We start from the raw sequence: 243,793 nt of genomic DNA, 5'->3' as shown, positions 1-243,793 counted from the left end.
CCTACAACAGGGAGCAGAGCTGGTGTGGCCATGAAGTAGGGGGGCAGGAGGCTGTGTATGGGGGTCACAAGCAGCCCCCCCAGAAGAGCACAGGGAGGGGGCTGCTCTCCTGGCTCTTGCAGGGCCTTGGAGTGGAGGCGACGCTGAGGGGCGGCTCAAGGCGCTCCTGCCTCCCCTGCACCTCTGAAGGGAACCCAGTGGCGAGGCAGCCTGTTTCTCGCCGGAGCCCGTTTCCTCGCCTCCGCGTCTGGTGTCTTGGAGACCGCAAGGGAGGAGGGGGAGGAGGAGGCGCACCGCCCTGGCGAGATGCTGAGCGCCGACCGCTTCTGCCAGTCCGGGCTCGAGTATCTGGGTGAGGCTCCGGCATGCGGAGCAGGTGCTCTCTGTGCTGCTGCAGCAGGGCCGGGCTGCCCGGAGGAGGGAGGGAGGGAGGCGGGCGGGCCATTCATTCCCCCATCCCGGCTCTCCCTACCCCCTCAGGCTCCTGGGGCATCCTTGGAGGCCTGTGGCACGGGCTGGGTAGGAGGCGCCTCCCTCCGCAGGCAGGCAGGAGGCTGTGCCAGCTGGGAGCCCAATCCTGTCAGGCATTGGCATCCTATCAGGCATGCCTACTCAGAAGTAAGCCCCAGTGGAGTCAATAGGGGTTGCCCCCAGGTAAGTGTGGGTAGGATTGCAGCCTCTGAGCCCAATCCTGTGCATGTCTTCTCAGAAGTAAGCCCCATTAGCGTAAATAGGGCTTACGCCCAGGTAAATGTGGATAGGATTGCAGCCTTACAGCACAATCCTAGGCATGCCTACTCAGAAGTCCCATTAGAGTCAATGGGGCTTACTCCCAGGTAAGTGTGGCTAGGGCTGCAGCCTCTGAGCCTAATCCTATGCACCTCTACTCAAAAGTATGTCCCATTATAGTCAATAAAGCTTACTCCCTAGTACATTTGGATAGGATTGCAGCCTGAAACCCTCTCAGTACATTGCTGTTGGGTTCTCCAGGCTAGTTTTCCATTCCTTACCCTGAGATGGGAATATGATGCTTTCTTTGAGTCCCGGGCAGAAAATGATGCTTGAGGTCACCTCCCCCCAACCCTTGTTCTTGATTTATCTTACTTTTAATGTATTTGCTTTCATTTTGGGGTTGGAGCGAAATATATATATGCACAGTAGCTACCATAACAAGTAGGGTTACCTGGAACAAAGTGTCTATGCCTTGAACCATTGTATAGAATAGGGAATTTTGGGAGGTGCAGTTTTTTAAACACTTATGTGTTGAGCTGCAGCTGCCAAAATTCCCTCTTCTGTACAATGGTTAAAGGTATAGGCACTCTGTTCCACTTTGTACCTGGTCACCCTATCCAATAGGAAAATACGTTGTCTAGTTGTTAAGAAAATTGACATTTTGCTACAGCAGAAATATCTATATATGAGATATTAAAGATAGCAAAAGACAAAAGAAAATATTTCTTTACTCAGCGTGTGGTTGGTCTGTGGAACTCCTTGCCACAGGATGTGGTGATGGCATCTGGCTTGGATGCCTTTAAAAGGGGATTGGACAAGTTTCTGGAAGAAAAATCCATTACAGGTTACAAGCCATGATGTGTATGTGCAACCTCCTGATATTAGAAATGGGCTATGTCAGAATGCCAGATGCAAGGGAGGGCACCAGGATGAGGTCTCTTGTTATCTGGTGTGCTCCCTGGGGCATTTGGTGGGCTGCTGTGAGATACAGGAAGCTGAACTAGATGGGCCTGTGGCCTGATCCAGTGGGGCTGTTCTTATGTTGCTTCAGTGCAGTTTTTGTCATTCCATCTTTCTCAGGAGCCCATCTATTATGGGATAACCAAATTTTCCCAACCAGATGCAATGGAAGACAGAGGGAATTTTGGCAGGTGCAGCTTTTTAAACCCCTCCATGTTGCACTGCACTTGCCAAAAATTCCCTCTTTTATACAATGGTTAAAGGTACAGGCACTCTGTCGCACTTTGGCATGGGGGTCATGGAGATAAGATTCTCTCTTGTCCATGGTTTCCAGCATCTGGGAGGTGGGGGTGGGCGGGCACAGGTACAGGCATGTATCTTGTGCAGATGGAGGGGGGTTCCCTGAGATGGGAATATGATTCTTTGAGTCCTGGACAGAAAATGTTGCTTAAGGACATCTCTCTCCCCCCCCCCACCTCCTGTATTATTTTTATCTTCTTTTTAATATATTTATTTAGCTTTCATTTTGGGGGTGGAAAAAAAGTATGCATGGTAGCTAACCCAATAAGTAGGGTAACCAGATACAATGGAAGACAAAGTGCCTATACCTTTGACCATTGTGTAGAAGAGGGAATTTTGGCAGGTGCAACTTTTTAAACCCTTCAATGTTGAGTTGCACCTGCCAAAAATTCCCTCTTCTATACAATGGTTAATAGGCACTCTATCTTCCATTGCATCTGGTAACTCTAACCATAAGAGGTTTTGGGCTTTTCAAACTCCCAGGAAAAAGCTACTTTAAATAGGGAAGGAAAAGCAGAAGAACTGTTGATTAAGCATGCAATGCCCCACCCTTTTACTCCCATCTAGCTAAATTTAGCCAAATCACCTTCCCCTCACTATCTTCTAGAAACAACACCTAAGGAAGGGTAGGAGCTGTCAGGAAGGTCAAGGAACCAAGCTCCCTTGGACTCTTCTTCAATTTCAGCCCTGAAAAATATCTTTGCATTCATAATACCCATGCAGAATGGAATCTTTGTCTGGGCATGTTGGATATGCTTCAGCATCAGAATAAATTTTTGTCAGAGAAAATGGAAAAATGGGGAAAGGGGCCTTATTGTGTGCAATCCTATGCATGTATTTAGTGAGTGTTTAGAATTCCAGCCCTTTTGCAGAGTAGACTAGCTAGGGTCTGCATCACTTTTGGGGGGCAAGCCCCCATGGGGGTTCCTTTTACATGCATGTGTATGTATGTAAGAAGTTCCTTTTTGGTTAATGGGGCTTACTCCCAGACAAGTGTGGATAGGATTGTGGGCTGTAGCAAGTGCTATGTTGAGGGTGGGGCATCTGTGATTTTTTAAATGGCCAAAGCTGGTAAGGAAATTGGACCACTGTGGCTCTTGCTACACCCCCATTACCCAGAAATTCACAGGATGCTTATTGGATAATGGAGGAAGGACTACAGATTGGTGTGGCATTGCCAGAGACACCTCATGGGGCACAGCCCTTGTCTTGTACCTGACCAGGCTCCACTAGTGACTCTGGGACTATTTACTGAGTATGGTATTTTAACATTGATGTTTAACTTTGAGTCACCTTCAGGACATTTTTTTTGCTTTCTGTGAGACTAGATCTTATGCACTAGTATTTGCAAGATTACAGAAGAATGTAGCTGGAAGGAAACTAAATGAAATAATCAAAATACTGTAAACTCTTGTGATGCTAGCATTCTCCATATTTGAAAAAGACCCAAGTGCTGTAATGCTTTTAAGACTAAATAAAAATGGTTTTCATTTGGTTCCTAATGTTTAGTAGTATTTATAACATTTAGAAGTATTTCATGTCATTATCTCAGTAATCATTATAAGAACCATATAGGGTAGTGGTTCTCAAACTTTTAAAGAGATTCACTCCTTAAGTAAGTCTTTGCAGGGGAGGGGCGAGGGCAGCAACATGAGCCCCAGGATTCTGTCCTAAAGGGTAGCAAGAGGGATGCTTTCCGCTTACTGTGGGCTTTAGCAAGCAGCAGGAGGTGCAGGGAGCCCTCCTCAGCACTCCCTGAGGCTTGGAATGTTGTGAAACAGCATGTCCAGACCACCTTCTGGTTGTGACACGAAACCACTTCTGATTTTGTGTGCCATTTTGCAACATTCAAGCCTGGGAAGCCCTGCAAAGGGCTGCACAGGGCTCCCCACACCTCCTGCTGCTTGCCAAGCCCACATTAAATGAATGCACCCTGTTTGCCTCCCCCAGCAAGCAAGGGATTGTGTTGCTGCCTCCCCCTGCCCCTTAAAGGGATGTGGGAAGTTTTACAGGAATTGGTGGGTCATGACCCACCAGTCCGAGAACCACTGTTGTAGGGTGTGTCAGTATTTTTTATCATTGTCTGTTGCAAATGGGGGGGGGGTGAAGTTGAGAGATAATGGCTTCTCTAAGGCTATGTACCTACCTACCTACAGTCCAATCCTATTTGTGCCTACTCAGAAATAAGTGTCATTGATTTAATGGAACCTATTCCCAGGTAAGCATGTGTAGGATTGTAGCCTTGGTGAGTTTGTAGTTGCACTGAGATTTGACTTGTTGGCTCACACATGCACAGCAATATCCTGTTTATATTTACTTGGAAGTGTGTCTGTTCTGCTGACTAGCAGCTATCCAAGGGTACCTCATGTGTCCCATGACCTGGTGGTTGATGTGACCAACATCGCAGTCTAGTGTGGTATAATAAGAATACTGTATATTTTTTTTATTGCCATGTTTGTGTTATATCCTTGTGTATGAGTCATGAAAGAAAACAAAGAGACTGAATATAGATGCCAGAAGCCACTGCAAACATCCAAGCAGAGAAAAAGGGAGAGTTAATGGGAATGAGGGGGTGGGAAAGAGAGAGGTTTGGCAGGGTTAATGTGGCCTTTGGGTCTCCTGTGGAGGAACAGGGACTTAAACTTGCTGGACTTAAGTTGAACTTGGTTACTTAAAAAATGGCTGTAGTACTAAATACATTAATATGTTTTGCTCTTCAGAATAGCATAATTACTTCTCTCTATATGTAGGCACTCCCAACAGTTAAATCCACAGTATGGTGTGCTAAAGAGAAAACAGACTGCACTTTTTAGAAGCAAAACCTGCATAAAGAATGTACAGCAGAGTTACTTTAGTGTTTGGTTTTGTTTGTAATTTAGCTCTTTAAAAAGCCCCTTCTATATTTCCTTCCCTGTTAAGGAAACACTATACATCTGCTAGGAAACCCCTGCACTTTGCAGACAGTTCTGGGGAGTGTTCTAGAATACTTGCTTCTCATGAAAGGTTTGCCATACCTGTTGAAATTCACTGTGCCTTTATTGCTTGGAAGTTTGTGTATTACCCTAGGGGTCTCCAAACCCTGGCCTGGGGGCCAGATGCGTCCCGCAGCCAGCCTCTTTCCAGCCCGCAGCCAACCTCTTGTGTCCTGAAAGTCTCTGGCCCACTCAGTTGAACATGACCTGAACTGTGCTCTGATTGTGTCTGGAGAGTGTTCTGAGGGCCAGAAAGGTTGAATGAATGGTCCCATTCATTCATTTATTCACTTATCTAAGTTTCATCTCTAATTTATTTATTTAAATTTTATATTTAATTTTTTTTTCCGGCCTTCCACACCATGCCAGATATGTGATGCGGCCCTCTGGCCAAAAGGTTTGGAGACCCCTGCCCTAGAATATACCCTAAAGCAGTGCTACTGAAAGTGGTGATCCTTGAACCAGTTCCTGTCCTTCATCCTTGAACCAGTTCCAGTCCGCAGGAAATTTCCAGGAAAGAAACTATAGTTATATGGCACACATATGGTACTATTCCCTGGTACATAAGAAAAAAAATTGCCTGCTTACCACATATGATAGTTTGAGAAGCACTGCCCTAGAGCACCCCCAGCACTGCACTGTGACATAAGGAGTCCTCACTATCCATGTCTTAGTTCAGGGATCCCTGGCTTGGGGGCCATTTGTGGCCCTTGGGGACCCCCAATTTGGGCCACAGGGAGCCTTCTCTCTTCAAATGAGCCTCTGGCCTGTCAGAGATTGTTGGAGCCCATGCTGGCCTGCGACTGCCTGTCACAGCCATCAGATGTGAGCTGCAGGCAGAGTCAAAGCAAGGCCTTTTATAGTCTCCATGTGTTTTCTCCTTTTTCCTGGGCATTATTCCCCACCAATTGCCTATGAACAACTTATGTCTCCCTGTGTTTCTGGCTTGGTCTGTATGTTTTCACTGTGCAGGAGGTGTGTGGCAAACAGTTCATAGTTCTCATAATAATATAATTGTAATATAGTTCTCATGAGTATTATAAACTGTAAAATTCATTCATATAAGTGCCATCTCTAATATATTCATTTATGTAAATATATTCAAATTTGAAATTTAAATTAATTCTTTTTTTCTGACACAGTGTCAGAGAGATGAGGTGGCCCTCCTGCCAAAATGTTTGCCCGCCCCTCTTAGTTAATCGATTTCCTGCAGTTATGAGTCAAATTTATTGAAGAATAATAAATAAAAATTCCCTGCATTTATAAGAATCCTCAGATAGATCCCAGAGTTCCATGGATTTTCAAAATTACTGCGCTGCCTAGTATCACTACCACATCATGCAGATGTATTTTTCACTGCAGGCTTGCTGTGCATCCAATTCCCATATCGACACTCTCTGGTTTGATTGCTCCCTCCCCTTCCTCCTCCACCAACATCCATCCAACCAAGCCCAACTTTAACATAACCTACATCATGCATAGCCTGCCAAAATATTTCTTTAAACTTTAGAATATGAATAATTTGTATGGTATTGTTAAAATATAAATGGTTTAATATTTCAAAACAAGCTTTTGGGAGCTTGTTTCAAATCTTCCGGTCCCAATCAGAGTCTTTCATTTCTCATGGAAAAAATCCCTGCTATTTGCAGATTGCTAGCTACATCAGATTTTTGATCCCCATTACCTGTGGATAACAAGGACCCCCTGTGGCACAGTGCAGAGAAAGATTGATAGTAATGTACAGACTCTCTTCTAGAGAAGACTATCTACCATTTCTGATCTTTCTCATTGAGAAACTCTTGATAAGCTTCTGAAGAACCCCGTGGGTCCCTTGAACACAGTTTGGAAGCTAGTGGTTTAAACAAACGAGAATGTCAGATCCTATAAGGAACTAGCAGAGCTCTGTATACAGAGCTGCTAGATGATGTTATCTCTGGGAAAGTTCCTTCATGGCTGCTGCTATCTTCTTGGACCAAATGTAAAACTGGTGAATGTGTTATTTCAGTGCTTTACAGCCTTGGCCTTTTTTTTTTTTTTTGTTGTTGTGTCCTCTCAACAACTCTGTGAGATTTGTCACTATTGTTCCCACATTTTATATGTGGGAAACAGAGATTTTGATTTGGTCAAGACCACCCAGAATCTTTGTGGCTGGACAGGAAATTGAAGTCACATCTAAGTCTACCACAGTATTCACTGGCCCACATAAGCTCTTGTACAATGTTATGGCTAGGAAATGTTACAATAAAGATTTCCCATACTTTGTCATCGCTCATAGCAGGTTTCAGAACCATCATATGACAATTCTGTCCTTTTTAATTTTTACAAAAGCTTGCTATGTTATGGCATTACATTGATGTTTGGCCTCCCCAGGAATGTAAGTTTTGACTCTTTATCCTTAAATCTTAAATATTTTCCTTTTAGTCTTTGGATCAATGATTTTCAACCTTTTTCATCTCACTGCACACTAATAAGGCACTAAAATAGTCGAGGCACACCATCAGTTTTTTGACAGTTGACAAGGCACACTTGCACTGACAGCAGGGGCTCACCCCCCCCCCCCCAGTGAGCCTACTAACAAATGATCCTCCCCCAAACTGCCACGGTACACCAGTGTGCCACAGCACAGTGTTTGAAAATGGCAGCTTTAAATACATATTCAACTCTACTACATTATTTCCAAATGGTGGGATGGATTTAAACTATGTATCTAGTCAGACTCTCCCTGTCCCCCCACCCCACCCCAACTTGTACCTACAGTGCTTTTGGTTTTAGAAATGAATTGACAAGTCTCTTAGTTTTAATCCACTTGATGGTTCTGTTCTGTGTGGAACTTGGAAAGATCTGTCCTTCTAAAGTGGGCTTCGGTTACATAGAGAAAAAAATGTTGAATTGTCCAGTCTATATGCTAACAGAACTCAAGGATCATATTATTTTTTTTTTAAAAGAGGTACCTTTTCTCTGAAACAAATCTTAGATGGTTTTCATAAAAGCAAATGTTGACTAAACATTTGTTTGACTAGCTTAAATCCAGTAAAAGTAAGCAAAGTATGGGAAAGTATTTTTGAATCTATTTCTCTTTAAGCATTGACCTGCATTGTTTAAACAAAATGCTTTGGAGAGAATAGAAGCTTTTCTTCAGGTCCTTTATTGTGTTTCTCAGGGTCTTGTTAATAGCATTATCTCACTGTGAGACTACAGGTAACTGTGATTAGAGAAACCAAATCATGTTAACCTCATTCAAAAGTCTGTTTCTTGCCCCAGGCTGTGGTATCAGGTGTTCTTTGAAGAGAATCTTAGCCCAACCTCTTCTCTTTTGGGATGGGCAAACTGTCTTTAAGCTCCTACACAAAATAGAAGCCAGGCAGGTTAAATGGGTACTATTGAAGACTAGTCTTCTCTCCCCTCCCCATCTCAGTGAATGTCCCCTATGTCAGTTTATGTTGCAGTCTTTTCAGTATTCACTTTAATTATAGTGTGACATATTTCTGAGACTAGGAACAAAACCCATGTCAACAAGCACCTAGGTCATAAGGCACCTGGGACATTATCAGTGCTGAGATTTCTTCTTTATCATTTCTGACTTTATGTTCAACATATTTTAAGCAATACTGTGTATGTCATTTAGCAGATTGGCCGATATTGGTACCACTGTTTTACTGATAATCTGTGTGGATTTATTGGGAATAGCACAGGCTGTAACCACCCTACAGAAAGTGCCATCCTGTATGAGAGTGCATTGAAATTGAGTGCAAAATCCATAATCACAGTTACCTCAGGAGAAGAGTTGATCAAAATACAATGACTCAGAAAGTTGAGTGTTCAAGTCAGAAGAAGCAGGAAGTACAAATCAGTACAGAGTAGTTGAAAAACCCTGTGCAATATTTGGGGGAAAGGCACACAACCTGGGACCGAATCCTATCCTGTTTTCCAGTGCTAGTGCAGTTGTGCCAGTGGGGTGTGCGCTGCAGCCTGTGGTGGAGGAGAAGTCACTGGGGTCTTCTTAAGGTACAAGAACATGTGTTCCCTTGCCACAGTGTTGCATTGTGGCTGCACCCGAGCTGGAAAGTTGGATAGGATTGGGCCCTTAGACTACAATCCTATGCATACTTTCCTGAGAGTAAGCACAAAAAGCTCCATGTGACTTCTAATTTAGCATGCATCGGATTGCACTGTTGATGTGTGTTCAAACTGCTTTATTTACGGTTCATGTTTTCAGTTAAGCCTTGCAGCAGGCCTGTAAGGTTGACTTGTATTACCATATTACAAGTGTGAGACTGAGGAATAGTGGCTTGTCTAAAGCTATCTTGTGACTTGGCAACTAAAGTGACATTTGAACTGTGAACTTCCAAACTCCATGCTTGCATTCTGCATTCATACTGCAGTATCACATCATTTTGGAATGGATTTCTCAGTCTAGATTTTTTTATTCTTTGACTATATACTGCCCTTCCAGATAAACAATTTTTGTACTCTAGCTCTAATGGAAGGCTTGCTCTATTTGAAGCAATTTTGAAACTTTTAATTATTTTTCTCTCTTGAGTTAGTTCTTGAGGAAGTTGTTCTTGAGGAAGAGACTTTTCCTCCTTTTTTTTTTTAACTAGAAATCTCTTTGCTTCATCTTGTGTCAGCTGTGGACATGTGAGAACATGAGCCCCCTGCCAGGGAAATTCTGCATTTTGTAAAGCCTGAGACGAGTTGATGCCAGAGACTCAGAGATTTCTTGCAAAAGAGAAGTCTTTAGGACTGGGGGCTGTTCTACCATTGCCAGTGAGAAAATCCTTGACCCTTGGTGTGTGTGAGAACTAGCTCTTGCAATGCTGCTAATGTGTTTGATGTGTTTGCATCTTGCTTCCTTTCTGTCTGTTTTCATAAAGTGAACTATTTAGTTGGCAAGGGATGTAGAAACAGTAGATTTTTCTGTGAAAGAAAACTAGTAATGAATATCACAATTACATCTTAATAATAATAATAATAAATAATAACAATACAGGTATTTATATACCGCCTTTCTTGGTCATTAGATTTCTCCTCAGACTTTAATTCAAGGCGGTTTACATAGGCAGGCAATACTAAATCCCAATAGGGATTTTTACAATTGAAGAAGGTTCTGTCTTTTAAGAACCACAACATTTCAGATGGGTCTTTAATGATCTGGTATCACATTCTGGCCTCCGTTTTCCTCCCACACAGGCTGACAGCGGCCAAAGAGCAGGTGGAATAACTCAGCATAACTTGGCTAGGCTTGTCAGCTGCTTCGGTGCCGGTGGCCTCGAACTGATGACCTTCAGATGTTATCTTCATGCAAACGGAGGCTCTACCCTCTAGACCAGACCTCTTAGTCTTAAGACCTCAAAAATGCTTGAGATTTTAAAGTTGAGGGGAAAACCCTTACTCAGGTTTGGGTAGAACTCTTTGAATAGAAAAGACAAAAGTTAAACTTCCTAGGTTAAATAGAGACCATTGTGTGTTTTGCCACAGCTGGTAATATACTGACTGGGAGGTACGTTTGCTACGTAGGTGCTGCTGTCAGATAAGAGAACAACCTGTCTATATTTGACACTAAACAAAAAGGGACAAAGGAGGACTATGAATCCAGGCTATGTGGCAGTCTCAGGATAGTCTATCTGTAAAGGCTGTGCATCTTGATTGCTATGCTAGCTAAGCATGGAAGTGTTTGTTTTCAGTTGAGCTCAAGGCTGAGAAATGCTTTTGTTCTTAATTTAGATTCTCTTTGACCCATGTTGTCCTTAGTGGTAAAATACTGCCAGATTGTATAGCCTCACAACACATGTCCCAGATCAGCAGCATATACTATGCACTGTAACACTATCTGTGCAATGACGTGCCAGAGCAGCTCTTTTTTGCCAAATAGTGTATGAGCCCAGATTCTCTAAATAGTGGTACAGGGGTTAGCAAGTTTTCACAGTCAGAAAATCCTACATGGCTGAGGAATGGTGTTGGCATACAATAGCTGAGGTTTTGTTTGTCTTGGTTACTTATATAAGAAAATCCTGCTGGATCAGATCAATGGCAAATCCATTCCAATACTCTTATTATCCACAGTGGCCTACCAGATGCCTCTGGGAAGTCCACAAACAGAAGAGGAAGGCATACTTCTTTCCCACAATTGCAGCTGATATTCAGCGGCATATTCTGGAGAACCTGGAAGTAGCAGATAGCCATCCAGAAAGCTTCATGGCTGGGCAGGGATCTGGATCTGGAGCAATCCAACTCCAGAACTACTACACCATCCTGGTTATTGCACTGCACTAGTGGTTCTCACACGTATAGCACTGGGACCCACTTTGTAGAATGAGAATCTGTCAGGGCCCACCAGAAGTGATGTCATGACCGGAAGTGATGTCATAAAGCAGGAGCATTTTTAACAATCCTAGACTGCAATCCTACTCACACTTAGCCAGGAGTAAGTTCCATTGACTGTCATTGATAAAATAATATACATAGTAGCTTTTTAAAAGTGTAGGTCTGCAACATTTCCCCAAATGCAGTCACGTACCCTGGTAGCATCATGGTAGCATCAAGTCTAATATATTAAAAATAAAATATTGAAATCGGCTTGCGGCCCACCTAGTGGGTCCCGACCCACAATTTGAAAAACACTTCACTGCACTACTACACCATCTACGTTCCAGTTCTCTGGCATAGGTCGTAAAAGGAAGTTGCATATTTTGTAAGAAGATTAGAAGATGATGCTTTAGGAAGGAGATAGAAAGTCAGAATCTGCTATAGGAGACACTGTTTGCTCTAGTTTCTGAATGATTCTGCCCTCTGTATGTGGTCATACACTGTACGTGGTCATACAGAGGGTGTTCCTTGCTTGGAAGGAGCAAAGGCTGTAGCTTATGGTTTAGTAGTGCTGCTGAAGCCAGTGTGTAAGTGTATGTAAGGCTGCATTCCTAAAGCAACTTATCAGAGAAACTAGTTCCTCTGAAGTCAATAGTACGAATTTCCCAGCCAACAGACTGAGCTGCAAATGCTCTGTCTTTTTTTAGAGTTGCGTCCCAGGTGCAATTATCCTGCCTTTGGGTGGTTTTTGTAAAAAAAAAAGAAAAAAAGAAATATCTAATTCTGAGTTTTGTTGTTAAAACCTCTAACACTAGCCAAATCCCAATGGCTGAAACAGGAAATGATGAATCTGATAAAGTTGAACTGTGGCAAATATTTGTATTTTTAGTACTTCAGTTCGTGAGGCATCTAACCAACAAAGATTGGTCTTATTATTCAGTGCAGCTTGTTCCTGACTTTCAGCACCTTCGACTTTGCCAGGACAGGGCCAGTTGCCAAGAAGGAACGGCCCTCATATGTGTATCTCTCTCCCTCTCTTGGCCGAGGGCTTGAATCCTTCTGTGGGCTGTAGTTATTGTGGCAGGACATGTTTGTAGAGTGTCAGACTGAACCATAGCAGTAGCCTGACTGCAAGCATCTGCAGATAAGGGCTGAAACTTTGAAAATGACCTAGTTCAGAAGAAGAAGATAACACAGAGAAACTGAAGCATTGGAATAATATGCTTCTGACAGTATGTAATGCTGAGTAAATATGCTGCCCAGACTTCTCAGCTATTCTTAAACTCTCCTGAAAAAGTAGGTTAAGGTCTTGGCACTCAAACTTCTGAATAGTCAAGGATGACAAACTTCCCCAGGTATATGCACTGCTGGTGGCATGCAGACATAAACAAAATGACTTGGACTTTTGGACTTGACACAGTTGTGTTAGAAATGCACAAAAATTAGAATATTCTTAAAAGTTTCGACAGCATGGATTGGAGCAAATGGAAACACTCTGCTAAACTGTGTGCTCAGTTCCCCACATTTTTCTAGTTCATTGTCTTCTGCATTTGCACTTGCACAGAAGAAGTCATACAGAGATACTTGATAGACAGAAAGCAGTGGTTCAGCAAAAAATGTATAGAGTTTTGGAAAGATATTTCATCCACTGGTACTAGCAAAATAAGGAAGTTATGGCAAAACATATGAAACACCCTCCCATCTTGCTTGTTGTACTCCTGAAATATGTCATTTTGTCAAATGTATGTCTTTTCCGCTCTCATGCTGAGCAGGCTGTGTGCATATTAAATTACCTCAAAACTGCAAATCTGGCTACTGGTGCTTGTCATATGTTAGTTAATGGAATAGTTACCATATTCTGAGCCGTAGGAAGTTTAAAGCATAAGGAGCTGGATAAGCCCACTTTCCACACCAGAGAATACTCTTAAATGGTCACAGTAAGTAGGGGAAGAAATGTTCGTTGTAAATGGAGCATAAGGGATAATCCAATCTTGTATGTCTTGCATAGAAAAAATGTGTGAAAGCATTAATGCAGCATGGTCCTAAGTATGTTTCCTTAGGTTAGGATTATAGCCTTAGTAGTTGGCAACCTTCAGTCTCGAAAGACTATGGTATAGCGCTCTGAAAGGTGGTTCTGGAACAGCGTCTAGTGTGGCTGAAAAGGCCAATCCGGGAGTGACAATCCCTTCCACACCGGGAGCAAGTGCAGTCTGTCCCTGGTCTGTCTCCCTGGCTATGGGCCTTCCTTCTTTGCCTCTTAGTCTCAGACTGTTGGCCAAGTGTCTCTTCAAACTGGGAAAGGCCATGCTGCACAGCCTGCCTCCAAGCGGGCCGCTCAGAGGCCAGGGTTTCCCACTTGTTGAGGTCCACTCCTAAGGCCTTCAGATCCCTCTTGCAGTTGTCCTTGTATCACAGCTGTGGTCTACCTGTAGGGCGCTTTCCTTGCACGAGTTCTCCATAGAGGAGATCCTTTGGGATCCGGCCATCATCCATTCTCACGACATGACCGAGCCAACGCAGGCGTCTCTGTTTCAGTAGTGCATACATGCTAGGGATTCCAGCACGTTCCAGGACTGTGTTGTTTGGAACTTTGTCCTGCCAGGTGATGCCGAGAATACGTCGGAGGCAGCGCATGTGGAAAGCGTTCAGTTTCCTCTCCTGTTGTGAGCGAGTCCATGACTCGCTGCAGTACAGAAGTGTACTCAGGACGCAAGCTCTGTAGACCTGGATCTTGGTATGTTCCGTCAGCTTCTTGTTGGACCAGACTCTCTTTGTGAGTCTGGAAAACGTGGTAGCTGCTTTACCGATGCGTTTGTTTAGCTCGGTATCGAGAGAAAGAGTGTCGGAGATCGTTGAGCCAAGGTACACAAAGTCATGGACAACCTCCAGTTCATGTGCAGAGATTGTAATGCAGGGAGGTGAGTCCACATCCTGAACCATGACCTGTGTTTATAGCCTTAATAATATAATATAATATTATATATAATATAATATAATATTATTATAATTATATAATTATTATAATTATTATTATATTATTTATTATATATATTATATTATAATATTATATTATATATATTATTATTATATTATTATATAATATTATATATAATATAATATATAATAATATATAATATTATATATAATATAATATAATATATATAATATATTATAATATTATTATAGCCTTAATAATTTAACTTTCTAACCACAAAGCCTTATAATTTATAAATATGTTTTGGTCCACAAATGTGGACTTTTATTTTTCCAGAGTGAGAATTACTATCCTCTGGAAGTGCTCATGCCTTAAAACCATCTCTCTCTCTCTCTCTGTGCATGTGCGTGTGTGTGTACGTACACATGCAAGGCACTTAGCTGTATGTAGCTTGGTGTTCCCTGTGTGAATAAGACCATTGTACCTTCAAAGGCAAAGCTCAGCACTGTGCAGTAGCATAGTGTGTCCCTAGTGGTAGGGTTGTTGAGAGCCAAGTTCAGAAGAGAATACTGTTCAGGAGGTTGACTGTCAAGCACTTTTTTGATTGTCTGCAAGAATACAACACCATCAGGAATCACTTTTAACATTTGTCAACACCAAAAACTGTGTACCAGGATATAATGGCCAGGGTAATATGACATCTCAGGCATAATACCAGTTTCCGCATGAAAAAAGGTAGACTAAAACTGTGGATTTTCATCTGCAGAAGAATTAATAGAAATTGACTTATGCTTAATTTCCCCCAATGAACGGACCTATAAAATGTAGCAAATTCTTATAATAGCTTTGTTATAGATTCAAAAACAGCCAATATTGAATCTGCAGTAGTTTTGTTTGGTGCTATGTTTTGAACCTTTTGACACCTAATATATAAAAAAATCTGGAATTGCCGCTCCTCCCTATCTCTTGAAGCAGTTCCACACAGCTTCCTGCTTGCTCAATATACTCTTGAGACCCCATAGTGAAGTTTTTGAGGATGGGTAGAGATGTAAAATTTCCAGAAATTTTGAAGCTTGGGGAAAAAACCTGGGTTTTTTTCTGGAAAAAATGGAAATTTTTGGGAAAATTGAAAAAAATGCTACATTAGCACTTTTTTTTTTTTCTTTTCCAGATTGAAAGTCATTCTGTTACTTTAGGAACATAAAATTTGGCTATGGACAATTTGACTTGGCATAAAATTATCAGAACTAGCATATTAAAAATATAGTGTATCCCAGTAGTTTTCAAACTCTCCAGGAGAGTTTGAGTCACTGTAAGTTCTCGCAGGGGCGGGGGGGAGGCAGCGGGGGTGGGTGGAAGGCAGCGGCGCGATCCCCAGGATCGCACTGCTCAGGGGGCTGCAGGGGCTTGGGAGCACTTACCCAAGCCTCCTACAGCCTCCCCAGGGTGTGGGGAGCCCGGTGCGAACCTTTGTTAGAGCTCCCTGCAGCAGTGAATGTAGAAGCGGAGCGATCGCACCCCGCCTCCGCTATAGCAGAGGAATCGGATAAATGTAAACTCTTACCTTTTAAAATTAAGTTTATACTTTCAGGTCCTTTTTCTTGCTCTGTATTTTCTACCAATGCTTTGAGGCCTATTGAAGAGGACAGAACAGAACCAAACATACCCACCCACATGCAAAAACAAAACTGGAACATTTTTCTTTTCTTGTGACAATAGAAGCACCTCCTAAAGGAAGAAATGCATCTTGTTCTTGCATTGGAAAATTCAGTTTGTAACCTAGGACTTGCTAGTTCTCAGTGCACAGAAATTTGAATAATCTGATACCATACATATTTTTTAGAAATGAGTTGGAAAATATTTGAACACCTTCTCTTAAAATATTTTATTCATCATGATAAAATAAAACATTCCATTCATCATGTTAAAATAAAACATTCCATAATCATTTTTTCTTTTTTTTTCTTTTTTCAATTTTTCCAATTTTTCGCAAAAAAAAAAGGCTTCAGGAAAAAAACTGGGAAAAAACTGTTTTCCAAATTTTTCTGTTTTTTTTCTGGGCCTTCACATCTCTAGGGGATACATTTAATCTTCAGTTCCTGCTGTCTTCAGCACAGTTTTCCTGTTGTGCTGATCCAAACAGCAGATCATAAAGTGCGTATACTTGCAGTCCCAATAGCAGGAACCTAATATCTGTAGGGACAAGATGGGTGGAATGACAACTAGCTATTTTCTCCTCTCAGCTTCTAGAAAAGTTATGCGATCCATCTCTGGCTTGATAGTTGTTTTTTTTAATGCAAAGGATATAGGAAATTGGCAGGAAAGTGACTAAGGGCACAGTCCTAACCCACTTTCCATCACCAACATAAGGGCAGTGCAGCTCCGAGGTAAGGGAACAAGCATTCCCTTATTTTGAGGAGGCCTCTGTGAGTGCCACCCGACTGCAGGATGCAGCACTCGTCCCATTGGCACTGCTATGCCAGTGCTGGAAAGTTGGTTAGGATTTGGGCCTATGATATTCAATTCAAATTTGCTCTTGCTATCTTATGGTTGAAGCTAGAACACATCTGTTTTGGGAGTGTTATGGGACACTATAGAGTGTACTTACCCCTTCGTGTTGCAGGTTACAGGCAAGGATGAAAAATGACACCAGGAGGTTTCAAGGAAAACAAGCTTTATTTCTTTCAGCCGGCTGCTGGTCACAGAGGAATTATTTCTAAAGTCTGTGACCCCGAATTTCTTGGGGCTCTGAGTTGATATACAAACTTTCATTGCAAAGCATTGGCTAGACTTCTGATTGGCAGAATGTAAATTGCAGAGCCTTGGATACATTCTTGATTAGCAAACAGCATATCACATGATGCTTTGTCCCTGCCTACACAGCCCCTTACTCAATTTCTGCCCAGCATGCGTTTACTAAATATGGCATTTTAAAACATGTGAAAACTTTCTTACTGTAAAAATCCCCTCTTCTCGTCTCTGCATTAGCTCATAGCTCGCCTGCAAAAGCCCCTTTTCTCTTCTAACCACCTGTCTATTGTGGTTAGCTAGCAGTTTCCTGTTTTTGGGGTACTACCTGCAACATGACTTGCTTTTTAACACAGACACAAAAGGGCATTCAAGGGGCATCTTTTAAAATATCTTTTTTTGACCAAGCAGCTCAGTATAGGGCCTACTTTGGCTAAAGCACTCTGCTTGTGCTCTAAATTCTGGGGGCTTTCCTCACATTAGTACAGGAGTGTTAAACATAACGTGGCCTGTTAAACATGGCTTCTGGAGGCTCTGTCTGGTCCACATGAGAATTAGGCTCTCCTAGCACTGCCCTTTGAACAACACTGCTCTGGGAGGGAGAGACAGAAGGGCCTCAGAAGGCAAGGACCTCTATGGGAGAAGGGGCAGGCCAAGATGGATGAGAGAAGGAGATGCTGAATAGGTGCTTGGAGAGCCCACTTATCACATTGGCCACATTCAGCCATACTACTTTTGCCAAGCCATCACTTTTCATAGCACCTGAGGTGTGAAGTGATGCCTTGGCAGAAGTGGCACAGCTGAAAAGATGCCCCACTTGATAATTGGGCTCTCCCATATGATCAAGCATATTTTCTGTCATTTGCAACTAATGAAAATCCCAGCTTTGTCATTAGGACCAAATTAATCATGATAATACTTTCTATATCAATGTGTGGCACTGTCTACCAGGTTATTAATTAACCTCGGAGGAACAGGTTCCTGAAATTGCTTTGGATTATAATCTGTACTTTAAGAATCACGTTCTAACATTATTCCAGTGTATATCTACTCTGTTCCAAACAACTATATAATTTTCTTAGGCTGCAGTCTTGTACGCACTTACCTGGCCGTAAACCACACTGAATTTACTGTGATTAGGCACATGTAGGACTGTGCTGTCAGTAGCTTAACTAAGTAATAGTCACAATTGCAGGACAAAATACATGCTAGAATTCAGCCATATCAAATCATTGATTCACTTACACGAGAGAGAGAGAGCGCGCGCGCAAAGAACAAATATAAAAGCAAGAAGAAGGTAAGGAACAGGGAATGAGAGAGAAAATGAGTGGCTGAATGTTAAAGGCAAGTGTGGGAAACCTAATTTGGAACCTGAACTAAAATTTGTAGGGATGCAGATGGAAGACGGCAGGAAGAGATTTCTATAAAATGTAACTGGGCTTTGCAATGTTCGTTATTTCTGGAAATTTCTGGAAATTGTCTATTGGGAATAGATTTAATGAGCCATGCCTTCTCTCTTTGTTGTGCATATGTTACTGCTTTTGGTGGGTCTCTTGTCTGAAATGGTTGTAATCAACTGACAGAGGAAAAACCAGATTATTATGTCAAAAACTGAAAGGAAAAAAACTGCCAAACTTATTATACAAGTAAACTTAACTGGTAGGCAGCCTGCTCGCTTTCAGCCCAGAGTGAATCATATTCACTTGAGCTTACTTGGAGGTGAGTCATATTGATTTCAGTAGGAATTATTTCCAAGTACTGAGTTATAGATTTGAATGTAATATTAAATAAATATGCACATAGTTGCGATCCCAGTCCTCAGGTACAGAGGCTGTTGCTCAGATCTCACTCCTTCTACCTTTTATGTTGGCTGAGAGGGATTTCCTAATTTTGCCAACTTGTCCAGCTCCTGAGGGTGCAATCCTAACCCAGGGTTGTCAAACTCATTTCATACGGAGGGCCGCATAGCATTCATGATGCCTGCTGAGGGCCTGAAGTGATGTCATTAGGCAAGAAGTGATGTCATTACCAAAAATAAACACTTTTTTCTCACTTAGGAACTCATTAGCTGCAAATAAAGAAAGAGAAAATATATGAATCTTGATCATATTTCAAGATATGGGAGAGCCCAATTTTCATGTGGGCTGCCCTTTCAGCAGTAACACCTCAGCAGCTGAAAGCCTGAGGGCGTATGAAAACCTTCTGCGGGTTGCATCCGGTCCCTGGGCCTTATGTTTGACACCCCTGTCCTAACCTCTTATGTCAGTGCTTTCTAGCACTGGCATAAGGGAAATGCAACTTTGAGGTAAGGGAACAAACTTTCCCTTACTTTGAGGAGGAATCCGTGAGTGACACCCAACTGTAGGATGCAGCACACATTCCATTGGCATCGCTCTGCCAGTGCTGGAAAGCACTGACATAAGGGGTAGGATTGCACCCTCAAAGTGTTAATGTTTTTGCCTAGTTACAGTTAAATGACTTTGCAGCAGATAGAAAACATCACTGGGGAGAAGCAGATTTCCTTTGTTTCAGGCATTTGAGTTTGGGGGTGCAGATGACAGCAAGAGAAAGAGGGGCTTGGGCAAGGAAATGCTTTCTCTGACTCTTTACCCGTGCTGTTAATGTATTGCATTGGTTAAAAATCCTAGTTGAAATAATTGCATTTCCTTTTTTCCTCCTCCATAATTTTACCTCATTTGGTCACCTCCCTATGAGGATAGACTGTCACTCTATCTGCATGGAGGTGGATAAGTCCATTGGGCACTTGGGCAATTACATACAAAAATCATACAACAGGCATATAGTTTTACAACTAATATCTCCAAACAGTCATGTATGAAGGTATATATTAAAAGAGAGATAGGAAATAAGAGTTAAAACACACCAGTTTGCTTACACAGTTACTCCAAGTTGCTTAGAACCAGCAACTTAGCCTGCTTCAAATTGCTCACATGTAGAAATTTAGCAACTGGAAGGGTCACAGATTCAAATTCACCTGCCAGCAAAAGTTGTAAAGAGGTGATCTCAGAGAGACCTTTTTGTTTCCAGATAATGGGGAGATACTGGTCTCTAAGCACCTGATTAAAAGCACAATGCAGAACAATGTGTGGAAGAGAGTCTACCTCTCTGAGGCCACAATTGCAAAATCGTTCTTCCTTTGGGGCATTTCTAAACCTACCAAGTAGGTCATTAGAAGGCAACACATTGCATCTGGCTAATGTAAAAGCCCTCCTTTCAAAGGGGCACTCTAAGAAGGACAGGTATTTTGGTTGTAGACCAAAGGTATTGTTAAGATGGAAATTTAGGGGTGAACATTTTTTTTGTGCTGCAGCCAAAATCTCTTGCCTTTCTATGTCTATTAGTCTTGTTATCAAGAGTCTGATAGAAGTCTCAAGTGTAGCAGCTCCTTGTAGATCTTCCTTGAGACCCATTTGTCTAATTTTCTTATTGAATAGAGCTAAGCAAGGAGACAACAGCGAGTCAGTCAATAACCCCTTTAACAATGGATTTTGATCAGCCCTGAAGCACACTTGGGCAATTACCTAAGGAGGCAATGGAGGTTAAGTTGCTGTAGAGTACCTTGTATGCATATATTCTGATGGCAATGAGGAAGGCTAAATTTCAGAGAATCTGATTAGAGTTAACATTAGTGAAATATTACTTGTTTTCACCTCCCTGACCCATTTACTATTTGTTACATTTTTCTAAGTTCAATAAACTATGTTTCATATAAATAAGTTCTAAGTGTTAAAATAAGTTGTACTTTATTTTTAAGTAGAGGTTTTTTGTTAAAAACATTTAAAGATGTAAAACACCACATTTTATGTTTAAAATATCCAAATGAAAACACAAAACACTTCATTTTGATGTTTAAGATATTTTCCAGAAATTAAAATATAAGTAGACCTGTGTTGTGTGGATTTTGCACCCACAGATGTCATCTTCTGCTGATTCTGAACCCGTGAATTTGGGCTGACCTTGGACCCTCCAAACCCGACTGGAGCTGTGTTTCCTCGGGCTTCCCATGCACCTCCCCTGCAGGGCTTCCCCAGGCCTCAGAATGCCATATAAGGCCATAAAAGTCACTTCCAGTTTCCCAGAGTAACTTTAGTCACTATTTTTTTTAACCAAAATGGGCATTCCTGTGGCCGGGGAAGCTGTGCATGGCCTCCTTGGCATTCATATCACTCTCCAGTTTGGAGGGTTGAGGGTGCCCAAATCCACGGCTTTTGATATCTGGGGGGATTTTGGAAATGGAACCTCCGCAGATAATGAGGGCCTCCTGTAGATTACTTTTCCAGTTAGAAATAATGCTGTGTCTGCATCTGCTGACACTATGGGCCCAATCCTATCAGCGACAGCACTGGTGGCACTCTGCTACCACAGGCTCTGACTGTCACAAAAGTGCCATAAGGCACATTGCCACTGGCAGTAGCAGTGTGCTGCTGGTGCTGACGCAGTGCCAGGCAGCTCTGCGCCTCAGCACCAAGAGGTCAACACTGAGGTGCAAGCAGTGGTAAGTCTCACGTTTGGCCAATGCTACGGGTTTGAGGGCAAGGGATGGTGGGCGGAAGGTGGTGAGCGGGTGGAACTGGGCAGAGGAAGGGGAGTATCAGGCCTCGGAGGGGGGTAGAAGTGGCGGCAGGCTCTGCCGCCCAATCATATCCTCCCTCCTGAACCAGGAGACCCAACATGGGTCTCCTCAGTTCTGCACCTCCTGAAAGGCAGGTGCAGATCCAAGTAGACCCATTGGGGCCACTATAGGTTGATATGGCATAAGAGAATGTTTGTACCAATGTATTGGCCCATTGGATTCAGCTGCAGCCATTTCTGTACTGTTGGAGCCCTGGACCCTAGGGAAGCTTAGGTTTGGGCTGCCCATCACCTTTCTAATACAATTTTAAAGTATTTAAAATTAATAAAAACAATAACTTGAAATGAGAATTTGGAATATAAACAAGTAACGCTGCTTTCTGTCCATCATTTTTTTCCAAATCACAAAATTTGTGAAAAACTAAAACTATTTTTAAATGTTCCTATTTATAAGGTATTAACATAACTTCTTAATTCCACTACTCCTTACTCTCATCTGCCCCCTTTTCCATATAGAACTTTGTATTTGGGTATCTGCATTGTCTAACTGAAAGTTAACCTTGCACCAACCATTACCTTAAACATAATATATATCTTAGAAGTTCCATGAAAGAAAGAAGAGAGAAGTGACAGGAAAGTGGGATGAGAAAAGGAGTGGATAGTGAGTGGTAATGACATTTCAAGATAGTCGTTTGAAACACTACGAACAGATTATATTGCTTTCAACTATCCTTAATTAGATGAATTTGTTTGTGAGGATCTGCAGACATGGGAATTGGCTCAGAAGTATTTTCTGATGTTGAAAGCTACCATTGTTGCTGAATTATGAGACTGCAGATAAGGACTTTAGGAGTGAGTATTGTGAGTTATAATCTTGTAAATGGATATTACATAGCATAATCTTGTAGTTACAGATGACATGGTGCACTAATAACTTCATGTTTCGCATGATTGCGTGCATAATGATTAACTGAATGTTCAGAGCTCAAGGCTTTGGGCACAGGACCAGACCAAACAGAAGAGCACCTCCTTACCCACAACTTAAAAAAGAAAAGAAAGAAAAGACTGCCAATTGCTGTTGAGGTTTGTAGGTAAGAGCGGGACTCTTACCTACGGAGTCTTACCTACTCTTACCTAAGAGCGGGCACATGTTGTATTTGAATGTAATGAGCGCTGTTGCTGGCTCAAGTAACTACTGTGAGGTTGATCACTGAGCACGGGACTTGGGCATGCAGGGAAAAGGGAGAGAGAAAAGGGATGAAAAGAACCTGGTTGCTGTGAACTTGGGAGTGTGACTGACGGAGTTGCATGACTCGTTCCTCCCTGAGGCATCACAGGTGCTCCGAGTTATTTCTCTTTAATCACTCACATAAATTTAAAATTTATTCCTTTGCATTAAAATAATTAAATAAAGCTACACCCTGTATCTTTTATTGCCAGATAATATCTTTGAACCTCTGGCTCTGTCTTACTATCACCTGCAAGGTACTTTTCAGCGTGTGCTTTACCCATTCTGCCATTGTACTTTAAACAGTCTTCTAGAATGAGGAGAAAACCCCTGTTAGCAATCAAAGCTCATCTGAAATTTTAATGATGGTGCCCACTAGCAGATTACTTTCCATAAGCCTCCTAGGGCCTTCCTGCCTTTCCTTCCCACCTGTCAGCCATGCCAAGTTGAAAGAACCTTCCATTGTAAGTGCCCAATATGAATGGAGTAGATTTGCATGCATAAATACTGGTAACTTGCCAAATTCTGACATAGGTCTTCTGAGGCTAACTGGCTGCTGGAGAAGGACGTAGGGGAGAGAAGACATAATCTATTCTGTTCCGAACTGGCAAGGAAAATTCACATTTCTATTCTGTCTTACTGTTTTATTAGGGAATGCTGATTCTTGCACTGACACTGTTAAGATGTAGTGTAAGGATGGGGTTGGGATATAGCTTTGGAATATGGGCCTTCAATTAACCCATTTCTGCCCAGCCCACAGTTGTAGACATTTGATCCCTGTTGCGTATGTGTAACATTGGGCAGAAATGGCTTAATTTAAAACTGCTATGTTTTCGTATTATATGATGATTTTGGAATATTGCCTATGTATGCCACACTCATATTTAAATGAGCAAACATCAGCCCTGGATCTTCTGTGAACATAGCACACATGTGATAGAGCTAACTTAGGGCCCAACTTGATTCTGCGCCAGGCCGGGGTGTGCATCTTTGACAGAGGGCATACTCGTACCCTGTGCCAGCAGGAAACCAGACAGCCCAAGATAGATAAGTAAAGAACAGTTTTGCTTACTTGTCTATTGGCTGCCTGGTCTCTAACGAGTCTACTCAACCCTGTCCCAGCTTTTGGTTGGTGTCTGAGGAGACTCTGGCAACCCTCAGGGCTGGGGAGTGGGTGGATGATCCTTTGTGCGCTAGTACTGCAAAGATCCACCTCCTTCCTGCCCCAGCCTGCCCATGTTCTGTGTCTGAATTTCCCCTGCAGCCGACTTATCAGTAACAATGGATGGTGGAGTTTCTGCACATCAGTGGTGCCTGCACATGACCTCTGTGCTGGTGTGCCCAGCCTTCAGAATGGTGGAGCAGCTTTTGTGCTTCAACCTGGGACTTATGGTGGTGAATTGTAAGATCTATCACCATAAGGCTGGAATAGGATTGGGCCATACATAATACTCCTGCAAGCACATTATTGCAGGGGATTTGCTGTTTATCTATTTTGTTACCACTAAAATAGAGTTGCTTGCAAAGAATAATTCTCCCCCTTCCCTGCTATCTCTGGTTTGATACTGGGTGCTGTAGGCTTATACCATAGTCTTTGAAGACTGAAGGTTGCCAACTATACTATGCCCTTTAGTGAGGTGTCAGTGACTGTTCTACTTTCTGGGCATCCTTTGGATGATGCAGTAACACCCCTGCAAAGTGTGTTATGAGTTTACTGTATTGATTGACACCATTGTCAATCCCTTACTGTTTGAAAAATTCTTCCCTGTCCCTGCCATTTTCATATTTTCCTAATTGCAATGTGCTTTTCTGTTCCACTGCTTCAGTATGTGACTCCTATCATTTTCTTAAAAAAAAAAAATCAAACAGGCTACCTATAATTGTGCAGTAAAGTTATTCTTCAGTGGGAATATCATTACCCCCCTTTCTTACTCAGGAATGGGGATATTGTGCTGGTGGCTAGTTCAAAAATTGCAAAAAGGAGAAGGGCAGATTCATGCCAAAATCCTTCTGCTTGTGTGGTTTTCTCTTTGTGAAAGCAGTATAGTTGCAAATGCATTTCACTAAGTTGTCCTTGTCCAAAAACTCTGTCACAAATGAATGGCACTCTTTGTCAGGCTCTAACAAACTTTTTCCAGAGCTCTTGAAAATGTACAGTTTTACTTAGCAAACCATTTGGGGATCTAATGTGTCAACTTTATATAAATCTTGCTTTTTATGTAAGAAGATGGTATCAGCTACTTTTGAAGCTAGATGTGATTAGCTCAGGTTTTGAACATAAATGGGGAAATTACAAAAAGTCTTGGGTCAACCAAGTCCATTTCTCAAATGAATGGTCTTGATTGTGGGAAAATAATATCAAAAGCTTAACATTAGATTCAAAAGTTATTACAAGCTGCCATTTAGTTGATATTTCTTTTAAAGTACATATATAATTTTCAGGATTATTCTCACTGGAGAAGTTGAACTCCGCAGCAGATTTTTTTGGAATACTCCTTAATTATGGAATTTTGCAAAGCGGTTGTAGATAAGATCAAAGTTATGGAAAGGGATGCCATTCTCTGTAATCCCAAGATTGTATTCTTGGGTTATTTGAAGGACTCAATCTTGAATAAGAATTTGAAATTAATTCCATGTTTGTTGACTGGATACATATTGTGATAAGCTGGAAACTCCCAGGTCACCTCTAGCAGTGGACTGGTTTAAAAGGAATTGGACTACAGTATAGCCTTTCTGATAAATTAATATCATAGGAGAGCCAAAGCAGGAACATAAGTAGACAAATTGATTGATTAATGAAATCTATTAATTTTTGAAATATTAGGGTTGTACCCTAACTTTTTCTTCTGTGATTGGAAGACATATCAATTTATGCAAGTGAAGAGTGACACATCCACAACAAACAACCTGCGGCATATTTTTTCCCCTCTATCATCTTGTGTAAAATGGTCTTTTGAAACCCTTAGCATGTCCTTTACTGATCTTTGGAGAAAAGACTGCCAATATTTGTAGTCTATGGGATGCATGTGTAGTTTATTGGGACACATTTTATTAGTCTAATAACAAAATGAATTGATAGCATAACAGTGTTTGTTCTTTTTATCTTGAGAAATAAAGGGTGCACAGAAAGGATGAGTCCACCAATGTACACAGAAGCTAGAGAGAAGAGGCATGTGATATTAAATATCTTAACATAAATAAAGGTACTAAACTACCACTAACAGGACAGAAATCCCACCTCTGTGTACAGAAAGACTGCCAAGACATGCAGCAATAGAGTTGTATGACCCTGAACTTTTCAGTTTTCTTGTATATTCTTTTCCTTTCTATTTTCAGCTCAGAGACATGTCCTCACATATATGGAAGATGCAGTAAACCAGCTGCTGGAAAGTAGAGAAGATATTAATCAATATGGAATTGCCAGATTCTTCACCGACTAGTAAGTACCCCAGAACTCCACCAGTGAGCCAGGTCGTAAATAACTCTTAGAGCCGGAATGATTGCAAGGTGCAAAGCATGTGTTGCTTATTCTGTGGCTGTGAATGCCACGTTAGCTTGCATATGCATCATGCCTACACATATGTGAATCCTAAAACTCTACCCGCTTCCTTGCTTAGTTTTAGAAATGCAACTTGTTTCAGTAATCTATATAGCCAACTTCTGCTTGCCTTGCTTTGAGCACAGTTCAGTTACATCGGTAGTTAATACCTGGCAGAAGAAGGTAAGTCATCTGGGTTTCAGTGGAGCTGAGTTTATTAATGTTGAAGTTGGTCCTGTGAGGGTTATAAATGTGTGTGGGCTTCTTCACACATAGTATTTTTCTACACAGACATAACTCCGGTAGGGGAGGGGAAACCACCATGTGTACCAAAACTTTTAAAGTGTGACTCAAATGCTTATTTTGCTACAAGCCTATTGCTTAGGATGCCCAATGGCTTGTGATGATGTGCTTGTTTTGTATCTGTACTTGCACTCGTGAAACCTGAATCGGCTTATTTTCTGCAGCACAGAACTGGGTAAATGAGATTAGTTTGCCCTTTCAAACAAACACACTCACTGATCCTTGTAATCAAGTAGCTTGGTCAGGAAATTGATGAGTGTTCTTGCAACCAGATGGCTGATTCTCAAATATGCCTTTCATAGGTGCCTGCCCATCAACTAGCATTATGCCCAAGTACCTTCCTTTCATGTGCTAAGTTTTGCTAGACAAACCCTGCCGAGAAAGGGGCATGTTTGAACCCTCATGCTTGCAACCATTGTTATGACTTTTACCTGTGTAATGAAGTTTATTTCTTTTGGAAAGCAGATTTATTGGGTCAAACAAGTAGTGGGCAATCTTCAGTAATGAACTGATTGGCTAGAAGCTTTGTGGCACCAGTGGTGTCACTAGGATTCGTGTCACCCGGTGCGGGAGGCCTGTGTGTCACCCCATGTAGTGGGTGGAGCAACACCCCAGGTTTTTTGGCTGTACCTTTTGTTAGAACACAGATATTTCAATGTGGATTGTTTCATTGCATTCTGCATGAAATTACACATTGATTGATATCTAACATGATGGTATTATTTCTCCAAATTCTGATTTTAGTGATTTTGAAAACTTGTGGAGTCACACACAAACACACACCCCTGTGTCAGCTTACTAACACCTTATTGCAGCAGTTCTCAAACTTTTTGCACTGGGACCCACTTTTTAGAATGACAATCTGTCCAGGACCCATTGGAAGTGATGTCATGGCCAGAAGTGATGTCATCAAGCAAATTAAAATAAATAATTATAAATAATTAAATCAAAATAAAAGAAATAATTAAATAAGGGGGAGCCAGTCCTGTTCCACCAAGTGAATCTACTCTGAAGTAAGTCCTATTGTGGTCAATGAGGCTTACTCTCAGGAAAGTGTGGGTAGGATTGCAGCCTGTGAGCCCAAGCCTATGCATGTCTACTCTGAAGTAAGTCCCATAGTGGTCAATGAAGCTTACTCTGTAGTCTGCCTGCAATACCAACCCCCCAAAAAGAATCAGTGAGATTTCCAGCCCTCCCCAGTGCCCAGTTTAAAGTTCTTCTATTTCAAGCATATCAATACAAAGACCCACCTGGCTTCACAAGTGCAAAATAGAAAACTTTCCCTTTACCATTCAAGCCTCTTTTTTGTTCTTTTTAGGGAGGGAGGCTGCCTTTTGGAGCAGCTCCATCAGATCGGGACCCTTCTGGTGTCCTCACATTCGCTTTTGCCTGGCCTGACCACCAGCCAAGGCAGGTCTGCCTACTCGCAAGTAAACACGACTGTGAGGCTGTTTTGCTTTCCATAGGGCTCCATAAACTAGGAGGGAGGCAGCTGGGATGAGGAACCTCCTTCTCCAGTGTTTTTGGGGGCTGCACTCATTGGATGAGGACCATTCTGACGTCCTTGGAGTCTCTCAGCCTGCCTCGGCTAAGGCAAGTCCGCCTACTCGCGAGTAAACACAGCCACGTGACTTCGTTTCGGGCTCAGCCTCGCAGCTGGGAGGGGGGAGCTTCTCGGGTGTTTTGGGGGGGCTGCATTCATTGGATCGGGACCATTCTGGTGTCATTGGATTCCTCTCAGCCTGCCCTTTCCGACAGACTATGGCAAGTATGCCTACTCACGAGTAAACGCGCGATACAGCTCACTTTCACTTTCCATAGGGCTCCATGCATTTTTTCCTTCCAGTATTTTGGCCATACCTTTTGAATGAAAGGAGCTATTTCAATTCTGTTTTTTGCACTGCACTCCACTGGCTATTCTGCATCTAACGGTGTATGGCATGACGCGGTAGCTCCTAACCCCGCGAAGTTAGCGCGTCCTCCCCCAGGGCGCGTCACCCCCAGCGCGTCACCTGGTGTGGCCCGCATCCCCTGCAGCCCCCTAGCGACGCCAGTGTGTGGCACTCTGATGTCACAGTCTGATTTCCCCAGGTATTTCTCTTCTAGTAAGAAAGGGGGGATCCCGGTTCTTTGATTATTTAATTCATCCAAAGTCTCTGAAACCACAAGATGCTGCTTGAGATAGGTGAGAGGCTGCTTTTTGTTTTCTATAGAAATGTAATTGCATTGGCAGCTCTGCATTCTGGTGATTCAGTTGAAAACATAACCATACTGAAAATTCCTGGCCTTTTTTAAAAAAATTAGTTTGGGGCAATACAGTAAATCTTCAAAAGTTTGGCACCTTTGGGACCTCGGTGGTATCTGCTCTGCTTGGCTATTGGGAAGTGCTATCCCACTGTTGATGGTACCCAGATCTAGTGTTGTTACTTACTGTACATTATTGCTTGGGTCTAATGACAGGGCTGCTATTTACATTACTGCAAAGCTGTTGGTGTTGTCCTTAAGCAGCTTCTATAGTCTGTCTTGCAATGCCATCCTGAACAAGGTGTGGCTGGACCTGTACAGGGGTTGGCAAGGTCAGGAGCCCACTCATTCTGAAACCGGGAGCATCCCAGGACAGTTTTGATGCCAGACTACTGGGAATGCCCAACAATTGAATCCTGGACCATTGGAGTTTTACTGTAAATCATTTCTGCTTATTTTAACATATGCTTATGTGATTGTATTCTTCTGTCTTCAAATAAATATATCTTAATAAATTAATCCTAATTTTGCTGGAGAAGTCAGGGATTCTTTTCCCATTCTTGGAAGTCTCTCTAACCACTGGTTTACTATGCCGGAAAAAGCAAAATAGCCTAAGGTCACAATCCTAACCAGGTCTACTCAGAAGTAAGTCCTATTTTGTTCAATGGGGCTTACTCTCAGGAAAGTGGGGTTAGGATTACAGCCTTACTCTTACTCTAAGGGCACAATCCTAACCCCTTATGTCAGTGCTTTCTAGCACTGACATAAGGACAATGCAGCTCTGAGGGGAGGGAACAAACATTCCCTTACTTTGAGGAGGCCTCCATGAGTGACACCCAACTGCAGGATGTATCACATGCCCCATTGGCACTGCTGTGCCAGTGCTGGAAAGCACTGACATAAGGGGTTAGGATTGTACCCTAAATATGTCAGACCTGCTCTCAAGACTGAGCTGTGTCGAGTTGACCCTTCCAACATGTATGAAACCATTAAAATCAGTTGCATATTTGTGTCACTGCTTAAATAACCAGTCTTATACTTTTATCTCCTTCCACATTTCCTTCTAAAATCTTTTCATTTCTGACCACTTTGGAAGAAAATCCTAAAGCAACAGATTCGGGGACAGGGGAAATGGAAGATTGTGCTTTAGGATTTTGGGCTTTAATTGGCTTCCATCTCACAATGGTTAGATTTTCAGGTTTGCTTCCTTTGCCAGCCTAAATGGAGGAGAATTAAGAATGAGAAGTTCTTCTGTGTGAAGTTCTTTTTCAACTGTAAGACTCTTTGGCAAGAAGACTTGGTGTTCCCCATGGTGCTTTAGTATTCTAGTTCCCATGGTTGTTCTCGTGGATGGGCTTTATCTTCCTGTTTTTGAGCATCATCTGTGGGGTGTTAGAGCCTTGTCCCAGCTGTTGCTTTTTTTTATTTTGCATCTAGCGCTTTAAAAAAAAAAAGACATCCCCTCATTTTTACTTCTTCTGAGTGGTATTGCTCAGGACTTCTGTACAGAAAGTTTTTTAATGTCTTTTTTTTTTAATGTTTTCCTTGCTTTTCCACCTTCAGAGCTTTCAAGGCAGCTTACACAATAATATGATAAAACACAGAAATCACTTGAAATGTACCTAAAACATTTAATGGAAACAGTGGGGAGGGGCAATAGTTTGGTGTAGAGCATAGGCTTTGCATTCAGAAGGCCTTGGGTTTGATCCTTGGCAGCTTTAGCCTTCTAGATCAGGTAGTGGGGTGATGAGAGAGACTTCTGCTGGAGTGCCACTTTCACTCAAGGTAGACTGTATAGGGCTCAAAGGAGCTTTTGGTTTATTCAGGATAAGGCAGCATCATATATTCATATAGTGAAATGACAGGATTCTAAAACCAACTGCTACATTAAACACACAAAGTGCATTTTTTTATAGAAACGATAGGCCATGAGGCTATATGCCACCCCTGAGGCATACATATATGTGACAGAGAAGTTCTGCTTTCATTAAAAAGGGGAGGGCAGAACTAGACCTAATGAAATAAAATTTGAATGTGGAAAGATAGCATTTTGTCTGGCCTCTTCAATTCTTTGTGTAGACCAGATTGTCAAGAATATAGTGAATATAGAGAAGTAAGACCATGGCTACTCAAAACTACAAGCAGTATATTAACTGGGAATTGCTGGAAGTGGATGTTATCTTCAGGTCAGTGGGGATAAGGGAGGTCACAGCTTGTGAAAACGACAGAGTAGGGAAATACCATGCTGTGTGTGGCACAGGTGGTTGTTTGTATAGTGAACATTGCTGAGATTCTTGACATTCCTCATTAGTTCCAAGCAAAATCCCCCCTGTAAGCAAAAAGATGAAGGAAAGAGTAAGTGGGAGCAGGAGCTCAAACAATTAGTTATCCAGAAGTTTCTTATTCTATCTTCCACTTAAAAATACAAAGAACACCATAATGCAGCCTTAAGAGGGCTGCCTTTGAGTCAGAGAAGGGTGAGTTTTAAAAAAAGGGAGAGATGCCTTATCTCTCTCTATCCCAGTCAGCTTTTCAGATCAAAATTACCCTTCCCAAGCTACTGTTTCACAAGCAGGGGAAAGAGATGAAGAAGTTAACCTCTATCTTTTTCTCCACTTTTTAAAAAAGCAACTTGTGGTAGGTGATTTGTGAGCTGAAAAAAGAATCAGATGGGAGAGAGTTTAGGAGCCTCTTCCCACCCGCTTTTTTGCACCAATTCATAACTTACTCAGGACTACTTTGGATTTTTAAAAATGGTGAAAAAAATGAATCGTAGAACTTCATGCAATGTGTCATTTGAGCCTGTGTCAGTCTCTAGTCTGTAGTTTTATTTTATTAAAATATTTATATTTCTTCATGTACCTAAATTTCATGGCAAAATCAGCAATTTAAAAAGAAATCATAATAAAAAATCAACATCAGCCAACAAATCAACAAAATTCAGCAGCTGAACACAATCTGGTCATTGTTGAGGGCAAGGAGGGTCTCCTAGACTAAGATGATCATTTGGACAAGGAAGTGTTAGCAGTGTGAATAATATGTACTTTAAGATTTGTACATTGACATTTCTGAGCACAGTGATCTTAGGAAAGTGCTCTCTTTTCCTTTAAAGACATTTAAAAAGCTTACTCCAAGCCTTACTCCCAGCTTTCCTGTCCAGTTCTTGATCTGGTGAGCTTCCCCACCCACCCTTGGCTATGGTACTTTGGTCAAACAAACCTGCGATTGTTTCTGTGAATGGGAAGCTACCCTAGAACATGAGTAAACGATTGCTGGTGTGTGTTCAGCTTTTATAGATCAAGACTTTCTGAAACCGGGATCACATTTCTCTAGCACTCTTGAAGGGAGGATATGAAATTCCAGAAGGGTTTTCTGTTCATGCTGAATAGCCCCCAGAGCCTCTGAAAGCTTGTGCAGGAGAGGAAGACATTTTCAGGTGCAGCTACTATAATTTTCTTTTTGGCAGTTATAGCTGGGTGGTGTCATTAGCCATGAGGTGGGACTGGGGCTCAGCTGAGAGAGTCTTTGAAAGATTTGTGTTCTTCCAGATTTTTTTTTGGCCAGCGTTTGTTCTGTTGCCCTAAACTGTGGAGATTGCAAAAATCCCCTTTTCTTGCTCTTCCACACTAAGGTGACTTGCAACCCAAACCTAACTCATGCCCCTGCTGATGCAACCACATGAACGGAGCACGTACTGCATCCTGTGGGGGAGGGGTCCTGAAGTCCTCCTTGGAAAAAGGGAACTTTTGTTTCTGTACCATGGGGCAAGCTTCCACTTCCTGAATGAGTCTCCTTGGATGTGCATCATCCATTTTTCTGGAACAGAACCAAGGAGAGTAAGGGAGAGGGAAAAGAAAGGATGCACACTGGTACCACCAGGATCCACCATTCTGCTGCTCTTCCATTCTGCTGCTCTCCTGTCCCCCTCCCTGCCCAGACACTCCCCCATGCCTACCCCCCTCCATACCCCACTCTTCCCACCACCCTCCCCCTGAGCTGGCTTACCTGAGGGCCTGTGGACCTCCCAACACCACCGTTTGAAGCGCTGGTTCTGTATGTCCATTTAAGACAGCAAAACTGTTAGCCCACTGTCATAAAACCCAGTTAGAACTGAGCTGTCAGTGAGTGAAGAACTTCTGGGATGTGCCATTTGTAAGGCACCATATGATTTGAGTTGTGAACTATGGCAACTAGACCCAGGAGTCTTAGTCTGCCATCCTAGCCATGCTTTCCTGAGAGTAAGCCTCCTCTGGCAAAACAGGACTTACTTCTGAGTAGACTTGCATAGGATTGTGCCCTTACTCTCTGTAATGGCAGCTTGCTCAAAAAGAATGCTCCTGCCCTGCTCTCTACTGGTCTGAAGTGCCACCACTACTGATTATCAACGTGTGATCCTGTACCTACAAGCTCAGCAGCACACAGATGACAAAAAAGGCAGTGGGATTTCTCTTCCTCATTGCTAACATTCAGGAACCAGTTTGTTATGAGTGCAGTTTCTGCATCTTTTGGAGGAAAGCTCTCTTTATAACTTGTGTTTCTCCTCTTATTTCAAGCCCTAAAAGGAAGAAACAATGAAATCCCCTGCCCTAATACTTAGAAGGACTGGCAAAAATTCTTACTCATATCTGTCAGAGATTTGAGAGGCTCTTTTGGAACTTGTTAATTTCCTTTAGGTTATGGTTCTCTTGGGGTGGGATTTTGGGGAGGAGAGGTGTAATTTCATTTCAGATTAAATAATAATTGTGGTGGCAGTGGAATCTTCTGGCCTCTATTGAGCCACCAGACAGCAAGAAGGAGAAAAGCCCCAGGGCGTGGGAATCTGTTTTTTGTCATCATCAGGCCTACTCAGAGTTTTGGGATGCCTGTTTTGAGTTTGGGTGTGGTTTCAGGATTTGGTGAGTTTTTAGAGTACCTTGCTCCTTAAATGTTTTACATTTTGTAGTCCCAAACACATGCTTCTGGGTTTTTCTTTCTTTTGGGCTCTTGTGTTTGCCGTTCTTATTCATTTCCCTCACTGCTACTCCCAAGGGCCCCTGTGTTGCCTGTGCTCCATTGAAGAGGTGACAGCATTATCTTACAGACGCTAGCTGGCTGAACTGAGCTATGTGACAGGTGTGAAGCTACTGCTGTCATCAACCCAGCTGTGAAATGATCCTTTCAGCTAGAAGCTTCCACTGGGATTTTGTGTTGCTGATTTCTGACAGGTCTTCTGTGTTAAGCTAGGGTTCCCTGCTCCTGGGAGCAAAGAGAAGGAAAGATAGCTGACAAGAGGTCTGCCACTATATTCCAGTAGTCTATGGAAAGGCAGTCATTCTGTACTCATTGTGCGGCATCACTCTAAAGTTAAACAGCCGAGTCTCATGCATCCCAAACATAGTGATACTTGAACCAAATAAGTGTACATAGGACTGCAAGACCAGCCCTCTGATCTTCCAGTTTGCTTAAGATCAGGGGTTCATTCCCCAAAGATTGGAGGGACTAAATTAAAAAATTTATGTCCCACCATTATAGTCATACTAATTTTAAGACTACGTACAGTAAAATGTAGCAGATGCATATCGAAAACATATAACAATATGTAGTATTAGCATGTAGTAAATAAAAACAGCACTAGAAACAGATAAGATACCAAAACAGCAACAGAAAAACAATCCCAGTTTCTCGGGGAAGGGGATCCCACACACTCTTAGAAGAATGGTGGTAATCTCTCTCTGCTGTAGGAAGACCCAAAAAGCAGAATGTGATACCCATATACAATGAGTATCTTGTAACTTTCCAATGTACATTGTAGGCAATAGTTAGGCTGCAGTTGAGTACCTTGCCTTTTAAACAGCTAGGGGAGGGAAAGTCTGTCCCTTTCTCATGAAAAACTCTGGAAATGCTCAACTGATTGGCATCAGCAAGTTATTGTTCAAATGATGTTTAATTTAGACAGAGTGTTACCAGGTGTGCTTTTAATATATGTACTCTATAATATGCATGTATGGAAAAACCTTTTATCTGTGCGAGGACCAAGTGCAGTGGCCAATAGGACAACTCAGTAAATGGCATAAAGATGAAAGAAAGAACGGGTAAAGGTGATAACTTTTATTTAGAGGATAAAAAGACAGTAACTGAGAGGGAAAATCAGTAATAAAATTGCAGTGCAATATATTCTGCAGTCACTTGTACAACTCATGTATCATGTATTGTATTGGCAACCTTCAGTCTCGAAAGACTATGGTATCGCGCTCTGAAAGGTGGTTCTGGCACAGCGTCTAGTGTGGCTGAAAAGGCCAATCTGGGAGTGACAATCCCTTCCACACCGGGAGCAAGTGCAGTCTGTCCCTGGCCTGTCTCCCTGGCTATGGGCCTTCCTTCTTTGCCTCTTAGCCTCAGACTGTTGGCCAAGTGTCTCTTCAAACTGGGAAAAGCCATGCTGCACAGCCTGCCTCCAAGCGGGCCGCTCAGAGGCCAGGGTTTCCCACTTGTTGAGGTCCATCCCTAAGGCCTTCAGATCCCTCTTGCAGATGTCCTTGTATCGCAGCTGTGGTCTACCTGTAGGGCGCTTTCCTTGCACGAGTTCTCCATAGAGGAGATCCTTTGGGATCCGGCCATCATCCATTCTCACGACATGACCGAGCCAACGCAGGCGTCTCTGTTTCAGCAGTGAATACATGCTAGGGATTCCAGCACGTTCCAGGACTGTGTTGTTCCAGGACTTGTACAACTAACCCTAAACATAGACCAAGAGTCCTAGACTCTCACATGCAGATTGCATTTACACAAAGGAGGAAAAGATAGAAGCACTAAGCATTTCATTTGATTGCAAATGAGACATAGAGGGAGATCAGTGGTGAGGATTGTCAAGGACCAAGGTGATCTAGTCATACCTGTTAGGGTGGGAGTTCTACCTCTCTTTCAGTTCCTTGTCTCTATCTGCATAGCTTCCTTCTCCATATCTCTGTCCTCCCATAGAGCGCAATCCTATGCATGTCTACTCATAAGTAAGTCCCACTGAGTTAAATGGGACTTAGTCTCAAGTAAGTGTGTGTAAGCTTGCAGCCTTAGGGCCCAATCCTATTCAGTGTGTGCCGGCTTACCACCGGCGCACACTGTTACAAACGTGCCATAAGGCACATTTGTGGGCCCTAGCACCAGTGGAGCACCAGAGCTCTGCCACTCACCAGTCGCTTGGACTGCCAGGGAGTGTAAAGATAGGAGTGGGCATGGGGGGGGGGGAGGCAGGGAGGACATGTTCCGGGGTAGGAGGAGGCAGAGGGAGGGCGGGGAAGAGGCGTGCCAAGGGGAGGGAGCGGAGCGGGAGAGAGACAGGACTGGTGAAGCAAAGTTTCGCTGGATCCTGAGCCTCTGTGTCGGTCTGTCTGCCTGACACATAGGCTCTGAATTCTACTTGACCCTCGGGTCATTGTAGAATTGAGTAGCCCCATTGCAGGACTACTCACTTTACCCAGGGGAAGGGGATAAAAGTCCCCTTCTCCCAGGGAGGTGGTGGCAGCTGCCTGGGGTGCACTGGATGTAGTGACAGCCATAATTGGTGCTCCTGTAGCCCTGCACGCCAGGCAGCTCAGGTTTGGGCTGCCCATCACTCCAGAGCCCTTCATAAGAGTAAGGACCAGCCATGTCCCTGCTCAGTCCGGTGCTGTTGGTCTTGCCTCACTCCTGGGTGAAGATGGGCAGTGGCTGGTGACATCCATGGCCACTATTCCCCTGTTCCATTGTTGGGCCAGACTGTACACATCTCCTTCCAGCTAATTGGCAGGACTGTGCTCTCTCCTTGCCATGCCTCTCAGAAGTTCGCAGGTGGAAGCAAGGCAAGGTTTGCTTTCCTGAGGGAAGATTGAGTGTGATAACAGCACAGGCATGAGGAGTAATGTGATGACATGGGGGGTGTCATTGTGTCACCCATTCCTGGGTACCCGCCCACCCAGCATTGCTAGGTGGGGACACTTCTTTTGTATTGCTTACAACTTTGTTTACTCCAAGTCAGGAAGCTCACAGGATGTGGTTTTTGTTCACAAGTTCAAATTTGCTAGGCAAGCAAGGCGCAGCTGGTCATGGAATTTTCTCACAATAAGTGAAATAAAGGCAGGCTATTTTCAAGCTAGCCAGTTTAGTGTTATTGCGGTGGGGTGGAACTGCTTTGAAAAACTAAAGTTGTGGCCTTCCTGTGGGACCTGAGGCCTCTTGCCATCAGTCCAATGCCATGAAACTGGCTTGGGTTGTGCTCTCCTGGCATACACCCAGCACCATGTATTTGTGCAAACAAATGTGTCATCAAAAGTATAAATAAAAAACTTGTCAGGCAACAAGGTTTCCCATTAACTATAGAGACGTTAGCTCCCCATTGTTCCAAAAAAGACAGCTGTGTATCCCAAGCATTGTAAGACTTTCACTGACTACCCAGGCTGTGACATCACAGCAGCTGAACCAGTGGCAGCTGGTGGGAACACTTCCTTATTCTTGTAAGTACATTGGTTGCTGAAGGTCTACTGAGACATCAGAGAGCTTTTTTCAGGCTTCAAATGAATTGAATTAGGTGATCAACTTTTATTGGTTTTAGGATTTACTTGGCAAGAGAGGCCCACAGACAGAATAGGTGGTGCCCACAGACAGAATAGAGTAACGGTAGCAGAGGGTGGTCGGCAACAATCACAGCCTGCCACATTTGCAGGCCCTCAGAAATTTGTGTCTTTAGCATCACATTGGTTATGGTTTATTAAGCAATGTTTGTTCCTCTACTTCATTATTTTATTTGGAAAATATATTGGTGTTTTGACAGTTTGGTGGGGTATTATATCCTCTCTGTCACCTTTTCTGATTGTACGGTTGTGCTTTTCTATAATCTGTTGCTATTCCATTGACTCTGCCCTTCTTTCAAACTGATGAAGAGTATTGAAGATTTTTCTAAAGTACTGTAGAGTAAAGGCATGCATGTTGACATCTTTCCAACTGTCTGCTCTAGGGAGCCACTTATTTGTGCTCAGTGAGGCAAAGCTGGACTTATGTGCCGTTGGAATAAACAGAAAGATCTTGCACTAGGATGAATAGTTATAAATGTAGTATAAGAAATGGCAGGAATATTAACTCTGCTTATAAACTGTCCTGCTCTGTGGAAGGCACATGACCTCTATTGACATCACTCCTCTACTTTGTGAGCAGTGAAATTGCTGTTTGTTGAAAGTGCCAAATATGTTGGTGAACATACTATTGTTGGCATCCTTCAGTCTCGGAAGACTATGGTATTGCACTCTGAATGGTGGTTCTGGAACAGTGTCCTCTCCAGTGCATGAAGCCTGGGTAAGGTAGATATGGAGGATAGACTGTTACCCATACAGCAAATCCCCCCTCTCCACATCGCTGAAATGGTCCAATGGAAAGGCAGAGGCCAATACGGTTGGTTCCAGCGGCATTGCAGGAGTTGCCATAACGTGACTGTGTTCAGCCATGAACTGCCTCAGGGACTCTGGCTCCAGATTTTGCCTCGAGGTTGACTCCTGAAGCCTTTTCCATAACTGGATGTAGCCACAAGGCAGTAGAGGTTTGGGATCAGAGTTTTCCTTCTCTCAGATGAGCTGCCTTCCCAGGCTAACGAGTCCCATCTACCCGGTGGCTGTTTAGTCGCCTCTTACGACAAGTACAGCCCAACTGAGGGCCTATTCTTATCCCCAGCCCCCAGGGGATAAACATACTGTATGTCCGAAGAAAGAAACATTGGTAAACCTGACAAATGATACATTCACATCAGCAGCACTGTGTGTATGGTGGGGGGAACATATACCATAGGAAACTTGATATGCAACTATTTTTATTGTCTGCTTGAGGACGTCTTATGCATGATTTTAATGTTTTCTAGTTGGACGGAAGTATTGTGGAGTTCCTTACCTAATACGGAATCTGCTGTTGAGAGCAGAGCGGGAATCATTGCTAGTTGAATAATGACTGCGGATATTTAGCATATGGGAGAGGACCATGTTATTTACAACCCGAGTCTAGTCTGTTGTGTTCAAACTAGAGCTTGGTTGGCTGCCTTGTGGGGAGATTGCTTAGGTTTCTCTTGGAGCTTTCCTAGAATTCAGAGTTTGTTATTACGACAAGATAAAGTGGTTTTTTTGTAGGCCTGTCTTCCATTGCCCAGAACGTTCCTTGGAAGTTGCTGGAACAATTTTGTTTGAAAAGAATTTGGCAGTCTATTGTAATGTTGCCATGTTGCACTCAAGCATATGTTCTGACAGGCACTTTCAGTTGTGTAGCTTATCTGGTTCTGACCCCAGCATGTATAAGCTCTGATGTTTTCTCTCAAAATAAGAAAATAAATATTTGAATTTATTGGAGATATTCTGCAACCTCTGAATCTGACTTTCTGATGAACTGAGATCCAAAGTGCCTCCTGATGTTGCAAGCAAGAAGAGCCACAGTGTCCAGTGGACTTACTCCCTTAAAAGCGCATATGGGATTGCAGCCTTAAGCTTCTAACTTGTAAAAATGTTCTGTAATAATTTGTCTGAAAATGAAACAGGTGTTTCATTGGAATTTTACATCATTCCTTAAAAATGTTTCTGTATCTTGCTTCACAGAAACTGAAAAATCCCCAAGGAGATTTCTGCTAAAAGTGCTTGCAACATTCTGGAAATCCGAGACAGTGCTATCTCTTTTTGCCTTGACTGTAATATTGATACAGCATATTTCAACTATTCAAAGTGGTACCTATCTATTTGCTCGTTACTATAGTCCTGTAAGAAGACAGGACAGTATTCCAATTTTGGAGCTGAAGTGATATAACTAAGAGAAGAACGATGGCTTGCTAAAGGTCATTCATTCACTGTGTTGGGGGCAGAGGTGACATCTGAACACGGGGCAGTTCTCTAAGACTAGAGATTTTCTGATGGAATTGGAAAATTAATATTACCCTTTCCATGGATAGGTACTGTCCATTAGATGAAAATTTGCAAAAAATGTAAATTCTCCTAGAGCTTTGCCTCTGGGTGGGACACCGGCATAACTGAATGGATGCATACAGTCCTGTTATCAATATCTAGGCCAGTGGTTTTCAACCACTGTGCCGTGGCACACTAGTGTGCCACGAGGCAGCCTCAGGTGTGCTGCAGGGCCAGAGGAGGCAGGCAGCAGCCACGCGAGGGAGAAGCTGATGCTTTGACTCTCACGCGGCAGCGGTGAAAAAGGAGCAGCCCTGGTTGCTTTGCATCTCCTGCTGTGAGCAAGAGAAAGGCTGCAACCCCATCCTACTTTACCTGGGAGTAAGCCCCGTTAACTATTATGGGGCTTACTTCTGAGTAGACACGCCTAGGATTGGGTATCAAGTCCCTTGTCTGCCCTGCCTGCTGATTGGGCAACCAGAAAAGCCTGGAGGAGGTCTGGGTGGAGTGAAAAGGAGGGAGCCAGGGGCAGGCAAGCAGGTAGGAAGCCAGTGAGTCTGCTGAGGCCACCAGCCTAAGAATGGACTGGCTGAGGGTCCACGGAAGTCCTTGCCACAGTTGCCTGCAGCACCCCAAAGTGACCCTCCCTGCCTTGCCTTTGCCTTTCAGAGGAGGGGCATTGGCTGCAGGAGCAGGCAGTGGGGGGGGGGGAGAATGTGAGGCAAGTGATTCTGGACCTTTGGAAGATGCAGACAAGTGAGGTGCGGGACAGTAGGAGAGGTGCTAACTGCAATTATGAAATGGGGGAATTTCCCTGTGGGAGGGGGTGGGGTGGGGGAGAGGAGGAAAGGGAAGTGCCAATTGCCTGTTCCTGTATTTGAGAAAAAAGAGTGCAATTGAAAGCCCAATCCTAGGCATGTCTACTCAGAAGTAAGTCCCACAGGCACATTCCCCCCAGTGTCCCCCCTCCCCGTCTTTGGCTGCAATCCTAACCACACTTTCCTGAGAGTAAGCCCCACTGAACAAAATAGGACTTACTTCTGAGTAGACCTGGTTAGGATTGTGCCCTTTGTCATGTAATGATTTAATTGTATTAATTATATTAATTAAAAATTAATTTTAATATAGTAATTTAATGTAAGTAAAAAACTGGGAGTTTGCCTTGACAATTTTAGTGCCTTGACAGTGTGCCGTGAGCTGAAAAGGTTGAAAATGGCTGATCTAGGCATATGAAAAACTTTTTCTGTTCCTAAATGATGGATGATACAAGTAGGAAGATCAATAATGCGCCCTACAGGTAGACCACAGCTGCGATACAAGGACATCTGCAAGAGGGATCTGAAGGCCTTAGGGATGGACCTCAACAAGTGGGAAACCCTGGCCTCTGAGCGGCCCGCTTGGAGGCAGGCTGTGCAGCATGGCCTTTCCCAGTTTGAAGAGACACTTGGCCAACAGTCTGAGGCTAAGAGGCAAAGAAGGAAGGCCCATAGCCAGGGAGACAGACCAGGGACAGACTGCACTTGCTCCCGGTGTGGAAGGGATTGTCACTCCCGGATTGGCCTTTTCAGCCACACTAGACGCTGTGCCAGAACCACCTTTCAGAGCGCGATACCATAGTCTTTCGAGACTGAAGGTTGCCAATACATAAGACATTGGTTGTTGTAAAAATTAATAGAGTGTTCTGTAGAAGTGATTATAGCAAAAATGTAGTATATTAAAAAGTTTTCTATAAAGGGGGCCAAGCCTGTAGCAGCAGAATAGCTGTCTGAAGTCAGTTTAATATTATAATGCACATTTATCTCATACTTTATCACAAGCTCAGGCAGCCTAGGATAGCAAGTGCTTGTCAGAACAGGAGAATAGATTAAAAACAAGAAAAGTTAACCTGTGCGCATCAGTTAACCATGAATGTTAACTATGACCACAAAATTCCTCCAGTTTTGTGGTTACTTTTTTTATGAATTTGCTTTGCATATTTCTTTTGTGCACCCTTGTAATAAGTCTGAGATATGTTGCTGTTCTCACTTTAGAGATGACGGGACTTAACTGATCTTCATCACAACAGGAGCTTTTATTTGACCTTCCCCAAAACAATATGTTTTATGTGAAACGTTGGCAATTTATTTAATGGCATCGGGAAGTGTGAGCTATTAGAGGATGTTTGTACATGTGTGTGTGTGTAAGTGGGCCAAAAGAAAAATAGTATATTTGCTATATAATGTAAACGTCTTTCCCTCTCTGTCCCATATGATTCATATGCAGTTGGGGATACTTAATATGCAAGCAGTTCCTTTTATGAGTGTGTGCACGTGGGACCTCCACTGTTCAATTGGGCTCAGGCGTTGTTAATTTGTCTTGCTTCTATGAATTGTATCCCATGACTAGCAGACAAAGGAGACTGTGCACATGATGAAGTGAAATGTGCAGGTCATTCCTCTCGAGAATGCACCCCTTTCTTTTTATAGAGGCACGCATGGATTAGTTGATCTTTTTGCTCAGCACTATCTTTGTTAGATAATAGCTCTCCTTGCCACCACCACCCCGAAACAGATGCAGATATTCCGTGGTAGTTTCTGGGACAGGCACTATATATCAGTTTTGTTTTAAAAATAGTTGTAAGCTGCTCTGAAGCCTCTTTGAGAAAAAAGCAGGGTATCCATTCTCAAAAATACATACATGTTGGTACCAAATTCCCACTTTTGGCCAATTCTACAACTCTTCCAGCATCACAATGAAAAATCACTTAAACCTTGTTCCTCTTTCCTTTCATTCCCCCTCCCCTCTCATTTTTTTTAAGGGTAACTTTCTCCTTATAAGTGAATGTTGTGTTTTCCAAATCATCCCCAACCACTAGGAGAACCACAAGAAGTTTAGTGCTTGCATAAGTAATGGCAGTATTGCATGAAAACCAGGGATTCTCCTGCAGAGGTGCACCACTCTAGGGCAATGTTCAAATTGAATATTTGAAAGGAAGTACATTAGCAAGCCTTTTTTTCTGTATCATCTTCTTCAGTCCTTAGCTGGCGCTTGGAGAGCAGGTTGTCCTCCCAGCCAATATGCCTCTCTAGGTGCCTCTGAGTTCCTTGTGTCATTCATGACACACTTTCACTCTTGGCATTTGTTGGAGATATTTCTTGCCTTGATGATGGTCAAATGCTGGTTGCCAATGTATTTGAGCCATGTTTTCTTTGGTGCTGCCTCCAGTAGGGAGGTCGCTCTTGCCATAGTTTTTGTATCATGAGGAATATGATATAGAAAATCACAGCTTCTTAGTGAGCTGTGCTTCCAGGCTCCAGGATTTAAACAGTCTTGCACCTTTTGTTTAGAGGGTGAATTTAATGCAAAGTACAAATTGCCCCCTGCCCCAACACCATCAAGAACTGCCAAAGCATCTGTGCACTTCTTGAACATTCCATTTCTCCAGGTCTTCCTGCAAGTTTTTGTTTTTTTTAAGTGCACCCTAAAGTGTAAATGTGACACAGAGTAATGTGAAAGCATCTAATTCAGGCATCCTCAGTATCCACAGGGTGGGGAGTGTGTTCCTGCTGCCGCTAAGAATACCCAAAACCACAGATAGTAGCAGACCCTACTCAAATTCCCCCCATTGTGCTCATGATTCACCTCTCTTCATTTGCAAACATTTTGCAAAAGGCAGCCTTTTCTTCCTTATGCTTTGGAAAAGGAAGCAGACAGTGAGAACCTAGATTTGTGAAACCACAGATATGGGACCCGTAGATATGGGGGTTACTGTATATTTGTATGTGTGCTTTTAAAGCAGCTGAGGCGTACACATAAAGAAACTGAATTAGTAAAAAGGCCCATAAACATGACAGTCCCATTGTTGAGGAACACATAATGGCATACCTGGATTTACTGTTGTTTTGTGTGGATAGCCACATTGCCTATACAGCCAGGGCAAAGGTTCTAATCTTGTATTGATTCTAGATAAAACCTCAAGCAACCTCCCATGTTCTGGGTTATAGTGTCCTGTTTAGCCTTGTTTGATGTTTCACAGATACAATCTCCAAAGTCATATTTGGCAGGACATTTGGTCTCTATTGAGCTGCATTTTCCGTTCTTCAGGCTCTGAGCATTATTGAAACATCTATTTTACCTGCTTTCTAACTATGTAATGTGTTATTCAAAAAGAACTCTAACAGGTGGAGATCACAACGCGGCCTTGAGCGATATAGCATAAGTTATGTTTGTTAAAGAAATTATCTGAGGTTTTCGACTGAATATGGGAATTCCCTTTAAATACTGGCCATTCTGCCATTGTGAGATATACACATCAGGAAATTGAAGACTGATCCCAATGTCATATTTTTTTCTTGTGGAGAAATAAATGTGAAAAATATCACATGCAGAATCCATACAGGTTTTGCAGGCATTGTTTGTAAATGTAAGAATTCTTGTTTACTCTTGCTCATGGGTCTTTCCTCCGCTTGGATTTGCACTTCAGCACAATGTTTTTAATATATGTTTATGTGGAAGAATGTTATAATTGGCTCTGTCCCTGGGGAGATCTGTCTCACTGTGTTGTATTACAAAATGGTGGCGGTAACAGTTTTTTCACCTGTGTAACAATGCAAGAGTCCTTTCTTTCTCCGTCACTTGCTTGAAAGAAAACTGTCATTTAATAGTTTCCTGTTAATAATCTTTTCCCAGAGAAGGCACTACTGGCCTTTGAGGGCCTTTCAAATAAGGCAAATATACGGCACATATGTATTCTCATTCTGTCCAATAGGTTAATGTCACCTTCATTGCATTCCTTCAGCTGAGGGAAACAGAGGCATAAAGTTGTACATGCCTCAACTTGTGCATGTGTAATAGAACCTTTATTCAGTCCCATATTCAATGAAGCATAGAATGGAGGGTTAAGTGTCTTTGTGACTTGGGCCATAACAGCACTTAAAACGAAAACGAAAACCAGAGCAAGTTGATACTCTTGGGAAATGCAATGCAATTTAATTTTGTCTCTGCTTTCCCAGAACTATCAATGATCATTAGATGATCTAATAATCTTTCACTTTTCTCACCATTTTGCTACAATGAGTTTTCAGCTCTGGTACCCCTGTAGAATGCTGGGTGTCTATGCCAGTTACACAGTGTTGCAGTGATGTGGGCTACATGGAATGGCACATAACATTTGAGAACACTAATTCTGAACTGTTGATGTGTTCTTGTGAATGACTCTTTGCTTCTCCTTGAGCTACCTCCAAGCTCTTCTCCTTGGGTACTTAGCCTTTTATATGATAGCCTTGCTATCTCCAGCATACTGGATTTCCCAACTCATAACTCTAAAATGCTTTATTTCAGAGTAGAAAGGAGACGCTATATGTGGCCTATTATATCCATATCAGCTTGCTTATCCTTTTCAAACAGCCATTGTTTCTTAATAGGGCTCTGCCTGGCGGGGGGAGTTCTTAATTCCTGCCACATAAGAATGGCCAGCTTGAATTACAGCAGCCTGTACTGTGCTACTCTAATCAAAAGGCTTCTGTTGTTTTTAAAAGTCTCTCTTTTTCTTTGTTTCTTTCTTTCTTTTGTTCTTAAATATAGTGGTCCAATAATTCAACACAGGAAAATAGTGCAAGCTTTTATTTGAGAAATCAGGGCATTAAATAACTGGCCTAGTTCCCTGTTGTATCTGTTGGCCTAATACAGAGTAGGCAAGAAAAGAAGAACTAAAAGGAATTGTGAGTAATAGACCACACTCTTATCTGTATTGTTTAATGTTGAAAAATAGCCTACATATGCAGTAACTGTAAAGCTGTAGCTGTAACTCTGTATTAGAACAATATTTCACAACCTAGAAATGGGGGAGAGAGGCATGAGACACTGGTGGTGGGGCTCAAACAATTTTGTATGCCCAAGGGCCCAATCCTATCCAACTTTTCAGCACCAATGTAGTCACAATGCAGCCCTGAAGTAAGGGAACAAGTGTTCCCTTACCTTGAGGAGGCCTTCGTGGCTGCCCCCTCCAGATGCAGTGTGTGTCCCCTTGGCATGGCTGCATGGGCATTGGAAAGTTGGATAGGATTAGGCCTTTATTTGTAAGAGAAGTAGACCTTGGCAGAACAGAAGGCCTTCAGGTTTCCATACATGTGTGTGATTTTCTTTTTTAACACTAACCATGGTTCAACGAAATCATAATTTGAAAACCCAGTTCTAACGGTGATTGCAAAACTGGGGTTTAATGCAAACCATGGTTAAAGAAATACTGAATCTGGTATAAACTACCCATTGTTAGCTCTGAAACTGAAAAGGTGTGTGGGGAAAGAAATCTCACAAGTTCACAGGCTGCTCCTATTTGCATAACTGTGGCTAGGTAATTGGACAGTGGTGTATCTGAAGGCTTCACCTTCTTCCTAAAGACTAGTTCTGAAGTGTCACAAAACATTAATGACAGCTTCCCAATTGATTGTTACTATTAAAGAAGATAACTGTAAAAGAGCCAGAAGCTACTGCAATGTCTTTATTGCTGCTGTCAATGTCTTTGTATTTATTTAAAAACTGTAAATTGCATTAAAAGGCTATTTTTTCTTCCAGTTTTTGAGATCTGTAGTGAAAAACTGGAGGGAATGCTAGATACAGCAGACTGGGGATTTCTGTTTTGTTTCTTGCCTTGCTCTCCTATAATAGAAGTGGCTGAAAAAATATTCTAGTCCCCCAATATGCTTGGCAATCAAATGCACTTTTAGTAATTAAGAAAGCTAGTGTGCATATGTTTGCACTTATTGCTTACTTAGATCTCTTCACTGGAGTGCTATTGCAACTATCTTATTGCTACTTTTTCCTTTGTATAGTGCGTGGTTATTAATTTCAGACCTGCCTCCTTTACGTGACAAAGCAATCCCTGAAAAAATGCGGCTTTCAAGCATTCTGTAAACACAGTTTGTTCCCTGTGGCAGTTCCCTATTCATCACCTTTGTTCAGTTTAAAACGGTTATTATTATTATTATTATTATTATTATTATTATTATTATTATTATTATTATTATTATTAACAGTATTTATATACTGCTTTTCAACTAAAAGTTCACAAAGCGGTTTACAGGGAAAAATCAAATAACTAAATGGCTCCCTGTCCCAATAGGGCTCACAATCTAAAAAGATGCAAAAGAACACCAGCAGGTAGCCACTAGAAAAGACACTGCTGGGGTGAGGAGGGCCAGTTACTCTTCCCCTGCTAAAAAAAGAGGAGCACCCACTTGAAAAAGTGCCTCTTACTCAGTTAGCAGAGGAATAAACATATTAAAATAAACAATAAACGGTTAAACATAGTTTAAAGATTTTTTCATAGTTTCATATAAGTGTGAAGTAAAGAAAACATTCCTACTTCCGACTTCTTAGGGCCCAATCCTATCCAACTTTCCAGCACCAATGCAGCTGCAATGCAGCCGTGAAGTAAGTGAATAAATGTTTCCTTACCTTGAGGAGACCTCCATGACTGTCCCCCTGCCACAGAATGCAGTGCACACCCCTTTGGCACAATCGTGTCAGTGCTGGAAAATTGGATAGGATTGGGCTCTTAGTATATTCCTATAGAGATAGTTGTGTATATTCCCCACTCCCCTGTTGCGGCTACATGGACTAAACAGCTGATAAAATGCAGGAAAAAAGGTCTTGCTGCTCTTGGTACATTGCAACAAAACATCATGTGTTTTCCTCTATGGAGGGTATCTCCTTTTTGGAGAGTGTAATGCATAAAGTGAACCTCAGAACAATGAAAAACAATGTGAGTTAAGAAGCCCCAGATCACTTAAGAACATAAGAACAGCCCCACTTAATCAGGCCATAGGCCCATCTAGTCCAGCTTCCTGTATCTCACAGTGGCTCCACCAAATGCCCCAGGGAGCACACCAGATAACAAAAGACCTGCATCCTGGTGCCCTCCCTTGCATCTGGCATTCTGACATAGCCCATTGCTAAAATCAGGAGGTTGTACGTGCACATCATGGCTTGTAACCAGTAATGGATTTTTCCTCCAGAAAGTTGTCCAATCCCCCTTTAAAGGCAACCAGGCCAGATGCCATCAACACATCCTGTGGCAAGGAGTTCCACAGACCAACCACACGCTGAGTAAAGAAATATTTTCTTTTGTCTGTCCTAACTCTCCCAATACTCAATTTTCATGGATGTCCCCTGGTTCTGGTGTTGTGTGAGAGTGTAAAGAGCATCTCTCTATCCACTTTATCCTTCCCATGCATGATTTTGTATGTCTCAATCATGTCCCCCCTCAGGCATCTCCTTTCTAGACTGAAGAGGCCCAAACGCCGTAGCCTTTCCTCATAAGGAAGGTGCCCCAGCCCAGTAATCATCTTAGTTGCTCTCTTTTGCACCTTTTCCATTTCCACTATATCCTTTTGGAGATGTGGCGACCAGAACTAGACACAGTACTCCAGGTGTGGCCTTACCATAGATTTGAACAACGGCATTATAATATTAGCGGTTTTGTTCTCAGTACCTTTTCTAATGATCCCAAGCATAGACTTGGCCTTCTTCACTGCCACCGCACATTGAGTCGACGCTTTCATCGACCTGTCCACCACAACCCCAAGATCTCTCTCCTGATCTTTCACAGACAGCTCAGAACCTATTAGCCTATATGTGAAGTTTTGATTTTTTGCCCCAATGTGCATGACCTTACACTTACTGACATTGAAGCGCATCTGCCATTTTGCTGCCTATTTAGCCAGTCTGGAGAGATCCTTCTGGAGCGCCTCACAATCACTTCTGGTCTTCACCACCTGGAAAAGTTTGGTGTCGTCTGCAAACTTAGCCACTTCACTGCTCAACCCTGTTTCCAGGGCATTTATGAAGAGGTTGAAAAGCACCGGTCCCAGGACAGATCCTTGGGGCACACTGCTTTTCACCTCTCTCCATTGTGAAAATTAACACCTTCCCCAATGAACCTTTCACAGGAGATATATGTGTGTAAATGAATACAGAGCTTTGCATCAGTAGCCAAAGGGGGTGCCTGCTGTGGATTGGGGGCTAAGGTCTTGCCAGACCTTCTGTCCTACCTTGGAACACAAGGTTCTCTCTGCCTGTTCCCAGCAGGCATAGGGCAACCAGTGTAGTTCATTTCTATTCGGGTGTTACCATAGCATCCTAAGACTTTTACAACCTATTTAGAAGTCCAAGATTTCAAAAGAGTGCTTGAAAGTTTCTGAACCCTGGCAAGCTGCCGGAATGTAATTGCACAAAAGACAATGCTCTATTGAGAGCTGTCTCTGTTGCACGAAGCAGCACCTGAGTACTAGCATTCCTGCCGCATCCTTCTCGGGGAGCTTTGGCTTTGTTGCTGCCTTGTCCTCCATCTTCTCTCCTTCTTGCATGTTCACGTGCCCATCCCACAAGCGTAGAGCAAGTATGCTGCAAGGCACGTCTTTCCCAGTGCTGGCATCCTAAGAAGATTTCTCTCTGATTTGGCTTCTGTGGAGCATGTCAAGGCAAAGGATGTAAGTACAGCACAGGCATTTCTCTGCTGATGCCTGCAGTACTGTAAAAAGGCCTTTCACAATTGCTGAAGTTAGCCTGGATCCTGCCTCTTTCCTCCACCCCCCCCTCCAGCAGTCTCCCACTACTGTGATGTGAAAGGCAACTATTGCTATTGAAGGGATTGCCCATCCACCCAGCAAAAGCTTTGAAATGAAAGTGCTTGAAGTATATTAGAGTACTAATGAGGGCTTTAATTTTAATTGCTAGTGCAAGTAGACAAGTCAGGAATAGTGTCCATGGTAACTTTAGTTTAATGTGCTAATTTGCCTGTCTCCATAGTCTTGAGGAGGTCCAAGCAGCACGAAGCCTTTTTCTTCACAAGGAGGATCTGCAGCTTAAGGAGTGGTCATAACCTTTGCTTTGAAAAGGACTTGCCTCTGGATGACTGTGCAGCACCTATGGAAAAGGAAACACGTACAATTTTAAGGATGGGTGCCATATTTCTTAGAAACTAGAACTGATTTTTCTGACTAGTGGGTCCTAGCTCATCGGTTTAATAGGAAATGCATTTCCACTGTATAAATTTCAGGATTCATTTAATATTCCTATAGGGAAAGTGCTTTTGTTTGAAAAATAATACTCAGGTTACCTTTTAATCTAAGTAATATGAAGAAAGAATATTGTATTGAGGGGTGGGTTGAAGCAAGTTGACTTGTGGAATGCTGATAAAATGCTGTGAAGTGTATGAGGTCCTCCATTTGGGGTTTTCATATGGCCTGTTTGCCTACTTGCACTGGCTTTTATGAGCATCTAATGTAGCTTATGGCGCAATCCAAACCTGCGCTGGATCCAATGCAGATTTGTTGGCTGCAGCAGCTCAGCCAGAGCCAAGGAGAAGCTCTTCTCCTTACCCCTGGGTAAGGGCTGTTCGCCCCATGGGTCTCCTCAGTCCTGTGCCACCTCTGGAGGGGGCGCAAGTCCGAGGAGAGCGGAGCTGCTTGAAGCCGCTCCATTCTCCCTGGGACGGGGATTGGGATCCTGCATAACTGCTGGATCCGAGCCCCGCCCCCAGCTCCCTGTGCGCCCGCCCGCCCCTGGGGCCACCCATCGTCTGCCCTCCCCGCCCAGAAATGCCTCCCTCCTGCCTCCTCCATGCCCCCCATGCCTGCCTTCGCTGCTTGGGTCGGCACGGGTGCACTGACACAAGTGGCGGTGTGGAAGCCACCGCGGAGAATTCTGCTGGCCTCCGTGCGTCGACGCATCTAGATGCACCGATGTAACTTCCTCCCACGGAGGCACAAACATGCTTTACGGCACATTTGCAACCCTCCTGGGGCACCTATGCCAGCATAAGTGCCAGTTAGGATTGCGCCCTTAGTGGCTTGGATGCTCCTCTGTAGCCCTGTGCTGCTTCTTGTCTGGTGACAAGGGAAAATATTGACATAGTGGGCATAACGGAAACCTGGTGGAATGCGGAGAATCAGTGGGATACCGCAATCCCGGGCTATAAACTCTACAGGAGGGACAGGCAGGGGCGTGTTGGAGGGACAGGCAGGGGCGTGTTGGAGGTGGGGTGGCCCTTTATGTTAAGGAAGGGATAGAATCCAGCAAAGTAGAGATTGAAGGTGGGTCCGACTCCACCGTAGAATCTCTGTGGGTTAAATTACCAGGCTTGTGCAGCGATGTAATACTGGGGGTGTGCTATCGTCCTCCAGACCAGAAATCTGATGGGGACCTTGAAATGAGGAAACAGATCAGGGAGGTGACAAGGAAGGACAGGGTTGTAATCATGGGGGACTTCAATTATCCTCATATTGACTGGGTCAATTTGTGTTCTGGTCACGATAAGGAAACCAGATTTCTTGACGTGCTAAATGACTGTGGCTTAGATCAGCTAGTCACGGAGCCCACCAGAGGACAGGTGACTCTGGATTTAATTTTGTGCGGTACGCAGGACCTGGTTAGAGATGTAAACGTTACTGAGCCATTGGGGAACAGTGATCATGCTGCGATCCGTTTTGACGTGCACGTTGGGGGAAGAATACCAGGCAAATCTCTAACAAAAACCCTTGACTTCCGACGGGCGGACTTCCCTCAAATGAGGAGGCTGGTTAGAAGGAGGTTGAAAGGGAGGGTAAAAAGAGTCCAGTCTCTCCAGAGTGCATGGAGGCTGCTTAAAACAACAGTAATAGAGGCCCAGCAGAGGTGTATACCGCAAAGAAAGAAGGGTTCCACTAAATCCAGGAGAGTGCCCGCATGGCTAACCAGCCAAGTTAGAGAGGCTGTGAAGGGCAAGGAAGCTTCCTTCCGTAAATGGAAGTCTTGCCCTAATGAAGAGAATAAAAAGGAACATAAACTGTGGCAAAAGAAATGTAAGAAGGTGATAGGGGAGGCCAAGCGAGACTATGAGGAACGCATGGCCAGCAACGTTAAGGGGAATAATAAAAGCTTCTTCAAATATGTTAGAAGCAGGAAACCCGCCAGAGAAGCGGTTGGCCCTCTGGATGGTGAGGGAGGGAAAGGGGAGATAAAAGGAGACTTAGAGATGGCAGAGAAATTAAATGAGTTCTTTGCATCTGTCTTCACGGCAGAAGACCTCGGGCAGATACCGCTGCCCGAACGGCCCCTCCTAACCGAGGAGTTAAGTCAGATGGAGGTTAAAAGAGAAGATGTTTCAGACCTCATTGATAAATTAAAGATCAATAAGTCACCGGGCCCTGATGGCATCCACCCAAGGGTTATTAAGGAATTGAAGAATGAAGTTGCAGATCTCTTGACTAAGGTATGCAACTTGTCCCTCAAAACGGCCACGGTACCAGAAGATTGGAGGATAGCAAATGTCACGCCTATTTTTAAAAAGGGAAAGAGGGGGGACCCGGGAAACTATAGGCCGGTCAGCCTAACATCTATACCGGGTAAGATGGTGGAATGCCTCATCAAAGATAGGATCTCAAAACACATAGACGAACAGGCCTTGCTGAGGGAGAGTCAGCATGGCTTCTGTAAGGGTAAGTCTTGCCTCACAAACCTTATAGAATTCTTTGAAAAGGTCAACAGGCATGTGGATGCGGGAGAACCCGTGGACATTATATATCTGGACTTTCAGAAGGCGTTTGACACAGTCCCTCACCAAAGGCTACTGAAAAAACTCCACAGTCAGGGAATTAGAGGACAGGTCCTCTCCTGGATTGAGAACTGGTTGGAGGCCAGGAAGCAGAGAGTGGGTGTCAATGGGCAATTTTCACAATGGAGAGAGGTGAAAAGCGGTGTGCCCCAAGGATCTGTCCTGGGACCGGTGCTTTTCAACCTCTTCATAAATGACCTGGAGACAGGGTTGAGCAGTGAAGTGGCTAAGTTTGCAGATGACACCAAACTTTTCCGAGTGGTAAAGACCAGAAGTGATTGTGAGGAGCTCCAGAAGGATCTCTCCAGACTGGCAGAATGGGCAGCAAAATGGCAGATGCGCTTCAATGTCGGTAAGTGTAAAGTCATGCACATTGGGGCAAAAAATCAAAACTTTAGATATAGGCTGATGGGTTCTGAGCTGTCTGTGACAGATCAGGAGAGAGATCTTGGGGTGGTGGTGGACAGGTCGATGAAAGTGTCGACCCAATGTGCGGCGGCAGTGAAGAAGGCCAATTCTATGCTTGGGATCATTAGGAAGGGTATTGAGAACAAAACGGTTAGTATTATAATGCCGTTGTACAAATCTATGGTAAGGCCACACCTGGAGTATTGTGTCCAGTTCTGGTCGCCGCATCTCAAAAAAGACATAGTGGAAATGGAAAAGGTGCAAAAGAGAGCGACTAAGATGATTACGGGGCTGGGGCACCTTCCTTATGAGGAAAGGCTACGGCGTTTGGGCCTCTTCAGCCTAGAAAAGAGACGCTTGAGGGGGGACATGATTGAGACATACAAAATTATGCAGGGGATGGACAGAGTGGATAGGGAGATGCTCTTTACACTCTCACATAATACCAGAACCAGGGGACATCCACTAAAATTGAGTGTTGGGCGGGTTAGGACAGACAAAAGAAAATATTTCTTTACTCAGCGCGTGGTCGGTCTGTGGAACTCCTTGCCACAGGATGTGGTGCTGGCGTCTAGCCTAGACGCCTTTAAAAGGGAATTGGACGAGTTTCTGGAGGAAAAATCCATTATGGGATACAAGCCATGATGTGTATGCGCAACCTCCTGATTTTAGGAATGGGTTAAGTCAGAATGCCAGATGTAGGGGAGAGCACCAGGATGAGGTCTCTTGTTATCTGGTGTGCTCCCTGGGGCATTTGGTGGGCCGCTGTGAGATACAGGAAGCTGGACTAGATGGGCCTATGGCCTGATCCAGTGGGGCTGTTCTTATGTTCTTATGTTTCTTTTCTGCTTCCCAGTCTGGGGTCCTGTGGTACTAATGGTGGTACAGAATGCCACATGGGAGTTGCGTGGAAGGTCACATGATGCAGCCCATTCTTTGTAGGCTGTCGGGTAAGAAGAGTGAAAGCAAGAACCTTAAAGGGAATTAGTTTCTGCATAAATTTTTACTGCATTAGTATTGCTTATTGTTGCAGTCACATCCTTTGAAGGCAAACTAGAGATTTTCAGGCTTTGTATGTTTGTCATAGGATAGAAGAATTCACCTTTAACAAAAGCAAACACACTGTTTGAGCAGTGTGCAAGGCACACTAACATCTCCCTTAGGCCAAATCTTCTTAATCAGGACCTTGTTTATTATTAACTGCTATTGATGCTACGTACTAGGCTTCAAGCTTTTAGCCAATCTATGGAAAATCAAGACTTGGCATGTCTGCGTACATTAAAGTCTCTGCCCTTTTCTGCTCCTCCTTCCCTGCCCCTGCAGTGGTTCCCTTTCAACTAATTTCCTTGTGTCTAATTCCTATGCTTAGTGAAGTCTGCTAGTTTTTCTTAATTTTTCAGCTGCCTGTATTCCCAGTTGATACCATCTAATGCAGAAAACAGCAAGCAGTATTTTAAGCTTTTAGGCTGAGAAATCGTATTTGTCCAGCAAATGATGTTCAGCTACTTGTTACGGAGGCATTGCAGCTTTACTTGGCAAGTAACAGTGATGCTTAGTTGCTGTCAATAATAATACAGAAGCTCGCCTAATTTAATAAGAACATTCAACTTAAGAACGTTCAAGATACAAGCATGTCTGGCCATATGTTCATGGATGGCATTGGCACCCATTCTCAGCCTTTCCAAACATTCCCTATCTTATTCATTCAGGTCCAGAGCCAGCAAACCCTCTTAGCCCACTTTTCAAGGTGCTGTAGGTGTACTGTAAATAAATATTTTTTTGTATTTTACAACATGTTTGCTACCAATAATAGCACTGTTGAACTTGAGAACAAAACAGCTTACAGACACCTAGAACCTAATCTCACCTTATGTAGCAGAGCTTCTCTATTACTTAGCATTTATACAGCATATTACAATTGATCAAAATGCTTAATTTTATTTCAGCAGGCTTTGCAACAATCCTGTGAGATTGACTTGTGGAATTGTTCCCATATTGGAGTCTGGGGGGGGGGGGGTAACAGGTTTATCTATTTAATTAATTAATAAAGGTTGATGGTGGCTAGTCTAAAGCAGTCTGGCACATTTGTGAATGAATTGAGATTTGAACTAGAGTGAGCTAGTTAGGAATATGAACTTTGAAATCTGAGGTTCAAATCTCCCATCATCACTAATGTACATTAGATGGCTCTGTATAATCCTCTACCAGTCTGAGTACCTTCCCCTACGCTGCAGAATCTGTATTATGGGAAAAATCTGTAGTATGGGAATAATAATAATAATGTCCGAGTTTTTGGAAGGAGTACTGAGATAATGTGAAGCCCTTTGAGATAAATGTAAAGTGCTCTAATAGAACAAGACAGGAAGAGTATGAGAAAACACATACCAGTTACCTACAGGTTAGACCTCGGTATCTGTGGGAGTTCCATTCCCAGACCTTTGTGGATACCGAAACCCATGGTTAATTAAATCTGCAAGTTGTGGTCCCATAGGGCCTCCATACAAACCAGAACCTTGTTCCAGTTGTGTCCAGGACAGTTCTGAGGCCTGTAGAGTTTGGGCGTGTCCGTCAGTCACGTCCAGGAGGTTCTTAGTGGGTCCTCCAACCACTGGTTTGGAACCTGCAGTGGGTCAAATCCACAAGTTCTGAATCCATGAATAAAGTGGATCCACTTGTACACATTTCCTGTCTGTATTGGGAAAATAAGCACAGATAGCCATATATTTAACATTCAGCAGTTGAAGAGTTTGTGTGATCCATCTGGATCAGATCAGGTGAACTATATATTGAAGCAAGTAAGAATAAAGCATTGATAGCCCAATCCTGAGCTGCCTGGGGTGCACGGCTGCAGCTCAGTGATCACATGGTGCAAAAACTAGGTGCCGCACACAGGAATAGTAAGGCTTTGCCCCCACGGTGCCATGCCGTGCTGCACCTAGAATGCATATTGCAGTGGACCACAGGCCAAAGTTTGGAGGCCCTTGTCTTAGTCCAATTAGCATGCATATCCAATTAACTGCATAACGAATAGGAAACCATCAAAACAATCATGTTCTTTAAATCACAATACCACAAAACATAACCATTGACCCATTCTGGAAAGTAACATTATTGTCAGGATTTGAAACAAGTAACCACTGACAGATGTTAGAAACCCTGTTGCTCAATTTGAAAATGTTTTGTTGAAAATGTTTTACAGTACTTAGTTACCATGTTGAAATCCCTTAAGATCACAAAATGTGCTTGCATCATCTTGTCATGATTAATACTATACATTCTCATCAGTTTTACTAGATAAAGTAAATCTTTACTCTAGATTTAGATGTCCATGTCCTACAATAGCTATAGCTGAGTTTGTTTGATTAGCAGTCAGTGACTGTGTTTATTGATCAAATCTAGGACCCTGTCTGCTTCCATATAGGTGAGAACTGAACAGTCTACCACCTTCTTGGCTTTAGAAAAGCGTATATAGTAAAGGCTGAGATATATTACATTGCCATAGTAGAGAATTCATAGTATGTAAAGGCCCAGTCCTGTCCAACTTTCCAGTGCTGATGCAGCTGCAATACAGTACGGAGGTAAAGAACAAACATTCCTTTACCTTGAGGAGGCCTCCATGACTCCCAGCACCACCACAGGGTGCAGCATATGCACCGTTGACAAGGCTTTATCAGCTCTGGAAAGTTGGATAGAGAGCCAAGATGGTGTAGTAGTTTGGGAATCAGACCTGGAAGATCCAGGTTCAAATCCCTGCTCAGTCATCTCATCAAGTGACCCAAGGGAAAGTGCTGAGGGAGAGACAGAGGAGGCAAGATCAGAATGGATAGTTTCAGTTTTGGTATTGAAGAAGCAAGCCTTGGGCAGAGAGTGAGAGGGATGGGGTAGAGCAGGTAATTAAAGGTAAGAGAGAGGTGCTGAGGATTCCTAGTACTGATGTGGATTAGAGAGGTGCAATAGTGTTGTTTGGCCAGGTAGATGATCAATTAGAAGGAAGAGAGGATGAATCTGTAGTGGATCAGCCAGCTCATTTGTTCTCCTTACCTTTAGTTTTCAAAGCTCACCATGGTTAACTGTACATCTGCACTACATTGCATGTTTGCTAAGTTCAAACCTGGTTCTAACCATCATTGCAAATGGCATTTGAACTTTACTATGATTAGCAAAGGTCCTGATGCAGATTTGTTTTGTTTCTTTTCATTTCTTTTCAACCTTTCACTAAACTACCCCAAGATGGCTAACAAAATATAGAAACAATTTACAATAAAAGTCAAATTCAACAATTTAAAATAGCAGAGAGACCAAAACAGGCTAACAAACCCCAACAGCACTCCAGATGTGGGAACAACTCACAAACCAAGAGCTGTGGCAAGAGTTGGGTCTTGAGTATATAAAATCCAAAAAAGGAGGGGGGAGGATTCCAAACACTCTGTGGATTTCTGCTTATGGGGACTGTTGCAGAGAAGCTCTGTCCTGCATGCACACCAATCACTGAATGGTGACACACAGGGGAGAGCCTTCCCCAAAAGATATTGCATCATAAACTGCTAAATCATACAGGGCTTAGAAGTCAGTAATCACCATTGTGTATGTAATGCTAGTTCAGAAAATGAAGAGGGTGGGTGGGTTTCACATGCAAGAGGAGAGAAGGGAAGGAGTGCAAGTCCATGGAGCAATCACCATGTAGATCAGTTGGTGAACTTGGCCATGTAAAACTAGCATCTGATGGTTACCAGCCCAGGCACGTAATTTGTTGTGATCAACTGTACTAGTACACATTTGCTATTAAAAATTACATAGTTAAATCTACAGAAGGGGCAGAGATGCAGATTGGACCTTGTTTCCCCCCCCCCTTGTTTTTTGTTTTTTTGGTAGCATGTATTGTGACAGTTTCTTTAAGAGATTCTTTTCGGCACTATGAAGCCTAGATAATAGCAATAAAGTAGTAATGTTGAGATAATCAGATATTAAAGTAATTTTATAACTATCTGCTTTTAAATACAGAGCTATAGTAGTCTGTGACTTTCATTTTTCTGGAATTTGATTCAAAATTTGGTGAAATGAACTAAAGCTTTTTTTGTTTGTTTTGAATTGACTTTACTGAGCTTTGAATCAGGCCTTTGGGGCATTGTAGTTTGATTCTGGTTGTCTCTTTATCTTGTCATCTTCCACCATGTTACAACTCATGTCTTTCTCTGATTTGTACAATACTAACAGTATCTGATAATTATAAAAGTAATCATCCAGCATTATTTGCCTAAAATAACACATAATTGAAGCTAGGGGAAGGGGACAATCAAAATTCAATTTTATCCTGAAAAATCTTGCTCTTGCTTCGATGTGTTGCTGGATGAATGAACAACATGTTTAGCATATTCAGAATAGTCCCTGGAAAGCGTGTGTACTTGGTGGTAGTATGTCCAAAGAGAGACTTTCCAGGACCCTAGGCAAAAATTTAACTTTCTTTTTCAAGTCATCCATTCATTAATGTGAGTGAGGTTCCAGAAACTTCTTGGCTAACCATTTGTCTTGCAAAAAAGGATTATTGGAAGTTTTTTGGAGGGAACTCTACATATAATTAAGTTGTTGGCGTATTAGATTTTTTTAAAATGTATTATATGCTATGGAATACTAAAAAACTTGCAGCACAATCCTATGCATGTCTACTCTAAAGTAAGTCCCATTTTGTTCACTGGGGCTAACTTCCAGGAAAGTGTATAGGATTGTAGCCTTAGAAGGTTTTCCAATTACCCAATAGATTTCAGTTATTGTGGAGAAGCTTCCTATGGAGAAGCTCTTCCTTCAGCTAAAGCATAAATCTTTTCATTAACTCTCTCACAGGAGACTCACTAAGCTGCTGTCCTAAGGGAATGTTTTCATGATCTCTCTAGAGGATTTGAAACATTTGCCATGCTTAAAAGAAGTGCAGGAGCAGGCCCAGACGAATCCACTTTTATTTAAGGGACTTTTATTGTGTTTCTGCTTTTCATTTTATTTGTACTGTATTGTCGTTTCTGTTTAATTTGCATGTTGAACTTTTAATAGCATCTTAGAGGGGCACTTTCAAACATTCATGAAACTTGATATTGCTGACTTCTAAGATCCTTCTGAAAAGAAACAAAGAAGAAACTGCATCAGATACCAAAAGACTTATTAAATGACATTGCCCTGCAGTGTTCACGGCTCAGATATTGAAGCTTTGTAATAGAGCAATAGACTCTGGAAGTAAAGTTGTCAGGTTACCAGATGGCCCTTATTTCAAAGGATTCTTCCTGACTCTCAAAAACATCACAGCTCTATAGAGCATAACAGATGTGCCTCATTTTGGACATTACAACTCTATAGACAATAGCCTAACTTCAAAGTGTGCCTTATTTTGGAAATTTTGATTTGACATTAGTCACACATTCAAGGAACCAGGGGTCTGCTCTCAATCAAATCTTGTCCTAGAGTGACTTATGGACAAACACAAACAGCTGTGTGCTCACCAGCCTTCATAAGAACATAAGAACAGCCCCACTGGATCAGGCCATAGGCCCATCTAGTCCAGCTTCCTGTATCTCACAGTGGCCCACCAAATGCCCCAGGGAGCACACCAGATAACAAGAGACCTCATCCTGGTGCCCTCCCTTGCATCTGGCATTCTGACATAACCCATTTCTAAAATCAGGAGGTTTTACGCTGGGGTTGCCATCTTATGACATTTCAAGTTCATTTGAGTGCAGTTTTGTTATAGAAAGATGGGATATGTAGGACAAAATGAAAAATAAAATGAATGAGTTTCCGTTTTTAGCATTGTCTGTATTTGCAAATATTCCATATCTACAGTAGCCACCAAAGAAAATATTTAATTATGGTATATTTAATTTCTTGGAAAATGATTCTGAGAATATAGTTTGAAATAAATACCATAAATTTGGTAATTCTGCCAAAGCATTCTAAACTCCTTGGGCATGACTTTTATTATGCTGTGACTTGTAGAATGACATAGTTTATGCAAAGGACATGACTTAGAAGTTGCTGGGTAAGTGTAGTTTGTATAATGACCAATGATACCACCATCCCGAGCTGAATAATCTGGAAATGTCATCACTTTGTGTTTCTTTGCTTTCAGCAAAATACCACACTAGCAGGAATAATAAGGTGCAAAAATAATGTGGCATAATAATCAGTACCATTTTGGAACTGATGTGGTATTTCCTCAGAGCTCTTCACATCCCAGTAATCCTGACATCCAACCCAGTTTAATAAGTATGCAGTCCTATATGTGTTTTCCTGGGAATAAGCCCCATTGAACATGGTGGGCCTTATGTCTGACTAAACATGCATAGGTTTGTGCTGTAAGGTTATTCCCATATGGCAGTGGTTTTCAGTTTGGGGCATCGTAATGCAGGGCGGGGGCAGTGAGCAGCTAACAGGGCTATGGGAAGTGGGATGCACTCACCAGTCCCTGCAGCAGCTGTCCTGGGGTGTGGGGAGCCCTGCATGAGCATCTGCCGGGCTCCCCAGCTCAACAGAAGTGAAAGTGGAGCGATCGCGCCCCCATCCCCACCAAGACTTACTGTGGTTCAAACTCCCCCCGAGTTGGGAAGATGGCTGCCTTATGGGAAGATGGCTGAGGCTGAAAGAAAGTGGCTTGCTAAAAGCCACTCAGTGAATTTATATTCAAGGTGTGATTTGAAACAAGGACTTTTACAGTTTGCATCTCATTCTGTTATGGCCCAATCCTAACCCCCCTAATGGGACTTACTTCTGAGTAGACATGCATAAGATTGGGCTCACAGGCTGCAATTCTACCCACACTTTCCTGAGAGTAAGCCCCATTGACCACAATAGGACTTACTTCAGAGTAGATTCACTTGGTGGAACAGGACTGGCCCCCCCTTATTTAATTATTTCTTTTATTTTAATTTAATTATTTATAATTTATTTTAATTTGCTTGATGATGTCACTTCTGGCCATGACATCACTTCCAATGGGTCCTGGACAGATTGTCATTCTAAAAAGTGGGTCCCAGTGCTAAAAGTTTGAAAACTGCTGCAATAATGTGTTAGTAAGTTGACACAGGGGTGTGTGTCTGTTAGACTCTACAAGTTTTCAAAATCACTAAAATCAGAGTTTGGAGGAATAATACCATCATGTTATATATCAATCAATGTGTAATTTCATGCAGAATGCAATGAAACAAACCACACTGAAATATCTGTGTTCTATAAAAAGGTACAGCCAAAAAACCAGTGGGGGCAGGGCGATGGCACATCACCACGCCCACCACCTGGGGTGTTGCCCCACCCACTGCATGGGGTGATGCGCAGGCCTCCCGCACTGGGTGACACGAATCCTAGTGACATCACTGGTGTTCTGTGCTTTTATTTCGTTATCACAAAAAAACCGTTCTCTACCTTTGGGGTCTTTTCAGGAACCATGCTGGTTCTTATTGGTTTCAGCCTCCTCTTGCTGCAACAGACTCTGATGCTTTAACTCTCTCTCTCTCTCTCTCTCTCTCTCTCTCTCTCTGTAGCTTTAACAGTGTTCGTCAAGGAACTCACATTTTATTCAGAGAGTTCAGCTTTGTCCAAGCAACACCCCATAATAGGGCATCCTTTTTAAGGACCTTCTGGCGATGCTTCAGAACAGTGGGCAAAAATGGAGGTGAGTCCTTTTTATACATAAATAAATCCAGTAATCTGTATCTTGAGTTTTGATGTCTAGAACTTGAATGAACAAAGGTTAGGGGAGACTTTACTCAACTTCGACTATTTTGCCAGCTGGAACCATACCTGGGTTGCTCATACCTGGTCACAGTGACCCATGCCCTAGTGACATCTAGATTAGATTACTACAGCATGCTCTGCATGGGGCTGCCTTTGAAAACTGTCTGGAAACTGCAACTAGTGCAGAAAATGCAGCCGCCATGTGGTTGTTGGTTTGACTCAATCAGGCCGTTGTTTTGATGACCACACTGGCTGCCGGTTCATTTCCAGGCTCAATTCAAAGTTTTGACTTTTAAAACCTTGTATGGCTTGGATCCAGGGTATTTGAGGGACCCCCTCAAATTATATTTCCATATTACCGTCCTCTCAGGTCATCAGAGAGGGCTCTTCTGACTGAGCTGCCACCAGCAGAAATTAAGGGAATAGCGGTGAGAAATAGGGCTTTCTTGGTGATGGCTCTTTTGTGGAATTCCCTCCCCCTGAGATTGGCTCCCTCTCTCAAGATCTTTCAACAGGGCATCAAGACCTTTTTATTCAAGGTTTTTGAATGACATTCTAGGCTGGCGTTTTTAATGAGATGGAATTTTAATAACTTTGTTTTAATAGTTTGATTTATTAAAACTATTAAACTATTATTAGTTTTATGTGATCTTGGAGTTTCTTCTGTTTTAATGTTTTAATCATTTTTATGCTTAATATTTAATATTATTTTAATGTAATTAATAATGGTTTTAGGTTGTAAACCACCTTGAGTGCTCTTAAATGTGGGGGAAAGGTGAGATATAAATTCTTAAATTAACTTGCTACTACTTTTCACATTTTCTGAATGTCCTGCATCTGTGAAAATGTAGAACATGTTCTTCAGAAACATCAGATGTTTTCTGTTGATCATAGTCTCTCTCTTTGTGTTTGGGAATTTCTTTTCTTGGTTTGTATTTTCTCCAGAGGGTTCTACTGGGTACCCCTATAAAAACTCAGATAAAAGGAGGTTAGTGGTGGAGGTTAGTCATAATTAGTGGTGGCACCAGTGGTGGAATTCTCCAGGCATTGGATTTTCAGATTATAGGCTATTTTGTTCTAATGACAATTATTATTAGTATTATTAAGAATATATATGCCCCTATTCAACAAAAAGTTCACAAAGCAGTTTACAGAGAAAATCAAATAAATGGTCCCATGTCCCAAAAAGGTACCACCTGCCTTATGAATGATCTGAGAAACTGCTTATGAACGTATTAGAGCAGTGGTCTTCAACCTTGGGGTTGGGACTCCACTGGGTTGCAAATGCTAAGTTGTGGGGTCACAAGCCCTTGCCTGCCTGCCTGGAGACTGCGCACTGACCCAGCAGCAGCACTGTCTGCTACATCCAGGGCAGCCCCGGCCAGAAAAGCAATGGGAGGGGCTCTGTTCCTCAGCCCAGCCAAAGGAGAGACCTATGGTGAAGAGGGGCTGCAGGGAAGCTGTGCTGGTAGGTAGCAGCCATCCTGCTTCAGCTGGCAGTGGCAGCCGCTTCGGGCAGGGCCTCCATCCCATGTGATACACCTGTGCTTGGGGTGCCAGAGGCCTGTCATGCCCATCAGAGAGCGGGCAGGAGCACCTACACTTGCAGCATCTGGCCAGTGCTCACCCACCGACCCACCCACAGGTTTTCACTTTCCATACCACTTTCAATGCATTGTTTCATTGCATTGTTGTCCATCAGTCTCCCTAAAAGCCAGTTCTTGGTTACTCTCATACTCCAGTGTTATACCTGAATGACCAAGAGACCAGACCCAGAATGGTGCTATGGAATCCCATTCTTTCCGTATTCTTAGTTGCCACCTCTCTTATAAGCCAGTCCTTTCTACTGGCTTTTATAGTGTTGCCCTTGGAAACGACTTTGTGGTGAGGGCAAAAACTGTCCATTCCTGGTCTTGGATGGCTTGGCCTTCACCGATAGGAGGGCGCAGTATATCTCTGTGTGCAGAGTACCCTTTCAGGAATCCTTGTAGACTTCCCTCTGTATGTACATCCTGTATATCTTAATGATCCGCATTTTGCTAAAATGAAATGAAGTCCAAGCAGAAGGAGGGCAAAATATCTATGAACTCAAAAAGTGGTTTTATAATAGGCTGATTACTGTGTATCCTTGTGGACATTTAGACTTATCATTGGAGAATGCATATGTGTCCTACTTTGAAGTTCTTATTGCCTGACTTTCTCTCAGTGCAGTGGGCTTCTCTCATCCTCTGCCCTAAAGTTGCTCCATGTTTTTATTGTCAGATTATATTAAGAACTTTGCCAGACTAGGTAGTCATCTTTGTTCTGCCAGATTCCCAATCCAAGCCTCACTTAGGGAACTTATGCCCACTCTAAGCTAATTAGCTCCCCTTTCATCCCCCAACAATGACCCCAGTTCTCTACAGCAGTACTGCTAGACTCCACCACCAGGGTAGCTTGCCTGTTTAAACTGCAGGGACCCCTCCTCCCAGTTCCTAAGGCAGCAGTCCTTCCGGGTATAGCAGCACACCTCAGCTCTCCACAGCCTGTTTGAGTAGTCCCTCAGTCAGTCCAGTCCAGTCCAGTCCAGTCCAGTCAGACCTTCAATTGCACAAGGCAGAGTATCCAAGTCCAAAGTCAATAAGCCAAGTCACAGTCCAAGGTCAGATTCCAGGTAGGTAGGTCAGTCTCCTCTCCAACCTACACTCCTTCTACAACCCACAAAACCCTTCCTACCTCAGGTGCTCCTTATATCCCTGAGGGCCCTATTGCCTTCAAGTGGCTGCAGCTGTGCAGCACGCTCTGCTGGATGCCCAGGCCTTACCCTTAAAGGGGCCACTGCTGACACCACACCCTACCTCCGTGGCAGATCTACCGAGATTCCAATACAATCTTTGAAAATCACTTTACACTGGTCCTCTCTGGGGCATTGTTCTACCTGTTTGTTGAACATTAATGCACTCTTCTGTTGAGTGTAGTACTAGCTGTTAGAGGGCTAACTGCCCTGTGTGCACATTAAGCACTGCAGAATGCATACCCTCTGTTGACGAGACCTCAGGCAGGACTCCCATTAAGCTTCACTTAAATTAATACAGGGAGTACAGTAGCTGTGCATGATGGATAGCTCCTCATGTGCTTAACCTGAATACAGTAGTGAAAATGAGAGATGGTTGGAGTGTCTACAAGTTTTATGTTTGCCTCCTAACCCTTTTTCATTTCATTTGAAATGTGGTCTCAGTGAAAGGGGCAATTTTACATTGGATCTCTTTAAAGGAATTAATATATATTTAAATGAGCTAGGCACATCACCTTGGGAGAGGCATCAACCATAAAAAGGGCCTGGAGCAAAGTGTCAGGTCCCACAGAGAGCCTGAGTCAGGTATGGGGTGTTTTTTGAGTGGTATTTTGTGGTGGCATCAAGCTTTCTCCAGGAAGTGGGGTTTCCAGTCAGATCTTGGAATGTAGCAAAGGACTGAATCACCCGTTTAACCAGCTTACCAGATGCTTCATCTGTATATAGAAAGTACGATTTGCTGTTTGTTTGTCAGTTTTGAGATAAACATGCCGTGACTTGGAGAATGTGTGTTCATTGCTTTTGAGCCTCCCTGGTAAAACCCATCAGACTTATTTTGCTGAGCTTGTGAAAAGGTTGCATGAGGATGCACAAACAAAGGAATCACTCTTATTGATACCAAGTGATTTATAAAAGGACTTCACTAAATATTTGTGAGCTTTGACAAAGTGCTTACATAAAGTAATAGATGGAGAGTAATTAGAAAGCTGCTGCTGCCTTTACTCCTCCCTTTTAGTTCTCTTTTAAATATTGGGACAGGGGCACATCTGGCCAGCCCTGGTCTCAACAGCTGCTTTTACTCTGAATCCTGCAAATCTTCCCTCACTGCTACATTTGAATTGGGCTTGCAGTTCTTTTTTTCTCTTGCCATGTATCTCCAGCAGAAGGCAATACCTGAGCTACATATGTAGAATTGTAGAGGTGTTGAAAACTGTGTTATTTTACTCAGAAATAAGCCCACTGTGTTCAGTCCTAGGCTGTAATCTTATCTTACACTGGAAACAGTCACCCCTAAGAATGGAGCAAAATGATATAGCCACCATGTACAAAATGGTTTAAAACCCCAAACAAAGAGGTAGATTGCATATGTGGGCCTGGTATGAGGTTTACACTGTGTGTGTGCATGTATGTGTTTTAGGGCACAATCCTAACCAAGTCTACTCTGAAGTAAGTCCTATTTTGTTCAGTGGGGCTTACTCTCAGGAAAGTGTGGTTAGGATTGCAGCCTTAGTGTCATTACACTCTGCAATGTTGTAGAAACTCTGAGTACTCAATAGGGAAGTGAGCAACTCCACACATTCAGCTGATGTTTTTCTGGGCTTGCAGAATTGCACACACTGCTGAATCATCCCAAAATTTAAGAACTCTATGAAGCAAAAGGTGCTTGTGGGGAATTCACTTGCCTCATTTCATATCTCCTGAAAGTGATCTTGTGGATGAGTATCTGCTACTATCTTCAGTGTATCTACTAGCCTTGAAAGCTTCAAATAATGTACCAAAAATGTTATGGGAAATTCTGCCAGTAGTCTGCTGGCAGAAATGAAATCTGACAAACAGAGCAAACCTGATGCTATCACATCTTTTGAGCATCAGTGGTGCAAGTAGTGGTTTGCATGGCCATATCTAAAGCAGCCTTCTAACACTGGCAACAGCTGCCAGAAAATCTCTCCTTAATCTCTTATTACCAGGAAGTCGGTGCAGCTGGTTTTCTTGGCTCTTATCTCTCGAGTGGTCTTTTAGTCCCCATGATTGCTTATAGCTGGGCCATCAAAGGACCTTTCGTCTCCACAGTGTTATCCCTGCCACTCTTACCAGTTTCTGGTGCTCTGCCAAGAGCAGGAATTACTTGCTGGCTCAGTGTCCTCAATTATGGGCACTACACCAAGGTGTAGATCCACATTTCATAGACAGAGCACATGCTTTGCACTCACACGTTCAACACATGGCATCTACAGTGAAAGAATCTCATCAAGCAAAGCTGGAAGAGACCTCTGTCTGAGTCCCAAGAGATCCACTTCCATTGGAGTACTGGGGTAGACAGACAAATGGTTTGAATCTTCATAAGACAGCTTCATATCTTCAATGTATTCCATTCAGAGTGTCTTGGAGACACTCTCCTGTTCTGTCTGGATCAAGGCCACAGAGCTGGGTGGATTGGTTGGTTGGTCAGAACTGTCTGAAATTTCACCACCTGAAGGCTGTGGTGTTTTCCCCTTATTTGCACAATACTTTTATGGCCAGTGTTAAATGCTCAATTCCATAATCATTGATTCACTGTGAGTTGCCCAAAGATGTTCAGTCTCTCCCTTCCAGCTACTTCCCTATAAAATGCAATGAGCATTTTGTGACCCAGTATTGCTAAGAAAACAAGCAGCATGTATCTTATAAATAACATAGGCCAACACACATTTTGCTTCCTTAAAAGTTACACCAATTCCCGGGTATTTTTGGGGTGCCGATTCAAAAAATGTCATCTGTTTTGCCCTATCATGTTTAGTTTTGGAGACACGGCATAGCCTCTTTAGTGAATGGTTCAAGCAGCTTCCTCATGAGGAAGCTGCTTGAACCATTCACTAATGAGGCTATACTATATCTCCAAAACTAGACATGTTAGGGCAAAACGGATGCCATTTTTGGAATTGGCACCCCAAATTCATATCAAACCACCATAAAGTTTGGGAAAAACTTTTCTGACCCTCAATTTTGTAGGCCTATGTAATTAGCATAGTAAAAGAACTATATCAATGATAACACTTGTGGTCAATTGTTAATAACATTTTGAATATATAACCTCCTGCTGAAAGAGCATCTGCTGTACATATGAACCCCCCCCCCCAGGAAGTGTGACCAAATATCCTTGTCTCCTTTCTGCTTTGTCTTTCATTGACCTCTTAGAATCTAGGTGGCCTGCTCTTTTGAGTTTGTTGTCTGTTCTCCAGGACTGCTTAATTAAAATTGAACTTCCTCAGTATAAACAGTCTCTCAAGGATCTCCTGTGGAGTTCCGCAAGGTCAGCACGTGCCTCTCGCAACCCCTGTGGCTTGCGGGACTTGGGGACTCTGGTTTTAATTATATATTTTTTTCCTATGCTCTTCAGCAAACTTAATATATTTTGCTCAGAAAATTCTTTGGGGGCCTATTGTATAGAGGGAAGGCGGAGGGATAAACATCATGAAAATATTTAGAATGATTCACATACAAAAAATTCTTCCAAAGTCACAGCCTCTTCAGAATGAATGTCTTTTCCCTCTCACATAACACCAGAACCAGGGGACATCTGCTAAAATTGATTGTTGGAATTGGACAAATTTCTGGAGGAAAAGTCCATCACAGGCTACAAGTCATAATGTATGTGTGCAACTTCCTGATTTTAGAAGTGGGTTACCTCAGAATGCCAGATGCAAGGGATGGCACCAGGATGCAGGTCTCCTGTTGTCTTGTGCTCTCTGAGGCATCTGGTGGGCCACTGTGGGATACAGGAAAGCTGGACTAGATGGGCCTTTGGCCTGATCCAGCGGGGCTGTTCTTACCTGCCTATGTAGTTCTGCGCACTATAGTCTCTGGTTTCTGCTACTGAACTGCAGTTAAGAAGGAAGGAGCACTCTGTTCCCTTGAGGCGCTTAATGGTGGTAGAGGCACTGCCAATGTGCACTTGTGAAGAAAGCCTGTATTGGCTTTCAGAGGCAGGTACCAATTTGCCCTAGGGCAGATCCTTATTGACCTTTGCAAAGGCACAGCATGTTAGCAATTGAACTGTACAAACTGGTCACTCTTTTGCTGCTGTTTGGGTTGCAGCTGGTATATTGCCCTCCTGTTTATTGGATGCCAGTCAATAGAGGTGACTAGTAAGTGGAAGTGCATGCTGCCACATAGACTGCTGCAGTACCTTTTATAATATGGTAAAACTGTAATAAATACTTGCACCCTATTTGGTCCACCCTTCATAAACTGAAAGATTGAAACAAGTTAAATGATCTGACTTGTTCTTTGCAAGTCTAACAGCTCAATAATTCACTCTTATCAGCACACATTATTATTGTAATGTATTGTATTAAAAATACAATATTCACACATTCAACTTCAGGTCTCCCTAAAGTTTTCTAACATTCAGTATTTAACAATGTGTGCTCTACAACTCAGTTAAATCACAACAAAATGAGCCTGGAGTAAGAATATCCATATAACTACAGATTCCACAGCAAACAATCCTTCCATTGTTAACTCTTCTCACAACTGTGACTTCTATTGTTCTGGATGCTGCAGTCATTTTATGTTTCTGTAACTTGATGTCAGTTGGCTGTGCTTTGTTTCATGGTCTTGTGTGTGTATGCAATATCATTCATGTGTATGATAATAGATACTTTGCTAGAGTAATGGTAATGTGTGTAAAGTATTATGGAAAGGTTGCAGAAGATGAATTAGGCGCATTGTATGGAAGCCTATTATGGTGACTTTACTTTTTTAGCTGTCAGCAAAAGGAAACTGAGGCACATTGTGGGAACAGCACAAATGATTGCGTGCTGATTCTTCCCAGTGAATGGATAGGTTATTAATTTACATGTGAGCAGATACATTGTATCTCATTATGCAATTTGCAATACAGTAATCTAAACTGGAATGTGGATCATTGCACATAGCTTAATCCATATTCCATCAGAGTTTTAACAGTCTTCTTGGTTGTATACTGAACAGAATAGGGTGTTTAAGTTTTTTGTCTGTAGTTTGCTCCTTATTTAACCTTATTCCATATTTTCTCCTTTTGACCCGTATCCTGATGACATAAGAACTGTTCTGTTGGGTCAGACCAAAGATCTAGTTGATTTAGCACTTGGTTTTCAGGAACAGCCAACCAGATGCATCTGGGAATCTAGTAAGCAGGGTACAAAAGCAACAGCTACCCCCAGTTAGCTGTCTGCAGCCTCTGGTAGTCAGACGTATACTATGATCAGATATGAAGGTTCTATTTACCTATCAGGGCTAAATAAAATTATATTGTGAATGTGCCTCGTTTTCTGAACAGATTTCTCAGCTCCTTTTGTTCTCTACATTTCTTCACCCTACTTAATTTGCTCCCCCCCACCCCCCGTTTATACTAGGTGTATTTAAATTAATATTGTTGAGATTTTCTGGCAGAATTTAAAATTCTCCTTTGAGATATATACCGCTTCTGGACTGAAATATAAAGTGAATTATTTAAAAATGTCCCCTGAATTCAATCCCTCTAATCTCCTGCTATGCACATTTTTGCTAGTTTGATGCATTGCTGCTTATTATTACATTTTGGCTAGCTGCCAGTCCAAATGATGTTGTTAGCATTCAGATTCATTTCAGTTTTGCAGCTGAGGATTTTATAAGGCCCAGCTTTAAGCGACTATGTTGTGAGTATCTGACAGATCCAGATGGCAAGGGAAATCCTAGCAGTAAAAAATATTCTTGAGAAAATCAATCAGTCAATCAATCAATCAATGTACTTTTGCACTACCTTTTGATCCTAACAAGGGCAACCAATGTGATTTGCAATCATACAAAACAAAATCTTCCACATCTAAACAATAAATGCTAGGTAAAATAAGTATAGTAAAAATGATTACGGTGGAACAAAGAACCAGAGATGCAGCCCAATCCTAACCAAATTTCCAGTGCTAATGTTGCCACAGTACATCCCTAAGGTAAAGGAACATTCCCTTATATTGAGGAGGCCTTCATAACTGCCCCCCGCTACAGAATGCAGTATTCGCCCCATTGGTATAGCTGCATTGGCACTGGAAAATTGGATAGGATTGGGCTGACAGTGGTGTATATTTAAAAGCCTAAATGGTCCAGGTCCAGTAAATCCTTCTCTATGAGCCTTGGCCTTCTCTGTTCAGCAACAGAGACCCTATTGATTATCTCCCTGTTATCTGAAATTCTCAGGCTGTGGTGCCTATAATGTAGAATTATAGGATTGGATCCAAACAGTCTCTTACACAGGCTTTGAAAGGTTGCTGTGATCCCCCAAATAAGGCTTTGTGACTCCGCTGGGGTCATGACCCACAGGTTGAAGAATACTGTTCCCCTTCTACAGAATAATGTTCTCCTTCCTTGAGGCAGTGGCGTACTTGGGGGATCCACGGGTACAAATGACCCCAAGTGGCATGGCTGGGGGGATGCCACCGCCACCCCAGTCATGCTGCCCTGAGGGCCGACTGCATCTGCTGTCTCCTCCCGAAGGTATTCTGAAGGCCGGAAAGGCTGCATGTGACCTTCCAGGCCCTCTGAAGGCCTTAGAAGGACCTCCTGAGGACCTTAAAACACCACTTCTGGTTTTTGGTCAGAGACCTGTTAAAAGTGACATTTAACGCCCTCTGGAAGCCTTAGAAGGGGGGGCAGCACCTCCAGGCATGCCCGTGAGTGCCACAGTGGCCAGAATGTACCACTGCCTTGAGGGTCTCATTATCTATGAGATCTGAAGAGCTGTTGGCCCAGGAGTAGAATGCCTCTATCACATCCCTTAAGGTCTCCTTCTCATACTTCTCTGACTCTAAGAACATAAGAAGAGCCCCACTGGATCAGGCCAAAGGCCCATCTAGTCTAGCTTCCTGTATTTCACACTGGCCCACCAAATGCTTTGGGGAGCACACAAGACAACAAGACACAACCTGTGTCCTGGTGTCTCCCCTGCAGCTGGCATTCTGAGGTAGTCTACTTCTAAAATCAGGGTGTTGTACATACCTATCATGACTTGTAATCCGTGATGAACTTTTCCTCCAGAAATTTGTCCGATCCCCTCTTAAAGGCATCTAGGCGAAATGCCTTCACCACTTCCTGTGGCAAGGAGTTCCACAGACTAATTATACGCTGGGTAAGGAAATATTTTCTTTTGTCTTTCCTAACTCTCCCAACATTCAATTTTAGCAGATGTTCCCTGGTTCTGGTGTTACACGAGAGGGGAAAAACATCTCTCTATCCACTTTATCCATCCCTGCATAATTTTGTATGTCTCAGTTACGTCCCCCCTCAGGTTTCTCTTTTCTAGACTGAAGAGCCCCAAACCCTGTAGCCTTTCCCCATAAGGGAGGTGCCCCAGTCCAGTAATCATTTTGGTTGTTCTCTTCTGCTCCTTTTTGATTTCCATTATATCGTCTTTGAGATGTGGCAACCAGAACTGGATGCAATATGCAAGGTGTGGCCTTACCATCGATTTGTACAATGGCATTATAATATTAGTTGTCTTATTCTCAATACTTTTCCTAATGAGCCCTAGTATGGAATTAGCCTTCTTCACTGCTGCCGCACTTTGGGTCGATACTTCTATCAAAATTCCACCAGCACCCCAAGATTTGTCTCTTGATCTGTCACAGACAGCTCAGAACCCATTAGCCTATATGTAAAGTTTTGATTCTTTGCCCCAATGTGCATGACTTTACATTTACTTACATTGAAACACATCTGCCATTTTGCTACTCATTCTTCCAGTTTGGAGAGATCCTTTAGGAGCTCCTCTCAATTGCTTCTGTTCTTCACCATTTGGAAGAGTTTGGTGTTGTCCGCAAACATGGCCACCTTGCTGCTTAACCTTGTCTTCAGGTCATTTATGAACAGGTTGAAAAGCACCACCCAGGACAGATCCTTGAGGCACACTGCTTTTCACCTCTCTCCATTGTGAAAATTGCTTATTTGAACTCTCTCAGCTCCTCCAGGTTAGCCACCTTGGTTTCAAGGCCTGAGAGTCAGGAGCACATTGCACCATAGACTTACCCATGGCATATTCCCAGCAAGCAGATTGCCAAATGCATGACTGACTAGACCCACCACTAGTTGCTGTTTTTCTACTTTCATAACTAGTTATTGTGTGTTTGGTTTTCCCATGAAAGGGGTTTACACCTTGCTTACTTGGAAAGCTAAGTTGGGATTTGTATTTTATCTTAGAGAGTTTGAGTTCGAGAAGGGGGATTGTTAGTGTTCTAGCTCTTGTTGCTCAACTCTCACAGATGCTGAACTTGCCTGTTTGCTTCCCATGTATCTTGATGCTTTATTGCCAGAATGCTTTTTAACAACTTTTAAAGTTGGACAGAGAGCTAAATCTACAACTTTAGTTAGCTCTATGCTTTAGGTTTAGATTAAGGTTGAACTATAAGCTAAACCTTCACTTAAGTTTCTAAACTAACTTTTGTTTAGCTAAGTGTACTGTAGCCCTTGTCATTTATATCCATATACCAGCTTTCCCTTCTTCAAGTCTGGTATTAGTCTTGGTTTCTGGTTGTGTTTTACTGCAGCCAATCAAGCCTTATCTGTTACTGTAGAGTTGAAAAGCTGTATGTTTCTACAGAATTAACTCCCTAGGCTTCAGTTTCTGACAATCAGTGCCCTATACCTTTGTTTAAACCAATAGCGTAGCTGGGGGGGCAAAACAAGTATTGCAGGCGATACAACATGATGTGTAAGTGTCCCCTCCCACTTGCAGTTGGAGCCATTCTGGGCATTGAGTGCAACATGCAGGAGACACCCTTTGGTTCAGTAAGTGCCTGCGTGTTCCATTCACTGCCTGGAATGGCTCCAATAGCGAGTGGGAGGGGCTGCTTACACACTGTGTTGTGGTTCCTGCAGTACTTACCGTGTTACCACATCTCTAGCTACACTACTGGTTTAAATCTGAGCACGTTAGTTAAATAAATGCTAGTAGTTACTCTCTCCTCACCCAGATGCTTAACTTGCCTATTTGCCTCCTTTTTACCTTGATGCTTTGTTGCTGGGTTTCCCTCATTCACTGAAGGGGGGGGGGAGATCAATGCCAAAAGCATGCATGATTTATTTTCATTGCTTGTTTGTTAGAAAATGTGATATATGATTTACTAACTATGTACAATTAAAGCAGAGGAAGGGTAGAGGAGGGGGAGACTTTGTGGAGGTGTCAGTTGTCTCAGAATACAGAATTTCCAGCCCTTTGAAACTCCTGAACAGGCTTTCCTGTCTTTGGATAGCATCCAGAAATTCTATTGAAGGTTTTTGGTAAGCCCTTTTCCTCCCTGCTAGGCCAGGTATCCAGCTGTATACAGCTTTTGTGTACAGCTTTCAAATATGGAAATGCTTTGCCTTATAGCAGTGAAAGGGGTGCTCATTGCATCTTGTTCTCACTTCTGTCCATCTTTTCAAGGGCAGTTCTGTAAGAATGACTGACTTCTTGGGAAACGGGAGGAGAATGCCTTTGGGAAAGTTGTGATGCAGTCCCAAAGCTTATAGGATTGCAATGAATCCCAACAAGGGTCTATGCATTTATTTTCTTGGGGCTTCTTTCCCACCCTTTGGCCTTTATGAATAATCACTGACTAGGAAATCTTTTAAAGAATGCATTCCTATGCGCCTTTTGTAATGCAAGACCAGCTAGTTTTGAACACTTGCTACTTCTACACTACATTTACTATTGAATAAATTTCCTTGAAGAAGTTGTTAGTTGTTTAAGGTCACTTCTGCTATTATCTCTCTAACAACACTAAACAGAGTGAGGGTGTTCCATGGCCCTTTCAGAAAGATTGCTGTCTTTAATATGTTTTAGCTATGAATTTATGGCTGCGATGCGGTGATGCCTTGGTCCCAGCCCCTGAATTTTCTGTGCTGTTTTTTCCTCAGTCCAGAGGCCTTCACCTAGCCCCAGATCTTCCCATACTTGTTTGCAAACACTTTCAGCACCCATTTAGATGATTTTCTCCATGATTTGAGGATATTTTCCATTCTAATATATGGCAAAAAAAACCAGTAGGAATTAATTGCCATGCAAAACCATCACAAATCCCTAAAATGTTTAGGACTCGCATCCTTGATGGAGTCTTTCTTCTTGTGCGAGTCTAACTGTTCCAGGGGTTCATCAGGGGTTGGCCCTGTTATGGGTACTGCTGCTACCTTTTGACAGTTGGCCGACAGCGACCTGCAGCACGGCTTTTTTGGTTGTGGCATCTGGCTCCCTGGACTTTTTCCCCCTCAGGACTGACCCTTGCTGGCCTTCCGCAGGGATCTGAAGACCTTTTTATTTCACATTGCTTTTAACTAGGTGTCACTGCTTTATATTGACTTTTTAAAATATTGCTTTTAATTGATTGACTGTCTTTATTGTTTTATCTTTTTCATTATGTAAGCCACTTTGAGCTCCTGGAAGGGTGGGAAGGCAGGTTATAAAATAAATAAATAAATTTCCATTACACCTACCCAGATGGACCTAGATTGAAAGAAGAATTTCAGTTAATAATGTCTCAGTCTCTCTCACTCTCTTGGAAGGCTTGAAAATGTATTTGATGGATAGTGTCAAATGCCATCCAGTTTTTTCTCAGTTTAGGAACATGCAGCACATGTAATAAAATGTGGCACATGCAGTAATAAAGCATGGTTGCTAAGGAGAAAGTCTGCCTATGGTACAGTATCCATATGGGGGGAGTTTGCTCTTCCTTTCATTCACCTCCTAATCCTGGAAAAATATTTGCTTGCTATGCAAGTTGTTAAGTTGCTGCATTATATTATTGCTGTTTACATGCTGTGATTGTGGCATAGGGAGATTAAAGCAGATGTGTTACAACATGTTTTGTTTCTTATTTCTGATGGCCACTGATTATTCAGTCCTTGCAAGTAGAACAAAGTGCTCAGGTAATGTTGTTCCTCTGATAATATGTGTCATGAGCTCTCACTTCCAAAGAATGGAAGAAATCAAAAGTTGCATTCACCTACACCATGCTTTGGTGAGGCAAGGTGTGGTTACAAGCATAGAGAGTAGGAGTTGGGAGTGTCTGAATTCTAATCTTGATAGCCTTCACTGCCTTGGGCAAATAATAATTTAAAGGTGTTATTCTTGGGTTACTTTGAATAATCTGGAAAGTACATCTGAAGGGTCTTGGAACTGTTGTTTTGGGTCTGGTATTTTGTTTATAGCACATATTTCTTGGCCATCAAATTTGCCTTAATAAAACATAGGTTGCTTTTTAACTGCTTGAAGTTAAAGAGAGCACCCCAGCTCTCTTTTGAATCTTTATCAAATTATACTATGTCAGATAAGATGAAACAGAAGCTAAATATTTTGAAATAGAAATGCATTTTTAGAAAAAAGAATACCCACAATTTGAGATTTTTTAAAAGAAGAGATTGCTTGTTAGAACAACAAAATTCAGTTGAATATAAGTCCTTCTCTTAGTGTTGAGATTTTGTCTATATCTGTTGCTTTCTGCTTTTGATAATAGACAAGGTTAAGGAAGTGTTAGGTTCCATGTAAACCTTTGGTACTTTAAGCGGTGCTACTAGAAAAAGCTGCAGGCACAGTGCCCAGTTGTCATTGTGTGCTTTGAGGTGGAGCAAATGTTGTTGAGAGTAAGAGAAGCATTGTTCTTGCCCCTTTACTTCCTTTTAATCATGGCACACTATAGCTGGAAAGTTAGTTTTCAGAAGTATCCAGTGACCAAACTGGATAATAATTGTGGAGAAAAGGGTAGAAATAATCAAAGAGGAAATTACAGTGTAAAGAGGATTAACCAGGTGTTGCTCAAGATTCAGTGATGTAATTTGAGTTCTATAGCTTTTCCTAGTTTGGTCAGGTTATCTCAGAGCCTAGGAAAAAATATCATGGCAATTCACAAAAATTAATAGGTGCCAGAGTGAAAGAGACAAGCTGGTGACAGCCACAAGGGTGCAACTTGTTGACATGGATTGGCACCTTTCTTTTGCCTCTCCTTCTCAGGTAAATTGACAAGTGTGCTTTTAGAAAGACCCTGTTAAATGTCAGTAGCAACTGTATCTTATTAAAAACATGTAAACATAAACACATGCTGGTGGTTGCCTTAGGGCTGTGTTTCTCACTTTGCCTTTGTATCCAGGTTCACCTATCCAAGTTCAAACTATCTGCACACCTAATCAAGTATGAAGATGTACATGATTGTGTACCATTAGGCACATGCCTCTTTTAAAAAATGAAAAGTTATTGTGAATTTTCTGCTGAACAGACCAATTCAACTATTCTGGTAACCCCACCCCATCCCTAAACCCCATAAGATCTCCCCTCCCCACAAGGAAGTGCAGGAGAGAATGAGGGATTGAAGAAAAAGAAGAGGGAAGGAAAAAGGCAGGGGAGAAGAATATAAGGGGAAAGGTTGGGGAACCAGTTGAGGAAGGATATTATTAATATGTTACGTTAAGGCTAATTATGACATACCCTTGGCTATAAGCATTAAGAAAAGGAGACTAAATATCTCTATACCTCTCTGCCATGTTCTGTTGATTATAAACTATTGGTTCGTTAACTGTCAGCATTTCTTCTTTCCATGTTTCAACCTGTGACATCAAGGAGAATTTCCAATTCTTGAGGACAAATTGCTTGTCTCTTTTCAAAATTCATGTGGCATCCCACAGCTCATTTAGCATCTCATTTAGCGTCCCACAGCACCACAAACAGGCACACCTGGCTGGAAGTCAGTAGCTCATGGACCAATCAGAAGGAGCACTGGTTGCAGCAGCTCAGAGAGCAACCCCTTGCATCACTCCTGACACGTGCCACGCAGTGGCCCTGCCATAGCTGTTGTTATGCTACCATTTTCCCCCCTCAGTGTTCTGCTTTATATATAGAACAGACCATTATAATGCATAACGGCAGCAAAGAACAGGTAGCTTGTGACCTACGTGGAGTCCCTCCCCCCAAGTTCAAGGAGCCAGACAGAGAGGACGCAGACCTTGAGTTCTGGTAGCAGAGAGGCCCCTTCTTCCTCTCCTGCAGAGTCTCAGCCCGAATTCAGTTGAGATGAGAAACAAGCAGGGTGGGGACAAGAGATCTCTATCAGCTAACAGAATGACAAGTGTGATTGGGTCAGTATTTTTAATTGCACCACCTCAAAGATATCTGAAAGAAAAACACACAAGTGGTGTTCTCAGCCATTTTATCGCAGCAGGACTCTTGGGCCCTTGCAAGTTATCCCTCAGATAGCCAAGTAGCAAGTGTCGCTGAGGTATGGCTGCATCAGTTAGTTTGTTGTCTGTCATGGAGCTTGCAAAGCAAAGGGGGTCTGTTTGGAGCAAGTACCTCAGCATTCCCTCAGAGGAACAGCTAGGTTAACCCTGTCACTGCTGCAAGGCATTCTGTGTGCTTACCTTGTGGTCTGCATGACTGGCTTTCTCTTCCCTGGTGGAGAAAAACACAGAGACCATAGCAAGACATAGACAGCAGCATCAGCAACACATGGTCTCTGGATCAGAATGCATATTCAGTACTTGCAAGAAAGGGTGGCACTACCTGTGTGCAGATGTAGCAGTGTCCTGTTGGGGTGGGGTGAGAGCATGGTGGCTCAGGGCATTAAATTTTCTTCCTCTGGTGGCAGCTTCAGTGGATCCCTAAGGAAAGTTTGTTCTGCCTCATGTGGCAATACTGCAGTCCTGAAAAGCAAGCAGGCTCTAAATGCATGTTTTGTTAACAGTAGCAACAATTGGAGTATGTGGAATTCACCAAAAGATAACAGACACTCACTTCTATTAGCTGTTGCAAAATGAAGGGATAGCTATCAATCCAGCCACTTCAGTTTAGAGTTCTGATAGCTGCAATCCAGCTCATCCTCTAGTGCTTTCATGAGCAAACAAACATGATAGTGGGGCTGGAAGAGGAAGCAGGGGGCTGAAACAGTGGATCACTCCACTGCTGTTCCTCCTCCTTGCCCGCTTGGCCACTTCCTCAGAACAAGCTAGACAGGAGTGTGTTAGGAGTGGAAAGGGATTTCCACTTCCACTTCTGCTCTCAGCATGCTCTGCCTAGCCTGTTTTGAAGATGTGACAAGGTGGGCACTGGAAGAAGCATTGGAGGTAAGAGGCAAGGGTTCAGGGATGTCCAGCACCAAGGCTGCATTCCGGGATAGTATGGGCAAAACTGGCACAAGTTAACTGATTGCAACTGCATCTGGCCAACTTTCACCCTATGCCACGAGTGTCAAACTAATTTCATATAGTGGGCCAAATTGCATTTATGGTGCCTACTGAGGGCTGATAGTAATGTCAATAGGCAGGAAATGATATCATTAAGCAAATGATGACCAGAAATAAGAATTTTCCTCACTTAGGAACTCACTAGCTGCAAATAACAAAAGAGAAAATATGTACGTCTTGACCATACTTTCAAGATATGGGAGAGCTTGATTGTTACATGGGCAATGAAGAGATTATGTAGGTCATATCCAGGCCAGGGGCCTTTTTTTTTTTTTATATCCCCTGCCCTTGACCATATGGCAGGAGCTCCACAATCTTCCAATTTGACAAAAAGCCCACTTCATCCATAAGGTACTAAATGCAAGATGAAGAATGTCTGAAGCTGTCTTCTATTGAGTCTAGCTCAGTATTGTTAACACTGCCTGGCATTGACTCTTCAAGGTTTCAGGCAGGAATTTTTTCTGTCCTACCTGGAATTATCACAAATTGAACCTGGGACCTTCTATATGCAAAGCAGATGTTCTTTCATTGAACTGCAGCTCCTGTATTTTATGGTATCTTTACTACTGATAGTGGTTAGTGTAATTATTAACTGTAGTGGAAGTTCACTTGAATTTCTGGATGTAGTCAAGTGTAACTAAGAAAAAAAATCACATTGCTTAAGTGATTGTGCTGTGTCTTGTTCTCAGTGCCAGTATAGGAAAAATTTAGATAAGTCTTTCACCAAGACAGAATAGGCTCCTACAACCAGTTCTCTTACTAAAAGGTGCATAGAAGCACAGTGATCAATGACTGAACAGGACAGAGGTTTACTTCAGTGCTACAAAAGCCTTTATTAGAACTTGCTAAGCACAAAGATAAAGATAATACAAATGAACGTAATGCAGATATAAATAGGCAATGCAGTGAAGATAAGCATGTAACAGATGCAACAAAACAGCCAATCCCTTCCCCAAAATTACAGAGAGTGATTAGGATCGGTTAATCCAGTCTTTGAGATGAACTCCTTACCCATATCACTGCAGGTGATTGGTAACTGTCTGATGTTGATGCTATGATGGACAGACAACCAGTAAAGAGCAAACTCGTTGGAACTAACAGAACAATCCTGTGTGTGTCTATACAAAAGTAAACTGCATTAAATTCAGGGAAGTGTGTATAGATTGCATCTTAAGTTGTCCTCCTTGTGGACCCCTTGCCTACCACTGCTGGTAATCTGGAGCTACTGACAGTCTAAATCTAGAGTTTCTTACACTCTAAAATTCTGGGAAATTTCAACTCATCTGCCCACTTGCCCAGACACTGTGATCATCAAATGGTCTGTCACCATCTTTTCTGCATTTATACCAACCTTGCAGTTTTTACCGTCCTATTTTTACTCAGTCCTCTTCTAGTCTGGATCCTTGTGGTTTTGTGTCTTCCTTCCTGACATGTTGCCATCAACTTTTTTTTGTAAATAGTTAAAGCTTGACTAGGCATAGCAGACTGAACTCTGGTCGAAGTACCTTAGCCTGTCTTTCTTCTCATGTCTACCTATAACAATCAGAATTTCTGAAATTAAAACTTCATCCTTAACCAGGCAAGAAGTTGTTGGATGATAGCCAGATCGGTAGGAAGCAAAGAAGAAAGCGGATATTCTTAAAAGAAGGGAGAGGCCATATAATAAAGCAAAATCCTAGAAAGTACTATGGAGTTATTCTACTGATCTCCAGCATTGTTGTTCAGTGCAACAAGGAGCTAGGTACACAGCTACCTGTGCAGATAGTGCGACTGGTTCAACAAGAATCACTTTTGACCATCTGGTCTAAAGTGGCATACAAACCCTTGAATGGTGCTGGCAAGGAAAACCAAGCGACATTAATATCTCCCATTACAATGGCTTAACGCTTCTGTGAGAAACCTGGTAGTCAGCTATAGACCTCAGACTCTAGTGCCATCTTCTGAAAGCAGGGATCATGAATAGGAATCCAAGTGAATATATTTCCCTTGAGGAATATATCTTCTTTTTTTAATTATGTCTAATCCTTTCTGTACTCAGATTTCAGCTAAGGACTGTTTCTGTATTTGAGGGTAGAATACGAAAATGTTCCATATAATTTGCTGTTCTGTATCTGTGGAAACGGTGTAATTGAGGATCTGTGACTTGTTTGCCTCTGACTCAAAAGGATGCATTTTTTTTGAAAACTTTAAATTATGGACACTGGTCAGTTCTTCAAAAGCTAAATTTCCTTCTTGCCAGCAGGAATGTGGCAGTTACTCAGAAAGTACCCTTTCTCACTTTGAATAAAACAAAAGTCTGTGTAGACTTTGCCAAGTCTTGTGCTTTAGACTGTGCATCTGTGCTTTTTTGGCCCTATCCTATGGGCCATTTATGACAGCAAGATTAGTTTTCCACTGGCGTAAATGACACACCACTGCAGGGTCATTTGAGGCTGCTATCACAAGGTGGCTGCAGTGGTGGATCCTTGCTGCCACAGACCCTGGTCAACACTAGGCAAGTAGGCTGGTGTAGTGGGTGGTTTGCAGATGGGGAGGGGGAGTAATGGGGCAGAGAGGAGAAGGATCCAAGGGCAGTGACTTTGGCTAGATATGATCTCCCATTTTCCAACCTGACACGCCACCTGGTTCTCCATGCACCTGTGCCAGCAAAATGGCTGGGGTAGGTCTGAGGAGAGCCATAGATAATTATCAGGTAGTCTACCAAGAGATAAGTAGAAAATTGTTTTACTTACTACCTACAGGCTGTTTGATCGCCACCTCCCCCCCCCCCCATAGCATGCAGTGTGCACATCATGGGCTCACCTATATGCTGTAATGTGGTAGAGGATAGGATTGGGATGTTAATTTGTAAATTGTTTAAATAGCATAATAGGCTCTGTTCTCGCTAATGGCGAAAACAGATAATTGAGCATCTGTCAATTTCCATGCCAATGTAGTGTTACAATTGTCACAGAAATTAACTGTTTGTGAGTGTATGAGTATATATTTCCAGTGGACAGATGTGGATTTCATCTCACAGTTCATAAGTGAGGTCATGTGTTACTATAAGCAATGGTAAATTCGACAATTGTATGGGGAGACAAAGGAAGTGTGGTTGGGAGGCCTTGGAGGGGATAGCATCCTGGTGCACATGGCTGATGCCGAGATACTCCTCCTCCTGCCTCCGACATGGCTCCTGCCCTCTCCCCAGTCCACCCAGGAATGTCTTCCCCCACTTTCAAATTCCCCCCCCCCCCAATGTACAGGAACTGACAAAGCCTCTCCAGGCTGCTGTCACTTGCAGGGTGCTGTTCGCCATCTCTGGTGGTAGCCCGGAACTGCATGGCAGCACTCTCCATTGAAACAGCGTTTGTGACACATAAAGCTTGTTCTGTTGCCAGTATGCTAGTTCCTGACTTTGATACCCACTTCATCTTTCTGTTAGCTGTCACTACCAGTTATCACCAGGGAGAATCTGCAGCCTTGTGGATCTCTTCCAACTCTGTGATTCTAAGAATTGCATACACCAGTGGTTCCTAAAGTGTGGGTCAGGATATACCTGTTTGTTGCTGGGTCCTGAAACTGACAAGGAGAATTTAGTGAGCCCTTTGGAAAGTGAAACTGAGCCACATGTGTGTGTTTACTCCCAAGTAGGCAAATGTACCTCAGTCCACTTTGAAGGACAGGCTGAGAGGAATGCAGTGCCACTAGAATGGCCCCGATCTAATGAACACAAGCCCCAAAAAACTCTGGAGAAGGAAGTGTTCCCCCCCCCCAGCTGACAAGGAAAATGTACTGAGCTCTATGGGAAGTGAAACTGTGCTACATGTGTGTGTTTACTTGTGAGTAGGCAATCATGCCTCAGCTCTTCTGGAAGGCCAGACAGAGAGGAACAAAAGGCCACCAGAACGATCCTGATCCAAAGAACATGGAGCTCAATAAATGCTCCAGAAGGTGCCCCACCCCCGCGTACTAGAAGGGATAAAAACAGAACTGGTAAGGTGAAACTTTTTTAAAAAGTTTCATAAACCTGGCTGGGTCCAGACAGAATGTTGTTTTAAAAAGTGGGTCCCAATGCTAAAAGGTTTGGGAACCACAGGGATTGTCCTATTTTCTCCTACCAATAATCTTGTGAAGTAGCTTAAGCTAAGAATGTGTGATTGCAGCATAGCCAGTCAGTGAGCTTCCTGGCTGAGTGAAAATTTGGATTACCTATTCCAGAGGTGCCCAAACCCTGGCCCGGGGGCCACTTGCAGCCCTCGAGGCCTCTCAATGCGGCCCTCGGGGAGCCCCCACTCTCCAATGAGTCTCTGGTCCTCCAGAGATTTGTTGGAGTCAACAATGGCTCGACGCAACTGCTGTCAGCGTGAGGGCAACTGTTTGACCTCTCGCGTGAGCTGTGGGATGAGAGCTCCCTCCATTTCTTGTTGTTTCACACCTGTGATGCAGTAGCGGCAGAAAAGGAAAGACCAGCCTTGCTTTGTGCAAGACCTTTTATAGGCCTTGAGCTATTGAAAGACCTTCATTCATTCATATAAGTTCATATTTAATATATTCATTTATGTAAACTTATGGAAATTTATTCAAATTTTAAATGTAAATTAATTATTTTCCCCCCTGCCCCTGACACAGTGTCAGAGAGATGATGTGGCCCTCCTGCCAAAAACTTTGGACACCCCTGACCTATTCCTATAGCGCCATCAAAGTGCATGGTGCTTTACAGTTCTCTCTTGTCCAAATCCAACACTAGTCACATAATCGGGAAATGATCGTGGTTTATTTTTAAATTTTTCCCTCAAGTCTTCAGGAACTTCTAAAGCTAGAGACAGGATGTTAGATAACAGAGAAGTACTTCCTTTGAGATGACTTTGCAGACCAGTTTTTCCTCATTCTTCGTCTCAGTGTCTATTTTTCTTTCATCCCGCATTGGCTAATTATCTTTCTCCTGACGCAGTTTCACACAGGTTGCCATGTGGAAAGTTCCCTACTACAGCCATACAATCAGGCGAGAGGATCATATGCTGTAGCTTGAGATGTCTTTATTGGAACTAAAGATGTCACTGTAGATATGTCCATAACAATGACATTCTTGTTGTATAGCCTGACCTAGTTTGGTGTGGCCAGCTGGTTATTTCATACATCATTTCCAACAAGGCAGACTGCTCGCCTAAATGCTCAACTTCACAATGTGTTCCACTAAATGCTACAGCCTTTATTAACAGATGATCTTTGCAAATCCAGAAAGTTTAATCCATTTTGCTTTTTCTTGTATCCATGGCCTGGGTTTCCTTCTTTCTTTGTGCTTTTTTTTTTGGTAGAGTTCAGCCCCCTCTTACTTTGTTCTGCCTGCATTCCATATTCAAAGAAGATTTTATTAATCTACGTATTTCAGTTTTGTGCAAAAGCAAGCAACAAAACATCTCAGTGGATAGCTTACTAAATAGCAGTCCAATTATATGCACAGACACTTCTGCCCTTCCCTTATGCTCTGCCTTGATAATCGTCAATTAAGCCAATTAATTCAGACTTGCAAACTTTTTCTCACCTACTTGCCTGAGGTAAATAATTTTTGATGGGTGTGTAAACTATAATTGGTATACTCGTTCTCAAAGTTATGCAAAAGAGTGGGCGCATAAATCTGTTAGTAGTATTGTAAATTATTAACAGTAGTTTTGTAATTTAGGAGAGGGCTATGTGAAATCTTTCCTTCCTCTGGGCATCCCACAGTTCCTCAAGGCCCTTTGTTAAGTTTGCACCAAGTACACATGTGAGTGATGACAGGATCCAGTCTGGAGTTGTCTTGATAAGTGCCCTGATTGGATCTAATTCCACATGGGTATTTTCTGGAAAATGCTATTAGATTTCAAGTGCATTGACATATAAAAACTTTCTCTTCTCCTTCCCGTTTGTTATAACATAAACCTGTTCTGCTACTCTGGATGAGTATGTTGTGGTTGTGCATTCAGGAGTGTGCACATTTGTGGAAGAGGCTGAACATAATGTATAGCCTTGAGAATGTTTCCTGTACTTGAAGCTGTGAATCTGTGACTTTTAATTTGCACTTCCTATAAGGTTGTTTCCATATATTCTTTTGAGTGCTGGATCTACTAGGATTTTCTGACTTCTGACATATACAGTAATCTGAATGCATTCCTCACTCTTTTGCACTATAGCAGTAGTTCCCAGCATTTTTTCACTTGCATACCCTTTGGCAGTCCATTTCCATAAATTGTACCCCTCATATTACAAAATGTTTGCAATTAATATTAATAATAGAAGGCCTCATCTTCTATATATGAAAACCCATATTTCATGTATTCATCACAATATTTTCTCTTTTTATCTGTTGGTAGAATTGAAAACTGTGCTTTTTCACTGTTTTGCACCAGCTGTTTTGCACCAGACATGTCCCGAGAAATTCTTGGTGATTGATCATTTTCCATATTATGTTTCAGCTTTTTTACTGTACTGGTTTTCAATCATTGATTATTACATTAATTGATGACCAAAAACTAGCTATTGGTGGGGCTTTCGCAGCCAGCTAGCTACCTCCCTTCCTGCCTTGCTGGCTCTGCAAGGCATTCTGGGGTATTTGTATTGGTATTGGCAACCTTCAGTCTCGAAAGACTATGGTATCGCGCTCTGAAAGGTGGTTCTGGCACAGCGTCTAGTGTGGCTGAAAAGGCCAATCCGGGAGTGACAATCCCTTCCACACCGGGAGCAAGTGCAGTCTGTCCCTGGTCTGTCTCCCTGGCTATGGGCCTTCCTTCTTTGCCTCTTAGCCTCAGACTGTTGGCCAAGTGTCTCTTCAAACTGGGAAAGGCCATGCTGCACAGCCTGCCTCCAAGCGGGCCGCTCAGAGGCCAGGGTTTCCCACTTGTTGAGGTCCATCCCTAAGGCCTTCAGATCCCTCTTGCAGATGTCCTTGTATCGCAGCTGTGGTCTACCTGTAGGGCGCTTTCCTTGCACGAGTTCTCCATAGAGGAGATCCTTTGGGATCCGGCCATCATCCATTCTCACGACATGACCAAGCCAACGCAGGCGTCTCTGTTTCAGCAGTGAATACATGCTAGGGATTCCAGCACGTTCCAGGACTGTGTTGTTTGGAACTTTGTCCTGCCAGGTGATGCCGAGGATGCGTCGGAGGCAGCGCATGTGGAAAGCGCTCAGTTTCCTCTCCTGTTGTGAGCGAAGAGTCCATGACTCGCTGCAGTACAGAAGTGTACTCAGGACGCAAGCTCTGTAGACCTGGATCTACACTTCTGAGTACACCTGAGTGTACACTGAGTGTACACTGAGTGTACACCTGAGTACACCTGTGTACACCTGAGTACACTTCTGTATTCTGGGGTACTACCTGCCTTTTTCCGCCATTATTCAGTTCTTTTTCAAGTACCCGCAAAGGTCCTGTCAAGTACCTTTGGAGGTACACGTACAACAAATTCACCACCACTATAGTGATGAGGTAAAATGTGCATTTTATATCATGTGGCAGTGCATGTGGCATGTGGCACACTGCATGTGGCATGTGGCACACTGCATGTGGCAGTGTGATAGCACAATATTTATGGACTATAGCAACTTTACTGTATTAGTTTGGAAGAGAAATTTGGACATTTCAAATTGTAGGGGAAATCTCGCAGTGTCAAAGAGGTGTCCTAAACAAAGTGCTTCTATTTCCTGTTGTAAATAAGTATGTCGCAATGCTGTATATAATTGTAGATCTTGAAAATATGGTGCCAACTTCATTGCCAATCTCCTTTGCTGGTATCTGTGTTCTCACTTTCTAGCACATACATATTTGATTTACATCCCAGTTCTATCACTGGGCTGCACTGCTGGAACTTGTGTTCTGGCAGTGTAGCCCAGCTTAATGGCATTGCAAAATGTGGTGCTCAGTAGCATGAAACAGCAACTGTTGCCAGCTGTGTGGCAGTGGGCCTCCTGGATTCCCCAGTGCTGGGAAGTCAGCAGTGGGGGCAGGCCATGGGTTAGGAAGAGCCAGGGGTGTGTTGGGGAGGGTGGATCTGGCAGCAGTTGCGCATACCTGATCTTATGTCCTCTTTTGAAAACTTCCCTGCCCCTTTTCCCTCCTTAGACATATGCCTCCAACATGGGTGGCATAAGTCCAAATAGACCATAGGCAGCCTGAGTGCTTACAAGTAAAAACATGGTTTTTACTTACTTCCTGTTTGTCTTCAGGTTGCCCCCCGCCACTATAGCATACAGCATGCGCCTTTTTGGTGTGGCTGCATATTGTAGTGTGAGAGGAGATAGGATTGGACTCTTACTATTATACTAATGCAGTGGTTCTCAAGCTTTTCACACCAAGATCCACTTTTTAGAATGATAATCTGTCAGGACCCACCGGAAGTGATGTTATGACTGGAAGTGATGTCATCAGGCAGGAAGAGTTTTAACAATCCTAGGCTGCAATTGTACCCACACTTACCCAGGAGTAAGCCCCATTGATTTCTTAGAAGTATATATATAGTAGCCGGTTCAAAGAAGAGATATGTAACATTTCCCCAAATGCAGTCACATATCATGGTAGCATCAAGTCTAATATATTAAAAATAAAATATTGAAATGAATGGGGACCCTCCTGAAATTGGCTTGTTACCCACCTGGTGGGTCTCAACCCACAGTTTGAGAAACACTGTACAAATATATTGTTGTCTTGTAGTTGAACACCATGCTCACTCCACTTCCTTTGAAATTTTACTGTAGCAGGTTGAACTGCTGAAGAGAGATGCTGTCTTTTTCAAAAGTTTTTTCATTCCAACTTTCCTGCACGTTCTTAAGTTATATAATAATCAAATAGGATTAGTAGGACAACAGATCCGAAGGAAAGCAGAATGAACCATGTGACAGATTTAAATGGAACAACTGTGTCACTCTTGGGAACTTTTTTGCAATGAATATTTCATAGAATTTTCTGGTTCAGACCTGTGTGTGTGTGGTTCCTTTAGATCAGGGGTGCCCAAACTCCGGCGCTGGGGCCACTTGCAGCCCTCAAGTCCTCCCAATCCGGCCCTCAGGGAGCCCCCAGTCTCCAATGAGCCTTGCTGGAGCCCGCACTGGCCTGATGCAACTGCTCTCAGCTCTCAGCCAACTGTTTGACTTCTTGCGTGAACAGAGAGATGAGGGCTCCCTCCACAGCTTGCTGTTTCACATCTGTGATGCAGCAGTGGCAGCAAAGGAAAGGCTGGCCTTGCTTTGTGCAAGGCCTTTTATAGGCCCTGAGCTATTGCAAGACCATCATTCATTCATATAAGTTCCATTTCTAATATATTCGTTTATGTAAATTTATTCAAATTTGAAATGTAAATTAATTATTTTTTCCCCGGCCCCTGACACAGTGTCAGAGAGATGATGTGGCCCTCCTGCCGAAAAGTTTGGACACCCCTGCTTTAGACCATGGACATAGTAAGCAAGCAGTTGCTCCTTTAACTGTATGGCAAGTTGTTATAAAAAATTGAGATATGCATGTTTACAATCATATGCATGTTTACTCAGTGGTAACTCTCACTGTGTTCAATGAACCATACTCCCAGGAAAGTGTACATAGGCTTGCAGCCATATATGTAGTAATTTTATTATGACATGAGATTTTGTAGTCATGAACCTATTTCAACAAATGCCTGAGAAAAGTTAGGTGGGTACACATGAATACACAGTTGGGGAAAGCACAAGTTAACATTAGGTTGTTATTAATTGACCATCTTTATGTTAACAATCAACAAATTAACTAAATAGAGTTAATGCTCTCACTGTACTTTAACAAATTTAATCCTATGCATGCTTTCCTGAGAATAAGCCCCAGTAAACAGTGGGACTTTCTTCTGAGTAAGCATGCCCAAGATTGTGCTGTTGAGGATTGACTGAGAAGCTGCAGAATTAAAGAGATTGTTAACAGACATTTGGGCTGCTTTCCATGTTATAAACTTTTAAACTGTCTTTTGGTGGAATGTCAAAGGTGCTGAAGATTGTCTGGTTCAGGACAACTCGTCCTTTAGGTACACTCTTAAGATATTTCAAACATTATTTATGTATTTTTTAATTACATTTTCACCAAGAAATATCTCCACAAAATCACTATCTGCAAATGTGACATTCCAATTGATTACATTTAGACAGTATAAATTAAAAAGAAAAACTTTTTGATAATCCATTATTTTTTCTACAATAGAGCAATACAAGATAAACAAAACATGGCTAGTATTTTTAAGCTGTTATTTACCAGAGCAATCCCAACAGAGTTGTCAGTTTGACCCTCAGTATCTTGGGCTGATTTCTTACAGCCCAATCCTAACCAGCATCAATGCAATGGCCCAGCAGGGCCAAGCTGCATTCTGTGTGCAAATTGAGCAGGCTGGAGGTCTCCTTGAGGTAAGGGGACACTTGTCACCCTGTCCCAGGGAAAGCCTCAGCCACAGCAATGGGTCTACTTGGACTGTGCCTGCTAATTTGCTGGTGCAAGTCTGAATGGAGCTGTGCCGGCCCAGGAAGAGGACTAGATTATGACATGCACCAGTACTGCCATTCCCAGAACCTGAGCCATTGCCTTCCTGGGACCTGATCGACTCATCCCCTCCCTGCCACACCCCTGCCCTTCCCCAGCCCCTGCACTGCTTGGAGCAGCTGTCATCTGCTCCAGCAAGCGCTCCATCTGGATCTGCACCTTATGGCACATTTGCAGCAGCACTCATAGCAACAGTGCACAAGAAGAGACTAGAATTGTGCTGTTAATCTGTTCCCAAAAAAACTTACCTTTTCTGAGATCTGGACATACATTGGCTGAAATTAATGAATTTAAATGAAAAGCACTAATGATAACAGATTTTGTTTTCTGATTAAATTGTAATAACACATATTAAAGCTATACATGATGTAGGGGGTTACTATAAAATCTGTTGAATTAATCCCTTACAATTAATCTCTCTTAAACCGGAAGTGGAATTTCCAGTTTCACCATGCTTGCAACTTTCACTATTTAGAAGCCGCGGGAAGACCTACAAGTGCTCTGTGGGCTCCTCACACCCCCCCCCCCTTTAAACCCTGTTTAGTTTAAAAATAGTCCCCCTTCCCCTGCAGGGGATCACTTCACTGCCCTCACCCCTGCAAAGACTTACCCCCGGAGTAAATCTCCTGGGAAGTTTGAGAACCACTGTAGTATATATATGCCGCAATGGTTCTCAAACATTTACCACTGGGACCCACTTTTTAGAATGAGAATCTGTCAGCACCCACTAGAAGTGATATCATGACCAGAAGTGAAATTGTCAAGCAGGGAAAATTTTTAACAATCCTAGGCTGCAATCCTACCCACACTTACTCAGGAGTAAGTCCCATTTACTATCATTGTTAAAAGCGTATACATAGTACCCTGTTCAGAGTACAGATCTGTAAAATTTCCCAAATGCAGTCACATACCATGATGACATTAAGCCTATTATATTAAAAATAAAATATTGAAATGAATGGAGACCCACCTGAAATTGACTCACGACCCACTTAGTGGGTCCTGACCCACAGTTTGAGAAACAGTGGTCTATGGAATTTGATTATGGTATCTTTAGTAATCTTTGCTAGCTTTCTTGGTTGTTACCTTTGTCTACATATCTTGATTATAATAATAAAAAAGTTATCTCAAGTGTTGCCTGGTCTTCTAACTTTAATAATAATCTCTTTCTCCAAAAGGTTACATCGATCTTCTGTTTGTTCAGGACACCTCTTGCTATATTGCTGGCTTTTCTTTATGTTATTATCTACGTCCTCACTTTGATCAGCATTGTTTATGTGATCCTATCTTGTTTAATAACTTTTGTTCCAATATTTTGCTTTTTACAATTAATTCTCATAAATGTTGCTAATATAATAGACTTCTGATAATCAGGCATCTTTGGGACATAGATGTGCCTGATTTGGACATACTGGATTAACAAGAGGTGCTATAAGCTGTATATTTAACATTTACTCGCCAACTGAGTGGTGAAAGCTAAACAGCTACTTTTCAAACTGCGATTGTCCAGCTGGGATCTCTTTTTACCTCACCTTTAGAGAGCACCAGACAGAGCTGCGACAGTGGGAAGGAGCCTGCTAGGCAGTTGTGGGCCTGCCACAGTCCTTGGTTGCTGTGGTTGAGTGGCTCCTCTTGCCCTTCCCAGCAGGACCAGGGCAAGTGGAAGCATAGAGGAGGTGGAGGCTTGTACTGGGCTGAGGTAATTATTTTTACCTTTCAGTTTACAGGTAACGTGTACCCGATAAATTGCAACTAAGTACTTATCAAAAAGCAAAAACAACCCCAGTTTACCTGTTGAAAAGACTCAAAGTGGGAATTGAACATGTTGTGTGAAGGCAAGAGACCCTATCAGCAGGGATATAGTTCCAGGGGGCGGAGCAGTAGAGCACAGTGCCTTGACTTCTATCAGCAGCAGGAGTCACGTGCTACCTTTTAGACTTCCAGGGATGCTGTCAGGTTGCAGGGGCAGGCCAAGGGGAAGGGACCTCTTGCGCTTGCATTTAGGCAGCCCTCTTTGCTCTCCCCCCCATACACACTCCTTCTTTTCCTCTTCTGATAACATCCTCAGAGATGACCACCATGCAAGTAAGAGATACCTCTTTTATTTGTTTCCTGTAAAATCCTATCAACATTACATTTTCATACATTATTTGAATGGTGAACTGGGTTGGCTCAGGTAGTGTGTGGCTTGCTCCATGTTATGTAACACAGATTGGGATTCTTATTCTAAAATTGACATCTGTGATGTCTGTTTGCTATTCTCATAAAAGAAAAGAAAATAATAGTCTGTTTTTATTGTAGGAAAATGGCATGTTTGTACCTGTCATGGATATGTACATATTAGGCCTTGGTTAGCATGTGAAGCCTGAACCAAACTAAGTCAGTAACAGAGAAGTGGCTAGCAGTTCCTAGCTACAAGAATGTGAGTAAACAAACAAAAAGATTGTTGTCTTTCCTTTGCAGGCCAGAAAGGACAGACAACAAGGATTACATCCCATTGGAATGTTTAACACCTCAGTAGACTGAGGGGCGCTGGAATGGAATGCAGCTATGGATCTTCAGTTGGGAGGGGTAAGAACTAGGAGGGCTAGCAACCAACTTCGGGAAGGTTCTGTCCTCAAAAGTTTCTGAGTGGACAGTCTAAATAAGTATGAAGTTATCTCAGTACTATTAGCATAAGAAGTATAATAATGAGTGCCCCAAGGGGTGTGTCCGTTTCTTCTTGGGCAGAGTTTTTGGGTGCAACATCCTGCACACTGTGAGCTCCATTGTTCACCATGGGCATCTGGCCTCACAGGTAGCCTGGAGCTAAGAGATCTACAAGAGTAGCTGACCCAGGTGAGAGTTCAGGATTAATAGAGATAGCCAGCTAGCTTTATTATTTTATTGCTGATATGTTTCCTAGATGTTTATGCCTCTAGCACTTGCTGCTTTATGTAACCTTATGTACTTAATAAACTAAAATCTCTTTTACCAAGTTGTTTCATTGTCTGTTGGGGCAAAGATTCAGAATCCTGCCTAGCCGTTCAGCAAGCTAGCAAGTGCTCATTGAGGTCTAGTAACCTGAGGACTGAAGCCTTAATTGGAGAAAGAGCTCAGTGCCTGCAAGGGATAGAGTTAAGCCTAGAGGGTCTCAGTGTTCCTGGACTGAGGCACTGTCACATACAGGGTGGTGGCAGTACTACTGGACAGGGGGGCCTTGAGGGCTTTAGGGTTCGAGAACCAAGAACTCTGAGCACCGCAAACCCCCCCTAAGTTTGCGACAGTACCTTGTATTATTTTCATGACTTAATTAAAGACAACAGATACAGTTGGGAACAGGATTTTGACTGGATGTGGGACTGCTAATTTTCTAACAATTCTTTCTCCTTAATGTATGTGATTCGGTATATATTATAACATAATACTTTGTATGTGTGCCTAGTTCAACACATTTCTGCAAGGTTGCAGCCGGGCCTCTTACCCTATAAAACTGCAGGCATGCTTTTCACATCATTCAGCTCTCCCCTGAATTCCCTGTCTTTGGTTCTTGTCCCTTGCTGAAAACTTCTATTTCAGGGACAGAGACTGGGGAGAGAGACTGGCAAGAGAAGCAAGTTTTCTCTCTTTTCTTTGAAAAGCCAATGTTTCTCATTAGCATTTGAGAAGAATACTTGTAAATAGACATGAAATGATGTGGAGTGCCGCATAGTTTTAATATTAATAGTCTCTTCCAAGGACTCTTACTGACTGACTAAATGCTACACAGTTGTACTTGGCACTTGTATAACTGGACTTCTTGCTGCTGAGTAGAAAGTTAGTGCATTATTCCCAAGAGATGGTAATTATTACAGAGCTATTGAAATAAAATTACAAAGATGTCTTGACACCAAATCAGGGGTATAGGGATCAAGAACACACCACAGAATCTCACGTACCTTCGCCTCTTACTCTCTTGTGCATGAATTTTTTCCTGTGCTCCTCTGCCTGTTTCAGGAATTACATGTGAAGTTGCAAAGCCAGATAAAGTGAAACCAGGTACGCTTCTAAACTCATTTTGAGAACCTTGATTAAATCCAGATTTTCAAAACAAATTTAGAAGTGTTCTGGGTTTATTTTTAGCCAGTTTGTTTGAAGGTCACATATCATGCCAAAAACCAGAGATAAGGTTTGAAGGACATTTGCACACAAGAGGGGAATAATAATAATATTAAATAATAATAATAATAATACAGGTATTTATATACCGCCTTTCTTGGTCTTTATTCAAGACTTTATTCAAGGCGGTTTACATAGGCAGGCTAATTTAAATCCCCGGAGGATTTTTACAATTGAAAGAAGGCTCTATCTTTCAAGAGCCACAACAAATTAAGATGTTTCATTCTGATCTGGCCTCCATCCTGGCCTCCATCCTCCCACGCTCAGAGCAGATGGAAATAGCTTGGCTCAGCTTGTCAGCTGCTTCAAGGTCGCACGGTGCCGGTGGCCTCAAACTGGCGACCTTGTGGATGTTATCTTCAGGCAAATGGAGGCTCTACCCTCTAGACCAGACCTCCTGCCCAAAGACAGGTTGGATCCTGACCCCTATGCCTTCATTTCATGTTGAAGTCAGAAGTGTGGCGCAGCCCAAACTGAACAGGTTCTGCTGTCTTAAAATGGCCACTAGCGGCACACTGTGCATACCACCAGCAGCCATTTTAAAAGCGCCACTGCAGATAGTGGTGGCAGTGGACCCAGGTTGCCATCATAACATCCTGTGGCATAGGATTCCACAGTTTATGTGCTGGGTAAATAAATATTCCCTGGGAAGGAAGGCTGGCATTCCTACTGCTGGTTCTACCTTCTAGGAACGAGGACGGACCTTTGTCGTGCTCTGGCATGACATCACTATTTTTTCCTTTTACCTTTTATTTTTTAAATTTTTTCTTCTGCCTTCTTCCTTGGAGCAGGGGGGTTGAACTTAATTAATTCCACCAATTAATCATATACTGTATGAAGAAATACCTCCTTTTGTTTGTCCTAAGTTTCCCGCCAATCAATTTCTTTGAATGACCACAGTTCTAGTACTGTGAGTGAGGAAGAAAAACGTATCTCTGTCTATTCTCACCACACCATGAAGTTTTAGAAGTCTCGAGCATATCCCCCCTTAATGGCTTTTTAAAAAACTGAACTAAAAAGCCTAAGTGTAGCCTCTTCTTGTAAGGAAGGTGACCCAGCTGTCAACACAGGGTGAGATGCATGGGTGATAGCCAACTATGGAGGAGAGTGGACAAATATACTGCTCATAGCCAGGACTGTGCAGGTGCAGCAGAAATGGGAAGCTGTAGCAGCAGTATCATGGTGGCAGATTTTGGTCCAAATTCTAACCAATTTTCCAGCACTGGTATAGCGGTGGGGTGCCAGTGGGGTGTGTGCTGCATCCTGCAGTTGGGTGGCACTCACAGAGGCCTCCTCAAGGTAAGGGAATGTTAGTTCCTTTACCTTGGAGCTGCATTGCCCTTATGTCCATGATGGAAAGTGGGTTAGGATTGCACCTTTTGTCACCTTGATAACAGTGTTGCTCAAAGCAAGCGCTTCATTTTGCCTCATCATAAAGCTGGCCCTATGGTTGTCATAAAACCTGACTGTCTAGTTTACTTGGCAAAACCTGTAGCCCTGTTAGGAGAAACATCCTCATCCTATTGCCTGGTGGGGAAAAGAGAGAAAGAAACACACACCAGAAATTAATACTGCTGTGTCCTCTTCACCCTACTGACCAATGGGAAAGTTTTCACCTGCCCACCTGCCCAGACTAACAAGGTGCAGTTAGAGGAAAAAAAGCATGTCTTAGTGGATGAGGGAGGGTAAGCATATGGGGCTCTGGGCATGCATGCACTTTTGTGGGTGGTGGCCCAGGGCACAAACCCTGTTTATAGTTATAACAAAACAAAAAAATTGTAAGGCTCAAAGGCTGTCTGGACCAAGCTCTTCAGGAAATTAACCTTTGTATTAGAAGCATGTAAAGTATAATCAAAAGCAATTATAATATGATACAAACAAATAGTAGAAGGAACAAAGTGTTCTCATGGCAGATGTATGGCTCATATATCTTGCTGTCCACTCATTTATCCTAACTGCATTTATGAACATTTACGATAATTATGGTTAGGGAACATCATATACACAACCAAGGATCATGAAAGACAAACACAAAACAACTAATAATTCAACATTGTAACACAAATTCCTTTGCTGACACAAAGGAGAAAGAAAAGCTCAGGTTTTAAACTTGCATCTTAAAGCTTTACAAAATAAATTTATAAACATTTTAAAATTGGTTATTCGTTGGCAAGAACTATATTGTAATGTGCATGTACTAGGGCTGCTGCATGTCATTATTTGATTTGATTCAATGATACTGAAAGATTTGATCGACTAAGGCCCAAATCCTAACCAACTTTGCAGCACTGGCATAGCAGTGCCAATGGGGCATGTGCTGTATTCTTGCAGGTGGTTGGCACTCATGGAGTCCTCCTGAAAAAAAGAGAGTGTTTGTTCCCTTGCCTCAGAGCTGCATTGCCCTTATGTCGGTTCTGGAAAGTGGGTTAGGATTGTGCCCTAAAAGTATACCCCTGATTGATCGGATTTTTAAATGTCTTCTTTACAATAATTTATAAATGTTTTTTATTCAAAATAATGCAAGCACTTCTAAAAATCACAAGCAGCAAATACCATCATTAGAAGCATTTCCACTCCCACCTGGCCCCTTCTTACACATAAGAATATGCCACTTGTGGGGTGGAGTCTGCAATGACAGATGTGTTCACAAAGTCAAAGTCCATCTTTTGTTTCAGAACTATTGTTTTACTCTTTTGTGGATGTAATTGATATTAATCAGCTAAAACTCATATGATCAATAAACTAACAGGTCTTTAATCAATGGCATCCTATGATAAACCCATGTAAATGAATGTGGGAAGTTAATTATATCTAGATATTACAACACTTTAAAAATATTTTGTATGTTACTGATATAAGAAGTAAAACTATGTCCAGAAATAATACTCTTCAAAGTGGCTTTGTAAACATTGATTTAGTATTCAGTTATTATTGATGGTATTTTGTACATGGTGTAATTTGCTAAAGAATTTAGTCAAAGTTAGTTTGAATTTCAACCACCACCACCCCCGTGTTAGTCATAAGCAATTCTCTAAACTTGACTTTTAGAAACGTCAAAGAGAGAATTAATGTTACATGAGCATACACTCCCCCCTCCCCCAGTTAGAAGACCTAAAGGCAGGCAGTGCATTTTTGCAGGAGACACACCTTGCCAGCTTGTGCCCTAGAAACAACTGGGCGGGACTGGCTGCAGTGTTTTTTTGTTTTGCCAGAGGGAAAAGATGTTCTGTCCTATTTAATAAAAACATTGAAATGAAAGATTCAGAAGACATTTTGATGAATATTACTCAGAATGATTCATACCTAAGAATTAATAAAGGACTCCCAGACACATTTCAACAGTCCTGTCTAATTTTACCATTTTTCAGATGTTAAAAAATATTGCACTTCAGCAGTTGGACACTGTGTGGCCACTTAAAATAGGACCAAAGCCTCATTTAAGTTGGTGAATGTGACTTCTCTAATGAAGGCCTTGATGGGTTCAAGCCCTTATTGTTTAGGATGACATGCTAGTGAAATCAATGGTTGAAAATTCTAGTGGAATTTTCACAGTACTTCAGAATATGTCAGATACTGACACAGTGAAATGCTGAGTGATACTTCAGTGCTCTCTGGCATGATTTGTGTGCACACATGCACAAATCTGAAGATTTAACACCCCTGAGAAAGGCATTGACCCATTAAAAACGTGGGTTCACTTCTGGCTCCGATTCATCGGTATCTTTTCCTCTGCAGTTCACCTCCAGTTCAGACAACTGTTACAACTGACTTGGTAACTGGCTCATATTCTTTGAACTGATTTATATCCATTTCTTACAGAATGACATCAAACTGTTTTGCATATACAAAATGAATGGAATAATTATTTAAGTTGAGAAAAAGATTTACAAGTACCCTTGTATCCTAAGGAGTGCTTGCTCATCTTTCCTGTCCCCTTCTCTGTATGGCAAGTCTCTGAGTCTCCCCCCAAATCACTACCCTCTGGTATATTTTGGGGGGGCGGGCGGGGGAGAGTCTGGGAACATAGGAACAGGGTGAGAAAGATACCTTGCACGGTGCATTGAGTGAGGCACTCCTTATAATATAACCCTTATTTTAAAAACATTTTGGCATGCTTTAAAGTTGATTTTCTTACAAACCAAATACATACAATGAGGAAAAAAACAGGGAAATAAAACATTAATCAAATAAATTAATGCTAAGGGCCTGGTTATCAAGCCACTTACTTGGACCTGGTTTCCACTTTTAGTGTCTAGGGGGTCTGGTTCAGGTTCAAGATCAAACAAGAGATGTAAAGTTTGGGGTAAGTTCCAGTTCAGTGGAAAGATCTCTTTGAACTTGTTTTTGGCCCAGGGGCCAAAAACTTGGGGACAGGAAGTGGGTAGTCATAGAATCATAGAGTTGGAAAGTACCCACAAGGTCATCTAGTCCAACCCCCTGTCTGTAGCAGGAAAACCTTTTAGAGCATCCGCAGCAGTTGCTTGTTGAGCCTCTACTTGACGATCTTCAGTGAAGGATAAATCCACCACCTCCCTTGCCCATCTGTTCTGCTGCTGAGAATTTCTTCCTGACATCCAACCAGTTGCAGTTTGTACCCATGTGATCTAGTTCTACTCTAAGAGGCAGTTGAGAACAAATTTGTTCATTCTTCCTTATGACAACCCTTCAGCTATTTGAAGAACAATATCAGCCTCTCAACCTTCTCTTCTCTAGGCTAAACATACCAAATTCCCTCAGTGTTGTCTTGTAGGGCTTGTTCTACAGTCCTCTGATCATCCTCACAGCTCTTCTCTGAACCCACTCCAGTTTTCTGCATCTTTCCTAAAGTGTGGTACCCAAAATTGGACACAGTATTCCAGGTGAGGTCTGGCCAATGCAGTATAATGCAGAACCATTACATCTTGCGATTTGGAATGTAATTGTGTAACTGCATCATACTCTGCCTCATGTTCATCTTTTGATCCACTGCAGCACCAAGATCCCTCTCACATTTTGTGCTATCTTCCATTCTATAACTGTCCTTTTGGTTATTTTTGCCCGAGTGCAGAACTTTTCATTTGACCCTGTTGGATAGCATCTTATTCATTTTGGATCAGTAGTCCATCCTGTTAAGGTCTTTCTGAATGCTTCTACTGTCTTCTATAGTGTTTGCTACTCCTCCCAGCTTGGTGTCATCTGCAAATTTGATGAGGCCTCCTTGTAACCGTTCATCCAAGTAATTGATGAAGATAAAGAGAGCCAGGCCCAAGCCCTGGGGCACTTCACTTGAAACTGTCCTCCAGGGTGGTCTGAAACTATTAATGAGAACCCTTTGTGTATGGTTGTCCAACAAATTCCAAATCTACCTAATGATTGTATTATCTAGCCTATATTTTACCAACTCTCTGATTAAGAAGTAGTGGGGAACTTTGTCAAATATTTTACTGAAGTCAAGATAAATTACATCCTCAGCGTTCCCACCATCCAGTAAGCTAGTAACCTGTTCAAAAAGGAGATGAGATTTGTCTGGCATTTATTTTTGACAAATGCCATGTTGACTTGTACTAATCACTGTTATCCAAATGTGTGCAGACGGTATGCTTTATAATTTGCTGTAGTATCTTTCCTGGTATTGAAGTAATACCAAAGGTTCTGTAATTTCTTTTTCTTTCTTTCTTTTCCCCCTTTTTAAAGATTGGGACTATATTAGCCCACTTCCTGTCTAGTAGCACATCCTAAAGTAGTGTTACTTTAAAGTTGTTTTTTTTTAATATAGCGTACATTCTTTAATAAGTTGATATTTGTAATCCAACTTTAAGATTGTTAGGTCTATTTTAATGAAATGCCCATAGCTTATTCAACAGGAAAAATTCCCAGAATTATTCAGGAAAATTATTTATAGTTAATTAGCAAAACTCTATGTTAAATATAAAAATCTGTTTTGAAGACAAGAATGTAGAAGAAATTACTAGCCATTGCAGCCCATTAGATTTTCCTTATCAGTGATTTTATCACTCTCCATTCCCTAAATTTGTCAACATTTACTATGAAGCCAGCAGACATTAGGCTAAATTGTATTTTAACTGCCACCAGTCATAATTGAATTCAGGAGACAGAGACTGCATATGATCCCAGTGTAGAAAAGAGTTTGACTGCAGGAGCTGTAGAGTTTCACTGCACACTTCTGTTTTGATAGTTCTGCTCTGAAACATTTGCTAAATTTCGAAGTCTCATTCCACTATTTTTAGAATTCCTCAGACTAGAATTGACCTTTCTGAAACCAATAAATTAATAAATCCTTTTAGGAGTATTATTTCTGGAATACTTATATAAACTAGGCACTGTGTACAAAGGTTTGTGTGTACTCTGTAAATAACACAAATGGAATAGGTAATCCAAATTATGTGCCAAGAAAAACAAATCATTTGATTTGTTTAGTTTATGCAGCTTGCACAGATCTGCATAATGTATACTGCATTTTCCATAATTTTGCTTATTTTAGGTTAGTTTGACTAATAATGAGGAAGGACAAAGAGCTGTGCAATCACTGAAGACCTGTCCTCAACATTGGAAATCATACTCAGCTATTATTATTATTATTTTGATTAGCTTCTAGAATTTCAGCAGGTATTGCCTATTCATTTTTCAGCATACCTTTGCATAAGGACCAGGAACTTATCTTAAAACATTCAGGGTGCAATCCTAACCAACTTTCCAGCACTGGCATAGCTGTGCCAGTGGGGCATTTACTAAATCCTGCAGTTGGGGGGCAATCACTGAGGCCTCCTCAATGTTAGGCAATTTTTGTTCCCTTACCTTGGAGTTGCATTGACCTTACCTGGGTGCTGGGAAATTGGTTAGGATTGCGCCCTCAGATTCTCAGGATTCTCAGGACGTCTGTGCCCAGAATCGCATCCAGAGCTACTGTCCATCCACTTTGTACTGGGCATGAACTGAGGGGGCATGATGCTACCAGATAGTTATAATTAATCAGATCTTAAGCCAGTCCAGCTCTTGGGTGAGGAGACTGGCCAGTACCTCCATGTATACTGCTCTGAGCTTCCTGAAGCCTGAGCAGAATATACAGTAAATATAATAAACTTTCAACCTGATCCCATGCATGTTTGCCCATAAGGCTGTGTACGTAGGATTGCAGCTTTACAGAGCAATCCAACCCCCCCCCCCAAAGCTGGTGCAAGTCTCTTGTAGTACCTTGCGCTGGCTCCCACGTATCACGAACATGCTATAAAGCACTTTCATGACTATTTGTGAGCTGGACAGGCCAGCACAAGGATGTGCACCAGCTCCCAATGCCCAATCCAGCAGTGGACCCAATGAGTTTGTGCTGGCCTAGGGAGGCTGGCGCAGGGGGGGTTTGGGGAGGGTGGCAGGAGGTCAGGATGGGGTGTTTTGGGTGGGTGGGGGGAGGGCAGAGTTGGGCAGGTTGGTGGGTGGACTGGGCCTGGGAGGGGAGTGGGACTGGCCTTGGCAACTTAGACCAAGTCCTAACCTTCCCCCCCCCCACCAGCCAGTCTGGCATTACACTGGGCTGCTCAGATTGGTGCCACCGATTTCACTGGCGCAGATTCAAGGAGCCCCATGGGGTTGCTGATGTATGACACTGGATCAGGGGAAATATATCCCCTTACTCCGAGTTGTGCTCTAGCCGGCTCCTAACTTGTACTGAATACAGTGCAGCCCAGTTGGCCTGCCAGTTCCAGTGCAAATTAGGATTAGTGGCACAGTCTTTGGTGCTTCTGTTTTGTTCTGTAAAAAATTGAACTGAGCACAGAAAGGTGTTGAAGGATGGTATCTTGCTTATGTTCAAATGCAAGCACATCCTACAAAACACTGATAGCACAAAGGGGTGTTCTGTTGTGCCCAAGGACAACAAACTTGGGATATTCCACACTAAGAGGAGGACTCATGTTTTCACCACAAGTGTTTTTTAAGTTACAAACCTTTGTCTGACTTCCCTTTCCATGGCACACAACAGCGAGCAAAACACATACTCTCTCGCACTGCTGGAACACAAACTGTGTAATTCACTTGCAGGCCATTGCGAAGCCATCCAAGACAAATAAATCCCTGAGAATGGGAGGCAAGCAAAATTACTGCTGCCTCCCTCAGTGCAGTGACACTACACTGAGAACTGGCTCAGCTGATGCTTCTCACTCCTTGGGTTGGATAGCATTGCACCTTTCATAATTGGCTTGAGTGTATCCGGTTATATCAAAGTGCTTTCATGTGAAAACACAAAAAAAGCTCTGTTCAGACTACTTTGCACTCTCTGTTGTAACCGAGCAGCCATCATTAAAGCCATTTCTGTTTCATTTCCCTGTGAGTAATTCTGCAAGGGAGGGCTGGGGGAAGAAGCGACTTTGTATTTCAGTACATTTGGTTTAGCCAAGAGGTTTATTCACAGCTGCTTTGTACTTTGAGGCAAACTAGAAAACTCAGATTAATAGGTTGTTTATTCTTCACCATGTTCCTGGAATCAAAGGCACTGGGTTGCATTGTTAAAGAAGTTGTGTGTGGCAGGCCTGGAACTTTCCTCACTGAGCTCCACATGAAGAGAAAATATTGCTTTTCATCCTTTGCTCATTACACAGCCGGAACAGGAACACTTTGAGATGCAGTATCATGTAGCATTGCTTTAAAGTCTTCCCCTTCATACAGCTTTAGCAGATGCTAATTATGAATGCCAGTTTAGAAAAGGAAATCTTTGGAATTTGGGCTGTGTGACCAACTGTAGAACCTGATACTGCTAGCGATGTCTCAGTCTACTTTTGAACTCTGAATTTGTGCACAAGTTCTTGGTTTAGCAATAGGGAGCACATGTGTACATGTGCATACAATCCACACTCAGGAATGTTGGCTTCCACTTCTAGTTCCTCTTTCATTTCTTGAGCAGATGTAAGAAAATCTGCATATTTTCCCATAGATTCTGGCATAGGGATCCCCAAGCATAACTGATAACTGGAAGGGATCAGTGGCAATGGAAGTGTTCTCTAGTGCCTTTTAGATAGCCGATGATGCTATAAATCCTGCCTAAGGCAGGGGGTTGGACTAGATGACCTGTTAGGCACCTTCCAACTCTATGATTCTATGTATTGGTGTATTGGCAGTCCCTGCCATACTGGCTACTGTCTGAGATACAGCAAATAAGCTAGAGCAATGGTTCTCCAACTTTTAGCACTGGGACCCACTTTTTAGAATGAGAATCTGTCCGGATCCACCAGAAGTATGACTGGAAGTGAAATCATCAAGCAGGAAAATTTTTTAACAATCCTAGGCTGCAATTCTATCCACACTTACCCAGGGGTAAGTTCCATTTACTGTCAAAGGCATACCTAGTCACCTGTTAAAAGTACAGATCTGTATTATTTCCCCAAATGCAGTCACATACCACAGTAGCAAGTCTGATATATTAAGAATAAAATATTGAAATGAATGGGAACTCAGCTGAAATTGACTCGTGACCCACCTAGTGGGTCCCAACCCACAGTTTGAAAAACACTGAGTTAGAGGGATCACTTCATGGTAAGATGGCTCTTAAGTATTCATTGTTAAATAATCAGAGGGTCATATTCAAGTTTGGTCTTCCAGAAGTCCAGCTTTCTACTTGTGATTGCAGAAGAGGGAGGGGCAATTTTATTTTCACCAATTCCCCTCTTCTTTCTAAAAGCTCCCACATCCAAGGGTATCAGTTTGGATTTAGCCCAATTAATGATGTAACCTGGTAGAGCTCTAAATTTATTAATCACGAATATTAAAACTGGTATAGTTCATCTATGATCATCCACAAATAATAAGGCATCATCTGTGAATTAAAAAATGCTCATATTCATGCTCTTTCACTCTTAAGCTTTTAGTAAGTGAATTTTATGGTATCACCTCTGCTGGTGATTCTAATGAGAGATCAAATACGGGAGGGGGAAGCAGGCATCCTTGTCTAATCCCTCATTGTAGAGGGAAATAAGATTACTGGTAATCATTAATAAGATTAATTAAGATTAAATAAGATTACTGGTAATCATATAAATTGGGGAAGAATACGAAGTGGAAATGCATTGTTGAAAGGGTGAGAAGCCAAATTGATTTAAAACTAAATGTAAACATTTTCAGTTCATACAAAACTGCTTTTATGCACCCAGGGAGAGAGGTGCTGCTGGATCTAATTTAAAACAAGAGAGGGCCATCAAGTTTGATAATAATCATAAATCGGAACTTGCCTATTATATATAGACTGCAGAGACATATATCAGGGAGGGCAAAACCTTTTGGAGACGTGCTGATAAGTGGAGCACTTTTACATCTGTATTCAGAAAATTGGTCTATAACACAGGCCTACAAAATTGAGGGTCAGAAAAGTTTTCCCCAAACTTTATGGTGGTTTGATAGGAATTTGGGGTGCCGATTCCAAAAATGTCATCTGTTTTGCCCTATCATGTCTAGTTTTGGAGATATAGTATAGCCTTATTAGTGAATGGTTCAAGCAGCTTCCTCATGAGGAAGCCATGAGGAAGTAGGCTTCCTCATGAGGAAGCTGCTTGAACCATTCATTAAAGAGGCTATGCCGTGTCTCCAAAATGAGATGTGATAGGGCAAAACGGATGCCATTTTTGGAATCAGCGCCCCAAATATACCCAGGAATTGGTGTAATGTTTAAGGAAGCAAAATGTGTGTTGGCCTGTGAAATCAGCACATTTACTAGCATAATTACCAGGCTTTTGGAACACTGTAATCGGGCTCACCAAAGGAATGGAACAACATACCCAAGGTGAGCTCTTGCTTGTATTGAAAATGTTGACAATGCCACTTGGGGGCAAGCACATTGAGTAGACTCATACCGCTCATGTGAAAGCCATCTAGGCCAGGCAACTTGCCATTCGACTTTTTCTGATTGCTAACTACAGTTCTTCCATAGTAAACGGGGAGTCCTCTGTTCTTCAGTTACACAAGGTGGGTAAAGATTGCTCCAAAAAGAGCCCAGTTAGCCTTTGAAAGGATCTACAGACTTGTGATATACTGGAGTAGGAAAGGTGGACTTGATTGTTAATAACCTCAGGATTAGTGGCCAGATTGGTCAGTATCATCTTGAATTAGGGACATACAAGCTTTTGTTTTTTTGTTATATGTCTTTGTCTTCAGTGAATCTGAGAGCCCAGTCCTATCCAACTTGCCAATACAGCCCTGAGCCAAGGGCTGTTCAAGCCATGTTCCCTTACCTTGAGGAATCCTTTGTGACTGCGCCCCCTCCACAATGGGACAAGATGTAGTGTATGTCCCATTGGCACAGCTGCATCAGCTCTGGAAAATTGGATAGGATTGGGCCCTGGGAGACTTTAATCACCCCAATATAGCACTCTATTGCAAGGCTTATCTCCTTTCTTCCACTTTGCATTGGTCAAAGTGGATCTCCCATAAGGCATGTTTGTGCCTACTTGGGAGCAGGCCTGCTGGCATCGGATTCATTCCCTATACTGGCCAGCACAGGTAAGTGTGCTAGCCACATTTGGAAGGACAGTAAGCAGAAGCCAACAAAAGGAAGATTCATTTCATTTCATTTGAGACTCTTTCTTAGAATGAATCTCATCCTAGCTGTTTTTTCCCCCTATTCAATACAACATGGACTGGTACCTACTCCCTTTCCCCTGCATATTCTTTATTTGTTTATAATTGTTAGTAATTGTGACATAAACCTTTACTAATAACAAATACACACATGCACACACTCTACATGCTCCTATGACTATGCATTGTAGGGAAAGATTGGCAGTGGCAGACAAGATGTATTTCAGAGATGGTTGTCTGCAATTTTCAATTTTTGTTTACTTTTTAGGAACTAAGGATAAACTTCCAAGTAACCATGATTTCCTGGATCACAAATTTTAAAAAATACTGTGTTAAGTAATTGTCCTGTGGAAGCAAACACTTCAACCTGACATCAAATTACTCTTCCCTTCCTTGTGATAATGTGTCAAAACATTAATATCCACTCCTTTTGATGTGTGAAGGCCGGTCCTTTTTCCAATAACAGTGTTTCTCAAATTGTGGGTTGGTACCCATTATGTGGGTCGCAATCCAATTTCAGGTGGGTTCCCATTCATTTCAATGTGTCATTTATTTTTAATATATTAGACTTTATGCTACCATAGTATGTTGATTGCATTTGCAGAAATGGTACAGATCTGTGCTTTTATCAGGCTACTGTGTATATGCTTTTAACGATAGTCAATGGGGATAGTCAAAACACATAGACGAACAGGCCTTGCTGAGGGAGAATCAGCATGGCTTCTGTAAGGGTAAGTCTTGCCTCACAAACCTTATGGAATTCTTTGAAAAGGTCAACAGGCATGTGGATGTGGGAGAACCCGTGGACATTATATATCTGGACTTTCAGAAGGCGTTTGACATGGTCCCTCACCAAAGGCTACTGAAAAAACTCCACAGTCAGGGAATTAGAGGACAGGTCCTCTCGTGGATTGAGAACTGGTTGGAGGCCAGGAAGCAGAGAGTGGGTGTCAATGGGCAATTTTCACAATGGAGAGAGGTGAAAAGCGGTGTGCCCCAAGGATCTGTCCTGGGACTGGTGCTTTTCAACCTCTTCATAAATGACCTGGAGACAGGGTTGAGCAGTGAAGTGGCTAAGTTTGCAGACGACACCAAACTTTTCCGAGTGGTGAAGACCAGAAGTGATTATGAGAAGCTCCAGAAGGATCTCTCCAGACTGGCAGAATGGGCAGCAAAATGGCAGATGCGCTTCAGTGTAAGTAAGTGTAAAGTCATGCACATTGGGGCAAAAAATCAAAATTTTAGATATAGGCTGATGGGTTCTGAGCTGTCTGTGACAGATCAGGAGAGATCTGATCTGGTGGTGGTGGACAGGTCGATGAAAGTATCGACCCAATGTGCGGTGGCAGTGAAGAAGGCCAATTCTATGCTTGGGATCATTAGGAAGGGTATTGAGAACAAAACGGCTAGTATTATAATGCTGTTGTACAAATCTATGGTAAGGCCACACCTGGAGTATTGTGTCCAGTTCTGGTCACCGCATCTCAAAAAAGACATAGTGGAAATGGAAAAGGTGCAAAAGAGAGCGACTAAGATGATTACAGGGCTGGGGCACCTTCCTTATGAGGAAAGGCTACGGCGTTTGGGCCTCTTCAGCCTAGAAAAGAGACGCCTGAGGTGGGACATGATTGAGACATAGAAAATTATGCAGGGGATGAACAGAGTGGATAGGGAGATGCTCTTTACACTCTCACATAATACCAGAACCAGGGGACAGCCACTAAAGTTGAGTGTTGGGCGGGTTAGGACAGACAAAAGAAAATATTTCTTTACTCAGCGTATGGTCGGTCTGTGGAACTCCTTGCCACAGGATGTGGTGCTGGCGTCTAGCCTAGACACCTTTAAAAGGGGATTGGACAAGTTTCTGGAGGAAAAATCCATTATGGGGTACAAGCCATGATGTGTATGCGCAACCTCCTGATTTTAGAAATGGGTTATGTCAGAATGCCAGATGCAAGGGAGGGCACCGGGATGAGGTTTCTTGTTATCTGGTGTGCTCCCTGGGGCATTTGGTGGGCTGCTGTGAGATACAGGAAGCTGGACTAGATGGGCCTATGGCCTGATCCAGTGGGGCTGTTCTTATGTTCTTATGTTCTTATGATAGGTAAGTGCGGATAGGATTGCAGCCTATGGGATCTTTGGGGAATTTCATTTTGTCATATGGGGGTGTTAAAAAATTTTCTTACTTGATGATGTCACTTCCAGGTCAAGCACATCGCTTCTGGTGAGTCCCAACAGATTGTCATTCTAAAAAGTGGATCCCAGTTGCTGTTGAAAATATAGTTACCTAACTGAGTCTAACTCAGTTGCCATTGAAAATACAGAGCTGAAAATGCAGGGTACAGAATTGCGGGGAAGAGGTGGGTTCCCGGTGGGAGAGAGGCATGGTTCTGTGCCTTGAATTGGTGGAAAGATGGGAGACTGGAAAGGGGGGAGGGCTGTGTGGTTGGAGAAGGATCCAAGTCTACCTTCTGCTTTGACTTCCAAGCTGGAATGTTTGAGTTCCAATATATTCAAAATAACAGCACAAACACACTGTGTAATGGGACCTTTGACTGACTGTGGTTTAGGTTTGAAACCTAAATTGATAATGTCGCTTCCAATCATGACATCACTTCCCAGTTAATGACATCACTTCCAATGTGTCCTAACAGATTGCTGTTCTAAAAAGTGGAACTTGGTGCTAAAACGTTTGAGAACCACTTTGATATCCTATACCCCTTTTGGCACCAGATTATTTTTTCATCTCTGACACCCTGTTTTAGCTCTCAAAACTTAATTGCCAAGTTTGATGTAAAGCTCTTTGCTTACTACATCCAATCCAAGCCTATCCCCCGCTAGCCCATAGCATGCAAGCCGTGCCAATGGAGCTCCTAAACTTAGAAAAAAATTTACTGTATTTCATGGTGTGAGAATTTATCATCTAGTTGTATTTACAGCATGGTTTCCCATCTAGTTAGTCACTAAAGCATGCAGTTAGTCTGTCAATAAAATATCAAAGAGTTAAGGTATTCTAAAACGCAATACTGTTCAATAATAGTATGTGTTGATGTGCCATCTGAAGCATAATGCAGAAGGTGTTATTACACTGATTAAAAGGTTGTTCTATTTAGTTCTAATCTCATATAGAGTAACCTGATATTAGCATAGTAAATGTGTTTAAAGCTTCTCCTTTCATGCCTACGTCATGCCCTTCTCCTTTTACATCTAGTCATTTCTTAACTTGAGTGTAGTGACTCATAGCCCTGATTCAGGCACTTAAACTTTTCTTGAGAGGGGAGAATTATGCTGATCACTTGCATGTATGAGCCTGTGGAATGCCCATTTTGCACATTCCATTATGCGGTGACAGGCACCTGCTCTTCCACCATGCAGCTTGCAATGCCTGCTAGTCAGTACCTGAACTGGACCTTAGTTAACAGAGGTCAGATACCCAAAGCTAGCTCTATTTCTTATTCAAAATATAGGGAGTAATATGAATGTGGGCACAATCCTAATGCGCCCTTGGGCCGGCACAAGTTACTTTTGCCAACCCAGAAGGGTTGCAGACGTGCTGTAAGGCATGTTTGCACCTCCTTGAGAGTCAGTTAGGCCGGCACATGGAGGCTGAATTCAGCCTCTGCACCGACGGAGGGAGCGAGGCTTGTGTTGGCTGAGCTTGGCTGGTGCAAGGCTCTGGGGTGGGTGGGGAGGATGCAGGGAGGAGGTGGGAGGGAGGCATCCCAGGGCAGGGGGAGGGCGGATGGAGGGCAGTCCCGGGGCGGGCAGGCGGGGAGCGGGAGGAAGGACTAGGATCTGGCTATTATGCTGGATGCTTGCCTCCATACCCGAGCAGCGCAGAGTGACTTCAAGCTGCTGCGCTCTCCTTGGACTTATGCCATCTCAGGAAGTTGTGCAAGTCCAAAGAGACCCATTGGGGCTTTGGTGGCTTACCCAGGAGTAAGGGGAAGAGTTTCCCCTTACCTTTGGCTAAGCCACTTTGCAGCCCTATCATGTACTTGGCTTGCCCATTCCAGCGCAAGATAGGATTGCACTGTGTAGTTCCTATGCAGAACCTGGGCTTCTGCTCTGCACCACTTTGCCACTGCTTTTAAAAGGGATGTTTCTGCTTTTGTGCATGCAGCTTGAGTGTAAGTGGAGATCTTCATACCTCTTAGCCTCTGGACTAAAATCTGAGGGACAGAAAGTTCTCTAAGTGGTCCTTTTATGTGGTACAGTTTTTAAAAGTGTGTACACAGTGCACATGTATAAGTTGTGTGAGAGGGGCTAGATTTGTTTCACTCTACATGCATCATTGCGTTACAAAGAACCACAATTGATTCTGCCTGCTTGCCGCTGTACTTATGCATCATAAATAAGCACAGTGTATACATAATGCTTGTTAACCCTTAGTGAGAGACAGGAGACATAATGTTGAAATTCAGTTAACAGTTGGGTTAAAAATACTGTTAATAAAATACTTCACTTTGAGGGTTGTAATGGGGGACATATCATGTTAATGCTGAATGTATACTTATGAAGAGTACCAAAGGTCTTTGTGGAAAACAAAATGCTTCAGTGATAGAGCTAGGGATGGACTGTCAGTTGTTGGTTTCTCCAGCAATGAGAATACTTTATAGAAATATCTGTTATCCCAGGAGATTGGTGCTAACCTAACCAACTTTTGAGTATCACTTTCTCCTACCGTTGTTGGCATCCTTCAGTCTCGAAAGACTATGGTGTCACGCTCTGAATGGTGGTTCTGGAACAGAGTGTCCTCTCCAGTGCACGAAGCCTGGGTAAAGTAGGTATGGAGGATAGGCTGTTACCCATGCAGCAAATCCCCCCTCTCCACGTCGCTGAAATGGCCCAATGGAAAGGCAGAGGCCAATACGGTTGGTTCCAGTGGCGGTCGCAAGAGTTGCCAGAACGTGACTGTGTTCAGCCATGAACTGCCTCAGGGACTCCGGCTCCGGATTTTGCCTCGAGGTTGACTCCTGAAGCCTTTTCCATAGCTGGATGTAGCCACAAGGCAGTGGAGGTTTGGGATCAGAGTTTTCCTTCTCTCAGATGAGCTGCCTTCCCAGGCTAACGAGTCCCATCTACCCGGTGGCTGTTTAGTCGCCTCTTACGACAAGTACAGCCAAACGGAGGCCCTATTCTTATCCCTAGCCCCCAGGGGTAAGTTTCTCCTACACTGAGTCAGTATTCTGGTCATCTGCAAAAACATTCCTCAGAGAGAGAGAGAGAGAGAGAGAGAGAGAGAGAGAGAGAGGCACAACCCTCTGGAAGCACCTTTAGGCCCAATACAATCCAACTTTCCAAGGTGTGCGCTGCATCTTACGGTGGGGGGCAATCACGGAGGCCTCATGAAGATAAGGGAACATTTGTTCCCTTACCTCAGGGCTGCATCAGCGCTGGAAAAATTGCACAGGATTGAGCCCTAACAAATGCAGCGCTACTTGAGGCACAATGATACATATGTCATAAGGACATGAATTCTGAATCCTCTTGTTTTGTATAGAGCAAGCTCTTGGTCTATTTTGGTTCCACCTGTTAAATCAGTTCATGGAAGCATCTAGCAAAGGAAGGCCACTTCACAGTTCGTTTCATACACGCCGAAAGTATTTATTTTAAATTAGTACAAAACTTTAACAGAGAGAATTGTTGACAAAGTTGACACCAAGCTGAACCCCCTATTATATTTCTCCCTGAGATGTTTGTTGTGTTCACAGTGATGTCAGCTGAAGACCCAACTCAGAGTCTAGCAAGGACACTTTGCCAAGAAAAACAGTGCTTTTATCCTACAAACACTCAACTTCATATTTGTACCTTAGGGGTGCAATCCTACCCCCTTATGTCAGTGCTTTCCAGCACTGACGTAAGGGCAATGAGGCTCTGAGGTAAGGGAACAAAATAATAATAATAATAATAATAATATACAGTATTTATATACCGCCTTTCTTGGTCTTTATTCAAGACTTTATTCAAGGCGGTTTACACAGGCAGGCTTATTAAATCCACGCAGGGATTTTTACAAATTGAAAGAAGGTTCTCTCTTTCAAGAACCACCACATTCAAGATGTTACACTCCTATCTGGTTTAACATTCTGGCCTCCATCCTCCCACGCTCCGAGCAGATGGAACAGCTCAGCTGCAGCTTGCCAGCTGCTTCAAGGTCGCACGGTGCCGGTGGCCTCGAACTGCCGACCTTGTGGATGTTAATCTTCAGGCAAATGGAAGCTCTACCCTCTAGACCAGACCTCCTGCCCCCAGACCTCCTGCCCTTACATTCCCTTACTTTGAGGAGGACTCCATGAGTGATACCCAACTGCAGGATGCAGCACCTGTCCCATTGGCACCACTATGCCAGTGCTGGAAAGCACTGACATAAGGGGTTAGGATTGTGCCCATTGTCACAGATTTCATGAAGCAGCAATTATAGTGGTAAGAGAAAGAGAGAAACCATTGGAATAAAAGTTGCAAAACGACCCTGTTAATTTCCTTCAAATGCCCATGAAAGTGTCTATTTTGGTCCTTGTCAGCAATGTAACACCTTTCCAGGTAACCTTGTATTCTAATGAATAACCTTTGTAATGGAGCACAGTTGTGATCAGAAGACAGTGCTTGCTGTAACTTTTTGGAAAAATTGCAAATGTTGCCCTTACTGCCAGACGTATCACTTTAATTAGCACAAACAGTAACTGAAAAAAAATTGCATGAAACCACTCAGAAGTCCAGAGGGAAGTTCACTCACTTTCTTGTTGGTTTAAAACAAGGGCTGCACTTGTAGCATTTTAAAAAGAGAGATTGATCACAGGACTGAAGCCAAGCACATTCTCTAAAAAAAATAGGGGAGTTTCCCTGGATCTTCGGGTTTTTTCCCCCCTCAAGGGCACACAGTGCATTCAAACAACAGGGCACTTGAGCTAATTTTGCAGCATGTAGCCATTTCTAATTGTCTCTGTGCTTCATTGATATTGTAATTGGCTTCAAGTATGTTCTATGGAGCTTAAATCTAAACCAACTCTGTGCGCGCGCGCACCCCCCCCCAAGCGATGGGAATCAGTTTCTCCATTTGCCCAGTGCCACTTTTCTCCAGTTAGAATCGAATCCAGCTCTTTGTTAGTAGCCTGGTGGTACAGCAGATTATGCACAAAGAATGCTCGGCATGACAGGGTGGAGGAGAGATGCGGTTGTGTCAGCTCTGGTTTTTCTTAATTGCAGGGGGGGTTGTGTTTTCTTTTGTGTGTGTTGTTTTTTTATGGCTGTTGACTCAAGATTTATCCTTGATGTTATGAAGGGATAACTGGGAGGTTTAATTTCCTTGTCTTTGCAGGAAAATATTGTACTGTCTAGTATCCACTTATAAGACCTCATAATTACATGTTGGGCCAGAGGCAGAGTTCCAGACTAGTGGGGTCAAGTCTGAAGGAAGCTTTGTGACACAGTTATTGCATGTAATGATTGTTAAGCTCTTGCCTAGAGCAAGAAGTATTATTGAGCAGAAACACTGGCCTTCTTGCCAAGCCTTCATAGTCAGAGGTCTGATTCAGATGTAATGTTTTTCTCCATGTGAATTGCTGCAGAGGTCATCCATGGGGGGAAAAAATGTCCTGCCCTAACCTGGCCTGATCCTTCAGCAGAATTAACTGTAATTAAAAACTGCAAATAATAAAGTAAATTATTTCATTGTTTTCATGTTGCAATAACTTAGCATTTTGAGGGAAGCCATCTGGCTCACCCATTTGCCAGTCTTCCTTCCCAATCTCAGATTCTTGAAGCTGGGTGAATTTGGTGGGTGAAAGGGGCACAATTAGGACACCCAATTAAAACAATTTTCTTCCACGGACACCCTTCTCTCTTCCTCTTGTCCCTCCTGGGTGAATGTGACATGGAATGCTGAGGCAGGAAGGTGGTGGAAACATGAGCAAGTGCTCTCTCCTTATCCCTTGACAGTATCACCATTCACTGTTTTGAATGGGCTCAGTGTCAACATTTTATCTGTGATTCTTCCCTCTGTCTCCTTTATTTGCAATACCCATTCTGCTTTCTGTGTTGCTTCTTCCTCAACAGCACTAAAAAAATACAACTTTTCTTCTTTGACATCTCTGCTAAAACTCTGCTAAAAATTTCATAACATGCCTGTTACTGAAAATTTTGTTGTACGGGGGGGTATATCGGTTCTCAGGGTACTCTTTGTACCTATGGGATGTATAGGTATGGAGGGGTGTCAAAAATTTATGGGCCACAGGAGTCAAATGACTTAGCTATGCCTCTGTTTTATGCCCTTCCTCAAATCCTGACACTGGCATCCTGTCTGCTCCCTGAGCAGCACAACAGCCTTACCTTCAAAGCCCACCCTAACCTTGTTCCTCTTTACCTCTCTGCTGTCATACCTTGTTACAGGTCTCCCTGTGACTTTTACTTCTCCAGCTTCCACACCCACAGTGTTCTGAAGGTCTCCTACTCCCTCAGTGAAAGCTATTTTAGCACAATTGCTAAGATCCTGAGCAGGACTGGGACACAATCACCTGGTACCTGAACGGGTACACTAGATGCCTCCCCCTTTACCTGGTGGTAATCTAGTCCAGTGGCCTTCAATCTTTTTTGTTCCTGTGTTTTGCTGCAGCCCCACTGTGGGCATGACCCCAAGGTTGAAGAACACTGTTCTAGATGATGAGCTTCCATATAGGGATCTGTCCTTTCCTCTGTTGTAAAGCACCCTGTACCCAGATGATGATAAACAACTACAAAGGAGAAACTTTCCTCCTGTGTTGTTCGTTTGTCCCTGCTTCTTCGGTTGGGAAACTACGTGAATAGGGAGAAAAAAGAAGGCCACATGACTCTCTTGCTTGTCTTCATGTATTTCTGTGCTGTCCCTCCTTGTTCAGAAGGACCAGTTAGGACGGAGCTCCCTGCTATCCATACAGAGTTACCCAACAATAAAACTGCCAGCCATATCTTGAGACTCCCAAGAGATAGATTAGAATCCCTCTCAGCTTAGTAAATACCTCTGTGAGAGTGGCAGATAATTTCCTTCTTCACATATCTTGTCATTACCCATAATGGTTACTGCTTTGTCAGCCAGAGTTATTTATACTTGAATAGGTAGCATGAATTGCAAAGCAAATCTAAAAAAGAAAGAAATGGCTACTATGTTGACAGGATGATTGGATGCATTGAATAATTCTTCACATTTCAGCACATTTAAATTTAGAATAAAACGAAACTTGTTCAATTTTGGTTTTAAGGGCTAATACCTTACATTTTAGAATGATCCTTGTTTTCAATGCAATCTATTAACCCAAGACTAAAATCAAAGCTGTTCTGAATTTGTATAGCAGAAACTATGCTTTGGTCTGCTCATGACTCTTCCATCACCTGTACTTCTAAAGTAGCCAGACAGGTTTGTAGCTCTCCAGTTTGATTTCTCTAGTAATCTAGACATCAGCTATAGAGCTGGCTTATGTGTATCTTTCATGGAACACTGGGTAGATCTATTCTCAGAATGTCTAAGTGTAAGCTTCAAATTTCTGTAGTGGGAATAATTAATAGCCCAATCCTGAGCTCGGTGTTCCGGCTTTCCACCGGAGTGCACTATTGCAAACATGCCATAAGGCACGTCTGCGAGGCTTACCGCCGGGCCAGCACCCATCCTTTGCTGTTCGGCGGTCTCACAGGCTGCTGAGCCGCAGCACGGTAAGCGGGGGCAGGGAAGGGGGTAGGGAGGAGGTGTTCCGGGGAGGGGAGAGGCGTGGGGAGGGTGGAGAGAGGGCAGACGGGAGGTATGATGGGGAGACGGGGGGCGGAGAGAGGGTGGGCGGGAGGTGTGCCAGGGGGAGGTAGCAGGGAGGCAGGAGGTGGGTCTGGTGGAGCTCAGTTCCACCGGATCCTGTCCGTTTGTGTGGGGCTCAGTGCTCTACGTGAACACCGTTAAGTGAGTAGCCCCATTGCGGGGCTGCTTCCCTTACCCGGGGAAAGGGGACAAAAGTCCCCTTCTCCTGAGGGGCCGCCTGCGGCAGGCTGAGGCATGGAGGATGTGGCGGCAGCCGTTCTCTGCGCCACTGCAGCTGCACACCCCGGGCAGCCTAGGATTGGGCTGCCCATCAGTTACTGTTTCTGTGTCTGTGTGTTTGGAAAATGAAGAAATTAGTACATTTGTGATTCTTTAAGAACCATCTGACCCTGGTTTTTATTTATTTTAAAGCTAGCCTTGACATTCTAAAAGCAAAGTAGTGACAGAAATAGTCTGTACATTTTATTCAGATATTTCATTTAATAAACCCCTTCTAGTAGAAAAAGATCTATCTGCTGATTGTTCATAAAGTGTTCACGCACGGGGAGGGGGGAGAGGGAGAGAGCTGTGTATAACAACTAATCAAACTAATCTCTACCAGTGTTAAATTAAAATAATCTCACACCCCACCCCTCTGTTTGCTTTTCTGCACTCAAGGCAGAGTTTAATTTCCATGTTTTGTTACTTTAAGGATCATTCCATAAGTTGTGGCCAAAAGATGCTTCTTACTTGCATGTTCCTCCCTCCACTCCCACATGATCCAAGCCCTCCTATGCCTCCTGGAATTTGCAGTAGCAGGAGCTTGCTGTGATGTCCAAATTGGGAGGCTTTGGCTGCTGCTGAAGTTTGTCTCCAGATATAAGCCATCCTTAACTCCTTGAAGAAGGGTTTGGATAAATAAGTCATAAATACATTATTATAAAAAATAAATTTGGTCCGTTCTAGTCTTTCCCTTCCTATATTTTTACTGTTAGCATAGTGACATTGGCCACCTTTCCCTTTTTGCAGCTCCCTGCACTCTCTCTATAATTGTTGTATGTTGTTTTGGGTTTTGTAACAAAAATGAAAAAACAAACAAACTGTAAAACCCCGGCTGTTATTAATAATAAAAAAATTCAAACCAGAACTGGAAAACAGCTTTTTGATTCTGGTTTGGAGGCAAACCATGAATAGTGATTGTTTGCCCAATCAGACTACATAGCAACTTCTGGTTACCATGAACCCAGAAAGTGCAGGAGGGAATCTGAGCATGCAGAGGGAAGCTGGGAGGGACTACATGATCATGGAACTTGTTTCCAACAGCCAAGCCACGATCATACCATAACTACTGAATTGAGCCTCAAAATTATATGTATGAGCTCTGCCCTGTTAGGCACCAATCTGCCCTGTTAGACACTTTGAAAGGATAGTAGAAGATCCCACTATGCACTGCTGTGCTCCTTGAGCTGGAAATCTCCATTGTGTGATGGAATCTGCAGCTTTTTTTAAGTTTAAGAAGTACTACTGAATCAGGCCAGGAATCCTACAGTGTTCAGCTTTTAGCAATGGTCAAGAAACTACAAAAGATGCCCTGTAATGAAGGAATTTGAAAAATATGTGTATTACATCTATAATCCAAAGTGAGACAGTATCCCTCATTTGAGAGTAAAATCCCCAAACAATGCAAAAAAGATGAACTCCTAAAAACCTCCTGAACAACAGCCATTATCTACTGGGATTAGGTTCCTGGAAACCCAACAGATACTGAATTATAGATCCTTTGGGATCCATGGAATTAGGGCAGTGGTTCCCAAACTCTGAGGCGTGATTCCTCAGGGAGTTGCAGAAACCAACCAGGGGAGCTGTGGAATCTTCACTAAAAACCTGCCACCCTATACAATGTACAGGATTATACAATTATACAAGGGGGGGGGCATAGTCAATGGCCCAGTAAGTCAAAGGAGCTGCCATTCAAAAAAATTTAGGAACCACTGCGGGGAAGGGGTAGCTAACCTGGTCAGGAATTACAGCAGCAGATAGCTTCAGAATGGTGTGGATAGCTTCAAAATGGCCGCAAATAACTTCAGAATGACAAGGCTTCAGAATGGCTGCCACAGATGCTTCAAAATGGCTGTGAATATCTTGAGAATAGCCATGGATGGTGTGGATAGCTGAGAACAGGCACTGGATGGTGCAAGGCAAGTTACAATCTTGTTCCTGAAGATAAGACGTGATGAGTGTGGTGAAAACCGACAAGCGGATCGACAATTTCTGCAACAGAAAACAGAAAACTCCTGCCCTAAAACTGGGCACCTGGAACGTAAGGACAATGACACCTGGCTTCTCTGATGACCTGCAAGAAATAGACGATGCACGCAAAACAGCTGTCATTGACATGGAGCTGAGCAGACTGCAGATGGACATCGTCGCCCTTCAAGAGACAAGGCTGCCAGATTCCGGATCTGTCAAGGAGAGAAATTTCTCATTTTTCTGGCAGGGAAAACCACCAAATGAAACCAGGGAACATGGCGTTGGCTTTGCGGTCAGAAATACCCTGCTGTAATCCACCATCCCACCTACTGTGGGAAGTGAAAGAATTTTGTCCCTGCAGCTCCAGTCATCAGCAGGACCTGTCACACTCATCAGTGCTTATGCACTGACTCTGTCATCTCCAGCAGAAGCCAAAGACAAATTCTACGATGACCTGGCCACCACTATCAAGAAGATCCCTGTAAAAGAGCTATTGTTCATCCTCGGCGATTTCAATGCTAGAGTTGGTACTGATCACAGTTCGTGGCCCACTTGCTTAGGTCAGTTCGGCACTGGGAAGATGAATGAAAATGGCCAACGCCTGCTAGAGTTTTGCTGTCATCACTGTCTCTGTGTCAGCAACACGTTCTTCAACACGAAGCCCCAACATAGAGTCTCTTGGAGACACCCAAGATCAAAGCACTGGCACCAGCTCGACCTGATTCTCACCAGACGCTCCAGCCTTCCCAGCATCAAGATCACACGCAGTTATCACGGTGCTGCCTGCGACACTGACCACTCCCTGTTGTGCAGCAGAGTGAAACTGCAAGCAAAGCGACTATATCACACGAAAAAGGAAGGAGGACCTCGCATTGATACCAGCAAGATCCGGGATCAGAGGAAAGTGGAGGAATTTGCACAAGCACTTGAGGAATCTCTTCCAGGCCCGGCCGATTCAAACGCATCCAACAGATGGGAACATTTCAAGAATACCGTTTACAACAACGCCTTGTCCATATTTGGCAAGAAGACCAACAAGACGGCAGACTGGTTTGAAGCCCACTCTGAGGAGTTGACACCAGTCATTGAGGAAAAGAGGAGAGCTCAAGCAGCATACAAGGCCTGTCCCAGTGAGCGCAACCTGCAGGTCCTCCGAGCTGCTCGCAGCAAAGTCCAGCAGGCTGTCAGAAGATGTACTAACGAATACTGGCTCCAGCTCTGTTCCCAGATACAGATAGCAGCTGATACGGGCAACATCAAGGGGATGTATGATGGTATCAAGCAGGCCCTAGGTCCAACACAGAAGAAAATTGCCCCTCTGAAGTCTGCAGCAGGCGAGGTCATCCAGGATCGGACGCAGCAGATGGAATGCTGGGTGCAGCACTACTCTGAGCTATATTCCAGAGAAAATATAGTCACTGAAGAAGCGCTGAACAACAGTGAGTGCCTGCCTGTGTTGGAGGAGCTTGACAGTGAACCAACCCTAGAAGAACTTCACGTGGCCCTGGACTCCCTTGCCTTTGGCAAGGCACCAGGAAAAGACAGCATCCCTGCTGAAGTCCTAAAGTGCTACAAAGAGATCATCGTCACTGAGCTGCATGAAATCCTCTGTCTCTGCTGGAGAGAAGGTGGAGTACCTCAAGACATGAGGGATGCCAACATCATCACGCTGTACAAGAACAAAGGCGACAGGGGTGACTGCAACAACTACCACGGCATCTCTCTCCTTAGCGTAGTAGGAAAGCTGTTTGCCCGAGTTGCACTAAAGAGGCTTCAGGTACTTGCAGAAAGCGTCTATCCAGAATCGCAGTGCAGATTCTGAGCCAACAGGTCCACCACTGATATGGTATTCTCCCTTAGACAACTGCAGGAGAAATGCAGGGAACAACGACAGCCACTCTTTATAGCCTTCATAGATCTCACAAAGGCTTTCGACCTGGTCAGCAGGGACGGCCTCTTCAAGATTCTCCCCAAGATTGAATGTCCACCCAGGCTCCTCAGCATCATCAGATCTTTCCACAAGGACATGAAATGCACTGTTGTCTTCGATGGCTCCTCATCAGACCCCTTTGACATCCGAAGCGGAGTGAAGCAGGGCTGTGTTCTTGCACCAACCTTGTTTGGGATTTTCTTCGCTGTCCTGCTGAAGCATGCCTTTGGAACTACAACAGAAGGCATCTATCTCCGGACCAGATCAGACAGAAAGCTCTTCAACCTCTCCAGACTGAGAGCAAAGTCCAAAGTTCAGCTGAAATGTCTGCATGACTTCCTCTTTGCCGACGATGCAGCTGTCACTATCCACTCTGCCAAAGATCTCCAGCAGCTCATGGATCGTTTTAGCAGGGCCTGCCAAGATTTTGGACTGATGATCAGCCTGAAGAAAACACAGGTCATGGTTCAGGATGTGGACTCACCTCCCTGCATTACAATCTCTGCGCATGAACTGGAGGTTGTCCATGACTTTGTGTACCTTGGCTCAACGATCTCCGACACTCTTTCTCTCGATACCGAGCTAAACAAACACATCGGTAAAGCAGCTACTACGTTTTCCAGACTCACAAAGAAAGTCTGGTCCAACAAGAAGCTGATGGAACATACCAAGATCCAGGTCTACAGAGCTTGCATCCTGAGTACACTTCTGTACTGCAGCGAGTCATGGACTCTTTGCTCACAACAGGAGAGGAAACGCATTCCACATGCGCTGCCTCCGACGCATCCTCGGCATCACCTGGCAGAACAAAGTTCCAAACAACACAGTCCTGGAACGAGCTGGAATCCCTAGCATGTATGCACTGCTGAAACAGAGACGCCTGCGTTGGCTTGGTCATGTTGTGAGAATGGATGATGGTCGGATCCCAAAGGATCTCCTCTATGGAGAACTGGTGCAAGGAAAGCGCCCTACAGGTAGACCACAGCTGCGATACAAGGACATCTGCAAGAGGGATCTGAAGGCCTTAGCAGTGGACCTCAACAGGTGGGAAACCCTGGCCTCTGAGCGGCCCGCTTGGAGGCAGGCTGTGCAGCATGGCCTCTCCCAGTTTGAAGAGACACTTGGCCAACAGTCTGAGGCAAAGAGGTAAAGAAGGAAGGCCCATAGCCAGGGAGACAGACCAGGGACACACTACACTTGCTCCCAGAGTGGAAGGGATTGTCACTCCCGAATTGGCCTTTTCAGCCACACTAGACGCTGTGCCAGAACCACCATCCAGAGCGTGATACCATAGTCTTTCGAGACTGAAGGTTGCCAACTTTAATTAGGATAACATGTACTTCACATCAGGAAGATGAGGTCTGGATGCTTGGATTTTAAACACTGTAGATCCATCTCTGTCCAAAAGAATGACATGTTCATGCTGCTTTAAAACAATTTAGACAGCACAATTGGCAATATCTCAATCTGAGTTTATGCCTCTTGAAGTTCAGGAGTGATCTCAGAGACGGAGGACAAAGTGGAATTCTTGTATCTGGATATTGGTATGCTGCCTTTCCATTTCCTAAGAGGTCCTCAAAACAGGTAACATTTGTTACGGACAACACATATAGTTCAGTTTTAAAAGCATAGCATAGTAGATTCTATCTCACTGTTTCACTTCTTTGCTTATGTTTTGACTTGCCTGTTGTATGGGTCACCAGTGTGACCTTTTGAGTGTACTGTGTTTGTAACTGAACTTTTAAAAATGCTAATTTGTGGTACTCACAAATTCCAGTTTTTACTTGTTGTGATCAATATCTTCCCTCATCATTCCTTGGAGAATAGCAGGGAGCACTGTGGCCTCCGTGCCCCAGAGACAGGAAGGAGCAGTGTGGTCATGGACCCAAAATGCTTTTGTTTATTTTGGGCAGCTATTGGCAGACTTGACAGTCAGTGGCAACTGCCACTTCCCACATGACCGTTGGTGATTTCATCACAGTTAACTGGAAAACAGTAATCACAGCAAAGGACAGACGCTTCCTTAGGGCTGTGGCTCAGTCCCTGCTTGTGTGATGGGCAATTAACACAGAAAATGATATTACCCTATGATGACTAGAGGTCTTATGGGACCTGGGGAACATCCTGCATGCACAGATGTGAGGATACAAGAACAAAAGAGAACCCAATGTCTGTAGGACTGGTATCTGCAGTTACCGACATGCAGAGAAGATAACATACCAGGATGTCTCTTGAGATATCAAAACAGTGTTGGGCCTGCTTGTGAATTGGAGCCACCAGGGGTTGAAGTGAAGAAAAAAAAGAAACAAAGACAATGGTTTGGTATGGAGGAGTTCCCATATAGCTCCTTGGAAGAGGCTGAGACCTTGCTGAGACCAAGGGCACAATCCTAATCAGGTCTACTCAGAATTAAGTCGTATTTTGTTCAGTGGAGCTTACTCTCAGGAAAGTGTGGTTACGATTGCAGGCCAAGTGAAGTAGAGGAGAATATGGATAATGCAACTTGAACCTGAAGCCAGTAAGGCTGCCATGAGCTACATGGATTTCCAATAAGGAGTTCCGGCTACAAAGACTTGTGAAGATAGTCTGTAAAACTGATAAAATTTGTTCAGGTATTGATCTGATCAGCTCTGCAGAGTTGATCAGAGTTCTGCAACTGGCATTCTGAGGTCATAGTGAGTCTTTGTTTCCTTATAAATCAGTTGCTCCACCAGCTATAATTGATGAATCTGCTATGATGTCACAGCCTGCAATGTCACAGAGTCTTGGAAGTCTTACACCACACAACTAATTGTTTTTGGCCACTTGCTGCCATATAGCAAGCACATGGTAGAGTAAGAACATGACAGTACTTTTGTGTGCAAGCATTTTCTAACAGACTTGAAAGGTTGACTGTTGTCCACAGCTTTGGTGATCCCTCATTGCCCAAACCACTAGAACTGATCACCACTGTTCACAAAAATGTTAAGACATGAATCCACATCTCATCATTAATGGAAAGATGCATGCCAGAAGTCAATAACATCAATTCTTGTATCCCGCAGTCACCCAATGGATGTATCTAAGTATATGTGTAAAAATAAAGAGGCTACTATATCATATTCTACTCATATTCTCCAACATAGCCATCTTCTAAGGCAATGTTTCTCAAACTGGTGAGTTATGACCCACTGGTTTGTATAAAGGTTCCGCCATCCCTTAGGGAGAGGTAGTGATGCAATCCCCAGGATTGCGTCGCTAAGGGGGTGGAGTTGCTTTCACTTACTTTCACTAATGTAGGCCTCCTGGATGCTCCAGGAGGTGCGGGGAGCCCCATGCAGCTCTCTACAGGGCTCCCCAGTGCTCGGAACGTTGAAAAATAAGTGAGTGCAACGCACTTCCTTTTTGCATCACAACCAGGAAGTGCTTTGCGCTCACTTATTTCTCAATGTTCTGAGCATTGGGGAGCCCTGCAGAGAGCTGCATGGGCTCCCTACACCTTCTCGAGCTTCCAGCAGCTCTACATTAGTGAAAGTAAGTGAAAGCACCCCTCTTCCCCCCCCCCTTAGTGACCTAATCCTGGGATCGCATCACTGCCTTTGCCCCACAAAGACTTACTTAGGGGGTAAATCTCCCTAAAAATTTTGAGAACCACTGTTCTAAGGTATACAAAAAATGGTTGGCAACCTTCAGTCTCGAAAGACTATGGTATAAGCCTACAGCACCCAGTATTCCCAGGCGGTCTCCCATCCAAGTACTAACCAGGCCTGACCCTGCTTAGCTTCCAAGATCAGATGAGATTGGGCATGTGCAGGTATACAAAATGAACAGAATGCCAGAACTGTGAATATGCTATTGTGACTCTAGGTCAGAAGAAATCTGAGAAGACAATGGCAAATAATGGTTTCTAAGACTTGCTTTGAGAGAACAGGTAAAATGGATGATGAGCGCAAATGAATTGCTTCCTCCGTTTAGGAGGAATTTAGGAGCTAGATGGCATAATGGAGAATCATGTTTCTCCATGTTAGAATTTTGTAGAACTGAGCTGCTTACATCACTAAAGATGTCCGAAAACTCTGTTCCCCTGGCTTATTGAAAGAAAGGCAAGAGGCAGGACAAACCTTGAAGATATAAGGAAAACATCTGGCCATATTTCTGTTTTGCAACAACCAAGACTTTTTCAAAATATCCCATAATGATGATACCAAATTCCTTTGAGGAATCTTTATGTGGAATTCACCTGCAGCTGTACAGCTAGCTAACTTCAATTGCAGTCATAAATCACATCATGCACTTCACCTGTACTCATAAAATAATTGAACAATGAGTGACGACTTTATCTTAGAATGTTTGTATCATAAAAAATGTTCTACAACATTTTACGTGTAGCATGTTTTATTTGCAGCAAGTGCAATGGTAGTAGATCAGGATTTCCATAATGGCCCCTGTTATAGTATTGTGACATCTCAAAATTGTATGTGTTTCGTGTTCCTCTTTATTTCAACAGTCAGGCTTGAGGTTCCCAAATTGCATGTGTTAACCCTGCCCCGGTATTATCTGGTTGACTAGTTACATAGGAGGATATTGCTCCTGTACCTTAAAGAGTTGGATAAAATGAGAACTTTCAGTATGTCCGCTTTGTCTTGCAAGGGAGAGAAAAGCTAAACTTGCTGAAACTCCCTGTTCTCCACAACTGTTAAAGGTCTAGAATCCCTGTACTCCTTTGCATCTGGTCATCTTAGTATGATCTTGGAAGCACTGTTTTACAGTTGGACTAGGATGTTTCATAAGCTTGCTTTCAGTCAGCTTCAAGCGAAGGACCACACAAGACCCTGGACACAAACAGGGCTTGGAGAATTTATGTGGAGACACCAAAGCCATTTATAGTTTCTTTAGTCATACTGTGAGGACTGCAGAAACAGTCTGTTTTTTACAGGAACAGATTATACTTCAGAGTTCACAGCACTGTGTGTGTTCTGCATGTCCCTGGTGTAGCTAAGTGGCAAAGAGTGCAATTCTGTGCATGCATGACTACTAAGAAGTAAGCACCATTTTGTTCAATAGGATTTATTCACAGGAAAGTGTGTATAGGATTGCAGTTTGAAACTGAGATGCACATCAGGGTTTCCCCAGTTAAAATTTAACCTGTGCCATGACCTTAGGTAAGCCACTCCCTCTCAGCTTCAGCTCCCTAGCTGTAACATGAGAATAACAGTACACACCTACTTTACAGAGGTGTTGTAATGACAACCTCAAGATAATCCATGTGAAGCATTTTGCACTCTCAGAAAACTCTCTACAAATATTTATTATGATGTCCATCTGTTGGAATAAAGAATGTTCAGAATTTGATATCCCATGATTCTGTAAAAAGCAGCTTTCTGGCCCTCATGTCTGTAGATAGATAAAAGCTTGGAAACATGCAGACTGTGGCTAAGTTCAGACACTTCCAGCCTGGAAGAATTTTCACATGGTGGAATGGGCATGCTTCCCTCTCCTCCACTACCCACAGAACATCAGATGCAATGCCTGTGGTGTGCAAATGGATGCTCCATTCTCATAATTCCTCCCCCTCTAATAAAGAGTCAAAATCTCTGTACCCATTCCTCTCTTGCTGTTGAACTGTTGACTGTTGAACTGTTGACCATCTTGGGAAGCTGGAAGGGGACTGGGTGGGAAAGGGGTAGACCTTTCATGTCCCAAATGGTACCCTCTGCCTCTTTCATGACTTCCTGATTGTACCTACTACCCAATCCCAAACTTCTTTCATTATTCTCCTCTGTCTGGCGTCATCCCAGTCGCTGTCTAAACTTCCAAGTTCTTTGAAAATGTTCATCTATACAAGCCACATATTTACACAATTGCTTGTTTATAATTTTTGTCACAGAATTCAGTTTTTTGCTGGCTAACTACTCCATCATTGCCTTGATGCAGAACAAATAATCCTGAAGCTGGTGACCCCTTAAAAGAGAGACCAGGGCAGCAGCTTTCCAGCATTATTTACATGTTTTACCTCTTCCATATTGAAGGGAGCATCTAGCATTTCATTGTACTTGTAATTCCATAATAGAATACATGGCAAGCATTTTCCTGAGGCAACTTTACCTCTGAGTATTAAACACACACACACACACACACACCCTGGGAACATGCTTTCAATAGTGGTGCTAAAGGAAAATGCTTTGATATCATTTTACTGAGAATCCGTCCCTAGGAATTAGTGTTGAGCATAGGATAACACATAAACACACACAGCTGCTGGTTGGGAAAACCCTGCAATACCACATCTGCTTCTATAAACTTTATTGTGGCAGTAGCATTTTTTTCTTTTTGTTTCTTGAAATGGTGTTGAATTTTCAAGCTTCTTAGTCATGGCTGCTTTCCTAGAACCCAGGAAATGCATGGATATTAAAATTCGGTGCAGAAGGTTTGGAGCTAAACCAGAGTGCGGACAGTTCTGTTTCCTCCCTCCTCCATTGTTACTCCCAGGTTGGAGTGGGAGGGTTGAGGAAGGAAAAGACCCATCTTCTGAGATTGTAGCAGCATAGAGTTCAGCTCTCTACTCTGGTCCATCTCCTTCCTTAAGAGAAGACACAAGAAGTAGAAGGAAAGCAGAATCTTCAAAGGGGCTTTGACTGTCAGTCATTCACTCCAGGCTCTGTTCACAGACGAGTGCACTTCGAGCATGTTGGAGTCTAAGCAACACTTATAAAGTTATGAGAGTCAAGGTAAACTACACTATCTGCTTAGATTTTTTCAGAATAGCACCCCTTTGATTTTCCATTCACAAATATTGGTCTTGTGTAACCTAGCTTATCAGGCCTTCTTGTTCTACTGCAGACCTTTTTTTCTCTCTAAAATGCTATTTCTGGATACCAGGGAACCCTCTGGAGCATCACTGGATATAACATGGACAACTGAGAGGAACTGGTTACCTCCATGTGGACATACAGAAATATTTTGCATGTGTGCCCAGGCCTCTTTGGATCTGAGCCACACTTTAAATATTTGAAGTAAGAAATTAGATGAGACATAAAGACCTTACAATTGGAGGAGCAAAGCAGCTCCATCCCAGTCCTCCCATACAGGGCTCTTTGGATTATTTCCATGACTTCTGCCTTGCCCCAGTTCTACCACTGGCTTTTCTTCCATACTTTGCATTCCTCTGTATATAGAAATACAGCAAAATTACTGCTATTCAGCCAGTCCTCCCCTTCACTTCAATCCGCAGTCTTTTGGACAGGGAACATGCAATCATGAACAGCTTTCTGACATCAATATGTTTCCATTCTCCTTAGATCCCGTAAACCTCCCTGAGCTTTACCTCCTTAGTCTCCCTCTCCTTCTTTCTCTCTTTTTCCCCCTTCTGAACCACAGAGGCAGTTCTTTGCCAGTCTCTCACAAAGCTGCTCTCTAAGAGATGAATCATTTGGTTGGCTGTCTTGTGTATTTTGGATCTTGTCTTTCTGCCTTCCTTTTAATACACTGACCAGATTTGCACACTCAGTTCCAAATGAGGCCATCCAGCTCCCTTACGGGATGCCAAAGTAATAATGCCTGTGGGCTTCTCCTCCACACTTCTTCATACATGTCTCTAGATCTTGTTTGCCTTTCCTGATGCTGCCAGATGTTGCTTAGATGGTTTTTCAAGTATGTGGTAGTGAATGTTACCATGCCAGTGAATGTCTACAAACTGAAGCAACTTTCAGTCTCTTTGTGGCCAGACTAGATATTGCATGCAGATGCACAGATTACCCTGCTGTCCTTCCCAAAGTGGAAGAGCTGCTTCTGGAGAGGCAATTGGGATGAAAGAAGGTGGGGGTATCTCTTTTCCCACCAACCACCTTCTAATTCCAAATTTCCCCTTGTAAATAACTTATCCTTTCTGAGGATTTCAAAGGCATGTTTGCCTGTGCATGTGATATTGTCACTGATGATAGCTAGCCTTTTTATAGTGCTTTTGAGTGTTCAAAGTACTTCACATGCATTTTGTTGTAATATATTGTTCTGCTGTAATTCTGACAATAATCTTGTAAGGCTGAGGTATTCAATCTGTGCGTCCCGCCTCCTTAGTGAGGCATGGCTAGCCTCCAGGGTCGTCGCCAGGTATCTCCGGGAGAGAGCTGGCTGCAGCTGCGCTGCCTAGCTGCATGTACTGCCTCCTGACTTTCTGCTTTTCTGAGGCTGAGAATGAGGTGGGGGGCAGCATGAGCGTCTTGCCTGGGGGGAATAGGGGTGGCATCTGCATGTTGGGGTGTATGTGTGTGAGCAGCCCCCATCTACTTTAGGAGTGAGTTATAATCTTGCTGGGTGTGGCTGCAATCCTATCCACACTTTCCTGGGAGTAAGTCCCATGGACTCAAATGGACTTACTTCTGAGTAGACTTACATAGGCTTGGGGTCTGTGTCAGGTTAACCAAGGTTAACCAACCACCTTTCTCTTTTTCTTCCCCCTTCAAAAAAGAAAAAAAAGCCACTCTTGATGACTTTGTCTCCAAAAATTGATTAAAAAATAAAAACACCCATTCCTTTTCAACCACCCCCCATTTTCCTCCTGCCTCCTTTTGAGGGAGGGGTTACTTCCTATGTTAGCTGCTATTATAAGACAAAAGGCACAATCCTAGCTAGGTCTACTCAGAAGTAAGTCCTACTGTGTTCAATGGGACTTACTCCCAGGAAAGTGAGGTTAGGATTGCAGCCAAACAGTCTCTGGGTCTCAGTTTGCAATTAGCAGATACACACAAAACAAAGTCTTCCACTCCCCCAGCAAATTCAACACCCCCCCTTTCCAAAACCCTCCAGGTGTGCTGCTAACAAACTCAGGGCACAATCCTAACCAGGTCTACTTAGAAGTAAGTCCGTTTTGTTCAGTGGGGCTTACTCTCAGGTAAGTGTGGTTAGGATTGCAGCCTCAGAGTGCTGGCAGCTGTTGTTGTTTTTTTCTAGTATATAATTATAACACCTTTATCCCCATTTTGGGGGCAAATGAGGTGAGGTGTTGTAATGGGGAGCCGTGGCCAATGGCCACAAGGATCAGGGGAGCTGCAGGCTGGAAAAGTTCGAGAACCACTGCTGTAAGGTGAGGAGCACCATCCCTGTATTGCAGATGGATTGGTTAGGGCCAAGAGGGAATGGCTTGTCTCCAGCTATCTACTGTGCTCATGACAAAGGTGACCTCTGAACTAGGCAGTGGCGTAGCTAGCGGGGGATGGGGGGGTGGTCTACCCCGGGTACCACCCTTGGGGGGTGACACCACAAATGCCCCAACATTGCTAACATCGCAAAGGTTAGGAGTAACCCCATCATGCTATATACCGTTGGATGTTGAATTTTGAGTTGAATGCAATGCAAAAAACCAGATGGAAATATCTCATTTCCATCAAAAGTTATGGCCAAAAAACTGGAAACCAAAAAATGCATTAAACCCTGTGGAAAATGAAACAGCCATATAGTGTGTTTACTTGCGAGTAGGTGAACTTGCCATAGTTCGTCGGAAAGGGCAGGCGGAGAGGAATCCATTGACACCAGAATGGTTCCTATCTAATGAAAGCAGCCCCAAAAAAACACCCAAGAAGGAAATCCCTCCCTCCAAGCAGACAAATGTATTGAGCCCTATGGAAAGTGAAAGTAAGCCACATGGTCATGTTTACACGCGAGTAAGCAAATGTGCCTTGGCTTCTGGTCAAGTCAGGCAAAGGGGAATGCAAGGCTAGGTGCCTGGTCCCAATATGAAGAAAGTGGAGCTCAACAAATGCTCCAGAAGGCAGCCCCCCTCAAAGAATGAACCAGAGGCTTGAGCTGGTAAGGTGGGCACTGGGGAGGGCTGAAAATCTCACTGATTTATTTGTGTATGTGTGTGTGGGGGGGGGGGGTTATTGCAGGCAGGGTTTTATACTATTTGATGCAGAATTTAATCCATTGCTTGTGGGGAAATATTCACTGCATTTATTTTTCTGGCCATTATTATTATTCATTCCATGTCATGACTATTACTATCTCTGTCTCACCTACCTCACAGGGTTGTTGTGAGGACAAAATAAGGGGAGGAACCATGTTCACCACCCTGAGCTGCTTAGAGGAAGGGTGGTATAAAAAGTTAATTAATTAAGCAATATAATTAATAATTAATTATATTTTTATAATATATATAAAATTATATAATTTTATATAATTTATATAATTAATTATATTAATTAATAATTAATTAATTAATTAATTGTCATATGGGGTGACAAAAATTTATGGGCCCCGGATGTCAAATGACCTAGCTACGCCTCTGGAACTGGGGACATCCTGTTTGTAGTGGGCAGCCCAATCCTAACCTGCAGTGGAACAGGCAGGCTGGCTGACCTGTGCTATATCCAGCACAGGGTTGGAGGTGGATCCTGCGCAACTTGGAGTAAGGGGATTTATTTCCCCTTACTCAGTGTCACACAGCATCCAATGGGGCTTGGATCAGCACCAACAAAATCGCTGCTACAAATCCAAGCAGCCTGGTGTAACACTGGGCTGCTTGGGAGTGGGGTTAGGATCCGACCTAGTGCCAGAGGCCTATCTCAGCCCCCTCCCAGGCCTGGTTTGCCCACCAGCCCTCCCCAAACACCCTCACCCTGCACCCTCACCTTCCAAGCTGGCACTTCCTTACACCCTCTGCTGCTGAATCTGGCAGGAACAAGCCGGCAGTCAGCATGCATCCTTTCACCAGCATGGCCTGCTCCTGAGTCATTGCAGAAGTACCTTTGCAACACTTCCAGGTCAGAGTAAAGGACCTGACACTGGCCCAGCACAATTTTAGGATTGCACTCTCAGGCTACAATGCTATGCACAATTTCCTGGGAGCAAGCCACATTGAACTGAATGGGACTTTTGAGTTGACCTGTTTAGGATTGGGCTGTCAGTCTCTTAGAGCACAATCCTGCTTACTCAGAAGTAAGTCCCACTGTGTTAAATGAGACTTACCTCCAGGAAAGTGTGCATAGGATTGCAACCACTACAAATGGAACTTCACAAGAGAGAAAACCAGTTGGAGGAGCCAGTTTGAACTGGTGAAATGGCTGATGAAGAAAAGCACCCTCTCTATCTGGGGACTTCTCTAATCCCAGTTGACCCTCCAGAAGCTGCTTTTCCTGCTTAAAAAGGGCAATTGGTGTGATGTTGTATGCATTTTGCATGTAATACGATACCAGCCTCTCTCTCCTATGTCTTCTCTACCTTCAGCAAAAGTTCCCACTATACCAGACAGTCATTTTAGTCACTTTTAAGGCTCAAGACTGTTCGAATCATCTGTGGGGGGGCGGGGACCCTAAATCCAGCAAAATAATAAGCAAAGCAAAATAACATTTTCTTCACGAGAACTGGAAGAGAACAATGCAACATAGGCAGATGTGCTTACTTGGCTTGTTTTACTGCATAGCTGCATTTTTGCAGAATTTGGAATATTTTTGGCAGGGAACAGTGTGATGGCAGAAGGAGAGGTGTGAGTAAATAAGGAGCATTTGGAATGTAAGGATGGAGGAACAATATTGGCCGTGAGGGAAGAATACAGAACACAGATGTTCTACCCCAAGAATACTCGGCATTTTGCAAACGCCAGGTATAATCCTGTGTGTATAGGAACATTCAAAAATGCTGTACACATGTATGAAGATGGAACATCTTCCTTGTTTTCTGCCAGTACCTGGTGATTTGCATCTCTAGAAATGGCCATCTAAAAGAAACAATTGTATTTACATAGTGCTTTTTCTAAATGTTCAAAGCAAACGCACTATCCTAGTTAACAACAATCCTGTAAGGTAGTCTGGTACGAGGGCCAAACAATACATTATCATAAATCCAGTGGTGGCATGTTTCTCCACGCTGCCTGAAACCTTCCCCAAATGCTACCTCTCCACATGTGCCCCATCTCCTCTTCGCTTTACTTACTAAGAGCATGGTGCACAGACTTCCTCCTCCATGCTACTTTAGTTTTAAATAAACAGGAGCAGTGTGTGGTGGGATCCATGCTTACAAACAGGTGCAAACAGGTTTATTGCAAACAGGTGTGGAACTGAGAGGTTGTGTGCTGTGCTCCTGGCAAGTAAAGAAGGGGTGGGCTCCAGAAACACCAAGTAGGCAGGGAAAGGTGTTCTGCAGGCATGACACCTTCCCCCACCCTTCTTTCAGTAGCACTGGAGGGAGAAGGGGGGAAAAAGCAGCTGCAGGTCCAGATCTTTGTAAGCACCAGCAGTAGGGAGGAGCCATGGCAGCTTTTTTCCGTCCTGCGTGCTGAAGGAAGAAGAGGATTGCTGTGGTGGCGATCTTCTTTTGACTTGCTCTCAGCAAGTTGGAAGTGAATTGGAGCCCCCAGCAGAGTGGCAGGCTGGACAGGGTGGTGAATGGATGGAGTGGGGTTTATCCATTGTTCAAGGGTGCTGTTCAATGTAGTAGTGTTACTACATTGGTAACTACTAGTTACTACACTATAGTTACTAGTAGTAGTAGTTACTACACTACAGTAGGGTAGTGTTTCAGGTTGCTTCATGACAAGGCTGGCCCTGAATAAATGTGTCCTGAAGTAAAGATGGTTTAAATGTGGAAGGTTTTTGTCTTTTTAAAAATCAAAAAGCATTAACCCTTTCCCCTGTGAATTCCCCCTGGAATTAACCCTTTCCCTGTTCTGTTTTTCTGCCAAAAATCCACCCGACCCACTCCCTGCATGGTGCCTGTCTGCTGCCAACTGGTTTAAATGTTTCGGAGTGGGAAAGTGTGTGCCTGTAATTTGAGGGGGATGAACTAAGTATGATAAACATCAAGATTTGTTTCTGGTCAGTGGGATGCAAACCTGAAGTGTGACCACAGCATTGTCTGTTCCCTAAGAAGAACCGAATTTCCATATAGAACTTTCTGCCTATGGCACAGCTTGAATGATTAGCCTCAAAGTCACATTCTTCTGTCTTCCCTCTTTTTGTCTCAGACCTGCTGACCGCCAAGGAGTACCACTGCCTGCTACAGCTGCTTTGCCCAGACTTCCCACTAGAGCTCACTCAGAAGGCAGCAAGGTGAATCTTTGTGCACTTCCTCTGAGGGTAGGACTTTGGAACTGTTAGAGTCAGTTCATACGTCTATGCAAAGCTAAAGAAGATATCATAATTTAAATGACACAATTATACATATGATATGTTTGATTGTACTAACAGTATACCAGTTGGAGCTTTGGAAAAGCAGTTTATCAATTGTTTAAATAAATAAATAAATGCACAGCAGTATCAGTTATGAATGGTTCATTTACATTTGAGTGGCCTGGTTTTTCTGCACTTAGCACAGAATGGAGGATCCAATTCTTTCTTTCTTCTGTATTTAATGCAAGGATGCCAATCTGGGTTGTTACAAGTAACAATGCTGCTATCTGTTGCTGTTTAAGCTTGGGCATATTTGTTACCAAGTTTGAAAAGTAAAAGGAATGCTGAAGTGGCTCAGAGATGTGCAATGTCTATGATCACCAGTACGTTTACTTTAGGATTTTTTCACTACTTTTGATTTAATAGAAAAAATTGGATATGTTTCAGAACTGTATCTCATTGCCCCGTCAAATCCTAAAAATAATTTACCAGTTTAGTCATTTCCTGGTCTATTTATTGAAGCTGAGAGTTCTCCAGAGTTCCTCTCTGCCTGTGGAGCCTCCTGCAGCCACTGCTACATGTGCTGTGCCTCTTACCGTATGGCAGTGGCCCAGCAGCGCATGACAGCAGCCTGGATTTTGCACTGCTGTAAATGCACTGCTGGAACTAATGTTCCAGCAGTGCAAGGTCCCATCAAGATTGGGGCCTAAGGCCCCAATCCTATCCAATTTTTCAGTGCTGGTGCAGTTGTGCTAGTGGGGTTTGTGCTGCATCCTGTAGTGGAGGGGCAGTCTCTGGGGCCTTCTTAAGGTATGGTAACATGTATTCCCTTCCCATTGGACTGCATTGTGGCTACACCAGAGCTGGAACGTTGGATAGGATTGGGCCGTAAGTCCCTCTTCTCTGGGAAAATAATTTGAGCATATTGTAAGTAGCTCCAGACATCCTTCTTTGGTTCTATCAGATTTGTTTCTGTGTGAGTTCAGAATCCAGGTTATTTTAGTTGTTTTGTAGATAATTTTGGTCTGGAAATAGATTGAGAATAATACCCTTAAGGAGAGGAAGGTGGTATTACTCTCAATCCATTTCCAGACCAAAATTAACCATAAAACAACTAAAATAATCTGGATTCTGAACTCACACAGAAGCAAATCTGATAGAACCAAAGAAGGGTGTCTGGAGCTACTTACAATATGTTCAAATTATTTTCACAGTGAAGGGGGACTAAGGCCCCAATCTGGATGGTGCCTTGATTGTGCAAGTTCATTTACAGCAGTGCAAAACCCAGGCTGCTGTCATGTGCTGCTGGTCCATTGCCACATGGTAAGAAGCACAGTGCACATGGCAGTGGCTCCGGGAGGCTCCACAGGCACTGGTAAGTCTTTGGCGGGAGTGGAAAAGTTGGGGGGCGGTGTTCTGAGACAGAGAGGGAGAGGCAGAGTGCGGGGGAGCAGACCAATTCTGGTTCAGTCAAGGACCAGTGGCAGACTATTAGAACTGCCCTTTGAAACTTGGGTTCAAATGCGATGAACTCACTTGGTAAGCTTAGCCAAGTAATTCATGTTTCAGCCTCAGTATTGCTAAATATGAGAGGAAGTGTAGGCCAGTGGAAGAGCATCTGCTTTGCATGCAGAAGGTCCCAGGTTTAGTTCCCAGGTAGGGCAGAAAAAGGTTCCTGTTTGAAACAGGACAGATCGGGAGAGAGATCTTGGGGTGGTGGTCGACAGGTCGATGAAAGTGTCGACCCAATGTGCGGCGACAGTGAAGAAGGCCAATTCTATGCTTGGGATCATTAGGAAGGGTATTGAGAACAAAACGGCTAATATTATAATGCCGTTGTACAAATCTATGGTAAGGCCACACCTGGAGTATTGTGTCCAGTTCTGGTCACCGCATCTCAAAAAAGACATAGTGGAAATGGAAAAGGTGCAAAAGAGAGCGACTAAGATGATTACAGGGCTGGGGCACCTTCCTTATGATGAAAGGCTACGGCGTTTGGGCCTCTTCAGCCTAGAAAAGAGACGCCTGAGAGGGGACATGATTGAGACATAGAAAATTATGCAGGGGATGGACAGGGTGGATAGGGAGATGCTCTTTACACTCTCACATAACACCAGAACCAGGGGACATCCACTAAAATTGAGTGTTGGGAGGGTTAGGACAGACAAAAGAAAATATTTCTTTACTCAGCGTGTGGTTGGTCTGTGGAACTCCTTGCCACAGGATGTGGTGATGGCGTCTAGCCTGCACGCCTTTAAAAGGGAATTGGACAAGTTTCTGGAGGAAAAATCCATTATGGGGTACAAGCCATGATGTGTATGCGCAACCTCCTGATTTTAGAAATGGGTTATGTCAGAATGCCAGATGCAGGGGAGGGCACCAGGATGAGGTCTCTTGTTATCTGGTGTGCTCCCTGGGGCATTTGGTGGGCCGCTGTGAGATACAGGAAGCTGGACTAGATGGGCCTATGGCCTGATCCAGTGGGGCTGTTCTTATGTTCTAAACCTGGGAGAGCCACTACCACTCATGTTGATAATACTGAGCTAGATGGACCAATGGTCTGACTCTGTGTCAAGCAGCTTCTTCCCTTCCTAAATGAGTGTAACAGTGTCCTGCCTCAGAAGCTCCTGGCAAGAATGAATGAGAAAAATTGTAATGAATAACAATGTTGTTGGTCCACAGAGAGGGTTATAAATCTAGATATGTCAGATAAATCTGAGGCGCAAGGATGATTATTGTGTCAAGGAATTTATTCTGCGACGCCATTGTAAACCTGAGGCCCTATTGTGGGGGCAGTCTTTCACAGCTCCTCTGTTGTGTGCATGTGCCTTGGAGACAGACAAGCTGGGGGCTTTGGGACAGCAGGTGTGAGAGAAAAATGAGAACTGTGTCAGAGGCACCCAGGCTCAGGTGTGGATGATCTCACTGCCTTCTCTTCTTGGATTGAGGTTACTTGATACGGCTTTAAATCTGAAGCTGTCTTCCTTTCCTCCTTCCTTGTCTGCACCCTCTTATATCTGCATTTTCTCACCTTCTTAACCCTCACCACATCTGTTTTTTGTCTGAAGCCCCATCTTATCCTGCCCTTCAGCCCAGTAGCTTCACCTGCTAGAGCAAGACAATGAAAGTTGGACTGTTTCCCCATGCAATTGCCAGTTTCCTCAGGCAGGCTGTGCCTACCAGGGTGCTCTGCAGCTGTGTAATTGCTTTCAAGGTGGGTTATAACTTAGGGTTGCTGCTCAGCTCAGTGGCAGCATCTAGTGACAAATCTTTGGGACTAGGACATCACAGGCAGGCGTCAATCATAAATCACTAGGTTTCCTTTAAGCTGCCTGGCTGAGGTGATTTCCTAGCACAGGTGGGCTCTTTCCAGTTGCTATGTGTGTATGTTGCTATGTATGAATAGCAAACACCAGAAAGCAAAAGGTTTATGCAACATTAGGGGCACAATCCTATCTTGTGCTGGAACAGGCAAAGCAGGAAGCTTGCACTGTATCCAGTGCGACATAGGGCTCCACAGTGGCTCAGCCAAAGATAAGGGCAAACATAGGTACGGGTAAGCCACTGCAGCCCCTATGGGTCTCCTCAGACTTGTGCAACCTCCTGAGGTGGCAGAAGTCCGAGGAGAGCAGAGTGACTTGAAGCCACTCCGTGCTGCTCGGGAACAGGGGTTGGGATCCAGCATAACAGCTGGATCCCAGCCCCACCTCCCGCTTCCCACCCTCCTCCCCCCGAGACTGCCCTCCACCTGCCCTACCCATGCCCCAGAACGCCTCCCTCCCACTTGCTTCCCACCCACCCCAGAACCTTGCGTCAGCCGGGCTCGGCTGACACAAGGCTCATCCCACAAGCCGCCGGTGCACCTCCATGCACTGGCATGGCTTGCTGTAGAGGAGGCACAAGCATGCTTTACGACACATTTGCGACCCTCCCAGGCTGGTGCAAGAGACTTGTGCCAGCCTAACTTGTACTTAGGATTGTGCTGCAAGACAGAGAAGAGAGGTGTCAGCAATTAATGATGCCCAAACTACATCTGATAGTGGCAGACCTGTCTCTTTAAACATGGATTTGCCCTTTATGTTTAAAGGAGGGGTGCTGTTTTGAGGAGCACACACCTGGTGGGTGCCGAACCCCTTGCCTGCCACTCTCACACATACAGCTTGTTCCTCCAGGCTCTTGTTGCCTGGCTAAGCTCTGATACCTTTACAAGCCTGGCTGCAAGTAAAGCATTTGGGTGGTGGTTAATTGGGCCAATTTGGACCCCGTGCCTGGAGGGGCCCTGCACTGGGGCGGCGAGCAGAACACCTGCAGCTGGCACCTTGCTCTGTACCTGACGCTGTGGCATGGAATCATCCATGTCGAGGCATCATGAGGAGAGCATGGCAAGTGGAGCATTATCACTGGATAGCTCTCTCTTCCTCCCACCCCTTGGTCTGATTGGCATGAAATTCCCCCCCCCCCACCAGCAGTTGTCAGTGACTGCTTCCAGATGCCTTGCCACTGTGGCTCAACCTGGTGATAACGTGGGTCCCTCAGAGTGCCCCCCCCCGCAAAACTGTTTTGCATTGGGCCCCGCAGCTCCTAAGGTTTGCTTTGCAGGGGAGGGTTCAACAGTCTGCACCCATGTATCTCTTCGGCCCTGTAATTATACCCCACCCTACCAAACGGGTTGCTAGGGCATCAAGTCCATCCTTCAAGACGCAGTTCTCCCACTGTCACATGTAGGCTTCACTCCCTTGCAAAAACCCAGTGAAAATACTTTTCTCATCACACCTCCTGGAAAATTGGGCTAGTTGCCACAAAAGCCAGTGAGTTCTCTGCAAGGCCACAGGCAGTTTTGAAGCTTTCATCTTTGGCTATACTGCTGTGTGCAACTTAAATAGGCTTTGATTTGTGGGACAGGAAAGTGAAGAAAAATTTTACAGCTAGAAGCAAAATATTACAGCTTGTAGCAGGTTTCCATGTACAGCACATCCTGCGCCTGATTCTTGAAAGAGGTTGGTGACTCTTGTTATTACAAGAGTCGTATTTAACTCTGTCCCTACTAAGCTCTCTGTACAGCTCATTAGAAGGCTCCCGTCCACCAGAACAGGGAGTGTAGGCACAGGAGCCCAGGTGGTTAGCAGACTTAAGCTTGACTTGACCAGAAGGAGGCACTCTGTGTCTGGCACCTTAAAAAGGGAGCGATGTGCCCAACCCATTAGCTAATGATTGGGATCCTATAGTCTTGTTAAACTCTCATAACACAATTCATCCAAAGGATGTGAAGGGAAGATTCACTTAGAAATACAGGAAAGTGTCCAGCACTATGTTAGTTAGGTAGCTTTATCTTGTTAATACTTGTTGTTCCCTCCTCAGAGCCATTGGAAGGGGCTGAGCTGGTTCTAGCTATTTTTGCCATGGCTGTGACATCCTGCTGATGAAAGTACCGCCTTCCCCTTCCACATGTTTTTGGCAGTTTCAGCTTCAGCTGTCAAGTATCCTACAATGGATTATTCATGTGCACCTGTGGTGCTCTTTGAACAGATGAGGTAGACAGAGTAGTGAAGGTAGACAGGTATTGGATAGAGTGGAAAGAATGGAGGTAGAGAAGCAGATTTCAAACCATCGCATTTGAGCAGAGCTGCACAACAGCTTGTTTTCAGGGTAAGGCAAGGGACTTCCATCATCTTTCTGTTTCCTTTTGATGTTGTCATTAGTGTCCCAGAATCCACAAAGAATCATGCTCACATGAAAGCACAGGTCCTGTTGCTCCAAACTGCAATGCAATTTGGAAAGTAGAAGGGAAAGGATGAACTATACTCCTCTCAGCAACCCCAGAGAAAAGCCTGCCTTCTAGTGAGCTTGTTTGTATCTGTTCCAGTTACAGGGCTAAATCAGGACTGTGTTCCTTTGTTGCAGACCCTTCTGTACTCTTATTTTCTGAGAGAGGCAAAGCCTATTGCCCACAGTACTTTCGAGGTAGCTCTACCTATACAGTCAGTATGACACGTAGGGAAATAACCCAGCTGTCTTTCTTGTTGGCATCCGTCAGTCTCGGAAGACTGTGGTATCGTGCTCTGAATGGTGGTTCTGGAACAGAGTGTCCTCTCCAGTGCGCGAAGCCTGGGTAAAGTAGATATGGAGGACAGACCATTACCCATGCAGCAAATCCCCCCTCTCCACGTCACTGAAATGATCCAATAGAAAGGCAGAAACCAATATGGTTGGTTGCAGCGGCGTCGCAGGAATTGCAAGAATGTGACTGTGTTCAGCCATGAACTGCCTCAGGGACTCCGGCTGTGGATTTTGCCTCAAGGTTGACTCCTGAAGCCTTTTCCATAACTGGATGTAGCCACAAGGCAGTGGAGGTTTGGGATCAGAGTTTTCCTTCTCTCAGATGAGCTGCCTTCCCAGGCTGATGAGTCCCATCTACCCGGTGGCTGTTTAATCGCCTCTTACAACAAGTACAGCCAAACTGAGCGCCTATTCTTATCCCCAGCTCCCAGCTGTCTTTAAGCCTCCCCTTAAGCAACTGGTCTAGCTTCACCCATTTCTTAGGAGCTCTGTCCACCTGGAGCCTTGTCCCCCAAGCACCAGGGTGTGCATACTTTCATCTCGGTAAGATGAAAGTCTTGGAAAAATCAAGGCAAAATCATCTTCTTAACACCTTTGTTGTCTTCATTCAATTTATCATCTTATCATTAGGCATATTTATATACCATTTTTCAACAAAAAGTAATTCACGAAGCTGTTTACAAAGCAAAATAAATCTATAAATGACTCCCTATCCCCCAAAGGGCTCACAGTTCATAAAAGATGCAGAAGAGACATCAGCAACAGCCACTGGAAAAGGCTCCAGTTTGGGGGCAGAAGGACAGTTATCCTACCAAAGCTCCGAACAGTGGAGGCCCAAACTAAGTGTCACTTTAATTTTATCTTTGGCCCTGGCAAGCTTGTTTTCTGTAGGTAGCACGTAGTGTGTGACCTGGATCAGGCTACTTGGGTATTTGTCGTTAAAATTAGCATCAAGATTAGTGCCTTGCTAATTGGGTAAGAGGCACTTTTTCAAGTGGGTGCTCCTTTTTTTAGCAGGGGGAGAGTAACTGGCCCACCTCACCCCAGCACTGTCTGTTCTAGTGGCTGTCTGCTGGTATTCATTTGCATCTTTTTAGATTGTGAGCCCTTTTGGGACAGGGAGCCATTTAGTTATTTGATTTTTCTCTGTAAACCGCTTTGTGAACTTTTAGTTGAAAAGCGGTATATAAATACTGTTAATAAATACTGTTAATAAGATCTAGTGCTCCTCTGCGAAAGGACCACTTGGCACCCTCCCTTCTTGACCCTCCTCTCCCTTCAGGGAGCAGAAGTGTGCTGGCAGCCATTCTCAGACCTCTCCTTTAATGCCTCCTGTCTCACTGGAGGCTGTCTGAGGGGCAGATAAAGGGACAGAGCTTTCCATCAGTCCAGGATTTGAAGATGCCAGTGGCTGCGCTGTATTGCCTGGGAGATGAGGATACTCTGCCTGCCAGCTTCAAAGCCATTGCCTTGATGTGGTCACTGACAAAGCTCCATAACGTGCTTATTAGTGGGAATTAAGAGCTGAAGCTGCCACTGCTGCTGCTCTAGACAGCAGGAGGAGGTTTCTGGGACATTATAAATAAAACAGAAGCACTTTGACATCTTCAAAGGGTTTTGTTTTAAATAGTGGCTTTTCTCCTGGGGACCTTCTTATCCTTCGTCTTTCTTTTTTTGCAATAATTAATTCAAACTGCTCTGTGTGCTTGAATTTGCCTCGCTGAACTGAGTTGGTCCGAGTCGTGGGGAAAGATGCCTCTCCCACAGAAACATCCTGGAACTGTTCTGCCTCTTCTTCTTGCTGCACAGCTTCTGCTTTAAGTAGCAGGAGTAACCCAGGGCCAGCAGTGGCTCTTGTGACCACAAGGGACTCCTAGTCCAAACCCAACTGTAAGAAACTGTTTTGGAGGCTCAGAGTTCACAGTTCACTCACTTAGTGCCAAGTGTGCCGATAAATACTGGGAAGCATTTGCCTCTGTTTATTACTTCTGTAAGTGAAAATGAAGCCTGGTCTAGCCATGCAACAGAACGAAGTGGTAGAATGAACTGTATCACTCCAAACTGAAGGTGGGTCATCACTTTTGTCAGCATTTTCCATACATGGAAAATTCAGCTCAAATGGAAAACCTGGTAAATGTGGAAACTTTCTTTTTGCTGTGCTAGTTTTCTGTTTGCAGAGAGTTGTGTTTTTTTAAATGGAGTACTCAAAATTGGAATTCCTCACCTGCACTCTTAAGTATTTCAATTTAGCAATTCATTCTGTTGCATGGCCTATATGTATTTTATGAAATGTAGAATGAATGGAAATATTTTGGAGTACAGTCTCCTAGCAGAGTGTCTTCCTTTCCAAACTCAGGTTCACCCGTATAGTCAGGTAGATCTTTCTGTGGATAAAAAAAGAACTGAGGCCACCAGAATTAATGCTCATCTCCCATGTTCTTTATTCTGCCACTACAGCACTAACTTATATTTATTTTCAGGTAGTTATCAATGATCTGAGACAGAAAACTATAAGTAATCAGGTGCTAGTCAGAAAGACTTCTCTATCACCACAGAATTTCACTCAAGACCCAACTAGCTCGCTTTTCAGACAGTTTTATAATCTTGCACTGTAATGTGAGGCTGAAATGTCAAAGTGTGTGGGTTGCAGACCAGGAACATTTAGGTCCTCACCAGATATGACATTTTTCCATGGGAAATTATATCCATGAACTCTTCCATGAATTTCAACCCACATGGGATTTACATGTTTTAAAATCTATGTTGCTCAGGTTTGGCCATATACTGCGTATGAACAGCTCCCATCTAGTCAAGCAAGTATATGATGCCAAAAGTACTGGAAAGAGACCAAGAGGAAGACCAAAGAAAAGATGACTTTACAACATCCTAGAGGACTTGAAATTTGCAAATATGGTTTATAGCTGCCACATGACTTTATCAAGATTACAAAGGATGGCTTAATATAATCAAGGATACCACTATGTTGTTTCAACAGGAACTTGTTTTATAAGTTGGCCATGGACAATACTCAGAGAGAGAGAGAGAGAGAGAGAGATGGGATTTACAACCACACTTCTGCTCTAATCTGGGTGTTATGTTCATTGAAAAAGCTGCACTGTTCCTTCCTTATATGTTGACCTGACCAGACAATGTTCACAAATCCAAAGCACAGTCAGTGAGTTTATAATTTTCCCCTTGCCCATCTGCCACATGAAGCTGGGCATGAATCTTCCTCATCCAGCCAATCTTGAAAGAAAGAAGGAACCAAAGGATTTTTTCCTGAATGCTTGCTTAAGGACACCCCAGGTTTAGCGTTCCTTTAGCATGCTACTACTTCAATAAATATCAAGCTGTTTGGTGCAGCTGCATAAACTAGCATAATAAAGTCCTTTTCCTGCCAGCCAGTGTAAGCAGTTTGTCAGAATGGCACAGAGGAGGAATTTTTTTAGTTGTGATCCTGTCCTGGTTAGATCTGCTGAGAAATACTTTTCATGAGTGTCATACACTTACCACTTGTGCCAAACTAAAGCCAGCAGAAGGCATCCTGTCATCTGTTCCTTTATAGTTGGCAACCTTCAGTCTCGAAAGTCTATGGTATCGCGCTCTGAAAGGTGGTTCTGGAACAGCGTCTAGTATGGCTGAAAAGGCCGATTCGGGAGTGACAATCCCTTCCACACTGGGAGCAAGTGCAGTCTGTCCCTGGCCTGTCTCCCTGGCTATGGGCCTTCCTTCTTTGCCTCTTAGCCTCAGACTGTTGGCCAAGTGTCTCTTCAAACTGGGAAAGGCCATGTTGCACAGCCTGCCTCCAAGCGGGCCGCTCAGAGGCTAGGGTTTCCCACTTGTTGAGGTCCACTCCTAAGGCCTTCAGATTCCTCTTGCAGATGTCCTTGTATCGCAGCTGTGGTCTGTTCCTTTAGTATTTCAATATCAAGAATGGACTCCTTTACTAGGTATCAGGATATACCATCAACCAGTTGGGAATGCAGATTTGCTTTCCCCTGCCTGTCAGTATAAGCACCATCTTTTTGAAGCATTTTGTTTGAGCCAGCTGTTTCCTCATTTTTGAGCTGATGTTAGAGACTATATATATGAAATCTGCTGGTAAAGGGGGCAGCTTGGTTTCTCCCTTGTGCTGCATTTAGTTTTCTTCATCAGTGTTTGCATAGGCAGGAGAAAGGACTGACTCCTGTGATGCTCAAAAGGTCAGGTACAAGTGGGTAGAGAAGCACTCTACCTCTTGCAACCCCTTTGGTGTTGTCTTATAGGGAAGGATTCAAATATGTGTAGAGCAGTCTTCCCTGACAGCACCCAGTTCCTTCAAGCAACCCACCATTCCAGGTTTGCTTTTGACATACAGACCTCTCAGAATACACCTCTGCACCTTGAAATCCAATAGAATAAAGCAGTTCGGGGAGCTAAAAATGGGCAAGAACAGAGCAGGATGTGGATCCATCCTGCACTTCCTGGTTCACTTCTAATAAACTTTGCTCAAGTTATAAGTTACCTACCATGCAGGAAATAGTAATTGCTGAAGTATCTGTTTCTTCATCTTGATTCCAGGATTGTGCTAATGGATGATGCTGTTGACTGCATGATGTCTTTTTCAGACTTCCTGTTTGCTTTCCAGATCCAGTTTTACTACTCAGGTGAGTCCACCCCACCTTATCTTGTTTCCTACTATGCAGCTGCACACAGCATGTTTGGAAATCACTGAACAATGAGCCATCAGAATAACCTTAAAAGGTCACCTGTCCCTTGCATGTGTCTAGCCCACAGGTTCCCCATGCATGTATAGAGTTCTGCAAACATCCCTTTCCTTCTCAACCATATGCAGCAGCTTTCCCAAGCAACCTCTAAAACCACATACATGCAAACCACTCAGAGTGGAATCTACGTCTGCAAATGGCTGGCCAGGTCTATAAACAAACTTGTTTAAATTTAGGCTGTGGAAGTAAACAGCAGGGAAGGTTTGGAGCTTGGAGGAGAGTGCTTTCAACCAGTTTCTCTCCTAATCTTCCCTCTGGGCCCCATATTGTGTTTACTTTGGAGTTGTGCTGAAGCACACTGGGCTGTAGTCTGGAGCCTGCTTAACCCATCTCCCTTGGCTCCTTCCCCATTTCTAAACAGGCTGCTTCTAACTTGGGTGGCGTTTATCTCTGAATGGGGGTTTTCATGGTTAAAGAAGCTAGTCCAATTGGGTGACCCTTGACTTCCACTTACCCTCCTAGAATCCAAGTTGAAAAGGACCCAAAAGCATCCCATTTAACCCTCTACCCAAAGAGCAGGACTTACAGGCATATATACCTGGAGTCTGATGGGTTTGAGAGATTTTGAATAATTATGGATATCACTGGCCATGAATTCTAAGTTATCACACTGTTTTTACAGAGTTCCTGGAAAGTGTGGCTGTCATCTATCAAGATCTCTTGACGGGTAAGAATCCAAACACCGTCATTGTGCCAACATCATCTTCTGGGCAGCACCGTTCACGTCAGGCTCTAAGTGAGTGCAGCCCACTCGATGGCGTGGAGGCATCTGCCTTTTACCAATGTCTTGAGTCCCTATGTGACAAGTCCAAATACAGGTAAGGACTCTCCAGAATAAACTGATTCATCTGCACCTGTCTTCCTGCCTGGGAAGGAGCACTCTGGTCACAGGAATAACCCAAACTGAGATATTATTTCACTCACCTAAGAGTTGTGATAGGTTGACCTGCATCCTGGACCCCATGTTGATCTTCCTTGCTTCCTGAAACCAGCGCAAAAGAGTTCTACTTACACCTTTGTCAGAAACTGATTCCAGTGGCCTCCATTAATCCATCCTAATAAGACAGGGCACTTAGAAGATAACTAGTTCATCTCATTTCAGCCCGTTTTTACAGTGGTGAAAATTCTGCTGATGAAATAAGAAACAAAATTGATTTGAGAGATGATTAAAGGATAGCTAGAGATGAAATAAGAAGGAAGCAGTATTGGCTATAAAGAAAATAAAAGAATGAATTGTATAGTTTAAATCTTTTACTTATGATTGTTAGCTGCATTGATGAATTGATGAAAATGTTGTAGAAAAGCAAGATACAGGTGGTGTCTTCAAGGTGCAGCTAATCTACCCATTTGTGCTTGGCTATTCATCCATATCCCCATGTGGGTTTAAATAAAAGTTATTTCCATCTGGGGTTCTACCTGAAAGGTGTTAAAGCAGGAAACAGGTAGGCAATGGAGGGTCCTTTTACACACTTGCATTTAGGATAACACATTTCTCCCACAAGTTGTTCTTGTGACTGGAAAGCTCACGTGAGAAGATTTCATGCAAGCTAAGACAAAGAATATGACCACTGCAAAGAACTTGGAAATATGCTTACTACATTTTGATCCTGCCCTGAGCTCTGGGTGGCATACATAGTTCTATCTCTTCCACCTGTTTTATCCTCAGAAAAACCCTGGGATGTAGGTTAGGATGAGACAGTTGGCTGGTTCCACATCACCAATTTTCATGGCTGGATAGGGACCATTTGAATATGAGCCTTCCTGGTCCTGATCCAGTAGTCAGACACTGGCTTGGCACTGCCAATGATATTCTTTGTAAACTTCTTAACCCATTCCATTTGACATTTTAAATATGGGTTCGCTTGCAGGAGCATTTTCATGTATAAAATCATAAGGTGACCTTTAAAGTAATCCAGTGATGCGCTCAAGGCCATACAGGGAGTTTCTGCAGAGCTTGAGACAGAGCCCCGACCTCTGAGTCACCTGGTGCCGGCTGCCAATCCTTCCTTCAGTATGGAAAAGGGGAATGACAGCTCTTACAGAAATTGATTCAGCATTCTAATTTGAGCAGGTACCAGCTGGTCAAAGGAGTTATGAACTGTCTTTCTTTAAGATTGCTGGTGATGATTTAACAATCTTCATATGTGGCACAAGCAGAAGAGACATTGATTGAGACTATTTCCTCCTACATGTTTTAGGAAGTCATTCTCGGGTCTCAAAGCTGAATCTTATTTAGACAGATCCATCCATCAAGAAGCTAAAAAGGTGATATGCTGAAATTCTTGCTGGATTCTTGCTGATTCTTCTGTACCTTTTGTTTGCTAGCTGTCCCCCATCTGCTATTATTAAAGAAGTTCTGAGCAGTGTCCAGAGACTGACCTTCTATGGATTCCTGATGGCTCTTGCAAAGCATCATGGGATCAACAGAGCCCTTGGTAAACAGAATACCCATATTGTGTTTTCCATGATTCTATGTATAAGGGAATTTGGTAGCAGGTTTTAAGCAACCACTGAGAAAGACGCTTTTGCTATGAAAGCACAGTGTGGAAATGTACATTTGGAGCAAAGAATTCCCGGTGACTTAAGCAAGACAGCTGAACCAGCTGAGCAAGGATGCCCAAACCCCGGCCCTGGGGCCAATTGCGGCCATCGAGGATTCCCTATCCGGCCCTCAGGGAGCCCCCCCTCTCCAATGAGCCTCTGGCCATCTGGAGACTTGCTGGAGCCCACGCTGGCCTGATGCAACTGCTCTCAGCATGACAGCCAACTGTTCAACCTCTTGCATGAGCTGTGGGATAAGGGCTCCCTCCAGTGCTTGCTGTATCACATCTATGATGCAGCAGCAGCAGAGGAAAAGCTGGCCTTGCTTTGTGGAAGGCCTTTTATAGGCCTTGAGCTACTGCAAGACCTTCATTCATTCATATAAGTTCCATCTCAAATATATTAATTTATGTAAATTTATTCAAATTGGACATGCAAATTAATTCTTCCCCCCCCCCCGGCCCCCAACACAGAGTCAGAGAGATGATGTGGCCCTCCTGCCAAAAACTTTGGACACCCCTGTTCTATAGGAAAGGTGTCGAAAGTTGTCTTCATTCCATTCAGTTGCCCAAAAGCTCCTTTGCTCATTACATTTGTAAGCGTACCATACCCCTCAGATGTTTTAAGTGTGCACCTAAAACTGTAAAGTGTGAACAGGACAACTGCTTTTGAGACACATGTTTCCAAACAGGTCTCCTCATCAGACAGCTTTGATTGGCTGTAGCCGATCTATAGAGTAAATATTTGGTAGTTTGTCTCTGCAAAATGAGTGAAATGGACTTTAAATTTCCAACAGTTTTTTCTCACAGCTCTTCCAAGTTACATGGCTGACCCAACAATTTGTGCCTTGCTGATGAATGATGATAGGATCAGTTGAACTGACTAAATTGAGCCTATCAGATTTCACATTTAATCTGGCCACATCCTTCTTTTGTGATAGGGTTTTCAGCTATTGTTGGATTCTGTACCAGGCTCAACCAAAGCCTCCTGGTCTTGTTTTTCTCTCCTGCTGGGCAGGAGGGCTAGACTGTGGCTAATTTGCCTGGATATCAAATTCTTCCCTTGTATGCAGAGCTCAGGGCTGTTCTTGGGATGAACCTAGAAATCACAAACTGAGTTAAGAAGGAAGAAGGTCGATGTAACTTGTATAGTGTGAAGGAACTGATCTGGAAGCACTTCACTGCATTCAGTCCCAAAATATTCCTATTCCTTTCCATGGTCAAGCTCTAAGGAAAAAAGGTACAAGTTTGCACATATGCCAGCCGTGCAAGATATGGATTGACTGACTCCCCAGAAATCCTCACATACACACTCTCCAGTGCAGTTTTGACAAGTAAACACTTAAACATTAGCAAAAGCTAAATAGTCTACCTGACAGAGGGGAGGGACAAGATGATGGCTGAACCAGCATATGATTTGCTGATATATGTGGCTGTCACTTCAGTTGTAAAGCTGGGCTCACCTTATGTGTCCTTATGTGAGCTGGGCTCACCTTATGCGGTATGGAGCTCTCTTTTTCTATTCTGCCTTTATTAAAGGAGGCTCTAAATGCTGCATTTATAGCGATCCCTTTTAGATCTGTTCTCAGATGCTGGGCTTGTGGGAGTGCCAGCAGTGGGGGCTGAGCTATTCCTGCTGGTCCCTTCACACATTTGGTACACTGTTGAGGAAATGGATATATATATCCATTGAGATAAGATATCATCGTCACTGAGCTGCATGAAATGCTCTGTCTTTGCTGGAGAGAAGGTGGAGTACCTCAAGACATGAGGGATGCAAACATCATCACGCTGTACAAGAACAAAGGCGACAGGGGTGACTGCAACAACTACCGCGGCATCTCTCTCCTTAGCGTAGTAGGAAAGCTGTTTGCCCGAGTTGCACTAAAGAGGCTCCAGGTCCTTGCAGAGAGCGTTTATCCAGAATCGCAGTGCGGATTCTGAGCCAACAGGTCCACTACTGATATGGTATTCTCCCTTAGACAACTGCAGGAGAAATGCAGGGAACAACGACAGCCACTCTTTATAGCCTTCATAGATCTCACGAAGGCTTTCGATCTGGTCAGCAGGGACGGCCTCTTCAAGATTCTCCCCAAGATTGGATGTCCACCCAGGCTCCTCAGCATCATCAGATCTTTCCACAAGGACATGAAAGGCACTGTTGTCTTCGATGGCTCCACATCAGACCCCTTTGACATCCGAAGCGGAGTGAAGCAGGGCTGTGTTCTTGCGCCAACCTTGTTTGGGATTTTCTTCGCTGTCCTGCTGAAGCATGCCTTTGGAACTGCAACAGAAGGCATCTGTCTCCGGACCAGATCAGACGGAAAGCTCTTCAACCTCTCCAGACTGAGATCAAAGTCCAAAGTTCAGCTGAAATGTCTGCGTGACTTCCTCTTTGCCGACGATGCAACTGTCACTACCCACTCTGCCAAAGATCTCCAGCAGCTCATGGATCGTTTTAGCAAGGCCTGCCAAGATTTTGGACTGACAATCAGCCTGAAGAAAACACAGGTCATGGTTCAAGATGTGGACTCACCTCCCTGCATTACAATCTCTGCACATGAACTGGAGGTTGTCCATGACTTTGTGTACCTTGGCTCAACAATCTCCGACACTCTTTCTCTCGATACCGAGCTAAACAAACGCATCGGTAAAGCAGCTACCACATTTTCCAGACTCACAAAGAGAGTCTGGTCCAACAAGAAGCTGATGGAACATACCAAGATCCAGGTCTACAGAGCTTGCGTCCTGAGTACACTTCTGTACTGCAGCGAGTCATGGACTCTTCGCTCACAACAGGAGAGGAAACTGAACGCATTCCACATGCGCTGCCTCCGACGCATCCTCGGTATCACCTGGCAGGACAAAGTTCCAAACAACACAGTCCTGGAACGAGCTGGAATCCCTAGCATGTATGCACTACTGAAACAGAGACGCCTGCGTTGGCTTGGTCATGTTGTGAGAATGGATGATGGCCGGATCCCAAAGGATCTCCTCTATGGAGAACTCGTGCAAGGAAAGCGCCCTACAGGTAGACCACAGCTGCGATACAAGGACATCTGCAAGAGGGATCTGAAGGCCTTAGGAGTGGACCTCAACAGGTGGGAAACCCTGGCCTCTGAACGGCCCGCTTGGAGGCAGGCTGTGCAGCATGACCTTTCCCAGTTTGAAGAGACACTTTGCCAACAGTGTGAGACAAAGAGGCAAAGAAGGAAGGCCCATAGCCAGGGAGACAGACCAAAGACAGACTGCACTTGCTCCCAGTGTGGAAGGGATTGTCACTCCCGAATTGGCCTTTTCAGCCACACTAGACGCTGTTCCAGAACCACCATCCAGAGCGCGATACCATAGTCTTTCGAGACTGAAGGTTGCCAACAATATCCATTGAGTAAATTGATATATATATCCAAAAGCCCTGCTTTTCTTGACACCAAATTTGAGTTGTGATCGTTTTTTGTTTTTTTAAGTTTATGACAGAAGGGCACAGCCAGTTCTTTTGTCCTGGTGGAAGATTGCTGACTCTCAATCCAGACACCAGGAGGCATCAGACATGGGCCTCCTTTCTGATGTTGCAGTTTTTCTGAAATTTGGACTGCATATATACCAATGTGCATGTGAGAAAAGGGCTTCTAGCTATTTTTGGTAACACTCCAAATAACGCAGAACTGGAAATTGCCAGAAGTACTCCTTTCAGGTGCAGCTTTGTATAGTGGGGTTCCTGAGTCCCATGCCTCTTTGGGCTCTGCAAGTGAACAACCAAAGCTTTTGGGTCCCTGCACCTTCCTTTGCTAGAGAGCCTCCTGTCCCTGTGTGAGTTGGCTGCTGCTGGGCACAGGGCTGTAACATCACACAGACCAGCATTTCCCTCTCTTTCACCGTGCCCCAGCCCCTTCCGACCATTTGAGCTGCTAATGCTGTCCCAGTGCAGGGCTGTTTACCCAGCAGCAGCACAGGGATTATATATCAAAGGAGACACATACAAGCCTGCAATCCCCTCTGCAAACAGGCTTAGAGAGCAGCCATATTCACTGGGGAAGATGATGCCTGGATTGCACCCAGCCAGGCTTTTCTTCCTGGCTCTATGAAATCCACTGCCAGCAAGGTGCATTGAAAGCAGATGGGCTGAGAAAACCCTGCCCACTGCCGCAATTGTGCCATGTACAAAGTGTGTGGGTTTTCCCTTCTATTAAAGAAGGCCTGTCCCCTGGCCCCCTGCCAACCTCCTGCTGAGGCCTCTCGCAGGGAGGGGCAGCAGCCGCAAGTCTAACAGGTGCTATCATCTTGGCAAGGAAAGCAGGATTCTTCTCCTGCTGTCTTTTCATCTTCCCTGCACGCAGGATGATTTGAATAGGCTTTGGTCTGCAGGGGATCACAGGCTCCCCGAAGCCCTGCAGCGAGGGTAGTTCCAGGCAAGAGCTTCAGAGGAAGGAGCTTTCAGGCAGGGCCCCCACTCCCTCTAGTCTCACAGGGGCCTTGGAAAGGCGGCGGCGGTGGCAGCAGCAGCAGCCTTGCTTAGAAGAGAAATGGGGATTAGAGCACGGCTGATGAGTTTGTCAGGCAGATTGCAACGCCCAAGCTTAACTCCTGTGTCAATATTGATTCACCAATCCTCTAAGTGCTATTTACCAGTTCTCCCAAGAGAGTGGAGCACCCCAGAGACCTCTCCGTGCATACTGCAAATGCAGTCACTCGCTTTGACTGTGCTCATGCAAGAGTATTTCCTTGCGGCTGCAGGCTTCCACGGCATAGTACCAGGAGCATTGAAACCTCTGGTTTCTTGGGGTACAGGGGGAGGAAAGAAGACTGCTGTGTGCAAACAAAATACCTCCACTGTAAAGCAGGGCCTCCTAGCCCAGCACACTCCAGAACTTTGCTCAAGCACCTCTCTGCACCCTGTAAGAGAAACACAAGGTCTTCCTCGAGGAGGCAACAGTGGACAGAAAAGACTTTCCCTTATAGCATTTCCCTTATACCCGCTGAGCAGGATCTACCTTTCACATGCTGTCAGTCTGTCTCTGCTTGGGAGGACATACTCTTTGTTGCAGCAGCATCTTCCTAGGGCAGCTTCATATATAATCACAGTCATCTTTTAGAAGTGACCTCCACAGTGGTGTAGCTCCTCCTAAGCATGGAATCCAGTTAATACACCCACATCTCTCATGAGTAGCCCCTAAACACATTTTTCTGCTGTGGAAAACACTGTGACTCCTCCTCGCCAAATAAAGCCATGCTTTTTCTGGCCCATGCCAGCCTTGAAGTTCTTGTTTCACGTGAAACTGACTGAAATGAACTCTGTGGCAAAGGACTGGGGCTGTCAGCTAGAAGGGAAGCAGGTGCTAAGGCAACAAGGGTCTCTTGCCCTCCCACCATCCTGTCCCTGTGCTTGCCTATTTTCAGGTGAGTTCTCAGCATAGTTTTTAATTTTGGGATAAGGATGGCAATGACATGTCTTTAAAACATTAAACATGGTTTTGGTCATAAACAAAGCCACTGCTTTACGCATGAGTAACTACCCGCACAAAATATTATGTGAGTAAACTCTTTCCCCCCTCAACTTGTAACTGTTGAGTTAGCTTCCCCTCTGCCTGCTAATTGATCTTCTAGAGGTCACTGTCCATAATGCTGGGCATATATTCAGAGCTCTCTGGAGTGTATTAAAAAACACATTTGCACTTGAGGTGTGCTCAGAAGGACACCTTCCTTCCAAGGAGTCAGACAATATAGCATTTTCTAAGTAGCAGGGCTATTGGCTCACAAATGCAAGCAGGCAGGGTTTCTGCCCGTGTCATGGTAGGAAAGGTGATACCCTTAGCTGCACGTACAAGGCAATGTGTGAGGTGGGCATTGTGTGCAGAATAGAAACATGTAGGTTATCAGTTAGGTAGCATGATGAGCACCTGCACACTACTGTTGAGTGAAAGAGACTGTGAAGTTTCACATAGCTGCATATCAACAACAGAATGTGCCATACACAATTCAAAAGAACTGCATTGAACTGTTTGAACTTAGCAGAAAAGCAGCATTAATTTTACCTTTTCCTTGTATAGGTCACTAGCGTATTGCATAAAGTCTTTTGGTTATTCCTGCATAAGGATGAGGTTTGTTCTTGCTCAAGCAGCAGCCTGCTCTTCCATTTGTTCTTTTCCATTTCAGGAGCCCTCCCAGCTAAAGCAGACCTGCTGCTTGACCCACAAATGGATCAGGAACTAGAGAAATTGTAAGTGCATGAAAGATGCGGGGGGGAGGGGAAGAGAGAGAATCCAAACCAGCACTGTGAGGGGCAAGACAATACCCTGGAAACTGTCCTGTATGCAACTGTGCAATTGATGAGGCAGTAAATTGCTTCTTTGCATGCCAGAAAGATGGTGAAGAGACACTGTGAAGTAAGCAGAGGATTATCTATGACATGGGCAGTAAAAAAAATTGACAAAGGGCAGCTTTGCAGCGGCAGGGCTGCTCTACCTTGTTTCAAGTGGCTGAGAAAAACCCAAATGACAGCCCTACACTGCATGCACTAACATGCAAATTTTTCTGGCATAAATCTCCTTGAAACAGGAGCTATACAAGAGCACAGATCCCAGCACATGGGTCAGCTCTGTCTACTTACTAACCTAGTACCCTAAATCTGCTGCTCTGACTAGGCAGTTTGCCTTGGAAAGCAGAGGCAGGGGGCTAGGTGAGGAAGCTCTTGGCTTGTGTCAAAAGGTGTTATTATAGAATCAGAGTCTAAAGCCAGCTCCTATAAGAGGACTACCCAAGTGTTGTTCTTTTAATTACATGTTAACAAATCCCTTCTTGTCCTCATTCCCAGACTAATACAGTGAGAGGCTTTGCTTCTGCCAAGCTGTAATACCTGTATGCCCTTTGTTTCCCAGGATAGCCCAGGTTTCAGGGCTCTCTATTTCCAGTTCTGCCACCCCCACTGGGGATACTGCAAACATGCTTTCCCGCCAGTCGCCTAGGCTCAGTTCCCTCTGGAAGCCTCTCCACCACCGCCGGAAAATGGATACTGAAAGTGATGGCTCCACAGAAGAGACAGATTCTTCTGAGAACTGAAAGCTACGGGGAGAACACAGATGTTCCTGGGGAGGAGGGAGAATCACTGTGTGTGCCTTTCCCCCCCCCCACCACACACAACAGGTTGCCAGCTTACTTAGCATCACAGTGCATACACATTCACATATACCCTTCTTAGAGTCAGTTTAGCTAACCAGAACTGCAGTCTGCTTTCTCCCCACACTTATGGATGAGTTAGATATAACTCATAAGTAGGTTCCAATTGTAGGGTTATAGAGTCCTCTAGTGGCAAACAAGTCAAATTAGCAGGAACATTCACAACATGGGGCAGACAGTAGTGCCCTTTACCTTCAAAGAGCAGGGCATTAATCCTGGAACTATACTCCATAGAACATCCTCATGCAAGGACTTTTTCGGAAGGTGGAGTATTTTGACTTTTTCTGGCCACAAGAGGCTTGCTTTATGCTTTTCTGGGCTGTTGAAACATTAATTTGATGTCCTAGTATCTTCCAGGATAAGGTTAAAACATGAGGCATGACCTTAGTAAGAAACCCAGTTAAGAATTTGGTATAGGAGTTTTATGCTTTGTGCCAAGGGATGACACCAACTGCTCCATATTTTTTTTTTCTTTACTAGCCTCTTTAGGAAAAAAAATTATTTAATGCTTTATCCTCTTCTGTGAATTATAATATATAGCAAATGAAGCATGTAGTAAGAGACAAGGTGTGTTTGAGACTGTTAAAGCTGCATCAGGAAATAAAGCACTGCTCAGAGATTTGGTGGCATCACTCTCCTTGTTGGTGTCTGCTGGAAATCTGCTTTGGTTACTTAAGTTCCTTCTCCAGTTGAAGGGAAGCTAAAAGTACAGGCATAAGTGGTATCCAGATACAGAAACTCCATCTCAACTGTGAGACAATGGGGGGCTCTTACATATATTACCCACATACAAAATTGTGATTATGGAATAAGAGATCAGACTGTATTGCAGCTTACCCAAACTTGAAATTCTTATAAAGAAAAATACCATGGGCTGTATCCTTTTTACCCCCGCTCATCTGCCTCTGGAGTTAGAGCAGGGTTTCCCAAACGGCAAGCCATTGCTCACCAGGGAGCTACGGCAACCAGCCAAGGGAGTCACGGAATCCTCACGAAAAATCCACAGCCCTATACAATGTATAGAACTGTCCCCCTAATGGGGAGCTGCAGCAAATGGAACTGCAATAGGTCAAAGGAGCCACCCTACAAAAACCATTGGTTTTTGAGAATAGGAGTTGTGCCAGCCCTGCCATTAAGGTTTCAGGGCTACATTCAAGATGAAACATGCACACAGCCAAAGTGGAACACACACAGGTCTTTGATTTTATTCATGGGGGTCCACATTACTCCCCTTTAGACCCCCACACAGCAGAGGCCAAACCCTAGCCACACAAAGCTCATTAAATATTACCATTAAGTCAAAAGTACACAGCCCAAGAGTAGAACCCTCTTCCAGTCTCTGAGCAGAGGGAGAGCATTAGGCCAAATCACAGCTCTACAAGCCCCTTGCCCAGGAAAGGAGTAAGTGCTCCAAGACAAATCTGTAATAGTCAGAGTAAAACATCAGTGCATTTTCAGAACCCAGGGAGCAAAAGAAATGAGACACATCAGAGCCAAGGTACTGAGGGGAACAAGCAATCTAGCAAGTCCATGCAGCCACCTACATTCAGAGGAAGTGTGCGAGAAGAGAACAGGCTGATCACACGAATGAATATGGAAGAGGGAAAGATGTTGCTCCATTGCAGAGTCTGGGCCCACAAGCTACACTGGAAGTCTCACCTCCCTCCAACAAGGGGTTCTTACTCAAGGCATCACTACACAGAATACCACTGGTGGCTGCTTGCTCAAGAGGAGGAATTACCTCTGACAATCCTGCTACCTTAGGCAAGTAGGCTTGATAAAGGCTTGCAGAGTGACCCTCACTGGTGAGACAGCAACTCCCAAGCAATTTAACTGCAAAATGCTTTAGACAGCAAGCACCACTTCACATTAATGTAGCTCTCATTGTGGTGAGGAGATTCTGCTTTCAAGGAAAGAGCATTACCAACTCTAAGACAGGGAATAAGGCATGCAGATATTGTGGGGTGCTCTGTGGCATGGTACCTTCTTCTGTCCTGGGCATGACAGCAGGAAGGAGAGGAGCATTTCTGCTGGCTCCAGCTCCTCTTCTACCCAGAGAGAGTAGTTAACAAAACGTTCAAGTAGAAGGAACACAGAGAAAGCAATGAAGCTTGGAAGTAGCATTATTTGACACTTCTTCCTTTTTCACATAGAAGCACATGACATTCAGGCAAATACATCTGTGCAAACTAGGAGAAGGGAAGGCAGAAACAGTAGTGGCTGCAGAAAAAGGGGCAGAGTTAGCAGAGTGAGTGGTCACTGCCACCATTTGCTCCCAGTTTCCTGAAAGGAGATCAGAAAACGGAGAATACCCATTTAGAAGAGACAACCAGTTACATAAAATTGGAGGTCTAGCCACCTCCTCTTCATTCCCTGCTGAAGAATCTCTCCTCTAATGTACTCCTTTAAGACATGGAAAGGGGCAGAGGGCAAGCAACAAGTGTAAAATTCTCCTTCCAGCCATCATACCTGCAGCATTTAAAAAAAGACACTGCAAGGATCTTTGCCAAGCCTGAGGCTTTGAAGCCACAATCCTCAAGGATCTGCTCACACATTAAAGAGGCAATGTTTATGCAGAAGTGGGAACTTCCCTCTGTGCTAGAAGAGTCTAGACTCCCCACCACCGTGGCATTTACTATAATTTCCCTCTGGATGCAGCAGGACAAGGAATATGAAATACCATTTTTTGCCCCCACAGTATTTGTTCTGCCAACAGCAACTGGGGGGGGGGCAGGAGCAAAAGCATGAACAGCAGCACCACAACAGCCACCAATCTGCAGCCCTGTCATGTGACATGGCATTGGGAGGATGTTCTCTGGAAAGGCCCATGCTTTATCAGCTGGAGGCTGGGTTTTGAAGAAATACTTGTTCCTAATATAAAAACAATGTCCAGAGAGGTTCTGAGCAAGTATCAGGCATGTCCACTTCTCATTTTCTCAAGCAGCTCCATCCGCCATGCTCAGCTGAAAAAAACAATCCTGCAGAGTTTTCTCAGATGACTCAAGGTGCAAATGGTGTTTCTCTGATGGCTGTGAGCCACATCTCCCCCAAATCAATATGAACCATAGCGATCCTAAGGCATGAGAAAAATGAAGAGATGCAGAGTGACAATTTAGTAAGTTCTCCACCAACGAAGATGCAAGATTTCCAGACACTAGATATAGAAATCAGCACAAAACTGATGCCCAGGCCCAGGAATGAAGAAAGGAAGGCCATCCTTCCATGTTCTACATAAAGACCCAATGAAACTGGTGCTCTCATTAACAGAGAATTCCACGTTGCCCTCTCAGGCCACAGGATAGCATAACTGAAAACAAGACAAGAGCTGTCAGCAAGAACATTAACAAGACCAAGATAAAAACTGGCTCTTGTCCCCCCACATCATAGGAGAAAGACAGCAGACAGCTTCCTGCAGGAGCACTCACATGTGAGGTGTAGAAATGAACCTTGGATTTGCATAGAGCCTTGAACAAGTTCAATCAACTTGTTAGGAAACATACCCAGGATTTTAATCCATGTTGTGTTTTCAAGCAAAAAAAAATAAATCACAATATTTCAAATGCCAACTGTTTTATATATAAGGTTGGCACTGGCTACTAAAACAAAAGAGCTTTGCCAAACCTTGGAATTTAAACATGGTATACAGGATATGAAGTAGTCTCTTTATGGACTGGCCTGCTAGCTGTTTTACCAGCGCTGTACGCTTCTGAACGCCAACAAAACAAAATCCAAAAACAGGCATCACACATGGCTTCTAACATCTTGTCCTTGGATATTATAATCTGAACATTTCATGGGATACGTAACTACACAGTACACAAGTTATTTTCCTACATCTCACCTGGAGAGAGTTCATCACTCCATTGGCCAGAACAGCCATCTTGCCAGCAACAGATTTCACCCCCTGCTTGAACTGGGCAATATCAGCAGCAGGCAGTACATTTCCAATTGATACACCACCTGCAGAGAACAAAGAATGGTAGCATTAGCCACAGACTGTCATCTATAATACAAATCTACCATATTAAAAAAAAAAGACATGGCTTCTTTTATGAAAGGTAGCCTGCCTGAGATCTTGAACTGGAAATAATTCATGGCTGACAGGGCCCAAAGGCGGTGCTCAGGAATGCTTGCTTCGCACCTGGCCTTTCAGGTGTGGGGTGCTACAAGGGTCTATTCGCCATGCTATTTAACATTTAAATGAAGCCACTTGGAGAAGTGGAGCACCATCAATATGCTGATGACATTCAGCTCTCCTCTCCTTTCCACCCAATTCAAAAGGGGTGATCAAGGTCCTGAATTGCTGTCTGGAGACAGTTGGGAGCTGTATGAGGGCAAACAAGCTGAAATTAAATCTTGACAGTTTAAAGACAGAGGTTCACCTGGTCCAGAAGTCCAGGTTTCAGGTATTGGACTACTGCCTTGCTCTGAATACATAAGAACATAAGAACAGCCCCACTGGATCAGGCCATAGGCCCATCTAGTCCAGCTTCCTGTATCTCACAGCGGCCCACCAAATGCCCCAGGGAGCACACCAGATAACAAGAGACCTCATCCTGGTGCTCTCCCCTACATCTGGCATTCTGACTTAACCCATTCCTAAAATCAGGAGGTTGCACATACACATCATGGCTTGTACCCCATAATGGATTTTTCCTCCAGAAACTCGTCCAATCCCCTTTTAAAGGCGTCTAGGCTAGACGCCAGCACCACATCCTGTGGCAAGGAGTTCCACAGACCGACCACGCGCTGAGTAAAGAAATATTTTCTTTTGTCTGTCCTAACCCGCCCAACACTCAATTTTAGTGGATGTCCCCTGGTTCTGGTATTATGTGAGAGTGTAAAGAGCATCTCCCTATCCACTCTGTCCATCCCCTGCATAATTTTGTATGTCTCAATCATGTCCCCCCTCAAGCGTCTCTTTTCTAGGCTGAAGAGGCCCAAACGCCGTAGCCTTTCCTCATAAGGAAGGTGCCCCAGCCCCGTAATCATCTTAGTCGCTCTCTTTTGCACCTTTTCCATTTCCACTATGTCTTTTTTGAGATGCGGCGACCAGAACTGGACACAATACTCCAGGTGTGGCCTTACCATCGATTTGTACAACGGCATTATAATACTAACCGTTTTGTTCTCAATACCCTTCCTAATGATCCCAAGCATAGAATTGGCCTTCTTCACTGCCACCGCACATTGGGTCGACACTTTCATCGACCTGTCCACCACCACCCCAAGATCTCTCTCCTGATCTGTCACAGACAGCTCAGAACCCATCAGCCTATATCTAAAGTTTTGATTTTTTGCCCCAATGTGCATGACTTTACACTTACTGACATTGAAGCGCATCTGCCATTTTGCTGCCCATTCTGCCAGTCTGGAGAGATCCTTCTGGAGCTCCTCACAATCACTTCTGGTCTTTACCACTCGGAAAAGTTTGGTGTCGTCTGCAAACTTAGCCACTTCACTGCTCAACCCTGTCTCCAGGTCATTTATGAAGAGGTTGAAAAGCACCGGTCCCAGGACAGATCCTTGGGGCACACCACTTTTCACCTCTCTCCATTGTGAAAATTGCCCATTGACACCCACTCTCTGCTTCCTGGCCTCCAACCAGTTCTCAATCCACGAGAGGACCTGTCCTCTAATTCCCTGACTGGAGTTTTTTCAGTAGCCTTTGGTGAGGGACCGTGTCAAACGCCTTCTGAAAGTCCAGATATATAATGTCCACGGGTTCTCCCACATCCACATGCCTGTTGACCTTTTCAAAGAATTCTATAAGGTTCGTGAGGCAAGACTTACCCTTACAGAAGCCATGCTGACTCTCCCTCAGCAAGGCCTGTTCGTGTATGTGTTTTGAGATCCTATCTTTGATGAGGCATTCCACCATCTTACCCGGTATGGATGTTAGGCTGACCGGCCTATAGTTTCCCGGGTCCCCCCTCTTTCCCTTTTTAAAAATAGGCGTGACATTTGCTATCCTCCAATCTTCTGGCACTGTGGCCGTTTTGAGGGACAAGTTGCATACCTTAGTCAAGAGATCTGCAACTTCATTCTTCAATTCCTTAATAACCCTTGGGTGTATGCCATCAGGGCCCGGTGACTTATTGATCTTTAATTTATCAATGAGGTCTGAAACATCTTCTCTTTTAACCTCTATCTGACTTAACTCCTCGGTTAGGAGGGGCCGTTCGGGTAGCGGTATCTGCCCGAGGTCTTCTGCCGTGAAGACAGATGCAAAGAACTCATTTAATTTCTCTGCCATCTCTGAATGGGGTTGCACTCCCCCTGAAGGAGCAGGCACACAACTTAGGGGTTCTCCTGGATGCGCAGCTGCTCTTGGGCTCTCAGGTGGCGACTGTGGCAAGGGAAGCTTTTGCTTAGCTTCAGCTGATCCAACAACTGCAACCATACCTGAATTGGTCAGGCTTGGCCATGGTGACCCACACTCTAATTCATCTAGATTAGACTACTGCAATGCATTCTACATGGGGCTGCCTTTAAACACTACCCAGAAACTGCAATAAGTATAAACTGCAACTGTCCATGTGGTTGTGGGGACTCACTGGTTTGACAGCCACTGCTTTGGTGGCTACAATGGTTGCCAGTTTATTACAATCCAAGGTTCTAGTTTTGACTTTTAAAGCCCCTTATGGCTCGGGACCAGGAGGACCACCTCCTTCCATATACTCCAACCCATCTTTTGAGGTCATCAGGAAGGGCCCTCTTAACTGTATTGCCATTGAAGGAGGCAAGGAGGCTGACAGGTAGAAACAGGGCCTTCTTGAGGATGGTGGCACCCCCCCAACTGTGGAACTCCCTTCCCTTAGAATTAAGAATGGTTCTCTCCTCAGAGACCTTTTGATGGGGCCTTAAAACCTTTTTATTTAGGATGGCATTTGACAGGATAAGCCAGCATTTAACCAATGCAATTTTAATTGTTTTCATGTGATCCTTGGGACTTGTGCTGTATTTTATGGTTTTTAAAGTTTTAACATTTTAAGTTGCCTTGGTTTGCCCACACCATGAGAAAGGTGAGATATAAACCCTTTAAATAAATAAATCTACATAGTACTCTATTATCGAGTTGTTCCCAAATACTGGGCAGGAGCTGAGCCACCCACAGTCTATCCCTTTCCAACCCACTGTGATAGTGGTCATGCAAGCCTCTTGGTCACAACTGATGGTCACTTGTCTCTTAAGCCGTTTGATAGCATACCAGAGTTCACTGTCTCAGACTCTCCAAAAAGGTCAGCAGAACTGATGGCATTGCTGCCCGACAATTGCTGTAATCGGGATCTGGCCTCGTACTGGAAAACAGAGAAAGAAGATTATATAGGAAGCAGAGAGTGATAAGTGTCAAGTTAGTTACTGCTGATTACCAATTCCTGTTTCCCTTGTAGCATTTTACTAGGTTAGCAAGTTTTGTTTATATTACAGAATGTTTCATTTCCTATCTTATGCTGGTTGTTAATGCTGGACTTTAAAGAGCTCTGAGCTTTTATCTGAAGAGTGGCAGGCACATTTTGAAAACCAAAAAGGATTGCAGGGAAGTGAGCTTTTGGGCCAAGGAAAATAGTGGAGTACTTACTTCAGCATCTGCTTCCCGCCCAAAGAACATGTCAGACGAGATGGCTTTGGCCCCTGCAAACTTCTGTCGTGCTTCATTGGACTCCACTACCGATACCTTGTTCTCTGTCTCTCTTCTGTTGGTGGGTCTGAATGAGAGATAGAAAAAATTCAAGCCTTTGCATACACTGAAATAGTAAGGAAGGCAGTTGATGCTCTTCACCTGCAGCCCAGAGTATTTCAGCAACAGCCAAACCTCCCATCAGCTCAGCCCCAACGTGGTTTGATGTCATGACCTCCCTCAACAACGACCTAGACCACAGACTCTGATGCATTAAACAAGGTCTCAAGAGTCCACCATCTTCTGGTCATTAAGAGAATAATCAGGCACCTGCTTCAAGTTCTCATTGGCACAATCCAAGAGTCATTTTGAGACACACCCAAGCTCTTAACTTCCATTTCAATAATGAAAGTTAAACAGTATTTATTTATATCCCAACTTACCTCAAAGGGTATGCCAAAACAGTTAAATGTCAAACAGGGTACAATAAGTTAATCAATATTAAAAAATGTACAATTATGTTATGTACATAACATTGTTTTTATCTGTTTTTAAATTATGTTTCTAAATTTGTTTTAACCTTGTTTGTAAGCCGCCTTGAGTCCCTCCGGGGAGAAAGGTGGGGTAAAAATAAAGTTAATAATGATGAATTATAATAATAATACAATAAGTTAATCAATATAAAAACAGTGATTAAGAAACCAATTCTACTCCAGCACAATTCTAATGGATCTAATAATATGGATCTAATGATAAGATTCATATTATAAACTTAAGGTGTGCCCATGATATTTCTGTATTTTGGACAGAGCTCTAGGCAATGGAAAGTGGTAATAAACTTTGGTAGCTTTATCCTCTTCCTTCATGTCTTAAAAGGCTTGATCTTTTTTTCTCTCTTCCCCCCCACCGCTTTTATAATAGATTTATTTTTAGTTGGGGTTGCTGATTACATACAACACTGTGGTGCATATTTCCATAAAACTGAAAAAATAAAAACAGCATTATTGGCAACTAGTTGAAAAGCACTCCTTGAAAAGCTCTTTCTTCAAGAATCATCATTCCTGGCCTAGAAAAGATTTCACTCCAATCATCACTTTACCTGTCACCAATGGGGTGGATGGTGGAGATAGCAATGTCCGTCTCTTCTTCCCCTTTGTCAATCCCCCAAGAGGAGTTGTCCGTTTCCCACTGCGAGCCAAAAGCATCTCCTAGCGAAAAAGGATTATCTTTGTACCTTGGGAACAGATAGGAGAGGGGGATTAATCCAAGCCAGATAAAGAGGTGAAGCAAGGCTAAAGGCCATTTGAGGATCAGTCTTACTTGGGTGGTCCAGACGTGAAGCTTCCTGTGTCTTCAAACAGATCTAGCTGGGACCGAGAGGACTTCGCAGTCACTGGTGTCTCTTGTTCTATCACTTGCATCTCCGAAAGGACAGAGTGAGAGATAGAACTAGAAGAAAGAAGCACAGTGGTAAAGCTCCAAACACTCCAATTCTCTATACTAGATTACCTTGCCACTTAGCCACTGGGTTTATTCCACTTTTCTTGGGGAACATGCATATGGTTCCCATGCAATAGCCCATCCTGGCACTGATCAAGCCCAGAGCCACTTAGCTTTAAGGTGGCTGCACCAGATGCCTTCAGACCATGCTCTAGCGCTTTTGGAGAGGCCACAGTCAGAGCAGATATAGCAATTACAATAAAAATTTTACTCTAAATCATTTAGAATAAAAGTTCTGATAAAACTTTTATTAGTTGCCTTATGCTAGATACTATACAGGGCTGGTTTTTAGAAAAAAAACAATGAGTGTTATTAATGAGTGTTAATATTCTACAACTATGGAGTAATAGTAATTGTTACATATATAATTAATCTGTGGAACTCTTTGCCACAGGATATGGTGATGGCACCTGAATGCCTAGACACCTTTGAAAGGAGACTGGATGGATTTATTGAGGAAAATCCATCACAGGTAACAAAGCAATGATGACTAACTGAAACCTCCAGGTTTTGTAGGTAAAACCTATCTCTGAATGCCAGGTGCAAGGCAGTAGTGACAGGATGCAAGTCTCTTGTTGTCTGTGTGCTCCCAGAGGCATCTGGTGGGCCACACTGAAATACAGGAAGCAGGTCTAGCTGGGCCCTTGGCCTGAACCAGCAGGGCTCTTAAGTTCTTGCACATGCTAATATATCTGGACTACTGAATAAGGGCCCAATCCTATGGTCCGCATTGCAGACCACAGTCGCAAACATGCCGTAAGGCACATTTGTGGGGCTTACCGCCGGGCTCCTGCCAGAGGTGGCTCAGCGCCAGCCTGCACTGAGCCACCGCCCGCCGGGCGCCGACCTTCCGCAGCTCAGCTGTGCCTGCAACCGCCAGGCTGCGGAACGGGGAATGGGGGCATTCCCGGGTGCGTGGGGGAGGCATTCCAGGCAGGGGGAGGCGTGGTCGGGGCATTCCCGGGGGCGGGGGAGAGCCGGTCCACGGAGCCGAGCTCCGCAGGATCCAGGGCGCTCAGGCAGGGCTGCTCGCCCTACATGAGTGCCTTCACATCAGCGGCGACCAAACAGTCACCACTAAAGTGAGTAGTCACACTGCGGGACTGCTTCCCTTACGCGGTAGCACAGGAGGCTCTGGATCCAGCGGGAGCCCTTTGTGGAGCCGCCGGGTCCTGCAGCTCCGGGCAGCTCAGGATTGGGCTGTAAGTTACTAGGCCGAAGGCCATCAGTCCACGCTCCTAATAAAAGCTGGATAGATCTGTACAAAGCTGACAAAGTACAAATGGCACAAAGAGCTGAGCAGATTTCTAATGGGGACAAACACAAAGGTCTCCAAGCAATGCTCAGAATTCACAAGCCATTCACAACAGAGTGGTTCTTCAAGACATGGCTCACCAAAGATTGCTCAAGCCTACTGAGACAGCAACTGCACAAGTGCCATGCAAACTGGGACATATGTTGCACAAGGGACTTCTACCCACCCACTACCCACCCTTCTTATTCAAGCACAGCAAGTACCTTCTGGACACCAAGCCCATTCCCAGTCTCTCAGCCTGTTCACGCTTCTTCCCTTCCAGAGTCTCAAGTTTCTTCTCCTCCTTTTTCCGATCAATTTGCAGCTCCTGATAGGCCAATCTCATAGAGGCCACTCTGAAAGAAAAACAGCAGTATCACCCAAGAATGAACTTTAAACAGACCCTCCCCCAAATATATATCCCTGTCTCTCATTCTTCTAAATGAGAGAGTTGGCATTTACCACCTGGAATAGGACACACCATCCTGAACCAGAAACGGTCAGTTCCTGCCTCTTTACTGGTTCACTGGAGCCCAGTTCTAGACCGAGCAAGACAACCTTAGGCTCATTGCTATAGAAGTGCTCCTGCTACCACGTGTTATTACTTCATCATTCTTCAAGTATTATATTATATCAGTATAATATTTAATATTATTTCTACATGCTATTGCAAACTAAGAGAGAAAGCTCAGGCATGACACCTTTGGGAGTAAGCATCCTCGTATCCTACTTGAAGTTACCATAAGTATGCCCAACTCACATGGACTCTTCCTCTTGCTTCCTGTATTCTGCAGCCTGCTGCTCTCTCAGTTTTTCAGCTACCTGGGCCTGCCGCTCAACTTCTGTGAAGCTCTGGCTACTCACTTTTTGAGCTCCAAGACCTTTTTTGGCCCCCAACTGGAAGAAGCAGAGTAAGAATTCCAAGAAAAGTCAGGACCACCTTAAACACCGTGAGCCATGAAAAACTGCCAAAGAAGTCAGTAATTGCTACAGACTAGGTAGAGAATACAAAGATATTGAAGAACAAATCTGAACACTTGTTTATCTTGCTATTTCAGGACTAATTTAGTGGGTCTATTAATTCTGCAGAAAAGGTGTAGGAAAAAAGTTGTTCATCATTTTGCAAGCTTTGCTGCATGAATGTTCCATCATTCATTTGCTGTATGTTTACATTTCTGCCCAGCCCACAGGTGTACACATTTGATCCCTGTTGCATAAAATGCAGTGTTGGGCAGAAATGGCTTAAGCTGCTGGAAAAAGAGAATATATTAAGTCTTAAGAGCAATGACAGGAAACATACACCATCCCTCCCACCCTGAGCTTTCCAGTCTCATACTGTGCATATAGGGAGAGGCACTATCTGGAAGCGGGCATGCCAGCTGCCAACAGAACCCAGCGGAGAATGAGGTAGTGTTCACTAGCAGACCATGGGAGCCCTTTATTAGAACTTGATCTCCCTAGACACTAAGTGTTCAGGACCTGAACTCAAGGAAGAATTAGGGTGCAATCCTAACCAACTTTCCAGCACTGACCTAGCTGCAATGCAGCCTCAAGGTAAGGTAACAAACATGTCATTACCTTGAGGAGGCCCCCTCCTTGTCTGCCTCCGCACTGCAGGGTGCAGTGCATGCCACATCGGCAGGGCTATGTCAGTGCTGGATAGTTGGTTAGGACTGTGCCGTTAGGCTGATGTGGTGGCTAGAAGTGCTTCTTCCCAACATAATTTGATACGATGCTCATGTCTCTGTCTCAGCTCAGACTGGTAATTATTTATGCAACTCTAACTTCCATATTGTAAGATGCACCATGTTGAAATTTCCTTGAGAATTATTCATATGCTGTACTTACTGGAAAATATAATAGCCTGTCTTATGCCAGGCAAAAATAATCAGGAATATAGCAAACTGGTATTTCCACTGTGACTTTCAGATGCAATTTTCTTCCACAAGCACAAAATCTACCTAGGCTCTACATGTATCATAGACCACCCCCATTCCTATCCCACTGCACCCATCAGTACGTTTCACTAAGAGCCCTTTTAATATAACCACTTATCCTAAATAACTGAACAGCATGGAGTAAAAAGATCTCAGATCTACCCCATACATATAGAACCAGAAATTCATTAATGTCTAAGCATTTCCCCCCCCTCTAAAACGAAGGTGTTAGCCTTAGGCTATGTCAACAACAAAACTTAGTTGTATATTATTTATACCCCAAGGCTACAGGACTCATGTTTAAACATGACCCTCAGTTCCTGAAGTTCACGTGAGATTTTGCTATTTCTACAAGACACCTAGAAGAAGTTCAGAGTTGCAACAAGGATCTGAAGACTCCGGAACGTTCTGTTACCACTACTGGTGTCCAGCTGAGCATCCAAGATCTAGACATCATCATCGCTTTCAAATGGAAAATCCTAGACTGCCAAAACAAATATCAAGGGACAGAACCAAAGGAGCACCCAAGTGAAGAAGCCAGAGGGGACTGATCAGCAAACCTTAACCAGAACAGACTAAAGATGCATGCAGAGGTCCTCTCAGTCAACATACCCCTTTCTTGGTTGCACCAGGCTTCTTCTTTCCAATGAGGGAAGGTTTTATTTCTGCAACAACAAGAGAATGAATGAACAGAAATGAAAAAGAAGCTCTTATTAGTACCCAAACTAGTAGCAATAGTTCAATAATTTTACAGCACAAGGGCAGCTTGGTCAAGTGTGCAATATAGTTAATTATACCCAACAGCCTCGGGAACAGCATATAGAGAACCAAAGCCAATACGATAGGCCACACCATGCAATTTCAGATCCACCACTTCTTGAGCCCCTTCCTCTCCTAGCTGAGGAAGCTGTGTAAAAACCACACTAAGAAGTGGTGCTTCAAAGAATGCAGGTTGAAAAAAAAGGCTTCAATTGCCCAGCAAATTCTGTTTACTGTACTATCATCTGCTATCCAACTGGTGGAGAAAAAGCTAAAGCTGGTCTCTGGAAAGAACTTCAGCAACATTGTTGGGTTGAGCTAGAAAAGATGCATTTTGTAGTAGGTTGCCCAGCCATTCCATAAGAGCCCAAGCAGCTGACAGCTTAAGTGTCTCCCTGCAGCTAGTTCCATGTGAGTCCAGTTGACTGACTATGGAGATGACAGAGAGCAAGAGCATCTGCATCTTCCTGAATGAGCATTTTGGGGCATGAGACAAACACTGGTCTGAAGGCAAAACCACAGAAACCGAAGGAAAAGGCACCAGAAGCAGCCAGTGTAGGCCAATAGCCAGTTACCTCTGGCAGGAGAAGCGCCTTGTGGAGACAGACACATGGATGCGTCTGAGGGAAAAAGAGACATGCATATATTGGATACCAAAAAGTAATCAGGATACCAGAGCTCCAGGAATGGCCTGGGTCAGCAGAGATCAGAAGACTGACTATCAACACAAGGCCCAAATCAAGACCACAGATACTGGAATCTGCAGTCTTTACTTACTACATTTCCTTTTGAACAGCGATGGGCAAACCCTAGCCCAGGGGCCATTTGTAGCCCTCAGGGACTCCCAATGAGGCCTGCAGGGAGCTTCCAGTCTCCAGTGAGCCTCTGGTCATGACCGACCGCCAGACACAAGCTGCAGGCTGAGTTAGAGCAAGGCCTTGGGCATTATTTTAAACCCCCCATTGTCTCTGAACAACTTGTGTCTCCATGTGTTTCTGGCTTGGTCTGCATATTTTCACTGAGCAAGAGGTGTGGAGCAAACAGTTCATAGTTCTCATGCGATTCTACATGCCTGTATTATAGTTCTCATTTGTATTATAAATAAGCTCAGTAAGATTCATTCATTCATTAAAGTTTTCTCTCCAATGTATGCATTTATGTAAATGTGAAATGTAAATTCATTCTTTTTTTTCCTGGCCCCCGACACAATGTCAGAGGGATGATGTGGCCCTCCTGCCAAAATGTTTGCCCACCCCTGCTCTAGAAGAATAACCCAAGGTCAGTGGTAGTTTACACAAACTAGATACTATTCCATACTCCTGATGCATTACTTTTTTTTTTAACTCAATAAATGTAATCATATGTTCTGAACATTCAGCTTCTGAAATGGTTCTAAAAAGTGGCTCAATTTTCCCTATGGTACTGGAACAACAGACTTATGCTAGCGTCAGAAATGCTGACCTCACTCATTGATCTAACATCTGAAATAGAATCCAAACTACATGCTGGACATGAATGGCAGATATCAGAGGCATTATCTGAAAAGACAGGAAGTGATCTTATGCTTACCAAGAGACCCTTTAGGAGAAGTACTCAGCAAATCAATGGATGGGCCCTGGTCAGGCTCTATATGGGCAGAAAAAGGGCAGTTAAACTATCCAGCTAGAATGATGTTACTTAAAAGCTTTCCCTTATTTTTAAGAATCAATACAGAGACCCCAATTTCTTCTTATTATCACACATCAATTCTTTAGAAGCTTTGCTCATTCCTGGCAGCATCACCATCCAGCAGTCTCCACATAGGATGCTACCTTGCGGATAAGCCAACAAGGAGTCACTGAGAGCCAAGAATGTTTCAAACACTAGAACTGCTTTGACACACCGGATACTTTTCAATCCTCTAAAATTATTCACTTAAGCAAGATTAACTCTAACAAGAAAACATATTTGTATACTTTAATAGGAACAAGGCCATTAAAATTTTTGTGAGATGCTCCCACACAGTTTCTCCGAACAGCTTCATTAGTTACACTGATTGAACATATTACACTGCATGGTCATATCCAAGCTGAGAACAAGCAGAAACAGGGTCTAAGGGTACTTAGAGCAGTTAAGTAACTGGCTTCTAAAAGGATACTCACGTGGTACTTCGTTGTTTTCAGGTGGCTTTGCTGCTCTCTCTGGTTCCAGCAAAGATTCCCCTGTGCTTTGACCTGTCTCAGTCACATTCCAGATATTGCATGCCTTGAAGAAAGTGAATTAGACTTCAGGAAGACTCTGCAGTTTGGATTAGTCAGTACAAGTAGATCATAACCCAGATGATCAACAACATAGTTATTATAAACTGAGAGTCACTATAAACCATGCACTCAAGTGTGTAACAGCCAGTACGAATCACCGACGTACCAATCTGTTCAAAATCAATCTCAGTACAACTTCTTTTGAAGAAGAATGGAGCCAAATCCTAAGGCTCAGCTCACTCCTTCAAGTCTCTTTGGAACCAACTGCACTTTTGGAGAAGTCTGTCCTATCCCTGAGAACTAGCACTACAATCCTAAACATACTTATACAGAAGTTCCAATGAAATCAAAAGGACTCCCAGTTTAAAGGTCGAAGTAGAAGTTGGTCAGCTGTTTTTCTTGTTCTGTCCCAGACAGGCAATATTCCAGATGTGACACATATAACACAGGAATAAGTTTGTTGGATCGGACCAAGTGCCCAGCACTCCATTTCAACTTTGGATAGTTAGATGCCTCTAGGGTTGTGTTTCCCAATGAGCTATCTCCCGTTTGCGTGAAGTGATCTCTGATAGCAGACTGGAATTCACTGCAGTCATGTGGATGGTCATGGAGGAAGTTGCAAGCCTCCAGGACCCCCCCCCCCAGAGACTGCAGGATGTCCCCAGGCATGTGGGGATGACCCTGGGTCCCTGCAGCACCACAATCACTGCAGCGCTCTTGGGGACCCATTCCTAGGTCACTCCCCTTAAGGGGGAATAGCCCAGGTTTGATTCCCAATAGTGGGTCACGACCACAACTTTGGCAACCACTACTATAGAATTTGGGGGGAACAGTCCTTGAATTCCATTTATAGGGAAAGTATAGGAAATGTTTACACACACTATACATAAGGTTTCTAGCAACCGAGACCACAGGACCCCAATATTATTATTATTATTATTAAATCTCTTTATAGATCTCTTTTTTGGTCATGATAGATTATTATTTTTAAAAGTGAGTCCTGGTGCTAAAATGCTTGGGAAGCACTGCTCTAGGAAGCTTATAAGAGTCCTGCTTGTATTCACAAAGCAACGTGAAAGGATTGGAAAGGGCCTACAATTTAATGGCAGCACAGATTTTCACATGCATAAGCCCCCAGATTTCAGTTAAAGGCTCTTGAAGAGGGAGGCTGGAAAGACTTCAGACCTCTGACTGAAAAGCAGCTGACAGTTAAAGCAGATGAGCTACAGGGGACTGGTAGAAGGGATCTTCATATGTTTAAAATATAGGCTACAACATCAAGAGGGTAAACCTAATAAGAACGGCAGCTCCACCATTGACCTGGACTGTTCATATACAGTAGTTACCAAACTTTACCACTCTCTCCCATAACAGAGCTATGGTCTATGACTTGTAATTATAACATGTAATCATAATCATCAGTTACCCTCCACAAACAGCCTTTCAAGAGAAAGGGACAGTTCAAAGGGATTCATCCCACCTGTGTATGTTCCAGGAAGAAATCAGCATCACTCTTTTCTGGGGAGTGTCCTGGAGTTCCACTCAGCCCATCAATCAGAAGCTGAAGATGGAAAAAACAATCCGTTTTTGTCCATAGTTCCCATGCTCCCTCCCTCTTCCCAAGGGTACCCAGACTTATTTGCACTTACATCATTCCCATACTTGGCTATGGCAGCACTTGCCAGCTGCCTGATCTTCTCCCGGTACATCTGGGCTGCACGGCTATTATACTTGGCACTGGCATCTGTGGTGGTGCAACCATGCTGGCGGAAAAAGGCAGTCTGAAAAGGGAAATAGCATTGGTTTCCAAAATCAAGAGGAAACATGTGAAAACCTAAAACCTCAACTCCTGCAACCGACAGGCCCAATTTCAAGCACAGATCTTCAGCAACTTGATTCAGCTTTCTCATGAACCCAGGAATTCAAGAAACCTGTTCACAGTGTATTCTCTGAAACTAATGGTTTGCTAAATATTTTTGTTCCTTAACACATGCCCCGTCCCCCAACCATTTCAAAAAAACATGTTTTAAAAGTCTAGGCATGTGACCAAAGAATGTACTATAAAGGGCTCCTTACTGCGTTGGCGTTGCTGCCCACTTGCATACACCTCAGCTGGAACCAGCTCCAGTTGGAGTCAAGTTCTGTAGACCTGACAAGAAAGCAGAAACTTTCTCAAACAAATATGTTCATTAGGTCAGACTCAAAGAATTCAAAGCACTAAATGTAATACAGTCCAAGTCCTAGAAACACAAGCCCTTGCCAGCCTTCTCAAACATGAGAGAAAAGCAGACACACTCATCTAGGTAACTGTAGCCAGAGTACAAGGTAGAGGACACCCTTTGTTTCAGAAACCTAAGCATGGGGGAACACAGCTGGGGATTCCAAGAGAAATGCTCAGCATGTCTCCAACCAGTCTGCGCTTTTCTCGAGGAACATGAACAGTTTCTTTTACATACTCATTGCTTTTATGCTGTTGTACCCATTTTACACTTGTTAGATTTTGTTGATTTTTATTAGTTTTGTAAGACACCCTGGCAGGTTTTTACTAGAATACTGAATTAAAAATATAGACAAGATACTGTCCTAAATTGCCAAAACAAGATTCTAAAGACAGTGTGGAAAATGCATACAACACACACGACTAATTTGTAAAGCTATAATAACCTTCTCACCATATGCTGTCAAACAAAGTTTGAAAAAGAAGTTGTGAACCTACTCGAGAGCAATGTACTTTGGATGAAGACAGTGTTGGCTTTAGTGCTGTTGTCCAGCTACTCTACTCCTGAACAACTGTTTTGACATGTTCCCTCAATGTTTTCTTACAATTTGTGTCCATGGAAAAGTCCATAGTTGTGCATTTAGAGGTTGTGCTCCCTCGGGCATTTGGTGGGCCACTGTGAGATACAGGAAGCTGGACTATAGCCTGATCCAGCGGGGCTCTTATGTAGGTTTATCAGCAAAGGGAGAAACAGCCTTCAGTCTCACCAAATAGAGAGAGAGAGAGAGAGAGAGAAGGGAGAAAGGAGCCATGTACACCAGAGGTCATCTCAAAACACACAGTGCTCACTGTACAAAGAAGTGTTAAGCCCAAGTTTTGCATGTACACTTAATGCATGGATTCAGAAGCACAAACAATTCTAACATGCCCTCAGTCACCCATGAAATTTGCCCCCAGACATATCCATTTCGTTTCTTTCAATATGGTATCAACTACAAGATACCCGGGAATCAATATGTATCAAATGTCTCACATTTCTGGCCATGACACAAAACCTAGGAGATGCTACCACACTTCTGGCTTAGCTCAAGTCACAGGAGAATAAAAGGTGTCTCCTTGTGCGGATTTCCTACAGAATTATATCCTTCCTGCTGTTCCCCCAGAAGATGCACACTGGAAGCATTTCAGAAAAAGAACTTATCTAAGAGCTGAAGAGCTTACACTATAAGATCAAGAACTAGAGAGTTATCTAAGCTAGAATGCAATGTAGGTAATCCAACACCTTTTACCTGACCTACTTCCCTGAGAAGATACAAGCTTTCAAGCTCCACTAACATACTGAAAGGAGATTACCAAACAGATGTACTAAGAAAAGAGGAATAATAAGCAAATACGCTTCTTAAGGGCAAGTTCCCATATATTTATTACTAACAGTAACTGATGATGCAAGTGATGGACCTGCATGTATGAAACAGCCAGAAAGATCAAATAGCAAAGATGGAAATCCCCATAGAATGTAATACTTCTCAGCACAGGCAGCTCATATGTTCAATTGACAGGTTTCAAATGACAGCATGCACACACATAGAATCAGTCTTAACACAGGGCAACAACTGTTTTTCAAATGCAGTGAATGGGAGCTGGACTTGTTAATTTCTTCCACACGTGGCAGAAACAAGCCTTTACCCGTTCCTCTTGGAAACAACTGGAGCTCAGATAAATAACTGACAGGAGCCTCTGCCATCTACCTACAAAACTTAAGGGTTGTTTTGCTGCAAATCAGAAGAGTTGTCCATAGTTATGATTTCTTTTACCCTTTTCAATTTTGCTCCAAGTTCTGCATGGATGCAAACATGTGTCCGCTGCATGTAACAGCGTCAACAATGAATGTTGTTCCTTTTAAAAAAGTAAATGATAAAAACAAGAATGGACGTTCAGACATGCAATCCATCTGCATTATTTATTCAACCCATAAACTTACAAACACTGACATACTACACAAGACAATTCTAAGTACTCTGCTTTCAGACTGACTATACACAGGCAAAACATGATCAACTATATTTGTGGAAAACTAATATATAACAATGAAATTCATTTGCTGCTTTTCTGACTACGAAGCTTCATGTGCAACCATCTCCCCTTCTGTGACCAAGGGGGAAAAGTAGTTTTTAAGTTACAACATATATTTCATTAAGGTCCTCAGGGAAGAGACCTGCCCCTTCATTCTCAGCAAAGCACCATGTATAAAGAAAGACTACAGAACTATAAATATCACTATTCTGCCTATTTTCAAACACAGAAGCAGTGAACTAAGAAATATTACTACACTATTCTTGCACAGTTTCTCAGAAAGGTCAAATGCCTCTCACAGGGATAAAGTGTTTCAGGAAATAAACACAAGCAACTCCATCAGGTTTAGACAAGATCATGAAGCTAATCCATGACAATGTTCCATCCAGATAGACATAAGGAAACCTCTACCATTCCCAAGGCATACTCACCGGATGAAGCTGAGGTGCACGCCCAGAGACCGATGGACTCCAGAGCAGTCAATGCAGAGAAACACCCCGTAGGTGATGCTTGCCCAGCTGGGGTTCTTAGCACTGCAGTCAAAGCAGGACTATAAAGGCAAGAGAGAGGCTGAGAAGGAGGCAAATACAGATCCCACAATGAAAGGAGGGGAGTAACATGAAGCAGCCATGCTCATACTACGACAGGCCACTGGTCCAGCTAAGCCCAGCTCTGGCTATTCCAAGAGCAGCTCTCAAACCTTACTGACAGGAATCTTTCCCACTGATGTGCATACAAACATAAGAAGAGCCCCGCTGGATCAGGCCAAAGGCCCATCTAGTCCAGCTTCCTGTATCTCACAGTGGCCCACCAGATGCTTCAAGGAACACCCAAGACAACAAAAGACCAGCATCCTAGTGCCTCCCCTGCACCTGCCAAGGTAGCCTCCTTCTAAAACTAGGAGGCTGCACCAGTGGTGTAGCTGGAGGCCATACGGCTCTGTTTTGCTCCCCTGCCGGGAATGGCTCCGAAGGGAGGGGCCGCTTGCCTGCCGCGTTGAGGCTCCCTGCCAGGCTGGGTGCTCTGCCCCCCTCCATCTACGCCACTGGGCTGCACATACACATCACGGCTCAGAGCCTGGGATGGGCTTTTCCTCCAGAAACCCGTCCAGCCCCCTTTTAGGCCAGGCATCACCACCATGTCCTGCGGCAGGGAGTTCCACAGGCCAACGCACGCTGGACAAAGGAATACCCCCCCTTCATCTGTCCTGACTCTCCCACCCTCCATGTGAGCGGAAGCCCCCCAGTTCTGCTGCTGTGCGAGGGGAAAAGAGCCTCCCCGCAGCCAACCGCTGCGCAATGCCTTCCCCATATCACGTGGCTGTGAGGAGGGAGAAGACCCTCCCCTGCCCCTCTCCCTCCACGGCCGCCCCGCGCCCCGTGGCAGCGAGTTCCACAGACCGGTCGCCACAGCGGCCTCGGCCCCACTGGCAGGGGGCTCGCGGCGGGCACTGGCGGAGGCTTCCCCGGGGCCAGCCAGCAGCCGGCCGCCCCCTCAGGCGCCGCGTACCTTGTTGGCGGGCGCGCCTCGCAGCCGCCTGAAGAGCGTCTGGATCTCGGTCTTGCTGGGCCCCGCCGCCATGTTCTCTCCTTCCCGGCAGCGGTCGAGCGCGGGAGCCGGTCGGCGCGCAGCGTGACGTCACCGGGCGGCGCGGCCCCTCCCCTCGCAGGACTCCGCCGCCATGACACCGGAGGCAGAGTAGGCTGCGGGAGGCGAGGCTGGGGACGGCATGCCCAAGGCCTGCTCCGCCGTCAACTGCCCCAACCGGGACACGCGGGAGAACCGCGCCAAGGGGCTGTCCTTCCACAGGTCTGGCCGCGGCGTCCTGGGGGGACGGCGAGGTGCTGAGCCTATTAGGGTGGGGGCGGGGCCAGTGCGGAGTTGGGGCGGGGCTAGGGGGAGGGCTACGGGCGGGGCTAGGGGTGGAGTTGTGGGCGGGGCTTCAGGTGGGGCCTGCATGGAGTTGTGGGTGGAGGCTGGGGTCTCAGTGTGACGTTGTGGGCGGGGCTTGTAGCTTGTGTTGAATTGTGGGCAGGGCCTGGGTTGGGGCTCGGTGTGGAATTGTGGTCGGGACCTGGGGTGGTGCTCAGGGTGGAGTTGTGGGTCGGCTTGAGGTAGGGTTGGTTGTGGAGTTGGGGGCGGGGCCCGGTGTGGACTTGGGGGCAGGGCTTGGTGTGTTGTGGGTGGGGCATTGAACGTGGGTGGGGCTTGGTGGGGTGTGGGTGGGGCTTTGAACTTGTGGACAGTGTTTGGTGTGTTGCTGGTGGGGCATTGATCTTGTGGGCAGGGCTTGCCGTAGTGTGGGTGGGGTTTTGAACTTGTGGGTGGGGCTTGGTGTGGGTGGAGCCTGACCCTGTGTGGACTTGTGGGCGGGCTTCATGACAGTGCCACCACCCGCCTCCCCTCCCCTTCCGCTTGGTGTGTTGTGGGTGGGGCTTTAAACCTGTGGATGGGGCTTGGTGTAGGCAGGGCTTCGTGGCAGTGACCTCCCCACCCTTCTCTCTGCAGCTTCCCCAAAGCCCACGAACTGAGGAAGAGGTGGATACTGGCCGTGAACCGCGTGGAGCCCGGTTCCAGGAAGCTGTGGATCCCGGGCTCTGGGGCCTGCCTCTGCTCAGAGCACTTCGGTCAGGATGAGTTTGAGGTCTACGGAGGGCAGAAGAGGCTCAAGGCGGGTGTGATCCCTTCCGTCTTCTCCTTCAAGGTACATGCCTTTGAGGGGGCAGAGCTGTCGAACCAGCGGCGTGTGGTGGGTGGGGAGGCAGGTGAGGCAGAGCCTCCCCAGCGTCCTTCAAAAAGCGCTGCCAATGCTGTGTGAGGCACCCAAGCACCCACAACCCACGCGCAGAGCCAACCAGTGCATAGGAAAGCAGAGCCGGTTCTGATGGAGACAGGAAAGGATACAGTTGGTGCACCTGCTTAAGCACCTTCAGCTGCAACAGCCACTTGCACTTCCAGGAGCAGTGCTAAGTCTAGGAGAACCCTCAAATTGCCGACCTTATATCTCAAGAAGAGTGCAGCTCCATCTAGAACAAGCTGCCACTCTATAAACAGGATCACTGTTCTCCTGACTAATGGCTCCTCTGCCCTCATCCGAATTTAATTTCATCTTGTTGGCCCTCATCCAGCCCATTACTGAACTCAGGTAATGGTTCAACAGGCTTCTCAGCATCAGATGGTATGGTGCTACAGAGCTGGGTATCATCTGCATACTGTTGGCATCTGACCCCAAACCCCCAACACAGCATTTGATACCCACCTGCAATCAGAACTGCAGATGTGACACATGTGGTGCTGATTATGTGTTTCTGTCTCTAGGTTTTTCTCATATTTCCATATGTCACGATATTCATCCGAGCCATTTTGCCTTATTCCAGATAATAGGGCTTTCGACTGATTTGATCAAGGTAGAAAAGACTACATTATAAAGAACTGTACCCAAGACTTATTTAGGAGTGGCCATTTTGAGGGACAAGTGGCATATCTTAGTCAAGAGATCAGAAACTTCATTCTTCAATTCCTTAATAACTCTTGGGTGGATGCCATCAGGGCCCGGTGACTTATTGATCTTTAATTTATCAATGAGGTCTGAAACATCTTCTCTTTTAACCTCTATCTGACTTAACTCCTCGGTCAGGAGGGGCCATTCGGGCAGCGGTATCTGCCGGAGGTCTTCTGCTGTGAAGACAGATGCAAAGAACTCATTTAATTTCTCTGCCAGCTCTTTTATAAAAGTCTCCTTTTATCTCCCCTTTCCCTCCTTCACCATCCAGAGGGCCAATCGCTTCTCTGGCGGGTTTCCTGCTTCTAACATATTTGAAGAAGCTTTTATTATTCCCCTTAATGTTGCTGGCCATGTGTTCCTCATAGTCTTACTTGGCCTCCCATATCACCTTCTTACATTTCTTTTGCCACAGTTTATGTTCCTTTTTATTCTCCTCATTAGGGCAAGACTTCCATTTACGGAAGGAAGCTTCTTTGCCCTTTACAGCCTCTCTAACTTGGCTGGTTAGCCATGGGGCACCCTCCTGGATTTAGTGGAACCCTTGTTTCTTTGTGGTATACACCTCTGCTGGGCCTCTATTACTGTTGTTTTAAGCAGCCTCCATGCACTCTGGAGAGATTGGACTCTTTTTACCTTCCCTTTCAACCTTCTTCTAACCAGCCGCCTCATTTGAGGGAAGTCTGCCCGTCGGAAGTCAAGGGTTTTTGTGAGAGATTTGCCTGGTATTCTTCCCCCGACGTGCACGTCGAAACGGATCGCAGCATGATCACTGTTCCCCAACGGCTCCGTAACATTGACATCTCTAACCAGGTCCTGTGTACTGCACAATATTAAATCCAGAGTCACCTGTCCTCTGGTGGGCTCCATGACTAGCTGCTCTAAGGCACATTTAGCACGTCAAGGAATCCGGTATCCTTTTTGTGACCAGAACACAAATTGACCCAGTCAATATGAGGATAATTGAAGTCCCCCATGATTACAACCCTGTCCCTCCTTGTCACCTCCCTGATCTGTTTCCTCATTTCAAGGTCCCCTTCCAACTTCTGGTCTGGAGGACGATATTACGCCCCCAGTATTACATCGCCCCACAGGCCTGCTAATTTAACCCACAGAGATTCTACAGTGGAGTCGGACCTGCCTTCAGTCTCTACTTCGCTGGATTCTATCCCTTCCTTAACATAAATGGCCACCCCACCTCCAACGCAGGAGCCTGTCCCTCCTGTAGAGTTTATAGCCTGGGATTGCAGTATCCCACTGATTCTCCTAATTCCACCAGGTTTCTGTTATACCCACTATGTCAATGTTTTCCCTTGTTACCAGACATTCCAGTTCTCCCATCTTTGCTCGGAGTCTTCGGGCATTCGCATAAAAGCATTTGTACATGGAATGCCCGAGGACTGGCTGCTTATTCGCTCCTTTGTCCCCGCATCCTCTCACTGTACCAAACCGTCTATCACATCCCATCACGCTACCATTCACAATTTCTTCTCCTATTCTGCCTTTGTCTTGCTGTTCTCTAACCTCCCCATCCTTGTCCCATAGGGATGAGGAGTCCCAAACCAGATGCCCCTCGGCTCCTGTCAGCCTTCCCCCAGGGATCAGTTTAAAAGCTGCTTTGCCACCTTTTTAATGTTATGCACCAGCAGTCTGGTTCCATTCTGGTTCAAGAGAAGCCCGTCCCTCTTGTACAGGCCCTGCTTGTCCCAAAATGTTCCCCAGTGCCTAACGAATCTAAACCCCTCCTCCCTACACCACCGTCTCATCCACGCATTGAGACCCCTGATCTCTGCCTGCCTAGCTGACCCTGTGCGTGGAACAGGTAGCACTTCAGAGAACGCTACCTTTGAGGTCCTGGCTTTCAGCTTCCTTCCTAATAGCCTAAATCAACATTGTTAATAAGGCTGAAACAACTCACTAGGGAAGTTTTGGTGAGTTTTGGACAATTATACATTGAAAGCAAGAACCACTGGGAGGAGACAAAGTATTACTCATATACAAGTATGTGTATGAAGTCAATTATTGTTTACTTTTCACAGAGTATATACACTGCTTTATAGGGGATACTGCAGATTATTTGTTTATACACTAGATAGTGCTAATGTGCATTACTGTCCCCTGAAAGACTTGCTTGCAGTAACTGATCTGTTCTCATTTAAGCACCCGTTAAAGCCCTGGTTCCCAACCTGTGGTCCGTGGACCACAGGTGGTCCACAAGGTTCAGCCTTGAGAAGACGTTGAGAAGTGGTCTGCAAGGTCTCAGAAAAATAGCTTTTGATCACTTCCAGTGTCTTGTTGAGCAAGCATTCTCCCATGGACCACCAAAGAGGGTGGAGACTGTCTGCATCCAGAACCACCTAAGTGTCAGCTGTAACTATGGGCAGCCTGTTCTCACTGACAGTCTGTAGGTACAGCTTGGGAGACAGACCACCAGAGAGGGCAGAGTTTTGACCATCCACAGCCTCTTGTGGTCCATGACAATTCCATTTTTTGCCTCTGTAGTCCATGGGCTCCTAAAGGTTGGGAACCAATGCATTAAAGGAAGGTTTTGATCTTACATTGATTGCAAAACAAAAAGTGAGCATTATATTTACTTATATACTATTTTCATTATTACATAAATAGTTCTTTTCTGTAAAGTTTTGACCAACATTTCCAGCAATCCAAATTCAAAATTTCTGAGTAATGATCAGGCTGTGTGTATTTCAGGATGTCCTTACGTTTCTGTTTCTCTGAAGTAATCATTTTATATTATTATCACCCCAAAAATGGAACAACCAAGTTTTTAGTTTTCTTCAAGTTACTTATTAGGTAAATGAACTGCAAAAATATTTATAGGAATTTCAAAAAGGGAAGACTGCTGAAATAAGTTATGCTCTGTGGTCATGTGCAAACCCCACATGCCCTCTAAACAGACAATGCCACTTTGTGCAGAGGTTCACTGAGTTTATGCCAGTGGCTCACCATGCCCTGGTTACTGTAGTTTCAACCCCTTCTTTACTTGCAGGTTCAGGCACAATCCAGTTAAGGACTTTCAAGTCCCATTGATTTCAATGGAAAAGATTAATAGAACTGAGAGAGAGAGTAGAATTGTTAACTTTAACAGGCACATATCATTTCTGTGCAAATGTCTGCCAGTTCATTGGCATACGGCGGGAATTTAATATCTAGTATATGTCATTCTTGCATATCTCTACAGAACCAGGGCTTGCTATCTCTTCCAAGGGGGTTGATATATGACTGGCTCATGGTTGGAGAGTCTTGAACTGAGAGCGCATTCCTGTTTCGTTCTTTGTTCTAGCTTGAAAGTCTAAAGTTTTGAGGGATCTCATTATAGATTTACATACAGATTGCATGCCATCATATATAGTTTCTTCTTTTTATGTGCTTGTAGTTCATTCCAGTTGCTTCTTGTCCTCTGTTCTTTCCCCCTTGCGTACTGTTGAATTGTTTATTTTCCGGACATATTGCTGATTCAATTTTAAAATTCTCTATAGCGGAAATGTTTGATTCTGCCACAAGAGGGAAATTCTTACATGTTTGGCTGCAACATGAGACCTCTTCCCCCTCACATTCAGCAGTGCAGAGGCTTGCCAAAGTGTGACTCCCCAGGGCTTTCTGCTCATTAGATCCTGTTGTTCCCTTTCTTCTGGAATAGTTAATCTGCTTGCTTCAGTAAGCATAACATATGCACTTAGCGCTTAGCTGCCAAGGATTTATTTAGGACAGTGCCCTTTATCATCTTTGAATATATAAGCACTGTCCACAAGCAATCTGTTCGCTGCAGCTGTTGTTAAACTTCATATTAGCACAACAGCAAAAGTTGGAGAGGGCAGGTATCTGGGGTGGCTTGAGATCAGAAGCAAATGCCTTGGAAAGTGATTCCCTTTCTGGAAACATCTGACTGACCACATTTTGATGGAAAATGCTAGGCTAGATGGGTCCTTGGCCTCATTTCAGCAAAGAGAAGGGTGTGCATTCCCAAGGTTTCAGTATGACTGAACAGGTAGCAAATCCAGTATGACTCTAGTACTGCCTTGTGTTAATTGTAAACTCTCAACCAGAATACTCCTGCCATTCCAACCGTCTCTTAACGTGCCCAGACAGCAGAAAAAGGAAGGAGGGCCACTGGTGAATTTGGTGGGCCGCTGTGAATTTGGTGGGCCGCTGTGAGATACAGAAAGCTGGACTAGATGGGCCTATGGCCTGATCCAGTGGGGCTGTTCTTATGTTCTAAGGAGAAAGCAAACTCCACAGGGCTCCATGGAACAATGGGGGAAAAGGGTAAAAAATCAAAAAAAGAAGTGATCCTATCTAGATGCATCCTAAGCACTTGGGGGTAGCAAGGGAGACTTGTCTGTCACTTGTTTCACAAGAGAGGATGTCAGGAATGCTAGGGGTATGCCGGTTTGCCCCCACTAGCAGAGCAGAGTAGCAGCATGTAGGAGAGCATTTGAAGCGAGCAGTCCCAAAGAGAAACACACAGCTGCACGTTCTTTTCAGCAAACAGACTTGTGTTGAAGAAAGTTTCAGCAAAACAAAAAGCTTGATAAGCAGAAGAATAATAATAACTAACAACAGCAGAGTAGAAACGGCACAATATCACACACCAGCAGTGACTCCAGCAGCACCATCCACAAACAACCCACACCACATAGCTTCCAGTGTCTGTTTATATATTGGAGCCAGCCAATCACAGAGCAGGTGACCTCATAGTCTCCTGACTAGTATTTTACAGTATTTTATCAGCTAATTTACACAGGTGCACATTCACGGTGACTCAGCACTTTTCTTTGGTCTTGGTCACATGGTAGCAACACAGGCAATGTTTACATTTTCCCCCATGTAGGTTTTCAAGTAACCTCAGTGCTTTATCACTATCCAGGCTGAAAAAATTCCTTTTGTGCCTGTTGCAGCACAAACCTTGACAGAGGGCCCCAGAATGGTTGCAAGTGTGGGGCCTTTGTGAAACAAACAGCACCTCATCGAAAAGAACCCATCCGAAATCAAACATGGTGTGGGTGGAACTGATTGAACTTTCTAAGGGGTTTCTGTCAGGCTGATGGTTTTGTTCAAAGCAGAAAGTCTAGGTTGCCACATGAAGAAGGCAAAAGTCTCGAAGTGGCTCAACATCTTGTTTGGATTTGAAAGGTGACCACAACATCCTGTGAAGCAGCCCTGGTGTGGTGCTGGATGTGCTGCCTCCATCCCAAAATGGGTGCCTGGGGAGAATTTGCATTCCTCCCTCCTTTCTGCTGATAGAAGGAAATGCACTCGGATGGAAAGGCATTTGCGTATTGGTAGAAGAAAGGGAGAAAAAATGATATTGTACAGCTTACAGAAGTAGAATAAGTTTTATTGGGCTGTTCTCTCATTCTGGCTGGTGAGTCAACCCAGCATGTTGTCACGTTCCCAAAAAAGGTAGGATTATGTTGGAGGAACTGCAGGGCTACTTATCTTCCATAACACCTCTGCCTCCAAAGGCCTTTCGTCCCTGTCAACACCTCTAGCGTCTGGCAAAGCTTAGCTGTAGAGGTGAAGACCTCCTGATCCCATCCAGTGGTTTTCCATGAAAGCAGCAAAATTGTGAGAATTGCTAGCATAAGAGATGTTTGTCTTCCTTATACAGGATAGGACAGGCTTCCTGCTGGTGACTCTTCCCTGGCAGAGAGTGCACTACAGGGTAACTTGCCTCAACAGTGTCCAACAGCTGGACTCTTTATTCCTCCATCTGACTGGGCAATCTGGATCATTCTGAGAATTTATTGAGTTCTAGCCTACAGTTTGCTTCCTGATCTCTGGCTCCCTTCTGTTGTGTCTCTTTTCTCCTTTAACTTTCTGCTGAGATAGGTTCTGGCCAGTTTAAGCCTTGAAATATAAATTACCATTGCAGTTTTTCATCTCATTCAGGAAGCCAGGGTCTCTATTAAGTGGACAAAAATAAGGTGTCAGTGACTCTGTTTATCTCTGTATGGATAAAAATGTTTCCCAGTACAAAATAGGTGTAGGGGTTCATGGTGTAAAGGGGAACATGGGTAGGAAATGGGCATTGCTAGGAACGGGAATGTGCACTGCTGAGCAAAGGAGGCTGGGTACATGGGAATCAGCCTTAAGGTAGAGGTGTGGGGGGTTGCAAGCTCTGATTCAGCTGCTGAGATAAGGGATCATATTGCAAAACAGAGAACTTATGTATTCAAAGACCAGATACAAAGACAGCTCCCTTCTACTGAGTGAGACATTAGTTTGTCTTTTTCAGTATTTCCTACACTGGCTAGCAGTGACTCTCCTGGGTTTCAGAGTGGGTTATCCCTCCCCAACCCTGCGTGGAGATGCCAGAAATTGGACCTGTGACTTTCTGCATGCAAAGCATGTGTTGTACCACTGAAATCTATTATGTCATGTAAAGACCACTGGACCCCCCCCCCTTTTTTCATGCAGGAGAATGTTCACTCCTAATGTGATACCTTACCCTATTCTGAAATGGTATGGTAAGGACCAAAGAGGACTTTACCACTTGCCTTTCTTGAATATCTGAATTGCTTCTCACTTCTCTTAGTGAATAACAGGTCCAGCTTGGAGAATACACTAAAGCTATTCTAATAGTTAGTAGTTGGCAGTAGTTGGCAACCTTCAGTCTTGAAAGACTATGGTATCATGCTCTGAATGGTGGTTCTGGAACAGCGTCTAGTGTGGCTGAAAAGGCCGATTTGTGAGTGACAATCCCTTCCACACTGGGAGCAAGTGCAGTCTGTCCCTGGTCTGTCTCCCTGACTGTGGGCCTTCCTTCTTTGCCTCTTTGCCTCAGTCTCTTGGCCAAGTGTCTTTTCAAACTGGAAGAAGCCATGCTGCACAGCCTGCCTCCAAGCGGGCCGCTCAGAGGCCAAGGTTTCCCACCTGTTGAGGTCCATTCCTAAGGCCTTCAGATCCCTCTTGCAGATGTCCTTGTATCACAGCTGTGGTCTACCTGTAGGGCGCTTTCCTTGCACGAGTTCTCCATAGAGGAGATCCTTTGGCATCCGGCCATCATCCATTATTCTAATTATTATTATTATTCTAATACAGTCGTGTATAATCAATTAGGAGCTCCAGGAACACTCTGGCAGTACTGTTGGAGTTCATTATGTATATAATCTTTTTATAAATTACAACATTAGCTTATTCAATATGTTCAGCAAGGACTTTAGTTCTTTTAAATTGAATTGGGCTGCAATCCTGTACACACTTTCCTGGAAGTAAGTCCTATTGAACACAATGTGACTTAGGGCCCAATTCTAAAGATCCATGATGCCAGCACCAAGCTCCAGCACCAGGTGTCATAAACATGTTATAAAGCACATTTACAGCAGCCTTGGAAGAAGGAGCACTGGCACCACTGCCGGGCCAGTGCTAGTCAGCACTGGGCTAAGCGCCAGAAGGTCTTTGCCCAGGTGGTGGTGCAGGCTTTTGGGGTGGGTGGAGAGTTGTTCCGGGTTGAGGGGATAGGACCACCATAGGCCTTCTCCACAGCATCGTATCCTCCATGTCGAGCCGAAAAGCCTGAGATGGCGGTTGTCAAGTATGCGCTGGCAAAATAACTGGCACAGACTTGAGAAGCCATTGCGGAGCCTGTGCTCTTACAGAGGAGACCTCCAGCTGCTTCCTGGTGCCTGCAGGATACAGTAGTCACCATTTTGGTGCTGCTGTTCCTCTAGGCGCTGGGAAGCTTAGAATTGGGCTGTTACTTCTGCACTATTGGTGTCTAATTCAGCCATTCTCAACCTTTTTTAAAGCTCCGCTTAGGAGCTCTTCTCAAATTTCAGCCCCATCCCCCCCTTCAAACAAGGATACAGCATAAACAGATAAACATAAAATCATTTATTATTTTTGGTTTTTAGTCTGTGGCTCCCTTCAAATGTGCCAGGATACCCCAGGGGGCCATATGGATCCCATTGAGAATGGCTGGTCTAATTCATTCAATTTTGTCTTAATACAGAAGCCAACCAAAGGGCAACATCCATCAAAGTCCCTTAAAGCCATGGGCATCAGCTGGCCAGCAGCTAGTATCAGTGAGGCTACATCACCAGCTGACACTTCTCCAGCACAAACGAAAGCCGTAAGTACACCAATAAGGGTAGGGTGTGCTTAGCCTAGTGCCGGTAATCTGCAGCTACTGTTTCCATGGGCACGGAGAGGAAACCTACAACTGAGGACCTTAAGCTGAAAACCTAAGGTGGCCACTGTGATATACAGGAAGCTAGACTAGCTGGGCCTTTGGCCTGATCCAGCATGGCTCTTATGTTCTTATGTACCTGGAAATAAATCCCATTGAAAACAGTGCGACTTGCTTCTGCATAGATAGGCTCAGCTCACATTCACACTGAAGAGAAACTTTTAAAGGATGAATATATTCTCTAAAAATTCTGAATCTGATGGGGACAGATATCTGGGGTTTACCCTGCTCACGGTCGTGGTGAGTGGCTAAAGAGAAATCAAGGTAATGTAGAGTCAGTGTAGACTTCAAATAGAAGCAAAAGTAGCCCTTTGTGGAAGAACTCAAAGATCTGTGGAAGGATGTAAAACTTACAGTAAGAAAATCAACAGACGAACAACTGGATTTCCTTTGTTCTCCCTGCAGGTGGAACTCATCCAAGCGGAACACCAGTACAGCCTAAGTGAACCTTCGGAGGGCAGAACAAAGTCTTTTGTCCCTGCTAGGCCAGTTCTGGGGAGTGAACGGGAACAGGATGCAACCCAGCGCCGCCTCTCCTACTATCAGCAGGAGCTGTGGAGCGTGCTGGGGAGCCTACGGGAGCAGCATCTGCTCCAGGAGGACACAGAGCACATGCTGAGGTCCCAGTTTAGTGGTATGTCGGGGGGGGGGGGAGAAATGTGAGCACTGTCCAGTGGCCTTGCCTGCACTGCATGGCATTTTTCTTGCTGGACTGAATTATAACAAGTTCCAAAATCTGTCGTGGCTCCAAGGAGAGGCCATGGCATGAAGAGGACAAGACCCAGCTTTATTCTGGGCTAAGATGACCTCTCTGGTGTAATATCTTAGTGACTAGTTGTTTGCAGGCAAATACGAGTACTAGGTTCTCTATGATGTAGAGCTCTTTGCCCTGTCCCATACCTAACAGTTTTAAGTCCTTTCTTTGCTTTCCCAACTCATGCTAACTTCTGTACCTAGTTAACTCCCAAGATCTGCTCTCAGTTCCTCAGTTTGCATTAGGCTGAATTAGTTGTGAAACCAAATGGCACAAATGAGCCAGATGGTTGTTGCTGTTGCTGTGGTTTTCAGCCTTTTCCCCAACTCATTGCTGCTCTTTGCTTCTGTAACTCTCCTTATTTAGCAGACTTGCAGCTCAGCCTGCAGTGTGAGGGAGCCCAGAGTGAAAGCTGCCCAGCTGCCACCCGCAACTTTGCAGCCTCACTTCATTTGTTCTCTGCCAAGGCCTACGAATTAATGAGGAAGACATTCCAACTGCCAGAGCCGACAACCCTACGCAAGTACGTAGCTTTTACTTATGCCTTGTGCCCTTGGTGACTTAACTGAGATGCTAGTGGAAATCACCCTAATGCACAGATACATATTGAGCCTCACCAAAGTTGCTTTTTCCACTTGGCGCTTTCAGGTGAGACTGAAGAAGGAGAAAGAAAATGCTTGAAAATATGTCACTTTTATTTTGTTTGTTTATTATATCTCTATCCTGCCTTTCTCCATCTTGGAACTCAAGTTGGCATTCATGGGGTACCCATGTGATTACCCATTCAGGCACTGACCAGATTAGACTTAGACCTGCTTAGTGCCCATCTCTCCCACCCTGCCCTCTTCCACTCTCATGCAGTCCCTCCAGACTGTTCTCGCCCTCCAAGCACCCGTGCAAATGTTGCCCTCCTCTCATCTCCCCAGGAGGAGGACCAAGCCCTGCTGTTGTTAACTGTGCACCTTCCCACCCTGCACGTTTCAGGGGAGGGAGCAAAATACTTGAAAGCCTAGGGGTCCAGCCATGGGTTAATACAGCCCTGATAGGTGAAGCAGTGGCATCTTTTCGACTATTGCAACATACCCCTCCATAAACAAGACCTTCATCAAATGAACAAACTAGCCTCTTGTTAATAATTATTCCCTTTCTCTGAGGAGCTCAGAGTAGCTTGCATGATTCCCTCCTCCCGCATTTTATCCTCACAACCACTTTGTGAGGGTAGATTATACTAGGAGTTAGTGAATGCTCAGAATCATCCAGTGAGCTTCATGGCTGAGCAGGAATTTGAATGAAGGTGCCCCCAGTCTTTGTCCAGTATTCTAAACACTGCACCACACTGGCTTTTAAGAACATGTTTGGGGGGGTGGGAATGTTAACTCTGCAGGATCCTCTGCAATTGATCCTGGAGAGATTCAGTAGTCTCCTAGCTGCCTGGTCACTAGACATTGATTTAGTATCACAGTGTTGTATAGGAACAATCTGAAGGAGAAAATCTATACCCAGTAATTGAAAAAGAAAGAAAAAAGTTGCATTATTAAGCCTGAAAGTAAGCAAAGGAATTTTTTCTGTATTGTTGCTTGCAGGAGAATGGGGGGGGGGGGGCAGGAGAGAGAGAGCTGAGCCTTAGCTAAGATCTTTGTCAGCTGCAGAGTATAATGGGATCGATTTACTAGCAATCCTGTGAAGAGAAAAAAAGCAGGGGAATGGGCAATTCATGTGGGAAAAGGATCAGTTCAAGAGGAAATGGCTGTGTTAGCTGATAAAGCTCTAGAGCTCCTGCCTGGCAAGTACAGGAAAATGAGCCTGAATGACTGGCCTTCTCCAATCCAAGTACTCAGTGGTGCCCGAGAGGAGCTGGAAATGTAATAGGTTTGGGGCATTGTGCTTCTTTGCACTTATTTATTTATGTATTTATTTATTTAAGAGATTTATACTCCTCCTTTCCAGCCCACTTAAGGGCCCTCAAGGCAGCTTACAATAATATTTAAATACACTAAAAACAGTGCTAAAAACATTAAAACAATTAAAATTCCCCCCCCCCCCCCCAAAATGTTACATATGTCACATTGGTTCCCAAACTGAGCTGTGGTTCCCTGGGAAGCAGTGGAAACCAGCCAGGGGGACCCCGAATCCTCATGGAAAACTGAATGCCCTATACAATATATAGGATTGTAGCCTAAGGGGGAGCCATATCCAGTGACCCGGTAGGTGAAGGAAGACACCAGTCAAAAAAGTTTGGGAACCACTGCCCTAACCACCATTAACCAGAGAATTCAAAGGTGTTATTCTATAGAATCCATGTGTGGAGGAAACTGATCTGGTCTAGCTCATTAAAAAGGGATGGCAAAGTGTAAGAAGTGATGATGGCGGCTAAATTTCACAGATTGACACTGTAGAGCAGCAGTTTTCAAACTCTCCAGGAGTTTGGCAACCACTCTAAGTCCTTGTGTGGGGGGAGGCAGCGACACGATCCCCGGGATTGCGCCACTCAGAAAGTTACAGGGGCTTGGCTGTACTTACAGAGCCTCCTGCAGCCTCCCGGGGGCGTGGGGAGCCCTGTGCAACTGTCTGCAGGGCTCCCCGAAACTTCAAAAGTGAAAGTGGAGTGATCATGCTCCAATGCCGGTTTAGCGGAGGTGGGGCGCCATTGCTCCGCTTTCACTTCTAAAACTTCGGGGAGCCCTGCAGACGGTCATGCAAGGCTCCCCGCACCCCCAGGAGGCTGCCGGAGGCTCTGGTAATCTGGAGGCTCCTGGGGATCGCGCCCCTGCCTCCTCCCTGCCTCCTCCCTGCCTCCGCCCCTTAAGGGAGCAGAGGCCAGGGCCCTCAAGCTGGGGCATCGTGACGCTCCAGTTTGAAAAGCCCTGCTGTAGAGAACTAATCTAGAGTTCTCTTTAGATGTTGTTAACAGCGTACAAAGGAACACATGGCGAGCCTGAGCGCACTAGCAAGGCCTGCCCCTGCCCCCATTCTTCCCATTGATCTTTTCCTGTGCTGATAAATGCTGTCCACTGGGAGAGTGGGGATGGGGCTATGGGGGACAGCAGGGGCAGGGTTTGTCAGTGTGCTCATGCTGTCTTCCACAATGTGCTCCTTGTATACATTATTAATAACATCTGAAGAGGGCTGAGAAAGATGAATTTGATTTAAATCAAATTGATTAAAACCACGATTCAGATGACTAATCAGGAAAACTCGGTTTAATCACAGTTTTCTACAAAAAGTGCATTCTTGTTACTTGATAGAACCTTAATACGTACATATTCTTCAACTCAAGACACAGATGTAGGTTTTATTTTTAGAAGATGCAAATTACACATTTTAAAACTGATTTATTTTGAAAAAAGTTTTAGATTAATTTTGGAGTTACATCAGAATATGAATGATTTGGGTTTTTTTTTTTAATTTACCAAAGCTAATTGAAGGGAATATTTGTGAAAGCACTGAGAGGTGAACAATCTTCCATTCAGTAGGTTAATCACAGCTGTTTGAAGGATATTTTTACCATGTTGCATTAAGAGGACAACTATCACCAAAAATTTCAATGGTTTTACTACCATAGGCATGTCTATTCAGAAATCAGTCAAAGGGGTATATGCTTTGTTTAGGACTTCAGCGTTATTTAATTAATTCTACTGCTTGCCCCTCCCTCCTTGAATTTCTCTTCCAACTCCTCCTGATCTAAATCTTCTCCGGCCCCAGAAGTTCTTTGTTTATTGACTTTCTTGAAACTTTGTACTTTACAGAGAGAAGTAAGGTCTTGACTCTGCCTACACAGATTTGCAGAGGGACAATAGGGCTGATCGAGGGCCCAATCCTATCCAACATTCTAGTGCCAATGCAGCTACAATGCAGCCCCGAGGTAAGGGAACGAACATTTCCTTACATTGAGGAGGCCTCTGTCACTGCCCCACCCCCACAGGATGTAGCACATGTCCCATTGGTGTGGCTGCATCAGTGCTGGAAAGTTGGATAGGACTGGGCCCCAAGTCTCTTGTCTCTTCATCTCATGTACTGCTGTTAACATGTTATCTCTGGAGACACATATCCACAATGTGAGAACCAAATACCTAAACATCTTTGAAGGGATCCTCTGAACTGAGTCCAACTGAATAGATTGGTTATTCTTTCTAAATAATGTATAGAGGAACTGTTGGAGCCCCTTAAGAGTGGGCTCCTTTCCATGACCTGTTGGAACCTCTGTACAAAACATTTTTGAAAAGGTTACATGAATATGTTATATAGTCTATCGTTAGAACCTGTAATCCTTCTTCCCCGATGAGGTATCCTTGAGCTATAAAATTAAAATGATGTTTATATAGGATTTTTTAAAATGTGCACTAGCATTTTGAACAAAATGATTTAAATACATAAATTTTAAATCATTTATTTTTATCCATTTGGGGGCTAAGGAGGTTTTATTGTTGGACAGTGGCTATCAGTTACTCTGCTTCAGGTTCTAAATGCATCTTCCTCTTCTCTAGCATAGTCCCTTGTACGCAAGACCATTCCTGTTCAAACAACTGCATTGGACTAGCTGTTAATAATCTTGTTAATCAAGATTATAATGATCCTTAGAGTAGAGTTGACCAAGACATATTGTGCCAGAAGTTCTTGTAGGATAAAGGAAACCTTCACTGATAATTCACTATGTGGGCTGCCCTGCTTGCCTACAAGCAAAGAGGGAAGGGGATGGTTTGCCATCTGAATTAGCAGGGAAGACTTTTTTCTCGATTTCAAATACAACAAACAGAATCCACTCCGGTTCTGCCTCCTTATGTGGGACTGTTCTTAATCAGGGATGCTCTAAAACAGTTGATGAAAACATTTTCCTTAGATACTTCCAAAATAAATTTGGGAGCAATGTATTTACCTCAGGCTCTCGTTTGCCAGCAGGGAAAAAAATCATCTGAATTGAACATGAAGTTTATACTTTTCCTTCCCATGTTTCTTCCATCGTAGGTGGCTCACAAACTCGGATTACAAACCAGGGTTCAGCCAACAAGCCTTCAATGCTTTGGCAGAGAGATCTCAAGCAGGGGAGCGACTCTTCAAGTCATGTTCTCTCCTGATTGGCACAATGCCTTTGGAGCAGAGAATCCAGTATGACCTCTCCACCAAGAGTTTGCAGGGCCTGATAAACTTTGGTGCTGGAAATTATGATTGCAATGAGGTTCCAGCAGCAGCTGAAGCCCTCCTGTTTGTGGCTGTTGGATTCCAAGGTCAATGGATTGTGCCTCTTGGCTATTTCCTTCTTGCCACTCTTAGAGGAGATATACAGGCCCAGCTACTACGCCACTGTATCCTCAAACTGTATGATATTGGCGTGCAGGTAAACTCTGTGACATCTGATGCCACAGCTCCCAATATTGACACAGCCAGGCAGCTGGGACTGGTGGTAGAAGGTCTCTCTGTCAAGTCCACATTTTTCCACCCAGCTACCCCTTCACTGGAAATTGTGTACTGTTTTGATCCCAGCCATTTGTTGTCCCTGATCCACAACTTGCTACAAGCTGACGGCAGCCTCCAGGTGAGTGGCAAGGCTGTCTGCTGGGACTACCTCCTGCATCTGGGGGCTCTTCAGGAAACGGAAGTGCTCCAGGCTGCATGCCAGATTGGAAAGATTATCACACCTGAACAGAGGGTGTGGGGAAATGGCACCACTCAGTTGTTTAGTGAAGGTACAGCTCAGGCCTTGCATTTTGCAGCCAGGCTGGGTCTGCCCCAATTTCAAGGTTATGAGGCAACTGCCCACTTCATCGGGCTACTCAGTGCAATTTTTGATGTGTGCAACAGCTGGAATGCCTATGGGAAAGGCCCGAAAGCCCCACTGTCAGCTGCCAGCACAGAAACCCTTGAGAATCTCTGCAATGAGTACGAGAACCTGCTTCGCAAACTGCGTACTGCCAGGGGGGAACTAGTGGGACTGAGCAGGCATCGATGGGGATTCCTTGGTTTTCTGGTGAACCTGCGCAGTTTTCAGTGGGTAGTACAGACCTATTTACAGGCAGAAGACAAACCCATTGCTTATTTGCTCCCCTGCTGGTGGAGCCTGGACCCTTTGGAATGGTGCAGGGGAGCTATCCGGCAAGCATGTGGGCATAAAGGAGTTACCACAGCCCAGTCTGTCCAACGTGCATACAGACTGGTCTTAAACAGAGCTCTTTCTGGCCTGGGCCTTAATCCACCAAACCTTCTAGACGTATCCCTGTGCAGACGGGCCCGCCTTCAGTTGCAGGCCTCCTGGCCTTTGGGGAAAGGACAGATCTGGCAGTTACCTTGGTGCACCAGGAGTTTCCAAGGGGCAAACCACACAGTTACAACCTCAAAACTTCTGGCTGAGTTAGAGGAAGACAGTGTCACCTACATTTCCTGTGCTGTTGTGGAGAAGCTGCTGCCACTCCTACCGTGTGCCGAATGCCGCACGGCCCTGTTGCGTCCTTGTATGATGGTGCCTACAGGCAGTGCCTTGATGTGTTTGAAAAGCAGAGGAGGGAAGTATCTCCCAGCAAAGTCTGTACAGAGAGTCATCCGTAGAGCAAAGCAGATAGTCAGCCTTTCTTCCTGGTTTTTCAGAGACTCCACTGCACGTGAGTGCTTAGCACAGGAACTGGCCATCTTGGCTGATGTAAGTGAGGAACCCTATCTTTTCTCGTGCCTGGTTGATCACCTCTTCGAGAGCAACATTCTGGTTTCCAATCATTATGTCACTCTACTGCAGGAGCTTGTGCGAGCTTTCTTGGAACTATGCTTTGGGGCAGTGCAAGGACCACAATCCACGCAGTTGACTCAGAAACATGGTACTGTAGAGAAAGTTGAGCATAAGCAACACATGTTGTGTGCGCACATCTCCAGAAGGAGGCAGCCCCAGCAAGTGCTTGAACTCATGGAATGGTACAAGACGCTTTGAAGGAGATATAGTGGGGAACACTCAGGAGTTTATGGCTTAGTGGGGAAAGGCTACAAGCTCACAGGCTATAGTGAAACAGCCTTAAGCCACTATGCACTTGTTTGTGACCAGCATAACAGAGACAGGAAGCTGCACTGACATGTGTAAGGGTCTCTCTAGAGCCAGATTTTCAGGTGGATGCCTGGCAATTAAGGGAGCATCAGTGCAGCACTAATAGCTTGCAGATTCTGCAGTCCATTCAGAGATGTTGCTGATGCACTCCAGAGGCAGCTGTGGGGCAATGAGATGGGGAGTCTGTGTGTATCAGGTGAGTTTCTGTTGGTATCTCTGGGAAACAAGTCATGTGATGTAGCCTGAGGGCATGGTCACTGCATAACTCGCCACCAGAATACGGCCACTTTGTTTTTAGATAAAAGAACAGGCAGAGAGTTATGGTTACTTGATTCAGGGCCATGTTTCTGCCAAAGCACATGCCTGGGCCTTGTTTGGTCCTTGACTGAATTCTAGCCCATTTTGTAATGTAAGCTTTTGACTATTTTTTTTTCTGTGTCTCCAAAAGCAGTTTTAATATTGATTCTATTGTCACTTTTTATTGGGAGAGCTCCTAGGAAAGATCTGGATTAAAAAACGAAATGACACTTGGTAGTACTGTGCAAGGGGACAAATCCCTCAAATCAGAAATGGTATTTGGTCCTTGTAACTGAGACAGCCGCTCAAGAGCAGGCAGCCCAAATTAAGACAGTTCATTGAGCCCATTGTTGTCTATGAGTTGCACCTCAACCTTTATGGGAGCTTAGGAAATAGAATAAACACCATTTTCTAGACAGGGTAACCAGCCACACAGATACATGACCACATGAGTGTCATTGAACTGAAGCATTTCCTCGGACGGGTCTGTCTTTTTCAGAAGATCAGAAAGCCCCAGTTTTAAAGTGCTAGTTTTATATTAGGTTTTATAATTACCCATACTGTAAGAAGTGCTTTCTAAAACAGGGAACATCCCCTCCCAGCATGACATGGAAAGTCTTATTGGAAGATATGAATTATGAAAATGCAATTTCTTGACATGCTTTGAATGCAGCGTAACTATCTTTAATTCAAGAAAATTATCTCACAGTGTAGGCTCTCATGAGCATTAGGCAGTTAATTTCTTCCCACCAAGTAACTGTGGTAACAAGCAACATAATTGTTCCAGCACCTTATCTGGGCTGAGAACCAAAGTATATGTTACAGTAAACAATACTTTGGCCCCTATATGTTTTGTTGTTTATTTAAAAAGCAGCACAAGGAAGGGGATAATGATATGTAACCCTTTCCTCTTCTACCAAGTCATGACCAAAGCTACACAAAACCATTTGCCACTGGAGAGGAAGCTTCACTACCTGAACTAATAGCTAGAGTTTTTTGAAAACAGTGTTATTTATTTTACTCAGAAGTAAGCCCATTGTGTTCAGTAAGAATTAGGCTGTAATCCTATCTTCCCAGAACCATAAGGTGACATAATGTAAGTTATAGAATAGGTGCAGGATGCACATTGGTGGCCATGAAAGCTTTTCAGTTCATCCATAACCAGAATCCTTGATTCCATTTCTCTAAGTCTAGTGAGAGTAGAAACCTATTGCTTTGTTTTAAAGGCATCCCTAGTTCTGGAGTTCCTTTTGCCTAATGTTGAGGTTCCCACCCCCTTCACAAATCCTACTAGTCTCATTGCTAGGATTTTTCTACCAGCAGCCCCAGCCTCCCCCTGCTTTGCAGAAGCAAAGCTGAGGTAGCAGCCCAAATTAGAGCATAGTTCTGACCTTTGGCTATAGCAAAGTCCAGCACCAAGCAGCCAAGGCCTTGGGCCAGGTCACTAAATAGGACAGAAATGAGAGATTGCTTGTTACAACAGCTGTGCTCAGGATTTCAACAGACTTGCACCTGGTGCAAAACTTCAGCAGTGGTGCTAAACATGTCTGCTACACAAGCTAAAGCAAGTAGTCTGTGCCATTTCTGTTAAGATAAACAGCAAAGCACTTGGCTTTCTGCCTAACAGTGGGGTTAGTTCTATGCAATACTTTCAGATGCACATGCAGACCAAAAAAATGTAATGATGCCTCTACTAGCATGCCACTTCTTCCTCCAAGTTTGATGTGAGTAGTTTTGGAATCCACACTAGCACCATTTTTTTTTTTGCCTACAAGTGCTCTAGCAGAGAAGATCTGTATATGGTGCTTATGAGCAGCTGTTGTGATTTGTCAGTGCTTACAGTATCTCCTGCCCCTCCATTTCAGAATGCACATCCCCCTCCAGCCGCACTGGTTGCATGCAGCAAAGCATGACCTGAGCTGGATTAGGGCCAATGGCTGTTCAAAGAGTTCCCACCTCAGCTTTCAAAGCAACAGTAGAACAAGCTGTGCACCATGTGTAGCCAGAAAAGCCTTGTGTTGCTCAAATCTTCCCTGCTGCCAAGTGGTAGAAGGCTCATGAAGCAACAGTTTGTGTCCTAGCTCTGTGCCTACTGTCCTACTTTTCCATGCAAGTAAGCTTATGGGGGGGGGGTAAGGCATTCGCTCCCCCCCCCCAACCAAGTCAGTTTAGAGTGTTTTCAGTATCCTTAAGCATCCATGGATTTTACTGCTGCTGTAGCAACACAGAATAAGATGGTCTTGGTCAACTTAAAGGTGACTGCTCCAGGTACTGCATTCCAGTGTTGCATCTTCTTGTCCCACTTTTACCTCCCTTTTACCTGTTGGGAAAGTCACAATGTCAGCTGCCTTTAACAAGATATATATTATCCTTTCCTACAGCTCCAAAGTATTGATGGAAAAACAGCCCTCTACTGCATCTAAAATGATGGCACTTTATGGAAGAGCCCCTTCATTCTCAGGCGTATCTCTATGAAAATTAATGGCTCAAGTTGGAATGCAACTGAAACACATGTTTTCAGTGTTGCTAATGTAGCTCACTGTGAGAAGTCAGACAACTTCACGCTTTGTCTTAAGTCTACTGCAGAATGTTGCTTTTTGAACACTTTTTAAAAAATGGCTGGTCCCAGCAAAAAAAATTACATAACAGCATGTATTGTACATTGCGGTCAATATAGACTCTGGCTAGGGTCTTTTGTGTGCGTTAGTTCAACAGCCTCTGCTATACCCCCTTTTTCCTCCCTGACTGCACCACTCCTGTCAGCTGCTTTCAGTTACATAGGATTTGCCCAGTTTTTTTCTATGTGAAATCAGGATGCAGGTATGATTCCGCTATACCAAGAAAAAGCTCTCACCATAACTGCAGCATGGATCCTTGCTTGCAGGGCATCAACTTTCACTTTTCCCCAGCCCACATTTCTGTATTCCTACTCAGACATACAGTACTGTCATGTTCCTTTGTTATAGCACCAAGGTTAAAACAGTCCTAGCTCTTACACTCCAACATCTGCAATTTTTAAGGAAGTTTTAACTGGCATGATGTCCAAATTGACAAGCGATGGCTTGTGACCAGCCAGCCAACTTGAAACTGTCACAAACTATGGTTTAGTTTGCACTCCTCACACCAAGCCACAATCAAGCTTTCATAATAACCTTCATTTTTCTGAGCCATTGTGTGATAATGGTTAGGAGTATTGGAATGGTAACTGAATAAGGATCACCGAACCCTGAAGTTCTCTAGGTAGTGTTTTGGGGCCAGTCTCCATTCTTTAGCTCACTTCATAGGGTTGTGAGGACCTATAGGATGGGAAGGAGGAAGCTTTTATGTTCTTTGAAGGAAGGGTAGAATAAGAGTACAGGTTGAGTCTCATTATTCGCAAGGGTCCCTTCCAAAAACACAAGTGGATGGCAAAGAACTATGGCAAAGATTTGCACTATAGCAAATCAATTTAAAAAACAAAGTCTCTTTCCTCCTGTGATTTAAAAACAGCCTTGCTGACCTTTGTAATGCACACAGAGTCAATCAGTCTCTCTTCAGGAGCTTAGGCTTCACTAGGAGGCAGCAATCCCTCCCTTCACCAGGAGCCCCAGCAAGGGCAAAAGAATGGAGAAGGTGATGATTGCTGCCATTTAGCCTTCTTCCACTTGCTCAGGGGGAAGGGAGGAGTGAAGCCTGCAGAGAGAATGATTGATTGTCAGCCAGCTGCCCTCTCTGGCATTATTAAATGACTGTTTTCCTTTAATTTAAAAGACCCTTCTAATCAGCTTTGAGACAGAAAAATCTGTGGATACAGGTTATACCTGTAATCACTTGCATGACTGTCTCTCTGCAACAGTAAAAAGCAGTTTTTAAAACTGATTTTAAAGGGGTGCATTTTTCCCCTTCTCCAGGGATCAGCACATTCCTTCTCATTTGCAGTGGCCATTCCTGTTGAGTCAAATCAGTGTACAAGGCTGAACCTGTATACTAAACAATTCCTTTAGCATAGAAGCAAGATTATACTGAAAACTGTAAAAAAAAAAAATCCATCCTGGAGAGAGAGGCTTGGCCAATACATTCTTGCTGAGTATGGTGAAATATTTGACCTTGGTCTAGGAATAAATTACAGGAGAATTGTGGTTTCTAATGGTCCCTCAATGCTTCTAATGGTCCCTCAACGCTTGCTTTTAGGGTAATGGATAGAACAAAGAAAATCTATTTTTCCAGCTGGCAGACTGAAAATTTATTGTAATTTCTGCAAAGAAAAATAACCTGAATAGTTTTCTATTTAGGACCCCAGTTCCATTTTCAACAATCAAGAGATTCAGCAAATTTTATACATCTTTATTAGAAAAAGAAGCCACCATATTTCTAGAACTTTAAAATGAAGTATTGGTTATAAGAGTGTCCTCAAAAGGTCCAGACTGCTGCACATCGTTTCAATGCAAGTTTGGAGCCCATGATTTGATAATCTCCGGAGAAACTGCACACAAGATGCACACCTTAAGTGGGGGGGGGGGGGGGGATAAGCAATCACAAAATGACCTTCTCAACATAGTTAGCAGGATACAGTCCAACCTGACCGGTATGAAGCCGGCCTTTGCACCAACCCTGTTCATCCTCTTCACTGATCTTCATGAGCTCTTCACCTGGGGAAGAAAAAGAAATTGGAAAAAGTAAAGGACTTGTCAACACAGTCTTGGCAGTGGACCAGGCACTCACTATGATGAAGCAAGCCTGGCTTCTCACTCACTCTTCCACTGGTGCCAATACATACACAGGAAAGAACAGCAAAGGTGGTGATACTAAGCATGATTATAGACATCAAGGGGTCTTTTTTCAAGGGAGTCTAGAACTAGTGTTAGCCTCCATTCCCCATAAAGCCATTTTATAGTGGCTTATTGAAAAGTAGCTGTTTTACAAAGCAGCATAAAAAAGTTCCAGAGATAGCATTGCCCTCTCCACTCTCCTGCAACATTCTCAATTGACTTGCGTAGCAGAGTCAAATGTACTGTTTGCAGAGTCAAATGTACTGTTTGCTACAAGCCATGCAGAACTCTCTCTCTCTCTCTCTCTCTCTCTCTCTCTCTCTCTCACACACACACACACACACACACACACACATTAATGAAGTTACAGACCACTTTGAACAGGTATAACCATCCTGATCTGTGCAGAAAATGCATTTATACTCAAGGGAAATGTAAACTATTTTTAGATTCCCAGTAACAGAGAAAACTTGCCTCTCTGTTGATTGTCACTACTATGCAATTGCATTAATATGGATACATATTATAGTCACATTTACATGGGAAAGATGAACTGAGTTTCAAAAACAAAGGGGGCGGAGTGATCCAGTTCCCATAAACCCTTGGGCATAACTGAAATTTGCAGACCAGTCAGATAGATGAATTAATTATCCACTGGTAGGAGACCAGTCCATCCGCTTAGTAAGCATTATATGTATTAGCTCTGAAACAAACCAGGAATATAAGCTGATCAGTGCCTTTCCCCCTTCTATCTTTTTAGGATGGTAAGGGGTAGGGCGAATACACAGAAGAACATGATGGTGTCCAAGAGGTTCTTGAATTCTGGCACCCTTTTAGGCAGAAGTTAAAGTGCGCAAGTGGTTTAGTTCTATTTCTTGCACCATCACCTTTTAACCTTCAAGCTATAGTATAGAGATCCCAGTGTACTCCTGTCTGAATGTCAGCAGGGGCACACCAAGCCAAAACAAATGCTACAGCGTTTAATAGTGACAATTCAGCAGCTCAAACAGCTTCATGCAATTCCAGCACTGGGTTTGAAAGGTTTTAGTACCTGCAAGAAAAAAAGTCACATTTCTGCAAAGACAAAAGAAATTTTTAGAAAGATGAGTGAAGACTCACTACCAAGATCCAGATGGCTCCGATATATATGCACTTAGCAGTAACAATAGATTGAGTCTAATCAGTTCCTATCTTTGAATGAACTCAGATCCCCAATAACCACAAGGCAGTCATTTAAATTTACATGTGGGCAAGGCAATCTGTAGCTATTCACCACACAGTAAACCTGGCATCACCCCCAGTCACCCAGAAATTCAAGAGAGCAGGATCGTGCAATTGCCACCTTTCCATTTGGTTAGGCACACTGCAGCATATTTAAGGGTTTTCCCAGTGCTTACTAGCCACTCAGCTCCACCATTTGCCTCCTCCCAATGAAAACACCCTCTTCTCAACCTCATTTTATGACAGCAAGCTTGGAGTTTATTTCTTGAAATTCGGCTCCCAGTACTATGAGCATAGGCACATCACTCCCAGAACACTGAAACACAGGCCAGTCTATAGAATGAAAGCCATCTTGCATCAAAAATAAAAGGAGGCACAGTGGAAGGGTCCAGTGCTTGACCCAACCACTGGACCAACTATTGGAAACTTCAGAAACAGCAACTTAAAGGGACTGCCACCTTCCTTCACAAATTCTCCTTGTAGCAGATTTGTCTAAAACCTATCGCAAGTCGCATCCTTGCCTCTTCCTTTCAAAGAGCCTTACAGTGACATCTCAGTGCTCCATTAAGTTACCTGTCCCCAACCCCTTTGTACTGACTGCCAATTCCCTTTCCAAATGGCTCCATGAGCACAGTCCCCCCCCCCCCCCAGAAATGTCTGGTGAGAAGAGTCCACAGGCCATCCAGATCTTAGTGGAAACACTCCATCCATCAGCCCAGAGTGGCAGGCAAGTTAGAAGGTTAGTGCATTTGTACCTGCTTTAAAGCTCAGCTCATCAGCCTCTTGTCCTATGTAATCGTACAGTGCTCGCACCCGCACGCCTGGTACCTTTATGTCCTCCTCATGCCCATTGACGTCCAGGCACTTCTTGGGAGTGTCCTCATCTGACCATTCTGAGATTTCTTCTTTTCCTCCACTAAACAAGAAATTTTGGGGGGATGGGAGGAGGGAAGATTTTTAAAATGGGAAAGAAAACACTAAAAAGTTCACACAGACACACCCCCCCAACTCATGTAGTTTTCTAGAATTAGGAGAAAGAAGCAGGTCGAGGGGGAAGGTAAGTCAAAGATGTCCCACTGAAGTCACCGCCTTGCTTGAAAAGACCAGAATAATTGGCAAGCCTTCCGCCTACAATATCTTTTAGGTAACCTTTTTGATTATCTCAAGAATTAGTAATCACAGAGCCTCAAGTGGCTCCAAACTAGAGTGGAGCAGGAAGAAAAGAGGTGGTGCTATTTGTTTCAGGAAAGGAAGAAAGTGAGCATGCTTCAGTGCTTATCTCTTTGGCTAAAAGGAATTAAGAAGCTACAGCAAAAGGAAAAAGCAGAGAAACCAGTACCCTAAGAAGTCTTAATTGCATACTAACTTCATACAGGCTGAGGCCCTCAGGGTGTCATAGTAGTGGCTGTTTTGCTCCTCTTGGTATGAAAACCTGTGGATTGGCAAATAAGCCCTTTAAACCAGGGAAGGCAGACAACACAAAAGCAGTGCCAGGCTCCCCTGTTTCTACTGCCATTCCTGGCAGCCTCTATATTGTGATGTGTTAAGATGGCAGGAGGACAAGAGGTCATGAATTCCTATACCCTTTTCCATCCTGCCAATTTGTGCCAACAACTGCTTGATTAGTATAATTAGCAAGGCATCTCAGTCAGGGTTCTAGACATAAAATAACCAACTATGAAGTCCGGAATGTCTGCCTCTACCAGTGCAAGACTATATGGCCATCATCAGAGTCCTTCACCCAAACAATTTCTGTGTAGCCATGTTTCTGACTGAGAATCCAGACCTGCTGGCACTGCAGTTGGAGGAATTTCTTCTTTCCCCAATATTATTACCACCAATTGGGGGGGGGGGAATATCCTGCCAGTATCCTCACACCGAGGACCACACTCTGTTGTGATGGAACAAATTGAAGTAGAGCCATTATAAAGAACCAGAAGAGATGCCAGCCCTAGTTCTGGTTCTTCCAACTGGCCTCAACAAGAGACCCAAATGCCAGGTGGTCATTAGGTCCTATTTCTTTAGGATCTGAAATTTCATCTCAAAATCTGCAAGGTCTAGGCTTGGAGAATGAGAGTTCTCATTAAGGAGGGCATAAAGGAAATTTGGAGTGCAAAACGTTTTCTAGCACTCCACCCCATTTCTGAGGAGTTAGTCATCATGTCGGTAACACTGCCACTCTGCATTTCAGAGCTAGTTGCAACCAGCTGCAATCCTTACCTTTGCTTGGTCTGTGGAGGGGTCTGTTTGACACCATCTCCAGCAGGTATGATGCTGGTCAAAGTTACATCTTCTCCACTTTTTCCACTTTTCTCCTTCCTACTGATTGGCCGCTGTGTTTCTAGGGACCATTCCTGAAGGGAAAAGAGCATCAATCCCCAACTCTAAAAAACTTTTAGAAGATTAACTGAATGCTTTTCCCCAACTAAACACACGACAACCAAGGCGACAAAATTTTAACAAAGATACAGTATATCTTTAAATATCACTCAGAGTGAGACTTGGTCATGTCAGCATTCACATACATTAGAATCAGGTTGCTGCTAAATGCCTATTAAAATTGGGGAGAGCATTTAAAGAATCAGAGTTGGAATGGACCTACAAGATCAAGTCCAGCACCCCTGCCAATGTGGGCAAACCACAGCTACAACCATCAGATAAAGGGCTACCCACCTTCTGCTTAAAAGATCAACCATGGAAGGTGTACCACCTCCTGAGGCAGACTCTTCCACTGCCAAGTAGTTCATACTGACAGGAAGTTCTTCCTAACATTTAACCAAAATCTCCTTTGTAATTTAAACCTGTTTGTCCTGGTCCTGCACTCCGCAGCCACTAAGAATAAATCTGCTTCATCTTTCACAATCACAAGACAGCCCCTCAAGTATTTACAGATCCTTGTGTCACCTCTAACTCATCTCTTCTCCAAACATGCCCAACTCTTCCAATCTAACTTTGCAGAAGATGATTTTCCACATCCTCAACATCCTAGTCACCCTCCTCTGGACCTGCTCTAGTTTTTCAATATCCTACTTCAACTGCAGCACCCAGAACCAAACTTCTAAGCAAGTCCTGAGTCTGTCTAAGCAAAATACAGCTATACCATTACTTCTCATGATCTTGACACTATACTTCTATTGATGCAGCCTAGAATCACATTCACCTTATTGCTTAGTTTGTCATTTACTAAAAACACCCAAATCTTTTTCACACACACTACTGCCCCAATCTACACATATTTTTTCCTACCCAAATGCAGAACGTTACATTTATCCCTCCTGAAGTCCTTTTTTGAGGGGCATCTGCCCAGCTTTCCATCTTGTCAAGGTAGCCTGGGATCCTGTTCCTGTCCTCAAGGGTATTAGCTACTCCTTCCAGTTTGATAACATCTGCAAATTTGATGAGCATGCCCTTTTATTTCTCATCCAAGTAGTTTATAAAGTTGCTTAACAAGAATGGGCCCAAGACGTAGCCCTGAGGCACCCCACACGTCACTGCTCTCCATGTTGTCAAAGAGCCATTGACAAGCACTCAAAGTATGGTCCATTAGCCGGCCGTGGATCCAACTGACAGGAGCAGGAGCATGTAGCAACCTTCATACTTGAGCACAAGTGGAAGGGGAATACCAAATCCTTTTCCACCTATGTTTGCCCATTATCTGAAGCCTCCCCTCCCTATTTTTCTCTGTGGGGCTCCAAGACTAGGTTAGCCCCAAAAGAAACTAGAGAGAATTATGAGCAAGGAAAAAAAGCACCCTCAAACTTCAACATGTCCCCTTTCCGTGCAACCCTAATATGTACAATCCACCCAATCCAAGTAAGAATTTAGCACAATACAAATTAGATGATTTGTAGGAGTAAATTAGATGTGTCATCACCACATCTAATTTACTCCTCAAAAGATGTGGGAGTGTATGCCAGTGGTGGGGGAAGGAGAAGGACAAGTGGATTCACTGAACTAGGCAGCTTAGTGTCATGTGTGAGTTCTCAGACACACACGTACACACACAGAGTCCATGAGACACCCTCCAATTCCACCTGCTGTGGTCCCTGCCCTGCTATACAATCCATGCCTCTTGAGCTCCTTGCAGAAGGACAGGAGACTGTACAGTCAGCTGGAATTCCTGAATCCTTGCCCCATCTTTCTTTGTACAAGGGCTAAGAGCACCTCTCTCATCATATCCTCTCACTGGCAAAAAAACAGACTCCAATTGGCAGCCAGGCAAGATTATATACTATCATGCTCCACGTGATAAGTTTCCTTTTAAACACTTTTCCATGGAAAGGTGATAGTATGCATCAAGGGGATGGTAAAAGACTATGTTTAACATACACTAGAAGGGAATACAGTACCTCAAATTGAGGCCAGTTCATAGCCATGCCTGGCCCATGGGTATTGCGCCACCATTTCAGATCCTCTTGGTCATCTGCAGCCATTATTCCCTGATACAGATCCCGGTAAAGTGCATGGAAGCTGCAGTCCAGAAAACAAATCAGCACCAGAAATTCTACTAAACAGCTATGTCAGCATGTAGGATAGGAAGCTGCAAGAGCAGCTTTCTGTAACACAGAGTGTTCCAAGGAAAAATAGTTCTTATACCACAGCAGGTTATAAAGGACACACAACAGTCCTTTCTCTTACATGCACATACCTGTCATTGGTAGACAGATTGAGGTGGTTGTGCAGATCCAAGAATATCTCTTTCAAGAAACACAGGCGTTTGCATTCTGCCTCTTGGCAGCCCTCAAAGACCTGCTCCATGTCCTCCATATAACGAGGGTTGTAGCGGTTGAGCTCCTCCAACATCTTCTCATACTGATCCTTGCACTGCAGGTAACCAAACATACATATTTGTGAGCAATTCACTCCTCATTGGTGTAAGAGAATCCTAAGCCTCCCAACAAGTCCTAACCAGTGTAGAGTTCTAGCCATTGGGGGCCGTCTTAGCAAGGACCAAGACTGGACCCTTGTTCAGCAAATATCTTTTTACTAGTTGATCTGTTAGGTTCACTACTGCCCAATATAACACAATTTCCTATACTTTTTGTCGTAGGATGGGTTTAGCCACTCTTCATAACAGGACCTCCATCTCTTTTGTTTCTGATCCCTAGAGTTTTCCCATCTGATTAGAATGTGATAAACAATACACTCTAGGACAAGAGTCCAGTAGTTTGAAGGTCTGCCCCCCACGGCATTGAGTTCCATCTCAGAGTTCAGCCAGCAACAGAGTCCAACACCATTTTGGGCTGCCTCCCCAGCACTGTTTTAGATACTTCCTTGGCCTGAGAAACTCTCTACAGCCCGAGCATCACCTCCAACATTACCCACCTTCTCAGCTTCTTGCGCACATTTCTCCACACGCTCCTGCAGTTTACGCATCTGCTCCTGCGATACGGTAGAATCTGCTTTGGCGTGATTCTCTCGTGTCTGTGCCGTCTTCTCCTCTTTCCGAGCAGCGTGATAATTCTTTTTTGAAGTTTCCACCTAACAGACATCCCATTAAATACAATATCAGACAGCTCAGGAAAGAGTAGTCATTACATTGAGAGCCATTCCTATGCCACTTAATGTTGAATAAAAACCACTTTCTAACTTAGCCATCAGTCTGCACTGCCCACAAAAGAAACTTTCTATACTGCATATACAAAATATAGTATAATATTTTTAGATCAACTATTCCCAGAATATTGTATAGTCTCTCATATGTTGTGTTCCCCCCCCCCCATCAATTCTGGTCACACTTTTCACTCACATCCTTCAGTTTTTTCACCCAGGGCTTCTGGGCCTTGCGGAATCCATCCTCTACTTCCTTTGTCTCCTTGAAACCACCAATCATCTGCTTGTGATAGGCTTCTTTCTGCCAGGTCTTAATCTTGTCTGAGTCTTCACCAGCCAGGCGGTTCCGTACTTCTAGGTGGATCTCACTAAGTTTGTCTGCAGCATTCATGAATGCATGCCATGCCTTTTCTAGTGTGCCATATTGCGGGCCTAAAGGAACCAATGAGAGGGGATGTAGCAGTATACTGATGCCATATACAAGGAACCAGTTTCAAAGACCAGCCTTCATCTGACACCAAGTTTTAAAAGGTTCTCTGGATAGCAGAATATAGACAACTACTGTGCTGGTCAAATTGCTAATGATAACAGGAATACAAGTCACTGCCTGTCTTCAGATGGTTTGCAGAGCTCCACCTAGCGCTGCATTTGTTTTGCAGCTAGAAAATAGCCAGAAGAGAAGTTGCTAATATGCTAAAAACGCTATGCATTAAAGCAGGGGTGTCCAAACTTTTTGGCAAGAGGACCACATCATCTTTCTGACACTGTGTTGGGAGCCAAGAAAGAGAATTAATTTACATTTAAAATTTGAATAAATGTACATAAATGAATATATTAGAGATGAAACGTATATGAATGAATGAAGGTCTTGCAATAGCTCGGCCTATAAAAGACCTTGCGCAAAGCAAGGCTGGCCTTTCCTTTGCTGCTGCTTCACAGACGTGAAAAAGCAAGCAGCAGAGGGAGCCCTCGACCCACAGCTCGTGCAAGAGCTCAAACAGTCACAGCACTTGCACTGAGAGTAGTCATGTTGGGCCAACGTGGGCTCCAGAAAGTCTCTGGAGGGCCAGAGGCTCATTGGAGACGGGGGCTCCCCACAGGCCACAAATGGCCACTGGGCCAGGGTTTCGGCACCCCTGCATTAAAGAATGAAGGATAGTGGTGTCAAAAGTACTTCAGGGTGTTTTCGTGGTGACATTTAATCATTGCCTTATGTCCAAATTCAAAAACACCTCCTCCACCACCTCCCCTATTTGCCATTCAAGATGGTTGCGCCCAGTTTCTTTGCAACAGTTCAATAGGATAACACCGTTCATGGAGGTGGCCGTGTTTTCTAGCTCAATGTCCACAAAAGAAATTGCTCGCATGGCAAGCATGCTAGCAGGTGAAAAACAAACACGACCCTAGCATGCTGGAAAGAGAAAAAAAAACATAGCTCTCTAGCGCTGGAAGCTGAAAAAACAAAAACAGCCTGGATAACTGCAGCTAGCATACATCAAACTCTTGCGAGTTCTAAAGATGGTGGATCAAACAAACTTTTGTGGTACAGGGACTCAAGAAAAACTTATCCCAGCTAAGGGGTGCTAATCTAACCTTATTTAACTGGCAGTTATCAGTCCTACAGCCTGCTCTCCTCATTACATGGTATAAGGAGAAGTTTAACAGTGCAATCATTCATGAGCTAGTGTTTCAAAGCCTTTAGGTTCTCATAAGAAGTGGCATCTTTCCATTAGAATTCACCCCACAGAACTGAAATCCTTTCAACAAAAGTCACCTGTAGGTATAATTGAGAAAATTAAATGCCTACTGCTGGAAGGTGGTACAGGTTGTGTTAGTTCAGTTCAGTAAGACCTTTATTGGCATAAAAGGTTGTGTTACATTATCCACTGGAGGTTCCATCCTGGAACCCCTAGTGCAGGGGTACCCAAATCCCGGCCTGGGGGCCATTTGCGTCCCTCAGGGACTCCCAATCTGGCCCGCAGGTTGCTCCCCAGTCTCCAATGAGCCTCTGGCCCTCCAGATACTTGCTGGAGCTCATGCCGGCCAAATGCAACTGCTCTCAGCACGCAGGTGACTGTTTGCCTCTTGCATGAGCTGTGGGCTCCCTCCACTGCTTGCTGTTTCACGTCTGTAATGCAGCAGCGGCAGTGAAGGAAAGACCAGCCTTGCTTTGTGCAAGGCATTGAGCTATTGCAAAACCTTCATTCACTCAGATAAGTTCCTTCTCTAATATATTCATGTATGTAAATTTATTCAAATTTGAAATGTAAATTCTTTTTTCCCCCACCCCCAACACAGTGTCAACACAGTGTCAGATGATGTGGCCCTCTTGCCAAAAATTTGGATGTCCCTGCCCTAGTGGATTAAAAATAAATAAATAAAAATCAGTGGATACCAATGGGAAAATAGCTTTAAAGACCCATTTCCACATTCCTTGCGCCTCCATCGTTGCCCCAGAATGCATTGGTAGAGGTGCTATACTGCATTCAGGCACTAGATAGGGTGAATAAAGGACTTCAATGGAATTATAATTATTAACAGCATGAAGGTAGGCAATTGAATTTTGGTGCTTTTTTTCCTTGTTACAAGGCATTTAAAGGCAGACCATGGTATCAGTGGTTAGTCAAATCAGTGGATTCCAATCAGTTGGTACCAAAGTCCCACGGTTCCCTAAACTAGTTGAAAGGGCAAGGATGTGCTCAGAAGAGTTCTGCACACTATAAAGACAGAAGCTTCCTTTATGAAGGGCTTTTGAAATCCTCCTCCCCTAAAGAGGGTTAAAGTCCCATCCTGAGCAATATGTCTTTTGCCTTACCCTTCTCCACAGCAGTCCTCCATTTACGAGACCAGTCTGTTAACTGCTGAGCATAGCTCTTTTCAATTTTGGCTCTCTCCTGGAAGCAGGAAACGAGATCATTGCACAGCCGGCTTCCATCATCCACCCGCTTCACTGTTCGCTTGTAGTTGGCAGGCTGAAATTATACAACACCGTCAGTCGCCCTTGCACTCATCCCAGATTTACCTAGTGAATCATAGGCAAGGCATGATGTTCCCACATGGAACAGGTGAGTCTTTCTGAAGGTTTCAGAACTGCAGCATCAGTAACATCCAAGATGCCACCCAAATTCTCTGCAGTCAGGGAAGGAGGGTACTGGGCTGTGGTCACACATTCCAGACTTTATTTTCCCCCATTCATTCCTAAGGATAGTTGAGCCATATAAATATCTGATATCAGCTTGCCCTCTCCCTCAGGAGGTACTGAAATAATGAAGGATGGTTCATGTTTCTCAGCAGATCCTCTCTCACATTAAAGGAAGGAGTATGCTATCGTTCCTCTTACCTCCCAGAAACTGCCACTGGGTGCTTCCCCACCAGCATCATCCTCCGATGACATCACTCTGGTTTCCTTGCAGCAGAGAATTTTTGCAGATTTTGGTGCAGCTGTGGGGAAAAAAATGTACATGTAGCAGGACATGACAATTCAGCCAAGACAATGAAAATAGGGAGCCCTCCATTTCAGATAAGCCAGTCCTAATTTAGCAATACTAACAATCAAGAGGAACACCAGAGTTAGCTGGTGGGTGTTCTGATTCTTTGGGGAGATGCTTCACTTCCCAAACATTTTGGAAAGGTATCAAGCACAGGCCAAACCTCAAGAAAACCCAAGCTATGCTGAGTGCACAGATGCTCGCTTGCTTGTTCCAAATATGCACAAAATTGGCAGCTAAAATGCACATCTAGGCACAACCAGGAGCACTAAAACACTTTCTATCTCTGGACACCCACAGGTGAAAACACAAAAGCCTGCTATGTGCCTGTCAACACAAGGATGTCTTCTTTTCAGTTACATTACATTGTATATTTACATGTTTTTAAGAGACTGAACATGTAATTCCAATGCCCCTCAACATCTAAATAAGGGCTGAATGACTGTCACTAGCCTGTGGAGAACACCTCATCTACAAAACACTCATGCTATCAGTCACTTGCTTCTGCAGACTCTGCCTTCTTTCAGTGGTACTGCCAAAGATTAGAACCAAATGACATACAGTTCTTTTTCGTTTTTGAAGTCCTCTGGACAGATCATACATGAAGTGGAGCATGCCCCTTTTAACACCACTAAATTCTTGTGCCAAAGGAGAATTCTCACTTATCAACATGAAACCAGGATGATAAAAAGAGTTGTGCTTTTTTGGGATAGTCACCCAAGGGCCACAAGGAAAACATGCTAAAGTTCACGACAATCTCCTTGCCTGTTTGCCAGGTTGAAAGGGAACTATGACCAAGGCAGTGGGGATCTGCACGGCTACAATAAAATGCGAGAATGCATAATCTGGCAATCCCCAAGATTACATTTTCTAACTCCAGAGGGCACATTTCTAATCCTCAGCAGAGAAACAGACTCAATTTCTAAGATAACCATTCATTAAAAAAAACTGAAGGGGGTTTGGGCTCCCTTACTGGAATCAGGTGCAGCCCCTATGGCCCACACCTACCATGTTTTGCAGATTCCCACCTATCCAGTAACAAAGAAGTTCTTCCCAGAAGAAAAAACCTACTAAGTAGTTCTACTAGAATGACACAAGCTCTTTTTACAGTACAACCATATTGAGACTACAACCCTTGGGGTTAAGAAGCACATCTTTTTCAAACCTCTAACCCAGGGGTCTCTAAACTTTTTGGCTGAAAGGCCACATCAGATATCTGGCACAGTGTTGAGGGCTGGGGGAAAAAATTAAATATTAAATAAATATATTAGAGATGGAACTTAGATGAATGAATGGATGGGCTCAAATGTCCAGGATTTCTCCAAGCACCAACACAGCCCAAGAAATAAAACACACACTTAAATGGACCCCCATTTCCCCATCTCACAAACACAACTCTGGTTATGTTTGGTCACGTGGGCCAGAGGCTCTCAGGGGGCCAGAGGCTGGCCGCTGGCCGGATAGAGGCTCTCCGCGGGCCGTATCCGGCCCCCGGGCCAGGGTTTGGAGACCCCTGCTCTAACCATAGGTACACATTGCCAGCAGGATGGATGTACTCCAACACATGTCAGCTTCTCACTCTAGCTGCCTTAACACCCCCACCCCAGCATTTATTTAATTTAGACTTGTGCTAATCTAGTCACAGGTTGCCTCACAGCAAATGCAAAACAACTGAGATGAGGTCAGACACACTTCTACGATTTAAACACTAGGTACTGTATACAGCGAGTCATGTGTACTGCAGCGAGTCATGGACTCTTCACTCACAACAGGAGAGGAAACTGAATGCTTTCCACATGCGCTGCCTCCAACGTATTCTCGGCATCACCTGGCAGGACAAAGTTCCAAACAACACAGTCCTGGAACGTGCTGGAATCCCTAGCATGTATGCACTACTGAAACAGAGACGCCTGCGTTGGCTCGGTCATGTCATGAGAATGGATGATGGCCAGATCCCAAAGGATCTCCTCTATGGAGAACTAGTGCAAGGAAAGCACCCTACGGGTAGACCACAGCTGCGATACAAGGACATCTGCAAGAGGGATCTGAAGGCCTTAGGAGTGGACCTCAACAAGTGGGAAACCCTGGCCTCTGAGCGGCCCGCTTGGAGGCAGGCTGTGCAGCATGGCCTTTCCCAGTTTGAAGAGACACTTGGCCAACAGTCTGAGGCTAAGAGGCAAAGAAGGAAGGCCCATAGCCAGGGAGACAGGCCAGGGACAGACTGCACTTGCTCCCAGTGTGGAAGGGACTGTCACTCCCGAATCGGCCTTTTCAGCCACACTAGACGCTGTTCTAGAACCACCTTTCAGAGCGCGATACCATAGTCTTTCGAGACTGAAGGTTGCCAACTAAGACTGTATACAGTGCATGCAGATTTTTATGTACTCCCACTGCCCCCAAAACATGATGAAATTCCCATTGCCACCTTACTAAGGAACTGTTCCAAAGAGACTAACTCATGGTTAATGCTTAACAGGCATGCTTGTATGCTGCTCACTGCCTCTTGCACATTCCTGGTTATAAAAAGCTCCCCCACACCCTTGAAAGGTATCCGCTTGCTTCCATGGTAAGGCAAAATAACAGCCCAAAGGACAAAGTTTCATTCTCCCTTCAGCCCCCTGTGGCAATGCTTTTCACAATCTATGTCCTCCAAAAACTCTTTAAGAGAGATTAATTCCAGGTGGATGGTGGTTAAGCCAATGCCAACTGGCACATCCCAAAAACATAAGAGTCAAGCTGCATCCGGCCAAAGGTCCAGCTAGTCCAGCATCCTGTTTCCCAGTGACCCACCAGTTGCCTCTGCATAGCCTACAAGATGAGATGAAGGCACTCTTGTTCCCCTGCAGTTGGTATTCAGGGGCACACTACCTCTGATCCTGGACGCAGCATCATGACCAGTCCTCTCCTAGAACTGAAGAGGCTTTAAAAATGCATCACCTTCTTTTGCTATTGAAAATTCTAATTGCTCCAACTTAACCACCAAAAAACAAGCTAACCACCAACCAATGCCCCTTTTTCTTCACCAGTCTTTCACGAGACTCATGTCCTATGAAGCAGATGGCTCTAGCAACATACCTAAATGCAAGAAGACGGGAGTACCAGCGACTACAGAGGAATTTCTTGCTCTTCTTGTCTCTCCTAAGTGTGCTGGAACAGGCAGAGACAAACAGCTACTTCTAACTGGTCTGACTTAAATACAGCTATTACATCTCTCTAACACAGCCCTCATACCAGAGGGTATTTTTCCCTTTCTGTGGAATCCAGGGAGGGGCACCCCCAATATAGCAGCAGCTACCCTCTTGCTTACTAAGGTGTCACACTACAGTATACTGGAGAGGCGCCAAATCCTAATGTAAAAAGATACCACCACTTCTTCAAATAGAAGCTATCAGGGTGCCATGACGACACATAGCGGGAAAAAGGCCCAGTCATAACAGCTGAACAAAGCAACGGCTCCTCACCAACCGGAAAGAGCCAACGCAAACACGGATCCCCTGTCAGGGAAAGCACTGGCAAAGGTTCCAGCTTTCCCATCTGTCCCAATTAATCCTTCTTGCTTCCTCCTGTCACCCCACACCGGGATACAAGCTTTATTCTAGTTTTAGTTAAATTTTATTCTTGCCATCCGCAAGAGATGTTAGTCTGAGATATGGCCTATACAGGTTGAGTATCCCTTATCTGGACTGCTTGGGACAGGAAGGTGTCTGGATTTCTGAACAATTGCATAAATATAATGAGAGATGTCTTCTCTTGCTCTTTTCACTATTACCCACATGGGTGTCTTCTGGCCTCTGACATTTTTCAACAGTGTGTGTACAGGTACACACCCCAGAGCACAGAATAAAACAGCCTTTACCTGCACTGTACTTGGGGATGAGCACAAGACCTTCAAGAGTTCACACTGTAGTTTAAAAAAAGTCTGGGGAAAAATAACTGGATTTCAAAATAGTCCAAATAAGGGGATACCTGTACAGGCCATGTGTATGGCCTTTCCCTATTAGCACTTCTCTATTCGAGTGTGAGAACTATACTTTAGTACCCAATAAAGAAGGGACCCAATAAAGCAGCACCCTCCCCTCGTTTCTTCAACATTTGTATAGACAAGTGCTTTGCAGTACCTCATTCCCCTTTCCCCCACCTCTCTTCCATCAGTTTTTTTCCTGCTCTTATCAATATTTTAGATGCATTTGGTACACAGCCACACCAACCCATCATTTCTTTATGAGTTTCTGAACTTGCATAAACCCCACTCCCAACAAGCATCTCGCAAGCAGCTGCCAACACTCTTGCACCTCAAACATGCCAACACCCTAGCAGAGCTGATGGTATCTACAGAAAACTAGGCCTCTGTGGATGTTTAGTGTTATTAAAAGTTAAAAAGCCAAATAACCCAAACCTGAAGTTCATCCAAAGAACAGCTCCCCAGTTGCATATATTTTGGAAAATGAGAACAAAGAGAAGGACAAGAAAACACAGAAACTGCAAGAAAGGGATAGGAGGAGGTGTTTTTACACCATGATCATACACAGTGCCATAGCCTCTAAAAGAAGAGAGCAGCTTGTCTGTTTCAGTGCTGTCTTGCAGGAAGGCTGTCCTCTTAAGAATTGTTCAAGCAGCCTGGTTATATTTTGTAAACTTTCACAATGAATCTCAATCAGAGACTTAAGTCAGCTTTACACCTTGAAGGTGTAACCTTCTTCTGCAGAGGACAGACAGCTTGTATGGTAATTTAACAGGGGAAGTGGGGGGACGGGACCACAATTCATTTGGGATATATCCCTGAGAATTGTTCCTTGATTTTACAAAAAATGATATTAAAGTCCCATTAGAACTGGGAGGTTTTAACTTTGCTTTCAGTCTTCAGAACCACCACACCCCCAGTCTCACAAGAATGAAGATTGTGGGACACTGAGGTAGTTGCCCCTGCTGGCATGTGTGGGAGTATCTGAAGAAAAAAAAAATCAATGTTCTTAAAAGAATAAGTAGCAGCTTTGACACAATCTTCTTCAATGTGAGTGTTTGTCTTGAGTATAGTAATGAGGTCCCCACAATACAGCAAAATTTAGAAATAAGAAAAAGCAATTTATCCACTGCATCCTTGTAACACAGGGGCAGGTAAGATTTTCTCAATAACTAACTGTCTGGCACATGCACAGAAGGCTAGAATTTTTCTCCAAGGGCAAAATCAAGAATGATTACCACAGATAGGTTCTCCAGACTCCAAAAGAATTGTAACAGAAGTATTTCAGTGAGTGGGCTGCAAGTCCTCAGGCACAATGGAGCACAGTCATCCTTTTCACTGCCAAAGGAGCAACAAAAATACACCATAAGGACCTTTCAACTTTCTGTTCAGATCTGATTATACCACATTGGGACAGAGGTGGAAAATAGCTGAATGTTTTATGGGATACTCTCAATCCATCCAGAAAGAAATTTGAGTCAGAGGATGGGAACAAGGCCATAGAAGACCCAGGTTAATTCCTTCTGCAGCTTCCACAGTACATCTTTCAATGATAGTCAGCAAGTGAGCAACTACTGAAGTTTATCCAGCTGGAATATGCTCTGTATTGGCCTGTAGCTTAAGTGTTCCATCCCAACAGATATATATCGCGCCAGCAGAACCACCTACTCTTTGTGAGCTAAACTAGAGATTGTCCATTGTGTAATTATCAATAAGTCAGTTTTCAAGAGTGGCTAATTCTAGAGAGGTAGTCATGCAACTCTACAGAGGACCCTGTTTCTTCTCCACACTCCTTCCACACACAAGCATCCCTTGGGTCTCATCTCCCTAGAATAGTCCAAATTATCAGGCCAACACAGCACTAAAGTTACTACTAGTCTTGGACCTCAAACTCCTTGGAGATCAACTCAGCTCTAGATCAGTGGTTCTCACACATTTAGCACAGGGACCCACTTTTTAGAATGAGAATCTGTCAGGACCCACCGGAAGTGATGTCATGACCTGAAGTGACATCATCAAGCAGGAAAATCTGTAACAATCCTAGGCTGCAATCCTACCCACACTTACCCAAGTGTAAGTCCCATTTGCGATCATTGTTAAAAGAACATAGTAGCTTGAAAAAAGTACAGGTATGTAACATTTCCCCAAATGCAGTCACATACCATGGGAGCATCAAGTCTAATATATTAAAAATAAAATATTGAAATGGAGACCCACCTAAAATTGGTCCATGACCCAGCTAGTGAAATTGGTCCGTGACCCACCTAGACCGACCCACAGTTTGAGAAACACTGCTCTAGATGGTTCAAGGATGCCAATTAAAACAAAGTGTAAACCCAAATGTTCTTTGTAGACCATCTATTTCTGGAGCTCATCTGAGAACGTGATCATGCACAGATGCACAAGAGCCAAGGATAGAACAAGTCAGATTCTTAAATTCCCCTCAGTATTTCAGAGAACCCAACCCATAGGTTTTAAAAATGTGGCCTTTCTATCAGTATGCAGGCACTCATTCCAGGAAACAGGGCTATGAATTATCCACCTCTTTAAGTTGAGTGAAAACAGAGCCGCCTCCCTGTGCACCACCCTTCGATACTTCCACTCAAACGCCTAGGGCACTATCTGGGTGTACTAGAGAAGTATTGCCTTCTAAAGTGTCAACAAGACCTTCTGATCTGCTTTACAATGGATAGCAGTAACATGAGGGGAAACTTCCTTCCCTCAAGGGACATACTCAATCCTACAGAACTATGCACATGAACTGTGAAGAGGCAACTTAAAAACAAAAAGGTTATGCCAATAAGTTTAGCTTTTATTACTCTAATATTGTGTCTAAAATACACCACCACAGAAACAAGCAAAGGTATTTTTCCCCCAAGATTTGGGCTCAAAGTCTGGCTCCCTTGGTCGGGTATGTTCCGTATGAACCATTCAAGCTCATTTTAAAGCATTTCCAAAATTGGAATGAGTGGTCCAGCCTGACAATTCCACTTATGAACACAACCTGAGTTACTAATTACTTGCATTCTGGGTTAGGACAGACAAAAGAAAATATTTCTTTACTCAGCGCGTGGTCGGTCTGTGGAACTCCTTGCCACAGGATGTGGTGCTGGCGTCTAGCCTAGATGCCTTTAAAAGGGGATCGGACAAGTTTCTGGAGGAAAAATCCATTATGGGGTACAAGCCATGATGTGTATGCGCAACCTCCTGATTTTAGAAATGGGTTATGTCAGAATGAAAGATGCAGGGGAGGGCACCAGGATGAGGTCTCTTGTTATCTGGTGTGCTCCCTGGGGCATTTGGTGGGCCGCTGTGAGATACAGGAAGCTGGACTAGATGGGCCTATAGCCTGATCCAGTGGGGCTGTTCTTATGTTATGTTCTCTCACTTGTTCAGAAACGGTTCTCACTCACTCCAAGTAAGAGGCAGAAGCTATACTTCTAGTGGTCTTGCAGCTACAGTTACACAAACACAAGCAGCACAATCCTATGCATGTCTACTCAGAAGCAAGTCCCTTTGTGTTCAATGGGTCTTCCTGCCATGAAACTGTGAATAGGATTTCAGCCTTAGTGTAATCATCAAAGGATTAATGATTCGTTAGTTTTCATGAGACCTATAGGCAGACTGGATAAGAAATTCAAAGTCAATAGATCTTATTCTGCCCTACCATGTTATCTAGGGCCACAACTATGGGAGCCCTTTATCTACCCTTTATCACAAAATTGGATCTTGTTGCCAAAACAAGCCACCGTGTGCTACTGATACACTTTCTATTCCTCATCACAAACCAAACTTGTGTTTATTTGGAGGGTGGAGAAATCCTAAGATCTCAGCTACTTAAAATGCTTCCAACTTTAGTTTTAACTAGCTTAGTTAGCCAAGAACTACTGCAGTGTACCACTTAGTTTATAGCAAATCTGTTGGCTTTTAAGGTAACACTACAAGCACTAACCTTTATCCAAGTATCCCCCAACTTCACTTTCTTGCTTGCAACGACACAGAAGTACACTTTTAAAAGGTGCTCGATGATCTGGTATTCCATGAAACAGCTTTTGTTACTGTGCTGAACAACAGTAAGAATGTCCTATGCAAACTTGTGCAATGGGTTTTTTCCTTTGTCCAGGGGGCACTCCCTTGGAGGAGTCACCTGGTTGAGAAAGGAGCCAGCATTTCCTGGCCTCTCTCTTGGAATCTATCCCTGCCTAAACTGCCTAATCCAGTTTTAGAAAATTTTAGCCAAGTGCTTCAGCTTTACAGGCAACTCTCCAGCTTGAAGTGTCACAAGATGACAACACTGCTATGCCAGAAACCTCAGTGAAAGATGTACTCTTCCTCTTGCTTGCCCCAAGAGGTACAACAATATTGAAAGAACTCCACTTCAGAAATAACCCAGTAATTAGCAAAAAAACCCTTTGAAAGAATTGCATGTTGAGTCAGATTGGATGTCTGAACTTTGAAAGGGATAGGCTTGCCAGCTCAAGACAGCTGACCTGTGTTTCTTACCATCTGCATTGGCCCACTTTTATATTTATGCCTTGGAAATCTGTGCTACACATTTATATTGCTATACAACCACCTACCTACAAAACCTTCTTCTTGAATGTTCAATGTTCAGGATTTCCCCTCCCCACTTCAGGATAGTGCACTTTGTCTGGAGACAGGCACCACTTTTCCTTAGAATTCTCCTTTGAAGTATGGCATACTAAGGCTGTAATCCATTCATCTTTATAGTAGTAGTTCTCCAGACAACCTGCAACACATATTTTACCTTCAAGCAAGAAGAGATTAATTGTTGCAAGACCAAATATCCCTCCAGCCTCTTTATATCTTTATCTATCTGGGCAGATTAACGTATGAAGCCATGAGCAAGCATTCCTCGGGGGGGGAGGGGGAGGAGAGGACACTATTGTCATTCTCCATTATTTTGAAAAGTGCCTGAAATGTACTGTACAAGAGCAGGTTACAACTCCCCCAATCCCAAGTCTGTAAGTAGCATCATTTTCCAAAATTTATAGCATCTGTAGTCACAGCTTAATATGTCCTTGTGAGCAACCCCACTGAGTTGCTGCCCTGATATTTCATTTCCTGATAGGTAATGGTATCACTTATGTTAACTCATCTCAACCTGGACTACTATTCCAAAGCCTCTGATACACACGACACAAATGGCAAAGTATCATCTCTACTGAACACAGAGCTTGCCTCTGAAAGCCAAACCATGTTCCTTCCAGTTTAAAAAAGGCTCTGAACTATTTTGCCCATCTGCTTCCCTCCCACCTCGATGTTGTGGCTGGAGTGATTTCATCCCCAAACCATCCCTGAGTGGGTAGAGATCCAAAAGGTTCTGGACAAATTTCAGAGATCTGTGCTGCTCTACTCTCCTATTTGGCATCTTACAGCAGTGCCACATTGTTTCCCTGAGATTTAACCTACATTTTTCTTGATACAGCAACTTTTGTGTCCTTGATCATTAATGGGCATTGATCTATACTTTCCTCAACTCCTTTCTAAAAAGAATTGAATAGGGCATGTATATTCGGCTGCTAAGAACCCTGTCTGCCCATGCTTCCCTTAGAAGTCCAGAATTCTTGTTCTATTCCCTGGTATTCTCAATGTCCAAGTACTTCTAGAAAACAATAATGCCACAAAACTGAGCACTGTGTGTGCTCCAGCCAAGGAACAAGGGGAGCCAAGTAGAGCAGAATAATTGAGCATTTAAACACACTCTTAGCAAAATGTATTGTTATTAAGAGCAAAGAAATTCCCCACCCCCCCAGTATTACAGATCCAAAAATTTGAGCAAGTACTCTTCATTATTTGATTTAAAATTCTTTTGCAATAGAGGAGCATACTGATCAGCAAATCCAATTTACAACCAGAAGTTTGGTGGTTTTTTGTTTTGGATGAAAATTCCTATTCAGCCAACAATTTTCTGCCCATTTCTGTAGTTCAGAAATTGTTCTACACTTAGTACCACCCAACTTTTGCATCAGCCATGTACCCAAGCAAGTTTTCCACTAAGTTTGCCATGTGGTTATTTTCACTTCATCTTTTTTAGAAATGGAACTACAGTCCAAGCATTTAAACTTGATGTATTCACAACATCGCTGCAACCCTGTTACCACAGCTACATCCATTTGCCAGCTGCAGACTCCCCAATTTAATAATTCTTGTGTTTGTGACACAACTCCTAAACTGACATAATACAAAAAAGTCAAAATTAATTTTAAAAAAACCTTTCACGTTCTGCTTTCTGATCTATATTTCACAGGAACGCCAACAAAGGCAATTCAGATTTCTTGTATTTCTTAAACTAAATGGGTTAAGAGTTGCTACAAAGGGGCAGAGAAAAGGGAAGGAAGGGGGGGCTTCTTTACCCTGACTCTATTAATTATTGTGATCAGTTCCTCTGCTTTGATGATGGGAAGATTCATTGTTCATACATCTGCCACTGTTAACTAGTTTATTCAATAGCTTCCTCCTAGAAGAATTGCCAAACATGAAAGACAAAGTTCAGAGCCATGCAGAAGTACCCATCCTAGAAGCCAACAGCTGTACACCAGCCCACTTTTCTCAAAGAAGCCTTTATATCATGCAAAGGACATGCCAGGGAATAGCATGTGGAAGAGCAGCAGGGACCACCACTCTTGAAAAAACTTGACGACATTTCCTCTGGTGTGGGAAGGAGCCCAGCTGTAACCAGTTTACCAGTGCGCTTCACATGAAACAAGATGTTTTTCTTTGAGGCATGAACAGTACAACATATAAAGGATGGCTAAAGCCACTGAAAGTGAGGCAAATATGAACATTCTTAGACCCATGTTCTGAAAAGCATGGAAGTGCACCTTTGGGGGTGGATATTGCTGCTTGGTGGGGCACCATAGAGAATTTTATGTCCTTCAACACACTTTCTTTGCACTCCAAGTAGACCAGGCTAGGCTATCTTTTTCTCCTGAACATGATTAAGAGGAAATCCTCTTTGAATCAAAACACTCTAAAGTAATCAAGTGTTACAACCAAGTTACATCTCTCTTCACATTGTGACTAAGCTTTGAGAGCCCCTAATGTGAGAAATGAAAAATAGTGAAAAACTTATTCCCCTCCCCAACGTAACACTGATCCAATGGCCCTTTTTAACTCAATGGACATAAAGAGCTCATTGCAAGACACTGCTTTTAAAAGGAAGTCTGGTTGCAGTTCCAAGAGTAGTTGGACTGTCAATCTCTGTTCACTTTCAACAGTGTTTGTGCCATCATTACGCTTACAGATCAGACATATAAAAAATAAGGCTTCCTCCTAATTTCTTTGTTTCATTATACATGTTTATATTCATTCCTAATAAAAGACAGGATTTCAGCACAAGTAGCCCCCTCTCCCAACAAACTCTTTGGTTATGGAGTTCCTGTAGTGCAACCCATAACTGTAAAAGAAGATTTACATACCTAAAGTTACCAGTATATAAGTACATTCGAAAAGGCACATTAAAAAAAAGCCATTATGGAAAGTGCTGAGATCATAAGCTCAAAAGGAAGGATGTCACCCCTATTAGGCCCAACCTTTGGCACCAGAACCTTTCAGCTGCCACTCAGTTTTGTCAAGTGTAATTGTCAGCAACTGGTGGTGTAGCTGGAGGGGGGGCCAAGCGCTCAGCCTGGCAGGCAGGCGGGCAAGCAGCCCCTCCCTTCGGCGCCATTCCCAGCAGGGGAGGAAATGGAGCCATATCGCTTCGCCCCCCCCTGCAGCTACACCACCGGTCAGCAAAGAGACACACTCTTCAGAAAGTTATTTCAACTAGTTAACATAGATAGTATGCAGTTTTTCTCCAAACATACAGCACCACCCAGGCCTTTTCCACCTGGAGAATTATGCCCTCACCCTAGTTGTAGAACACTAATTTTGTTCTAAATGTTTCAAGTCTTTTACTGTTTAGCTTCCAAATGAGATTTTATTCTCAAATTCTCATTTCAGCTACAGTCAACTAACGGCCTGCTGTCGGCCATGTTCTAAATGAAGAGATTGCCTCTCTAGGTGCTACTTGTTTTGGATCACCAAGTCTGTTCATGAGCACAACCACCTCTATTTAATTGTTGACAGCACCTAGCAGATGTACAGAAAACAAGCTCTGTGTACAGTTCTATAGCAAGGCATGTGATTTACTAAAGAGCACTCTGCAGCAATTATCAAAGCCAAGCTTAGACATCTGCCAAGAACTTCAGCCTGGAAAAACTAATCTTTGGGGAATCTTTTAACAGCAGGGAAGAGAAAAAACACACTGTAGAAGACTCTGGGTAAAAAAATTTTTTTTAAAAAGATGTAAATAGAAATGTATGCATTTATTCAGAAGTTTGCCACAGCATACCAACTACAGTATAGTACACCACAGAGAATTACTCCTCTTTATCAAGGAACATACCTAGAACTCCTCTAAGCTCAACACTCCCATGGTTGGATTGCAATATTGTTTCACTACCCACGCACCTAGACACATACAGCAAAAGATAATCACACAATTGAGTGAGTAATAACAGGAACAGAAACAATCTCTTAGAACAGGGGTGTCCAAAGTTTTTGGCAGGAGGGCCACATCAGCTTTTTGACACTGTGTCAGGTGCCAGGGGGGGAAAAAGAATTAATTTAGATTTAAAATTTGAATAAATTTACATAAGTTTATATAAATGAATATATTAAAGATGAACTTATATGAATGAATGAGGGTCTTGCGATAGCTCAAGGCCTGTGCAAGGCCTTGCACAAAGCAAGGCTGGCCTTTCCTTTGCTGCCGCTGCTGCATCACAGACGTGAAACAGCAAGCAGTGGAGGGAGCCCTCATCCCACAGCTCATGCGAGAGGTCAAACAGTCACCCTCATGCTCAGATCAGATGCATCAGGCCAGAGCGGGCGCCAACAAATCTCTGGAGGGCCAGAGGCTCATTGGAGGCTGGAGTCCCCCTGAGGGCCGCATTGAGAGGGCTCGAGGGTGGCAAGTGGCCCCAAGGCCGGGGTTTGGGAACCCCTGTCTTAGAATAAGGGCCCAATCCTATCCAACTTTCCAGCATTGATGCCAGTGGGGCATGTGATGCATCCTGTGGTGGGGAAACAGTCATGGAGACCTTCTTAAGGTAAAAGAAATGTTTGTTCTCTTACTTCAGGGGCTCAAAATTACATTCTGTTTTTGAGTCGCTGCCTGCCTCAAGCAAAGTCCACCTCATGGTTAAGTAATGCACAATGTTGATTTGGATAACTACCACCTTTAGATTAGTCCTTTTATGAGCCAGAGACTAAACAAACTTCATGTCATGCATAGTGTTTAAAAAAATTAAAGAGGTTTTTCAACAGTTTGAAATTCACCAGTGAGATGGTTCTTTTTGTTATATTCCAATTTTGAGTTTCACAGATGAAGCAGCACATTCAACCTCAGCAGCAATACCAAGGAAATATATTGGTTGACCTGAAAGTACAGAAAGTATGCTAGTACAGAACCATTTTAGCAGAGACAATTATAAGTGCATTTGCCCACTCTTGTATATCTTACACAAATGTTTTAAACCTGTTTTTAAAACATAATGTTTCTGACTTTCATTTTGAAAGAAGTCTAACACACACACTTTTTTAGTGTACCTTAAAAAGTGATAAAGCCACATTAAATACTGTTTTCGGTTCTTCAACCTTAAACTGCTTTTATGGGGGGTGGAGAGAATATTTTTACTTGTGTGATATTCATAAATTGCTGGGTTTTGCATAAAAAAATTGCATGAAAAGCATTTGCCAATATGGACATCAGGTACTTATACGTTTATGCAAGATTAAGATACTATCAGGTTCTTGTGCTATACAAGCACTTAATTTTACACAGCACGCAGTTTATGACAGTGGACCTCTTCAGAATTTAACAGGAAGGATATGGGAGCTTGATTCTTTAAGTCAAGGTTGGAGATGGCTATGAAAATTTGAAGACACCAGTACTGTTAAGAGCAGCAATAAAGCCAGAAAACATCCCAGTCATATATTCACCCTGCAGCCTTAGTAAAAGGATCTCTCTCTCTCCATTTCCCCCATCTCATTTGTAAAATACTGGCCTACCAAGAAGTTTGCTTGGGATTATCAACATACTGCATTTAAAACATGCTTGATGAGACCAGTGCTAAGTACTAGAAATTTAAGAGATCCCCTTAAATGGCTGTATAACAGCCATTTCAAATCACTGTGCCATGGCACATTGGTGTGCCATGAGTCGTCCACAGGTATGCCATAGGAATTTGGGAGAAGGTCATTTATTAGTAGGACCAATGGGGGATGTGAGCCCCCCACTGGCAGCATGGTGGGCCTTGTCAATTATCAAAAACCTCATAGTGTGACTTGACAATTTTAGTGCCTTGTCAGTATGCCATGAGATTAAAAGGTTGAAAATCCCTGCTGTATAGGAATATAGTTAACACGTTTAACCCCAATATAGTTTAACCTATAGGCCTATTGAATCTGCAAGACACCCAAGAACTGAAGACTATAGATTCCTCTCACCAGTCTCATTCTCATACAGCCTCCTGAAAGTTTTTTTTTAAAGCCTGCATTCACCTAGCATGCTTTTTTAAATCATGATGTACACAGATCTTGTTTTACCTCGTAGTAATTTTAAGTATATAGGAGGTTAATACTTCTCTTTCAAGACTTGCAACCCATTAGTGCAGCTCATTTGCATCATCATCATCACAGCAAGTTAAAATATAAGTCATTTGCTGCACTGTAAATATATAAGAATCACTTTTTTAGACAATTACCTAAGTATTTTCTAATACAGTTCTCAAATCACTAAGCTAAGTTTATCTTACGTTTGTCTACTGCCATGCTGCACTGGTTCTATTACTGTTCAGAAGTATTGTACAGTCATGCTAGGAACAGTGACCTTTTCATGCTAGGAACAGTGACAGACTGAGGAACAAGCAAGGCAAATGTTAGAAAGACAGAGTAGATAGTGGGGTGGACAGTCAGCCTTCTCACCTCTCCCTTCTGCCCACCAGAAATATAATACCTACATAGAGTTAAAGGCCAGCTTCTACAGAGTCTCTGGGGCCAACCAAACTCTTCACAGTTGTTGAGTTTTTGCAACAGGTGATTAGTGTCTGGAAGCAGTGAAAGGCTGGGTGGGTGTAAACAAATTAAATCTGGACAAGACAGAGGTTCCCACTGGTGCAACCAGCAATGATGTATCAGCCTGGTTCTTCATAAGGTTGCACTCCCTTGAAAGAAGCAGGTTTGAGGGTACTCCTGGATCCAACTCCTGGATCCTGGACTCCACCGTAGAATCTCTGTGGGTTAAACTACCAGGCTTGTGCAGCGATGTAATACTGGGGGCGTGCTATCGTCCTCCAGACCAGAAATCTGATGGGGACCTTGAAATGAGGAAACAGATCAGGGAGGTGACAAGGAGGGACAGGGTTGTAATCATGGGGGACTTCAATTATCCTCATATTGACTGGGTCAATTTGTGTTCTGGTCACGATAAGGAAACCGGATTTCTTGACGTGCTAAATGACTGTGGCTTAGATCAGCTAGTCAAGGAGCCCACCAGAGGACAGGTGACTCTGGATTTAATTTTGTGCGGTACGCAGGACCTGGTTAGAGATGTAAACGTTACTGAGCCATTGGGGAACAGTGATCATGCTGCGATCCGTTTTGACGTGCACGTTGGGGGAAGAATACCAGGCAAATCTCTAACAAAAACCCTTGACTTTCGACGGGCGGACTTCCCTCAAATGAGGAGGCTGGTTAGAAGGAGGTTGAAAGGGAGGGTAAAAAGAGTCCAGTCTCTCCAGAGTGCATGGAGGCTGCTTAAAACAACAGTAATAGAGGCCCAGCAGAGGTGTATACCACAAAGAAAGAAGGGTTCCACTAAATCCAGGAGAGTGCCCGCATGGCTAACCAGCCAAGTTAGAGAGGCTGTGAAGGGCAAGGAAGCTTCCTTCCGTAAATGGAAGTCTTGCCCTAATGAGGAGAATAAAAAGGAACATAAACTGTGGCAAAAGAAATGTAAGAAGGTGATAGGGGAGGCCAAGCGAGACTATGAGGAACGCATGGCCAGCAACATTAATGGGAATAATAAAAGCTTCTTCAAATATGTTAGAAGCAGGAAACCCGCCAGAGAAGCGGTTGGCCCTCTGGATGGTGAGGGAGGGAAAGGGGAGATAAAAGGAGACTTAGAGATGGCAGAGAAATTAAATGAGTTCTTTGCATCTGTCTTCACGGCAAGACCTCGGGCAGATACCGCTGCCCGAACGGCCCCTCCTAACCGAGGAGTTAAGTCAGATAGAGGTTAAAAGAGAAGATGTTTCAGACCTCATTGATAAATTAAAGATCAATAAGTCACCGGGCCCTGATGGCATACACCCAAGGGTTATTAAGGAATTGAAGAATGAAGTTGCAGATCTCTTGACTAAGGTATGCAACTTGTCCCTCAAAACAGCCACAGTACCAGAAGATTGGAGGATAGCAAATGTCACGCCTATTTTTAAAAAGGGAAAGAGGGGGGACCCGGGAAACTATAGGCCGGTCAGCCTAACATCCATACCGGGTAAGATGGTGGAATGCCTCATCAAAGATAGGATCTCAAAACACATAGACGAACAGGCCTTGCTGAGGGAGAGTCAGCATGGCTTCTGTAAGGGTAAGTCTTGCCTCACGAACCTTATAGAATTCTTTGAAAAGGTCAACAGGCATGTGGATGCGGGAGAACCCGTGGACATTATATATCTGGACTTTCAGAAGGCATTTGACACGGTCCCTCACCAAAGGCTACTGAAAAAACTCCACAGTCAGGGAATTAGAGGACAGGTCCTCTCGTGGATTGAGAACTGGTTGGAGGCCAGGAAGCAGAGAGTGGGTGTCAATGGGCAATTTTCACAATGGAGAGAGGTGAAAAGCGGTGTGCCCCAAGGATCTGTCCTGGGACCGGTGCTTTTCAACCTCTTCATAAATGACCTGGAGACAGGGTTGAGCAGTGAAGTGGCTAAGTTTGCAGATGACACCAAACTTTTCCGAGTGGTAAAGACCAGAAGTGATTGTGAGGAGCTCCAGAAGGATCTCTCCAGACTGGCAGAATGGGCAGCAAAATGGCAGATGCGCTTCAATGTCAGTAAGTGTAAAGTCATGCACATTGGGGCAAAAAATCAAAACTTCACATATAGGCTGATGGGTTCTGAGCTGTCTGTGACAGATCAGGAGAGAGATCTTGGGGTGGTGGTGGACAGGTCGATGAAAGTGTCGACCCAATGTGCGGCGGCAGTGAAGAAGGCCAATTCTATGCTTGGGATCATTAGGAAGGGTATTGAGAACAAAACGGTTAGTATTATAATGCCGTTGTACAAATCTATGGTAAGGCCACACCTGGAGTATTGTGTCCAGTTCTGGTCGCCGCATCTCAAAAAAGACATAGTGGAAATGGAAAAGGTGCAAAAGAGAGCGACTAAGCTGATTACGGGGCTGGGGCACCTTCCTTATGAGGAAAGGCTACGGCGTTTGGGCCTCTTCAGCCTAGAAAAGAGACGCTTGAGGGGGGACATGATTGAGACATACAAAATTATGCAGGGGATGGACAGAGTGGATAGGGAGATGCTCTTTACACTCTCACATAATACCAGAACCAGGGGACATCCACTAAAATTGAGTGTTGGGCGGGTTAGGACAGACAAAAGAAAATATTTCTTTACTCAGCGCGTGGTCGGTCTGTGGAACTCCTTGCCACAGGATGTGGTGCTGGCGTCTAGCCTAGACGCCTTTAAAAGGGGATTGGACGAGTTTCTGGAGGAAAAATCCATTATGGGGTACAAGCCATGATGTGTATGCGCAACCTCCTGATTTTAGGAATGGGTTAAGTCAGAATGCCAGATGTAGGGGAGAGCACCAGGACGAGGTCTCTTGTTATCTGGTGTGCTCCCTGGGGCATTTGGTGGGCCGCTGTGAGATACAGGAAGCTGGACTAGATGGGCCTATGGCCTGATCCAGTGGGGCTGTTCTTATGTTCTTATGTTCTTATCCAGCGTTGTTCCCAAGTGTCCAGGGGGCAGCTATTATTGCTTTTGCCCAGCCTCAGTTGGTGCTCAACTACACCCATTTCTGTCTCAGACAGACCTCCTCATGGCAACCTGTGTCTGAGTTACCTCACTATTGGATACAGTAATGCACTCTATGTTGGGTTGCCCTTGAAGGCATTTTGGAATTTCCTGCCATTTGATTTACACCTACCCCCATCTTGCCAGTCTTTTCCTGGAGACTAAGGACATGGTTGTTTTTCACCCAACAGGTATTCCTGAGGTTCTTGATTTGGTTTTCTTCCATTCCCTCCCATCTGATTCATAAAACAGCCCCACCAAATCAGGCCATAGGCCCATCTAGTCCAGCTTCCTGTATCTCACAGTGGCCCACCAAATGCCCCAGGGAGCACACCAGATAACGAGACCTGCTTTCACTGCTTTTTATGTTGTGTTTGACCATCTTTATTGTATGGCTTGTTTTTAATTTAGTTTTGTAAAGCTGCCTTTTCTCCCATTAGGGCTAGTGCAAGATTTAAGTAAATTCAGTTGATGCCACCTACCAAAACGGGTTCACAATTATGAAGAAAACAGCTGAGTAATTAAATACCAAAAATATAGATATCTCACAGATGTTTTAATAAGTGACAGGACTTTACAATATTTTGATTGAAAGATATTAGGCCAGCTAGTGGTACAGACAACATTGCGTTATGGTCTCAGTTTGGCCCATGGGACTTCAGTCAATCAAGGGACATCCGTAGAGGAAGGACATTTAAGAAGCAAACTTCTCTGCCATTAAGGCGTCAAAAGTGTATAAAGTGGTATTCTCTTTTCAGCTTCCCCAGCTAAATCTACATTTGGCACTCCTGATTCTCCCCCCTCCCCCAAAAAATAAAGCATTCAGGAATATATGTGTCCTACTTAATGGAGAGGTTAGGTTCCAGAGGTCTGTACACAATTTCAAGCCAATGTAGGTTGGAACAGCCAGTTCTTCCAGCGCTATTGCACCTGTGCAGAAGCACCAACAAAGGACATACAATGCCTGTGCAAAAGTGGGAGCCACCATCTGTCAGTCACTTTAGGAGCATGTGAATAAATAAGAAAATATGGTGTTTCTATAACCCCTCCTTTCAAAAAACAGAAAAGTAATTTGTCAGAGGAATTTATAAGCTCAACCCACCTATATAATGGGATAACAGTTTAAGAATGAAATCTTAGAATGCTGATTATTTGCAGCTTCACACCCACATACAGGGGTGTCAAACATAAGGCCCTGTGGCCCGCAGAAGCTTTTTATCCAGCCCTCAGGCTCTCAGCTGCTGAACAGTGCTGAGGAGTTACTGCTGAAAGGGCAGCCCACTTGAAAATTGGGCTCTCCAATATCTTGAAATATGATCAAGATTTGCATATTTTCTCTTCTGTCATTTGTAGCTAATGAGTTCTTAAGTGAGAGAAAGTGCTTATTTTTGGTTTTGACCTGTTTAATGACATCACTTCCTGCCCAATGACATCACTTCCGGCCCTCAGCAGGCATCATGAATGCTATTCAGCCCTCGATACGAAACAAGTTTGACACCCCTGCTCTAGGAAGTAGAAACTCCATTTTACCATTATAATCACACCCACAAAGAGATGCCACCACCTTTTACCATGGAAGGTTAGAAGTAGGCAAAGGAACATCACAAAAACACTGCTATTGCAGTTGTGTTCCATGGGGCAGAGTGCACAGTTTAAATAGTTTTCAGGTTTCCCAGACCACTTCCTCAAGATAGTCTTCAAGTTAGAATAGACTTACATTTTCTATGGAGACTTCATTGAAAGGGTAGTATTAGCTGCTGCCCCAAATCATGATGGCTCTCAACAGTACTGTACTTTTAAGGCTGAGTTTTTACCTATGTTACACAGTCCCAACAATAGAAACTTGTACACTTGCCATATTATGCTGCTAAGCCATCAGTACCTGCTTACAAACAGCATGATTTTCAAATTAAGTCCTTTAATTTCCAGCTCTGCCTTAATATCGATATTTCTGATATGCAAGATTTCTATGGCTCCATATACTGAACCAACAAATGCATCACAAAGATGTCTAGGCAAGTTATCCCTAGAATTCTTCAGAAAGTTGAAGGCAGTGCAATTGGTACACCAGGCACATTTGGTTAAAATCTAGAAGTATGCCACTGTTTCAGTAGGCAGCCTTCAAATGTTCACAGTCACAAACAACATGTTTCCTCTGGGGATAATCATGGGAGCTTTGTACAGCCAAGCTAGCTACTTTACTTATCTATAACCACATATTTAGCCTCGACTAAGGAGTTGGATTTTCTAGCACCAAATTATTGGCAACCTTCAGTCTCGAAAGACCATGGTATCGTGCTCTGAAAGGTGGTTCTGGAACAGCATCTAGTGTGGCTGAAAAGGCCAATTCAGGAGTGACAATCCCTTCCACGCTGGGAGCAAGTGCAGTCTGTCCCTGGTCTGTCTCCCTGACTATGGGCCTTCCTTCTTTGCCTCTTAGCCTCAGACTGTTGGCCAAGTGTCTCTTCAAACTGGGAAAGGCCATGCTGCACAGCCTGCCTCCAAGCGGGCCGCTCAGAGGCCAGGGTTTCCCACTTGTTGAGGTCCACTCCTAAGGCCTTCAGATCCCTCTTGCAGATGTCCTTGTATCGCAGCTGTGGTCTACCTGTAGGGCGCTTTCCTTGCACAAGTTCTCCATAGAGGAGATCCTTTGGGATCCGGCCATCATCCATTCTCACAACATGACCGAGCCAACACAGGCGTCTCTGTTTCAGCAGTGCATACATGCTAGCGATTCCAGCACGTTCCAGGACTGTGTTGTTTGGAACTTTGTCCTGCCAGGTGATGCCGAGAACCAAATATGCCAAGAACCAAATGGCACCAAATATGAAAATGGAAACTGAACATGGAAAAGTAAATACAAATCTAGTTTTGGCCTTCCTCATCCCTCCCCCCCCCGACAAGATCTTCCCACACTGGGAGTGGAATTTTATTTATCCTATAGAATTTTACATGTTCTGTACTGTAGATTTCTGCCAATAGTGACCCTCAATCTGATATGCACACTATTGCTAATCTAGAGTAGGCTACATATAGGTGCAATACGAGTACAGGGTCCAATTTAGCCCATGGACACCCGTATACACACAAAGTCTTTATATGGATGCATATGACTAAGCGTCCCAGCTCACCTTAGAGGCATGAGTTTAGTCAGCTAGAAGAATTTTTCAGCTATGAATTGCTTATTTACATATACCAACTATCAGAAAGTAGCCTGTCCCAAAAGTGTTGGCAATATGAATCACCATACACGGTACAGTAAAGTTTGCCAGTTTCCTTCCCCTCTCTACCAGTGATGTCAAGACCTATTGTTTCAAGAGGGTAACAGGTATTTCCATCCCTTAAGCTTAGAGAAATCAAGCTTGCCTTCTTCCCACAAGCTGGAGTGCCCATTTTGGGTGCTCAAACGTAGGGTTGCCAATCTGTTTAATGAATAAAAATAAAGGAATGCAGAGACATTTGCACATCTAAAAACTATAGAAATAATATTGTATCCAAAGCAAATGGACTCTAAGCACCACTGGAACAAGTGAGACAAGACCCAATTTCAATGAGATGTGGGTTGCAATCTTATACATAGTCAGGAGTAAATCCCATTGAAATCAATAGGGTTTACTTCTGAATAGACATGCCTAGAATTACAGTGTAGTCATGATGAGCTTTCTTTGGATATGACCCATTATAGAAGTAGAAGTAGTACCCAAATTCTAAATGAGGAAAGTAAATAGTGAATACATCAGCCATCTCACAGCAGATGAAATGCAGAAAGTTTTCCTACTGAAATAGACATGAATAGACCTTGCTAAAGATGGCTGCTTTACATTTTCCAGCAGTGTAGTTAGCGGGCTGGGGAAGCACACTCTTGGGTTTTCTGCCATGGGCATAAAGTCAGGCAGCTGATACATACAGGGCAACTGGAGATATTTTGAGCTTGGGTACCGAAATGCACAATGCATGGGCAGAGCGTAATTTATGAATCACATACTGATACATAAAACTGTAGCTTCTGCCCCAAGATGCACATGATTGGTAGCTTGGGGAAAAGAAAAACAAGCCACCAATTGCCTTCAACTATAGATCAAAATCAGTATATCTAAATGCCAGTAAGCAAGGCATTAAGTCCTCCCAATTATTCCTCAAAACACCAGGAACTTTCCTCATTAGTTGTACAAGATGAAACTTTTCTTCTTAATCAAGTTGTGCACAAGTTAGCACATGAAAAGAAAGGAATGAAACCCCTTATCTAAATTGCAGCTGGCTAACCAGCATTCTAGGTCCAACCCAGCTATGAAGCAGGCTGATGTGGCTTTTGTGAGCAGCAGATGACAGGGGCAAGGAAATTTGGGATGCCCTTTACTCCAAGTACAGGTGCAAGCTGATTGTGCTTCCTTACCATGCTCTGTTGCCCATTTTTTGCAAGCCAGAACGTGCAGGACTTCTGGTTTTAAGGGACCATGTGCTCCATTGATTGCATGGTCCTTTTAATTGAAAGGAGAAGTTCGGCACTTCTTGTTTGCAAAAACAATGCAACAGAGCATAGTAAAGGACTCTTTTTTGTGCACTACAGCAAAGCAGACATTCTCAACATCCATGTACGTTCCTGCAACATACATATTACTTTCCCTGGCAGAAGGGACTGATGGAGAAATATGGCTTAGAGCAGTATATTCACTCTGCCTGTGAGATTTACAAAATTAACTGAGCATACTAGGATTGCCCACTGGGGTGTGGTCACAGTTATGAAATTGTTGCTGTTAGGTAAGGAACAGAGGAAGCAGCGTGAAAAGACCACGTCCATGGAGTATCCCAGAGTTAATTTTTCTCATACACTGGATCTGGGACATTGCTTTGGTTCCTTAGCAATTAGAAGTTTAGAGGAGCTAGCTTGGACCAACTACTCTTAGATGCAACACCCAAGAAAGAGCAAGTGAAAAATTGCATGTTGATGAGCAGCTGAGGGCCCAATCCAAATCAGTGCGCATCGGCTGACCGCCAGCACGCACTGTTGCAAATGTGCTGTAAGGCATGTTTGCAGGCCTGAGCACCATTGGAGCACCACTGCTAGCTCCGCACTGGCCAGCATTGGGCTACTACCAGACCTCTGCTATTCGGTGGTTGCACGGACTGCTGGGCAGCAGAGAAGTACGTAGGGTGTGGGGGGGAGGGTGAAGGCGTTCCAGGGAGGGGGGAGGCGGAGGGAGGGCAGAGAGAGGATGTGCCAGGAGGAGGGAGCGGGGTGGGACCGATGGAGCTTTGCTCCACCGGATCCTGAGCCTCTGTGTTGGGCTGTCCGCCTGACACAGAGGCTCTGAATTCTACGTCAACCCTCGAGTTGTTATAGGATTGAGTAGCCCCATTGTGGTACTCACTTTACCCAGGGGAAGAGGACTAAAGTCCCCTTCTCCTGAGATGATGGTGGCACGCAACAGCAGCCATTTTCAGTGCCGATGCAGCCCTGCATGCCGTGCAGCTCAGGATTGGGTTATGAGCCCACTATCCTTGAGATGCTAAGGGGTGAAACATTTTGTACTCAAGAAATTTTAATTGTTCCAGAAACTGGATAACATGCCACAGCTCACAGAGGCTGAATGACCCAGGTATGCGTGGCAGGAGGTGCATGCTTGCAGAGCACCTCATGTATTCTTGTTTCCTAACTAGCGGTTGTGATGTGCAAAACAGCCCTGAGGTTTCTTCAGCAATTAGAAAACCCAGAGGCAAAGTGCCCTCCTCTGAGCCATAATGCAACTAATTGTGCAACGCACTAGGAAAAATTCCATTCCTGTTCCACCCTGCAATCCGCTCACACCTAGAAACAGGCGGTTTCATCCAGCAACTGTCATTTTGTTTTCTATGTCATGGTTGCCATATGCCCTTCTTGTTTCATCCAAGAGGGACTCTGTTCAAATGGAAACATGCTTTTTCAAACAAATTTTGAACCCGTTAACAAGTTGGGAAGTGTTTTCAAAGGCCAAAGCTGCTAATCAATCTCTAAACATCAGGCACTTCAATATTACATTGTAACTACACTCCTAGCTGAATTTACTGTCCCAGGTATGTCATTTTTCAGGAAACAGCTGCTCTATGAGAAATTCAGAAATGGACGTTTGAAGCAGCTTGTCGCTTTCTCGCTCCTCCTTCTGACCAGCCCTCCAAAGAAATAGATCTTGTTAAGTGCAACAAGTAAGGAACACTTAGCTGGCACAGAAAGCTGTTAAACTGGTTCATGGATTTGTACAGTTTGCAGAGCTCCTCTGACATTTCTTTTGAAGAATTTTTGACCTCTTCTGTGATGAAGAGGTGGCCTTTTCTCTCCAGCAACATAAGAAATCCAATATTAAATTCAATGTACACCACCCACCTGAATGGCATATTCTCTTTCCTCCTCCTGTCATGATTAGAATTACTCAGAGTCTCTTCAGCCAGATTAAAATCACATGGGTTGTGTGTACCAACTCCTGACATCTACCCATGCGCTAGTCCTCAACTATGCAGCCCAACCCTTACAGATATACAGTGCTCGGCACCATAAGGAGAAATCTAACCTGCTCAAAGAAGATTGCATAAGTTTGCATTCCATTTTCTCATGCCAGTATCAGAGGTGCAAGACTTTCCATTTGGATTTGATTAGTCTAGGCTCTAGGTGCTACAGGATGCATTGTTGCTTCTGCTGCAACACACTAACACAACTACCCCATTTGTTAGTTGTAGGGAAACAAAATCCAAGTGTTAACAATTTGAAAATGTCGCCCTTGTTTTTTTCTCTCTCCTTGATTCTACCTCCCAGCTCTTTTGTCTGTCTTATCCCAATTTCTCCCATTAGAAGAGAATATAAAATTTCCCCATATAAAAAAATGAGCTCTAATCCACATGAAATCATGGACAGGTTAGCATACTTAAAAAATAAAGGACAACATGGACCCCTTCCAAAGCTTCTCTGGCACCCCAAATTTATCAATACATGATATTCTATCTTGTTTTAGCTCTTCTGTGGGAGCTCTACATTTTGACAATTAATCTCAAAAACTGCTGGCCTAGAAATGCTAATATTTAATTATTTCCTGCTTTAAGAACTATCATCTTGGTAGAAATTACAATCATCTTGGTAGATTCAGAGCGCGATACCATAGTCTTTCGAGACTGAAGGTTGCCAACTTGGTAGAAACTACTATAGCTCACCTAGAAATTATTAAACATCAAGGCGGTAACTTCCCCAATGTCCCTGGAAGGGGGGGAAGTAAGAGGAAGGATGGCATACTATTGGCTATAACTATACATCTTCAAGCCTCTTTAAGAAGAGCTGCTGCCAAACTCTACTGCAGGGCCTGGAGCTTCAAGTTTCAGTGTGGGAAGGGAAGCGGCTGCACACAGAGCTTTCACAAAGGAGCTCTGTCGCCTTAGGTCTCCCCCCCACTCCACACATACACTCCGCACCAAGCAGACCTGGTTGTTCTCCACCCCCAAGCACCATTGAAGAAAGAGATGTCACAAGTACTCAGGGATTCAGAATAGGGACGTGGGAAGGGTGGGGAGGCAGAGCCTTTGAAAAGCGCCTCACAGGGGAAGGAGGGAGGCAGGTGAGGTAGAGCCTCCCCATTGGACTTCTTTGAAAAGTGCCTCACATGAGGGGAGATAAGGCAGGTGAGGCAGAGCCTCCCCACCAGAGTCCTTTGAAAAGTGCCTCACAAGGCAAGGAGGGAGGCAGGTGAGGTAGAGCCTCCCCACTGGACTTCTTTGAAAAGTGCCTCATATGAGGGGGGATTAGGCTGGTCAGGCAGAGCCTCCCCACCAGATTCCTTTGAAAAGTGCCTCAAAAAGACTCTGGCTCTACCTCAACTGCCTCCCTCTTCCCGTTTGGGGTGCTTTCCAAAGGACTCCCATGAGGAGGCTCTGCCTCATCTGCCTGCCACCCTCCCCATGTGAGGCACTTTCGAAAGGACTCTGGTGGGGAGGGTCTGCCTCACCACACGTCTCTGGTTCAGAATGCTGATTGTTAATAATAATCATAATTAAAAGGGGTGATGATGTGCGTCCCTCTGCCTGGTCGGTGGCAAAGAATACAATCAGATCCTCTTCTTTCCTTCGCCCCCCCCCCCCAGGCGGGTGTGGTGGTTCCAGCCCGGGGCAGCTGCTACGTACCTGCCTGCGCAGCGAAGCAGAGAGAGCAACGAGGGAGTCCCAACCTGGGCTCTCCGCTGAGCCAGGCAGGCGAAAGGGCTTGCTGCCACCTACCCGAGGAGAGCTTCTTGGGGGAAGAAGGGAAGCACCCCCTGCTGCTGCCTGGGCGTCCTTCTCCGCGGGGAAACAGGCGAGGTTCCAGTTATTTCCCCCCCCCCCGGAAGGCGACCTTCTGGGAGCTGCAGGCTGGAAGGGAGCACGCCGCGCGCAAAGGCGCACAAGCGCAAGGACGCGCGTTCCAAGGAGAGCGCGCGGGGGAGGAGAGCGACCCCCCCTTTTCCCCCAGGGGCAGGCAGGCAGGCTGGGCTCTTAGAGACGCTGCCGGTAGGCCGGCAGCCCCCCCGCCGCCGCAGCAGCCCGAGGGGAAGGAGGGTTACTAGGAAACTCACCTCTCCAAGTTGCTGCCTTGGGGACTCCGCTCCGCAGAGAGGCTCGACGGGAGCAACAGGCGAGCGCCAAGCGGGCAGAGAGGAAAGGCCACCCCGCCTGCTTCTGGCCGCGGCTGCCTCCCCCCGCCCTGGCTGCCTCTGGCGCTTGCTCTCCCAGCGCCTGCTCCCTGGCGCCCCTCCCCCTATTTCAAGCGGCGGGACCCACAGTGGGGAAGGGGGGCCGGTGGGCGGGCCCTGCAAGGCAGCCCCCCTGGCCTCCAGCCCTCCAAGGCTGCAAAGAAGGCAGGCGAAAGGTTTCCTTTCCGCCCTCCTGCCTCTCGCCGAGGGGGAAGAGCTTTTGATCCTCTTAGCCCGCTGTCACTGAAGGGATGAACGCGGAGGCCCTGCCCAGCAACTCGGGGGAGGCTGAGCTGGTCACACCGCGGGGTGGGAGGGCTGTTTGCGCAGAGCCACAGCCAGGGCTCAGCTCCGGAACCGAGTCACGGCTGGGGAGTCCTGGAAGCAGCAAGAGCGCCTCTGCCCATGTGAAGAATGCGTAGCTGTCAACCACCACCCCCATCAAGAGTAGGCAGGCTGAAGCCCCAGTGGCCCCTCTCTCCAGTTAGAAATTCCCTACAGACCCCCCTCTTTTGCTCAGTCCAGAGCACTCCTCTTGCCCAGTCCTGTGGAAGCGAGGAGCGATTCGCAGGTACCAGGAGGGTCGCTGGCTACGACGGGGGGGGGGGGAGAATGGACAGCTATGTGCGGGGAGCAGTGGCATAGCTAGGGGGGATAAAGCACCAAGTCTTGCAGAGAGCCTCATCGCAGCGTGCAAGGGGGCCTTCCCTTTCAGAGCCATTCCGGGCGGGGGGAGCAAAACGGAGGCGAATGCCTAGAATGGCTCTGAAAGGGAGGGCCCCCTTGCAACGCTGCGATGAGGCTACCTGCAAGACTTGGTGCTTTGCCCCTCCTCTAGCTACGCCGCTGGGAGAGGGCGCACTGGCTTTTGCCCAGCCTTCAAAGCCGCCCAGCTTTTTCTTTGGCGAAGAGGGAAGCGGCACTGATTCAGCCAGGCGTGCTTTGAGGCTTTCGTGCATGTCCAAGCAAGCAGCTAGCCATTGCTGGGTGGAAGCTCGCTGGATGGCAACCAGGGCTGTTCCCCAGGTTGTAGCTAGAGAGGGGCCAGGGTGGGTTTCCACCTTAACGTTTATCCTTTAATTTTCATCCCAGTATATAAACCCAATATAATTGCCCACCCTGAAAAAATACCCACCTCTAAAATCCTGACTATGGGCCTGGGGGGCCTGGCTGCTCCCCTTTTCTGTCGGCCATGCACACCAGACCAAGTCGTCTGGTTTGCAGGAGGAAAGACCTAGATATTTGACTGAAGAGGAACCTGTCCTTCTCCACCCAGCCAGCCCCACTGGAGAAAGCTTCAGAGCACAAGAGAAGCTGTCCCTGCTTCTCTTGTGCCTAAGAGCAAGGAGCTCATTTCCAGTCTGTAGTTTCTTATAGTGGGCCTGGCTTCCCCCTCTACACCTCAAGATAGGTTCTGGGTAAAAGCAGATCCTGCAAGGGAACTGGAGCTACATTTTTCAGCTCCAAGGTTGGAATCCCACGTACATTTACCAATGAGTAAACCCCACTGAGTTCAATGGGACCTCTGTGTAAACATACTGAGCTGTAAGCAGCGTACCTGGCTCTACATTCCTTAAACCACAGTTTGGCCATGACTGGACATTTAAAACCATAGTTTCACATTACCTGCACACAGGAAAATATTGTTAGTCTGTGTTTGTTTCTTTCTCTCTTAGTCCTGAGCATCTTGAGATTTCCTTCAGAGTATGGAAGATTATATACAGGTAGATTAGCCCTTATATGGACATCCAAAATCTGGACGATTCCAAAATCCTGACATTTTTGTCCAGACTTGTTTGCTCTAGTGTGAACGCTAGAAGGTCTTGTGCTCATTCTCATGTGCAACGCAGGTACAGGCTTTAAGTTCTATTCTGTGCTCTGTGGTACGTGCCTATACAGACATTGTTGAAAAATGTCAGAGGTCAGCAGACACCCATATGGGTAACAGTGAAAAGAGGAAGCATTTCCCATTTATATTTATGCTGAAATCCAGACAAATCTGAAATCCATACACTTTCCACTGCCAAGCAGTCCGGATAAGGGAGAATCAACCTGTATATATCTGTATCATGAACATCACAGATCTATCTCAGATATCATCAGTGACAGAATGTTGCCACTGTCAGGGCTTGGTTTCCAAAATGAAAGAAATCAGTTCTGGCACTTATCTGCAGGTCACACCCTATGTATATGAATTTTTCCTATTCTCCAGTGGGTGAGGACTAGTGGTTAGTTACTCAGTGGTAAGGGAAAGGCACTCTGTGTCAGGAACACACATATTTTCCTATACAACTGGCAGGAAGCCACTACTGACAGTTACTTGCAGCCTCAATGTGTATGGCACACATATTCTGCATTACAAATGTTAGATTTTCATATGTAGATAATGATGTTATACATATGCAGCCCATTCCACTGCATGTTTACTTAAAAGTAAATCCTACTGAAATCAGTAGGACTTCCTTCCAAGTAAGTGTGCTCATAGGATAGCAGCCTAAAAATTGGAATTCCCCTTCTTAGCCTTATTTTGCTCAATGTGTTTCAGTGCTACAGGCTGTTAACTTACATAAAACCCAGCACACATCATGGTGCTTCTCAGCCACTGAGGATTTAGGCCTCTATCCTGAAACATTCTCCTGAGCAAAGTTTGCTCAGCAAACAGTATTGAAGTATATTTAAAAGTAATTCTCACCCTTGTTGGAGTTGGTACAACTCCGTCTGCTTCCAGAGGTGGCAGGATACTGTCCTAAAAAGGGTTAAGCCATAGCCCAGTGACCCTACACTTTATCTATCCCCTTTGGATGACCTATGTGGGGGGCGTGGCCCAGACACTATAACCCTCTCTTCCTCACCGACCACTGACCAGACAAGGTGGCATCCAGCAGGGCTCTGCTGGTGACACCATCTTGACCACATGGCACATGCAGGACAAGGCAGCTTTATGGCCTTGTTTCTTTAAGTTAGTGTACCTCTGATCATAATCAGATGCTGTAACATAAGCTACTAAGGAACCGTGAGTAAATGACTTCTTTTTGCAACTTAAACCAGCCATTGCCGTCTTGTCTTTATTGATTAGCAGTCAGCCGGGTGTGGGAGGCTCCCTGGGGTTGATTCCCAGCAAGAGGGGGGGGGGGCCTGCTGCTGAAGCTACTCTGCTTCCCCCCTAAAGAGGAAACCAGTTTTAAGATTCCTCCAATAACCCTTGCCCTAAGAAACATTATTAGGACATCAAATTCCTGCTCCAAAAATTCATGAAAAATGTAGAATTCAACTCAATGTCTTGGGTGCTTTTCTCCATAATCTAGATCAGGGGTGTCAAACTCGTTTCATACAAAGGGTCAAATAGCATTTATGATGCCTTCTGAGGGCCAGAAGTGATGTCATTAGGCAAGAAGTGATGTCATTAAACTTGTCATAACCAAAAATATGCACCACTTTTTCTCACTTAGGAACTCATTAGTTGCAAATGACAGAAGAGAAAATACACAAGTCTCAATAATCTTTCAAGATATGGGAGAGCCCAATTTTCATGTAAGCTACCCTTTCAGCAGTAACACCTCAGCACTGTTCAGCAGCTGAGAGCCTGAGGGCTGGACAAAAAGCTTCCTCGGGCCGCATCCAGCCCCCAGGCCTTATGTTTGACACCTAGATCTTGCTTTCAGCTGACCTTAGTTCAGAGTAGGCAACCTATGGTCTGCAGGCCACATCCGGCCCACCACATAAAATCCAACCCATAATCCCAAAAAGATATATATATCTGGGCATGCATCTTTTTGCACCAAACCCATCTCTTTTTTTATGGCATAATCGGAAGGTTTGCATAGGCATACAGAACAAGCATGCATTCTTACTATTGATAGACCTGATGTTTGAACCCTTTGCAGAAGTAGGTTGTTAACCCCAACCTTAGTCCATGTTGGCTCACTGATCCCCAAAGTAGCATGAGCAAGCTTTCACTTATTCTTTCTGGAGAATCAACAGTCTGACTTAAGCTGCTCCAAGTAAACTGTTCTTAGGCATCCTCTTACTAGCCTAATCCCTACTTCCTGGGAAATTCCAGCTGTGTCTCATTTCAGCCTGCAGTCCTTTGAGTTAAGTTAGAAAGCTATGTTTTCCTAAACATAGGATGCTCTGATATTCACCAGTTCCCTGCCTTTTCTATCCAATTTTAGTGAATCATAGAGGAAGTTTAAAAGATACCTGTTTGGTTTTAAATAAATGGTACTGTTGTGGCAGCATGCTCCTCATCAAACACCAAAAGATACTCAGCTGACTTGGAAATTGTTTTATTTATATCTTTTCCTCCAAGAAGGTCTGAGTGGCTTAAATAGGTTTGCTAGGTAGTTTCGCTTCCTGTTTCTGTTATGGGCTAGGCGGACTTGCTCAACTCAGGGCCCAATCCTATCCAACTTTCCAGCACCGGTGCAACCACAATGCAGCCCAGATGTAAGGGAACAAATGTTCCCATACTTTGAGGAGACCTCTGCGACTGTCTCCGCAACATAGGAAACAGTGTGTACCCCACTGACACAGCAGCACCGGCACTGGAAAATTGGATAGGATTGGACCCTAAGCCACTTAACCATAGCACATGCCTTCAGGTAATTCTAAATTCAAAACATGGGTCTAAATGTTTGAAGATTGCATAGATCAGTCCCTGCTCCCATTACAGGAATAAGTTATCCACATAGATGTGTCTTTAAGATCAGTTTACTGGGCAGACATTAGCGAATGGTTACTAATCTACATTCTGTGAAAGTTTCAGTTGCTGACTTTTGCAGATCAAGCCACAGTTAAAGGCGTAAAAGCAGGCCAGGCTGGTTTTCTTCTGCTCAGTTAGCAAACCTTACTGGAAATCATGTAGAGAGTAAGAAGCATTGCAGCCTGACCACTAAAAGCCTTGTTCAAACTGGTCTAGTGCCCCTAGCCCTTTAGCAGAACTTGCTTATATGCTTTGATTTTTATCCTGTGCAACCAAGAGGGCTAGGAACATGCTCTTTTTGTATATAAAAGCTGACATTCTTAGGATTCTTTGAGACGAGAAATTATGTTCTGGAAACAATTCATTCTATTCAAGTTGATTTCGCCCATGCAGATTCCTGGACCTGCTGTGCACCACAATTTAATTGATGGTATCACAGAAGTATAAGGAACTGAAAATAATACATGCACATGATAAAGATGTGACAGTTACTTTCAGTGAGTTTTCACATTCCTTTCATGGTCTTGATAGATATTTCTATGCTGTGTGGTAGGCAGAAGGTAGAGTGGGATTTACTGGTAGACCTTTGTGTGATTTGTAGTACAGATCTGTGAGGATTTTTGATTCCCAATAACAACTAAAATATTTTTTTTCTTTCTCAATTATGCTGCTGACAGGAAGAAAGCTTGGGGGAACCCAGGGGTAGAGCTCAGTGCTGACCCTGAAAGCAAATTCCTATGCTGAGTGAGCACTGGTTCTTATATGTTTTCATCCCTGACAGTGCAATCCTATGCATTTCTAAAGGGCTGGCCCAAAATTTCTCAACACCTGATGCCCCTGCACCACCTCAATCCCCCTAAATGCCACCTTTGCATGCATGCATCCCAATGAATGTGGCGGGAGGGTGGGCATTTGGGTGAACAAACAGACACACCTCAATCCCTCCTTCCCTTTACTCACCAGTATCACAATGTGCAGCCTTCCCTGTTCCACCCTACTTCTGTTTGATATGAACAGAAGTGCTGTAGCCTGGGTTTCCAACCTGCACCAACTTCCATTCTTATCAAACCAAAGCAGTGTGGAGGAGGGAGCCTAAACACCATTTAACTGTAAGTAAACTAAAGGGAAGGTGGGGGCAGCTCCAACTCCTCTCTCCTTATCTACTTGATACTTCATGAAAATCAAGTAAGTAGGGAGAGGTGATCTGGAGGTGACAATCTTTCCTCCTACCCTCCTTCCAGCTTTCTGGAAAGAGTAGGGGTAAATAGTTTACATTTTTTTAAAGGTGAGGTTATGTGTCCCTTTAAACTCTGTGCAAGGATGGAATATGGGGAGGGAAAGGGATGGCCTGATCCTCACTCACAGTTAGTGAACAGAAAACAGATCAATGCAGCTCACATTTGCAGTGGGCTGGAGGAGGCAGTGGCAATGACAGACATGGGGTGAAAAGCACCCACTTCTCCCAGCACCTACTCTGATGCAAGCTGCATCATGTCACTTCAAGGGTTGCCTGCCTTGCATATCTACTTAGAAATAATCCCATTAAACTGACTTATTCCTGGGTTGATATGCATAGGATTGCAGCCTAAGCCATGGTTTTGCACCTAGCTACAGTTCGTGGACCTCAGGTTTCTAGTAAGAGCACCAAAGTTGACCCTCATCTGCTTATTCCTAGTTTATGCAATGAGCTTACTGTGGGCCACGGGCTTCCATGCACCTTCTTGAAAATCTTCCAGAGAGGAGAATTCTCAGCTTCCTTTATTCTTTGGCTGAACTTCTTTTGAAGGTACGAAGCTGCTTTACTCCATTGTTCTATCTAGCCCAGTATGCTGACTGGCAACTGCTCTCTGGAACTTCAGGCAGGTAGAAGTATTAGTTCCACAACCTGAGATTCTCTACTTGAAGGTGCCTGAGACTGAACCTGGGACCTTATGTGTCCAAACTGTAGCCCCAAGCTAATTAGCAAAATCATTATTCCATATTTAAAACACATAGCTCCTCGGTGGAAACAATCGTATTTATCCCTCTTGCTTCTAGTCCTAGGCTCACTTACTTGGACGTACTTGGAAGTATGTCTTATTCAATAAAATGAGTCTCATAAAATGAGATTAACTTTTGAGTTAAGGTGCATAAGATTGAGTTGCACATGTTTGGAAGAGCACATTGGGTACCCAAAGACAACGTCAGTACAATTATTATTTGATAAAGAATAAAAATGAATTAAACTCTGGCAAACCATTTGCTCTTCATATACATAGTTATTGATAGTCTTCTCAAAGTCATGAAGTTATTCGTGTCTCAGGGTTTATGAAAAGGATATGAAGGACATGTTCACATTTTTGGACAGCTTCTTGCTGTTGGGTAATAGTTTGATATGGGTTGAATCCAGAGGGCTTTGAAGATGATTGCTGCAATAAACCACTTAATTCAGAGTAGGTCCATAAACTTGTGACTATTCCCAAATAAAATGTTTATTAACTTTTAATAAACCAGTGTACACTTGTTAATGTATGCACATGAGGTTTGTCTGAAAATGAATTTGGTTCAAATACAGCACAAAGAAATAGAGCTTAAATAATGAATTGATTAGTTAGGCCATTGAATCAATTGCAGCATTAGTTATAGATTAAAACATGCCAGCTGTAATTTTTTTTTGTTGGTTGCATTTACTGTACTTGAACTTGATTTCTGTCTTCCTCTCCCATTCGCCAGGTCAGTGATCTAATAGATACTGTTGATTGCTCTTTCCTTATTAACAGAGTAAAAGCATGTGTCTAACATTTTGTTTCCATAATAAAAGCTTCAGGTTGGAAAGCCCTTTTAATTTCAACAATGTTAACTTTCTGCAGACAGAGCACATGAAGCTGCTGCTAATTAGACATTATATAAGTGTCCTGAAAAATCTTAAATGACTTACACAAAGGTTATGAAAGAAACGACATATATTTTAATGAGCTATCTAAAGTCACCTATGGGTACAGTGGCAGAAATATGTGGTGACTGACTAGATATCACTGCTTTCAATATTTGGTCAGACCTGTACATACAATGTAACGATTGATATTGCAGTTTTAAAGCATTTGGCATGATTGTTGGTGAAGTGAAGTTTGGATTTGGGTGTTTTCCTCCCAAGAACAGTGTATATAGTGGTACATTGTAATATTTCATCCAAGAAACAGATGTTGTAGCATTAGTGCTTAGAAGATAACTTGAACAGATGCAATGTGCTAGTACTGTAGATACCCAGGTATAGTACTTGGTATTTTTGCCAAGTAATCAAGTGGACTTTTTAAAAAATGACTGTAAGTAAGAACTTGCTATAATGTGCTTTATCTTAGTGTTCAGATGTGCTTTATCTAGCAGGCCCATGTAGTGTTTTGGATCCAGTTTTTTGGAGCTATGTTTATCTCTGAAGGCATAGTGATACCTGAGGCATACACTGGCTGACTAGTTATTTCCTCTCGCCAGCAAACCCTAAGACTCTAGTTCTTTGTGAGGAGCCAGGGAACTTGAACAGAGAAAGTCCCAGAATACTTTTGGTGAAGTCATGACAGTAAAGCTGGCATAAAACTAATAGAAGTTCAAGTTCTTAATGTAGATACTGTATGTCCTGACAACACAGTAGTTGTGAGGTGAGATCAACAAAGGGTGCAATCCTAACCCGTTTTCCAGCTCTGACATAAGGACAATGCACCTCTGAGGTAAGGGAACAAACATTGCCTTATCTTGAGGAGGCCTCCATGATTGCCCCCCAACTGCAAGATGCAGCCCATGCCCCACAGGCACAGCTATGCCAGTGCTGGAAAGTTGGTTAGGATTGCGCCCAAAGTTGCTGTTCTAGGTTCAAATCATTAGAGCAGCAGTTCTGAAACTGTGGGTCCAGGACCCACCAGTTGTGACGCAATTTTTGGTGGTTCATGAAACTGACAAGGCAGATGTGCATCAAGAGCAAAACAAGCTGCTACTGGGGGGGAGCACTGCTTCCCAATCACCATTATAGTCACACCCCTTGGCATTTATAAATCAGCCAGCAGTCTCTAGGTCCTCTAAAACATTTGACACCCACTGCATTAGGCATTTTCTGATAATTTTGTTTGTAGATAATCTAGATCTTCCTTTGAGAAGCACATTTGTTGTGGGGGGCCATCCTGCGTTCACAGCACTCAAATCATAATACTGTACAGTACGTCTTTGTGCAAATGCACTCTAGTTGCGCCCCCACAACAGCAGGCACATCCCATTGTATTAGCAAGTGCAACATGGATTTGTGACTGGCAAGGAGTGACATGTCTTTAACTCCTTCCCATTCCTGCCCCATTTTAAAAACTTCTTTAAGGATGGAACACTCCCGTTAGCTCTAAAACAGGGGTGTCCAAAGTTTTTGGCAGGAGGGACACATCATCTCTCTGACACTGTGTTGGGGGCTGGGGAAAAAAATAATTAATTTACATTTAAAATTTGAATAAATTTACATAAGTTTACATAAATGAATATATTAAAGATGAACTTGTATTAATGAATGAAGGTCTTGCAATAGCTCAAGGCTTATAAAAGGCCTTGCACAAAGCAAGGCTGATCTTTCCTTTGCTGCCGCTACTGCATCACAGATGTGAAACAACAAGCTCATGCAAGAGGTCAGACAGTCACCCTCACGCTGAGAGCAGTTGCATCCGGCCAGTGTGGGCTTCAACAAATCTCTGGAGGGCCAGAGGCTCATTGGAGACTGGGGGGGGGGGCTCCCTGAGGGCCGCATTGAAAGGCCTCGAGGGCTGCAAGTGGCCCCAGGGCCGGGGTTTGGGCACCCCTGCTCTAAAAGTTGGGATTGCTCATGCAGTTCCCAAAACAAGGAACAAAGAATGTGACAATCACCCCATAAATATGTCATGCTAGTTTGTGGATTTTTTCTCACCTTTTTTCAAATTTCATTTAGTTCTTTGTGGGTCTCCCTCCAGGTCTACACTGGACAGCTTTCCTCACAGGAAGCAAAAAGGAGAATGTCAAACCCTTTCACAGTAAAGCAATTTTCATCATTCCCCTGAAGCAACTCTTCATGGTCACTTGTGAACATGTAACAAAGTGTGGGTATCTGTAGCACTTACAGACAAAAAAATAAGTGTAGAGGAGGGTGTGTCATTTGGGCAGGTCCTAGGGAAACGTAAGATCTAAGCAGTATTATGTACCCTGAAGACATACATTTGTACCAGTAGAAGCTAGCTTAATGTTACTTCCCCTGTTCTTTATTTGATAAAAGTCAGATAGGCATTGGAGTGTTTTTGTTCCTGTTAGGATATCTTCCCTCTTTCAGCTCAGGTTAGGACATGCTAGGTTCATGGGCAGGTATTTATGAATATTTGATTAAGTATTATTTATTTTTTTTAATGTTTTAAGGCCATCTTTTGGTTCCACTAACAGGACTACCAAGGTAGCTTACAGTCAAATGAAAGAAAAATTGGATACAATTTAAAGTACAGCAAGCCCTTCTTCCCAAGCCAATCAAATAATTACAACAGAGGGAAGCAAACAAAATGCACCAGAACCAGGTAGAACAAACCTATAAATCTCAAGGAAAAGCTAACTGAAATAAGGTCTTAGCTGTCAGTCTGTGAGCCAGATGAGAGAGGGTGGCCACTGCACTTTCCTAGCAACCACCATAGCAAAAGTGTTGTAAAGCAAACGGTGCTGGTGTAGGGGACACAGTGCTAGCTCTGTGGCCTGGACCTGTCAGTGGAGCTGCTGGTGGAGTGGCTTTTCAAGGTGAGGGGAAGGCAGGGAG

The 243,793-nt window shown here is 43.9% G+C and overlaps 3 protein-coding genes across 10 annotated transcripts; 1 reads left to right on the top strand and 2 right to left on the bottom strand.

Moving 5' to 3' along the window:
• The first annotated feature begins 292 nt into the window (after positions 1-292).
• CSTPP1 (centriolar satellite-associated tubulin polyglutamylase complex regulator 1) lies at positions 293-152,759 on the top strand. The gene is made up of 9 exons (XM_066633984.1): positions 293-352; positions 26,111-26,213; positions 61,235-61,365; positions 131,459-131,543; positions 142,221-142,306; positions 143,049-143,244; positions 144,752-144,861; positions 151,120-151,183; positions 151,842-152,759. Exons 1-9 carry the CDS (start codon positions 307-309, stop codon positions 152,020-152,022), a joined length of 1,002 nt encoding a protein of 333 aa, XP_066490081.1. The 5' UTR covers positions 293-306; the 3' UTR covers positions 152,023-152,759.
• Positions 152,760-153,319: 560 nt separating this feature from the next.
• ARFGAP2 (ADP ribosylation factor GTPase activating protein 2) lies at positions 153,320-173,601 on the bottom strand. Its single transcript, XM_066633974.1, has 16 exons — positions 173,291-173,601; positions 172,213-172,331; positions 169,567-169,639; positions 169,140-169,271; positions 168,971-169,051; positions 167,392-167,494; positions 166,820-166,876; positions 165,104-165,156; positions 163,315-163,451; positions 162,779-162,910; positions 161,081-161,209; positions 160,860-160,994; positions 159,722-159,848; positions 159,350-159,440; positions 155,981-156,099; positions 153,320-155,212 (listed from the first exon to the last, which is right to left on the bottom strand). Exons 1-16 carry the CDS (start codon positions 173,360-173,362, stop codon positions 155,192-155,194), a joined length of 1,581 nt encoding a protein of 526 aa, XP_066490071.1. The 5' UTR covers positions 173,363-173,601; the 3' UTR covers positions 153,320-155,191.
• A 22,271-nt stretch (positions 173,602-195,872) lies between these two features.
• Positions 195,873-233,527, bottom strand: PACSIN3 (protein kinase C and casein kinase substrate in neurons 3). 8 transcript variants are annotated; one of them, XM_066633688.1, is made up of 11 exons: positions 233,202-233,525; positions 206,427-206,527; positions 205,902-206,058; positions 203,283-203,518; positions 202,859-203,014; positions 202,182-202,357; positions 201,883-202,003; positions 199,754-199,887; positions 198,900-198,965; positions 198,289-198,449; positions 195,873-196,192 (listed from the first exon to the last, which is right to left on the bottom strand). In XM_066633688.1, exons 2-11 carry the CDS (start codon positions 206,478-206,480, stop codon positions 196,077-196,079), a joined length of 1,377 nt encoding a protein of 458 aa, XP_066489785.1. In that variant the 5' UTR covers positions 206,481-206,527; positions 233,202-233,525; the 3' UTR covers positions 195,873-196,076. The 8 variants fall into 8 exon arrangements, with proteins under 8 accessions (XP_066489785.1, XP_066489823.1, XP_066489812.1 ...); XM_066633726.1 differs by lacking the exon at positions 233,202-233,525 and adding an exon at positions 232,867-232,953; XM_066633715.1 differs by lacking the exon at positions 233,202-233,525 and adding an exon at positions 232,774-232,834.
• Positions 233,528-243,793: the final 10,266 nt, after the last annotated feature.

The sequence above is a fragment of the Tiliqua scincoides genome, chromosome 1, assembly GCF_035046505.1.
Source record: "Tiliqua scincoides isolate rTilSci1 chromosome 1, rTilSci1.hap2, whole genome shotgun sequence".
Classification (NCBI taxonomy): Eukaryota; Metazoa; Chordata; class Lepidosauria; order Squamata; family Scincidae; genus Tiliqua; species Tiliqua scincoides.
The sequence above is the reverse complement of the archived record's forward strand: the minus strand, read 5'-3'. Positions and strand labels throughout refer to the sequence as shown.

What these genes read in the sequence shown, in the direction of transcription:
- ARFGAP2 (XM_066633974.1), bottom strand. Translation starts at nt 173,362, where the DNA reads ATGGCGGCGGGGCCCAGCAAGACCGAGATCCAGACGCTCTTCAGGCGG. An exon ending in GAGGCGCGCCCGCCAACAAG is followed by an intron (nt 172,332 to 173,290) that starts GTACGCGGCGCC and finishes TTGCCTTTATAG; the next exon opens with TCCTGCTTTGACTGCAGTGC. An exon ending in GTCTGAGACAGTGAACTCTG is followed by an intron (nt 156,100 to 159,349) that starts GTATGCTATCAA and finishes TGTTCTCTGCAG; the next exon opens with GTGGTGTATCAATTGGAAAT.
- CSTPP1 (XM_066633984.1), top strand. Translation starts at nt 307, where the DNA reads ATGCTGAGCGCCGACCGCTTCTGCCAGTCCGGGCTCGAGTATCTGG. An exon ending in GATCCAGTTTTACTACTCAG is followed by an intron (nt 142,307 to 143,048) that starts GTGAGTCCACCC and finishes CTGTTTTTACAG; the next exon opens with AGTTCCTGGAAAGTGTGGCT. An exon ending in GATCAGGAACTAGAGAAATT is followed by an intron (nt 151,184 to 151,841) that starts GTAAGTGCATGA and finishes TTTGTTTCCCAG; the next exon opens with GATAGCCCAGGTTTCAGGGC.
- PACSIN3 (XM_066633688.1), bottom strand. Translation starts at nt 206,480, where the DNA reads ATGTCATCGGAGGATGATGCTGGTGGGGAAGCACCCAGTGGCAGTTTC. An exon ending in GAGGACTGCTGTGGAGAAGG is followed by an intron (nt 203,519 to 205,901) that starts GTAAGGCAAAAG and finishes TGGTTCCTTTAG; the next exon opens with GCCCGCAATATGGCACACTA. An exon ending in AGGGCCTCAGCCTGTATGAA is followed by an intron (nt 198,450 to 198,899) that starts GTTAGTATGCAA and finishes TTTCTTGTTTAG; the next exon opens with TGGAGGAAAAGAAGAAATCT.